Genomic DNA, 215,396 nt, shown 5'->3' with positions numbered 1-215,396 from the left:
TTTCAAATATTTTATTTGAAACTTTGATGAAATTATTATCTTCACTATTTTGAGGGTTACGATGTTTTTAAGTTAGTCACCGAACTCATTTAGAGACGTGTCAAGAATATTGTGCATTGCCAAGCAGCATGACACTGAAAGCAGTATGACACCATCATGCATGGCATGTTAGAACATGAAAATAGTTCATCATATAAATCTCTGATATGCTACTACAGCTTAACGCGTGTCAATGGATTTCTTTTTTAAATACATGTTTGTGCTCTTTAGGTAGTTCTGCATGTTTGATTAACCGGAAGTGACAGCGTAAGGAGAGTTATCCGGAAAACTTAGAATAATACCAAATCTTTTATAAAGTTTGCATATATATTGCCGAGAAACTTATTTTATCCCTTATATCGATTGTTAGTCAGCAGAACTGTCTTTTTTGAAGTAAATCAGTCCAAAATAATAACAGGAAATCAACAGCAATGAACACACTATAACAGATATTTGGCAAATTGTGAAAAAATAAAGCACACAGACATATACATGTGAGCCGTGCCATGACAAATCAACATAGTGGCTTTGCGACCAGCAAGGATCCAGACCAGCCTGCGCATCCGCGCAGTCTGGTCAGGATCCATGCTGGTCGCTTTCAAAGTCTATTGCAATTAGAGAAACTGTTAGCGAACAGCATGGATCCTGACCAGACTGCGTTGATGCGCAGGCTGGTATGGATCCATGCTGATTGCAAAGCCACTATGTTGGTTTTTAAGTTGAATCAATTTCTACATTGGCAAACATAATTTGTTCCATACGTTCAGAACTACCTTAATATAAGTGAATAGTATGCTGTAGACTTATTACAGTAGTACACTGGACATTGTTTTTACTTAGTTGACATAGGTTGAGGGATCTGAGCAGTGCTTTATTATTGGAGTCCCCCTGATTTTTATCTTCATTCTTCCTTGTCCTGGCCCATACTTGCCTGCGTACTGCAAGGAATAGGTTTACACATGACTGCAAACTCGTCACTGAACAGTTTACCAGCGTAATGCTTTACCATGAACCTATCCAATATCTTTTCACACATAATAGTTATGTTGTAAATCATTATCATCAATCTCCTCACAACACATTTCGCATTCTCGGATCAAAACGAAGAAATTGTCGCTAGGTACTTTAAATTTCTGGCCACCACGGTTTGTCTTGCATGTCCATTCAGAATATTTGTTTACAAATGTGTTTTTCACTGTCACTTTCATTTCTTAAAAGGAGCTTTATGGCTTCCAATAAGGCCTGCAATTTCATTGACTTTGATGTTGCTTTCAAACACTTCCTTGTTAGTGTACGTATGATGCACCCACTGATGTAAAAAATACAAGCTGGTAAATGTCGTCTAGAGGTTTACGTTTTATCTTTTCTTCATTCTACGTTTTCATCTTTTCTTCGTTCAAAAAGTTCTGCCCGAATTAAAAATCTCTACTCTAGTTTCTACAAGGTTACAGAAGATGCAAAGTTGACTACCGAAATTCGGAATGTTCTAAAGGGAACTAATGATGAAATTTTAAGACTTTTTGTTGGTGTTCTCTTACACACTCTTATGCGCTCTCTGATTAAAATTTAAAAAAAAAACTTTAAAGAAATACGGACGCAGTTTATGTCCAAGAGCTGTGACGTCACAATATTATGTTGTAACAGTGGGCGATTGTATCTCAACAATAGAAAATTCGAAGTGCCAAGTTCTAAATGATTGAAATTGAAATAAATACATTTTCTGAAGTTCAATTGAAGTTTTGAAGTTCAATTGAAGTTAAACATGAAAGAACATGTTATTTTGGAAAACGTTTTAAATTTTTCGGAATTGTACACTTATTTTCGAAATTAATAATGAGACAGCCTTAATTAAGAAGTGCTCTCTCTTTGACGTACATATGTAATTCAATGTTAAGCAGGAGTTTAGTTGCTTTGATCTTACAGATGTCTTAATAGGCATTGAAGAATACAGTCATTTTGGTCAGACATATTTTGCTGGACTTTAATACGAAGGCTTACTTTTACACGAAGTTGTACAGAAAATTATATTGCGCAAATACTTAACATTTGTCATAGGTCAGTAAAAATAATGCCTACAAAAGTCAAATACTTTATTTTAATTTAATTAAAAAAACTTTCAAAATATAACATCAAGTTGAAAACAATAAATAACCCAATAACTAATTAAGGAAAATGTGCAAATTACCTGCGCTATGTAAATATAATTGACAAAGATCCTTGGCTGATATAAACAATTTAAATAGTATCCATTTCATACCTGAAAATAAATAAATCTGTCTTACATGATGTTCGGTGTATTAATTAACTCCTCTGTTTATAAAGAGTATATACTTTAGAAAGGCCACCATAATGTTCTGGTTCTCGGAAATTAGGACACTTTTAATTTGTATTTGCATCAAAACGCCTTAACTGTTCTTTTTTATTAAATATATCAAGTACAAATAAAACTGATAAGGGCATATGTTCCGGAAAATAAATCAACACCCATACAAGTCATTCATTGGTTTGGGGGTTTCTAACGTCAAGGCAGGAAGACTAGATGGAAATTTGATATGACATCTAAATATAAATATAGTGCCTAATATGAAAATATGGACAATCCTAGAATTGTCCTGCGCATTTTAAGAATCCTAATGATAGTTGGCTTGTTGGAATTCTTAATACTCACAGATCAATTCTACAATAGCCCGCTTAGGCTAATCAAACATATCATTATTATTATTATTATTATTATTATTATTATTATATACCACAATTATATAGCACTTTTTCATATAAAATACGTTTAAAAGTACTTTACATCAAATCATTTATATAATGTTCAATAAAAATGGTAATTGAACTATTATTATAGAAAGGAGCCGCCTTGTTGAATAGCATTTGCAGCAACACATGAACCGTGTGCTATTTCACTGGTGGTCAAATTCCCCCTATGTTGATATGCGTTTGGAGTGACTCTAAACCGAACAAACAAAACGTAACTATCACAACAGTTTAAAAATCAGACGAATACGTAACTAGTTTCAGATCTGGTAACGGGACAGAAACTATATCATTATAGTAGTGAACTTACCTAAACATTACACTTGACTTTGTCCAAATAAATGACATGATATATTTAATGTAAATATTGAATCCACTAGTAATGAAAATATATAAATATGCTAAAGAATTTGGCTCTTTTGCAGTTTTAAAGCTCCTAAAGTGATGTTTACATGCAATGTCTATTTTGTTCTATTTAACACTCACGAGACAAATATGACTAAAACATTTAAGATGCAACCATTATTTTACCATACCATTTAATTTAAATCTATTTTCAATTAAGTGTCAATATTAATTGTTGAAATATCAAAGAATATTATATGTTAGTATTCGCTTGGTATGAATGCTATTTATTACAATATGTTAAGTATGTACTTAACGATTTTACGATGAATCTGCTTAAGAGTGATTGAATAATGTTTAAAATGTTACCGCCCGTTTTCTTTCTATAACAGTTACTGTAGGAATTTGTAATCTGCTTATTACGTAAAACATTTTCAGTTTGAAAATCTGCTGAGTTACTTTAAGGGAAAAGTTCTTTTCATATATCCTATTCTTTACCTATTAATCCCTTTTGTGACCTCCGAACTATTTTTAAGAAATGCTACTTGGATTGTATTAATTTAGAGGAGGACCTCTAGCTCTAGACGCGCCTAATTACTTCACTTCAAAAAAAAACATGACTCAATACTTGGCGGATCACACAACGAGCTTATGCTATTTGTGAACATGTTAAGTGCAACCTTTGCATTTTTGGGGAATAAAATTTAAAAATGAAAACTTACGACATACTTAGGCTGGGTTAACTATGACCACAGATTAATGATAAAGATGCTTTTCCAAAATGCGGTGTATATGTATGAAACACTTGTTTTAAAACGTCTTTCATTGTATAACTACACCTTCGTTAACAAAAAAAAAAAAAGAAATAAATTGCAGACAATGACCATTTTCAAAGTGCAACCTACCATTTTCTAAAAGCAATAAAATAATAATATATTTCTAGAGTAGCACTGTGATACATTCTCCAGAGTAAAGAATATAACAAACTGGCAATGAGACCAGTCATAAATGTTTGTTTTTCAAACATTAATTAAATGAAATGGATATTTAGCTTTATATCCTTGCGTGAGCCGGGTTGTAAATGTTTTACAAAAGATATATAATGATATTCTTATATATCTAAACTATTGAAACTTCATACATAATATGTAAATATATATATATTAATAAGTTAAAAAAAGTATACGACAGAGCTTGCTGCGGTTCAAGGTATGTAAATTTGTAGAAAATGATTTTGAAATATCTATAAAGTATATATTGAAAATAAAAATATGGAAATATGCCCTTAACCCTTGCTGGCATAAAAACGTAGCAACGCAGAATCAATGGTCTCTGGCCTTACAGGTGAGCAAATTCGGTACAAAACAAAATCGACACCACGATTTTTACAGGTGCGGCAACATTAACTACATCCGTTTAAACACTTCTTAAAGTGTTTAGTGCTTAACAAGCCCCTATAAAATTCTAAAGCGTCTTGTTAAAATGTCGGTTAAGCACTTGCCACGTTGGAGAATATTTTAGTACTGGCGAGCGAAAGGTAAAGCAGGAGTATGTGGGTTTTCAACTTAGTAAAGATAAATGACCTTAGACTTATTTTAACTGCCTTATTTCAATCTGATTTATAATACCTGTGATAGAAACGTGCATTAACAACTTTGTTATTGATATCTTTTGTAAAGTTATTGATGCCGTAAATACCAGATGATTTTTATTACTGCTATAAAATATGACTTAATAGTGAATTTTGGTTTTATTTAACTTTTAAGTTATTTGAGAACAGGACGGTTTACCTGTCTGTCTTCATTTTTTGTACTTCAGTTTTTCAGTTTCCATAATTAATTTGGATACCAGGATAGTCAAGGTAAAAGCCTGTTAAGTTTGTACGCGTTGTGATTTAATATAAACCATATATGAGACTCGCCATGAGAAAACCAACATTATAGTGCATTTGCGACCAGCATGGATCCAGACCAGCCTGCGCATCTGCGCAGTCTGTCAGGATCCATGCTGTTCGCTAACGGTTTCTCTAATTGCAATAGGCTTTGAAAGCGAACAGAATGGATCCTGACTAGACTGCGCGGATGCGCAGGCTGGTCTGGATCCATGCTGGTCGCAAATGCACTATGTTGTTTTTCTCATGGAGCGGCTCATATAACGTGTTTATTTAGCAACATTGTTATAACAGCAAGCACACTAATATAACTCATTCCTTGCAATATATCAATTGTATGGATAAATATGGAATTTTATAATAAACATCAAAGAAACATTAAAATACATTTTTTAAATATACAAACAGGAAAACTCGTCGGAGTAATTTGATATATACGGGTAAATCATGGACAAAACGTGCAATTCATAGACCTTGGTACTTGAAGAAAATACAAAATACATACATGTAGTTATAAGCAAACTATCTACATAGAAAGATTGATACCTGTAGTTTCTTAAATATACAATTCAATCACTGATATATCTAAATAAATACGTTAAACATATCGGTATAATAAAAATGTTACTATAAAAGTTACTATACTAGTCGATTCAAAAACACAAAAGTGTTAACACTGTGCTTGTTTGCTATCTTGCCGACTTTAAATAAACTTAACTTATCATATCTTATCTTATCTGAAACTGGGTATAATTTACAATGACCATAGAATTAATTAACGTATATGTTACGACGGTCGTTGTATATACACTTCTAGATTTTAAAAAAGGTCATTGTGGGTGTGTATTTTTGAGTTCACTGGACAAACGGTCGTTGTAGAAATGTATTTTGTATCTTTTTACAACAGTCGAAGTAGTAATACAAATGGAAACAATCTTCACGAGAATCATGTTTAAGATCGCAATTAGTCCGTTACCAAAATGTGAAATGTACAAACAAAAAGAAAGGACAAATGATACGTCTTTGATATTACGGTCAAACACAAGCAAAAGTTTTATATACATGAAACGCAGTCAAAATTGTTGAAACAATAGCTTACTTTATTCAGGTCAAATCGTTTGGAATATTTTACCTAAAGATGTAAAATCGTCTCGCAGTGGTAGCAACTGGTTGACTATGCATTAAAATAAGCGTGTAAATTGGATTAATTTGTATTTTTGGTGTTCAATTGTATTTCTGGTTGACTATGCATTAAAATAAGCTTGTAAAAGGGATTAATTTGTATTTTTGGTGTTCAATTGTATTTCTATTTCATGTCGTACTTACGATGATATTGATGCTGTTTCTGTTTGAAATATATTTCCATATATCTGTGTTATAAGAGGACCCCATGGAAGATTAGCGGCAGCTAAATGAGCTACACTATATAAATATAGAATTTACTTACTTACTTACTTACTTACTTACATGTACTTACTTACTTACTTTAGAAAGAATATCTTCATTTACAAGAAAAGATAGAAATAAGTTCAGAACTTATAGAATGTTTAAGTCCGTCTTTTAGATTGAAACTTGTGTGCAACAATATTTACCATTGCAATAGCTTTAGTAAGGTTAATGAAAGACATGTATAAGAAATATGCTGTTTTAACTGTATAAATGAGCCGCGCCATGAGAAAACCAACATAGTGGCTTTGCGACCAGCATGGATCCAGACCAGCCTGCGCATCCGTGCAGTCTGGTCAGGATCCATGCTGTTCGCTAACAGTTTCTCTAATTACTATAGGCTTTGAAAGCGATCAGCATGGATCCTGACCAGACTGCGCGTATGCGCAGGCTGGTCTGGATCCATGCTGGTCGCAAAGCCACTATGTTGTTTTTCTCATGGCACGGCTCAAATAATGTTTAAGATGAAAAAGTGTCTTGTTGCATTGTCCACTCTATATGCAGTATAGGGAAGAATTGTGTGCATCTTTGACAATCTATCTGATGATGAGAAATTATTTTAGAAAAACTTTAGTGCACTATGGGTAAAAGTAAATATAATTATTTAGTAGTATAACTATCATCATTGGATGAGAAAGTAGGCTAAGAATAATAACTCACACATGCATTTTGTCAGAATTATGGCCCTTTTTGTACTTAGCAACCTTTGAATGTCTTAGTTAAAATTGTTAAGGTCCACCATTCTTGAATATTTAAGCTTTGAAACTTTGTAGAGCTGGCCAAGAACCACAACTCTTGCCTGCATTTTGTCAGAATTTTTCCCCTTCTGTTAAAGAATAATGGAAATTCATGGTTAAAGGTTTCTTCCTTTTGTTTAGGTCTAGTTTAACTGAATACTACAGCAACTTTGCAAATTTGTTTAACACCATTAGATTAGTATGTAAACCAAGAACCATAGCTCTGACTTTCATTTTTTATGGAGTTGTGGTCCTTGATGAACTTAGGGAACAGAAATTCTTGGTTTACTTAGAATTCATTTGATTAGTAAGCATGTCAAAATCCATGACTCTCTCGTGCATTGTTACCGAATAGTTGCCCATTTTTACTTAAGAAATTCACTTTTCTTGAACACTGTAACTTAGAAAGAACTTTTATGCGTTTTTTAATCATAAGTAGATGGGTAAGTAAGCCAAGACTTTTCTTGTATATTGTCATTCACTTGCATGCGTTACTCAAGTTGAACAGTATAAATATCATTTCCTTGTTGTTTAGATAAGGATGTTTTTATTTTTTAAACAACAATGACCTGTATAAATGCAAATAAAAACTATATTCATTCATTGAAGTAAGCTATGCCTAAACAACTAACAATGGCATATGTATTTTAAAACATTTCATTATGTTTTATTTTGTTATTTTATTTTGAGACGAAAACTATTCTTTTTTCTTAATTTGAATTTAAATCGTTTCGGTGTAAACTGCATCAGTTATCTCTATGTTATTGTATTTTCGGTACTTTAAATTGTCAATATGAAAAGCAAAATGTTGATTTGCAAGATAGATAGTTTTTGCAGTATGACACAAGCATATTTCACCAAATGTAAAGGATGAATAAGTTTTAAATTGTATTTTGATCCAGGGAATCCTGTATCTGAGAAATGGCAACTGCACAAATATCACTGGAACCAATGTTTAAGTATCTCTCACTTGGGATGGTTTTCTCGGGAGTTCTGCAGTTGGCCGGATTTGTGTCTCCCGGATGGTCCAGATATAAATACGAAGCCAATGACTACAGCTATCATACTGGCTTATGGTATACAGTGACATGTACCAATACCTGTGAAACAATGTCAATTTTTAGGGGTAAGATTTCATTTTACGACGCCGCGAGACCAAGAAAATGGCTTTTATTCTTTCTACACCGTCGTTTCAGCTATGCAAAAGTGTATACAATGTTTTATAAATAGAGGCAATTTGTTTGTTTTAGTGTAAAATCAAAATGTATTTCATCGAGTGAACACCAGGTGCTTAATATAAAATCTTTGGTTCATTAGGTGAAAGATATTTATCGTTTATGTAAAACTAAAATATTTGATTTTCTTTTCATTCCATGTTTTATAAGTGGTTATAACCAGACTTTGTATAAACATGATAGTTTTCTCTCAGTAGAAAATATCTAGTTTTTCTTCATTATATATACTTTATATATAGTAAAATCTAATTTATCAGAATTTCACCGAAAAACCTGTAATTACAAATAACTTTAATTCCCAATGCTGTACGTATATCAGTAATATAAAAGTATGATTTATTTCGATCATAAAATGTTGTTTCTCCTAGCAGTAATATATATGTGCTTTTTGATACAAATGTACATGTGATTTAAGACATTAGACACTGAAATCAAGTGTCAAAATATATCTATCTCTCCATTAGCGCTATTTTGAACGCCTCTGTTTGACCAAACAATGCGAGACGTTAAGAAAACCAAAAGTATTAATTTACATTTAAATTTAACAGAGTTGCTTTTTTCTTATTTAACGTCTAAGATTTCTGATTTAAGACTAGCTTTTCTTTGTGATTGGAATCGCAAGCTTTAAATAATTCGTGGAGCGGAACAAAGCTTTTAATTCATCCAGGTATAATATTAAAATGTGCTTTGAAATTCTAAATACATAGAGACGGAATTAAACATTTTAGTCTGGGTGTTCTAAGATTTAGTGTATTTTAAATTGAATAGCAAACTGCAAATTATTCTGAAGTATGAACTGCAAACTCAATTTCTATTTTTTGCGGTTCAAGATATTTGTTGAGACGCGATTCAATTTCTAAAAATGACGGTGTTATTTGGGGCACTGGCTTTGAAATTTAACATTTCAGTCTCTTTTGCACTTTGTAATTTGAATTGCTCTCTGCTTTTATCATTTTGCAGTTCGAATTTCACGAGGGTTGTCCCAGAAAATCGCGAACTATTTTTCATTATTTCCAAAATAAACGACGCATCAAATAATGATTTTAACTGATGTTATTTCAATGTATACTCGACAGAACTATAGAGTGTAAAAATTAAATATCTGTCATATTATTTGAGTATGTGTCCAATAATGGACGGCAATCAGTGCTAGTCGGCGCACGCTGTTTACCTTCTACAAAAAGAAGTGGCTTCCTTTTAAATTCATGTAACTTTCCCGATATACATCTCACAGGATTAAAATTTATATCGTCGTTAACGGCAATATGTGGCGCGTAATTATATTGCATTTCAAGTCTTTGACCTCACTTAGGTTTAAATAGTGACGTAATTTTGAAGTCGCACGCACTTTCAGAAATGACGACGTCAGATAAGATCGCGGCGCAGAAAGTATTGATAAAATATTGTGTAGATCGCGATATGACTCCTTCACAAACAAACGAGAAATGGAAAAAATTTGAAGTCAAGCAATCGTTGGCAGGACACTTGTCTTTACGTGACACAAACATTTGAAAGAAGGTTGGGCGAGTGATTCAACCGCGATCTACACAGTATTTTGCGGTTTAAGATTAGCTCTTCAATAAACTACTATTTGATATTCTTACTATCTAAATTCTTTCATAACATAAGTATCAATATTTAACTCTAACGTTTCTTTAACATATCATGATCTGAAATAACTATAATAATATATGCGCGTATCATGCTTGCAAAGTTCTAACGACAAGAATGAGTCTAGAAATGATACTAAAGTATATAAAAAAAACCTCATTTTACAGGAGATACATCGCGAGCTTATTCAGCTTTGATTGACATATTGTTTACTCGGCATGTTCAAAATACTGGGCGGTTTTAATTATCATGTCATTGAATTACCTAGTCAGCTGTAAAAAATGATAAGTAATTTTGAAACATACATTCTGGACAATGAATAACCTGAGCGAAAAAATGTAACCTGTCAGTTTTGCACATGACTTATTTCTAGACCAAAAATATAAGTGTAGACCTCTGAAAAGAAATGCAAAATTTAAGTACATGACATCATTTACCGATAACATAGTGCTGCAACTGTTTCACTAAATATCCTAGTTAATCCTATTGTGCACGTTGTCAGTAATGCACGTTAAGGCTCATAATAGCTTTTTCATTACAGGTTTCGAGGGTGATTATCATCCATATAGGCCATGGCAAATACAAACGTCCATCGCACTATTGGCATGTTTTATTGCCGTCATTTACCTTATAAAAGCGAGAAATTTGACAAGTGCAAGAATGGTAAAGTGGGTCACAATTGGTGCATACTTTTCTTTATTGTCAGGTAACGTTTTAGTAAATTTTTCTCGACTTCTTTTATACTACCAAACTATTGGCAGAATGGGTGCAGCGGTCCAGTGGTAAAAGTGTTTGGCTACAAAACGAAGGACCATTAGTTCTGTCCCCACCCCTCTGCTCATCTAACTAAAACAATTAATATCGGGTTAGACACGTATTTTGAGTGCTTTACACCTCACCTGGCATGCTAAAGAACAAGGGTAGAACCTGAAATTGGAGTATGGAATCTTTTGCATCTTGCACTTTCGTTTTACTCAATCTACCAACGGTCTTCTTGAAGACTTGCCCATATTGAGTATCGGTGTCGAATATAAATAATCTTACGCAAACTGACTTTAGCTTACTTACGAATTGTCTTGCATTGAGTGTACCCTTCCATTTATATTCATAGTTTGTAAACATCTTATGTTAAGTAGAATGCACAATAGATCTTTCGGCATTTTGTTTGCTTTCAAAATCTTACTCAGTAGGTCTAGAAATGTAAAAAAAGAGAGAAATCTTTAATTTACAGCTTACATAATCCTCAAACACGTTATCAGCACTAATATAGCACACCCACCCAGCATTCTATATCGGCCCGAAATCATACCGACGTCATTGTCTATAACGGCCCGATATCGGCTTCAATTTCGGCTGCAAATAGGAATGATATCGGCCCGACGTCGGCAGACCGTATCGGGCCGACATCATAATGACATCGGTCCAATATTGGCAAACGATATTTGGCCAACATCAAAATGATATCGGCCCGATATTGGCAGATCATATCGTGGTCGCGAAATAGTGTGACACGCAGTGCTTTATCAAAGTTTTCTTAAAATATACACCTTATAAATTCTCAGAGTAATTTTCTTGAGAACTGATGTGTTTCGCTTCATGTGAATGATGCTTATTTGATTTTACTGATATATTATTTTTCACAACTATATACTGCATGTTTTATATAGTTACGTAAGCTTTCTGTATATTCCTAACACTATTAAAATTGTTCAATTAGAATTTTAAACATATCTGTATTTTCATTCTTTTGTAAATATAAATATTTCTTTGGCGGCATTTTACATAAAAATAAAAATGCATCTTAATTTTTACCCCCCTTTATTACATATAAAATCTTGATAAATACCATCTACAAATTTTGTTTTGAACCTAGTTTGATTAATTCTGGCATACATCGTATTTGCTTAACAAATTAGCACATATAAACAATTAGATTACTTTTTTATGGTTATCAATAATATTTTGAGTTATATTAGAGAATCCAATATCGGCCCGATGTCAATCCGACGTACGAAATAGTTACACTGATTGATGTCGATCCCTACCGATTTCAAGACTTTGCGGCACTACAACGGCCCGACGTCGGCCCTATAGCGGGACATTTTGCCGACATTCCGACATTATACCTATATCGGGACAGCTTCATCCTTTTTGTTTAATATCCTAGCAGGGCTCCAGCTAAAGATCAAGGCGAGGTGCTGAAACGTATCGTAAATGTTGGGAATGGTTCTCTTACTTTAGGATACTATGTATTTTATGGTACTGTTGGTAGGTTAAGTGACTTCCATTACATTAGAAAACTGATCTTGAAAAATAACTTTACATATGTTTACTGGATTATCGCACTTCATAAGCATGATAAAATTCCATGTTATCAAATTAATAAAGTAAGCATTGCGGTATTTTACGTATATGAACAGTTAATAAAAGTTAAGTATAAAGTTTAATAAGTTTATCATAACTGTCTTGGCAATTGCTCATAATTCCGTCATTGATTTAAAGGGCAATATTTCTGTCTTATGGTCAATTTTAATGTTAGCACATGGTCAGCTTTTAACGAGAATTTGCAAGAATTCTCTCCCTTCATTGCTGACTGTGTGAAAGCAATTCTCTTCAAACTGGATTGACTCCCTTACATTAGCTAAAGTCGTGTCATTCATGACCTAAGTCAATAATTTAATTCTTTGTTATGGATTTTGCATTGATCTAATATTTTGCTTTAAGTAACCGTAATACACGGAAAATAAGGTCGCATGTTACTCCATAGACAGCAACAAAATATGTAGCCAGTTTTTGATATAAATCATGTTTTATAGATTCATATAGAAGTTTTATTCATGCAAAGATATAAAACGTTTCTGTAAAAAAAACCCACAACATTATGTTAGCTTCTGATATTGCGAAATTCGTGTTGTCATGTAACAGAAAATGAAAACATTTAAATAAATTTCTTTTCTTTTGAAACTTTGAATCCCGCCAAACGTTAAAATCTGAGAATTATTTCATAAACGAGCTTTCCCACAAACACATGCATACATAATAGTTTTCCTCGAGAAAAACGAAACTTTTGTGATGATACATGTATTCCCATTTTGACTGATTTTTCTTGTCTATATAACGGTACTTTTATTTAACTTTCATGCCTAGATGTTTACTCTTTAAAACATGATAAAATTCCCATTTTGACTGATTTTTCTTGTCTATATAACGGTACTTTTGTTTAACTTTCATGCCTAGATGTTTACTCTTTAAAACATGATAAAATAAAGTAATAAACTAAGCAATACTGTATTTGACAGGCAATGGGGAAGAAAAGCCCGAGTAATTTGACAAATTTAAAAAAAACATACATGTTACTAAAACACGAACACACATGTTTTATTAACTGGTCGTGATCCAAGGTTTTCCACAGAAATCAAAGACAAAAAGAATCTATTGTATTATGAATCAAGTTTCTGATTTTTTTTCTGATCAGCATTGGTGTATGTGTATCATATAGATCCTAACTCATTTTGTTAAACAATTAGCTCTGATTCATCCTGTTTCCTTATTTATAGTGTCTAAGTTACTTGATTATACATAAATCAAATATGCCATTCAGATATGTGTTTGTACATACTATACAATTTATCATTAAATCAAATTGATCGCGTAAACTAAAGTCGTTAGCTGTAAAGGTGCCTGTTTTTCATGCTTTCCACGAACAAAACCGTGACAAAAAATGTAGGTCGTACTAAAGAGATAATCCTGCTGTGCGAGCAAACTCATGAAAAGCGTGCCAATTTTTGTAAGCTTGGATTTCATTTCTAAAATAGGCATGATATTGCGCGTCTGTTAATTTCACCCTTTCTTTGAACATCAAAGAAACTATGCTGTGTCTTTTGTTTAAAGCCCTGCTCCCGTCAAACATTTTAACCTTGAATTGTCACTGAAAAAGCATGTAAACCATGACTATGAACAGTAACGCCTGTCAAAATAGAGTCTATTTTATATAAAATTCTATATGAAATATCTGTGGTTTTGCGTGCTAAAGTGTGGCACGTGGCCGTTAACTGTTACCTATTGTAATCATGGGTTGCATATACACAAAAGAATTTGAATAGCCGGGAAGCAGGGCTTTAAATAAATGCACACATCCTCTTTCCCCTCTTACCAGCTTTTAGTGAGCGCCTAACTTGCAAATTACACTATTTCATTTTTTGTTGGATTTAACGTTGCACCGACACACGATAGGTCATATGGCGACTTTCCGGCTTTAATGGTGGAGGAAGACCCCAGGTACCCTTCCGTGCATTATTTCATCACAAGCCAGCACCTGGGTAGAACCACCGACCTTCCGTAATGGCTTCCTCACATGAAGAATTCAACGCCCCGAGTGAGGGTTCCGAGTGTGGCTCGAACCCACATCGATGAGGGGGCAACAGATTTGAAGTCAGCGACCTTAACCACTCGGCCACGGAGGCCCCCACTATTTCATTAAAATTTATTTTTTGAAGTAGTTTTTGTCCTTTCGCCAAATATTTCAATATTTGAAAGATATTTAGCTTTCAGTCGGAACTTATGTAATTTATGTTGATTCGTATTGTTCTCATAAACAGTTTGGGGAAATATCAAAGCTCTGTTCTATTCTGTTCTTTTTTTACTAATTAGACAATTATGAACGTTATTATTTCAAAACACTATATTGAATCGTACGTCAGTTGTTGGTATATGCAGTTCCGTAAATTAACACGGTTTAAGTTACATCAGAACTTTAAGAAATCCACAAGTTTTTTATTTCTTGATATACTTTGAAGTAAAATGGAAGCAAGAAGCCTTTACCCTATTACACTTAAAGTTATATTATTGTATTGTTTATAAAGTCAAGAATACCTACATATGTGATAATAAATTGTTATGCTTTGGAAAATATGATTTATTTGCCTCTAAAGTAAGAGAAATTGATAAGTTTACTGTTTTTCACTATATGTTCAATATAAGCGACGGTGATACTTTTAAAACAAAATTGGAAGCAAGAAGATGTTTAGTTAGAATAAATATTTTTACATCAAATTGAAGAGAAGAAATTGAAGTTTACTGTCATATCTGATAAAATATTCACAAACCAAAATACATATTTGAAGTTAATCATTAAAAATAAATTTCCTATATAATCTATTGCTCAAAGTCATATCAATATGGAAACCAATATTGATTATCGGATAATTTTCAAGGGGGACAACCTACTACGATAAGCCAGTCAAATATAATAAAAGCTGGGGATGAACTTGTAAACAAATTAAAAATAGCTGTGGTATAGGTTTCCGTTTTCTGTCATCTGGATGTTGGGACGTTTTGCCATAATAGCCATTTTCTACGTTACCTTAAAATATACACTAAACTACTTTAAAGAAGAAGTTCTGTGGTAGTTTAAAACGTTATTTTGTCTCAAATATTTATTTGTGAAAGACGATTTTTGCAAATAATTTGTCTCAAATATGATTTGTGAAAGACGATTTTTGGAAATAACTGCCAGTTGGTAAGCAAGTCATTTCTTCGAAACGGAAATTTTAATGTATCACGTTTTCATACTTGGTAAAAACAATTGTAATTAATAATTGATTACTATGTTAACAGTTTTATACGAAAATGCAGTGTTGACATCATATTGACTGAGAAATCAGTATAAAAATACAATACACTTGTTATATCTGAACATTTCATTTCATATTTTTTCTTTTTTATTTGTTGTAGAGTTGGATTTTTTCAACATGCGTTACAAAAGACACAGTTTTAATATTGCACAATATAATCTAAAAGTCTAATACCATATGAGCCGTGCCATGGGAAAACCAACATAGTGGGTATGCGACCAGCATGGATCCAGACCAGCCTCCATGCTGTTCGCTAACAGTTTCTCCAATTCCAATAGGCTTTAAAAGCGAACAGCATGGAGCCTGACCAGACTGCGCGGATGCGCAGGCTGGTCTGGATCCATGCTGGTCGCATACCCACTATGTTGGTTTTCTAATGGCACGGCTCATATCATATTTGTATTCTAAATAGTATGTATTTTTTTAAGTTTTGAAAGCATAGACATTTAGCTAGTCTATTAGGGCATTCTGCTAGTATATTTAAGCCTGTTGATTTATCTAAATAGATTATTCTTCAAATGAACACAGTTCAGTATATTCATTTATGATACTTTATTTAACAAACGAGTGATTTATCGTCTGATTTACCACGGTTCAGAGTTCAGATGCGTTGGAATGGAATTGAGTTAAATACTAAAGCATCTGAACGATGAACAGTGTTAAATTAGACGATAAATCACAAGAAGGCCTTGATTGTTTTCATTGGTTTAAACAATATTTTATTTATCATAATTTCAGTTGTTACAATATTACATATATTAACATAAAGGATTGAGTAGGAAGCTATTAGCTTTTTTAAGAAACTCTCTCCCTGTACACAATATAATTTCAACGGTAACAAAATAAGTAATCTATCTTAAATTTTTTGCTTGCAGATTCTTCATTTATCAATATGGTATGAAATATAAATTTGTCAAGTTGTAGTATAAAAATAAGCTGGAAAAGGAATACATTTTCGGAAGTAAAATTTGAACTGTTTATATAAACTTAATTCTGAACGTAAACAACCTTATTATGTATAAATCTTAAAAACTAGAATAGAAAGTAGGGAGTAAAATAGAGAAGTTGAGATTAACAGGTCAGGAATGTCACTTGAGACACATGGAAATTTAAGGACTTTTCTTTAAGCTATTTAGTAGGGCCAGGATGGCATAAACCTGGGAAATGGAGCTATCGTCATAGATATAGTTGTGAAAACTGTTTAAGCTACCTATCAAATCTCTTTGTTTTCTGTTTATATTTGTGTACATGTGAGAATATTGATTCATTAGTGTGCTTGAAATTGAAGGATCACCATACAACAGTGTATTTAGTGTCACAGTGGTTATTGGCCTAATATTGTTTAGGAGATCTGTGCGTTCCCTTTGGTATAAGGGACACTTGAAAAAGAAATGATGTGTTTTCTTCCTCCCCACAATCACACAATGGATTATTTACAATATTTTTTGAAAAGAGATGTTCATTCAGAGAGCTGCAGTGAGTCCTAAGTCTCCCATGAAGAATCTGGTATTTGCGTTCACCTGCATAATAGTGGCATGGGACTTTCTGTACGTCTGAATAAAGTTGTCTTTTGAATATACTTAAAGTAGGGGAATTCCTGTAATCTAACGGTAGTTGGTTCCAATCAGTGACAGTTGATGGCAGAAATGAGTTAGCAAAAAGTTGGGTACGACAATGCAGGTTTCTAGAAGAGCCGGCATTTCTAAGATTGTATGCAGATGTTTGCGCAACAGTTTCAGGTACCAAGGAGGAAATATACTGTGGTGTTAAATGTTTTTTTATTTTATAGAAAAGAGTGAGTTTGTGTTTTTTTCTTCTGACCTTTAGGGATTGGAAACCAGTTTCTTTGTAAAGATTATCAAAAGAAACGAGTTTAGTGGCTCGAGTAATGATTCTGCATGCTTCGAGTTGTATTTTCTCAAGTTCAAATTCATCGTACTGGGTAATGTTATCCCATACGACTTCAGAATACTCCAAGAGGGGCCGTATAAAAGACAGATAGGTAGTTTCCAGTGACTTGCGGTCAAGAATAAATTTTAAGGTTCTCATTATATTTATACGTTTCCATGCTTTTTCTTTAATGCTGTCAATATATTCATGCCAATTTCCGTCTTCGAAAATGTAACTCCAAGATGCTTGTGAGACGTCACCTCGTTGATTAGAACACCATTTATTAGGGGTGCGTACCGGTTCTCGATATGTATCGAATACCGGTATTCAGGGTTCGATCGATACATCGGATCGAACGTTCCTGTATCGATCAAAATATCGATCAAAAGCTAACTACATGGTAAATGGCCTCATTAATGCTGATACCTATGTATAATGCGCATTTTTTTGACCCCCGGGACCTTCCCAATCGTGGGCGGCAGATTATACACGGGTATAGATGATTTTCCAACTTCGAAACAAGTTTGTTTCCGATGGTCGCCATTTTGGTAAAGGGAAACTACTCTCCGCGCTAACTGTCACCGCTAAAATATAAGATTGCCGTTACGTTCCGTAAAAGATCGAATGGTTTAATTTTCTTTCAAACAAAATTAATTTCATACAAATTTGAAAGTATTTTGATTAAAGAAATATTAATAAATCACAAAATTTATGGTACTAATTACAGATCGAGTATTCTTTTTAACCGAGATCAAGCTGTGAACAACAAAATTGACAGAGGTGACAGCTAACTGCTGGCTATTTGATCATAACAAAAAGACTATCACACCTTTTGTTATCATTTGAACTGAGAAGGTCATGTCATTTTGAAAGATACCATTCTGAAATATTGAATCAGCTGTTAGTTATTTCTTCAAAATAGTTAATTAAAAAAAGGTAAAACAACAATTCTAATATGCTTGCCTCTGTTTCCTAAAGACAAATGTATCCAAGTCCTGTGATTTTGACTCGGAATAGACCGACCTTAGAATTGAGTAATAAAGTTCATATTGCATTACTATAATGGTCTTGTACTCTGTTATTATTCTGTTTGAAAATATCATATGATATATCGGATATCGATCATTTTGTATCGATACAAATATCGTATCGATCATTTTGACCGATACGCACCCCTACCATTTATATACAAAGAAGGATGTGGGAATTTAGGGTTACGGCTGCAGTGAAGGGATTAACAATAACAGTGTATAAGCTAGTATCATCAGCAAAGAGTTTGATAGTTGAACTGATATTGAGGACAATGTCATTAATAAAGACGATGAAAAGAAGAGGACCAAGAATAGAACCTTGTGGTACACCTGCTGAGATATATACAGTATGAGAAGAACCTCCTGTAAAAACAACTTTCTGCTTTCGCTCGGATAAGTAGTCTCGAAACCAATTTAGCAGGTCTCCAGATATACCGGTAGATTCCAACTTGAACAGAAGACCTTTGTGCCATACTCGGTCAAAAGCTTTAGAGATATCACAGAAGACCGCGCGAACTTCTTTACCTTCATCTAATGCTTGGCAAAAAGTATTATATATAGAAACAAGTTGGTTAGTAGTTGAATCATTGGGAACAAATCCAGATTGGAGAGCTGTTATAGTGTTGTTTGCTGTAAAGAAGTTAAAGACATGCTTATGAATTATTTTTTCAAGTGCTTTTCTAATTGTGCTTAGAAGCGATATAGGTCTGTTATTAGAAACTAGCTGAGGATAATTTTTCTTGAAAACAGCACAAACATGAGCCAATTTCCATTGGGATGGCATTCGACCAGTGTTAACGGACTTGTTAAAAAGCTGACAGAGTGGTCTTGCAAGCTCCTGTGAAAGTTCCTTCAGGATCCTGTCATTTACGTTATAGGGCCCTGCCACTTTACCTACTGCGAGTGATTTGAGTGTGAAAGAAATTATTAAGTAGGTTTGCTTTACTGTATCTGATGTAAATAAATTACCATTGTCATTTAGTGGTGGAACAAGTGTGTTTTTTGATGGTGATATGAACTGTTTTCAGTAGTCAGATGTTTTAAGGTTTTCGTTCTGAAGTTTGTTTGATAGATTTTGTGACAGTTGAGCTTTTGCATTTCGTAATAATTGTGTTGTTGTGTTTCTTATTTGTTTGTATATATGTTCCAGTGATGTTCATTTTGAGTGCGTTTGGCATTATCGTATGCCCTCTTTCTCTTTCTAATATGTTTTCGTATATCATTATGCATCCATGGAGGATCTGATTGTCTGATGGTAACTATTTTGTTTGGAATATACTTTTTTGATATAGACAGAATTGTATCAGTAATATTGCAAGCATATGTATCAATATCGTCATTGTTTAGGCAGTCCCAGTTGAAGGAGGCAGCTTCTCGTCTCAGGTTGTCATAATTGCCCTGGTCGAACTTCCATATATTACGCTTATATTTTTTTGAGTTGGGCTTTGAACAATTAAGACAACAATAGACAGGACAATGAAATCTAAGATTTTGGTCAAGAAAGGGGTCTCCAACTCCGGATGTATAAACACTGCATGCACCAAAAAAGGTCGATGAGAGAGTGAAATGTTTCAGTGAAATGAGTTCATTTATGATCTGATTCATGTTGTATTGTCTCGCTATATTGTTGATTTTTCTTTGTGTTGTCGGTTTTAACATATCTAGATTGAAGTCACCTGTGATGATTACACTGTTTATGTTTGTGTCGAAGGCAAGGCCGATAGAGTTTTCTATATTTAATAAAAGAAGAGGGGAGGAGTTAGGAGGGCGATAGCATGTACCATAAAGAATTTTTCTATGCATGATTCTAAGTTCTATCCATATGCACTCGACTCCAGCAATCTCTAGATCAGATCTCCTAATAGCTGGGATATCATTTTAACATAAACCAGAACGCCTCCATGGCTGTCTCCAGGTCTGTCCTTTCTGAAAGGCGCAGCATAATTTTCAAAAATGATAGAGTCAGAGTCAGTATCATTACTTAGCCAAGTTTCGGTAAAAGGGATGACGTCGAAGTGTTGGAGTTCTCCTTGTAATATGTCTTGTTTGTGGAAAACACTCTGGACATTATAGTGTACAAAAGATAGTGGTTTCTTAAAATCATTTATGAGATCATAAGTAGACGTCAAAGAAGAAGATAACGATGACACAGAAAAAGGTAGGCTACTGTTTGATTCGGGTCCAAGGTTCTCATGGACATCGCCCGCTAGAAGTAGTATCAAAGCCATTCAGGTTATCAGCTCAAAACTTGTAAAGCGTGTCAGACCCTTTATTTTCATTTGTAATGCAGCAAAAAGTCCTACCCTCGCCCTATATAACGTTAGATCCACAGACATTTAGTAATTCCTGGACTAAAAATACTGTAGGGTGAGGCATTCCAGGGTCTAAAGTGACATAGAGAATAGGAAAGAAAAGAAAGTAGGAGTAAAAGTTTGAAAAGAAAGCTGATGTTTAGAACAATAGTTCTAGTTCCATTGCAACTGTGCATTGTGCTGTTATGTAGACTACACGACAAGATTGAATACAAGTTTGGTTTTGTCCTTTATGAAACGATTGTTTTCATTCTGACATGCTCATTGAAATATTTTAATAAATATTATGATGGACATCATTTACACGAGGAGTAATGTATGCCATGTCATGCCACAATTTGACGTCATAATGCTCTCTTACCGGTCCGTGCGTCAACCGTTGTATAACCTGGCGGGGATAACTTTTATTTACACTGTCCTGTGACTTTGGAGCATGGTTGGGGTAAGAATGAGGCTAGGTGCACCATAAACCGGTTTAAGCTCCCCAGTGGTGGTTTTGTCACTGTCCGTTCCAAGGCGGTGCCCCGCTGTGTTCCTTTGTTTTATCCTTGTGTGTTTGCTTTGTGTGTGTGGTGTGCGTGTGTTGATCGCGTGCGCGTTTGGGGAGGCTGCGTTTTTAGAACGCGGCTTTCCCTGTTGGATATTCTTCCTTGTTTATATGCTTACAATTGTGTTGTTTGTTCCGTGTGGTGGCCATTAAAAGTCCCCCAGTACATTCAATCAATATTGTTATATTTTCATCCTTCAGGGATTGTTATGCCTTCTAAACTCTCGGCCTCCGTCAAAGATGAGGAGTGGTTTATACCGTGTTGTAGATTCTGTGTTCTCTGGCATTCGGGTCCATTTTAGTTATCCCGTCACACGGCACCTGTAGGGACCTCTAGCGCTTTTTTACCGTTTTGTGTTGAATTGTCGCTTAACATTTTCACTTATTTGAACTTGGTGCGAATTTGCATCTCACCTTTAAACTCTACTGTATTAAAGAATAATGTAAAACTCAATTCTGACATTGACTGAAATACTTCCCACATGATTCATGTACTGACGTGAAACGCACCAAATTGTGGTATTCAGTACGTTGGCCAAGCTGGACGATCTTTGATAATTCGTTTTCCGTGAACATTCGTACAAAATACGTAGTCGGAACAAGTTTGCTACATTTTATACCAACACTTTCGTAAATCTGGCTTTACTTTTGATCAGGTTACAATTCAACCAGTAGAACAACTCGTTTATGATACAAATTCCACCTCTAGTTTTAAAATTAAAGCCAGACATTTAGCAGAATTCAAATGGATAAAAAATTTACAGTCACCTTTTCCGTTGGGCTTAAATGATAATATATATATCAAGAAGGTAATATCTCCAAAAACCCTGATATTGATATCTTTTCAATTTTAAACATTAGAAAACGTAAATACAGATCTCATAGAATCTGACGTAGTGAAAATATTAAGCGCAAATCTAAAGTCAATATGTCCGTTGCAGACCTTGATTTAATTCTTTCAAACTCTGGTAGACACTCGATGCTTTCTCGTCTCTCATCTTTATCTTTTCAGTCTCTTAAAAACTAGACGAGGAAACGGACCAGTATGTTATACAAACAGATCCTTTTTTACAATGTATCATATCTTATTCAAAGTTATACACAACATATTCTCCGTCCACATATCGACACTCAATCTGACCATGACAGACATTTCCTTAAGATATATTTTATGAATAAAGGTATTGACTTCATCGATGTGCCTAGTATATTTCGAGATAAACGTGTCATTGATTCTGTACCGAAATATTTCAGAAACTCTGAAGTTCTGATTATCTGTTATAAATTTAAAACACCTGTAGGAAATATCATATTCAGTTACAATAAAATTGTTTCAGACCTAGATGTATGTACAAATACTCCAACTTCCTGTGAATGTAAACACTCAAAATGTTGCTATTCAGATGCAGGCCATGTCATCACTGGTAATTTTGATATTATCAAAGACAAATGTATTCGTAATTTATTTTTAAAGGGCCTAAATACAGAATTCCTTCAAATACTAACTTTGATGCATGTCGTTGTCAGATTGCAGAATCCATCGAAACTTTTTTGTGTTAAATGGTGCCGACGTGAAAATGCTGATCCAAATGCATTATCGTCTTGGAAACGGTTTGACGAAGTACCAACAGAATTTTTAATTCGTTCGAAAGTGCTGAAAAGTGACTTCTCATTAGCAAAAAAAAGTAGAAGTCCACACGCATACATTTTGACAGGGCGACCACTGCGTGTGAACCCTGGCAATCGACCAATGGCAATGCGACTTTTGTTTTCAAGTTTAAGCTGTGTACTTTCATTTTCCTTACTTCCGGGAAAGCTGAAGGTCATCTGACGTCATCTGACGTCATTTTCTGTATTGTAAAAAACATATGTATGCCTGGCGAGATTGTATAAAAATGTGCTGGCCGTCGAAAGGTTGTAACCTTAATCTTAAAACATATTGAATATTTACGATACAATATATTCACTTTCTTCTAACATGCCTTAGCATATATGTTCATACACTGGTATTTTTTCCTGAATTGTATGTGCTTTATAACAATGACTTTAGTAAAGATTCAAAATAACTGACACAAGAGGTTCATTGTACAATGCATAATCTACCGAAATGGCAATGTTTAAGTGTTACCATACAATTTAAAGTTTGTTCAAATGACTGCGTTGCTAATACAACATAAGAGAAGATTAAAACTTCAAAATCTGAAAATGAAAGCATGTTGCTGCATAAATACATTAAATGAATCTTAAAATTGTAAACAAGTACAATCGACTTTGGGTGCATAAAAGCAGAATTTGAATGAGTTTTATCATGTGATGTAATGAAATATATGATACTTACAACTAACAAAATTTAAGATATGATTCGTTTAAGCAAGAAATGAAAGCACTATATAAAGAAATATTTTTAGATAAAGAATAACAAAAATTAAATGCAAACCATACACAAAACTTGAGAAGATTTATATGCTTTTTCTTCACAGAGACATTAGGCCTGTCATACATGTTTGTAGCCAAAGGTAGAATACTAATATGTTTACCTAAAAACCCGTAAATAGATGTAACGCTGATACTAGTATTAAAAGAAGAAATCTTTAATTTGGTAACTGTCAGCTTGCAAAACGGTTTTAGTGACATGGACATGCCAAAGGTCCTACTCAGCTACTATTAACCCTCGTATGTTTTGAAAAGAACGGCAACATTCCAAAATTCTAAAGACACTGAATGCATCAGAAAATAGTTTTGTCTTTATGCTAAACGCTAGAGATATTTGTACATGTAGTTTAAATCGGCATTTTAGGGGTAACGTAATTTGTAAAATCATATTTCAAGAAAGGCATATGGATCTGGAATGAAAATAACACTTAAATACGGTGATAGGTCAGGCCATTCAGATATGCTTAAATGTTTACAATGAATGTCACATGAAATAATAAAACCTGTTCCCATCTAATAATAATGTTTTATAGTTATTTATAGGTGACATATTTCAACAGCTGTATTTCTGTCACGCCCAAATGTCCAGATATTAACATATAAACAGATCCATTCTATATGTCCTATAACACTTCTAGAAATGTGACATTTTGTTTACATCTCAAGGTATATAAGCTCAAATGAACATTAGCTTCAGTGATCCTCATAAAATGCATCAAGTTCAGCGGATAAATATACCATATTTGTGTTTGTGGTGAAAAACAAGTAACTATTACATTAAGAAAGGTTTCAGTTTTTTTCGGCGAACGCCGTCTGAGAACGAATTCGTAACCTATGCCACGTGTCTCAAGTTACACTTTTAAAGCTACGTTTCGCTCAGTATATTTAGCAAGAATATTGATATACATGTATCTATTGGGTCTAACGCCGTTGTTTTTCAACAGTATTTCAGTCATGTAACGGCGGGCAGTTAACCTAACCAGTGTTCCTGGATTCTGTACCAGTACAAACCTGTTCTCCGCAAGTAACTACCAACTTCCCCACATGAAATATCAGAGGTTGGGGACGAATGATTTCAGACACAATGTCTTTTATCGAATCGTCACGGATAACATACGCCCCGCCCGGGGATCGAACTCACGACCCCGCGATCCGTAGACCAACGCTCTCCCTATTGAGCTAAGCGGGCGGGCTCTTCCATGTATAGAAGTGGCTTACGGACCACTGCTGTAATTATTCGTCGTAAAAAAAAAAATGAAACAAAATTGCACCCCTACGAAACCTTTATGAAAAATTAAAAGAAAACCATTTTAAATTGTTAAAGTGTCGTGTTTAGTTTTGCTATTTGCAAAATGTTAGAATGATGATAGAATAACACAAATGATATGAAACCTCATAAACGTCTGTCTTATTACAATTCGCCGACCATCTTTTAAACAGATATTTTTTTTTTGTTTTCAATCGTAATCTCATTTGCTGTTAATACATATGCAAGAGTAATTATAAAATATGTACATGTCTAAAATCAGGGATTTTTATGAATATGTTCTTTAAAAAACATAATGAGAATATTCTCTTCATAAGTTACACGCCAATTAGAGAAATGTAAAACTAGAATATTTTTGATGGGTGATACCCAACATTCAGTTCGTTCAAAAATGCAATAAATTCTAATATCTTCAACGAAACAGTACATACTGCAGTAGAGATTCAAAATCAACAATTAGGCAAAACATTTATGAAAAGTTAGAAACAGTACCTGAACATATTACTAGTATAACGGTGTCGCTTCAACATGTTTATAATATGAACATATCCAAATGAATATCGCATTTGCTTACTGTTGAAGAGACACTTGATCTTGTCAAAACTATATTCACAAAGAATGAACTTTTAAAATTCTAAAAATTCTAACATTCTAAAATGTTGTACCAAAGGAGAAAACATGTTTTTAGTGCTACCAAAAGGTGAAGATCCAGACAAAAGACACTGTGTTGAAAAAAAAGTACCATCATATAAAAAGTCACGTATGCCATATTATAGAAGAATCAATGATTTGCTTTGTCTGTATATACAAGGAACTGTTCTATAAAAATAAAAAGAAAACGTTTGTCATGTTTATTACCAACGTGCGTTTGCTGAATGACAATGCTCTATCAGAAAGACACCGTTGTCACAAAGCATACATGTGTAAAATATATATAAAATTTCATATTGAAAATTGTTTTATTTTCTTTGTTAAAGTAAGCCATGTTGAATTCTTATTCGAACGCATCGAGAACTGATTTGATCAGATTATAATAAGTCGGCTACCATATGAGCCGTGCCATGGGAAAACCGACATAGTGGCTTTGCGACCAGCATGGATCCAGACCAGCCTGCGCATCCGCGCAGTCTGGTCAGGATCCATGATGTTCGCTAATGGTTTCTCTAATTGCAGTAGGCTTTAAAAGCGAACAGCATGGATCCTGACCAGACTGCGCGGTTTAATGGTCAGGATCCATGTTGGTCGCAAACCCACTATGTTGGTTTTCCCATGGCACGGCTCATATGTTGAAATTTAAACCTGACGTTTATCAGAGTGAAGTCTACGCTTGTGTACAAACGTGTGAATAAAGAATATAGCGTTTTGAAAATTATGCAAACAAACATATAGTCTGGAAAGGAATTTAATTATCCTCAGAACAAAAGACACCACTGAACACATGAGAATACTCATTTATAGTATGAATCAAATTCCGATCTTGGGATATATTTATACAAATATAAATTAAGAGACGTAGCCTGGGTTTGAATACTTACAAACATTCACATATCTATATGATCAATATTATAATGTTATGTAAACTAATAAAATCTTAACTTATTTCAGGAATCTTGTCTCTAGTGCCAGCTGGAATTTTCGCAGACAGTCAGCGTAGTAGTGGCAGTCTTCAATTCCTGTTTCCGTATTCGCTGTTTCTTACTGGTCTAGGGGGAAGCCTCGCTTTGATTATATCTCTCATATCTTTATGTTTTGTGCTGTCGAAGCAGACAAGTGAACCAGGATTCCAGTTATCCTCACTTTGATATCTTTACAGTAGCAGATGACAAACTTACCAGACTTCAACTAGTTGAAATCAAAGCTTAAAGCTATTAAGTTAAAAAAGACTTTACTTGTATACTATTATGATGATAATTGATTTATTTTGGGACCTTCCTCGTAAGTAATGACAACACCAATATACATATTTGCCGTTTTGTTTGTCCAATACTGCTTATTGAAAATATATGAAATGAAATGTATTTGATATGTTAATCAGACTTTGAGGAATAAAAATCTAGTGGTCCGTGTTATATCTGTTTCAGTTTATTGTTTATGATAGTGAAACAATATTCACGGTATACAACAGTTTTAATCTTTCAGTCCATTGTTTGTTTGAGTAAATTAGTGTATATGGATTAAAATACTTCGCATTATGTTCTTTGTTTGTATCAGTACAACAATTAATATACATGGAACAAATTATTCTTTTTCTTCTACAATTTCAGTTCATTGTTTTTTGGTCAATTAGTATAACAGTGTACACGTATAGAGGATATTACATGAGTGTATTTTCATCACTTAATAAACGAGTTGAATAAAACAATAATATGCGAGGTTCTGTCGAGGATTTTATAATTAATTTTTTATTTAACGGGTTTAATGAACTCAATCTGGAAAGGCAAATATACTTATTCTTTCTATCACATGTAGGCTTTTCTTGCTGATACATTACAGTTTCTTCTTTCTTTACCTATGATAGACAAAGCAATTATATTAACGTCTCCTATATTTAAAATGACATCAACGTCACAGCTTTATCACACTACTGTGATGCCGAAATTATGTAACGGTTCTATTTCACTCCAATGACGTCAAACACGTGATAAACCAAATTATTCCTCTAATTCAGTTAAAAGCATTCAAGTGAAACAGTGATTTACATAGGCAACTGTTTTCTTTGAATGTGGCTTTTCCTGTTTGACTTTTATCCTTGTTTCGTTTTTGTTCATATCTTATCCAGAGCTTGTTTTTTAAAACTTATAAAATCTCTCTTTACGTAAAGGAACTAATCATTGTACTTCAGTACTTAAGTCTCAATCACACTACACCGTATAGCGAGAACGGACGTCCAACGTATAATAAAATTTTCAATCCGTTCGTGTCCTTCCGCATGCGTTTCTTTTCCGTTTAATCCGGTGGAATGTTTTGAGCATGTTTAAAATTTAGAACGTACACCATCGGACAAAGTTGTCCGTCAGATGAACGGCAGCAATGCGCTGATATGCGTTTTATTCGTTACTCGTGCGTTCCCTATTCTGTACTTGTCCGGTCCGCATTTTTCTTGTCCTTGGACCTGATTCAGGGCCGGACTACTACCGGACATTCAATAGCTGTAACGTATGTTCAACGGACGATAACTGACAAGAACGTTTTGTCAGTTTCACATGCGTTGCGCTTACGTTTTACGCGGTACAAGTCCGTTACTAGTACGGTGATATCCGTTAATTGAACGTTGTTCGTCCTATAAATGTTCGTTTATCTTGCGGTCACTGTGCTTTTTATGCGCCCCAAACACCGATCGCGAGAGCACCGAGTGGGGGATGCCTTTAGTCACCGGATAACTTTCTGCCGCAATTTTTCTATACGTTTGGCGTCCGTTAACGTTATACGGTGTAGTGTGACTGAAGATATGAAAGGATAAGTTTATTTCTTCTTTGTTTCCTTTGTTCTTTGATACCGCTTCTGGTAATGAATGTTATCTCATTTTAATATGAATGATAGCTTATTACATCAGCATATAGTATGGTAGACACTATCAATTCTCCATTTGGGAGATTTATGTTTCCTAGGCTACCGTTTGGTCTTTTATGTAGCCAAGACATGTTTCAGCAGAAAATGGACGAATGTCTAGAAGGACTTCAAGGCATCAAGACAACTGTTGACGACATTGTAGTTTTTGGTAAGGACAGGACTGATCATAACCGGAATTTTGACAGACTTACGACCAGATGTCGTGGAAAAGGTATCAGACTTAATCCAGAGAAAATGGAGATTGGAAAATCTCATATATCATTCTTTGGACAATTGCTTACTGCTGACGGTCTTAAGATGGATCCTTCCAAGGTCAAAGCAATCAAGGAAATGCCACCTCCTACTTGTAAGTCTGAACTTGAAACTTTTATTAGGTATAGTGACCTATTTGCAGACATTTGCTCCAAATCTTGCCGGGCTAACTAACCCTTTGAGAGCTTTACTTTCCAAGGACGTGGAATTCTCCTGGGATAAGCCCCAAGGTGAAGCATTCCAGAAAATCAAAGAGGTTATCACACAGAACCCTGGTCCAGTTTTGGTCTATTTTGATCCTAATAAGGAAATAACACTCCAAGTAGATGCCTTAAAGAATGGCCTAGGTGCTGTACTTATGCAAGAAGGAAGGCCAGTGGGCTTTGCATTTAAGTCTCTTACCCAAGATGAGAGAAACTATGCCCAAATATAGAAGGAACTTTATAGCATAGTTTTTACATGTAAGAGATACCATAATTACTTGTATGGTAGACATGTGAATGTCCAATCCGACCACAAGTCCCTGAAGGCCATATTTAAAAAAAAACCCTTTAAGTGCACCCCCATGGTTACTGCGTATGCTATTGCAATAACAAAAATACGACCTAGAGGTCAAACACATCAGTGGTCGTGATATTCCAGTCGCGGATACTTTGTCAAGAAAATTCTTACCAGACACTGATACAGATATATGTCCAGACATGGATATACATCTACATGCTGTTATGTCCAATTTCCCAGTCAGTGATCAGAAAATGAGACAGATCAGAGATGTTACCGAAACAAACCCACAGTCACGAACCCTAAAACAAACATTTCTTGAGGTATGGCCTGACCAACGTACAATGTACACAAAGAGCCAAGGAGATACTATTTTGGCCAAAAATGTTCAATGATATAAAAGAGAGAGTTATGGATTGCCCAGTATGTCTTGAACATAGGTCAGAAAATGTGAAAGAACATATGATTCAAACACCAGTACCGGATAGGCCATCGCTGACAGTTGCAACCGACATATTTACATGGCAAGGTAAAGATTTCATTGTACTAGTTGATTACTACAGTAGGTAATTGGAGCTTAGTCAGTTAACAAGCACAAGAACTCAAAATATTATCCAGAAATTGAAAAGCTACTTCAGTAGACATGGAATCCCTGAAAGCCTGATAAGTGACAATGCTAGCTATTAAACCTGTCAAAGTTTTGCTGACTTTGCTAGAGAATGGGACTTTAACCACAGAACGTTAAGTCCAACGTACAGCCACGTAAGTCCACACAGGCTGGTACGGATCCCTACATAGCACTTCTTGAGTACAGGAATGCCCCTTTAGCTTGTGGTAAGACACCTGCACAGCTGCTTTTGTCTAGACAGCTTAGGTCAATTTTACCAGTAACAGATTCCAACCTTGAACCTAGAATACCAGACAAATCGAGTGTCGACACAGAATGCAGAATATAAAAAAACAGGTTAAAATTTTACTAGGATAGATCTGCCAGACCCATGAAATCCCTCGAAAAAGGTAAAGGTATTAGGATAAGACAAGGTAAAACTTGGCAACCAGCTGTAGTTTCTAGTTAACGATAGATATTACATTGTGAGGACAGAGGATGGTTATATGTACAGAAGGAATAGACGCCATATATTAAAATCGCGTGAGAAACCATTTGCTGAGATTGATTTCCCATCACTTCCAGCTATCCTACCAGCTCCACTCATGAATTTACAAAGCCACAACCTTCTAGTCCTACAATTTCCCCAGATCCAATTAAGCTGGAAAATGTTACAAGCCCAGCTTCACCTGCCCTTTATCAAACTAGATCTGGATGAAATGTTCCCTTACCAGAAAGATTAAATTTGTGCAACATAATTAGTGGAACAGTGTTATGTCCCTGGAGCAATATCATACGATTTCACAGCTTATTCGTTTTGCAAGAGCTTGCTCAAAAATAGATGATTTCAATGATAGAAATCTACATTATCACCAAGAAATTGTTACAACAGGGTTACCGTTATCATAAGCTACGGAAAGCTTTTAGTAAATTTTACTACAGATCGTCGGAACTGTTAGAAATATACAATACGCCCCTTAAAACACTTTTAAAACTTGGACTTACACACGCGGCATACCATGGAGACCTAGTTGATAAAATTCGGAAAATTTAACATACCCCTTATTTTAATCAAATATTTGTAAAATTGGTTAAAACGTTTATCAAAAGAGGATACGATGCAAAAATCTTGAAGCACAGCGCTTGTTTAGTTATTGACCCCTCTACAGTTAATTGCTACGCTTTCCTATTTGATGGTGCGATGACTAATAAAGTGTAAGACTCCATGATGCTTTTCTCCTAAATCCTACATACAACGGACGGAGGGAGTTGATTTTTGTCTTACAGTTTTCTTAGTCGTGCCCTTAAAAGTTAGGCTCTTGTTGCTCTGACTTCAGACAAGTTGTTGAGTACATTGGTGTAAATATACCTTAAATTTACTTTAATTTTATGTTTTGCTTTATTTATCTGTTATTTTTGCACTAATGTTAGAGCCTTTCTCAACGGGGATTTTATTTACATTGTGTTGTTTAACTTGTTGAAAATAGGGTAAGTGCGAGGTTGGCATGCCCTAAACGCGTTTAAACCCCCAGTTTCCTTTATATAGGTTACTGACCGTTCCAAGGCGGTGCCCCTATTTTCAACTGGTTGTTTTGTCTGTCTTGTATTGTCTGTTGCGTATGTTTTCTTGTTTGTTGTAAGCGTTTTTCCTCCGCCTCACTCCCCTTATTGCCTGCTCCTTTCCCTTGCATTTACGCTACGTTTTGCATCTCCCCCTTTACTTTTAGTAAGTTTTTGTGGCTCCCCTTTGTTTTGGCAGCCGAATCCTAAGACGTTACTTGATTGTTTTTTTTTCCTACTTATGTGGGTGCGTTTGTATGCTTGTGAGTCTATAACGGTGCCCTACTGTTTTCTTATGTCTTGCTAGTTCGTTTTTCTATGTTATTCAGTTGATCGTAGTTGTATGTTTATCTTTGGTACATGAGTGTCTGCTCTATTGTGGTTTACGTTGTAGTGCGACTGTTTCAAAATAACATTGCATTCCCTTGTATATTCGTCTTTGTTCAACTTTCCCCTTCGGGTTCCTTCCCCCTCGCCCGACCCCATTTCGCCCTTTAATATTTCCGTCCCCTCCATCAATATTTAGCATGAATTAATATGTACTTGTTGGATGTTTGAAGCAACTCGTCTGAAATATTTTTCCATTACAGCTTCTTTTTGTTGTTGGCAAATGCGTGGCTCTGGTGCTGTGTTTTGGTGCTCTGTGCTTCCGAGAAATCTACTCTTACCTATTATCTTTTGAGATATTTTACTTATGATGTTGATAGTGTATTACTAAAAAGCTGAGGAAATACCTAGACAAAAACACGTACATGTGTCAGCCATATATTAGATTATAATTATGTGGAAATTACTAAGCTGGAAATTGCCGTGACATTGTAATAACTTGAAACTTGGATATATTTTGTGTTATCTTAACTTTATTACATTTATCTAGAATGGAATGTAACAGACCCACCTTGTCGTGTGAAACTGAATTTGCCGCACAATATTTTTCAATAAGAGTGCTAATTCAGACAAATGCCATTCATAAAATGATATCAGCTATGTATTTTTGTCTTCAAAAGAAAAGGGACGTTACATATTCTAATGTTTTAAAGGGACACAACTCCAGAATATTTATGATTATGTACTTCATACTAGTTTACTGTTACTCCATATATATATATTGCATGCTTCTACGATTCAAGATCATTCTATTGCTAAGCTTACTTCATCACTTTCTACCAACACAATATAACACAATGTACGACTTCAAGTTCAAAATCATTTCTAAGATTAATTTCATTCATCATTTCGAGTTTTATTGTATAACTGTGAATATTTTGCATTTTGTTTTTGTTTGTTTACATTTCGCCTAACATATGCACACTGCTGTGACCTCTAGACCAAATGTTCATTAGGGAAGTTCTTGCAAGTGTTTCTGTAACGTTGACGAAAGCATAAATATGTATCTCGGTAATATGAACCATTGAGACAATGTGAATGGACCACAATTGAAGATAAATTACTGCTTGTTCAATATGCTGAGTACCCATTCATCGAACTGCGCGTTTTAGGTGAGAAATATAGGATTGAAATGGGTTAGTGCATTTTTCCGTTCATGAACATGGTTCTTATAGTATACCTATGGGTAGGGTATAACATGTATAGTGGTCTGGTGCCAGTGGCTAACGTAATTAGGTTTTGACCTTCAGTTAAACAGGCGAACCATTGTAGTACACGCCGCATATAGTACATTTACTCGCTTGGCGCTCAGCATTAAGACTGGTCAGCCCGGTATAATGTGACCGGGTGAAGTATCATGTCACTTGTCTACGGCGTGATATTCCAGTGAGGCAGAACTATAACGTTGGGCATTGTGCCCACTGCTGCAAGTAGACACCGTCGTTTATATGACTAAAACATTGTTGATAAAGACGTCGACGATAAACCCGAACATCCCCTCCCCCTCCCCCCGCTGACACAGCACAACCATGATTGAGCTTTAAGCGGCGAAATTGCATGATCATACCGCATGAAGAGTCATTGGAACATAGCACCCCACCTCAAAAAATATGTGAAGATGTTTAACAGGCGTGTACCTGGATGATTTTGAACTGTACGTCAGATATAAGCAGTATATTTACGAAACAAGCAGAGATGCTGCGAGTGTGGGGGAGGTGAGGGAGGGGGTCTCCATTTCCCGGTGTATTGGTTTTTTGGGGGCCTCCCTTTGAAAATGTAGAACGTTTTTCGGCAAGAGATGCGTTCTCTTGCTATATTCCAACGTTAATAGGCCTATATTTTGTTTGCCACATTTGTACTACATATTACAAAGATTATCATTTAAATTCATAGTTTATCACACCGCTCATGCAGTATTCGTGACAGGGTCTAAAATTGCAAATGGAGCAGCCCCAGATATCATGAGGAATATAACCATTTTTTTGTGTAGAGTCCTATGTAACTTTACCCTGGAAAGTGTGTACTTCAGCAGCTCAACCGCTCTGGCATGATACTTGGCCCGTACTAGTATTCATTAATAATCTCATCTAAGATTTCAAAATGTTTGTTATCTATTTCGCAGATTTTTCCTTGAATTACTTTGATACAACTATAAATAATAAAATGAATTATGCCAGACTTGTAAATTGCTCTATACAATACACTCCTGGACACAAAAATCTAAGTTAAATGTAACAGTAGATATATAGTTATGTTTCAAAATATTTGCGTCACTGTCATTCTATGATATATTTTATTGTGCAACTGCAAAGACCCGCGCAGGCATTTGTTTCACCAAAGAGACCTAAAATGTGTTAGAGTAACTGCATCTAAACTCTTGCCTAAACCCAACTGCAACACATGTGAACTAATCGCATATTCGAACCGTGTGCAAAGCTGTTATTATCATTATTTATTTATTTCTTCAATATCCTCTTTAATGTGAAGATTGCATAAGCAATACTCACACATTAAGGATATACTAGTTTTTTGTTGTTATCATTTTTGAAATCTTCGTCAATCTTTAATTTAATGCATGATTTCTGCATTCGCGTTTTAACAGGTTTTTGATAAATGTATCTACCCACACATCGCAAATATTTCAAGTTTTCTCACGCAAAAAGTAACTTGTTTCTAGTTAACGTAAACAACATCTAATATTGGCAAACGCAAATTCAAACTGCGTAAATTGCTAAATGGTATTTCGGTATCCAGATTTGGATATAGATTGATAGATTTAATGGCAACCATCAAACAAGAGCTGTCAGCTGACAGCGCGCTCGACTATTCTCAGTGCTTGATAGTATAATATAAGTTATGAGTTAAACTTTAACATTACAATAAACATATTCTAAGTCGAAAAGTGGCCATAATTCAGTCAAAATGCTTGATAGAGTTGCTTCCTCCTTTTTACAGACTGTGGTCATGATGGTAAACAAGTATGTAAAATATCAAAGTAATATCTCAATGGACTTTGAAAATATTTGGGGTGGTACGCAAACTTTTAACATTACAATAAGCATATTCTAAGTCGAAAAGGGGCCATAATTCAGTCAAAATGCTTGATAGAGTTGTCTGCTCCTGTTTACAGAATGGGATCATGATGGTAAACAAGTATGCAAAATATGAAAGCAATATCTCAATGGACTTTGAAAATATTTTGGGTGGTACGCAAACTTTAACATGTGTGACGCTCACGCTAACGCCGACGCCACGGCGAGTAGGATAGCTCCCCTATTCTTCGAATAGTCGAGCTAAAAATCTTCAATATCACGCTGTAATCACAGTTAAAACAAAACTTCATGTTAAATGAAATCCTACCACACATAGTTTTATTTTATACTAACTGACGAAATACTGAAAATTATCAGTGAGATATTTTCCTATAAAACCAAAAGTTTGCATATATTTTGATGGTTCAATTTCTTTACTCGTCTACCGATTAGGGAAGTCGGCATGATTTACTTTGCCTTATTTAGGTAATAACCACTATTGTACTGAATAACACTACCTAAATAACGCACCATTCTATTTTTAAAAGTACACAAATATCGCTCACTTCAAAGCCGAACTATAGGTACTAATAAACTTTGATAATGTGGCAGTTGACCTGAATACAATCGACACTGTTTATTGTCCAATACAGGTAAATTCAATAATTGCTTTGCAATAGATCTATGACGGATTATCTTTGAACACCCCTGGACTTACTGGACTCAACTGCCACATTATCAAAGTTTATTAGTAGCGCACAGTATTATAGCGTTTAGAAGTGAAAACAAAACAATAACATAAAATCAGTTCAATACACTAAGTTTGCGATTTAGTCAGTGATTCTTCGTTGGCCGAGCGGTTACGGTATTCGTATTATACCTTTTCATCGGGAGTTCGATCCCCAATTTTTTTTTCATTTTGCATTTCATAATTAGTGCAAGTTCGTTTTTCTCTGGTTTCTAATTTATAGTTTTGTTTCTTATTTTCGTATAAAATTGATAGTATCTATAAATCAATCAATCCTAAAATTATGGCCAAGCAATGCTTTTATTAAAGTGAAGTTTAAGTGTTATAAAACTTATAAAACTAACTTGCACAGGTTTAAAAATATCACAGGAAAGCTCTGACACCACGATGTGTGGGCTAGTCGCTTTAAATAAGATATTTAGATAAAAAGCAAATTTCACGAACCTCATCACCAATATTCGGTATCACTTTGCATAAGTAGCCATGGTTATTTCGTGGATGCATACTGTTACACAATATGATGAATAAATCCGAATTTTGTCATAAAGTATCGGTCTTTATTTAAATCTGCAAGCATTTAATAAACAAATAATTCGCTAATCTTCACAAATTAACATAAAGAAAAACAGAGTTTGTTTTCAGTGTGATATTGAAACATATCATCACCAATAAAGGAGAAAATTCTGATATTTTCACTCAGGCTCCGCCTTTTTGAGTATATTGAATCGTCCTCATCGGTGACAATATATATTTCGGTACCACATTGCAAACAAACAAATGATCATAAATTATTATTCCTTCTCTTGAGAAGGAATATCTCAATTCAATAAGTCACATTTGACTGAGCTACTGATGTTGACAGCTGTTGTAATTACAAGCTGGCCAATCAAACTCCGTGACCTTAGAAATAACCTCTGACGTTAAACTATTCTTTCTCAATTGAGGCGACTCATGGATTACACAATACTAAACCCGAGGATGATTAATTGATTCTTTTATTTTCCCCTCAACATAACATATGTACATTCGCCAGATAGACATATATCTGCAAATTTAAATGTACTAAACAACCAAATATTATCGTTACCTTCAAATGCATGGTTAATATGTGAAAACAAACACCATTGTGACCCTCTAATTATGTGCAATGAAATACACACATCGAATCAGGTCAATGTCTTATTGCCGTATTTACTCTACTGAAAGAGGTAACAGATTTAATTTGTTGTTGGATTTAACAATTTATGTTAAATAACTAGCGTAAATACTTACCTGATAATTTTTTGGCAGTATAAAACAGACATTGCAACCAAAATTTTACAAGATGGTCATTTTATATTTATATAGATGTGCCCTAGAAGGAACTTTTTGTATGCTTTAACTTGTAAAATAAACAATTGCAGGACTTAAAATGACATTACAATCTAACACTTCTTTGGTAAATGTCAAGTCTTCTGACTTTCGGTTTTCAGATATCATTATATAGATATAGAATATTATATTGAATGTCTGTCTCTATATCTGTGGTATCTACACATTCTCCAGTCTACATTTATAATTTGATGTCCATTATTCTTTACCACCCATTTCCCACTGTCGTAATGTTAGCCTAGCTTTAAAGGTGGTTAATCACATAAAACCATCATTTTATGATTTTTTTGGATTTTTTTTTAGTATAATCTGTTTGAGATTTATTTAATGCACAAAAAGACCAACAATTAAATAGCTTTAGATCCCTTTAAAAATTATCTTTTATTGATTTACTGGACGAATAGTCATTCATGCATATCTATGAACGATATAAATTAATGATATATTCTATAAATATGTCCAAATGTTTTCGAAGGTTTTTGATGTGACTGGTACTAGGCCTCAATAAAAATATCCACATTATATATTGTATAAAGACATGAAGGAGAACCAGCTTTCATATGTCACTGCGTCTGTCTATCGCTTTGGAATTAAATTTGATTGCCTTTCTGTTGTTACTGAAGGTAAGTATGAATTGATAGTTTTATAGTTTGAAAACTTGGTGTTGTGTTATAAACTATCAACAATACAGGAAAACATGTGTAGGAACTGTTTTTTGTACGTATTTTTACGCCCAGGTCCAGATGACATAGTTTTTGTTGCCACGTTGTATGTGCGTAGTACTGTGTTGTGGCATTTGATGTTCTTACATTCTGGGCAAAAAGTTGTTTATGTATATCTATGAATATATAAATTAATTATTTGTTCTATCAAAAGGTCCAATTGTTTTGGAATTTCAACGTTAGAAAGATATATGAAATACCAGTATCCTTGAAGTTGACCTAGATCATTGATTAATGGATTTGTTAACATTTCTTTTGCTTATGAAGTTATATATGCGATAATATAGCTTTTATTTTGAAAATTGTTCTTTAGAACGCATGCACAGAATATGTTGTAATACATTTCTGTGTTACTGTCTGGTTTTTGTTGATTTTAAAGAATTTTTGTGAGCCTCCTAGTACTTTCTGTTATTTAATCAGTGTTGATCCTTTTTTTTTTTGTAAAACAAGTCGGTTAAATAAATATTTAGCATGAAACGATAAATCTCTAATCCGTAGCTTTGATTAGTATTAAAATTTACCCCCTTGTTACTTATACGTCCTTTGCATGTCAGAAACTAAAAAGCAGTTTACTATGTCCTTCCTCTAACAAAAAGAGGTAAATATCTTCTTTTAACCATTCAAATCAGTCGAAACTATACAACAGACGTGCTGATTCAGTCTATAGACTCTAGTTTGTTTATGAAGGTTTGTATTTATGCAAAACACTTGCGTAATTTCGCCCCAGTCAACGTGTCCCCAATTTTAATATTTTCGTACCGATGACAAGTCAGCTTTGTTATCTTTGAATGTTATTGTTTAAGAGTTGGCCGGTATTTTCCAGGACAGGGGTGGCAACAAAAAAAAACCCAGACAAATATTTAAAAAATCAGATTGCATCGCCCCTGCAGGAATGGGAATTCCCAAATTTCATTTACAAGTAAGCTGTGTCCTACTCTTAAAATTGCAAAATGGGAAAGTAAGTAGAAATACTGTACAAACGACACTAATTCAAAAGATATATGACTGTTTAATATGACTGAAACATCAAATAACTGAGTGATAATTAATATTTAAACGCGCACATGTATGAGGATATACTGTACATGTACTTAGCATTAAATGTCAGTTCACTGTTGAGAAAAAGATTTTCAATTTTATATAGTCAGTTCGACCATCATCTCAATCATAAAACATTCATGCAGTATGTTCACTATTAAGTGGTGTATGAATTAAGATTGTATTTGAATTTCACTACATGTATAACTCATGACTGAGTAACTGTCAAGGCTGAATTTCGTTTTCTTCTTCATAATTGAATACTGATTCATTTTACTTTAAACTTTCTACTTTTATTTCAATATATAGTTTCATACATATTGAACAACAAAGATGTGTATACTGTCACTATTTCCTACCAGCGAATGATTTGTACCATCAGTGACTTCTCACCTGATAACACAAATGGACTGGTATGAAGGGATTATACAAATTGAATTTGGGTAATAACATTTCCCGGTATTTCCCACTGTCATTGGAAATACCAGTTTTTTTTTCCGCATTAATGCCAACCCTGTTAAATTTGTTACTTTCAAATCAAGATGATGAATAACAAACGATCAATGCCTTTTAGTGGTTCTTTATGTCTATTTTATCACGGTTTGGAGTTCAGATGTGCAGGAATTGAACCAGGAGGGCGTAAACCCTAGTGGGGTAATATCTAAGCATCTGTGAACGATGAACCATGGTAAATTAGACGATAAACCAAAGGAGGCATTGATAGTTTTCATTCTCATATGTTCTTTGAAATATTTTGATAAAAATATTCTGAGCTTCTTTTATCCGAGTAGTAATAAACTGGATGTCATGCGGCAATTTGACGTCATAAATGACGTCATAATGCTCTCTTATGGGCCCGCACATCAACTGCTGAATATACAGAGCTTGAACTTTTTCTTTATTTAACTGGGAATCAAATGTTAGGATAAAAAATTATACACATGTTAATGACTGTAGAAAGTGTATGTATTAATAATATGCAGGAGATAAAGACTGAACAAAAATGATATTATCAATATTATCATATTTTGAATATTTGTTAATTAGAGTGGGAATAAGCAAAAAAAAAAAAAAAAAAAAAAAAAAAAAAAAAATGAAAGAATATTTCCCTAAATGTACATACCTACCGAGCCCTTGATATTATGGGTTGCGAGAGGGTAAACAACTATTTTTAAGGCTTGCCTTTTGTTTTGTTGAAATTAAGAGAAAAACAAACTGTAAAAATCCCACTTCAAGAACAACCGAGGTCTTTCCAGCTAGGGCTAGGGACTGACTCTATTGTCACTTTATGAAAATAAATCATTAATGCGTATAACCTCATCGTCTTGTTGCTACATGTTCAAACATGGTTCTGCAATATATCATTTCTTAAGCAAAAGTAGAATCGCTACAAGCATATCTAATAAACTGATACTTTTATTAAAATTTTATTCGTTGTTGTTCATTGATTGGTAGGCCTTGCATTAATTTTCTTATCTTCAACACGTGCCTACACGAACATAGCAATTTACATGACTTTCTAAATCTGGCATCGAGTATTCCATAAATCACTGGATTGATAGCACTGTTTATAAAGTATGACCTTAGAAAAAAATTATACACGGATCTATCCAAGTCATTCAAAGAGGCCACGAAAGTTTTGTTCAATGATCGGATCAGAAGTAACGAAATCAGTGGAACATATGAGATAATGAAGGCTATTGAAATTATAAACATTATTAATGTCGTTCTGCAGCTCTTTGTATTTGGAGATGACATTTTGTTCTTGTCGTCGTTCCCTTTTCTTTTGATTTCGAGAGTGTCTTGTCTCATCTCTCTGTCTTTGTTAGCTGAAACGGATTCCGGTGTACCATTGTCTTCAGCTGTGGCACTATCCAATTTGTATATTACGTCTGTTTGTTCTTCATCTTTTTCTTTAGATACAGGAGTCATTTCAATTTCTTTTTCACGGATTTCAATTCCACCTTTAGACCTGTATTTCCATTTCATCTGTTGTTTAACTCGCGCTGCTATACGACAGTAACAACTGAACATGCTGATCAAAGCTCCAAGAAAGAGAATTGCAAAAACTATATTGTTTATCAGCGGAAATAATGTTTCCTTCATATCATCTGTTACACCACATCGAAGTATTGTTATATTATAAAAACTATGTTCTCTTTTCTGTATACCATAGATTATCGGAGAAATCCAAGAACAGGCAATCCCAATAGCTGGTGAAACTGCGCACATACGTTTTGCTGCTCTGAGTGAAACTTGCCAATTAAATGGTGCACACACCCTGCGGTATCTGTCAAAGGCAATGCAAAGAAATTGGATGACAGATGTAATTGTTGTCCATGTATTTAAAAATAACGCGAACTTACAATGCCATACACTGTCGAAAGTATATTGCCAAAACTGCAAACTCAATTGAAACGGAAGAGCAGCACAGCATGTCAACAGATCAACTACGGAAAGAAAAATTATAAAAATGTGGTATGTAGAAATCGCATACTTTTTTGCAAATACATAACACACCAAAGAATTTCCAGCAATCCCAGATATACACAGTATTGTCAGATATATTATTAGCGGAATTTGTCGGATCACTTCTTCATCATTCAGTTGTTTCAAAGTATAGTCCTTATGAGAATTCATGGTTTTACATACTGTTTGATTTCTCTCCTATTCTGCAAACAAGAACTGACACCAATTTAGAGTTTTACTGACGGATGTTTTCAGTATAAATACATTGATAATTATTTTCCGTGCTCTTTTCTAAACAACTTGATACTATTTGTTCTAATGTTTGTCAAACCATCTCATTATATTGAATAATACAACTATATAGATATGTCGACTTATAGCTATTTTCTTGGAAACTATAAAGAAACCACAATGCTTTCCTGTAATGTTTTCCGAAAACAGGAATTAATACGAAAACAAAAAGGAAGTTAAACTAGAACAAGATAATGTTTACTCATCACATAAATACAATGACATTTATATCCGTACATCTGACGTCTGAATATGCGTACGAGTATAAGATCACATAGAACGACACTTGAATGCATTGTCTGAATTAATACATTATACATCCCTTTAATTTAAAAAAGATCGAAGAATTGGGAGAAGTAGTAGTAGTGACTTTCTATGTAATGTTTAAATTACTTAATACACCAACTAGTTTGAATAATGGAAATAAGTTCTTAAAGTACAAGTAGAAATATAGTACCGAACGCCCCTTTTTCTTTCCGTTTCCTTGATGTTTAGTGGAAAAATAGGTATATGGATGGGTGCAAATCTGTAAACTATACTGAACAGCAAAAGAAACTATCCAGATGTAATATAACTGGGGTATTTTTAAATAAAATACTTAAATTGATAAATTTGACTTGTTTTCTTTATACCACATTACACTTGAAGAACTTCGTGTTAAATTTAAAAAATCGACCAACCGTGACGTCAGTAGTCAAACAATAGCCGTTTTACGAAATTCAGGTACGCGTGTAATTAACGATTTTCTTTGTAAAATTTTATTGTCATTGGAAACACTGATGATTGACTCACACGAAAAACAGCACAAAGTTAAAAAAAATTTGTTTGTTGCATGGCACGACTGAATTAGCGCCTTTGAACGTATATTCCATATTGAAAGGGCGCTCAACAAATCTGGTATAATAATAATTCAATTCAGCGCGAGCGCGCAGATGGGATATTACAATGCAACAGACGTGCAGAAGATATAGCCATAATTTCGTGCTAAACGGCTGTTATTGGACTACTGACTTCACGGTTGATCGTTTTTTTTTTAAATTTAACACATTAAGTTCTTCAAGTGTAATGTAGTATGAAGAAAACAAGTCAAATTTTTAAATTCATGTGTTTTATTAAAAATACCACAACTTTACATCTGAATAGTTTCTTTTGCTGTTCAGTATATATAAAAATGGATCTAAAGTGACTTACTCCCTGGCTCGCGGATTTTGCTTTTTTCGCGTTACCACCGGCACAAATATTTGCCTTGAGTGGAAAATTGCGATGATTTTTTCAAATTGAACGGCTGTTGACAAGAGCGAAAAATCGCGGTGATTATATAATACACCGCAATAGAAGTATCAATAAATGCCCGCGGCGAGTCACGAGGAATAATCTCAGCGGGTCGCGGTAAATTGCGATGGATCGCGGTGAACCACCGGCAATCGCCGCGAAATCCAGGTAAATTTTGTAGGTTAAATACATATAAACTCTCTACTGTTGTTGCATGTATAATTTCATTAGTTTTTTCTGTTAAAATGGACACATGATAAGGTTTAAGAACAAATAAATAAAATTTATGTTGATATGTCATTCCATTAGTTTAGTAAATATCTATAGTATTTAACAAATTAAAATTTATTCCTGTCTTACCTTTTTACACGTAGGGCTTGGCGTTGGAATTTTGTAGTTTTAATTTGAAATTTAATGATTTCCTGTTGAGGATTAATGTTATATACATTTGCAAAATAAAGCAGAAATATAAGAAATATATAGCATAAACTGTCTCATGTCATTGTGGAGTACCGAGGTTGGAAAAACAAAAAATGACCCGTTTAACACTTGCAGGAAGTGTCACTTTTCATACTGTTTATTGTCATCTATATTTTAAGCATAGTCAAATACTGTATAATACACGTACTTGACACTTGACACTTGACACTTTTCTATTTTTGTAAAGAAACAGTTGCACACTGTGATATGTATTATGAACATACATTAATTATATCAGGCCTTTTTGTTATAGAATATTATATAAAATATATAAAGAAATCGTTGTTTAAAGTACTTTCTAAGTAAACCACTTTACATTTCGGCAAGGAAGGTCACCTGTTTTTACCAACTTAGTTTTAAATATAATTTTATAATAAAATTTTATTAAATCTTTAGGCACAAAAAAATCAGAATTAAGAGTCTTTGTGTTTTCGTTTTCGGCAAAGGCCGACTCTTATTTTATCCAACTGTAGCTAGTTTTAACAGTTTTAACCAAATTTACACAATTTTTACATGTTTTACATAGAAAAGAAACAAAGGTAATAAAACTTTAATAAGAAATGAGCCGTGCCATGAGAAAACCAACATAATGGGTTTGCGACCAGCATGGATCCAGACCAGCCTGCGCATCCAATCTGTCTGGTCAGGATTCATGCTGTTCCGTTACAGTTTCTCCAATGCCAATAGGCTTTAACAGCGAACAGCATGGACCCTGACCAGACTGCGTGGATGCTGGTCGCAAACCCACTATGTTGGTTGTCTCATGGCACGGCTCAAATAACTTTAAGAAATCCAGTAAGAATGACATAGGAAAATCCAGAAGTGAGGAAGTACAGTAAACAAGCAGGAAGTACAGTAAACAGGTCCTTGTATGGAACAGTCTTCCTACAGCAGTGGTTTTATCAACAACGTTGGATAGCTTCAAGATCGCAGTCAAACAACCCGGCATCCATTGAAAAATAATGGAACATTGTACAGTGTATATAACAGTTGGATTTTAAAAAGTGAGAGCACGTTTTGGGAACAACCGACACCCACAAATTGTACAGCACGTTGCACTTTTTAACCCCTCCCTCTCAACACGATGTCCGCCTGCGGATGAAGTTGAGGATCTTCGTCAAAGTCAAAGTCAAAGTCAAAGACGACGACAGGCAAACGAAAGCAGGCAACAGGTAAACAGGTAATTTTTGGCTAAGAATTATACCGAAATTGAGGTGTCCCGTACTCAGGAAATGCGTGTAGATCTTTTATTATCCAATAGATTTGCTTCCAACTTTCCACATCGATAAAAGATAGATACAGCTAGATTGACAGGGCATTTTCATTAAGATATCAACATTAAACTAAACAAAATTACTTAAAAACGGCCTATTTTCAGTAAAATTACCGGTAAAATTTTATACTGCTTTCATAACCTACTGCAGTAAGAGAAACAGTTAGCGAACAACACAGATCCTGATCAGACCGCGCGGATGCGCAGGCTGGTCAGGATCCATGCAGGTCGCAAAGCTACTTTGTTGGTTGTCTCAAGGCGCGGCTCATATTATGCAAAACTCCTGGAAAATAATAAGATATAAGATAACAAAGTGAATTCTTCAATTACCTCATCGTTAGTTCTAATAAGTCCTTTAATTCCTGATCTGTTTCTTGTCGTCACACATGTATTTTACAAGAAAATGCGAAATTTGATTCGTCCGTTGACGAAGTGTCATTATAGGTTACTTTTTAATTCCAGCGTAATTCTGTAACTTTTATGTTAAACACAATATCACAACTATGATGAACAATGACTGTTTTCATGTCTTTCATTTTCACGTGTACTTAATGCTTGACTAGTAACATTTTTATTGGTTAACGAACTGATCAGTGGAAAATTTAGAACATAGCATGAAACACTCAAATAAGTATCAATTATAATGAAATTCATATCTCGGAATTAAAACAAATGGGCATCATTGCACTTGGGGCAATTATCGAACACAATACGTTGATGAATGAAATCGAATTTTGGATGTGTGAAGTATTTTCGCAACTCAGCCATCAACATATTCAATTACTTCAACGTAAATAGTGTTTTATTAAATATTGTTGCAATATTATTCAAAACCAAAATCATCTGGTTAAAATGAATTAGCTAATTATAGTATACGAGTCCGATGAAATTACATAACGCCGGAATTTTAAAAGCAGTGACAGTCTTTTGTGCATTTATGAAATTACAGAATTTAATGGAAATTATACTTGAAATAGAATAGTTAGAATATATAAATGCTTGCAAAATACAAAATACTATTTATTTTCATCTTGTCTAAATAAATTAACAAATAATACAGTAGTACATGTATATATACATATATCATACAAGTTCAAAGACATAATGACATTAAATTTCATAACCCTGATGTTTTAAAAATATAATCCTTGCATTTGTTAAATTATATAAGTTAATGGAAATAACACCTGAAATAGGGAAGTAGAAAGAAAGAAATGATTCAAAAATATAAAACATTGTTTAATTTCTCCATTTCTTATCCCATCATAGTGTTGAAATTTTAAATTAATTGTATACATAACAACAAGCCACTGCATTTACCTGTAAATCGCGGCGAATCATCGCAATTCACCGCGAACCACCGGCACTTCATCGCGATGCGCCGCGACCGTCATCGCGGGACACCGCAATCGATTTTATTGCATTTGGTCGCGGCGGACGCTGTTAAATGTATTGCGGAGATGCATGAAAAAACGCGCATCCCCGCGGCTCAGGAAATTGTCCGCGCTAGGGTCCAATCGCGGGGAAGCGCGGACTTTGAAAAATCCGCGAGCCAGGGACTGTACTATCATATGAAACAAAGAACAGTTTCTTTTATTTAAGAAATAATATATCCAAAACAGCGATTTGTTGTGTTTGGAATACAGATGGAAAGGAGTTATATCGCGAGGGCGCAGCCTGGGTAAAACCGAATCAAGCAAACTAACAAGAATTATTGTGTACATCCCTGAAGACATCCCACCAAATACGTAGGCCTATTTGCCGGTCTGTTGTGGCTTTTTATTCCGTACGCGCCCCAGTGGAGTGTGAAGCTATGACGTAATAACAGTGAAAACAAACGGTGAATTGTTACATATCACGACTCGATTTCTTTTCCTATTGAACAAAAAAGACTGAAAATCGTGTGTTAGTATAATTCACTGTTTGTACGTCACAATCATTATGTCGTAGAAAAAAGGACCATACATAAAACAGGCAAATATTTGATGGATATCGTCGAGGATGTACAAAATAAGCTTTGATAACGTGTTAGAATCGAAATAATATATCTCAAATAAAATAAAAAAGTGGAAAACCACAAGTCGCCCAACACGGCACAAATGAAAATGTTGCAGGCTCGATTTGACTGAGCCTGTTCATGGACGGTAGTGGAAATGCAAGCTACCGTCCATGCCCTCTAGCCCCGGGTTGAGCAGACTTTACACATGTTATACGTACCAGAATATAATTAAGAGACATCCGCAGATGTATTCATACGTTGGTGCACGTGGAACCTTCAATGATGTACAGAGTGCAATTCTTTGAAAAGCGGCGTACGGTCCCCAGATAGAATAATGGCTTTGCCCTAAACGAAAATACAATTGGCAGAACTAAACAAACTGAAATTTAGAGAGAGGATCTGTGGTTGTGGAGCCTGCATATCACAGAAACTGCCAAAGGACAAAATTAAAAAAGCAGGCACCATATCTAAGGGGTGATTAAAAAGTCTTAGACAATCCTGGTTAAAGTCTTATATGCAAGTTACTATCTCCAAAACTAATGCAGGTATTGAATTGAAACTTTACATGTGTCTTCCAAAACTAATGCAGATACTGGATTGAAACTCTATAGATATTTTAACATTTAGGGTAATATTTTCCTGCTTCTGGGACAAAAATTCGAATAGTCGAGCATTGACTGTCTTACGGACAGCTCTCGTTAAATTTTAAGTGTGCACTAGAACATTTTATCTTATTGATATCATACTGTATAAATATCAATTATGTTTCGAATGTTTATATTCATGAAATAGATCTACGTTTCGTAAGATGTATGGTTCGACCCAGAATCAAAGCTGGTGCATACAGTACGGCAATTAGCAGGTCGAAGACTTCCCCTCAATCGAGAGACAATCTCTCAAAGTAAAGACAATCTCTCCTAAACATATATCTGTCTTTCGATCAAAAGACACGAGCCGATAAAAATGTAAACCCGTCATGTCGTCAAGCGAAAACGACACGCATGAGGTAAGTGTGTTCAATTATAGACGTTATGTACAATTCAAAATAGGTCATTTGTATATTCTAACATATTATTTACAATGCATGTAATGAAACAACTCACAAAATACACCCAATTTATCGTGAAAGAATAAAATTCAACATTTTTTGTAGTAAAGAGATTTCCTTCCTTCTTCTTGCGTCCATTTGCCGCAAAGCATGCTAGTATCTACGAGTTTATTTCTCGGCTGCAGCACATTTTTACGTTTTTGTCAGACTTCTGTTGCAAACTATGGTGTACAAGTAAAGCCATAGTAAAAACAATTTTTTTGTGAATGAGATAATTTATTGCTTATGTAAAGTCACTTTTGCAACAATAAAAGTTGACACCTCTGTAAATGAATACCAATAGTTTTTCAATTTGTGTTTATTTCAGGTTCAAGAATATGTTCCCAGAAAAAAAGAAGTGTACTTCTCACAAAAAGGTCAAACCCAAAAAGCGCTGGAGCACCACCACACTGGGCCAATAAATACAAACGAGTATGAAAAATATGACAGAAAAAGGGGAAAAATCTTTTCAAATAGAAAAAATACTGTTTTTTTTTTCAAAGGTAAATGTAGTATTATATGTCTAAATTTATATATATGTTACGTATTATAGGCACAATTTGGAAATATATTAAATAACATACATGAAGGTCATACATATGATTATTGATATACATGTTGTTGTTTTTAATGCAAAGTATAACAATTATCTATAATATATGAAGTTCTAAACAATAAAATTGAAAGGAAATAAGTGAGAGCAACAAAGTTTTTCAAACTGGTAATGTGAAATAAAAATGATTTCAGATAAACAATGTTTCTTTTCATATTTTTACAATAGGAAATGTATTTTATGAACATCTTCAAAGTTTTTCATTACACTTGAATAACACTTACTTTGTATATAAATGTTTTAAAGGCAATGGCTTTAGCAAATGTGTGCGGGGCAGTGGTCAACATACAAATTGAGTGGAAAGGAACAATATCCACTTGGAGTTCAAAGGTAACAACCACTGTCTTTGTCACAAACTGACATACGGGCCTCATTGTATCTGTAGTGTAAATGCAGGTATTGCATCATCTTTTTGAGATATTGAGGTAAATGTCTGATTTTTATGCATAAAATACCTCTAGTGTTTTTCTGTATTTCATAACTTAAATTTCCATGTAAATTTTATTAAATTCGGTTCAGTAATAAGAAAGTTGACATTTTATAAACTTCAGTAATTCATGATTTTATCCCCAGAACCACTATAACGGGCCTTAACTTGTTCTAAATCCACGCCAAAGTAGTCAGATTTCCCGGCTATATCGTGATCCCCGTGGAAATACAAATAGTCAGAGTACACGCATTAGTCGTGAGTCCAATGAAATTTAGTATTTGGCGGGACATTACCCTACAAATAGACTGGACTAGATATGTCCAGCGCACACCACATTTCGACATTAGTTTAGGCTAGTTTCGGTATGTAAGAATAATTTATTAAATTTTTCAGACTTTTATAAATTATTTCGAAAGAGGAGTCTAAAATGTTTCGTTTCTATAAGCTGTAAGATTTGTACTGAAATTTGTGTAACATGATAATTGCAAAGTACTCTTTTTCAAAATCATATGTCAAACATTTCGTTGTTAATTATGGAACGCCATTACTGCATTGCCTTGTAATGTTAAATCTATGTGGCAAGTCTAGTACCACGTATGTAATATGTTATTGTAATTTGAAATTATTGTGTGCCAGTCTATAGCACATCTAAACAGTATCCGTTTTGTTGTATGGCATTTGATATTATATTCATGCTAGCTTTTGTATAACGTTTATTTCGCATTGCATTGTGTTAATTTGTAGTTGTAAATAAAAGCTGCAGTTTATCATTTCCGTATCTATAATGTTTCATCATAAACTTTTCATATCTTTTTCATACTTTTAAGTAATTAATTTTAGTAATGATGGAAGTAATAAGTGACGTATGAACTTAGGAGTACATATATTTTGTATAAGTAGCACGTATTATTTATGGGAGCCTACAGAGGTATGGTGTACTCAATGGAGCAGTTTTATACCCTGACTTATTTGTTTTGCTATGATGCTTACCATATGTTATATATTTTAGCTTCTTCCGCCAGACGACTTTTACCTGGTGATGATGTCACAACCCGGAAATACAATACCCGAGGTTCATTTGTCTTCACTCGCCTGGATGTGATTTTCCCAGCGCAGAGGTTTCGTCCCATGGTTGTGCCGTAAACCGCAAAGACGATGATTCTTGTGATTCACTGAAGTCAGCTCAGGGATCCAATCACCTACCGTCATAGGGAGCCAAACGGAGTCAACGTATTCACAGTTTAAAGGGACTTTACTTGAAGATATATTGTATTTTTGTGCTACTTTAAGTTCGAAATTAACGGAAACAACTGTGCCACGTCACGTTAAAACGGAACTGTCAGTGTTAGAACTTTAAATCTTAAAATACTGAGCTCAGATTTTCTTTCTTTCTTTCTTATAATCAGATTTTTTTCATTTATCATTTATTCATTGTAAATAATCATTTTCTGTAAATAAATTTGTAAATATTGTAATGGGTGTTGATTTGTTCTGGTGGTTGCTGTCCCCGGTACGTCCATCCTGTCACAGTCTTAATTAATTTTAAGTAAATATACATATGTGTTTATAATATACATGTTTTACTTTTAACTAAAATTTGTTATTATATGCAAATTTTATACTTATATCATGTACAGTTACTTCTTGTAGTTTATGTAAACATACAAAATTATATCTTTAATTTGTTACAGTTGTATGTCGTAGGTTTACAATATACATTGTATAAATATTTTATACATACTTCTGTACTAAGAAGTTAAAATAGCAGTTTTTAAGTTTTACCCTTTACAGGACGACAATTAAATATGAACGTATAGCTCTTCATGTAATAATTGATTAACATATTTATCACAACAACACTGACAAAACAAAATTATCAGAAAATATTTGCCAGTTATATGTACATTTCCAGTCAAATATGGATTGGGTGTGAGAACACAGATTGTTGTTACTGGTGTCATGTAGTGTGTTTAGGCTTTTCTAAATGTACAAGGAGAACATTTGCAAAAGGTCAGTGGCACTGTCCGCAATACAGGGACATGTACTATGCAATCCATTGTATGATTAAGTATTTTATACGCGAAAGGGACATATTATTTTATTCCCCTGGTGTCCGTCTGTCCGTCCGTCACCAACTTGAATTACTTCCCTTTTATGTTACTATAAATAGCTTAATTTGAACCTATTTTATTATTTGCCGTAGGGAAAAAGCGAAACCACTTTTCTTTGGTACAACATGGATGGTAAGGATATTTTTGTGGGCTTTGAATATTTTTTGAGAACTTGGTGAGTTTTTGAAGGTCTTCCCTTTGTTATTCCAGCCCTTTGGTCTTCAACTGTCAGGTTCTTTAAATTTTGCTCCCATCCTGTGATGTAACCCTTTGAGCGTATATTGCCCCGCTTGGTGGAGCTCTTGGTCAGATTTTGTTTGGAATATTTAAAATATCACGTGAGTTATGGTAAATTAATTATTTTTCAACATGCATGGACATATCACTGACACAATTTGCTGTGTCTACCTTTTTGAACATGGGTTTATTTGTTAACTTGCAGCTATATATAAGTCGTCATTTTAAAGTTTGAAAAATATTTTGTCATATGTTTAACGTGGCGGGAGTGTAATAAAGCCATTGTTTAAAAATGATAATACACTAGAGTAATAAAGCTTTGACGTCGACTTCGTTTACAACACAGGAGACGTTGGCCAAATTGATATGTTTATAAAGTAAAAGAAAGTAGGCTATTTATATTTCGACAGGAAAAGCTGACATGTGATAAAAATAATATTACATTCGTGAATTTCTACGTTGAATATATTTAACTTGTTGAATAGAAAATAATAAAATGCTCGACAGAGCCTCGCATTTTATCATTTTATTCAACTCGTTTGATATATTCAATATGAATAGACTCTCATGTAATATCCTCTATATATTTCACACAAAACAGTAATTTACTTCGAGTTACTTCCTTGTAAAAATCTAGATATTCCGCTTTCTTTCCCTTCTTGCACTTTTGCCATGTTTCATTCAAGTTGTCTGCAACATCTGCAGTGTCATATTCCTTTATACTTCCAATGATTCTCTCTATATCTTCGGCTATTTCCTTCTTATTTTTGAGTTTAATGTCGTGATACTTAGACCTATAATGACGATAGTAAGATAACGAACATTAATTATATATATACAGTGCAGATGAAAGCCAAAGGAGTTAACACATTTTATTGTTTATCTTAGTGCATGAAATATAAAATACGGATTCTTGTGTCCACTTACAAAAAAGTAAATCTTTGTTTACTTTAATGAAAAAAGCAGTTTTAATCATCATTCAGTATATAGATCTAGTAATCTATTTTGATTTTAATAGATGTTTATAATCTCTTTACCTATTTATTTGAATGTGTAATTTAATGGAATATGATTACATGGTTGAAACACGTTTAATTGTAATTAAAGGTTTACATATAAAAATACCTGTCCTGTGACGTAATGAATATCTTCTAACACTTGTAGTACGCTGGAAAGGCTAGACAGTAACTGTGAATCATTTAGTGTATACATATTAACATGGTAATACATTTAATTAAAAATTAAATTGTTCTTACTTTCCTTTTCAGCAGTATTGTTTATGTTTTATGGAAAATAAATTTACCATATTCCATGACAAATTGGCAGTTATTTATACTGTTTCGCACTATTTTGTTATTTATATTATTTTACATTTTCATACCATTTTCTGTTCTCTTTGCACTTCTCATCAAAGTGAACTAATTCATTGTCCAGTTCTTCTCCTTCAATGGACTTGTGAATACCTAGAAATTATATGTTGACATGATTATATGAGTGTATGTATGGTTATAATATGTAAAATATCGGTTATATTTGCATGATATAACTACATAAATAATGAATTAAAATAGTAAGTATTACAAAAAGATATATTTTCAAAATATACAATTTTCAACTATTTACCATTATCAGTTATATATCCTGAGGATCTTAATGTCTTCCTCCACTGTAAAAATCTGTTCCATTGTTTGATTTTCTGAAATAATTAAATGTTATGTAAATATACACAAATAATATTTGTCTTAGGTATAAATCAATGTGAAAATGACATAAACATGACATATTTAGTAACAACGTCATTAATGTTATGCATGGATGTCTCGGAGGACTTTAATTTTCGTACTAACGTCTTCTTACTTCTTCACTTTTGACTTTATATTCAACTTTTCAAACTTCTTACTCACAACTTCCTCACTTGTAACTTGTAATAACCTTGCATCAGACTTTAATGGAAGCACTGGAGAGACAATTGACTTCCCTACTTCCCATTTGCAACTTCTTGACTTCCTACTGCCTACTTCTTGATTTCCTACGTCCTACTTGTAACTTATGCACCTCTGACTTCTAACTTTTGCATGTTTGACTTCCAGCTCCTGACTTTAGACTTCTCATTTCAAAATTCTACACGTCTCTATTACAATTTCTTGACTCCTTACTTCTTTCTTTTTACTTCTGCAATTTTGACTTCTACTTTCAACACTTCTGACTTATAATTTCCTGACTTTCGACCACTGATTTCCAATTTCCACACTTCTTACTTCCGACTTCAAAAGAGGAAATCTTTGAAATCCGAAGTTTTGAAGTTGGAAGTCGAAAGTCAGGAAGTTGGAAACCAGGAGTGCAGAAGTTAGAAACGCGGAAGTTAGAGGAAGGAAATAAGAAGTCAAGAAGTCGGAACTAAGAAATGTGAGAGTTTGAAGTTAGAAGTCGAAAGTCAGGAAGCTATAAGTCCGAAATGTGGAAGTTAGAAGTCAGAAGTTCGGAAGTTACAAGGAAGAAATAAGAATTGAAGAAGTCTGAAGTAAGACGTATGGAAGTTAGAAATAATAAGTCGGAAGTCAGTAGTTTGGAAATGAGAAGTTTGGAAGTTACAAGTAGGAAGTCATGAATTTGTAAGTGAGAAGTGCAAGTCAAAAGTTGGAAAAACGGAAGTCATTTGTCCCTTCAGGGCTTAGAAGGACAATTGATTTCCGTACTTCCTACTTCTTATTTCCAACTTTCACACCTTTTACTTCTGATTTTTTGATTTCCTACTTCTAACTTCCGCACTCCTGACTTCTTAATTCCTGACCTTTGACTTCTGACCTCCAACATTCTGAATTTTCCCTTCTGATTTCAAATTTTCACATTTCTTACTTCTGACTTCAAAAAAGGGAAAGTTGGAAGTCAGAGGTTTTGAAGTTGAAAGTCGGAACTTGCAAGTGATAAGTGCACAAGTTAGAAATAAGAAGTTGAAAGTACGTAATTAAAGTGTGTCCGGGGCTGATATATGAAGGCATGATACGTACCTAAATCCTTCTTGTTCGGGATCTTCTTTGAAAGCGTGTAAAGCTGTACTATTCTGTTTCATCTGATAATAACATTTACATTTACTTCATACAGGTTACAATAAAACGAATCAGATGATTGTTACAACAAGCAATAATGGCATATTATGGCAAGAATTAGCTCTAAGCAATTTCTCGATACGTACAATATATTGCAGATGTTTTTATTTAATTTTAACATCGCAAAAATTATGTTACTTGTAATTGCAAGGTTAAAATGACACTGATTGCAAAATATGACCTTTTAAATTGTTAAGTACGGGTCATATTATAGAAAACGTTTTACAATTAATGAATTCAATAATAATTCATACTACCTTTATAAAAATTTAAAACATCGGCAAATATATTTGAAAACAAATATAGAAAACATATGTTTACGTTTATATGAAAATGTGACACACTTCGTTAAAGAAGAAAAAGACATTTACTTATTTCATTTTGTATACTGAAGTATTATGTGCACATTTAGATTACCTTTTCAAGAAGTGGCAAGTTTCTCTAGGCTCTTAGCCATATTTTAGTAGTAGCAGGACTTGGTGGCATGAACATCTTTACTTTTCGGTTAAATGCCTCTAAAATGAGGTCACCACCTTCTGCTTTGCTATGATGGCCAAAACGTGACATACAAATAAGCTTCATATATAATGGTCTCAATTCCTCCGGACATTTGTCTTCCGTTATAATTCTACGGCTATCTATTTCCATATATGTTGTCATGTTACGCCCGTAGAAAAGAGGTGGAAGCTTATGCATTGCGCTTTGTATGGCTTCGTGATTACATCTTCTTACGCCAGTTCTAAATAACTTTAAAGCTGGTAAGAAGGTAAATGTGCATTTAAAAAGAAAGATGTAATTTGCAGGAGCGGTTTCTAAAAATCTGAAAAATGATTCCAGAGCCGGTACTTCATTTTTTGAAAAACAATCTCTTACGTATGGTAGAACCAATTCTCTGGCGTTTCCGTGGAATAAGATGTCAAGAAGTTGCCAAGATTTATGGTGATTAAGTGCTTTTTGGCAATTTTGTAAAGCTTTAAATGTTTTAAAACCTATTAACTTTGCAGGTGTACATAAACACACAGTCCATAGAAGTTTAAATATTGCCTTTGTGTAATTCATTTCATAGTGACCTAATCCTGGAATAAGTAATATTTCCCATACTTTTTACAGTAATCAATGTCAATGTCTTCATTATTATAATATGACTTAAGACATCATCTCTTGATTTACTTTCCATGCCACAAAATGAACAAATGTAGTTGTTTTCAATGATTTTAGAACCTAGGATATACGGTAAGCCATCACACCCCATAGCGACCCATTCTCGTTTCCCTTTGTTGTTTTGCAATACATCATCAAAGACCTTACAAACTGCACTGTATGAATAGGGATTAACGAAAATTGGACCCAACAAAGATGTTTGACACTTTCCTTCGACATTTGATGGAATATCAGAATATGGATCATGGTGCACAGATTTAAACACAACACCCCCATAAGTTGTAGCACTTGCAACTCTATATTTCACATTACTAAAATTACATTTTTCACCACGTTTAATTTCATATACTTTATCAGTGTAATGACCGTTTTCTTCAGACTGATCAGTATAAACCTCTTGCAGTAACGTAGATAAGAATTCATTTCTGTAATTTCGGAACATGTTTTCCATATAGTGTTCATCACACACCTACCTTCTGTCTTTTATATCGGTAAGCCACATAAAAGGAGAAAGACCAAGATATTTTTGCAGTTAACTTTCAGACGAGGGTATAATAAACAACAGAGTTGTCACAGCGCTTAGAGAGGCTTTGCAATCGTAAACTATATTCCATCGGTTTGCTAAAATCTGATTGTTATCACAAAAGAACACACCGTCACCATCTGGAATGGATGCAATTTCGTTCGAAGACTTTTCTAAAAATGGAGACAAAGTAGAGTAGGAACCTGACGGTGAAAGTTGATTGCTTAGATCTACGACATTTCTACTGCCGCTCAAATAATAAGACAAAAGATTTGTAGAGAAAGATACAGGTCCAATAAAATTACTGTCTTTCAATGAGTAAAGATGTTCAAGAACTCGCAATACTTTGGCCTCCGAACATTCAGAAATTTTGCAAAAACCATTTAAAAAAGATACCATCTTCTTGTCATATTTTGTAATTTCAGTTTTTAACTCGCACGTTTCTATTGTTTGCCCATATTGCACATCTGGCCTGGTTTGATAGTTGCCAATATTGGACCCAACAGCATATGCAATACATCAGACAATTTGTTTGTTTTGATATCGTTAATTAACAACTGAATCTGGTCATTTTTTTACTTTTTTAGCTGAAAAGTTTGTCTCGAAATGTTCAACATATTTCTCACACACGTATTTACACTTTGGTCCGATTGCTTTTTATCTATAAGAATTTCCCTGGTGCTGACTTTTCTTTTTTTCCAGATTCTAAGTTCATAACTTTAGACGTGTAACCATCTCCAACTAAAGAATCGTTCATAGAGCATTTGCACACTTTCCCTCTTTTTGAGCCATATTAGTTATTCCTGATAGAGGAAACAGCAGTTATAAATATACATATAGGTAATATTTTGTTTTATTATGAAAGGAATTAAGGGAAATATGCATAAAACATTTATTTTCTTTATTTCAAGGGGGCATTAAGGCTACAAATATGTTACAAATCACATTTATGAAAATGTATGTGACTACCGCAAATAACTGAAAAATTAAAATCAACTTGTAATTTGAAAATACACACAACAATTCAACCAGAATGCCAATTATTATCAATGCTTTCGACTATTGACACATTAACAAATTATACTCTGTTTGATACGCCATACTTTTTATATTACATAATGCATGCCCTCTATTACTTTGAATTTGTCCTAATTTAGTACCTTTGGGGTTATTACACAAGATACAAGATGGCGCAGATAGAGCAGTAAAAATGACGAAAATTTGTTCTTTCACATTTTGTCTTACCTAAAGGTAATATTTGAGGCAAAATGTCGAGCTCTTGCTCAAAATTCACTTCCTCGGTGTTCAAAATCTATGTTTACGCTGGAAATGACGTGTTATGTGAAACGCTTCCTTTCATAGATAATCTTTACGTAATTTCTAAGACCGATTTCGGATGCGCTTTTTTCGTGTGACACTCACAGCCTTCATTTTAATCTTAGGATCAGAAAATATCTTTTGATCGAAAGACAGATATATGTTTAGAAGGAGAGATTGTCTTTACTTTGAGAGATTTCTCTCAATTGAGGAGAAGTCTTCGAACTGATTAGTAACTGTCAACACCTATAAGAAAACACAAACCATGTTGCATAATGCAGGCCATGTGACATGTTATTTCTCATTTACTACAACCCTTTTGTAGCGAACTTAACTAAAATGCAGAATATGATTGTTTGCAACCTAAAAAATACATTTATCTTAAAAATCCTATATATGATATGTAAGTAATAAACAAGTTTACCTGTTCTCGATAATGACATTTTATTTCTCATTTACTACAACCCTTTTGTAGCGAACTTAACTGAAATGCAGCATATGATTGTTTGCAACCTAAAAACTACATTTATCTTAAAAACCCCATATATGATATGTAAATAATAAAAAAGTTTACCTGTTCTCGATAATTCCGTTGTCAAATGGTCCCGTGTTAAGTGTGCTAATCGTGGACAGGTAACTGGGTCAACACTTCGCCTTGCCATTGATTGGTCATCCAATTATATTTACATCACAACATCGTAGTATAGTTTCCAAATTTGGTAATCGATCTCAGTCAATGAAATAATCAGTCATGGCCGACCGCGGTTCGTGGTTGTTAGTTTTTGCGCATGCACGTTAAACACCGATGGGCATGAAAGGTGTTGGATTAATTCGAAATCTAAATATACACCAAAGTAACAATAGATCTATTTCCGTGCGACCAGATTTACCTCGCTCCCATTAACTTCGTACTCCCTACCATTCGTACTCTTCGTAAGATTTCCGATTAGCGGCTAACGTTGAACCCGTCCTAGTAGAAATCGAGTGAGAGGCTTGGCTCATTATTTTATAAGCAATATATATGTACAGTAAGTTATCGGAATAACTACGTACATTGCCGAACACTGAAGAAGTTTTGATGATGCAGTGTAAATCTGGTTGGACAATATCAGAAAAGAACTACATTAGTATTATTAAGTTTATTATTCATATTATCTTTTTATGAGCGAAGCTACTGTACAATGTATGTGTAGGAGAAAGTGTTTAAAGATAAAGATAGATTACAACCAGATGTTGATCCACCCTCATGTATATAGATAGTTGATCTTTGATTGACCTTTATTTATATTTATATATATGATTGTATATTGTTAGAGACCAGTCACTGCTGAAATAAACAATCTTTAATGAATTACACGTTCAACTTGTAAGTTTACTTTTTTTTAATTTGAAGCACTTCCTAATAAAGGTCTTAGCTTTCAAGTTGTCATGTATCCTTGGTAACTGTTACGTGTACTGCAACGGCACAAGCCAACACATTTTCTTAAATTTCGACGAGAATTACTGTTTCCTTTATGCTGTTATAAAAGCCATTGTTTTACGCCGACAAATATAAAATCAAAACTTTAATTCAGGGATTGTTTAATATGCCAATTTAAAGTGAGGTAGAACTATAAAGTTTGGCATTGCTCACTGCTACAAATAGACACATTCGTTTATGTGACTGAACAATCGTTAAAAAAAGTCGTTAAACCCAAACACACACGCACGCACACACACAGAGCACAACCATGATGAAGCTTTAAGCTGCGAACATGCATGGTCATACCGCATGAAAAGTCAATGGAACATAGCATCCCATCTCATAAAAATATATGTTAGATCTATATATATAACCAGTTTTCGTATAGATTCCTATGTAACTTTACGCTTTAATAGCTCAATCACTCTGACACGATATTTGGCCTGTATTATTCAATAATAATTTCATCTAAGATTTTAAAATGTTTAATATCTATTTCGCAGATTTTTCCTTGAATTACTTCGATACAGCGATAAATAATAAAATGAATTATGCCAGACTTAGGATGTTGAAAAATCAGAGTTTGGTGAATTGCTCTACAGTTTACTCCAGGGTGCAACAATTTTAAATCAACAGCAACAGTAGATATATAGTTATGTTTCAAAATATTTGCGTCACCGAAACACTGTCAAAGTGTCATTCTATGATATATTTTCTTTTGCAACTGCCAAGACCCGCGCAGGCATATTGTGTATCCCCAAAAGGACCTAACAATGTTTCTGTTAGGGTAACTGCATCTAACTCTTACCTTATCCTGACTGCTACCATTCTATGATATATTTTCTTTTGCACCTGCCAAGACCCGCGCAGGCATATTGTGTATCCCCAAAAGGACCTAACAATGTTTCTGTTAGGGTAACTGCATCTTACTCTTACCTTATCCTGACTGCTACACATGTGAACAAATCGCATATTCGAACCGTATGCAAAGCTGTTATTATCACTTATTTGTTTCTTTAATATACGAGTTCTAGTTTTTTGTTATCGTTTTTGAAATCTTCGTCAATGCTTATTTTAATGCATGACTTCTGCATCCGCATTTTAACAAGTTTTTGATAAATTTCAATTTATGTATATACACATGTAACCACACATTGCAAATGCGATCTCGCGAGGTTCCTGCAAAAGGTTCTGTTACTAATAGGCTTCCGTAGTTTTATCCCAGCTAGGTATTGTTTGAAACGTTTCATTGTACTTGAATGGTGTGTCCAATAGCTAATAATATCCGTTTATTTCGAGCAAATTGACCGAGTTATTTCAAATTGAAATACATGCAGTCATATACACTGACCAATTTACTTGTCAAATTGTGAAATGGACGAAATTCGTAGCTATATTAAATGCTGCATTAGGCTTGATACAGATTCAAAGCAGATATTTGATGAATTGTGTGGTATATATGGATATCGGGCAATTCGCATATTTTTATGTGGATTAAAGCTTTTAAAGCTGGGAAATTATCTGTCGAAGATGATGCCCGTTCTGGTAGGCCTAAGATTGTCGGTGAAAAATATAACCAGTTGTACTTGCATATCAGAAGGCAGTGCGCAAACAATTCTGAAAAAGCGTTTGGACCCAAGAAAGGTTTGCGCTAGGTGGGTCCCTCATTTGCGGATCAAAAGAAACAACGCCTTAAATGTGCTCGGGAACCTTTGAAAACATACAAAGGCTGTGAAAGTCGGGTTTTTTCTTACTTGCTAACAGGTGACAAAACCTGGAATGCACATGTTTGAGCCACAGAGAAGGGCTGATAATAAGCAAACGGAGCGAAAAGATCAAAAACGCCCCTGTATTGGCAAGAGAACCATAAGTTCGAAAAAGATGTTGTACGTAATTTTCTTCAATTGTAGTGGACCAGTCGTTCAAGTGCCTCGTCCATCTGGTCATACAGTTACTGGAAGATTCTACAAGAACTTTGTACTGAAGAAAGTGAAAAAGTTTTAAAATAGCAAAGGATGGTCAGGAGTCCATCTTATACACGACAGCGCCTCCTCTCACAAGTTCGATGCTGTAATACATATAATATTTCTTAAAGTAATATATATACGGAAGTCGTTGTGCATAAATCATCTTGGCAATAAACATACCATTTTTACTATAAATTGAAAAAAAAAAAACAAAAAACATTTAAACAAAATACTTAAATACAAACAATCTTATTATAATAAGTATAAATATGATAGGGAATGAACTTTGACAGTTCAAAAAGAAATTTGTTGAAAATATTCATGACATGAGTTGTCTGTTCCACTACAAAGGAACTTAAGAAAATTCACTGAAACATATCCAGGGTTCTGTTTGACATAACCTCCATTGATATTATGTTAATAGTTTGTCCTTTCTAAAGCGATCGAATGTCTTTTAAGTAGTTCAGATTTAAGTCAGGCGAGGATAAACTTCATAAAAAGAAGTGTCGCATTACATCGCCGGTGTTGATCGCAGTTGAACTAGTTTTGGATGGCTAAATCTTGTTTTATAAATATAATAAACCTCATATAATTATCCATTGCACAAAAATTGTACATACAACTTGAGATTTCTTGTTACGCTTTACGTTTATGTTTTCATTGTGGATTTTGAATAATGCAGTTAAAGGTAACGACTGTTTTGTAGTGTTTACTATTTTCACACTAAGTTGAATACTGGTCTAGTTAAGGTATGTGTTATCTATCGTTTTCTTGCTTAATTTCTTATCTGTTCGATGAAAGATGAAATCTACGTAGAAAAAAATTGATTATTGCATATAATATAATTGTCACGTAATGGGCTAAAGCTAAAATGATTATGAATGCTTAAACAGACTGTAGGTAATATGTATTTGGGAGCTACTCTACTTATCAAATCGTCAGGGAAAACATACGGCTCGACCGCGATCGAACTCACGATCCTGCGATCCTTAAATCTGTGCTCTCCTTATTGAGCTAAGCAAATCCAAATGAATGTTGGTGACTGATTTTGTTTGGAAAATAGGCAGGTGTAATGTTAATTGTCACAGCTTTTTGATCAGAATTCGAGATTTAAAATATGTTATACATATTTTCCGTTTTCATTGGTAACTTTAAGTTAGTATCTCGTATATACTAAAAACTATGCAGAAATTGTATTCATGCTACCATGGAAACGAACCTAACGTTTTACATAGGGTGTTATGCAACACTATCCAGTATATCTTAAAGCTAGATTTAAGTAAATATTGAAAAAGATAAGATTAATTAGTGAAAATGACACATTAGATGCAATAATAAAAACTCTTCAAATACAATACTGGCAGTCGTTCGAGCGCGAATAGTTAAATGATTCGCACTTGTGATTTAATTATAATTTACGAATCCGAACTCCTGTCCATATTTTATTAACTTATGAAATCATATTTGTTATTTTTCAAATATAAAACGTGGTTGAAATCTGTGCTCTCCCTATTGAGCTAAGCATATCCAAATGAATGTTGGTGACTGATTTTGTTTGGAAAATAGGCAGGTGTAATGTTAATTGTCACAGCTTTTTGATCAGAATTCGAGATTTAAAATATGTTATACATATTTTCCGTTTTCATTGGTAACTTAGTATCTCGTATATACTAAAAACTATGCAGAAATTGTATTCATGCTACCATGGAAACGAACGTAACGTTTTACATAGGGTGTTATGCAACACTATCCAGTATATCTTAAAGCTAGATTTAAGTAAATATTGAAAAAGATAAGATTAATTAGTGAAAATGACACATTAGATGCAATAATAAAAACTCTTCAAATACAATACTGGCAGTCGTTCGAGCGCGAATAGTTAAATGATTCGCACTTGTGATTTAATTATAATTTACGAATCCGAACTCCTGTCCATATTTTATTAACTTATGAAATCATATTTGTTATTTTTTAAATATAAAACGTGGTTGAAGTTTTCGGAATTTTGTGTTTTGTATAATTCTTAAAATAAAAAAATACATATATTCGTCTTCAGAAAAAAACTTAAAATAATATTTATCACTAACGCACACATTTTATTCGTATTGAAAAGATGTGTTTACAAAACAACAATAGTTACTTTCCGAAAACTGTATTTTTTATCTTGATATTTAATTAATATATACCGTGATTGGAATCGTTTTTGTACGTATAAGTCGCAACTTGTTTGTTACAGAAAAAGCAAGTATATTGGTATAAAATGAAAATATAATAAGTAGGAATCGGTATGATTTACTTGTGAGATTGTGAGAAATAACTCGTAAAATTCGTAAATGTCAAAAACTAGAAAACAGGAACGAATGAGTGTCGTAAAATCGAGCAGTTAATAATTTTAAACTCTTAGTGAAATGTAGAAAACTGAAATCGTCGTCTCCTAGTAAAGATTGTTTAATTTCTTTTCTCAAATTTGAAGCTGAGGATGTACCAAGGGTTAAAGCCACATAATATAGGTATATTTTGTCGGTTCCTGTATTCCGTACTCTGTTTCAGTTATTTGTACGGACTCAACAAATTGATAGTAGGTCGTGTCTGCACGATTTAGACACACAATCTAATGCTCGCTGTGTGACAGAAAAGTGATCTAACTAAATATAGCGTACACTTTCTAATGACCATAGAAGAAATGTATGTCGATTAGCGCTTAGAAACAGTGCTACGCTTTTCCAGAGATCGCCGGACAAATTCTTATATTTTATGACGCTCCTTGTAGAAACGTTTTTCAAAGATCTCTGGATAGATGTTTATTTCACAACGATCGTTGCAATGGTGTATCTCCGAGTGCACCGAACAAATGATATATATTCTAAAAGATTGTTGTACGTAATTGAACATTCCAAAGTGCAGTGGATTAACGCATATATTATAATTTTCATTGTAATGGTGCACCTTGGAGCTCGCCAGACACTTTATGTAATTTGTAGGGTTTTCTTTGGAAATATTCGTTTAGGAGATCACTGATAAAGTAATGAACACGAAACGATCATTGTACATAACGTTACATTTCGAAGTGCGCTGGACAAAAAACTGTATATATTATAATGTTTGTTGTAACTGCTTTTCAGAGAGCGTTGGACAAATCGTCTAAACTTCATAATGGTCTTTGCAATGGCGCGTCTTAATTGTGCTCTGCACAACTAGTGTATAGTGTAGGACGGTCGTTGCTGACATGTTTGTTTTGGCAAATAATGTATACTTGACATCATTTATTGTAATGTTGCAATTTAAAAAGTTATGCACAAATAATGCATATTTTAAGCGATTGTTGTAATGGTGCATATGCACTGGATTGATAATATTTATTTTAGAACGAACGTTATTAACATTCATTTCGGAGATCCATGGATAAATAATATTTATGTTACAACGGTCATTATACCTAATGATACATTTTAAAGTGTGCTAATTCTGCAACGACCCTTGTAACAATGCTTCTCAGAATACGCTGTATAAATAATGTATAGTTCTAAAATGGATGTTGTAGTCTTGCAGTTTAAGAGTTTACTGAACAAAATAAAATTATAGAAATGCACTCCAGATAGTGTTCTTTTCTTTTGCAACTTGCAAAGCAGAAAATACATTTCTGTCTACCAGTTACGTACATCTAATTGAATTTTCATCAAAACTTCAATTTGCAAAATAAATAGTTTTAACTTGATGACACAAACATATTTCACCAAATATCAAGGATAAAAGTTTGTTTTTTATTTCTATTTAAACATAGGAAATTCTCAACTAAAGAAATGGCGTCTGTAGAAGCATTCATTTTTCTCCCATTATGCATGAGTTTCTCGGGAGCTCTGCAGTTGGCTGGATTTGTGTCTCCTGGATGGATCAGGTTTAAAAACAGATTCCACACCATTCACACGGGAATATGGTATACATTGACATGCACAGAGACTTGTGAAACAAGCTCAGTTTATAAGGGTAAGAGTTCTTCGAATACATCCTGAAAAGAAGAACAAAAACATGCCATATTCTAATTGTTCTATATACGAAGCTACAATCATGATTTTAGCTACAAATATGTATTTAGAAATGGAAAACCTATTATAGTAGGCGATATTTCTTATGTGTTAGTTATTTTACTGAGTGGACATTAACTGCCAAATGTATCGCAGGTTCATTAGTCAGTCTATTTGATCTTTTATGTAAAACAACTTGTCTGATTTTAACTCCACTATTTGGAGAATGGGTGGGGGCGGGGGGGGGGGGGGCGCTATTCTACTCACTCCGGCGTCGGCGTGTCACTTTCTTGGTTAAAGCTTTTCGGCAACCTAAGTTTTTCTGTCATATGTTTGTTACTATTGCTTAAATCTAAGTGTAAGTTCACATAAACATTGAACAGTATATAAACAAAGTATGTGATGTGCATGGGGCTGGGCCCATTATACCCAAGGGCAAGTTCACCAAGTTGTTATACTTTGAATTATTTTCATTTAATTTTTTCGAAAGCTTCTTTTATAGACATATATCTTTGGTGCTTAAAAAGATAATGACCTGAAATTAAAAAAAAAATATTTCTTCATAATCATCATCTGCATGTGTGGTTACAATCCCCATAACTCTAATTGTATTTTTGACAGAATTATGACCCTTTCATACTAAAAGTTTTTTTTTGCAATTTTCGCTTTCTGGATATAACTTTAGTACAATATAAGATAATGAAACTTAAAATATATATTTACCATCATCATCTCCATATGCGGTAACAATCCCAATAACTCTAATTTGTGTTCTTGACAGAATTATGCCCCTTGATGTATCTTCCTTTTAAAATAGATGTCTCTTATTGAGACATAAATTCATTTTACTGTCAAATCGCCGAACAGTGGAGCGAGCTGTCTTACGGACAGCTCTTGTCTTTATTATCTTTGATTTTATTATATATATAATTTGAAAAAATGTATGGATTTACTCCATTGTGAAAATACAAGTTCACCGAAAATTATAAAATTGCTAATTTATGAACGATGGACTTATTTCTATTATAAAACCTACGTCATGATAATTTTGTTTCTCTTACATTTTGTATCATTAGTTGCTTTTCGATACAAATGTACATGCTAAAAGGTTTCATTCATTTACAAGAAATAAATTCTTAAAATCACTAGTGTTGAAAACATCTCCATCTCTGTGTTTGACGAGTTTTTTTTAAATGTCTCTATTTGAATAAACTAAAGTACGTAGGTAATAGAGCACAACATTTTCACAGAATAAGATGAAACTTTGGGTTGTGCCCCTTATCTTTTGATCTGTAAATTTAGTAAAGCCAATATCTAAATCATTTTGACATTGAAGAGAATAAATTCTCGATTAATTACTTTATTAAGTTATATCTGTAAATGCTGTCCTAGTACATACCTAGTCCATAATGCACGACAGGTCACATAAAAAGTATTTTCATAACAGATCACGAGGCTGGCAGTTATCATCCATATAGGCCATGGCAAATACAAACGACTATCGCTCTATTAGCATGTGTGATTGCTGTCATTTGTCTTATAAAGACGAGAAATACTACAGGTGCAATAATGGTAAAGTGGCTCACAAACGGTGCATACTGTTCTTTGTTATCAGGTATTGTTTTAGTACATATAATTTTGTCCCAAACTGTTATGTCTGTATAAATCAAAATAATCAAGGTTTTTAAGGAAGCACCTAGCAATTCGGGTACCCTCTCCTTCATCGGGTTCATATTTGTAAACGTTTAAAGGCCGGTTTGAGTACACAAAAATCATTTGAATAATATTTTTTGTATGCCATAAGTGGTTGAAGTGACTGCCATTACATTACTAAAATACCTGTATATATATATACATGTATATAAATAAAGCAGATTGATTTGAATACTTGTAAACATTCGTGTATCTGACTGATGTCATAATGTGAGTAAATCTTTAAAATCTTAATACTTTTTAGGGATTTTGAGTTTAGTGCCAGCAGGAACTGTCGCAGACATTGTACGTACTGGTGAGCATGGTGAGGATGATATGCTTTTTCCGTATTCATTGCTTCTTACTGGACTCGGCGGAATCCTCGCTTTGGTAATATCTCTCATATCTTTGTATTCTGTGCAGTCGGGGCAGACGACAAATGAACCGGGTGTCCATTTATCCTCAATGTGATGACAACGTTGATATCTTCACGTGAAAGGATGACAAATTGACTGGGGTTTAAGAAATCAAAACCAGTGCTTACAGCTATATATCATAGCGAATTCTGTCCTAATTTTTTTTAAAAGAAATTAGAAATTCTAATTATACAATATTTTGCATCTTTTTCCTCAAATGACATGCAGTTACAATGCATGATGAACAATAATTTATCTTAGATCATCTCCAATATGTAATGGTGACACCAATGGACATTTAGTTGCGGTTATAAGTTTGTACAATATTGCTTATATCGCAATATATACTGTGTTTATAAAAATGAAATGTATTCAAAACGTTAATCATCGCTTGTTGGAAGAGTGGCTCGGTCTAAGAGTAAACCGTTTTATATTGTGATATGTCTATCAATTCTATCAGTTGTTTATAACGAAATATATTATGTCTCCTGATATGTGAATAAAACAGTATATATATTTATGAAAATACTTCTGCTCATTTACTTAATTGTTTATAAGAATGAAGCTGTTTACATGTACATTGAATAAGTGTATACTGTTATCATATTATAAAGTAAAACCGTGTTCATGCAATAAAAAATATTCTACTATTTTATTTAAAATAGTAAAGCAGTATTTACGGAATACATTACTTCTATACATTCTGTTCATTCTTTATTAGAGTAGAACAGTATGCAGGGAATAGGATACTTTTACTCACTCAGTTCTTTGTTTATATATGTAAATCGGTATGAAATGAAATGCGTCTTCCAATTCAGTCGAGTAAAACATTCATTCTTCTTATTCAGGTTTTGATTTATATTAGTAGAACGGTATTCATGGAAAAGAATGATTTTTCTAATTCAGTCCAATGTTTATATGTTTAAAACAGTATTCAAGGAATTAAATACTTCTTTATATTCAGTTATTTGTTTGTAATTATAAAACGGTATTCATGGAATAAAATACTCCTAATTCAATCTATTATTTATACGATTAAAACAGTATCGAAGGAATTAATTACGTCTGTGTCATGGAAGAGAATACTCTCTTACTTTATTTCTTTGCCTACGTTGCAAATGCATGGCTCTGAGGCTAGATTTGTAGTGCTCTGTGCTTCCGAGAAATCTACCCTAACTATTATCTTCTGTTTACACAATTAGAACAGTGTGCACAAACAACTACACACCCTATAAACGACTGTATCCCCCCTCTTCCTGTTGCGACCGATCAAAACAATAACCTGACCGCTAAATGTTGAAAAACACCATTTTGAAGTGATTGATATGCTTTATTGGAATGTATATTTATATTTTATTGGAAACTGAACATGATTTGTTTCTTTATATAATGTGTTAGTCTGATTACAGGTAAAATTGTAGCAAAATTTGCCAAATAACTCGATTGATCACTGATTTTGTTCAGAAATTATACATTGTCGGCGTCAAATGTACACATTCTCTTGTTTGAAGAATGATCTACATGCAAATCCCACTGTTCCAGGGATAAAGAAACAATACTAGTTTGGTAAAATAAAAAAAAAATCATTGCTAAAATCTCCAATTTATTTATATCCGTCAATGAAAGAAGATTCGGTGTGATGTCCTGACTGTATGCATGTTTGCTTGCGGTACTGTACAAGTGTTCGCCACTTTCGTAAAAGAGACTGTATGCCTGTTAGCAACTGATTATTGATAAAACATTGGCTTTTTCTATGCTTCTGTAGTATTTCTTCATAATCATAACCCGCAGACGGAGTTTGAGGGAGGGGGGGGGGGGGGAATATAGGAGTCACCATACGGTCTGTCTGTTGTGTGTCCTCATAAATTTGGTCGTGCAATTACTTGAATACTATTACACCTGCCTCTCTCAAACTTCACACACAAACATCGGAAATATGTAGTTAATGCCCGTCCTACTCTTTTTCTTTTCTCTTTAAAGTCAATGTGACACTTAAAGGTAAAACAGGGTCAATCTTTATTGTCCGTGCCATAACTTCTTTATGCATTATGGGATTCTGAAATAACTTGGCACAAATGTTCACCATCATTAGACGATTATACTTTCTAGAATTTCAACCCGCACACTACAATTAATAAGCTGTCAAAATATGAACAGAAAATGGGTGATTTGTAGAGAAACGGTGCCAGATTGAAGCCCCTAACGCTTTGGGGACCGCTTTCTTGACAGCGTCGCACAGTAAACACCTCTATTTTAGTTTTTTTTCTTTGTATTTGCCATCAACACAAGAAAATTAACATGGAAGTTGTCTTATTTTACTGACAATATGAAATAAGCCCTCATTTAACAAGAAGAAGTGCCAAAATTGAGGGTTTAATTTTCAGGTACTTCTTTCAACGGAGGCAACTACGATGAGTTACTACATTATAACCTACAGGGGGTCCATTTCCTGACTTTTGTTTGTCAGAATGACACACAGGCAGACTCAAGGACGGGCGGACGGGGGATGGGGTAAACCTTTAGTCCCCTCCTGTCTCATCTCATTGCATTTTGAAGTCGTCAGGTAACATTTCTTCGCATGACTTCTATAGGGAATCGACAGACGGTGATTTCTTGCGTGACATAGTAGGGACCCTGTGTATACTTTCAGTTAAAAATAGAAGATGCTTTTGTAAAAAAACGCATGTCTCCCCCGATGCATAGTTGTGTAGGCAAGAAGTCAATAGATGACTGGAGCAAAAGTCAAAGAGACACTGGTGGTTGGCTGCAATTAGGATCATCTACTTGGCATGTCCGATCATCCCGCTGAGTTTCAAAATTACGGGCCACGTTGTTCTCAAGTTATGAACTGGAAACGGGTTTCAATGTTCAGGTTTCCTGTAACCTTGACCTTCGAAGGATTGACCAAAAACAATAGGGGTCGTCTACTCTGTAAGTCCAATCACCCTATGAAATTTGAAGGTTCTAGGTCAAGTGGTTCTCAAGTTATTGACTGGAAATAGATTTCCATGTTCTGTTCGCAGCGATCTTGACCCTTCATAGAGTAACCCCAAAAACAACAAGAGTCATCTACTCTTTAAGTCCTATCAGCCTATTAAGTTTCAACATTCTGGGTCAAGTGGTTCTCCTGTTACTGACCGGAAATGGCTTTCCATGTTCTGTTCGCTGCGACCTTGACTTTTAACAGAGTGACTCCAAATTAATAAGGGTAATCTACTCTGCATGTCCAATCATCCTATGAAGTTTCAACATTCTGGGTCAATTGTTTCTCAAGTTACTGATAGAAATGGTTTTCCATGTTCAGGCCCCTTTGACCTTGACATTTATTACAGTGACCCCCAAAATCAATAGGGGTCATCTACGCTGCCTGGCCAATCATCCTCTGAAATTTCAATATTCTGGGTCAAGTGGTTCGGAAATGGTTTTCCATGTTCAGGTCCCTTTCATGGAGTGATCCCAAACAAATTAGGGGTCGTTTACTCCATAAGCACTGTCATCCTATGAAGTTTAAAGGTTCTTGGTCAAATGGTTCGCCATTTATTGATCGAAAATGAAGTGTGACGGACGGACGGAAGGACGGACAGGGCATAAAATATGTCTCCCCCAGTGTGGGGGAGGTGTGGGGGCCGGAGGGGGGCATAATTCTGTATTTTATGTTAGTATATGTCTGTAAAACCAACACTGAATACTTGCATGTAAACGATACTGTAGCATTCAATTTATTATATAATTAGATAGGATAGAGAATCACAGACCCTCCACCTCCCCCCCCCCCCCCCCCCAACCCCACCACTCCCACGCCCCAATGGATTAGTGCATGCATAGCACGAGGGGTTCGACATTAAATGACATTATATACATGAAGACTGATAGTAGTATAAGAACTACTGATTTTAAGCCAATCTGACCTTTTTAACCTTTAGTCCTTGGTACGGATTGACCAATGCTGGACAATTAAAAAACAGATTTTTAACTTTACTTTCGTTTTCTCGTATTTTCGGAAAACCCGGTTATAAATAACTGACATATTTACTTTACTTTCGTTTTGTCGTATTTTCGGAAAACCTGGTTATAAATAACTGACATATTTTCTGAAAATGTTATATTGGGATTTACGTGACATTTTCTGAAAATGGTTATGAACGGTTGTTAAGCTACATGTAAACAAATATAACGTATTTCGCAACACAAACCTAACTGATTAACACCAGAACCTTCTTTGCTAGTATAAAAAGCCGCATAGAAGCAATCAATTTTATACAGCTAACTCATAATACATACAATGATAGAACAGAAACAAGGAAAACGATTACAATGTAAGTTACTTTTTTAAACACATTCACGCTGCTATGTACAAGCTTTAGCAGATTTTTGGCGGATCTTATTCGCTTTAGAAATATTATTTTGTGGTTTTTAGAGATGAATTTCACTTTTACCTGCTTATACTTATGTAATTCTTTAGATTGTGTTTCTTTTTAGGGATAAAAAAACAACAACAGACCTGTTAAAAGATTTGACGGAATTAACAACCCATTTAAAAGATAATTACAAAGAAGATTTTGTATGCCAAGAATGGGCTACAACATTCAGTTCAAAATATTACAAGAAATTGGTTGATAAATGTAAACCAACAAAGCGGCAAACAAGGAGTACGTTTAAAGAAAAGCTTAAAGAAGAAATTACGAAATCATTCGGACAAGAGGAGGTTTTAGAATTTTAATGTGGATATTTCAAGCGAGGACAAATGTATTGAAAGCATTAGAAATTTAGACAAGCAGATATACAGAAACAAACGGAATATTGTTTATTGTACACATCAGATTGGATTAATTATTAAAAATTTAAAATCAGTTTACCCAAAGGATTGTAATTTGGGACTTTATCTTCATAGCAAAGATGTACCTTACACAGATTCTTACTGTCGAAACCTGGTTTTAGTTTATGAATTAATTGAGAAACATAAAAATTTATTGAAGTGTGCTTTAAACATTGGAACTTTAATCAAAAACAGGAAACTAATTGAAGAAAATATGTACAGAGTTGAATTGGTAACAAAATTAGCTTTTAACAGTAGGAATCTATGTGTAATGTTCATGGTTATTTATAGTAACGTTTACATTGTAAACGCACGCCACTTCCGTTCAAGTGTATTTTTAACATTAGTGGAATTTTCCATGTACAATGTTCACATTTATTTATAGTAACGTTTACACTGTAAACGCACGTCACTTCCGTATATGCTTTTGATAGTAGTAAAGAATATTGTGTTCTTAATACATTTTAACTCATTTTATTAAAATAATTTATAATTGTTTGTTCATTTACTCTTTGATTGATAACTTTTAGTATTTTATACAATAAATCATAAATGTTTATACCATCTTGTAACATTTTTATGAAAAATAAACAATAGTAACCACAGAGTGTACTTGTTTTGTCTTGATATTGTATGTTGTTATACTTGACTCCAGGTATATAATTAATTACTTCTTTCGGTGGAGGAAGTCCAAATGGATCAAAGTACAAAGTATTTTTCTGAAAACCTCTGGTTTGATCTAGTACATGTTATTTACATAACAAACCCAATGTGTTCCAGGTCCAACAGAGTCGTCCAAATTTATAATCAACCTTTTCTTTCGTTTTTGGTAAATTATTTCTACTAAATACACCCCTAAAGTTTTTAATTTTTAATTATTTAACCCATTGTTTAATTTCAAAGTTAGAAATTGGTTTGTAGTCCTTTCCCACTTAACAAAGATGTAATCAAAGGTATCCCTAGACTAGCAGCCAGCATACCCAGGAACCCGCCGTCTTGTTTTTGTTTTTGTGTTAATTTAATCACTCCAGATCCTACTAGTTGCTTTCTTTGATTAGGTGTAAGATTGGCGATATAATATTTTTCTTATCATTAGCTACCGAAATCATACCATTTCCAAGTATTTTACTTACACCAGTACTGGCAAGACCAGACAAAGCGCCGATGCCTAGAGGAGCTAATATTTTTGGAGCTATTTTTGCTGCCATTGGAAGAATTGTTTTTCCTAACAAACCAGCCAAAGCTCCTAAAAATCCGCCATTTTGACCTTGACTGGACATTTGTTTTTTTTTGAAATTGTAATTTCTAATCCCTTATTATTTCTAATAGACTTTTCAATTTGATTAATTTGTGTTTTTGTTAAAAGTAAAGGAAAGTTTCCACGTAATTGTTCATGTTTTAATCTAAAAGTATGTGGAATTTTATTATTATAAGTTTGTGCTAAATTTTTCTTTTGTCCATCTGTAAGGTTAACTTTATATTCAATATAATTTGATGACATTATATATTTAAAGTTTATTTTATTTAAACAATAACAAGTTCATTTCCAATAGTATTTATTTCATCTGTTTCTTCATACAGTACAATTGCGTAAACACGAATATTAGCTGTCGGTGGAATATTTAATTTAGCTGTTAATGTAATATGCTTAGGATCTTCTGTTATTACTTCCTTTTTATATTCCAAGTTAAAATGAATAAATCCAAATAAACTAGAAAAGTTTGATCTACTTAGCAGACTTCCAGTAGTCTTAATATTTTGTTTATAGTAATAATTAATTACATCGTCATCGTCATATATTCTTGATATACTTGCGTATTCTGTTTCTAGATAAAAAACACCATTACCAACTTCAAGACGACAGGAGCTCAAAGTGCAATTATTATTTGCTGCATTAACTTTAAATGTATCTAATAAATGCGGGTTATGTTGTTGTGAATTACTTTTATCAGGTCGTTGTAAATAAACAAATACATGTTGTGGTTTTGTTATACCAGCTGTTATTCTAAAGGTTATATTACTTTGTTGTGTATCAGTTGATTGTGTTACCATTTCACGAAGGTATGACCATCTTGTTTTTGTTAATCTTTCAGAAATTAGATTAAGTCAAATTCATTAAAAATTAAACGTGGAACCCATAGAATTAGTGTGTGCAGAATTGCAGTGTTATTTGAATTTGACTTGGAGGTAAAATATAAGTTTCTAAACCCTGGAAAAATGAATAATTATTTAACGGAATTTTAGCATTATCTCATTACCACCTTGGATTAAATACTTCCTAGTAGCAAAACCTTTATTATATCAAGCTTGATCATCCCTGCTCTCAGCAACAGCAGAAGTATCTAAAGAGATAAATTCATTTGTTCCAGTTGAGTCTGCATAATCATTAGATAGTTCAACTAAATGTTTTACATTTATTACCTTGTATAAATTATTGCAATCATATACAATTTTTCCATTTTGTTTAACCACCAACTGATCAATTAATGAAGCTGCATTATTAATTAGAGCAATTTGATCTCCATCAGCATAATTATTACCACTAGCAAGCTTATTTACTTTAAAACTTACTTCAAAATAACCATTAAACCAATCAAAATATGAGCTTCTATCATTAATTGTAAAGTGGTATCCGTTTTTTTGTTGCTTAACATTATTTCCCAAGACAGATATTAAAGCTGTATCTTATTGAATAGTAGTTAGTTCGTATCTTTCACAATATTGTTTTGTTCTAAACATGTATATATTATATATTATTTTATTTTTTATAAATTAATCTGTTAATACGTTTATGCTGAGGTGAAGTTCCAGATCCTGACAATATTCTATTTATTCTCATATTAATATCATCATCCTCATTATTTTTACTGTTATTCTTTTCTTGTAATTCCTTAGCAATTAAATTACCAACTGCCAGAGCAGGTTTCTTTTTAAATTTTTCAACAATTTTATTAGCAGCTAAATTTCCAACTTCCTTCCAAACTTTTTTGTTCCACTTTCTAACGCGGCTTTTCCTGCTGTTTCCAGAGCTTTTTTTCCAGCTGTGTTAATTGAAGATGCAACTCCACTTGAAATCAATTTCGTTAAAGTGTCAAAGATACTTGTGTCATGTATAATTTCTTCTCCTGTGTGAGCATCAACATAAATAAATATTCCTTTATTTTTGTCATAAACTTTCTTGTACATTATATAAAACTAAAATTTATAATTTCATATTTCTTTTAAAAAAAGTGTAAAACTTGTTTCAACCTCATTAAAATTAATTATTCTACCAAATACATCTGTAATATATATCCTAATTGAATTTATAATATTTTTATTAATTTCAGAATATCCAACTCTTCGTGGTTCTTTTGTAAATGGATAAGCTCTTGTTAAATCTGCAATACTAAAGCATAGATAATATCACTAAAATTACCATCAACAAGTGAATTATCAATAAGATCACAATGAATGTAAATTGTATCCACAGAGTTAGTTATATTTGGTGTTGTAGTTCCCCATTCATTTTTGTTTAAAGCTTTTTTCTCAAATCCAAGCAATGTATGAACATTTGACATTCTTAAATCCAACATAAAATTATCTTTAATTAAAATCAAAATCTTAAAACTACTTAAATCAAATTCCAAACTTATTGGAGCAATTTCTGATTTATCATCAAAATCACCATTACTTATTAATGTTTCCCTAATATAATTATTGATGTCCGTATAACTATAAGAACCATTTGTAAATATAATATCTTTCCAATCCTTACCATTATTATAACGAATTCTTTTATTGTCATATTCATCACTAATATTATGCCAAGAGTAGGTCATAGTGTTAATACTATCCAAACCAACAACATAAGTTTTATTTTTATCTAAAATTAAAGAACGACTAAATCTGATTGTAAAATCACTCGGAGTATTTTTGTTATTATCTTTAACTGTTTCAGAACTTAATACTATTTTTTGTTCCATTTATATATTCAAAAAAAAAAATTTATATAACATTTCATGTTGTTCTTAAATCAAATTCCAAACTTATTGGAGCAATTTCTGATTTATCATCAAAATCACCATTACTTATTAATGTTTCCATAATATAATTATTGATGTCCGTATAACTGTAAGAACCATTTGTAAATATAATATCTTTCCAATCCTTACCATTATTATAACGAATTCTTTTATTGTCATATTCATCACTAATATTATGCCAAGAGTAGGTCATAGTGTTAATACTATCCAAACCAACAACATAAGTTTTATTTTTATCTAAAATTAAAGAACGACTAAATCTGATTGTAAAATCACTTGGAGTATTTTTTGTTATTATCTTTAACTGTTTCAGAACTTAATACTATTTTTTGTTCCATTTATATATTCAAGAAAAATATTTTTTATATAACATTTCATGTTGTTCTGGTAACAATTCATTCATTTTTAATAATTGATCTACTGCCCTAATACCTTCATTTTTTAGTTCTTCATTATTATTTCCAGCATCAATCGAACCACAAATTGACTCCAAGTCATTAACCAATTCTTTTGGATTACAAGGACAAACGTCATAACCTTGTCCCCTAATTACTTTTTTAAATTTCATAGATCTTTTATTGATCGGTAATCCTGACTTTTCTGTTAATTCTTTAAATATTTTTCTTGAATGAATTGAATGTTTTTTATTATTGTTAGTTTATTTAGTTTATTTAAGTCTCATTCATGTATAAAACAAACATTGACATTTACAATATAAAAAACATTAAGACAACATATACATGACCAATCTATAAAGATTTACAGGAGACTAGAACATACACATTTTATGAATTGCATGTGGTTTCGAAACAATATACCAATTAAAACAGGCAACCTAGAACTTTGCTGTCTCATTCATTTATAAAACCAACATTGACCATTACAATAAACAGCTCGTTCGACTTTTCAGTGCTTGACTATGAATTAGAGCTACGCGAGCATATACATAAAAAAAAAAAAAAAAAAAAAAAAAAAGGGGCCTAACTCTGTCAAAATTCAGATAAGAGCTATGGGGATTATTTCTCCTTGTGTATACTTGGATAGTTATTAATTATTCTAAGTTTTGATGGTAACTAAAATAATTTGACTATATCAAAAACATTAACCAAAATTCCTAAGTTATAAAGGGGGATAATTCTCTTGTATTCAAATCAGAGTTATGAGGCGTAGACTTCGATAGTTGACAGTTAGTAAATATATTATTATTTTAACACCGAAGCTGGGACGAGTGCAATAGCTCTACCGTTTCTTTGAAAAGTCGAGCTAAAAACCTTAAGACTATATATATATGACCAACCTAAAAAGATTTTATAGAAGACTAAAAACATGTACATTTAAGACCAGACATGTAATTTTGCAAAGTTTCTACATGTATAAACTGTATAAAAGAAATCGATCCTTTAACATTTAATATTGTACTATTAATATCACAGAATTTCAGAAATATGGTATTTACCAACACATAACAATCACCTAGCCTGTTGAAAACGTTAAGGGTCAGCTAAAGGTTCTGTTAACATGTTTCAGACGTATTCAAAGCAAATAGTCAGTAAATGGAGATGTCTTAGAATACAATGTCGTATTATCTTTGGATGTTCTAACACATGATATTTGCAAAATCACATATTTGCCTAATCACTGAAAAAGTACCCAATCATGCGATAAGTAGCATGACGGAGCCTATCACATAATAATACTATGTCGTCAAATAGTGAACATTAATGTCATCTATGTCGTTTAAAAAAGAGTAAAATTTATATAGTACAATTTACAATAAAATTCTAGTTACGGGGCCTTAAACATCTTACACTGTAGATAAACCTGGCATTTGACCTTCATACCTCAAACATCTGCTGACTGCAGCCAAAACTTACAAATGAGGAACTAGAGAGGCAAAAGGAGAAACAGTTTTCTCAACTTTTCCCCCTAGAATCAATTTCAGGAAGCAACACACTTTCTCAGTCAGTGTCTATTTCAGATACCAAGGTCAAGAACCAAACTATTTACAAGCAAATAATTGTCGACGTTGTAGTATAAGATGGCAGCTTTTGGCACAGCAACAAATAATATCTAAATTTGTGAACAAAAAGATGAATTTATCTGTATCGTTCATTTTATAGAAGTCTGGGTCTATTGATACAGCTTTTTCAAATAAACTCGCTCTAATTTCAGTATACAAATGGCAGTGCAAAAGAACATGAAACTCATCTTCAACACAATCCTTACACCATAAGCATGTTCTATTCTGAATAGGCAATCCCTCGTATCGACCCGTTTCTACACGGATAGGTGCAACTCCAAATCTGAACTTAGCAAAAGAAGACCGATGCATTCTGGGTATTACCAGTTTACAATAATTCTCACAAAAGATGTCCTGTTTTAACAACTTATAATTTCGGAGTTTATTTCCACCAGTACCTCTAATACTATTAGTTTTATTAACAACAGAGAGCCATGATATCTGAAACATTGATCTCATCTTTTATGTCTTTTATTAATCAGATAAATCAAATCATTATCTACCTCAGTGTTAATTACTTCTTTTCCAGTTATTCTATCTTTAGCAATTAATTTGTTTTGTCCGTAAAGTTTATTTAAGTTAATAATTAAATTACCATATTGTCCATTTGGTGAAACTTTATATGGATTATGATGTTTTATTCCTTGTCCATATGTAGAAGCCATACCAAGAATATGAATTAACCGACCTTTGTACTTTATTAATTCTTTTGCTTCTTTTTGCTTATTTGAATCTTTTGATCTTGATTTGCCAGTTATTGGACCATTTAATTTTTTGATATCCTTAGTAACATTATCTATCGTATCTTGAAGTTCGTCTTTACTTATTTCATTAGGATTAATTTCAGATGCAGTTAAAAGGTCAAACATTTCAGACGGTTTGTAATATCCATATTCTTCTAAAACATTATTATCCAGAAAAGCATCTAAATCTACTGTAGGTATTTTCTTTTCTTTTGGTCTTGCTCCCAATTCTTCTTCTTCTGATTCTTCAGTTGTATCATCAGTTGTTTCAGTTATTCCCATCTTTTCTTTTCCATAATCTTCTAATTCCCGAAATTCATCTCCCCAATCTATTGGTGTATAGGGAGCCGGTTTTGATGGTAATAATGGTTGCGTTTCTTGGAATAGCTGCGGTAAACCTTGATATGTTTCTATATCTTTTATTTCATCACCTAGTAACACTAATTGTTGTTTTATTGCAGGTAATGGTTTTAACAGACTTGATCATTGTTCTTTTTGACTTCCTATTCCTTCAGTAATTGGCTTATAAATTTCAGTGTACATATCCCGATTTGTAGCTTTTTTAATTTTTCTCCCGTTATTTTTTCTCTAAGAGCTCTCATCTTTTGCCCGACTAACTTTTTTCTTATTCTTATTTCATTAAGTTTTGATTGCATTTATATAATAATGTAAGATAATGTAAGATAATGTAATATTATATATAAATGGAAATTCCAAATTATGATACAAAAAGTGATAAATCTAATAACTTTAAACAACATTATTCTTTTTATGCCAGATTCATGTTTTAGAATGTTAATATGTGGATCTTCTGGATCTGGAAAAACAAATTCATTAATGCATATACTTCGAAAACCTCTTATATATTATGATAAATTATACTTATATGCTAAAAACCTAGAACAATCTAAATATCAGGATTTAATAAATCACTTAAATGAAATTGCAAAAAGAATTAAAGTAGATCCAAATGAAATACTTGAATATTCAGCTGATTCCAACCAAATTGAACCATGCGATAGCCTTGAATCAGAAAGACAAAAAGTAGTAATATTTGATGATTTTGTATGTGAAGATAAAAAGGTTCAGAATGAAATAACAAAATACTTTATTCAAGGACGTCACAAAAACTGTTGTGTTATTTATTTAAGTCAGTCTTACTATAAAACACCAAAAGATAACCGAATTAACTGTTCACATTATATTTTATTTGAAAGTCCAGGTAAACGAGAAAAATGATATGATTTGTAATGAACAAAATATTAACCCTAACTCTTTTGCTAATGCAACAAATCAAAAATATGATTTCTTATATATTGACAAACGAAGGAAGTTTTTTAGAAAAAACTTTACAGGAATTATATAGATGGGAGTTTTTAATGATGTAAAACAAATTAATCAACCTGACAGTATAAGTAAAGTTAAATTTGATATTGATTTAAGTGATTATATTAATAAAAAACAATTTAAAAAGCTTAAAAAGGAAACGGAATCGTATCTTCACAAAAATAAGGAACTTGATATCACAATGAACAGAGCATCAGATATGGGAGGTAATGAAATAATCAACCTAGGAGATCCAGATAAACCCAACGATGCAGTTTCAAGACGATTTGTGTTTAAAAAAGTTCAAAGTGTAATAGATGACTATAATCTTGAAGATATTAAAAGTATAAAACAGACACTAGAAGCACAAGTGAAGAATATTGAAGAATTAACAAAAGATTTTAAAAACAATTCATTATTAATAGTTCAATTACAAGGTAAAATTGAAGAAGAAATGAAAGCTATGGTTGATTCTATTAAAGAACTTGAAGAGAAATCTGATTTGACAGATGACAACATAAAAAAAGTATTTAGAACCAATTTTGAAAAGTTATACAATCAAGTTCAAGAATTAAAAGATAGTATGATTAAACATGAAGAACTAAAAGACAAGATTAATGAAGCTGAGAAAAAGTTACAAAATATGTATCAGTTAGACATCAAAACAGAAGTAAATAAACTAAATACTGAAATGGTAAAAGGGAATCAAGATTTACTCGATCCATTTTTAAATAAACTTGCAGAATATAAATCTGAATTGGAAAAGGCAGCTTCACAAAGAGGTGATGACCATGACACAGCATTAGATAACCTAAAAAAAGAGCTTAATTCTAAAATAGAAAATTTTAAGAAACAACTTCGAATTTGGATTAGTACTGTTGACACACGTCACAATTTAAAGTATGCAGACTTAAGTAAACTTACAAAAATATTACAAGAAGATATGACGCAGCTTAATGCTAAAGTTGAAAAACATAAAAATGATCTGGACTCTGTAGTTGAAATATCAGCTAAACAAGGAGAATCAATCACTGCTAATATTGAAGCAATTAACATAATTAATGATCAGCTAGAAAATTTGAAGAAACAACTTGTAGACATGATTAGTAATGTTGATGCACGTCACAATATAAAGTACGCAGACATAAGTAAACTTACAGGTTTATTACAAAAAGATATATCACTTTCTGGAATACCATTAAATCCGATTTTAAGGAAGTCGTAAATGAAATTTGTAATGAATGTTCCTGGTCAGATTCACAATATAAAGGTGTCCTCTCATTATTATACAAAAATGAAGATAGACAACTCCTTAAAAATTGGCGTCCACATTATTGAATGTGGATTATAAAATAATTGCAAAATGTCTCGCAGAACGTGTAAAGCCACTTCTGTCAAAATTAATTCATACTGATCAGAAAGGATTTATAAAAGGTCGATTTATGGCAGACGCAAATCGTTTTTTTACAAGATATAATAGATTTTGCAGATGATAACAACAAAAACGGAGTAATGATTTTTTTATATCAAACAAAAGCATTTGACAGAGTAGAGTGGGAATGGGTCAATATATGCCTTGAAAAGTTCGGCTTTAACATCAAATTTAGTAAATGGGTTCAAATGCTTTTGGTTGGTTCAATAACTGCTATAATGGTTCAATAATGGCTTTGTATCTGATTTTTTTCAGTATATCCCGTTCAATAAAACAAGGTTGTCCGATTGCACCTCTGCTCTACGTTTTACAAGCAGAGCCTATGGCTTGTATCATAAGACAAAATGAAAATGTATGTGATATCAAAATTCCTTCGCAAAATGGAATTGCACATGAAGCTAGGTTAAACCAATATGTTGATGACACACAATTTTTTGTGAAGATGAATCTTCAATCCCTGAGATTTTTCAAAATCTTTCTATTTATGAAAAAGCATCTGGGGCAAAAATAAATAAAGAAAAAACAACTGGGCTTTTATTGGAAAATTGAAAAACAAGACCCCCAACTTCAAAGAAATAAAATGGACCAAAAACTATGTAAAAACATTAGGCATTTGTCATGGGTACAATAAAGATTTAAATGTTCTTTGCGTGTCAAAAATAAATAAAATCAAGACTTGCCTAGAAATATGGAAATCGAGAGGTCTCACACTTAATGGAAAAATCCTCATTTTAAAAGCATATGTAATATCAAAGATATTTTTTTGAAATAGAGATCAGAGGAATTCCAGATAATTACATCAAAGAAATTGAACAATTAATGCGAGATTTTCTTTGGGACGGCAAAAACCCACTGGTAGCAAGTAACACATTACTTTTCAATCGTGAAAACGGGGGTTTGAATATGTGTAACATAAAAAACATTTTAGCAGGTTTACAAATAAAAACAATATTTAGAATAATTCACTCTGAATGACAATACTGGAATTCAATTCGAAGATACTACATGCAATCTCCCGATCCATTGTTTTTACAAACTTTTATGCTTTGTAAATGTTCATCCTTAGAAAATGTTAAAACAGTACGTAACATGAGCGATTTCTATAAACAAGCGCTCAGTGAATAGGTGAAATTCAGACAAAAATTGCGCCCCACAACTATTTCTGATATAAAAGATATGTTCTTAAGGTATTAGATCACTAATAGTAATGTTTACAAAATGGCCTTTCCTTGGTATATTCTGAAAGGTAACCATGTTTTGCACTATTTTGCAATTTTTAAACAACTTTAACCGAGCCGTTTTTTATAAATTTTGTATAACTTATGGTATCTCCTCAAGCTCAAGTAGAGAAAAATTTCAAAGTGATAGCCACTATCCAAAACATTTGCAGAGAACTCATTTTACCATTAATTTTAATAAAAGAAACATCAAACTATTGGTAAACAATTATAAAACACAAAATAAAAATGACAATATCATTTTTCTATGGTGCCTCAAGTAAACGGATTTAATGAGACAGAATTCATACTTCAACATTGAAAAAAATAATGTTGAATGCTGTGTTTCTGTTTTGCATTTTGCTTAATACTCCATTTAAAAATAACCTTAGGGCAGACGTAAAATCTACCTAAATTTCTTCCACAATTTATAATCTAAGAGTGAAAGCAAAATAGAGAACTTCCACCGCGTGTAACTCAATATTTTTAAAGATGTGTAACTCTACCCCTTCGGTTTAAATAGTAAATTCACTTTGAACACCAAGAAATCGCCTACAAGATTCATCTTTTTCCATTTTTGTACAAGAAATCAATAATAAGTCTTGAAAGAAGTAAAAACTTACTAGAAAAAAAAGAAAATAAGGGGAAAAAAATTGGTCCCAGTAGGGCTTGAACCTACGCCCCCCTAAGAATTGCAGTAAAAGTAGGTTTATGGTAGGAATTGAATACTCTCAAAAAGGAGGTTCTCTATTAGTGATCTAATACCTTAATTGGAAACAACGAGATAAGATGTCGAGGGAAACCTATTTTTTTTAAAATCTTTCTTAAAAAGTGACATTGTTTCAATGAAAGATATCTGGGATCCAATTCTGAATTATTTTATTACTTCAGAACATCTACTTACAAAATTGAAATAAAAGCAAAACTGAATATCCGAATGGCATATTATCAAAGCTAGTATTCCTTTAAAGTACGTTAAAGCTCGTAATGAAAACTTCTATAGCGGTGAAAAATATACGACTTTTGTGTCTGGTTTATGTTTGCGCGCGATATACCATGGAAAATGGTATGGGGTCAAATTCCAGGTTCTTTTTCTTCAAAAGTAGCAAAACAGTTTCAATGGACATTTTTACACAACGTTATATTTACAGAGCATAAACTCAGTCTTATGAAATTATCAAATTTATACAAAGAACACAGAGAAACTTTAGTGCACCTGGTGTGGGAATGTCATTTTGTCAAAAATATTTGGACACTTTTAAATAAGAACTTGAAATACCTGTTTAGATATGTCAACATCTGTGATTCTGCTTTTAAGTTGGCTGTTTGTTCGGATATTATGATGACAGGCAATTTAACAAATGGATTAATACGATTATATATGAAACAAAATGGGAAATTTGGAAATATAGAAATAATTGTAAATTCAATAACAACTATCAGTCAATAAGAAGCTTTTATAAACATCTAGTTAGAAAAATTAAAGAACAAATAAACTGGCACAATACTGATAATGAAAAACTACAGTTATTGAAATCTATTGAGTCCATGTCAGATACATATATAGACGTATAAATTTTCACAATGTTGTGTATGAAAAAAATATTTGTAAGCTTGACAAAAGAAACTTCGTCAAATTTTACTTGTCTTTTCGTTTTTGAACAAGTTCTATTTCACTGGCGAAGTTACTATTGTGTTTAATATATTACTAAATTTATTATTCGTATGTTTGTATGAATTGGTTGTTTAATGACTTCTTTTATGGTTATTGTTTTGTAACTGTCCATACCTTACAAAAATAAACAAAAATAAAGCACTCAGTAAACACAGATAAGTTAAAACGACATTTGTTAAATTTTCGAAAAAATCCATTTTTATATAAAACATCTGTTTAACCATCGTTAATACAACGAAGGTCTTGATATATTTGATGCCGATCAATAAACCACCTTCGCACTAATCTGCGAACACAGAGACGTCCTTGCACACCATTCATTGTGAATTTCTGTACTAGATATTCACTTTTGCTGTCATACTTCACATGTGGGAAGTTTATCATACACAGTTGCGCAAGTTTTGCCGACAATTCTATTTTGTACAAGGTTTATTTACGCTCGTTTGTTTCTGTGCTGGTTTGCTTGAGATGTCAGCAAATCATATTGACTTACATAATTTCTCTGCAAATTTTCATTAAACTCACAGTTTTGACTGTCATTAATATGTAAGCATTTTCTTCCGAGACCTGCTCTCACGGTTGCTCATGACAGCTGCAATGCAAATTTGAAGGTCATGATTATCAATCTCTAGATCAACATATCGCATGCCGTAATTATCTGGAAAGTTGCCTAATACGATTGTTCTTATGTCCGCAAGACGAAAAGAGACATTCGATTCTATAGCAGTGTGGTCTAGTCCTAAAGTTAAAAGAAATGCGGAATGGCAGTTATGCTATCTAATTAATCGCAGTAATCGCCATACGTACTGCCAAGTTACATTTTTGTAATGTATTTACGGATGATTCCCCGAATGGAGTTCTCGTAACCATCTCTCAATGAAGATAGGTGGTCGACTGTTGGTGAACCTTTCTTTACAAGTGTTTTACTTATCTGTTTTTCAATGGTTGCAGAAGAAATCACGTCCCTTTCCCCAACAACCCTCACAGGTGAGCTGTTAATCAAATGCAAAAAATGCTTACAAGGCACCCACTATTGATATCATCGAACTGGGCCCACTTCATAAATACAAGTGATATTCTTCTGTACACCTTTGTAACGTTACGGTGAACGTATTGCAAACGAAACTGACATCAGGATTACCTTCACCTTCAGAACTGTCACTGTCAAATATCAAGTTACAATGCGGATGTGGTTCTTTTACTACACTTTTACTTTTGACCTGCCGAGTTTTTGTCTTTTTCTCTGATTTGTCTCCTTTGGTGATTATTTCTGTTTGGATTCCTTGTGTTCTTTCGTTTTGTTTTAAACTTCTATGTTCATTTCTTTTCCTCTAAGAACCTTACTAACTGTTTTACTAGGTTTCTTTTTATTTACTTCAGTTGTTTTCTAGTTCTGTATTCCCCAACATTCATAGAATCCTTTCTTCTACAGTTACTTCTATACCACCTTCAACAATTTCTTCACTATCTTGGCTGTTGTTAATCAAAGCGGTGCTGGTCTGCTGGTTATAATCTATGTTGTAGATCTGACCTGAAACTGTGAGCATAAAAGCAGGCTGCATGTTTCAAAAGAATTAACATTGTATATATGCCAAAATGGACTGTTTATTCTAAGATGTCGAGGGACTGAGACCAAATGTTAAAATAATTTTGCCTTAAAATTTATGTTATCATCACCTGACTTTCATTCGTCGAAATGTACACAAATGAGTTAATTTAGCAACCATTCTAAGTTCTGAGGGCTAGAGGGAAGTGAGGGAATCAATAAACAATCAGTGTTTTGGTAAAAAATTCATAGTTTTTCCGTAGTTCCTGTTAAGGAATAGTAAATTTATGGATTGTTCATTAATTGTTAGCGCTATGTTACGAATATGTTAAATCATTTGGTTGCCAAGAATTTAACTTAAACACAAGTACAAAATAACCATGACATAGTATCTCCCATACAGAGTTATTGTCCGTCTATTTCCTTTTCGCTTCCCGCGGCTTTATCCACGAACATAAACTAAGTAAGATAATTAAAAAGGTAATAAAACCCGAAATGATATCTATAGCTAGGGATATAGTAATATGACTTCATTCAATTACACTAGCGATGCGGCAGCCATTTATTTTCAATCAAAATTCATATCAGAAAATTACAGGCAGGAAATGGAATATATCCTTTCTGCATGTAACCTCTTTTGTCCAGTAGAAATGCAAAAAACACAAATAGAATAAAATATATGTGTGTTTTATCTGATACCAGGTGCGAGCAGGACTCGTATTATATGTATTATAAGTGACACGGTTCTGCTTGGACACAAACCTTGGAACTAAATGCCATTCTATTGCGATATATATGTTCTTCGGGTATTATATATCAATAAACGCTTTACATGTATTACGATAATTTACACACAGGGCACGTGGGTATTTTGCATATTTTAGTATTTTAGTGTTCAGTATACATCGGGATGCTTAAAGCGACTAACCCACACATTGTGAATTGTATTTTTGTAATTAATTTATCACCGAAAGGGAAAATGCCCCCACTGTGTCATATATTTACATAAAACATAATGGTTGACCAGTTTATAGTTTCCAGAATTACGGGAACATTCAAATGTTTGCAGTTTTCTCATGAACTTTTATAAACCGTTACAACGCTTTATTTTGTAAACATTGATAAATATAGATCGAGAATCGACAGTAGTTTTAGACGCTATCATCACGTAAGCAGCAAACCAAAAGTGCGCATGTAGTTTGATGGGTCAATTTATATACTCGTCTACCGATTAGGGAAGTCAGCATGATTTACTTTGCCTTATATAGGTAAGATAATAGTAAAGGGTAGATTTCTCGATAGCACAGAGCACTTAAAACACAGCCTCAGAGCCACGCATTTGCAAAGTAGACCCACAACAAAAAGAAGCTCTAACGAACGGAAAAATGTTACAGACATCTTGCTTCAACAAGAGGGCAATGATGGCCCTATATCGCTCACCTGAGTAGAGTTGTTTGCTTGAATAAATTTCTTAGCTAAAGCTTTAAAAAACAAGAAAATTAGGGGAGTGGGTCAAGGTAAATATTATGCAAGATTACTTTAGAACCTGTAAAAAAATATCACAGGTGGTCCAAATCCTTTTGCTGTAGCTTAGAAAATAAAGAAGTAGGTCGGTAGGTCACATTCATGGTCACTAAAAGTCTGTTTAAAGATCGGTATGCAAAACTATACATGTCATCCAAATTTCAAAGATGTATCTTAAAAAACAAGAAAGTAGGCCACATTCATGGTCACTGAAAGTCAGTTTTAAGATCGGTGTGCAAAACTGTACATGTCATCCAAATTTCAAGGCTGTATCTTAAAAAACAAGAAAGTAGGTCAAGGCAACAGTCAAATGACCCCTAATTACTTGGGGTCATAAGGTAATTATAATTAAACAGTCTAGGAAATATGATCAGATTATTTTTTAAGTATTTTTTTCCTATATTATTCATATAAAAACTGTGACCCTCGAGGCGGGGCCTCTTTTCACCCCAGGGGCATAATTTACACAATCTTGTTAGAGAGCCACTAGGCAATGCTACATACTAAATATCAAAAGCCTAGGCCTTGAACCTTCAGTCAAGAAGATTTTTTTAAAGGTTTTTCCTATGTAAGTCTATGTAAAACTTGGGCCCCAATGGCAGGGCCTCTTTTTACCCCAGAGACAAAATTTGAACAATCTAGGTAAGGGACCACTAGGCAATGCAACATATCAAAAGCCTAGGCCTTGCAGTTTCAGACAAGAAGATTTTTAAATTGTCTATGTAAAATTTGGGACCCCCGGGGCGAGGCCTCTTTTCACCCTAGGGGCATAATTTGAACAGTCTTGGTAGATAACCACAAGGCAATGCTACATACCAAACATCAAAGGCATAGGTCTTGTGGTTTCAGACAAGAAGTTGTTTTTCCCTATACAAATCTATGAAAAACTTGGGACCCCGGGGTAGAGCCTCTTTTCACCCTAGAGGCATAAATTGAACACTCTTTATAGAGGACCATTAGATGATGTCAAATGCCAAATATTGAGGCTCTACGCTTTGTGGTTTTGGACAAGAAGATTTTCAAAGTTTTCCCTATAGAAGTCAATGTAAACCATAAGACCCCCAGGGCGGGCCATATTTGATCCTAGGAGGATAATTTGAACAATCTTGGTAGAGGACACTAGATGATGCAACATTCCAAAAATCAAAAGTCTAGGCCTTGCAGTTTCAGACAAGAAGATTTTTAAATTGTCTTAGTAAAATTTGGGACTCCCGGGGCGGGGCCTCTTTTCACCCCAGGGGCATAATTTGAACAATTCTGGTAGATAATCATAAGGCAATGCTACATACCAAACATCAAATGCCTAGGTCTTGTGGTTTCAGACCAGATGATTTTTTTTCCCTATACAATTCTATGTAAAACTTGGGACCCCGGGGTAGGGCCTGTTTTCACCGTAGGGGCATAACTTGAACAATCGTTATAGAGGACCATTTGATGATGACCATCAGACCCCCAGGGCAGAGTTCTGTATGGAATTCAATTCTTTGAATAATTTTTAAAGAAGGCCTTCCAAGGAAAATCCCTGTGAAGTTTCATCAAAATTGGCCTGGTAGTTAAGGAAGAGATGTTGTTTAAAGGAAAGTGTGGACGGACGGACGGACGGACGCTGGACGGTGAGCGATTACAATAGCTCACCCTGAGCCTTTGGCTCAGGTGAGCTAAAAATCCAACAAGTACATTTAAATTGTATGCAATATATAGATAGAGGGGAACCACTATCGTACCGTGTAACACTACCTAAATAACGGACCGTTCCATTATTAAAAGTACACAAACATCGCTCACCGCAAAACCGAACTATAGGTAGCGCATAGTATTATGGCGTTTAGAAGAGAAAACAATAAAATTAGATTTAGTCAATACACTAAGTTTACGATTTAGTCAGTGATTCCTCGTTGGCCGAGCGCTTACGGTATTTGTATCATAACTTTTCATCTAGAGTTTGTGTAAGTTTGGTTTTCTCTGGTTTCTAATTATTTTTAGTTTCTTATTTTCGTATAAAATTTGTAGTATCTATAAATCAATCAATCCTCAAATTATGACTGAGCAATGCTTTTAGTAAATTGAATTGTAAGATTGTAATAAAACTTAAAAACTAACCCATACAGGTTAAAAAATATCCCAGGAAACCTTCAAAAACATTAGATCATATCATATTAAAGGTGGAGTGTGTTAAGACATAATTACGAGTCAGTTGTGACATATGATTTTAAGGGGACGCATATTGCTACATTCACAGTTCATACAGAAATGCGGAAGGGTTGCATATTCAAGAAATCGATGGTGGGAAAATAAAAAACATATTCCGAAACTGATATAAGACTGATGGACACCTGTAATATTCAGTACTTTGTGGATAAGGATGCAGTACTATGAATGTAATAGGAAAACAGAGGTATTTTTGAAAGTACATTCAACACAAAATATTAAGCTTTTGTATAAGGAAAAAACAGGTTTTTTACAATAACAGTGTTCCAAATAATGTTGAAGGGATGAAATTTTCTTTCTAACACACCGGGTTTGCTTAAACATGTAAAAATTTAACGCCACATCATTTCAGCTCGGGATGGACGCCATATTTCTCATTGATAAAAAATGTAGACAAAAAAATCAAGAGTGGGATTAGCATTGCAAGGGCATAACATGACATTCTACACAATGAATACCTTAGAACAGATATCTAAGATGCTACACAGGTCAGGCGGGTTAAATGCATAATGTCGATCACTTGAAATTCATCTTGAAAGGTGGCTAATTTTAGTTTATTTACATGGTTTTTAATATTCCCACGACTTCTCGGCGATTCACTGCAAATGTGTTACTGCGCCGGACGAAAGGTAACTCTAATAAACAACGGGAGACAACATTGGTGTCAGCACGTGTATGATTTTTAAAAAAAAACATTTCGCTGATTATAATTTCTTAACAAATAATGAATCCTATTCAGATATTCGTCTTTAATATTAGAACATTATTAATTTGTGCGGACATTTATCAAATTATATTACTTACAGTGGACTACTTTGCGCATCAAACTGGTTTCCGCTTCAGTTGTGAGGCACTTCCGTTATACTTTTTGACAACAATAACAAAACACAAAATGAATCAATAAAGTCACTTAATCACTTATAAACCGATTGCTACTTAAATCAGTGTAAGTATAGTTGTTGTTACAATATTATACATGTTCGTTACGTTATGAGATATAGTTTATCTTGAACTGCATAATCCATTAATTACGTTTACATGATATTGCATTTACAACTTATTTGACCCCGTTTTTTTACGTGAATGACAGCATTCTCGTGCAACTCGTGCAAACAGAGTTATGAAAAGTATGGTGGAGAATTCAAGGACAAATTATAAATGACATTAAAGTGAGGATAACTGTATATTCGTCAAGTTTTGATCATTGACATTCCTGCTGTGTATTAGTAAGTTTTGTGAACAAGATTAGAATGTTACTTTTGCACATATACACATTGATTGGACCTCTCAACCAAATTCCATACCTTATTTTAGGCATTTTTAAGACAATACATTTTCAAAAGTTTATTGAATGTTTTGATATTTAATGCATTGTGGTTCATGAATACCAAGTTAAAAATTAATAATGGCAATATTTCTGGGCCCTTTTTGTAAGCCACTAGTCTTCTGTATTAACGATAAATGTTTAATGTATTAAGGGGAATATACTCTTTAAGTTTTGGAATGTGGCATTCCTTGACCACCGTATCTTTTCTTATGCACTACTTTGTAAACAAACTAAATAATGTGTTTTAGCTTACATATGCGAAATGAAAAGCAAGACAGTGAACTTATTTCACATTCTTTCTTTAAATTAGAATCTGTAGGAGATTGATAAATGTTTGGACAAGGTGAAGCACTATTATTTTCGCACAAAAAAGTATTAATTGTTGACTTTGAATGTACACAATAAGTCTTATGTAATTCAACAATAACTTTCTTGTTTCAGTTTTTCTCATTTTTGTTTTAGTGAGCAATCCTTTGAAACTGTATCCATTTCATGTACCAAAATCTTGTACTTTTTTGCAGGTAAATTTTATCATACCCCACCCACTGTTTTCTAATTTTAAAGTATGCGTCCCCTTAATGAACATGTTAGAACTAGATTTACTGACTCGTTTTGTCTTCATTGAATTGTAGTAAAGAAAAAATAAAGAAAATATTTAATGGGTCTGTGAATCGAAGTCACGACGAAAATGTATAATACGAATACCATTACCGCACTAGGCAAAAAAAAAAAAAACACTGGCTGCGTCTTAAACGTACTAATAAACTTTGATAATGTGGCAGTTGACCTAAATCCAATTGACACTGTTTATTTTCCAATACAGGTAAATCCAATATTTTCTTTACGATAGGTCTATGACGGATTATCTTTGAACACCCCCGGACTTATTGAACTAAACTGCCACATTATCAAAGTTTATTAGTACTTACTGTATTGACTTCATTTTATGTTACTGTTTTGTTTGTTTTTATATCAAAACATCCCACTAGTGTGCGATACCTATACGTGTGCGTTCTAATGATAATTACGTGATTATTGCAGAATGAATTCCGTTTTTTTTTAGTTCACCTGTCACATAGTGACAAGGTGAGCTTTTGTGATCACCCTTCGTTTCGTTTATGATTTTATTTTTACCAAACTTGCACACAACTTGTATAACCATAAGATCTCGGTTCCTTTCTTGAACTGGCCAGATCCCATTATGGGTTCCAGAGTTATGGCCCCTGAAAGGGCCAAAATTAGCTATTTTGACCTTTTGTCTGCACAAAAGCAGCTTTATTTATGATTTGATTTTTACCAAACTGGCACACAACTTGTATCACCATAAGATCTTGGTTCCTTTCTTGAACTGGCCAGATTCCATTATGGGTTCCAGAGTTATGGCCCCTGAAAGGGCCAGAATTAGCTATTTTGATCTTGTCTGCACAATAGCAGCTTTATTTATCATTTTATTTTAACCAAACTTGCACACAACTTGTATCACCATAAGAGCTTGGTTCCTTTGTTGAACTGGCGAGATTCCATTATGGGTTCCAGAGTGATGGCCCCTGAAAGGGCCAGAATTAGCTATTTTGACCTTGTCTGCACAATAGCAGCTTCATTTATGATTTGAATTTAATCAAACTTGCACAAAACTTGTGTCACCATAAGATCTCGGTTCCTTTCTAGAACTGGCATGATCCCATAATGGGTTCCAGAGTTATGGTCTGCACAATAGCAGCTTCATTTATGGTTTGATTTTAACCAAACTTGCATACAACTGGCCAGATTCCATCATTGGTTCCAGAGTTATGGCCCCTTAAAGGTCCAAAATCGGCTATTTTGGCTTTTGCAGCCATATAGAGACTTCATTTATGTTTTTATTTGATACAAAACTTCCAAAATATCTTCAACAACAATAAATCTTGGATTCCATGACAAATCAGATCCAATCGTAGGTTCCAGAGTTATTTTATATCTGATTACCTCCCCTGATTGTAATCAAAATGGATTTATATCAGTAAGTACTTATAGGACTTATTTAAAATTTCATTATTGTTATTAGTTGGACTGAGACAATCAGGGTAGATAATTATGGACTGATTTTATGTCAAATTACCTCCCTTTATTTCAAATTAAAACGGGTATATAATGAAGATACTGATTTGAAATTTCATTTATGTCAACAGATTTATTTGGCAGATCCTTCTTTTGTTCACTTACAATATTTTTTTTAATTACTTCCCTTTTCCGTTACTATAAATAGCTTATTTTTAGTAACTTTTTTATTATTGGCATTAGGGAAAAACCGAGACCACTTTTCTGTGGTACAACATGGATGGTACCTCCAATTTTTAGGTGTATTTTGACATATCTATACCTTGTAAGATTTTTTTTTCTTTTTGGTTAAATTTCTTCCCTTTGTCATTCCTGTCCTTTGGACTTAGATATTTTTCTGAGGACCTTCCTGTCCTCAAGTGCAATGATAACAGGTGAGCGATTTAGGGCCATCATGGCCCTCTTGTTTATTTTTATAAACCGGGAAACCTTTATCAAAATTGTAGACGAATGTTTTTATCTTATATTTATAAGGCAAACAACGACTTTCAACAGAATTCAATGAAAAATGCATTATAAGAACATCGAATATGCAGTATATAGGGAATTATAGCAAACGTTTTAGTTTTTGAAATTTGAAACAACAATGTGTGGGTTAGTCGCTTTAAAACTTGTAATTGATCGCTATATTCGACACAGTTGAACAATTTTTGCTGTTCAATTGAGTAAGCCCTAGAAGGAAGTTTTGTACATATACTACGCATTACTTTTTTGAATGAATGCAGTTGGAAATAATAACGGTTTTGTAGTGATTACTTTTTTCACAAAATATTTCTCAAACTGAAGTCGGATATTGGTCTAGTTTAGGTAGGTGTTTTCTGACAGTATATTTTTATTATAAACTGTAAATTATTGTATAACAAATCAGTCAATTAAGCAACCTTTCTAAGTTCTAGATTAGTTCTGCCCATTTTGTCGTAGTATAGGACAAGCCCATTATTCTAACATGCGCTTTCATAGAATTACACTCTAGCGTATCATTTCTTATCCCATGTGCAGCACCGTATAAATACATCTGCGGGTGTCTCTGAATTGATTTTGGTAGATGTATAAGCAAAAAAGTGTAGTCAAAAGTGTAGTACTGTACAACCCGGGGCTAGAGGGTGTGGACGGAAGCATGCATTTCCACTACCGTCCGTGAACAGGCTCAACAAACTGAGCTTGCAGTTTCATTTTTGTCCTGTTGAGCGACATGTGAAGTTTCCACGTCTCCTATTTTGTGGAATTTGGTATATTGGTTTTGCTCATGGCCGGTCTTTTTATCGGTCGCTCGAGCGTTTGGCTTTTCGCCAACTAGAAAATAATTTCGCCTACAATTTTCAAAGTTCATTTGGATGCTTACCTATGCTCAGCAAAGAGTGTATGTGTGTGAGTGCGTTGGGGGGTTGGGGGTGGGGAGTAGTAGGTCAAAGATGACGTGACCTCGTGATTGAAAAGACTTCCGCTTAGTAAGTAAAGCATGTTTTGGTTAACAGTCGCCAGACTTTACAAGGTAATTGCTTGTAGCCAGTGAATAACCAGCATCGTTTTAGAGGTAAAAGGAAAAGGTCACAGTGACCATGAAACCAATGTCCGCTCAAAAGGTAATAAATGCTTTGAGCTACAGATGTCAAATAAAATATGATGATTGACAGTAGTCAGTAGATAACTCGTTTTTATACTGGAGGTTAGTAGGTCAAACGTCAAGGTTACCGTGACATCAAGACTGAAAATAGCTTTGTTACAGAACTTAAGACCACTTTGGCCTATTGCCTTCTAACTTCAGTAGAAGATTGTTTATTCCTTATGGTGTTATGGCTCAGTATTTCAAAGGTCAGAATGATTAAAACTGCTTTTAATTTTTGTTGGGTTTAACGTCGCACCGACACAGTCATGGGTCATATTACGCTTTTCCTGCATTGGTGGTTGAGGAAGTCCCACAGGTGATGCTCCACGCATTATGTCATCACGGGCGGGCACAAGGGTGAAACCACCGACCTTCCGTTAGCAAATTGAATGGCTTCCTCACATGAAGAATTGAACAACCCGAGTAAGACTCGGACCCTTATGGGTGGCAAGTAATTCGAAGTCAGTGATCTCGGCTACGTAGAACCACAAGGTCATGATACCGGAACTGCAACTTAGAAAGAGCGTAGAGGCATATGAATTTTACAAGGCGCTCTAAGACTTGTTATAGATTAGATACAGACTTTACATTGAAGCATATTTGATATTGGACAGTATGAACTGATACCCGAGACATCTAATCTTGTCAGTTTTGTGTATTTAGTAAAAGGTGGATCTACTAGAAATTGAGTTTAACCATTTTCCAAACCATACATCGGGGAAACTTTGGTTTTACCTACTCATTTACAATAACTTTAACGCGAAGTTTTATAACATGTAACCAAGTTAATAGATGGGTATTAAAAATAAAATCGATCAAGCTGGTGTTAAGCCTACAGTTTATTTGCAAAATGTTTTCAGTAAAACGTTATTTCTTTAGGTTGTTCATTCAAATAGAATTTCGGTACACGCAGAAATTTCCTGATATAATCATTCACGGAGTGATCCAACATATGTATTCTCAAATGGGCACCTCTTGAAATCATATGTTGTGCTTCTGAGAATACATTTGTGGTAAACATTTCACAGAAAAATAGGTGAGGATTTTATTTGTGATTGCATTTTGTGAAAATGACATTGTTCCAGTTAGGAGTCAACGCGTCTCTCCTAAATCCCAAGGCGTTTATGTGTTACTAATGTGTGTTTACCTGTGAATGTCGGAAATATACATGTATAGTTTGGTGTATAGTACATTAGCTGCCGATACGGTCTGCGTAATTATATGTTCTTGAACCAAGTGTCCTTTTCATGTTTGTTTTACCCGTTCATATGCGCCTCTATAATATATTTTCGTCGGTATTTTTCATCATCACCTGTGGAAATTGTCTGTCCATGAATCATGTACGTGAACTGAGTTTTAGAGCCAAATATCTGTGTCTCGAGTAATGGTCTCAAAATGCAATGTAATAAATACTTTAGGGTCAGGTTGTTTCAGGTTTTCGGTTTGCCCGATACAGAATTATTGGCCCGGCCTCTTCACTATACATGATATTGTGGACCTGGCTCTTACTTGTGTTATACAACATAGTTACATGCACACCGCAACTCCACATTCTAAGCTTATTAGTTTGTGGCAATATTTAAGGGAGGATATACTGCAACGTACATCAGAAAATTACTGCGCCTAAGAGGCGGCTTAATCACAGAAAAAGGGCGCAGCTAGTTACTCATTATATGACTGAGTATAACCTCCCTCCTATATAATATTGCCACTAACTATATAGGCCTAGAATGTGGGGTATATATACAAATCCTTACTTTACCTGGTATTTGGGAACATAATTCTATTCATTCCGTAAAGTACCGTTATATATACCTGTTTGTTTTTGTTTTTTTTTTGACGTCAACAAATTTTCAATTTGTTCTATATGTCTAAGAATTTTTTTATGTCAGTATATCAAGCTTTTCATATAATCCATCTACAGATGTCGAGTTATTTTCCACCAGAATTTCGTGTCCATCAGTTCTATATTTTTACCTTCATTTTCACCACAATTTCTTAGCAGTAATTTAGCAACGGTGGTGCTAAAGTATCAATTAGTTTACATTTCTCAACTGTTCTAAATTCACATTGACTGAAGATAGAAAACAAACAATATATGAACACATTTTGCGGTTCTCACAAACTTGAATGTGAATTTCGTAAATAACATGTTTGATATCAAGATAATTTTACATCTATTATGTATACCATTTCAGGTGTTTAAGTATGAAAGTGATTTATGTGTGAAGATGTATTGGGTAATATATTAAGATAGCGAGAAAATATTTTTTTTTCTATCTGCGCTGAATTCTATGCGATATATAATGTAAAAAAAGAAGACAAGAGCTCGTAGAACACGAAATGCCCCCTTAATGCATTCAGTAATAGCAAAAGGAACAGAAATTATTTGGTCACTGTGCAAAGAAGTTTTATTGTTCTTGGCCAAAGTGACCTGACCTTTGACATAAAAATCAATTTTGGTAATCTGCTGGTCATGACCAACCTCCCTATCAACTTTCAGTATCCTAGGCCTAAGCGTTCTTGAGTTATCATCCAGAAACTGTTTAAGTGTTCCTGGTCACTGTGACCTTGACCATTGACCTATTGGCCTCAAAATCAATAGTGGTCATCTGCTGGACATGACCAACCTCCCTATCAACATTCATGATCCTAGGCCAAAGTATTCTTGAGATATCATCCGGAAACCGTAAAACTGTTCTGGGTCACTGTGACCTCGATCTTTGCCCTACTGATCAACTTTCATAATCCTAGGCCCAAGAGTTCTTGTGTTATCATCCAGAAACGGATTGGTATACATACCAACCGACATACCGACCGACCGACAGACATCTGCAAAACAATATACCCCTCCTTCTTCGAAGGGGGGCATAAAAATATATTCTCTTACAACTGTCGGACTGACTCATATCTTTTCAAATAACAGATACATGGTATGCAAGAAGGTCAGTATCTTAACAAACTTTGTCCATTTATAAATTTCGTTTTCGCCGTATCCTAGGAATACACAACAATACTTCTTGATGAAATTTTACTCAAGTAAGAAGGACGTGTGGTACTAGTTCCTTAGGTCTGTTGTCTGTTTGTCTGTCCGAACATATTACGCGCCGCATAAAACATTCCACACGCCCAAATCCCACAACCTTATTACATTGCCATATGACCCTTCACCCCACCGGGACACACATTGAAATATTCTCTAAGTGTTATTCCCCCCTCCTGGAAATATTCTCTTAGTGGTACTCGCCCCCTCCTGGAAATATTCTCTTAGTGTTACTCGCCCCCTCCTGTTACCTAAGTGTTACTTTCCCTCTTGTAACCTTAAACATCAGGTGGTTATGCCACGCTTTGCTGCGCTCTAGATATTTAATGCTATTTAACATAATTTAAGGAAGTAGACTACCATTCGCATCAAAAAGTATTTGATATAAATTGACGAAACCTTGCATGGGTCTTTATCATGATATAAACTTGCGCACCTTCTATTTTTCGTCTGTCTCCGCCCCCTAATTTTAGAGTTATGGCCCCTGAAATAGTCAAAAATGCACAATTTCACCTTGTGACACGCCTAGCTCAAAAAGTATTTGATATAAATTGATGAAACCTTGCATGAGTCTTTATCTTGATATGAACTTGCGCACCTTTTATTTTTCGTCTGGCTCCGCCCCTATTTTTAGAGTTATGGCCCCTGAAATAGTCAAAAATGCACATTTTCACCTTGTGACACGCCTAGCTCATGAAGTATTTGGTATAGATTCATGACACCTTGCGTGAGTCTTTATCATGATATGAACTTACGCACCTTTTATTTTTCATCTGGCTCCGCTCTCTATTTTTAGAGTTATGGCCCTTGAAATAGTCAAAAAAGCATATTTTCACCTTGTGACACGCCCAGCTCAAAAAGTATTCGCTATAAATTGATGAAACCTTGCATGAGTCTTTATCATGATATGAAATTGCGCACCTACTATTTTTCATCTGGCTCCGCCCCCTGTTTTTAGAGTTATGCCCCTGAAATAGTCAAAAATGCACATTTTCGCCTTGTGACACGCCTAGCTCAAAAAGTATTTGATATAGATTCATGAAACCTTGCATGAGTCTTTATCATGATATGAACTTGCGTATCTCTTATTTTTGATATGGGTGCGTGCCCTATTTCTAGAGTTATGGCCCCTGAAATAGTCTAAAATGCACATTTTCACCTTGTGACACCCCTAGCTAAGAAAGTATTTGATATAGATTGATGAAACCTTGCATGAGTCTTTATCATGATATGAACTTGCGCACCTACTATTTTTCATCTGAGTCCGCCCCCCTATTTTTAGAGTTACGGCCCCTGATATAGTAAAAAAATGCACATTTTCACCTAACTATGTGCCTCGCTCAGAAAATATTTAATGTAAATTCATGAAACCTTGCTTATGTCTTTATCGTAATGTGACCTTGCACACTTGGCATTCTTCTTGAGAATTTTAGCATTTATTACAGAGTTATGGCCCATGAAATAGCCAAAATAGTGGATATTTTGTTTCTGATGCTCATAGCTCAAAAAGTATATGGTATATAATAATGAATCCTTCTCATATTTTTTGAGGCTATACCCCATTAAGACTGCAGACATTTGAATTATTTCCCCTTATTTGTAACAAATGTACCGGGGGGGGGGGGGCACACCCTGTGTCCTACAGACACATTCTAGTTATTTTTTTTTAGCAGTCATTGTTTACCGAAATAAATTTAACGAGTCTTGAAATCGGTTTGAGTAATTATAAATATTTTGAGTCTATTAAAACTGCATGCAGAATGTAAGCAAATGAATGTTGGTGACTGATTTTGTTAGGAGGAACAATATTAGTGTTCATGGCCCTTCTTATGTGAATTTTAGCAATTTTGTGTATTATACCTATTTTTGCTGTCTTACCAACACACTACAAAAGGATACGTACTTAAGGAGACGTCACGACTGAGATAGTTTAGCATTATTACAATACACAGTCGGTATTGAAATTGTGTTTCCAATACATTTGCTAATTAGATAAATCCTCAATATCTATGTGAAAATAAGGGATGTGTTTTGTATGATTGCAACACTGTGAGTTGCTCTAATTACTGACAAATGACTGAAACAATAGGAATTCGTACGAGAAATGGATAGACAAAACAACAGTGAGGTAACAATATATTCTTTTATTGTTTACATGTATGAGTTGTAAGCTACAATAAAGAATACCCATTTTATGAAAATCAAACTGGAAGTTAGAAATAACAGAAAAAAAAATAATTAGGTCACGAGTCATCATATACCTGTCAAAATTTGTCATTAGTTTTCGCGAGCTGTCAAACTTATTTTTATCTCTCTATTCTGCAAATGCATTGTTTTTGAAAGTATCTTGGACGGATATTGTAATGTGCAACTTACTTTATATTCCACATTTATATTTTTGCTTGAAATTGCTTTGTTGAGCTCGCCGACGTCACATATGAATGTCTATTGTTTTAGTTTATTGTCTGTTATAAAGGTATCAAATCTCAATATTAAGATATAAGAATTGTTCCTTTCTGGTAGACAAAGGAAACTATTTGGTTGAATAATGATATAACGGTTTTTGGAAAGAACTGAATATTCTTTGGTTTTTTTGTTATTCCCCGGAAAAATAAAAAGTGACATCACCTTAACAGTGGATAGATATAAGGCTTAATAATTAAGGCAGTTTACCTCCGGTACCCCGTTGTTTAGTTCAAAAGGGACACATTTATTAATTTATTAAAAACAAATACATTTGTTGCGCTTCTTATCTTTTGATCTGTAATTCATATGTTTCATAACTTCAGAAACTAAGTTTCAATGCCTTCTTAAGAAAATAGCAATAATGTCTTGATATCTAAAAAATTTCGTTTTTGTTGTTGTTGTCATACGATCAAAAGGTCTGTGTCTTTAAGATATGATATGATATTCTGCTCATATATTAAATCTAAATCTTTCATTTTGGTGATAGAGAAAATGTCACTGAATATTCGGAAATCTCGTAATCTTATAATGTATGTAGTAGAATATGCGTAACCACTGAAACACGAACCGTACGACAACTTATCTATTTTAAGACTGTTACAACGCTTATTAATTAACTAATAACATTATCGACGGCGCAGACCAGTTGAGAAGTATATGTATCTATACTTACCTTCTTCTTTCAATACAAATAACATTTAAAAGTCATTTGCTTCAAACCTGTACAGAATGTCTAAATGAAGGGTCAAGTACAAACAAACATGCGATTACTACGGTGTTCCGTTAGGGCCAGCACCTGCTCCCTGAGAAGTGCGAAGGTACGATGGCGAAGCGCGACAGTACGATGGCGAAGCGCGACAGTACGATGGTGACACTGCATCGTACTGTCGCACTTCGCCATCGTACTATCGCGCTACACCATCGTAGTGTCGCGCTCGCCATCGCACTGTCGCTTCACCATCGTACTGTCGCGCTTCGCCATCGTACTATCGCGCTTTGCCATCGCACTGTCGCGCTTCACCATCGTAGCGAAGCGCGACAGTACGATGGTGACACTACGATAGTGAAGCGCGACAGTGTGATGGTGAAGCGCGACAATACGATGGTGAAGTGCGACAGTACGATGGCGAAGCGCGACAGTACGATGGTGACACTACGATGGTGAAGCGCGACAGTACGATGACGAAGCGCGACAGTACGATCGTGACACTACGATGGTGAAGCGCGACAGTGCGATGGCGAAGCGCGACAGTACGATGGCGAAGCGTGATAGTACGACGGACTGTCACCATCCTACTGTCCTGCTTCGCCATCATACTGTCGTGTTGTCACCAACGTACTGTCGCGTTTTGCCATCGTACCGTCGTACCTTCGCGCTCACCGGGAGCAGGCGCTGGCCCTAACGGAACACCGTAGATTACAGCAGCCAAAAATGAATTATGCAAGTAAATAAATTAACCCTAGGTACAAGGTTTCACGTATCCTAAAGAATGATTTTTAGTATGGAAAGTATTGTGGTTTTGTAACAGGAAGTTTTACCTGTCTCATTTATCTGCTTGTATTTCCATATTCAGTTTTAATATCAAATGTGTCATTATTAATTCGGATACCGGGATAGTTAAGGTAAAAACGTTTTAAGTTTGTAAAGCATGTTATGACATGTAATCCAAAGTTATTTTTCGAAAGTTTTATTTTTTAATCTTGACATTTAATTGAAATAAACAATGAAATCGTATTTGTACGTATAAAGTCACAATCTTTCTGTACTGCATATGTTCATTTACGAAAAGCAAGTATGTCAGTAAAAAAGAAGACGTGTATAGTTTAAGACAGTCTTTGCAGACATGTTTTCGCAGATTGTTATTGTAACGGCGCATTTCATAAAGCTCTGCACAAATAATGTATATTTTGCACGATTGTTGTAATGAACGCTGGTGAAAATATGTTGATTTTTTGAACGAACGTTGTAAACATTTGTTTCGGGGATCGCTGGATAAATAATTTAATATGTTACTAAGACCACTATTATATATAATGGTGCATTTCTACTCTGGTCAGGATCCATGCTGTTCGCTTTCAAAGCCTATTGCAATTGAAGAAACCATTAGCGAACAGCATGGATCCTGACCAGACTGCGCGGATGCGCAGGGTGGTCTGGATCCATGCTGGTCGCAAACCCACTATGTTGGTTTTCTCATGGCGCGGCTCAACTATATCTACTCTTTTGCAAAACTATATCTGTAAATGGTGTTGCTTTCTTTAAAAGGTAATGTAATGTATGTTGATAATGTTGTAACTTTTTCAATTATTTTTTTTTATTCTATTCATATGTAGTGAATCCTAGTACATACTTAGTCCATAATGCACGACAGGTCGCATAAAAGTATTTTCAATACAGGTTATGAGGGTTATCACCCATATAGGCCGTGGCAAATACAAACGACCATCGCTCTGTTAGCATGTGTGATTTCCGTCATTTGCCTTATCAAGACGAGAAATACAGCTGGTGCAAGAATGTTAAAGTGGCTCACAATCAGTGTATACTGTTCTCTGCTGTCAGGTAATGTTTTAGTAAATTTGATTTTTCTCCAAGATGCTTTGTCTGATTATTCAAAGTAATCAAGCTATTGATGAAGCGCCTTATTGTAAATGTTTTAAAGTCAGTTAGAATACACCATTTTTAGGATTTTAGTATTTAAATGATAAAATGCAATACAGAAGTCTTTAATTTGTAGCTTAGTGATCCTCATACACATTGCCAACACTAAAATAGCAGATTATTCCCCTTCTTTGTATACCTACCAATCCAGAGGTAGTCAGGTAGAGTGCCAACACACTGAAAGTATACGTTTGTAAGTCATTCGTAAATGTTTAGAATGATTCGCTTGCATTTGGATATTACATATTTTGTGATTCTATTAGTAGGTGAAGTGACTTTCGTTACATTACTAAAATAGCTTTACAGAATAATTGTACTTAGAAAGTGAGTTAATTGTCAAATTCCTAATACATTTTTAGGGATCTTATCTCTAGTGCCAGCGGGAACTGTCGCAGACATTGTGCGTTCTAGTGAGGATGAGCAGTCCCTATTTCCGTATTCACTGCTTCTTACTGGACTCGGCGGTGTCCTTGCTTTGGTAATATCTCTCAAATCTTTATATTATGTGCAGTCGAGGCAGACGACAAATGAACAAGGATTCCATTTATTCTCAATCTGATAACATCGTTTGTATCTTTACATGAAAGGATGTCAGATCGACTGGGGTAAAAATCAGTGCATACAGCTATATATCATGGTGAATGCTGTCCTTCTGATTTTGAAATAAATAGAAACTTTAGTTATACAAAAGTTTGCTTTTTCTCCTCAAATGACATGCCTTTACAATGTATGATTACACAATTTATCGTAGCATGTAATGACGACACCAATGGACATTTAATTGCGTTTACAAGTTTGTATAATATTGGTTATATCGCAATATATACTATAAAAATGAAATGTATTCAATACGTTAATCAGCGCTTTGTTGGAAGAGTTTTTATATGTGGCTCAGTCTATTGTTTATAAGAGTAAATCGTACACAATTTATATTGTATGGACGGCGATAACGGCCAAAATTAGTAAATATACAATCCATTCATAAACAAGTCATTCAGTGCAGTGAATTTCAACGCCGTCTAGTCTAAAACTCCATCCCGTCCAATATAATTGCATTCAACGCATTGTATTTTGAAACCGTTTAATGCAAAACTTCATTCCATCCACCTAAACATGGAACGATGCATTAAAAAACGTGTTTCGAAACACCGTAATATGAATACACCGCTCTTAATTACACAAAGCGGTTTCAATATGCATTAGACGGCGTCAAGATGTAATAAATCATTTCATTTTACTGCACGTACTCATGTTGGGTTAAACGGCTTCACATTGAGTTGCATTGTATCATGTTTGGTTGGATGATTTCATATTACGGGGCATCGCAACAAGTTTTTCAATGCACCGTTCCATGTTTAGAAGGATGGAATGAAGATTTGCATTAAATGGTTTCAAAATACAATGCGTTGAATGCAATTATATTGGACGGGATGGAGTTTTAGACTAGACGGCGTTGAAATGCACTGCACTGAATGACTTGTTTATGAATGGATTATATATTTACTAATTTTGGTGGTTACCGCCGCCCATAATATTGTGATTTATCTATTAATCCAATCAGTTGTTTATAAGGAAATAATTTATGTCTCCTTATTATATATGAATGAAACAGTATATATTTATGAAAATACTTCTACTCATTCAATTCATTGTTTATTATATAAGAATGATACTCTATACATTAAATAAATTAGTTTTACGCATTTAGTTCCTCGTTTATAAGAATAATTCGATATACATGGATTAAAATACTTTTACTTATTCAGTTCATTGTTTGTAAATTTTTACGTTAAGCAGTATATATGTTATATTAAACTTCTCCTTATTCAGTCCATTATTTATAATGAATAAAACAGTGTATATGTTACAGTAATAAAATGTTTTGTTTTTACATTCATGATGGTTTATAAGAATAAAAGCGTATACATCTTTAGTAAATTGCTGGTAAGAGTAAAGCAGAATCTTTGGAATAAAATATGCTTCTTATAATTAAATTCTTTCTTCAGAAAGTATTCGTGACTTTCGTATATATTGTTGATAGGAGAAAAGTTCAATGTTTTAAGACTAGAATAATATCTATATAATAAAATACTTTAATGCAGTCCATTGTTTATAAAAGTACAATAGTACTTCTGGAATAAAATACTTTAGTAAATTCAAACTATTGTCTATAAGAGAGAAATAGAATTACTTTTCATGAAATGTTGTTTTCTGATCTTTCGCATTATTTTGATTATAAACTGGGTGTATGTGATTTACGTTCATGGTATATCAATAAAATACAGTTTAAACTAAAACCGTGTTCATGAAATAAAACAGTTTTTCTACATTAATTTTATTTATAGGAGTAATGCAGTTTTTATGGTCTAAATTACTTCTATTCATTCAGTCCATTGTTTATTAGAGTAAAACAGTATTTAGGGAATAAAATATTTCTACTCACTCAGTCCTTCGTTTATATGTGTAAATCAATACGCATGGAATGAAATATGTCTTTCAATTCAGCCGATTGTTTATGTGAGCTAAACAGTATTCTTAAAATGAAATACATCTTATTCAATTAGTTGTTTATATAAGTAAAACGATATTCATTGAATAGAATACTTTTCCTTATTCCTGTTTGTATGATTAAAACAGTATTCAAAGTAATTCTTTTCATTCAGTTAAACAGTATTCATGGAAGAGACTACTCTTACTTTATTTCTGTTTGCATGAGTAAAACAGTGTGTATAAAACTTCTTGCTTTCCTAAAGTTCAGTTGAATAAATATAATAGTGTATATGCAAACAAAAAATCTCCAAAATCAGTTAATAGTTTTTTTGTGAGTCAAACAGCAAACTTGTATTTTTTAAAATATATTTATGATCTGATTCAAAGTTTTTATCTCAAACTAATAAAGTACGTCATCAGGTAAATGAACTACGAATTCTACAATATAAAAGTTTGTTTTCGTATTTATAGAGGACAGGCTACTGTCTTTTGGTAATCATTTATCAGATCGAGGTTGATATTGACAAGGAGTGAGGTTCACCGATCCTCTTCCACCCATATCTGCCTAGTCTGATAATACTGTTATCAAAAGACAGTCGTCTGTTATTCTGTTAATCATGAAACTCATGCAACCTTCGAATTCCTCACACGTTGTGTGACAAATACGTACGGATATGTCACACATTTGTGAAAAATTAGTTCTGTACCTATACCCCCCCTCAAAGCAGAAACGTATACTTCACAAGTCCAAACAAGAGGGCCAAGATGGCCCTAGGTCGCTCACCTAAGAAACTCACCATAACAGTGTAAAACATGTTTGACCTACTGACTTCATGGAAACAAATATGCTGACCAATTTTCATTAAGATTGGACCAAAAAATTGGTTTCTTGTGATAAAAGAAGCATTTTCTTAGATATGACCTAGTTTTTGACTCTAGATGACCCATGTTCAAACTCGACCTAGATTTTATAAAGGCAATCATTCTAACCAAAATTCATGAAGATCAATTGAAAAATACAGCCTCTATCACATACACAAGATTTTTCTTTGATTTGACCGAGTGACCTAGTTTTTGACCTCAGATGACCCATATTCAAATTCGACCTAGATTTCATTAAGGCAATCATCCTGACCAAACTTCATAAAAATCAATTGAAAAAAAACAGTCTCTATCGCATACACAAGATGTTTCTTTAATTTGACCTAGTGACCTAGTTCTTGATCTCAGATAACCTATAGTCAAACTCGACCTAGATTTCATCAAGGCAATCATTCTGACCAAATTTCATGAACATCAATTGAAAAGTACATCCTCTATTGCATACACAAGGCTTTTCTTCGATTTTACCTAGTGAACTAGTTTTTGACCCCAGATGACCCATTTTCGAAATCGGCCTAGATTTTATCAAGGTAATCATTCTGGCTAAATTTCATAAAGATCAGTTGAAAAATACAGCCTCTATTTCATACACAAGGTTTTTCTTTGATTTGACCTAGTGACCTAGTTTTTGATCCTAGATGACCCATTTTCGAGTTCCGCTTAGATTTCATCAAGGTTATCATTCTGACCAAAATTCATGAAGATCAATTGAAAAATATAGCCTCTATCGCATACACAAGGTTTTTCCTTGATTTGACCTAGTGACCTAGTTTTTTAGTCCAGATGACCCATTTTCGAACTCGGCTAGATTTCATCAAGGTAATCATTCTGACCAAAATTCATGAAGATCAATTGAAAAATACCGCCTCTATCGCATACACAAGGTTTTTCTTTGATTTGACCTAGTGTCCTAGTTTTTGACCCGAGACAACCCATTTTCGAAACCGGCCTAGATTTCGTCAAGGTTATCATTCTGACCAATATTCATGAAGATTAATTGAAAAATATCGCCTCTATCGCATACACAAGGTTTTTCTTCGATTTGACCTAGTGACCTAGTTTTTGACCCGAGATGACCCATTTTCGAACTCGTCTTAGATTTCATCAAGGCAATCATTCTGACTAATCATGAAGATCATTTGAAAAATACAGCCTCTATCGCATACACAATGTTTTTCTTTGATTTGACCTAGTGACCTAGTTTTTGACCCGAGATGACCCATTTTCGAACTCATCTTAGATTTCATCAAGGTTATCATTCTGACCAATACTCATGAAGATTAATTGAAAAATACAGCCTCTATCGCATACACAAGGTTTTCCTTTGATTTGACCTAGTGACCTAGTTTTTGATCCGAGATGACCCATTTTCGAACCCGGCCTCGATTTCATCAAGGTTATCATTCTGACCAATAATCATAAGATTAATTGAAAAATACAGCCTCTATGCATACACAAGCTAAATGTTGACAGACAGACAGACGACAGACGCCGGACATCAAGCGATCAGAAAAACTTACCTGAGCACTGAGTCTATTCGAAGAAAGAATATATGTAAAAATATTGTACATACAATAATTTCACACATTCCAAACAACACTTAGACAGAACGGGGAGGGAGGGGAGTGGGGCGCGGTATATTGTTTTTGCTGTGCTTGATAGAGCCTCATTTTTCACTGGATGACAGAACATAATTATTTAGCAGATGACCCAAGCAGAATTTTGGGTCATTGGATCAAAGGTCAATATCACAAGGGGTAAAACACACTGGCCATAGCTTTATCAGATCAAGTGGTTCCAACGTTGTTTGAGCGGTGAATTTTACGCCGATCAGATGGAGAAATATGGCCGATACTACAAATTTCCGGTATTGTAAGCATGATTTAAATGAATTTCTACCCGTTAAATAACGAATCAAATGAAACCGATAGGTGCACCTGGAGCGCAAATGTGTCTATATTTTAGCACGTGTCTATTAAGCTGAGGTTTGTGCCGTTTATTCAAACACTTCTGTACAGTCCGGCGAGGGAAGAAGATTTTTGACAGTTTTTGACAATATCGCCTCGAATATAGTGTTTATCGGAAACAAGTAACTGTTAAAACACTTTTTATGTAAAGTCCTACCTCTTAAAACAAAGCGTGTGTATTTTCATAGAATTATTCAGGGTTGTTTCTTGACAATCGGCCGTAAACCTAATGCAACGCCGTTTCGAGTGGGTCGCTATGCAACGCAATCAAGTGGATACCGTTCTGTCTTACTTGCGAAGTCTTATCCGTCTTAAAAACAGTCATTAAAGCCTAACAATGATTAAATTTAGTGACTTTTATATCATTATAATGATCCCGCCGTTTCTAATATCTTGTACTAAATATATATAATACATTTTAATGCTCGCTTAACATTTAACATATTTTTGCGGACTTGTCAAAAACATCAACGCAAAAACATAAAGCAAGGGTGAACATCGAACAATATCATTAAGTAAGTAATAGTAATAGTTCGTAAAAACAAGAACCAGTTCAAGGACATTTATCTCCTCCACGAATGGTACTGAACAGCATGCCAAAAGCGGGTGGACTCTTTATGAGGATTGTTCAAATATGAATGCATCTGAGCACATATAATGTATCCTTGACAGATTTCAATGAAAATTTTAATTGATCTCCTGGAAGTATTCACCTTCAACAAATTTGCAAAATTTCAGTCTTCTAATCCAATCCTTGAAGCCTTTTTCCTAGTGTTTTCTAGGTATACTATAAAGACACTGGAATATTGCAGAACCGAGGTGTTTGCGCTGCACAAAGTTTCGACCAGAAAGGTATTTTTGCGCCTTGGGAACAAAAAGAAGTCACACGGGGCAGGGACAGGCGAATAAGGAGGGTGATGAAGGGAGCACAACAACCTTTTCCTGCTTCAGAAAGTCTTGTACAATAGACGCCTTGTGCGATGACGCGTTTTCATGTAGCAGTCTGACATTTGCCAAACCAGTTGCGGGTCTTCGAGTTTTGAAATATTTCTTTATTTTTCGAAGAACTTTAGTCTTGTTAAACTTCGAATTTACGGATTTGCCTTTAGGTACAGCAGCCTGAATGACAGGACCCTGAGTTGTGAAGAATATGGCATACATTACCTTCTTGACACTCATGGTCCGCTTTGCAATGCATGATCTTTTGCCAGACTTTGTTGCCCATATTTTGTTCTGAATCTTTCGTTTGGGCTCAAAAAAGTGAACCAATGTCTCGTCACCAGTGATAACATTTGCGAAAGATCGTGCATTGTAATTTGGAAACTGTTTAAGCAAGAAGTTTGCGCATTGCACGTGTGCCTTTTCCTGCTCATCTGTCAACAGATGGGGAATCCATCTAGCAGAGATCTTTCTCATTTTCAAATTACGTTTCAGAATTGTATGAGCTGCTCCTATGAGATGCAAACCATACTAGCTATTTGTCTAGCGGTGTATCTTGCATCAGTAGCAACTATTTCTTTCACTCTAGCAACCATCTTGGCAGACGTTGCTGTTTTCGGTTGACGGCCATGTGGTTCATCTTCTGTTGAAACTAACCAACATTTAAATTTCTTAAACCAACGAATAACTGTCGAAAAATATATTTCATTATGCCCATAAACAGAACATATATCATCAAGAATGTCTTTACACCCTATGCCAAGAACCTTCTTCCAACAATTTTTGTATTAGGATACACGAGTAGGCAATGTTAGCGAGCGATAGACACAGCTAAAGTGAACGGATATTAATAGGTGTGGTATCAATGTATAAATGAACAAATAAAATACAGACACCAATGAAAGAAAATAAACGGACTAGCAATACTAAGAGAGACGTGTTACACTTGTACTATTTAGCTGTTTCCAACAAAACTTTTTTTTTTCATTGGTGTCTGTATTTCATTTGTATTTTGATTTTTAAACGGCGACCGTAGAGTTTTATTACATCGTTTCTGTTTTATGGAGGACAAATAGAATCTTGCCTTTTCCCTGGCCAATTTTAACGGTCTTTGTGGTTTATCTCTCTGAAAATAAATGAACGTTTCACCAGGAATATGAATGAAAATATATACAAACAACTGATCAATACTTTTATCATGGACCAAACTGTATTTATTTTGTATAAACAGCTTAAATGCACAACAAATCAGTAATGAAATCGCAATGCATTGGTTTTAAGGGACTAAAAGTAACCAACTGTAACTATACTGATTTAAAGAGTCAACCCGAGTTTGGCATGCTGTTCAGTACCATTCGTGGAGGAGAAAAATATCCGTGGACAGGTTCTTATTTTTACGAACTATTCTATTATTGACTTAATGATATTGTTCGATGTTCATCCTTGCTTTATGTTTATGTGTTGATGTTGTTTGACAATGTCCGCAAAAATATGATGAATGTTAAGCGAGCATAAAAATGTAAAAGTACAATATATTAGAAATGGCGGGATCAATATGATGATATAAAACTATCCAAATTAATTTATTCATTGTTAGGCTTTGAAAATAATGACTGTTTTTAAGACGGATAAGACTTCGCAAGTAAGACACTGAACGGTATCCACTTGATTGCGTTGCATAGCGACCCACTCGAAACGGCGTTGCATTAGGTTTTCGGCTGATTGTTCAGAAACAACCCTGAATAATTCTATGAAAATACATACACTTTGTTTTAAGAGGTAGCCCTTTACATAAAAAGTGTTTTAACAGTTACTTGCTCCCGAAAAACACTAAATTTGAGGCGATATTGTCAAAAACTGTCAAAAATCTTCTTCCCCCGCCGGACTGTACAGAAGTGTTTGAATAAACGGCACAAATCTCAGCTAAATAGACACACGTGCTAAAATATAGACACATCTGTGCTCCAGGTGCACCCATCGTTTTCATTTGATTCGTTATTTAATGGGTAGGAATTCCTTTAAATCATATTTACAATTCCGGAAAATTGTAGTATCGGCCATATTTCTCCATCTGATCGGCGTAGAATTCACCGTTCAAACAACGTTGGAACCACTTGATCTGATAAAGCTATGGCCAGTGTGTAAAATGACATATTCTTTAGAATTATCCTTTGACACTGGTACTTCTGTCCGTCGCATTTCGTGTCCGGTCAATTACTTCACGATTCACAGATCGGTTTGCAAATAACTTGGTGTTTTTGGTGTCTGGGGCATTACTTTGCCATACATAGTGGGATTATAGAATGACTTGGCTAAAATGTTAACAATAAGACCTGCCGTCCACTTACAGCCCGATGCTTTGCGGAAGGGTTGCCGATAAAATTTTGCTAGTTTCGGGAACCTTTTGGGATCATTAATCAATAACATGGGCGGAGCCTTGCCATCGGGCTTGTTCGGCATGTATTCGAGGAGTGGCATACGAACGGTTGTGGTATAAACGCCGAAACATCTATGAAGTAGCCGTATGCGACACGGTAGAATGCAAACAGGTCAGAATTGGCCCGAATGTTTCTCGATCATACGAAAAGGTTGCGTAACATTGCAGAATATGTTGAATCGTGGCCGAATCGTTGCCAATAGAATGCTGAAATGTTGCCGATTTGAGAGTCGGGGTATATAATAAATGCCGCACTACTATCTTGTTATGACATCTCAGTGCTAGAGCGCACGACTTTGGATCTAAGGTTCCTGTGTCCGAGCCTCATCAGAGACTGGCGACTTCACACAATGGGGCTAAGTACTGGTCTTTCCCAGGAAAGAAAGCCCCCGCGTATCGGTGCTATACATCCGGCAGCCCGCCCGCTTAGCTCAGTAGGGAGAGTGCAGATCTACGGATCGCGGAGAGTGTCTGAATCATCCGTCCTCCATCTCTGATTCATGTGGAGAAGTTGGCCGCGTCATACCAAAGACGTAAAAAAATGGTACTAGTAGCTTCCTCACTTGGCGCTTAGCATTAAGAGGATAGTGCTAGGACTGGTCAGCCCGGTATCAGTATAATGTGACTGGGTGGGGTATCATGCTACGTGCTTACGGCGTGATATTCCAGTGAGGCAGCACTATAAAGTTGGGCATTGTGCTCACTGCTACAAGTAGACACCGTCGTTTATATGACTGAAAAATTGTTGAAAAAGACGTTAAACCCGAACAAACACACACACACATATTAAGGTTTCGATGGAGGCCTTGAGAAACAAAAATCAAACAACACCAAATCATAGAAAGAAAGAGTTGTTTGACATGAAAATTAAACAGCATGTAAAACATGTATATTACTTTACGAAACAAGTGTCAGTATACTGATATAAACATTGAATTCCGGAAAAGGGCTGCCTAAAGGGGCTCCACTTCCGGACAGTTAAACGCCTTTAAAAACTCACCATTTTCAAAGAACTGTTACACATGTTTGTTTTGATGCATTTGCAATAGCGTGCGAGTGGTGACATTTCACGTAACAAGGTGGAACATAGTTTTCAGCAATTGTTTATCTTTTTTTCTTTACAAATGGCATTCATTTTCAAAGGGAGACAACTTTTTCTCAAAGATTACTTAAAATAATCGGAAAAAGTTGTTTCCCTTTGAAAATGAATGCCATTTGTACTTAAAATAATCGGGAACAGTTGTCTCCCTTTGAAAATGAATGCCATTTGTAAAGAAATAAAGAAAAACAATTGCTGAAAACTGTGTTCCACCTTGTTATGCGAAATTTCACCACTCACACGCTATTGCAAATGCATCAAAACAAACATGTGTAACAGTTCTTTGAAAATGGTGAGTTTTTAAAGGCGTTTAACTGTCCGGAAGTGGAGCCCCTTTAGGCAGCCCTTTTCCGGAATTCAATGTTTATATCAGTATACTGACACTTGTTTCGTAAAGTAATATACATGTTTTACATGCTGTTCAATTTTCATGTCAAACAACTCTTTCTTTCTATGATTTGGTGTTGTTTGATTTTTGTTTCTCAAGGCCTCCATCGAAACCTTAACAAAACGCGATAACTGTGGCCTTTATTTACTAATACCGGATTAACCCATAACATTGAAATAGTGAATCAGGTGGACACATTATATGACAAGTATCTTATATCGCAAAACCAATACAAGTTGTGGCGTGGTCTAGTGGTTTAAAAGTATGATTTGTAAGCTTACGGTGCTGGTTCGAATACAGGACGAGCTACATTTTTTTTTTATTTTTCCAGCATGTTTTTGGAGAAGGAATTCATGTAAAACTATTTATATAATGATTTTCTCGTGCGTACTTATTGACATTTTTCAGGGGATCTCTTATTAGAATAGACATTGAATCTATATACATTGCAATAATAATTAAACAAATACATAAATAACAAGAGCTGTCTCCATAGGATGACACATGCCCCCGATGGCACTTTGAATGAATAGTTATGGCCGATGTTAGAGTTTAGGACCTTTGACCTACGGATCTGGGTCTTGCGCGCGACGCGTCGTCTTACTGTGGTACACATTCATGCCCAGTAATTTTAAAATCCATGCATGAATGACAAAGATATGGACCGGACATGCCCATCAATGTACTATCATGAAAAATGACCTTTAACGTCTAAGTGCGACCTTGACTTTTGAGCTACGGACCTGGGTCTTGCGCGCGACACGTCGTCTTACTGTGGTACACATTCATGCCAAGTTATTTGAAAATCCATCCATCGATGACAAAGATATGGACCGGACACGAATGCACTATCATGTAAAATGACCTTTAACGTCTAAGTGTGACCTTGACCTTTGAGCTACGGACCTTGGTCTTGCGCGCGACACGTTGTCTTAGTGTGGTACACATTCATGCCAAGTTATTTGAAAATCCATCCATCGATGACAAAGATATGGACCGGACACGAAGGCACTATCATGAAAAATGACATTTAACGTCTAAGTGTGACCTTGACCTTTGAGCTACGGACCTGGGTCTTGCGCGCGACCCGTCGTCTTACTGTGGTACATATTCATGCCAAGTTATTTGAAAATCCATCCATTGATGACAAAGATATGGACCGTACACGAAAAATGCGGACGGACGGTTCAAAAACTAGAACTTTTTAAACACGAATTCATCACATGTGTGAATATTTCGTACGAATTCCTTTACATATTTGTGAAAATTTTGTTGGTACTAAGAGGTGGTTAAAATGGGGTTCGAAAATTTTACAATACCTACTTGTGACATATTCGTACGTATTTGTCACGCAATGTGTGAGGAATTCGTACGAAATTTTCACACGTGTGCCGAATTAGTTTGTGTGAAAATTACGGTTCAACATAACACAATATAAACCTTGGTATTGAATTCTCATAGAAAATTGTCTAAATCGTCAAAAGCAAAGAACTTAATTTGCGTATCATCAATTAACATTTTCATATGATTTGAGATTATTTCTCAGAACGCCTGTCGCTTTGCCTCGTTACATGCGTATCAAAGTTGTTTCTTTACTCAATGGTTCTCGCCAAGGCTGTTAGCAAATGAAGTATTTTTATACGCCCGAAGGGACGTATTATATTATGGGTCCGGTGTCCGTCCATCCGTTAGCAATTTCGTGTCCGCTCTGTAGCTCTTGAACCCCTTGAAGGATTTCAAAGAAACTTGACACAAATGTTCACCACACCGAGACGACGTGCAGAGCGCATGTTTTGGATGTCTCATTTCAAGGTCAAGGTCACAATTAGGGGTCAAAGGTCATATGAGTGTGTATCGTGTCCGCTCTGTAACTCTTGAACTGCTTGAAGGATTTCAAAGAAACTTGGCACAAATGTTCACCACACTGAGACGACGTGCAGAGCGCTTGTTTCGGATGACTAGCTTCAAGGTCAAGGTCACACTTAGGAGTGAAAGGTCATATATGACTTTGCTGTGCCCGCTTTGTAACTCTTGAACTGTTTGACGGATTTCAAAGACACTTGGCACAAATGTTCACCACACTGAGACGACGTGCAGAGCGCATGTTTTGGATGACTCGGTTCAAGGTCAAGTTAACGCTTAGGGGTCAAAGGACATATATGACTTTGCTTTGTGTATATTGCTATGCATTGCAGTGCTCTTGTTTTTTGGCAGATCTCTTTTTGTTCTCTTACAATATTTTTTTTTGAATTACTTCCCTTTTGTGTTACTATAAATAGCTTATTTTGAAACTTTTTTACTGGCAGTAGGGAAAACCGAGACCACTTTTCTGTGGTACAACATGGATGGTACATCCAATTTTTAGATGTATTTTGACATAACTTTACCAGGTAAGAATTTTTTTGTGGACTTTGAAATATTTTTTTTTGGAATTTCTTCTTTTTCTTGTTCCTGTCCTTTGGGCTTCAATAGTCAAGTTCTTTAAATTTTGCTCCAATCCTCTGATGTAATCCTTTGGGCGTATATTGCCACGCTTGGCGGCGCTCTTGTTATAAAAGAGCACTCGAGAGAAAATTATGAATTAATAAAGATCTGTCTTATGAAAGAATCAAGAGCCACAAGCTTTGTCAATTGACGGACAAGTTTATTTACACATTTTTGACCTATGACCCTAGTAACCATGTGTTGAATATAGACCACTCATATAGCACAAACTAAGAACAGGCGTTATGTATAAGAAGAAAATATGTGATAAGATACTTTGGAAGCATAAAACGTAACCAAGAAACATAATAGCAGACTCCGTTTGACTGAGTGTTTATGAGAGGTTTTTGTTTTGTAGCAACAGGGTTTTCTGACTGCCTTTGCTTTAAGATCTGTCAAAAATGTTTTGTTTTTGGTACTGGACACTACCTAAAAGGATGCAAACCACTTATATTTTGATCTTAATTTTAGTTTTACCTACTTTCACATAGCTATTTTAAAGCTTGTTCATTGGCAATTTTATTATGCCCCCATCGAAGAAGGTAGAGTATATTGTTTTGCAGATGTCGGTCGGTTGGTATGTCGCTCGGTCCGTAGACTAATCCGTTTCCGGAACGCTTGGGCCTAGGATCATGTAGATTAATAAGGAGGCTTGTCATCATCATCAGATGAGCCCTATTGATTTTGAGGTCAGTAGATTAAAGGTCAAGGTCACAGTGACCCCGAACACTTAAACGGTTTCCGGATGATAACTCAAGAATTCTTGGGCCCAGGATAATATAAGTTGATAGATAGGTTTGTCATGACCACCAAATGACCCCTATTGATTATGAAGTCAGTAGATTAAAGGTCAAGGTCACAGTGTTCCGGAACATTTAAATGGTTTCGGGATGATAACTCAAGAACGCTTGGACCTAGGACCATAAAAGTTGATAGGGAGGTTGGTCATGGCCTGCAAATTAATCCTTTCGATTTTGAGGTCAGTAGGTCAAAGGTCAAGGTCACAGTGACTTGGAACAGTTAAACTGTTTCCGGATGATAACCTGAGAACGCTTGGACCTAGAATCACGAAACATAATAGGGATGTTGGTCATGACCAGCAGATGACCGCTATTGATATTGAGGTCATTAAGGTCAAAGGTCAAGGTCATAGTGTCCTGGAACAGTTAAACTGTTTCCGGATGATTTCTCAAGAACGCCTAGGATCATGAAAGTTGATAGGGAGGTTGATCATGACAGCAGAAGACCTCTATTGATTTTGAGGTTATTATTGTCAAAGGTCACAGTGTCTCAGAACAGTTAAACTGTTTCCGGATGATATCTCGAGAATGCTTAGGCCTAGGATCATGAAATTTGATAGAGAGGTTGATCATGACCAGCAAACTACCCCTATTGATTCTGAGGTCAGTAGGTCTAAGGTCAAGGTCAACATTGACCTGAAACTGTTAAGCGGTTGCCAGACGATGACTTGAAAACGCTTAGGCCTAGGATCACAAAGCTAGATAGGGAGATTGATCATGACCAGCAGATGAACCCTATAGATTGTGCTGTCAGTAGGTCAAAGGTCAAAATCACATTGACCCAGAACAGTAGAACGTTTTTTTGCCAATTAACTAGAGAATGCTTTGGTCTAAGATCACATTTCATACGAAGGTCACGTATGACCCTTAATTATTGATTTGAGGTCAGTACATCAAACGTCAAGTTCACAGTGATCAAATAATTTCTGTTCCTTATGCAGTTACTGAATGCATCAATGGGGGCATTTCGTGTTCTACGAGCTCTTGTTGAAATAACATGAAAAGCTACCTATGTATTCCAAACAGCACTGTTCAGTAAATTAGAATGAAAGTGCAATGCTTTTAAAGAAAATGTGTGGTCTTCATTCAATGGTTGAAATAAAATGAAGTATAATATTTGCAACTGAAGCAAGTGACCTATTAAGGTGGTTTACTTTGACTAATTGCAAAATCAGAAACTAACAGAGGTCTTTGTGCACCCATGGTTTCATAGGTTTTCTATGCCGACGGTAATGACAATAATCAGATTTCAGGTGAACATAAACTGAAAAGTTTTAATGAAACTTTCAGTTTATATACTGTTGTTTACTTGTGATCTCTAGCAGTGATTTGTCTGCAAAGACCATACATCGTAATGCCAAACAAGGTGTTAATGTGCACATCGTCTTTAGTCATAGGTTTAAATAAACTAAAACATTCTGAATTTTGGAAATATTACTGTATCAAAACACGTTTTCTTAGGCCTGAACATATGTGCTCTTGACAAAAACACACGTTTGGACTTTAACCAAATCATCAAGATAATTTGTTACATTTATTTCTTCAGAATGAAAAAAGTAAATCTTTATTATATTCATTTAAATTTAAGGGTTCCACAGTAGATAAAAATCTCGGTCACAGACTTCCATTTGTATAACCTGTAAAAGCCCTCAATTAAAAAACCGACTATGATAAAGATAATAATGTACTCGCCTCTATTCTAAAATAATTACATATATTACACAAATAAGTCATTAAAACGAAGTTACATGTTTGCAAAATGATACACTAGCATCCTAGATTGTCCGAACTGTTAGAAAGATATGATACTAACCTAAAAACACTTTTAAAACTTGGACTTACACACCCGGAATACTATGGAGATGTAGTTTATAATATTCGGAAAATTCAACGTAGTCCTTATTCTAATCAGATAGTTGTAAAATGTGTTTATTAAAAGAGGATATAGTGGACGCAACTTGACCCCGATGGTTGACCTTTGCATTATAATACATAATGAGGCACAACCTATTATTGAAAAGGAGTGTACGTAAAAAACGAGCTGCACGAGAAAAAAGAAATATAAATTTGTGTAAATATAAATTATTGTATTGAAAGGTTTTAACTGATCAAATGTAAGTATACATACGTTGATACTGCACTGTATACAAACAAATTCCATATAAAAATACACGGCTACCCTAAGCACCCTTGATTTCTATAATGAAATAATCGATATGAATAATCAGCCTAAGGTCAACCATCGCGGTCAAGTTGCGACTTCTATACGATGCGAAAATGGTTAAGCACAGTGCATATTTGGATTGATCCATCTACAGTTAATCGCTACGCTTTCCTATTTGATGGTGCGATGAATAATAAAGCGTAAAACTCCATGACGCTTTTAGTTTATAATAATTTGTTTTAGCTCGATTGTGATGAAAGCATCAAGCTTATTGTAACCTCTTTCGAGTCCGCTTCCTGGAAAAACCAGTACTGGTGTCATATGAGAAGTTATGGTCGTGACCACAGTGGGGCTCGAACCCATGACCCCTGGATTAAGCGGCCGACACCTTATCCACTAGACCACCGCTCCCATGATGCTTTTCCCCTAAATCCTACATGAAACGGAATGAGGGAGTGGAATTTTGTCTTGCAGCTTTCTTAGTCGTGCCCTTAAAAGTTAGGCTCTTGGTGCTCTGACTTCAGAAACGATGTTGAGCTAGGGTCTGGGTGGACGGATTAGCTCAGTGGTTTGCACGCTGGCTTTCCAATCTAGAGGTCCGGGGTTCGATTCCTGACAGATGCCTCAGGAATTTTCAGAAACGCTTTCCAGTGTTTCCCACCCAACTAGAGGTGTACTGGTCAGAAACCAAGGCAATCCTTGCGTGTGTCGGTGCTATACACTGGGCACGATAATGAACCAAGGGGTCTATTAAAAAAGAGCTAGGGTCTGGTACCCGGATTCCCTTGTATCTGAATATCTGTCTGTTCAACTAGTCTGCACCTGCCAGACACTTGTACATATACACGTAGTGTGCACTTGTAAATAATGGTATTTAGTGAGCACAGTTCATATAAAAAGGAAAAACTACCTCTTCGGAGAGTGCGCCTATACAAAAGGCAGAAGTTACCTGAACAATACAATTGGTGTAATGATACCTTATATTTACCTTGATTTTATGTTTTACTTATTATGATCTTGTATTTTTTCGCTAATGTTAGAGCCTTTCTCAGCGGGGATTTTATTTACATTGTGTTGTCTAACTCTAACTTGTTGAAAATAGGGTAAGTGCGAAGTTGGCATGCCCTAAATGCGTTTAAACCCTCAGTTTCGTTTATATAGGTTACTGACCGTTCCAAGGCAGTGCCCCTATTTTCAACTGGTTTTCTGTCTGTCTTGTATTTTGTGTTGCGTATGTTGTCTTGTTTGTTGCGCTCCCTTGTTTTGGCATCCATTCCCCCTTTACTATGTGTTAGGTTTCGTGCCCCCTTTTATTTTGACTGCCGGAATCCTAAGGCGGTACACGGTTGTTTTTTTTTCCTGCTTATATGTGCGTTTGTTTGCTTGTGTGTCTAAACAGTAGTTGGGTGTGGTTGTGTGTGTGTCTAGGTTTGGTACATGAATGTCTGCGCTATTGTGGTTTACGTTGTAGTGTAACTGTGATTAAGGAACGTAGCATTTTCTTTGTATATTCATCCTTTTTCTACTTTCCTCTTCAAACTCCTCCCCAACCCCCTTTCTATCCCTTCCTCCCCATCTATCTATACTTTGCATAAAATGTAAGTGTACTTGTTGGATTTTTGAAGCAACCCGTCTGTAATATTTTTCCATTACAGCTTCTTTTTGTTGTGAGCCTGCTTTACAAATGCATGGCTCTGAGGCTGTGTTTTTGGTGCTCTGTGCTTCCAAGAAATCTACCATAACCTTTTATCTTTTGTGCAAATTGCATGATATTAAGTACAAAACATGTTTGTCCTTAATAAAAAAATCGACATTTTTTTTTTGTCTTTAAATGTATATAAATATGTAGATGGTTTTATTGATGTTCGATGATACAATAATGTTTGATTATACTTCGGGAAACTTTTTCAGGCTTTATACAGGTAGGAATATTATGTATCCCATTTATGATAGCAAAGGCCGTTTATCCTATTGTATTATAACCATAAAAGTTGCAATTTCAAACGCATACGTGTAAGGCAATATTTATACGTAAAAAGAGGTAGCAAACCTGTAAATGAAAGATTTGAAACAAGACTTGGATTAATTACTGTATTGGTTTGTTTCTTCATTCTTTAGAAATAACAATTGGTGTCAGCTTGTCAGTCATCCGGTTTGGCACATAGTTCAACAAATAGATATATTACTTGCCATTTAGTTTGCTAGTCATGTAACGAAAACGTAACCAGTTTAGTTATCCTGTCTTGTCAGTTGCTTTATTGGGCATTAAGAATATTGCACAGTCAGACAGTGAGTTAGGTAATCAGATATCCTGAAATATATACGTTTATTACAGTAGAAAATGCATATTTTGGGGACCTTGCTAAGCTTTTTAGTACCCAACCAGTGGAACACCGAAGGGGACTATAGGAATGAGGTCCGACCGTCCGTCCGCAGATCTGGATCCTGTAATAACGCAAAAAGTATTCAAGCTAGGTTCATAAAACTTGGTATATGAATTGAAGGAAATATGTAGATGTCAGAGGTCAGGGTCACTATTGAAGGTCAAGTAAAAATTGTTTCTGCTCCTTAATTTTTATACGCATTGATTGATTATATCTTAGTGCTATACACAAACGTTCCCCATGATGAGACAGTGTGTTAACACATGATCTATGCTTGATGGTCAAAGGTCAAGGTCAATGTTTAAAGTCTAGTAAAAATTTGTTTCCACTCCGAAATGAAGGATTTACGTACCACTACAAGCAAATGTTCCTTGTTACATGACAATATGTCGCATACATGACCCATGCTTGTTGGTCAAAGTGCAAGGTCACTTTTGAAATTAAAGTAAAATAGTTTTTGTTCCTAAGCTTCTTAATGCCTTGAAGCAGTTTTATATACACTCACACACTTGTTCCCCATAGCCAGATGATATGTTGCTTGCATGACCAATGCCTATCAATCAGAGGTCAAAGTTACCATAGAAGGTCAAGTACAAAGTTTTCTGCTCCATAACTTTTAAATGCATTGAAGGATGATTCATTGCTACACAGAATGTTCCCCATACACTATGTGTCAAGCACATGACCCATGAATATCGGTCAAAGGTCAAGGTCACTTCTAAAGGTCAAGTAATATTGTTTCTGCTCCATAACTTTTATATGCATTGATTGATTGATTATCTTAGTACGGCACACAAATGTTCCCCATTATGACACAATGTGTCGCTTACATGATCTATTATAATAAATGAAAATAGTTTTTGTCTCTTACCTCCTAAATACTTTGAAGCATTTTAGTCCCCTACCGATGGAACCCCGGAGAAGACTATAAAAATGCCCTCTGTCCATCTGTCTTTTCATCCGTCCACCAGTCCGTCCGCAAATACGGATCCTGCAATTACTTAAATAGTATCTGTTGCCAACAACCATAAGGACCGGATACTAACAAAGTTTTCTACCGCTAAGGGAGTTTTGTATTGCCACTGTCGGTCACTTGCTCTTTCAGATATAATCGGCATCATCAAAGCAATAATCGCTCCTAATAATGGTCAAAAATGACTTTTCTAATTTTCAGATTTTTTTCACAATCTACCTTCTTTTTACAAAATATATTCCATTAAAAATATCCGATTTTCTTAACAACATGATATGACGTGAAAAAACATGATCCGTCTTGTTATCGAACATTTTGTATTTGTCTTTAAATTCCAACTATACAGATACTCAAATAATAGATTTTCTTGACCATACCCGTTTTATTGAATAAAATGCTTGCTTTCTAATGCATGCAATTTTCAGGTTAGCAACGCTATTGTTAAGGGATTATCTTTAATTAGTAGTGGTTTCAATAGTAGCACTGAAATACTTGTTACAGATAAACTCCTTATTTATAGGAATGGTGCAATGACACTACTAGGAAAAAATTGAAGAATAGTAACGTTTATTTTACAGTTGGACCTGTCGTAACCATTCATCAAATTCAGTATTGCAACTATACAAATATTTTATCTTCTATGTATATACATGTAATATAATAACATTCATCTGAAGACTAATTTTGTCCCTTTTGCCAGCGGGATTTCTTGCAGACATACATATTGTAAGTTCTAACGACAGCTCTACTTACATGTTTCCATATTCCCTGCTTTTTACCGGACTTTGCGGAATCTTGGCTCTGATAATATCTCTGATATCATTATGTCATGTGTACATGACACTGACATCGACAACTGAACCAAATATTGACTTTTCACCAACCGTGAGCATAGTATAAAGGCACATGTCTTTTTGGGACACATGTCTGTTTGTAAGAAATGCACCACTTTCTTTCAATCCAATCTTTATTTTAATTTGTAAGATACGATGTCAGTTCATACTTACATGGCAATCGTTGTTTCTTTACCACAGTTATAAAGTGCAAATATTTATTTTTATGATGTAAAAGTGGTGATATAGTACGCCATCAACAGGTGCACGCAACACTTCCCGATGCGGCTTTTTTGTGTCAAAACACCTCGATTCGGTGAGTAAACTTGCGATTACTTCTTGATTACACATAGTTTGGAAATGATATATTGTCTAAAGTACCGGCATGTGTCTCTAGTCTTTCACTGACGTTTGATTGTTTCAAGAAAGCCTTCCGTTTAAGAGAACATTCGTGCAAAATGCACTTCGTGGATACACTCCGCCGAACCATATATATAGCATAAAAAGAATTTTACTGCATTTCTAACGAACCAAAGCCTTGACGGATGTTCTGTAATGCCAAACAGAGGTCACGGATATCTTGATTAGCTATTGGAATGTAAACTTTCCAAGAAATTAGTAAATGTAATATTTTGCCTTCCTAGTTCACCAGCTGAATTTATGTTCTTCCCAGGTCACCGGACATCGTCCTCTTTGTTGGTGCTGGATTTTGCATGAATGTTCTTTTAATTAACCTTTCAATTCAGTTTAAATCGTTGTACTTTAGCAACGAAGATTATGTCAATAATATAAATCGCTGGATCGAAGCATTTCATTTACCTTGCAAGTGTTACGTTTATGTCACATTTACTCTTTCTTTTTTATATCACAATGGAAATGCCTGAGATATGCCGTAGCTGTTTATCAGAATTAGATTTACATTCACAGGCAACATGAAGCCAAACACTCGGGGGTCAGCATTATGTAAACAAGTTCATCTGAGGACAGATGAACTTAAGCTGCATACAATAATTATTCCCCAAGAACCAATGTGTACCAATTCCAGGTGATGTTGGTCTTAAACGTAACGATGAAGGAAAAACAAACTAGCTGTTTGTGGATATGTCAGAAATAAAGATCACAAAATGGCAGTTGTTATTTGTGATTCAATCTTACCTGAAAGTATACCGCAATATGTGCAGACACCGTTTAAAGCAGCTCATTGTTACGTGCGACCACTGCCGCACACTGACAAACAATTCGTTGAAAAAAACTGACCTATTAAACATGTGAAATTTTAAAATGCAATAAAGTTTGAAAGTAGAAACTGGTTAAAGTGTTGTGTTTTTTTCACGATCCATATTTTGTCATGATGAAGAGTTTTAAAATAAATAGATGAAATTGAATATGATAGTACTTGACTATTGTACCCTATCAAAGAATTGTAACTTTTAATAGACACCTTTTGTAGATATTCTATTTATATCTATTCACTGTCAACGAAACTTTCATGGATTAAATTAAAATGATTTCACAACAGTAATATTGTCAAGGGTATTGTACATTTGAGAATACTTGAAAACCTTTTACGATTTTTTTTTATTTTCACGGGTATAATTCTTACGAAAGTTTTGTTATTATTCATATAGTATGAAACTTATATGAATGAAGATTGTCTTTGTATATATCATTTCTATATATTCTAGTATAATCGTCATCGTTTATATCGTGATATCATTGTAACATTCTTATATCGTCCTAATGCACGGGTATGAAACGTTGCCTGCGGCACAAAATGTGCCGCACTGAAATGAAGGCATCGCGCTTCCGACGGCGCAGGCATTGCGCGGGATGTTTACAAAAATAACGAGCAAGGTGAGTAAAATTGAATGTTTTTGGTTATTGTCTTTTTACAGTAAAAACTTTTTAGAAATCGGGGAATGCAGCGGGATGTAGTTGTGTCTTGCCGACAAATCCATGCCCAGTTTTTGAAGAAATATGTAATATTGTTATTTTGCGCTTGTTTTTCATCGGATACAGTAACGTGAAAATTACAAAAGCAGTGAATATTCCGAGTCATTTCACCTCCTGATAAAAAAGAAATGATGTATTTCTGTAATATATCATATAAAGACATGATATCTGATCGATTGAGATAAAATACATGCCTAGGAAAAGGCACATCCCCTCGTTCTGCCGTCTTTTCAGTCCAGTGCCGCAGACATCGTGAGAGGCGCAGTCATCTTGAATACTATTGTAGTCAGTAGTGCGTGTGATTTCGACCTTCTAACATGTATTGAAGTACAAAAATATCAATAACAATGTTGTTCCTCCAGTTATTGAGCTATTTAATTGACCTGTCAAAACATGTTCCCGGCTTTCATGTTAATCTTATATAGGCTCGAACAGAATATAATGAAAGCCGGATCCATTTTTTGACAGGTCAAATAAATTGGACAATACTGTAGTAGTAAGAAAAATCTTCTCAATCCGAACTTTGCAATATTAATAGCTATTTTAAGAAGTTTGCAGTATTTTTTCTCGCTGTTTTTGGGAATGGGACCAGGCAAAATCACGTCATTTTGTATCGATTTGGAATTCATTTTCTCCCGTAGAATAGTAATATTCAGTTACTAAACATCCCATTTGTAACAATTATTGATGCATAAAGTTTTCGTCTGATCATAAGGAGAAATGATTTTCTTTTTTCTTTTAATATACACTGAATGCATGTACATCCATCTGAAAATATGATATAAACAAGATATTTAACTATCGATAACTTCATTGCTTCTTTTCTACACAAAACTTGGGAACGGTATCGTTTTAAGGGAAGTTTCATGTTTTTACGTTGTTTTTTTTGTGTGTCTTTTTGGCGTTCCTTTCCTTCGGAAAGCCAAAACAGTGATTCTTCGCCATTTTTTGGTCGTTTTTATCGGGGGTTGGGGGGAGACGGGCAAAATTCAGCTCATCGCTTATCAAAATAGTACGCCCAAACTGTAAAGAAAAAAAAACAACAACAAAACTTGATGCTGAAACAAAAACATCAAAAATGACAAAAGTTATGACAGTTTTTGTGCTCCAATGCTGGTTTTCATACCTTGCTTTGAACTAAGCACCGATAATTGTTACAAATGAGAATGTTTGGTAATTGAATAATGTTTTTTTAGAAGAAAATAATCCAAATTCGATACAAAATGACGTGATTTTCTCAACTGGGAGGCACCTGGTCCCGTCCCCCAAAAGAGCAAGAAAAAATATTGCAAACTTCTTATAATAGCTATTAATATTACAAAGTTCGGATTGAGAAGAATTGTCTTACACAATAACTGGAGGAACAACATTTTTATTGATATTTTTGTACTTAAATACATGTTAGAAGGACGAAATTACACGTACTACCGACTACAATAGTATTCAAGATGACTGCGCCTCTCACGATGTCTGCGACACCATCGAAATGCCTGCAGCACTGGACTGAATAGTCGGCAGAACGTGGGGATATGCCTTTTCCATGTATTTTATCTCAATCGATCAGATGTCATGTCTTTATATGATATACTACAGAAATACATCATTCCTTTTTTTTCAGCAGGATATGAAATGACTCGAAATATTCACTGCTTTTGTAATTTTCACGTTACTGTATCCGATGAAAAACATGCGCAAAATAACAATATTACATATTTCTTCACAAACTGGGCATGGGTTTGTCGGCAAGACACAACTACATCCCGCTGCATTCCCCGATTTCTAAAAAGTTTTTACTGTAAAAAGACAATAACCAAAAACCTTCAATTCTTCTCACCTTGCTCGTTATTTTTGTAAACATCCTGCGCAATGCCTGCGCCGTCGGAAGCGCGATGCCTTCCTTTCAGTGCGGCACATTTTGTGCCGCAGGCAACGTTTCATTCCCGTGTTATGGTTAAAATCGGAATATTTGTTCATTCTCTGCTGATAATCTCTTTTTGTATCAACAATATACAAATGTGAAAATCTGTTCTGAAATTTTCAAGCTGTAATATACTTAGCAGAATATATATTCAGCATGTCCATTCGTGAATCACGCACAAAATATCAAATGCACGTATAAAAATCGCCTGTTGGGGGTACATGCACGCAGAGATTCGGACCTCCTACGTTCAACTGCCGCTGTTTATTTCATCGCGCACTTGCCGATTGTTTGGTACCGTCTAAAACGTAGATCCGGTCCACGGACGTGATGATTTTATTTCCATCACCGACTTCTCGGCTTAAATGTCAGCCGCATAGAGGGGTTTGGTAACGTCACATGCGTCGTGTGCAAAAAGTACGAAATGCAGAAATGCATTTTAGCTTTTATGAACTCATCAAAAGGTTAATTAACGGTATTTTCTTCGACATTTAACTGCAATTTTGATACACATATCATATCTGTAATACGTTTGGGCATTTATTATTGCTCGGCGATTTTTACCAGTCTTCAGTTGAGTGTATGTTATTTTAGACGAATGGTGTTCCATTCACGAAAACGGGAAATACATTAACCTTACTGAATACTTCCTTATATTTAGTATAATATCTGGAGGGGCCCTTTGTGTCAGAATTTCTTAATTCTGGAAAAACATTTTTAATTTTCAAAAATTATCTCGTCTGTTATACCCCACCCACGAGAGTTCTGGGCTTTTTGACACATATTGGAAAGAAATAATGTCCAAATGTATCCTAATATTCCGAGTTATTGCCTAAAGTTCCTAAGAATTAGCGTAGAATGTCAAATCGTCTTTCCGAAATTTTCACTTTTTCATTCAGGACCAGAGTCATTGTTTGAATTTGAGATTTTTGTGTCTGTGTGTTTTGTTTTCAATTTTAACATGGCCAAAAGTTATTCATGATGTTTCTTTACAGATGAGGAGTCAGGACCTGGAAAGGCTGAATTCGAAACAGCCCAAGAATGTGAAAGACCGAGCACTTTAGCTTCCCCCAGGAAACCCAAACGAATAAAAAACTGGCAGACCAGATGGCTATCAGAGTTTTGTTGGCTAAGATTTGATCATGATGGGCATAAAATATATTGCACTTTGTGTGAAAGAGCTAGCGGTGCAAGAAAAAGTCCCAGAAGCAATGCTTTTGTAACTGGCACACAAAATTTCCAGCATACCTCACTGATACGGCACCAGATTAGTGACGACCATGTTCTTGCAAAGGGTACTTCAAAGCAACAGGTGTTATTTATATCGTTGTTTGGTGTGGATTTGCGTTTCTGGGAGTGATTTTTCTCCAATTTGCACGAAATCTGCTCTCTTTTTTTTTCTGTCCAGCTTTCAGTCTGTCCAGTGCATAAACTTAAAATTTTAGATGTCCCGCTCTGAAAATACGGTCAGACAGTGAGGTATAGAAACAGCTATTTTGTACCTTCTGTGGCATACCATTATGTAAAACTTTATTGCAATAACGTTGAATACTAGTAAGTGATGCTGTACACCTGCGTTTTTGCATCCTACTTTAGACACCTGGACAGGGTCTGGTTAAAAAAAAAATCCGAGGCTTACATGTATTCACTGATATCTGCAATCTCTTCTCACTAATTAATTATCAGCTCTTGTGAAATCGTCACAGCTGTTTCAACTGATGAAATGTGCCTGTATTTAACTATCCAGGTATACATGGAGACAGCAAAGACGTGTGTGTCTGGCAAGCTGATTCCTGTTGTAGAAGCCCGGATTAAAACAACTATGTATATAGCCGAACAAAACTTGCCAAACCGAACATTTTTATGTTTAATAGACTTGCAACTTGGAAACGATGCTAATGTTTTAAGGACGAAAACGGTGTTTTCACAAACCATCAGGCAGCCTCAACTTTCCAAAGATATGTGGCCAGTATCTTAAATGACACAATGATTATCGGAATAAAAATAGTCCATTTGTTGGCATCATGTTTGATGAGTGTTTATATATTGCTGTAAATAAAAACCACTTGTGCTGTTATGCAAAATTATACATAATGGCCGATTAAAATCCGACTTCTGTGCCAATGTTGTCATAAATGATGGTAAAGCTGAAACAAAGTACACCTGTACTTCACAATTTTTAAATGAAACTGGTATTGATTTTTGCAGGGTCAGTGGTCTTGGTAGCGACGGTGCATCAGTTAGTCCGTTTCAGGCGTAGGCGTGCGAATGAAAACACAAACTCCAAGAATCATACATGTATGGTCTGCTGCACACATAGTAGCACGTCTGCATATTGGGCCTCAAAATCAATCCCTTATTTGGAAGAAGTTAATGAAACACTTGTCAATGTGTATACATTTTACCAGTACTCTGCTCCCAGGTATTAAAACTCAGAGAGCTACAGAGGGTTCTTTGAAAAAAAAGTGAAACATTTAAAGAAGCCTACCCAGGTAAGGTGGCTGTCCTTGTTGAATTCCATAACTGCATTCCATGACGCATATTCAGCCTTAGTTCTAGATTTGGAGCACGAACCGGTCTCCAACCCGAGGAGTGAAGGTGCTGCAAAAGCCAAGGGTAATTTAAAAACAATTAAGAATTTCAAGTTTGTCAAAACACTGTTTTCTAAAAGATATACTTGCAATTTTAGACAGGATATTAAACAATATTGATATAGCTGTCCTCAACTCGTCTATTATTGCTACAAAGAATTCACTTCTTGTTTACTGTGACGAAGACCCTGTGACTGCTGCTGCAGCAGTTGAAGAAATTTAAGAAATCAGCCAGTATCAGGGTATTCCTATGAAATAAACCTGTTGCAAAGGCGCAATATGTGCACTTTAAACAGAAATTAGTTCAGGGAATTTGACAATAGATTTCCACCTGATGATGTGAGTGTTTTAAATGATTTAAATGTCTTACTAAATCCAAAATTATTACCCTCTACAGCCCAGGGTATGGCTGAGTATGGTAAAACACACAAAAGCTTCCCTATAAGCAGGAAAAAAATCGTGTACCGCCTTAGGCGCATCCACAATAAAGGGGAGCCACGAAAACTAACTCAAGGTAAAGGGAGAGGGGACGCGAAAGGAGCTCAAATGCAAGGGGAAAGGAGCGGGTGTGGGGGCGGGGGCGATAGAGGGATTTAGGAGAAGAAAACCGCTGACAACAAACAAGAAAACATACGCAACAGACAAAACAAGACAGACAGAAAACCAGTTGAAAATAGGGGCACCGCCTTGGAACGATCAGTAACCTGTATAAAGGAAACTGTGGTGGGGGTGGGGTGGGGTGTGTGTGTGTGTGGGGGGGGGGGGGGTTAAACGCGTTTAGGGCATGCCAACCTCGCACGTATCCTATTTTCAACGACAACTTGTCTGCAAGAAAAAAATCAACTCCCCCCGTCCGTTGTATGTAGGATTTGGGAGGAAAGCGTCATGGATTCTTACACTTTATTAGTCATCGCACCATCAAATAGGAAACCGTAGCGATTAACTGTAGCGGAGTCAATCACTAAACAGTCACTGTGCTTCACGATTTTTGCATCGTATCCTCTTTTAATTAACTTTTAAACAAATTTTACAAATATTTGATTAATATAAGGACTATGTTTTATTATCCGAATTTTGTAAACTACATCTCTAAATTTAAAGTATTCCGTGTGTGTAAGTCCAAGTTTTAAAAGTGTTTTAAGGTTAGCATTGTATTTTTCTAATAGTTCCGACGATCTGTAGTAAATTTTACTGAAAATGTTCCGTAGCTTATGATAACGGTATCCCTGTTGTAATAATTTCTGGGTGATATGAAGATTTATGTCATTAAAATCCTTTATCTGCGAGCAAGCTCTTGCAAAACGAATAAGTTGTGAAATATAGACACCATATGATGTTGCTCGAGGGACATCTCCATCAAGGTGGGGGAAGTTTTAACACTAGTCACTTTTATCATATATTTTTGTTTCTAGATTAATATTCACAATTGTGCAATTTAAATCCAAAAGTGACGCTTCTTAATCTAAAGTATTAGCCTTGTTAAATTGTAACTCTTTTGGGTAAAGTTTCACCATTCCTGAAAAATTGATCGTCAATATTTAAAATGTCATCACCAAATTGTGAAGTATACCCCTACTTTGCAAAGGCAAGGGGTACATGTACCCTTCATTTTAAAAATGAGTGGACATACCGATATTGATGTTTTAACCTATTTTACATACAATATCCAATTAAATTACCAAAATAAGTGTCGCTTTGCATGCAGAAAATGCTACTCAGTGGTGGTACAAAATCCAGTGAAATAGTTAAGTTTGACGTTTAAGACATCAGAGACGATATTGTAACGTCAGAATGGAAAAACAATCAGATCACGCTTAACTATAAATTTTATCTTACAATTCAATTTTCAAAAAGTATAACTTTTGTATATTGTTTCTCAGTATTTGCACGTCTAGCAGACACACAGATACCAACAGCTGGAAAAGTTAAACAAAGAAAAATAATTGCCATTACTTGAAAAATTGTTCTGCCTCTGTCCAAGTTCACTAACATTGATTTTAAAATACAATTGAGTGCACTATGATATGCCAGTCGTGTGAATATCTAAACATTAGTTATCTTTTTTTAATCCTGAATCGTTCCAATTCAGTAGTGTTGATTATATCAATACCCACTCCTCTTGATTAGTTTTGTTCACACTTGTTGTTTCTCATCGCAAATCTACATCCCATTAGAATACTTCGTTGGCGTAATAATAAATACAGTCCTCTTTCGTTTTCCCAGAACAGCTTTGGTAAATATATATGGTCACTGAAAGGTCTTCTTTTTCATCTATAAAACATCTAAAATGACAAATATAAGAAAATGTCGAAACCATGTATCATAGTTGTGCATATAATAGTATCTAACAAAATTTCAAGATGTGCTTCGTATCTTAAAATGCATAAATAGAGTTTAAGAACCAGCTAGTCTTAATAATGTTTACGTTTGGAGAATTGTTCACGGTATCGGTGACCTTTGTTTGTCATGATGAAACACCCGACAAGGCTTTGAATAATTACAAACTTTAATGCATTAAAACTCTTTTTGTGGGATATAAAATGGTGTGGTAGGGAAGTTTTTTCACGAAATGCATTGTGCACGAATGTTCTCTTAACTGGAGGTTTCCTTGAAACAAGAGGACCATGATGGTCCTGAATCGCTCACCTATCCCCACATGACCCAGTGTTGAACTGAGTATGACGTCGTTATTTCTATTATTTGACATAGTGACCTAGTTTTTGAGTATATGTGACCTAGATATCATCAAGATAAAAAATTCTGACCAATTGTCATGAAGATCCATTGAAAAATATGGCCTCTAGAGAGGTCACAAGGTTTTTCTATTATTTGACCTAATGGCCTAGTTTTTGAAGGCACGTGACCCACTTTTAAACTTGACCTAGATATCATCAAGATGAACATTCTCACCAATTTTCATGAAGATCTCATGAAAAATATGGCCTCTAGAGAGGTCACAAGGTTTTTCTATTTTTCAACCTACTGACCTAGTTTTTGACCGCACATGACCTAGTTACGAATCTGATCTAGAGATCATCAAGCTAAACATTCTCACCAATTTTCACGAAGATCCATTGAGAAATATGGCCTCTAGAGAGGTCACAAGGTTTTTCTATTTTTAGACCTACTGACCTAGTTTTTAACCCCACGTGACCCAGTTTCGAATTTGACCTAGATATCATCAAGATGAACATTCTGACCAATATTCATGAAGATGTCATGAAAAATATGGCCTCTAGAGAGGTCACACGGTTTTTATATTTTTAGATCTACTGACCTAGTTTTTAACTCCACGTAACCCAGTTTCGAACTTGACCTAGATATCATCAAGGTTAACATTCTGACCAGTTTTCATGAAGATCCGTTATGAAATATGGCCTCTAGAGAGGTCACAAGGTTTTTCTATTTTTAAACCTACTGACATTGTTTTTAACCCCACGTGACCCAGTTTCGAACTTGACCTAGATATCATCAAGATAAACATTCTGACCAATATTCATGAAGATCTCTTGAAAAATATGGCCTCTAGAGAGGTCACAAAGTTTTTCTATTTTTAGACCTACTGACCTAGTTTTTGACCCCACGTAACCCAGTTTCGAACTTGACCTAGAATTTACCAAGATGAACATTCTGACCCATTTTCATAAAGACATGAAAACTGTGACCTCTAGAGATGTCACAAACAAAAGTTTACGCACGGACGGACGGACGCACGGACGACGGACGCTGCGCGATCACAAAAGCTCACCTTGTCACTATGTGACAGGTGAGCTAAAAAGCAGACGTCAGTGATAAATTGATGACACATGCGGTTACTTTAGACAATAAGTTATTGCTAAATCTATGCGTTATCTATGAAGTAAATGCTGTTTTATAATGCGAATAGATCCGTTTATAGGTGATAACTATTTTCCGTGTTTCGCACCATTATCAAGCACGAATAAACAAACTGTTTACTTCGACTCATTCAATGACATGTACTTTCCTTTCAAAGTTAAAAGTATTGTCCGTAAGTATTAACCTGGCACTCATTAATCTTTGCGAATATTTTTGCACGGTATTTTTATTTTCTGAGAATATCTTCATTTACTAAATTAACATACCTAATTAACCAATGGCACAATGGCGAATTTGAAAGACTTCCCACTTCGATGCACGTTATCATGCGTGCGATTTCAGTTCAGAGCATTTTTGTAATTTCTGTGTAATGCAATTTTATCCATATTACTTCTATTCTTAAATTGTTTTATGAGACATATTTCATAATAATTATGACAATTTTCCCTCCTGTGAAATTTACATGAAAAACAAATATATATATATATATATATATATATATATATATATATATATATATATATATATATATATATATATATATATATATATATATATAACCAGACAGAGGACAGAGGACACAAACCCACAGATGCTGAACGGTTTGTCTGCACAGCTATATATACAGATGCGACATGATGATGTTAATTATAAAAAAGTAAATCTTGTATTGGGTTTTCAATAATTATATCGCTATTTTAGTTCCGAAACTGAAAATTAATTTACGAAAACAAATCAAATAGTCAATACTTAAGGAAAATACCGCGCATTTGAGCGTTTTTATTATTTTTTTTTTTTTTTTTTGCAGTATGTAAATAATATCACTCACATTCCTGTTTAAATATAAAGATATAAGCTAGAGTTGCCGCAGAGGATGATTGGGTTGAAATATAATTCTTTTGTAGTGATTCTTTGTCCTATTTGTTTCTGTTTTACATCAGATACTTTTCTCACTGGTGGTAGTTGTAGATGGAAACATCCACCTTGAGGGTAACTGTTTTTTTTTTGGCAGTAACGAGGCTCTGCCTGAACAGGTACCCGAGAGCCGGATATTTCCATCTGCACTTACCACCAGTGATTGAATATTTTTCTTGCTTGCCATATTCAACAAATAATAGTAAAATAATATTCAAACAAATAATTTTCCCTAAGCACATTTCTTTTTCTTATAGAAGCTTATTAAACAGGAAGTAAGTCATGACGTTACAAGACGAAAACAACATAATAAATCCGTTTTTTATTAAGTGAATCCTTATGCTTTTTCCGTAACATGGTGTGTTTATTTTAATCGAAAAATATGTTATAAGGAACAAAGAGAAATATGAAGGTATTTAATTTTATCCCATTTTACGTGAAACATATTTATTACTACACGAATCTACTATACAGATGTAGTTCGTTCTACGTCATTTAGAGCACGAGTCATTTTACTCCCTGGTGTGTAAGATGGAGTTATTAAGCGGCGGTGAAATCACCAGAAATCCTAGTCGGGTATGCAAGAGTTTTTGTGCCCCCCCCCCCCCCATGAGTGGTGGAGCATATAAATTTTGTCTTGTCCGTGCATCTCTGCGTCCGTCCGTCCGAAGTTCGTGACGCGCCTAGCTAAAAAAGTATTTGATTTAAATTGATGAAACCTTGCATGAGTCTTTATCATGATATGAACTTGCGCACCTCCTATCTTTTATCTGGGTCCGCCCCCAGTTTACAGAGCTATGGCCCCTGAAATAGTAAAAAATGCACCTTTTCCCCTTGTGACATGCCTAGCTCAAAACGTATTTGATATAGATTCATGAATCCTTGTTTGAGTCTTAATCTTCATATGAACTTGGGCACCTTCTATTTTTTATCTGGGTCCGCCCCCAATTTCCAGAGTTATGGCCCCTGAAATACTCAAAAATGCACATTTTCACATTGTGACGCGCCTAGCTCAAAAAGAATCTAATATAAATTTATTAAACCTTGCATATGTCTTTGTCATGATATGAACTTGCGCAACTCCTATTTATTTGTCTGTTATGGCCACTGAAATAGTCAAAAATGTACATTTTCACCTTGTGACGCACCTAACTCAAAAAGTAAATTTATGATATAAATGAATGAAAACTTGATGAGTCTTTTTCATGATATAAACTTGTGCATCTCCTATTTTTTTTTATCTGGGTCTGCCCCAATTTCCAGAGTTATGGCCCCTTAAATAGTCAAAAAATGCACATTTTCACCTAATTATGTGCCTAGCTCAAAAAGTATTTGATGTAAATTTATGAAACCTTGCTTGAGTCTTTATCATGATGTGACCTTGCACACTTGGCATTTTTCTTCAGAATCTTAGCGCTTATTACCGAGATAGCCAAAATAGTGGATGTTTTGTTTGTGATGCTAACAGCTCAGAAAATGTACCAGTGGAGGGGGGGGGGGGGGGGGGAGGGGGGCACACCCTGTGTCCTACAGACACATTTCAGTTTCTTTTGTACTTAGTTTCGTATACAATTTGCAGTATCTTTAAATTAATCAATATTTAAATCTTTGCTGTGTACAATGCTAATAAAGTGAAGTATAAAATTGTCATGAAATTGATAGAACTAACCCGTTCTGGTGTAAACTGTCGCAAGAGAGCTTCCATCATATTACATTATTTCTAAGGCGAAGTGAGTTCTTAAAAAAATACGTGTTAATTATGGCATATTTCAATAAGTGAAAAGTAAGTAAGCTAATTAAGGTTGTCTCCGTTAAACACTTTTTTACCGACCTGCGAGCGGCTGAATTTTATTTCTTTTTATCAAAGATGAAATATTTGATGAGTCCGTTTCGAAGACCTTAAACTAAATTTGGCATTTAAAATAACAATTGTACGGGTCAGGGAAATGAACTCGTGGCAAAAAAGTGCTATATGGAGGGCTTTACGGTTCGGCCAACGAGGAGATAGGACAGAAGAAATTGCGATCATACAGGAACTGACAATTTTTATATCAAAATCACGTGTTTTAGCTGTTCCTACGCAGGATTTGCGTCTGGCTGCAAAATCCTGTTGTGAAATTTTAAATCTACGTATGGAAAATTGTACTTAGATAAGCGTTTATCTTGAATTTTTTTTAAAACTGCAAATACGTTCTTGCATTTTAGTTTCTTTAAAAAACACAAAATTAACTTAGATGAAAAACATGCACATGAGTTTATCATTATATTTCAAATATATTTTTAAGTGAGATTTTTTTAGTGTTTTGTTGGTTTTAGAGTCACACCGACACAGTTGTGGTCAAATGGCGAGTTTCCACGCTTTTGGTAGTTGAGTAAGTCCCAGGTGCTCTTCCCAGCATTGGTTCAGGCATGGGCGGGCATCTGAAAAGAATCACCGACCTTCCATAAGCCAGCTGGATGGCTTCCTCATATGAAGAAAGGGAGGTAAGAATGATTTTATAAACTTGAATTTTAATTGACTTTGGCAAAATACGTACTAGTCAATGCAGCTCTTTGACATCTTTAATACAGTTGTGCTTATTCATTTAATTCATTTAATTAGGTAAAATATCTTTATTCAATTGATACTTATTTTAAAATAACGCTATCTTGGCTTGGCAACCAGTATTAGCTGGGCAGATTAAGTCATTTATTTGGGAAAATACTGCATTTGGTGATGCAAGCATGAAATTTGCCATGTATACTTGTCTGAGCCTCCTTCTTTCAAAAAGCCCGTTAGCCTCTTGAAAATTCAAAATGGCGGCCATTTTTCAAGATGGCCGCCACAGGAAGTTGGTGTTTGACTTGAACAGACCAAAACCGAGATTTTTTTGTTAATTTTGAGGAAAAGATCTCTTTTAAGATGTTTTGAGTGTGCAAAACCTATCGTTGAGACACAATAGACTGGTTTCCAGATCCAATATGGCGTCTTTTTTTCAAGATTGCCGCCGTTTTATGTGAAAGAACTAAAGAACTAATTTACCATTAATACTGACGTTCCTAGTTGAATCAGTTTTAATGTTATAGTCGAATAACATACTTAGAGTGTTGAAGGACAGTTTTTGTCTCGCCTGCGACTTTAGGAACTGACAGTGGACCAAGGCGTAGCTTTTCAAACGGGACGGTGATGACGACGGTGGCGGTGGCGTCAACGTTAAGTTTGTATGTCAAGTGCTTATTTCAGAAACTACTCTGTTTATTATGTTGAAACTTCACACATGCCTTTGTGGTCATTAGGCGCTGTACCAGGCCAAGTTGCATAACTCTGACTTACATTTTAACAAAATTATCCCCCTTTTAAACTTAGAATGTTCAACGTTAAGTCTTCGTTTTAAGTATTTTTCTCAGAAACTACTAGGTTTATTGGGTTGAAACTTCACACAGGCCTTCATGGTCATTAGGCACTGTACAAAAGCCAAGTTCCATAAGTCTGACATGAATGTTAACAAAATTATCCCACTTTCAAAATTAGAAATTGTAACGTTAAGTTTTTGTGTCTCTACTTGTGTCTATGTTATTCAGTTATGTCCCTTTATGGCCGTTACTGCTTGATTGGAACTTGTGGTCGAGCTTTATATAACGCAGACATTTTTAAAATTAAAAGGTATATAGCAATCCATGTAGACACATCAATTTTGATAAACAGAGAAGCCCTGCTTTGTGTCGTAGGTGAATCTATGCAGATCTACTGTACTTGTTTCACCTGGAAGGCATGCCTTAAGACTTTATATTTTGGCCAAATAGTTGTCACATTTGCAGTTGTATTAATCTGTTAACGGGAGTCCAAAACGATTGCATTTAAACCTACCACAACATTCTGTTTGACATGCACATATGGTCTGTTCTTTACAGGTATTTGCAACTGATGGATTGTTGTCCAGTGTATCTGCCAAATGTCACCTTGTTTCTCCCATCCCAATTCAGCAGGAGTTTCGACTTCCATTTGGCAAACAATGCCTGTCCCCATATGTAACCAGCTTGGTATGCAGCACGCTTAGTGTGTTTTGCAAGGGCTGCTTGTGTCGGGCCAAGAGCATCATATGGCGTCTGTTTTCGGGCAAACATGTTCAGTCTGACGTCATAAATAGCTGCTACAGAACCTGACCTGTCTTGCATACAGATGAAAAACCTTTTACGAACCCCCTTGTCCACATTAGATATCACTGGCCGATACACACCTAAGCTCTTAAAGACATCTGTCACTTCCGAACAAACATTCCAAGTTTGTCAAACTGTCTTTTTACCTTTCCCCCGGAAAAAAAACAAAGAAAAGTATCAAACAGGGAATGCCACGCACTAAAAGCGCAGCCTCCTCAAAAACTTGACACTACATCAAAACCTGTAAACGCATGAAAGAAAGCAATACCTTTTGCTTTCTCATGGCCAATTGATTGAATGACATCATTTATGGGAATCCGTCTCAAATGTGTCCATATGCGGAGGCTACCCACAGTTGTTCAAGACCAAGATCTTTCAGCTCAGAAAATACATGAATAGCTATGAAAAGCGGTGGCAACTAAATCTGTCTGTAACTTTACTAGCAACCTGTTTATGACCCTCCACAACAGCATGCATGCATAAACATCCATATATCGAGTTCCTCATGTTTTCATGGCGTCAGACCTTCAAGACTGATTTTCCTGATTGCATACAGTCTTTTCCTCTCTGGTCAAAATTACAGTTATTTGTGTGTGCATTTCAACATGTCAGTCGGCCGAAAAATAAAAAGATCAGGCTTATTATCATTATTCCCCAAGAAACTGCACCAACTGAGTGGGATTTTCCCGTTGCTAGTAACCCTTCGTCTAGCGCCATGACCTCATTTCGTTTTTTGTTGTCATTGCTTTTCATGTATTTTCTGAGTTGGAAGGGTTTGGCCTTGAATAGCTGTGGGTAGTCCTTCAAACAGGGAACAAATTTAAATTGGATTCCCATACATGATGTCATTCAATCAATCGGCTATGTCAATCAGTAGCGTCAGATTTCCGGGGAAATAGTTAAAAGGCTGTTTGTAGAACTTGGAATATTTGCCAGGAAGTGACAGATGTCTTTGAGAACCTAGGAGTATATCGGACAGTGATGACTAATGAAGACAAGATGGTTCTTGAAAAGTTTGTGATCTTTATTCTGTCAGACTGGACATGTTTGCACAAAAAAAAAACAGAGGTCATATGATGTTATTTCCCTCAACTCAAGCAACCTTTGCAGAACACAAAAAGCGTGCTGCATAACAAGCTGATTGCATATGTGGACAGGCACTGTTTTGCCAAATTAAAGTCGAGAATCCTGCTGAATGGGGATGGGAGAAACATGGTGACCTTTAGTAGATACACTGGACAACAATCCACCAGTTGCAAATACGCTGTAAAGAACTGGCCAAATGTGCATGTGAAACAGAATGTTGTGGTAGGTGCAATGATTTTGGACTCCCGTATACAGATCTATACAGCTGCAAATGTGACAACTATTTGGCCAAAATATAAAGTCTGGGGGTTTCGTTTTGGGGAGGCTGCGTTTTTGGTGCGTGGCATTCCCTGTTTGATATTTTTCTTTGTTTTTTTTTTTTTGAGACATGCCTTCCAGAGGAAACAAGTACGGAAGATCTGCACTGTTTCACCTATGACACAAAGCAGATTTTTTGTTTATCAAAATTGATGTGTCTACGTGTATTGCTACATACCCTTGATAAACGTGTCTTAAAACGTACATGTAGTCACAAAGACGTTGCAAAATAGGACAGAAGAAAGAGATCTAAATTGTTTTATCTAGAAGAGCATTATTTTTTTTGCTATTCGTAACATCAGCAGAATCACTTGAGATACGTCAAATCTATCACCCTGATAGGTAGGTATTAACCAATAAGGAAACTGCATGCAGATGGTCGAATATGAAAAAAACGGCATGAGTACATATATTTTTGTTTTTAAAGTTGAATATTAAATACAAAGTTTAAAAACACAGAAATGCCAAAGATTTTAATAGCCGAAGTTCGAAATATGAAACTGGCAGAAAAATATACACACGTGCGTATTTTGCGTAACGATGGTTGCGTACCAGTAGTTACGCCCTTAAGTTACTCGACTTTTAATCTACATTTTTCAATGGCAGAGTAAATTGAAAATTAAAGGTATCCACAGGTATTGATTCTTTTGAATTAAACTATATGCGTCAATTTATTCATCATTTCTGCATTATTTAAGAAATAATTTATAGCAAAAGAGTGCTTTAACACATTTATGCACGATGGGCAGTTATACGTCGGGCGTAATAATTGCACGAGGGCGCAAATTGTTATAAATTATTTCGATTCTAATATGCCCTTAATCTAAAACAGTAGATAAAATATAGTAGCGGTCGCAACAAAAAACACTGACGTCACCGCACGTTAACATGACGTCATTTTAGCGTAAGAGTGTTTTAACAGTGAAAAGCATAATAGAATAAACCATAAAGCATCAGATCGGAGTCAGGTTCGTGATTAGTTTTCAGAAGAATGGATATACAAACAATTTTAGTTTGTCGTAAACGTCGTCGTAAATCGTCACGTTAGCTTTCGGTTGGACATGCGCACATACAAAAATTAAGGTAACCTACCTCCTTAAGCTCGTCTGACAAAAATATCTAATAGGTATATCGTCGCCACTTGATCGTTGGCGTCGGCATCGGTGTCGGCATTGGTTAAAATATTTGTTTAGGTCCACTTTTTCTCAATCATTGTAAGAGCTACAGCTTTTGAAATTTGCACACTTGTTTATCATCATTAGGGGACTATGTAGGCCACGAATCATAACTCTGATATGCGTTTTGTCAGAATTATGGCCCTTTTTGTACGTAGGAAATTTGAGTTTCTGGGTATTTTTGTTTGCATTTTATCACAATTGCGCCCTTTTTGAACATCTGAACTATAACTCTTTTCTTACATATTGTCCAGCACTTACAGACGGGCGATGGCACCCGTAGGCGGTGCTCTTGTTCTTATCTTTGCATCACCCTTTACAGATATCCATAAAACTGTGTGTCATAAACTGAATCATAATACTGACCTGATTTATTCCTTACATCTTCTATTAGTTTTTGTAAATTTTCACTATATCGGAACCAGGTATTTGAATGTAGATCCTTGTCAAAATGATGTTCTGAATGCAATCTACTGCACAAAATGATGTTTCAATACTATCTTTGTTATCAGCTTTAATTAAAAATGTTTTTCCAACTAATCTGTCAATGTCAAAGGCTACTTCACAGTCTGTCTGACTGACTGTTAAGTAACCTTTGACATTGGCAAATAAGTTAATTCAGGTAATGTACATGCACACGCGTATTCAATAGTATTGGTCTTTGTTGCTTGATCTACTTTTAAGGGCCTAACTGTATTGTATTCTATAAAAAAAATTGCAATGAAGGATACACAGAACCTGTGCAATCAGACATTGCAATTTTGTAATTTTAAATTCATACGAACAAGTTTGGTTTTTTCAGATCTTCGCTTGAAATGTTTCTTCAGGTTCTTATGACTTCGTCTGGCTTCATATTCCATTTAGAATGGTAAAAAGATGTACCGGAATTTTACACAAATTTCCCAGATACAAGAGACTCCTTGAAGAATTTCCTGATCGGGAAGTTAGGTTTCCAAATCAGGAAACCCTGCATTTTGCAGTTGATTCAGAAAAAGGGAAGATTCAATATTTTTTTTTTAAAAATACTAAGATTTTAACAAAAACTGAACGGTAGAAATTTTGATATGTCTTTTATTAAGTTCAATATGATGTATCCAATTTAGAGATCTCATGTTCCTGTGAATGAACCTAAATAAAATATAGTGGTTTTACTTCTCGGGCGGGAAGGATGTTACTATAATAAGTAACAAGTTTCCTGTTTAGGAAGTAGGGGAAAACCCGTAAATGATTTCCAGAACGGCAAGTTTCCCATACTGTTAAACGCATTAATCTGCAACGTAAAGCACAGCAGCGCAGACACCCAAGTACAAACAAACACACATACATACACAACTAACATACACCGATAAACAAGCAGACAAGTAAGATAAAACGACACGTTGGGGCACCGCCGAAGACCCCCCCCCCCCCCCCCCCCCCACACACACACACAGAGACACACCTTAAAGTTTCAGGAAACACCAACTGAGCTGAGCTCTTCCTTTGTTATACATAAAATGTTACACTCTGTTCAGGTTTTCAAATATTTTTTTTTTCTTTATTCTTCATTTTAAGTGATTCAGTCTTGAAATATACTGTTGTTCTTACACACAAGCTGCTGTTATAGCAAAGGTCGTACAGATTATGAAGATATCATTGTCGACAAGTCTGTAGCTCTGGAATCGCAGATCGGTTGGGGATTTGTTTTTCACTTCAGCTCAACTCCCGCTGCAGAATATCAAACGTGGTCAAATTGCTGAATCTATGTTTAGGGTTTGAATGACAAACTGTAACTTATTGTAAAAGTAAGTTTAATGGCATTTTACATTTACAATCTGATTACAATAATAAAGTGTATGTTTTTCATTTAATGTAGAACATATCAGATTATTTGTTTACATAATACAAAATAATGTAGTCGTTTGATGAAGTCACCACTTTTAGTATCAGATCGTTTGATTTTCGCATCTTGTTTGTATCAATCAGTGAGGCAAAAGTTTTCATTAAACATGAATGTAATTATCTTGTCATCAGTTTATAATAATGTGCTATTGCAGTCGTCCTGATTCTCCGCAGACGACGACTGCAATAATGGTCCATTTGTCGTCTGCGTCGAACGTATCTGATGTAGAGAAATTAGAGATACAGTCAGAGCGAGAATTCCACCTAGTCCAATTAGGAATGCCGAGTATGGAAACAAAAACGGTCGGTAGCTGTCAGTATAAAAGAAATGGATTGCTGCAACATTTGCCGCTGGGGCAAGGGACAGAAGACCTGAAACGTAATAACATTTGATGAAAAATGTATATGTTAATATTATTGCAATGATCCTATAACCAAATCTTATTCTTTCAGTCAGTTATTGATTAAAGAGTTACATAGCGATTGTTAGAAATAGTAGGGTGACAATCAAGTCAAAAGGGCTCTATTTTTAAAGTTACCCGGACCCCCCTCTACAGCAAGATAAGTTATATACCAAACTGTTCGTAATAGATTGAAGTTTCCGAAACTACCGGCATAAATTGACATAAGTGGTGGCATTCTGAGAAATCCAAGATGGCGTCCAAGATGGCCGCCAAAAATTAAAAATATCATTTTTTTTTGCAATTTTGTGGACCCCTATATTGCGCATAATGATTTTAATTAATTTTAATGTCTTAAATATGCGAGAATACACATTGATATGAGCATTTAATGATAAATATTTTGAATTTTTTATTAATATTGCCAAAAAAATAGACAAAATGTTCCCATAAAATTGGTAATTTTGCACGCGTTTTAGATATAAATGTGTACACCGGTATATTTTATATTTTAAAACTATTTATTAAACGTTACCTGTTAGCTTTGATTGCTCTGTGTGCATAGTATATTACATCAATACTATATTTAGGCTAAAGAATGTACTATCTGAAAGCGAAAATCAAATATGGCTTCCAAAATGGCTGCCACTTACACTGAAAATGGTACAATATAAGGTTAAATTTCATTCATATGAGTGGCAATTGGACTTGATGACATAAAAGTAACGAAACATGTTGTATTAAACAGAATTTATTCATATTTATTCATTTTGGATTGAAAACAGATATCAAATATACTTTTATAAGCTTTTATAAACGGATGGGGTACTCTGACATGCGTTTTACCTTGATGATTTCTAGGTCAAGTTTGAAACTGGGTCATGTGGGGTCTAAACTAGGTCAGTAGGCCGGATCAAAGGAAAAGCTTGTGAACACTAGAGGCCACAGTTGTGACCCAATATTTATGAAACTTGATCAGAATGTCTATCTTGATGATTTCTAAGTCAAGTTCGAATCTAGGTCATGTGGGGTCAAAAACTAGGTCAGGAGGCAAGATCAAAGGAAAAGCTTGTAACACCCTAGAGGCCACAGTTGTGACCCAATATTTATGAAACTTGGTCAGAATGTTTGTCTTGATGCTTTCTAGGTTAAATTCGAATCTGATTATGTGGGGTCAAAAACTAGGTCACGCGGTCAAATCAAAGGAAAAGCTTCTAAACACTTTTGAGGCCACAGTTATGATTTAATCTTTATGAAACTTGGTCAGAATGTTTGTCTTGATAATATTTAGGTCAATTTGAAACTGGGTTATGTAAGGGTCAATAACTGCGTTATGTGGTGTCAAAAACTAGGTCACCTGGTCAAATCAAAGGAAAAACTTGTGAACACTTTAGAGGCCACAATTTTGATTTAATCTTTATGAAACTTGGTCAGAATGTTTGTCTTGATGATTTTAGGTCAAGTTTGAAACTATGTCATGTATGGTCAAAAACTAGGTCACTAGGTTAGATAAAAAGGAAATCTTGTCAACACTCTAGGAACCACAATTTAAGTTGAAACTCATGAGAATTAATCACACTATTTGTCTTGATAATCTATAGGTCATGTTTGAAACTGGGTCATGTGGGGTCAAAAACTAGGTCACCCGGTCAAATCAAAGGAAAAGCTTGTGAACACTCTATAGGCCACAGCTGTAACTTAATCTTTATGAAACTTGGTCAGAATGTTTGTCGTGATGACCTCTAGGTCCAGTTTTTTTAATATGTGTTATTTGGGGTCAAAAACTAGGTCAAATGGTCAAATCAAAGGAAAATAAACAATTATAACTCAATCTGGGTCATCTGGGGTCAAAAACTAGGTCAGTAGGCCAGATCAACTCTGGTGAACGATATAGGGTCATCATGGCCCTCTTGTTACTTTACAGTACCGTACTGGTGTATCGATTTATTGATACACGCCCCTTGTGATATTTCTAAGGTTATAAAATTAATGTAATCTTTCTTTAATCCAAAACAATCGCGACGAATCTATATTTGCTTAAAACAAAATAAATCAATCGAATTTTGGATATACATGCATTATCAGTTCTGTAGAAATGTATTACTGACTACATGTAATGTAGTGTAACTGAATAACACAAAGTTAGATAAATGGCAAACTTAAAGTTTGCTTTAACTGTAAACAGTAGGATAAGACTGCAAGGGACAGTTTTAGTTTATAAGTCATCAGTTGCACCAAAAGCTAATACTGTAAACACGTTTTGGCATGTATCTGTGTTGTCAATGCAGCCTTTGCTTTCACAGGCATGTGTACATGGCTGCTCATTTCTTGTGCAAATGCAGTCACCAGAGCAAAAATCTTTACAGAGACACACTAGGTCACTTAGAAGTTCGGGTGCTGCTGCAGGCTGAGACATCATGTGTGGGCTCTATAGACCAGTATCTGGATCAACCATGAAACCAAAATCGAGTTGGATTAGCAAACTAAAATCCTTCTTTGCTGCATTTCTCCAAATTAGTATCTGATACGTACAGCGGAGTAAATGCAACATAAGCTGTCGTCAGTTGGAGGTAGCTTTCTTGGTTGCACCCACTTCTTTTCGAGAACGATACTTGAACGCAAGGAATTAAAAAAAGACAGTTTGAAGACCCATAAAGGTACCCAACAAAAGCAGTGGCAGCAGACTTAGACTCGAAAGACAAACATGGTGCACTACCAAGACTGGAGAGATCATGAAGTTGTTCTGCATATTTCAGCAGTACCTGGAATGCCTTCTTTCTACCCACACCATACATTGAGGAACAAGTGTCACATCCTATAACACAGTATACAGGTAACAAGATACCCTGTTGGGCTGGCGACCACTTCGCAACTACTACATGGATTGGTATATATCTGGTAAGGTCAGTATGTGTAGATCTTCGACCAGTTTTGAGAAAGATTGTGTCAATACCAAGACTACTGGTGTGATGAGTTAACAGAACCAAAACGTCTGTTTCCGGACTAATAAAATCTGTAAAAAGATCCTTTGGAAGAAAAGAATGCAACCAAGAATAAAAATAGCAGACTCGGTTTGACTGAGTCTGTTCATGAGAGATAATGAAATGTGCAACACCTCTAACAACGGCCTTCATGGTGCCAAGACTGGATGCATATGCCAAGTGTAGTGCCATCCTACCATCAGCTTCTTCCTGACTTGATTCCATTTGATAAACAAAAGAAACAGCACTCCAACAGACTCGTAGGGTTTTTTCATCCATACCACCTGAAACAAAAATAACTTTATCTGTCTCAAGCAGATTATGACAATTAATTTTCTGTCAAATATTTTGTATACAGCTTTATTAACTCATTCTTGCTTTTGCTGCTAGTCAAGACTTCCTTCCAGTCAGGAATCAACATGTTCATCTGCATAGCAACTGGCGCAGTGGTACTAGTGTTACCACGTTTTCGGCGTGTCTGGGACTTCAAGCTATCAGTCAAATATCGGTCAAAGACAACATGAACCTGTTTACAATGCAAACTGCCCGAGGCCATCTGACTGTATGTCTGTTTTTGATCTTTAGAAGGTTGTAGCATTTGGACAATAGCCATAGCACCAAAAACAATACAGCCAGGCTCAGAAACACTTGAAACAATGAAATCAGAACCAGCAAGTTTCTCTAGCTTTTCACCAAAATCAGACTTCTTCGTTGACATCATGTCTCCATCATCAAAAAACAAACTAAGTGCTACAGGAGCATTTTTAATTGAAAGTACTCGTTCAAGTGGTACTTTCTTGAGGGCATTGATGGCCAACAGTCTTAAATACATTTCCTCTCCATTTATACTGACAGCCTTTGAATTAACAAAATCATTGTCCTGAACAAATTATTCAGTTGTACAAATAATTCATGGAAGTATCTTGGACTTGTCTACTTATTTTAACCCCATTTTTGATGCTGATTTTGATTCTTGTTTATTTAGAAAATTTGACAAGGTCATGCACTGTTTACATTCTGGGTTTCAATATTTTATTTCATTGACATTTTGTATCATTGTAAAATCTATCAGGAACAATAACTGTAAAATATTTTCTTCTAAATTTATCCTTTTTAGGCTTTTTAGTATGTAATTTTGTGTATTTCTACATTGTTTACATTTATTCATTTGAATGTTCCCGCTTCCAAACATTAACCGGTGATAAGGCTATTTGTACCTCAACAATTTGGTCCTACCCCGAAATACTATTGGTAGCCAACAAAGTTTGTTGCAGCAACAAAATAAGTGTTAAAATGATAGTAAATGAAACAGATATGGACATATAAGATCAATACTTCTTACCAGTTTCTTCCATTCCCAATGATCAGCTATTCTCCGTGTTATTTCATAGGACAGCATCCAAATGAGTTACTCTTGATCAAACAAGGCACAGCCCAGTTTGTTCCATACATACCGGTATGTAAATATTATGAAGTAAAACTGATGTAAGGTCTTACTAAATGCTTAATATGTTTATAACAATAAAAAAATGTGTAGGTTAAGAAACGGTGACTTAAGTCAGAAAAGATGATACAACATATGCCCAGTGCTCTTAAGTATGGCTTTTTGCAGTGAAAAATGTGGCCATTTTGAAAGCCACCTTGGATTCTACATATCAGTTTAAACGAAATTGTTAATTCGTTTAAAAGAAATCATTTCGTTTTAACGAAATAACTATTTCGTTTAAACGAAATGTTATTTCGTTTAAACGAAATGATTTCGTTTAAACGAATGAGTTATTTCGTTTAAACGAAATGATTTCGTTTAAACGTAATAACTAATTCGTTTAAACGAAATGATTTCGTTTTAACGAAATAACTATAAAAAAAGTCTCACATTACCTAAGTGGAAAAAAAGTGCGTAACATGTCACTTTAGGGGCACCGTATGGAGCTGATAGGGAATGTCAGCTTCTTGTCATATTAACCATTTACATTTATTTCTAAAATTCATGTCAAATTACCCCACCCACTTATAAAAGCTTATGAATTAAAAAAAAATCTATTTTTTCTAACTCTATGTATATATTTTCATTATATGAATGTTACATTTCATATCTGAGCATAAATACATATACATTTTGTCATATCCTTTTACCTGCTATTAAAAATAACACCAAATACCCTAAATTTAACCAATTCCGAGGGAACAATTTTCTACTTTTTGGCAAAATTTACAGAAATAAATATTTAAAAACAACTAAATACTGTAATTCCAATGTGTATCCGTGCATAAAAAGACATAAAACATAATTAAAAACTTAAATCATTAAGTGCAACACGTGGGCCCACAAAGCGGAAAAAATATATCTATCTGTTATTTATTTAGCACCAGTCATTATTGTATCCAGTAAATATTCAAAAGTGCGGTCTTTAGTGCAAAATACTATTTCTTTCATTTGAATAGATAATCGGAAATAATACAGCGAAAGAATCAGACTCTATAGGCATTACAAGAGATATAGTAAACAACTTCGTTGATTCTGTTATGGTGTTTTTTTATTGTAATTAATTTGATGACTTTCAAAATATCTTTTTAATATCAGCAAACAGAAAGGATGTTCTTGGTGTTGTTGCTGATGCAAGTTTTAAACAGTGTTTTAACCGTGGAACGTATTATTTACAGAAGTTAAATCTGTAATCATGACACGACTATGACCTCATGTTCACCACATAGTATGGAAATACCTAAAATAAACTTGGAACATCATCGGTCACTCGACAGGCAGTCGGGTAGCAATCAAACAGTCCACTCTTTTGCAAAAAATACTTTCCTATTTATTTTACGTTTTCAAATAAGTGAACACTTTTCTTCATGTTGAATTACAATGGCGGCATTTGACTTAAATTGTTTAAAGGTCTTCAATAGAATTCTACTAAAGTATTGGATCTGGTCGCAAAAAAAGAATAGCGATCTAATAGAAACAAAGTGGTCCCTTACATCGAATCCAATATATTTTGTCTTATGTTTTTGGGTTTAACTCCGTTTTTCAACAGTATTTCAGTCATGTACAGGTGGGCAGCTAACCTAACCAGTCTTCCTGGATTCTGTACCAGTACAAACATGTTCTCCGCAAGTAACTGCCAACTTCCCCGCATGAATTATCAGAGGTGGAGGACGAATGATTTCAGACACAATGTCTTTTATCAAATCGTCACGGAGAACATACTCCCCACCCGGTGATCGAAGTCGCAATCCGTAGACTAACGCTCTTTTTACTGAGATAAGCGGGCGGGCTTTGATCAATTAGAAATATACAGTTAACTTCATTTGTAAAAAAATTAGTGTACTGTTTGTTAAAAAGATTTAGAAAAGAACAATTATAACGCATTAAGCAGATTCAAAATTGGCCTATTGATTAAATTATCCAAATGGCTTACGAACAAAGAAAAACAATGAAAACAGAAAATTCTATTTACACAACAAACCCAGCTCTACCTATTCTCGTTTTATTTAAATTAAGAAAAAAATCCTTAATGAAATTCTGATAGAAATCTTGGAATATTTTACGGAGAGTTTCGCTCTGCTTTAAGCTGCTGCAATGCGATTGATTACACTTTAAAAACCGACCTAGAGAATTAGAAATATACAGTTTGTACAAAACGAAACCAATGGATATACAGGAGAGCCAAAACACGTTACTAAGCTAAATCTATACACTTAACTCGCCTGCATATATAAAGACCATGTGAACCCCGCGCGAGGCGTATGTTAGATAGATAAATATATTTATTTCTGTGTACAATGTACATATTCATGGCAATATAAATAACAACATAAGATAACCATGAGCAAGTATGCATGTTAAATACATGCCATATACATTATAACACAAAAAATGACACAGAAAAGGGATAGGAATCATCTACTATTTCCATTTGTGTCATATTGTTTTTTACTGGCGCTTAAATACTGATGGAAAAGCGCGTTTAACACCCCACACCACGCCCCTTCCCTCAAAGAAGTAAAACAAAATCTGTACCTTAAATACTAATGGCATTTACTTCTCAAACTGACAGTGCATGCCAATAAAATAATACAAAATATACTAACAATACCTTATAGTAAACTAGAAATACAAACAAAATCAACGACATAAATGTGTGTGTGTGTGTGTGTGTGTGTGTGTGTGTGTGTGTGTGTTTGGGTTTAACGTCTTTTTCAACAATTTTTCAGTCATATAAACGACGGGCATAAAGGTAGAATCGACCGACCGAAGCATTGGGCACATCAAACCGCACATAAATTAACAAGTCATACCTGATATTACAGAAATGTATGCAGTTACAGCAAGACGTTTCATCAGTGTCGGGCCAGTACATTTTCTTGACTTCACAATAAGACCGACAGCAAACACGCAAGCCAGCAGTGCGACGGTCAATTGTACTTGTAAAGGTCTGTTTGGATGAAAACCTTCCATGTAATCTGTAACAAAATTGCATATTTTACAACAGCTATTGCTTACTATATGTAAGTTAGTCGACGATACAATATTATAGTATTTGAAATGATGTCAATAGAACTCTAAATAATAGTTCTGATTTTGAAAATGAATATTTTGTCAAGTACTATGAAACAAGTGGCTGTGACATCTGGGTTAGGCTCGTGTTCTCCATGTCTTTTTCAGAAGATCTCTATCGTTGCTAGCGTCACGTTATTACTAGGTACAAAATTCAGGAATACTACTGTAGTCAGTTGAAATAACCATTTTATAACTGGAAAACTTGGGAACAGGAAGAGTAATTTCGAAACCAAACAAAACCAATATAAAATAAATAAAAGAATTTAGTCTTTTGTTATTAGCGAGGTTGTGGTTTATAAAATTCGGAAAATTAAACATACCCCTTATTTTAATCATTTTTTTGTAAATTGGTTAAAAAGTTTATTAAAAGAGGGTACGATGCGAAAATCGTGAAGCACAGTGCATGTTTAGCGATTGACCCCTCTACAGTTAATTGCTACGCTTTCCTATTTGATGGTGCGATGACTAATAAAGTGTAGGGCTCCATGATGCTTTTCTCCTAAATCCTACAAACAACGGACGGAGGGAGTTGATTTTTGTCTTACAGTTTTCTTAGTCGTGCCCTTAAAAGTTAGGTTCTTGTTGCTCTGACTTCAGACAAGTTGTTGAGTACATTGGTGTAATTGTACCTTAAATTTACCTTGATTTTATGTTTTGCTTTATTTATCTTATACTTTTACACTCATGTTAGAGCCTTTCTCAGCGGGGATATTATCTACATTGTGTTGTTTAACTTGTTGAAAATAGGGTAAGTGCGGGGTTGGCATTCCCCTTAACGCGTTTAAACCCCCAGTTTCCTTTATTGACCGTTCCAAGGCGGTGCCCCTATTTTCAACAGGTTGTTTTGTCTGTCTTGTATTGTGTGTTGCGTATGTTTTCTTGTTTGTTGTTAGCGTTTTTCCTCCGCCCCACTCCCCCTTTTGCCCTCTCTTTTCCCTTGCATCTACGCTACTTTTTGCATCCCCTCCCCCTTTACTTTTAGTAAGTTTTCGTGGCTCCTCTTTGTTTTGGCAGCCGAATCCCAAGACGGTCCTTGATTGTTTTTTCCTACTTGTGTGGGTTCGTTTGTAAGCTTGTGAGTCTATAACGGTGCCCTACTGTTTTAATATGTGTTGCTTTTCGTTTTTGTATGTTATTCAGTTGATCGTCGTTGTGTGTTCATCTTTGGTACATGAGTGTCTACGCTATTGTGATTTACGTTGTAGTGCGACTGTTGTTAAAGAACATGGCATTCCCTTCTATATTCGTCCTTGTTCAACTTTCCCCTTCGGATTCCTCCCCCCCCCCCACCCCATTTTGCCCCTTACCATTTCCTTCCCCTTTATCAGTATTTAGCTTATATTAATATGTACTTATTGGATGTTTGAAGCAACACATCTGAAATATTTTTCCATTACAGCTTCTTTTTGTTGTGGGCCTACTATGTAAATAAGTGGCTCTGGGGCTGTGTGATTGGTCCTCTGTGCTTCCGAGAAATCTACTCTTACCTATTACATCTTGTTCTTCGGATTGGATTTTCCTTTTTTCTTTCCCCCTTTCTCCTAACTCCCTCTATCGTCCCCTTACTTTTCGCATTTGCGTTCCCTTACGTTGGCATCTCATCCCCTTTAACTGTGATTAAGTTATCATGCCCACTTTAATTTTGGCTACCAGAATCCTAAGGCGGTGCCTGATCGTTGTCTTTTCCTGCTTATGTGTATGTGTTTGTGTGTTTGTGCATTTTTTGTTGTGTCTTGTGCTGTGACGTACAGTGTTGTTACATCACACTTGTCGGTTTATCTATGTAAGTTAATTTTGTGTGTGCATGAGTGTCTGCGCTGCTGTGGTAAAATCTGTAATTAAGGAGCGTAGCATTCCTTTTTGAATATTCATCCTTTTTCCACTTTCCCCTTCAAACCCCTACCCCTTCCTCCCCTCTTTATATTTTGCATAGAATTAAGATGTACCTGTTGGATTTCTGAACAATCTGTCAATAACATTTCCATCACAGCTTCTTTTTGTTGTGGACCTACTTTGTAGCTGCGTGGCTCTGAGGCTGTGTTTGTGGTGTTCTGTGCTTTCAAAAAATCTACCCTTACCTATTACCTTTTTAGATTGAACAAGAGCTGTCACAATTGCCCCCGTAGCATGCCCAAGAATGCTAAATTATCTGCGCAAAACACACATCATTTTGTGACCTTGACCTTGACACAAGAGACCCAGGTCATAAACATGATACACTTTCTCAATGAGTCAAGTCATATATGGCAGAGTTATTGTTCAGACAAGAAACGAATTTGACCTCTAAGAGTGACCTTGGAGTTAGGGATCTATGTCTTGCGCATGACAAGTCAACTCTATATAGGGGAAATTTATGCCAATTAATTTTAAAATCCCTTCATCAACGGCAGAGGTATTGTTCGGACACGAAACATACCATGTTAACCTTTGACTTTGACCTTATAGATGGGTATCTGGGTCTTGCGACTGACGCCTCGCCTCAGTATGGTGAACATTTATGCTAAGTTATTTCAAAATCCCTTCATGGATGGCAGTTATGAACATGACACGAAACTGACCCTGTTAACCTTTAACCTCTAAGTGTGACTTTGACCTTGGAGCTAGGGGTCTGGGTCTTAAGCACGTCACGTCGTTTCATTATGGTGAACATTTTTGCAATTTTATTTCAAAACCCCAATTGGATGACAGAGTTACTGCACGGAGTAGAATTTACACGGGCGGTCGCACGCACGCGTAGACTCAAGGATGGACAATGCGATTTTAATTTGCCCACCTTCGGAGGCATAGAAATAACGTATGTCTCAATTTATATGTATTTAGTTACGGTGCATATACCGTGTTGTTCCTTATCAGGTTATAACCAGTGAGAACACATGTGTGTATTTCGTCACGGTGCATATACCGTGTATTTCCTATCTGGTAATAACCAGTGATAACACACCTACGGTCTTTCCTTATCTGGTTAATACCAGTGAAAACAATTATGTGTATTTAGTTAGATACATAAACCGTGTCTTTCCTTATCTGATAATATCCAGCGATATCACAAATGAATAGTTTTAGTATTTTTGATTGTTTCCGAACCGGTTATAAAGGTTTTATTTCTGTTTGACAAACACATTTTTGAACCGAAATATATAACGCATTTAACTTAGCTTAATTTTCTACTCGAGTGAAAGTCTTTCAAGACAGCATCCAAAAGCAGTAAGGCTTGCTAACTGATCATATTTTGAATATGTTGTTTTCGATGGCAATTTACAGTCATGCGGTAATATCTTTTTATTAATACATAAACTAAAATGAGACCGAAACCCGTGGTGTAGCATATCTGAAGGACAAAGCGTTTCACTTACACCGACTATGTCGACAAAAGAAACGCCCGAAATATTGAATTGGTATTTTCCAAACATCAAATCAATCTAGATTAGTTGTATAAATTAATTGCTTTCCCTACATCAAGACATAAGATGCCTGAATTTTTTAACTTCTGTCGAAAATGTGGATAAATTACTGCTAGGGCTTTCACCCTACAACGCATGTGATCCTGATGATGTGTCATCAAAATACTTAAAAAAGTTTGCATAGAATGCTACATTGTATCGTAAATCTGTCTGGCAACTTTTCTGTTATATTCATCAATGTTCGAAACTGTCAAATTAAAGTGGAACAAGTTAATGAAAATAGGATTTAACAACATATTAACATTTTTTATATTCTCGATGGAAAATGTGGCAACCACATTCAAATAAATGCTTTACGAGCCTTTAATGATTGTGTGGAATACAGTAACATGTAAATATAGATTATTATTATGGTTATACTGGGCTGTGTTTTTTGTTATAAAGAATATGATAACATTTTATATGTTAGGCGTATTTTGAAAACAAACATGATCTATGCTCGTTTGAGAGAGTCAAATTGATTATACATTTCAGCTATATCGTGTGTGGAAAAAAGAAAGTTACTTGTGAAAACATGTCATTACGAAATCTAAGCATTATAAGAAATTTAATGCTTACGGAAGTAAAAACAGAAGCGAAAGTCTTTTAGAATTACGTTAAATCAAGATGAAAAAATGTCAAAGATAAATAGAAAATAGTCGCCAGTAAAATAACAAGAAGTCATAAAAAAATTTATTTAGTGGTAAACTGCAGATATTTCCTTAAATGCATCTTAAATACTTCGAAAGCTCTCCAATACAGGTGTGTGACAAATGCTCCATTAACCTGAATACATTTTTCGTTTCCGATCAGCTATTGTCGAATCATCTCTTAGACTAACAAAAATAATTACTTACATTCACTATCAAGATGCTGTTCCGTAATACATGTATCCCTTTTACATTTCACTAAATACCACACTCCAAAATTTCTTATAACACTTTCATCTTTGTACTTAAACGTATCCCTGTACCAACCCGGAGTCACAAATCCAACAAGCTGTAGCACTCCAGAGAAACCCATGCCAAATGTATTTATATTTATGTATCTGATGACACAAGCCACTACGTTTTTGCTTAGTTGTACGATTTTGAAATATGTTTTACCTGTAAAGATAACAATGTAAATCAGTCAGGAATATCTTGATTTCGGACGAAATGGAGTTACTTGTGATGTAAAACACGGATGTAATGCACGAAGATGTAATGTTATCATACAGTAATATTATGTTTTGGTAATACCAGTTCTGATATAGGCATAAGAATAATGAAAGTCGTCCGTTTCCACGACCAGGAAGGAAAATATGGTTAGAGTTTTTCTATATTTACTGCTTCTGTCGTCTGTTTGTACGCGTAATGGTACTTACTATAAACATAATTTCAGGCCGATTGAATATTTATGTCAACAAATAAAAAAATCCACTGCGAATGTCTTAGATACATTAAATAAAGCAGGTTGTTGTATCTCATACTACACTACCCCCTTATACTTGTATTTACTTCAAACAATTTTGAATGGAAAACATCTAAAAAATACTGTTCACACAATCCAAATATCCTTAGGACAGCGGGCACATTTTTATGCAATCTCGCCAGACATGCACGTCACTCGACCTTCAACTCATCCCGGAAGTAAAGAAAATGAATATAGACATGCCAAACACGGAAGCGAAAGTCGTATTTTGATTCGTTGAAAGTTAGGGGTCACGCGTAGTGGTCATCCCGTCAACAGGTATGCGCGTGTAATTCCTTTTTCTTTTTTTGGCTAATGAGGAGTCAATTTTCAGCATTTTCTAATGATCAGAAATTACCTTGGCTTTAGCCCGACACGTCATCTACGGAAACATATTTGAGCTCGGGATAAACACAAATCCCACAGGGGTCCGTAACGGAGACATTTGGAACTTCGTCAGATCGCGCAAAAGGCCCTTTTTGATGTTGTCTGAATGTGTCAGTATATGCCTCGGATGTAAGATATTTCCGTATTTGAGAGCTGCAGACCCAGACATTTTAGAAATATTTCCAAAATGAATTTCGTATAAAAAATGTTGATTCTACGGAAGCGTGCAAGGGCCATCAGACGCTAATACGTTTAATTACGTTACTGCTTCGGAAAGATTATTGGGCATAAAGTCCGTCAGTGTTTCTTTCTCGGACACTTTTCAAACAACTTACATTTTTCCAAACTATGATACCTTTAACTAATAACAAGCAGAATCAAACTTTAAAACATTGAACACATTTTCAAAAAACATTATCTTAAAATGTCAAATATACCAGTTTGTCAATTCATAACTTTCATTGTTAAGTTACATGTAGTATTTATACTCAATGGTATCACATATTAATATTTATAACTCTTTGTAGGTTGAAGTTGCGTTCAGTTTTTAAATTTAATACAGTTCTCCTGTTTACTTTAATAGTAAATGGAATTCGAACTTGATGCACTTTCTATAGTAGAGAGGCTAATGCATCATGTCGGTCCTTTCTAGACTTGATCGTTTGGATTTGTGCTATTTCAACATTGGACGGGATCTTACCCTTTCTTTAAGCATTTAATTAATGTAAAATCTTGATTTACACGAGGTCTTTTTATTTTCGTCCCTCTAGACCTTTCAGGTTACAGGCAACGCCATAAATTGTACAAGTCCAATAAGTATGACCTGGACATGTTAAACGTTGTAACCTATATGTGCACCTGTAAGAGCCTCTTAAATGAGCATTGAGGAATATTCCAATGCAATAAGTCTGGCGTCACTTGTAACCATCCACTTAGAGCACATTTCTAGTTTCCTCCTAAATATCCAACTTCATCTTCTGCCCATTCCAGTCTCTTCTTGCAAGAGGAACCCGTGGTTAAGAGTTATCGTGCTTGTTGGTCATATATCTCATTTCAGGGTTTAAACCCCCAACTGCCATATAAAAGCCAGAAGATGGCACTGGGGCAGGTTTTTATATAAATTATGCATGTTTCACATCAGAGAGCCCTTTTTCAAAATTTTAAATAAACTACTGAATAAAAAGTTATGAAAAATTGTATAAATACACATTGAAACATTCTTTATCAATTGGTGTTTTTATTTTTTAAAACAAAAAATTGTGAAGTATAGTTTCAAAAAATTATTTAAACCTAACTGCCAAAAATTTGAATTTGCCGGGAGGAGCTAATGAGGTCATGAACCCTAGAGAAACAGAGAATGTAAACAATTCCCACGTGGTTAATTTTATCAACAAACTTGATCAGCAGAAGGCTTGATGTATCAATGGAATTAACACCTAGAGTGCATTGTAAAACTTTTCCAGAAAAGTAATTTTGAATTTTTAAACTGAATAGAATATCATATTCAATCATTTCTGCAGTTATATTTTTATGTGTTATTTAAAAAATGTTTTAAAGATATAGGGAACTAATTAACAGACATAGAGTGATAAATTATTTCAAATAGCTTATCATTTTTATTAGACCTTATCACAGCAACACTTGCTAATTTGTGTGCATTGTGCTACATCTCAGACTTAAAAAGTTTATTATTTCTGCATTTATTGCTACATTATCTCAATTAATGGACCTGCCAGCAACAGAAAAGTTAAGAATGTTTGATTTCAAGTTTCACTGTTCAATTTACATTAATAAGAAGTTTAAAAATCAGGAATGCTAGTCTCAATTCAATTTTTCATTACAATGAAATTGATATGGATGCACAAAATATGTATAATAATAATTTGTAATCATCAAAACATGTAAGTTCATATTTCTTCTTTAACTTTCCATTGTTTACATTTGCTTGTGAATCATTGAAAGTGAGCTATTTTTAGCTGACAGACAGCCTAGAGTAGCCTTGTTATTTGATAGGCTCCTCCTACAAAACTTACTGCCAGGGTAGTAAAAGTTGGGGCTTTAATTTGGTACAGGTATAATCAGGTTTTGGTTTTTCTTCTTTTTATTTGTGTTTCTTGTTTGGTATATATCCGTTGAATATACTCGGTGTTTTATTTATTGCATATCTTATTATCAGTCCTGTCAGTGGATCCCTTGCCCACTTTAATTCTCTTTTTAAGTTATTGTGACATTGTTATAACGATTTACTGACTTCAGCCTTTTCTTCTTAGTTGCACTTGGTCCAGTACTTTCACCTAGATGTCTTCTTCTACCTTCTCGTTATTGTTCATGTCTACATATGTTTTATTTGTTTTATTATCATGTTCATTAAGTATTATGCTAACTGGACTTCCTGATCCCCATCATACATGCTGGTTCTCCTTCAGTCTCTAATCTCAAGACGGTACTTGATTGCTTTTTCTTCTTGTGTTGGTGTGTTTGTAGGCGTGTGAGTCTATAACGGTGCCCTGCTGTTTTCTTTCTGAAATTTCCTTCGTACTCCCGCGTTTATCATCACTGTCTTCATTTTTATGCTGTTTCTCTCCAATCTGATGCTTTTCGCTACTTATGTTCCTTCACTCTTTTCTCATTACCTTTATCTCTAGACTTAATATTTTCAGTTTTCTTATCTACACTCTTTTCACTTTTCATCCTTGGTACTCTAAACCTTTGAATTTCTTTCATTACCACTTTTCAACTTATGTCTTTCGTCAGCATTAGTCTTGTCTCTACTACTTTCCTTCCATTTACACATTTTCCTCTCATCATCATTTATTTCACTGTCCTCATTGTCACTTTGTCTAATTTGGTTTAAACAGTATTTTATTGACACAATTACATCTGTTACAGTAAATTGTTAAATTCTAATTTCCTTACTGTTTTGCTTTCCTGCAGACTTTTCCCTTCTACTTTCCTTACTGGATTGCTTCTCTGCAGACTTCTCCTTTCTTCTATCTGGCTTAAGTGATTCTATCACATTAACTTTTAATCCACTGCTCCACCCCTTCCTCCAGTTTTCACTCTTGACAGCCGGCTCTGCTAGAGAATGGACCCAATTAGTCATGATACATGTACGCCTAACCGCCATACCTTCCACGGAGCAGGTGCAACTAGTTTTGCATAATGCTTGAAGGAAATATTGACATACAAAACCCTGCTGCCACACTGAAAATATTTTTGGCAGGTAATTTGTAGCTGCAAAATGCCTGTATTTACAATGGACGTACAAATCATTAACTCGGGTGAATGTACGCTCTTCCCAGAAACACAAGAGACGCACAACTGATTGACGCCTAGGCGCGTTACAGACATGGTGAGCCTTCAGTTCCGTGACATTATCGAACACTCGAGTACATAGTCAGCATTTCTGCATTGTGTGAACATAACCAAGAGAAAATTTATACAAAAAGAGAAACATCCTCTGTAGACATTTAATCTTTAATGCATATGAGTTAATTATGTTAAGTTAATTAAGTAACGTTGACCCTTTTAAATTGTTAAGTCTTCATATGTCTATCACATAGTTTCTTTTGTACTCAATGTTTCTGCTAAAAAATTAAGGAATCAGTATCAGTTTTCGTGTAAGTGTGTCTGACGTAATTTTCAGTGTACTTTAACTACTGTGTTTTATTTAAGATTTTTTTTTCGCTGCACTGTGATCCAAGAGGTATGTAACTATCAGAATAACGATGTAATCTGTCTACGTTTGAAAGGGTAGGGTAGCGCAACTTGTAAACAACCCAAACATAAGAAACAAAATCAGAGGGTCAAGACATAACGAAGTTATAACTGAAAGCAGAAGGATCATACTCAAGAGAATGCCTGATGAAAAGAGAACAAGCATGAAACAAGCGTGCTTGGTAGCAGTTTTGTAAACAAAGAAAGATGCTACAAGTCCAACAACAGAAACTATATTTTAAACTAGAAAAGATCTACCATCAGGCCATAGCGAGGTCTAATCTAAAGGCCACGACAATTGAAATAATTCGGCACCTACAACATCGAGAAGAATGGCATACTAATGTTGAAATATATGTAAGAGGTACAACAGAAGACGCCTCCGTACTGCCTACGGCAGATAACGATGCTTTAAAATCAATCATTTCTACTAATTTTTATAACAAATAAGAGATCAACAGAAGGCCATTTCTACAGAAATCATATACGCTTAAAGGGGGAGAAAGAGCTAGGTTGTGTGAACTCGGAAAGGGAGTGTTCAGATTGCAGGTGGATCTGCTTTAATGTAAAAATGAGATGATTGTCGCTGACGACTGCGTACAAGTTTGTTTTATTTTTTAAAGAATTGGCGATAGGGAAGCTTCCAATGGGTATTTTTGCAGACTATATGTTATTGCCCCAAAGTTTAGCTTTCTTACCTGTTTTAGTGAGAAACGTAACGTTTTGATTTCCGTTGGCATATTTTGAAGTAATGAACAACGCGAACATTATGTCTAATTCCAACAATAATAGAAAGGCATTCTCTATGTTTGTCGATCGTGGTGTCGCACTTTTGAAATCACTGTCTTCTAACATGATGGGTAATTTGAAAACCTTGGTGTTAATTATGGTATTAAGAGAAGAACCGTATTATTCACTCTGGGGGTCTACAATTGCCCAAAAAATTCGATACCATTTATTTAGTATATGCAATAAATGTGAACACTTATGATTTGTAAATGAAAAATATGGCAGGGATTATAAGTTCTTGTAAAGAACTTTGTCTACGCATTGTACTAATTTACGACGTAAATATTTATCACGTGACCAAGACCAAGAACAAATGGTTCAGTGCTACCTTTTTCCGTACATGCGCCGTTTAGTTCAGTACTTACAAGGAATTGAAAGATTTGAAAGTACACAGATCGATGCAATTTATTATGGATATGCAATAAAATTTAATGTGAACACTAATTTTTAAATAAAATATGTGGTTTTAATCGGATACACTTGTAAATTTCAAAAAGGTATTATTTTTTGTCTACGCGTTGAAATACTTTAATTACGAGGTAAATATTTGTCATGACACCAAGGCGAATGACATACGTAAAACCTTATTAATCCGCTAAGAATATAAGTCGTCGTAGCACCAATCTTTATAACGTAAAAATAACGGATATAGATTATTTTATGAAGTATATATAAAACATTGTAGTCACTCATAATGAAAAAGGCCATTAACTGATATGATGCTAGTCTTGCCAACCCTTATGTGGTATGTTGTTGATATGCTGCTAGTCTGGCCCAAATATTTTCAAGTGCGCACTCAATACTTTTAGTGAATCAGTTGTATTTCTTTCTTTCCTGACATTGGTCTGGATGTGGGTTACTTTTTGGGTTCAATGTATTAAAAAAAATGGAAGCATTTTATTGCAAAATGATGGAATATTTTCTTGCCTGGCTTCTCCGTTAAAATGCATACCGGTTCAGCTACGCTTCCTTACAGTCCTCTCAGGGCTTTCATTTACAACAAAAGACGTATTAGAATCGAAATATTTTATAGGAAAACACTATCTATACAAGAAGGGCGGTTATATGTGGAACGTAATAATTTCACGTGCGCCCAGCAATTTGTTCGTTGTTTAAACATGTTTTATTTGATGTTCAATTTTTCATACAAAACATATCTCTTTTTGTAAGCGTTGTGTGATATACTGCAAAGCTTTAACCATTTTATTGACATTAGACTAATTTTCTGATCTGATATCGTAGTAAATATTTGACATTTTTAATCAAAGAGCCGTTGGCTTGATATTTGAAATAGAAAACAGGAAGTACTACCATTTCGTAACGTTATTAACATAACGAATGAATCATTCGTTTTCGCGAAGATGAGATAAAGATATTGAACACTGCGATCAAAGATTAATTTTCAAAACAGTTTATCGCCACAAACACTTAACGGCCCTCGCCGAGACAAATATTTGATAAATAGTGGAGCTTTTGCTTAAAAATGAGCTGGATAAAATTCCTGTGTCAACTGATTTGTAAGTTATTTCTCGTTATTTATATTACGATAATTATTGGATAGAAACATGTACAATACAGACAAACAATGGAAGCGTTTGATTTATAAAAAAATCATAGCAATACACGTCTCTTTGATTATTTTATTATTATACCAGATTTATATAGCGCCTTTTTCATGATAAACACGTTCAAAGTCGCTTTACATACTGCAAACGCAGCCACACAGTGCGCGAAATTCATCCTCTAGAGAGAAATTCTTTTAGATACAGGCCTATACGGCTAACTTACCTAGCTCTTTGCGAATAAACAGTCTGGTCTTTAACGTGCCCGGTGTATAGCACCGATACACGCGATACCGTCTTTCCTGGGAATAACCAGTACAGGCTTCTTGGTTAGGCGGGAGACACTCAAGAGCATCTCAGAAATTTCCAGTACCTGGACCGGGATTCGAACCCCGGACCTCTGGATTGACAGCCACGCGTGTTACCACTAGACCACCGGTCCACCTATTTGATTCTTCGTCAGCTGTCTACACACTGTTTCAAACTTGAGTAATATATAGAAAGCAGTTGATAAAGTAATAGATCATTAATGTTAGTATTGACTGTGCAAATAGTATATCGTTGCTAGGCAACTCAGATTTTGGCTAAATTTATAAAAAAATATTTAAAATGTTGTGAAAGGACGCTAATTGGTTGAAAACTTAAATTTCGGAGGATAGACCAGATGGCCTTATTTCGGTCTCTTTCACGACCTTAGCATATGCTTTTTTCACATTTTAGCATTGTTATTATCTTAAGGTTATTCAGATTAGCATAATTTATTTTGTTTATTAAAACAACACTAATGTCGTGGCAAATGAATAGAGGTAGCATTAAAACTGTATGAATAATTAAAATCAAAGATCTTTTGAAATTTCGGAGGCATTGTGAGTGTTCGAGAATATGTACCCTCAGAAATAATTTGTGAACTGTTAAGTAAATCCCACACTGCGCAATCTGACAAACACTTGACAAACACTGAGGATAGATATTTGTCAGAATGTCATCTTTTAAAATGTTTACAAACATCAAATGATAGCTTTTTCAAAAATTAACTGTCGTCCAGTTCCTCTACATTAGCAATTATAAACAGTAAGTTGTTATAATGTTTTGCAAAGGAGGCGGGAGGTAACTTGATGTGCGTGTCGTGTGGGGTGGGGGGATTAGCTGCTACGCGTTCCCTTCTTTGATCCGTCCTGGGTCCTCTACTTGATAAACTTCAGTTTTATTCAGGGTCCTCTACTTGAAAAACTTCAGTTTTATTACCTCTCATGAACAGACTCAGTCAAGCCGAGTCTGCTATTATTCTTCTTGGTTGCATTCTTTGCTTCCAAAGGATCTTTATACAGATTTTATTATTGTCTCGGAAACGGGACATTTATGTACTGCGTACTTGTCTAAAGACTGTTTTAAACATATATTTTGGATCTGTATTGGATTTTATTCTTAAAGCGACATTCCTGTAAAAATGTAATATTAACTGAGTAACAAATCCCAGGATTTTAAGTATGCAATGCTAAGTATATATATAACGTACATGAGACATCTTCCGTCGAAATTTAAGCTTCGTCTGAGGTACTAAATCAGGACCATTAACAGAAATGATAATGACAAACATCAAATATTTCCTTTAAAACTTAAAAGTTGAACGAAAATCATAAAGATTTTCTCTGACCCTTTACATCTATACAATATTACCTTTGCCAATATGAAGCTCTTTGTAAATTGCGAATATTTTTCACAAGTACTTTTTCATTAAAATATACTTTTTACTTAAAGCCAGTTGATTCGTGGATTTAAAACCAGTGTCATGGCACTTGAAGACTTTAATCACGATCGAGTTGAATATTTTTTATTCAAAAAGTGGTACAATTGTTCAGTAACTGTTACCCTAAGGAAAAACTATTTTCAGCAAAGTTTTAAACAACGGAATCCTATTTAAAAGGTGATCTTAACATTATTCTATAATGTAGCATATTCTTTAATGTAGCATTTTGATATTCTATCAAGTGAAAGGAGCTTACCGATTCATATATCTATACAATATAGATACATATATTCTTTAATTACCTCCCTTTGTTGCCTTTACAATTACTGGATTTATACTAATGATCAAGCCAGACACGAGTAACGTACAATTAAGTTTGCAAAAGAAATATAGAAATGTTATCTTTGTCAGCTTGGTATCTAGGCCTTGCCATTCGTGCAGCTATAGATATATTTGTGTATTTCCTCTACTTTTCATGTGGTAGATTTTATTGGCGACAGAACATTTAGTTGGTTGTTGTCTTAGTTAATGATCACAATATATCAACTCAACCTTACGTAATATGCCAGCATTTTCGTTGAAGTATAATTTCCCAATCTCAGACCAGCCGCTTGTGTTCCTACTTCCATCCATTTTGTTATGCTACGCAGCTCCTAGAACAATATTTCCTAGCTATTTCTATTTCTCGGATGTTATTTAATTCTGCAGCTTAATTTTCCAAGGACTTACGCATATTCCTCAGTTGTTTAGATTTTTCGTGTTGTTTTTTAATCTGACCTTCAGCGTGTGTTTTGGTAAAGGTTACGACACACTTAATAGCTGTTTTTCGTTATTCTGTAAAAATTGACATATTTCCAGGACCATTTTAAATGTCTGTAGCTTACATTTTCTTGAAGAATATTGCCAGTGCTGAATAAAAATCATAAGAAAAGTGGGGGTCATGTTTGATGCAAGAAAAATATTTTCAGTCAAACACACAAACTGCAAAATCAGCTAAAAATGAGACCCCAAATTGTAATGGTGGTGTATGGTCTAAGTTTCCAAATTCTGTCATGTTGTTATTTCATTATAAAAATGCTACATGTCAAGCATAGATATGTGATGTGATTTTACCAAAAAAATGCAAAGAAAATAAGGAAAATAGCTCTACAGAGCAAAATAAACTGAGGACTATTTGTATCCGCCATTTTACGACCATTTTTTTCGCCCCATTTTTCTTTTAGTGTCTGTATACATAAACAAAGCAAGCTTCCGGTTATTCAACGAACTGACGGCATTGACCGAAAAGTTATAAATATGCTTCTACAAAACTACCGGTATTTGTCACTGTCTCTGTTAGCCGCGGACTGTGCTTTTTGACACAAAATGTTTAAATGCAGTTTTTGTTTTTAAAAACAAAATGGCGTCGTGTTGATTTGATGAACCTAATCACCAATATTCGATATCAATGTGCCTAAGTGTCCATGGTAATTTAGCGGATTTATCGTATGTGACACGGTAGCCTAAATAAATCCGAATTTTGTGACGAAATATTGGATTTATTTTTAACATTTATGCACGTAATAAACAGACAATTCGTTGATCTTCACAAATTAGCATAAAGTAAAAAGAAAATTTGTTTGTTTGCAGTGAGATATCGAAATATATCATCACCGATAAGGGAGATAATTCTGATATTTTCACTCAGGCTCCACGTTCATGAAAATATTCAATTGTTTCCCTTATCGGTGATGATATATTTCGATATCTCACTGCAAACAAACAATTATCCTCTATATCTATACTCGAAGAAAACTGCAACAATTTTTTTTGCATTTAAAAGGTTGGCATTTTCACTAACAATGCCTTTCGAGAATCATTAGTTATATCACGTCCTACATCTCCGTGACTTTGGCAAAAGATATTATTAATTCAAATACTGTTGAAAAGTTTTTTTCTGTAAAACATTATCAGCATAAATGATGGATAGAACATTCTGACTGTGCAACTATTTGATAAATTTATTAAAAGACAATTAAAACATGGACCTGAGGAAATAATACAGATAAATGTCAATTATTTTACTCCTCTTCTGCTACTATTATATATTGGTTTATTTTTTTTTTTTTTTTTGAAACTGTTGCATTTCTTGGTTTTACCAAGCCTGATCAAAATTTGGCCCATCAAGCCAGGCCAGGCTAGACCAGGAGTTGGAACATGCATGTTTTGGTAAAGAGGACTGAGAATCTGCATTTGCTCTTGTACGTAATTTAGAAGACCACTTGAACAAAAGAAAGAGCCGGTAGGTAAGTGGGTTTTTTACGAACTTCTTCCATGTCTGACAGGTCTGTTTTGTGTGTTTGCTTATTTCTCTGTAAGTTTATTTATAGTCTCTGCCGAAAACCTATGTGGGCGACTCCTCCAGGAGATTGTTAGTGATTTCAGTTGGATATTACTGCAAGATAAAGATGACGCTCAAATTTCAGAAAAAAAAAAAAAAAATCCTGCTTCTTTAGCTCGTTAGCTTGCCATGTGTGAAGAAAACATACATGGATTCCTTTCCCAGTAAGTTTAGTTGGAGATGCAGGGCCTCGAACTGAAGACTTTAGGTTTCATAGTCAAGAGAGTGTCTCTACTGTATTACTGTGTATGATCTGTGTCTGTTCAAATCTACAGTGGTTAATGCCACGAAGAACGAGTTAAATATAGGTTTAAGGACACACAATTTTGGAAGAAACATGAGCCAAATTGACTACTTAACGATGATTATTCATTTTTAGATCTCTTTTGCAAGTAAATCGTTTGAACTATAATGATTTTCCAATTTTAAGAGAGTAAGTGGCAATGGCAGCCAAATTTCTACAACGGTGCGCATATGGCATTCATGTCGCAATTCGAGTACTTTAGGGAAATCCTTGAAACTCTCTTTGGTATCAACTTTCAGATATCAAGTTAAAATGCGATGATCCTGGCTGTAGTTAGTGTACTATAGTTATACGTTTGACCTGCCGATATTTTGTCTTTTTCTTTGTTTGAGTTAACTTATTTCTCTCCTTTAGTGATTCTTTTTGTTTGAATTTTTTACGATATGTTTAATTGTGTTCTGTCATCGTGTCTTAAACTTTGTTCATTTCTCTTCCTCCAAGAATCTTACTAATTGTTTTCCGTGGTTTCTGTATTTTCTTGCTTTTATTTTACTTAGTGTTTTTTCTCTAGTCTCCTCCAATATTCAGAAAGTTCTTTCGTGTTTAGTAAAAGGCATCAACAAGTGCAAAAAAGATAATTTCGTTGTTTTGGCTAATCTTATATTTCTGCATATCGAGTAAATAAATGTGTAAGAATATTCCTCTGGTTGAAGGTGTGGATTGAAATATTAGGCTCGACCGGAAACAAGATTCTGTTATCTTAGAGACATTTATTTCCATTCTCACCTTCTACTAGTTCTTTTCTTGTATGCCGTTTTCTTTTCAAAAAAATACAAGAAATAAAATAAAACTTTTAAACACATTTATTATAGCAGCCTATGAAGTTACGCTTTCATTCCGCAGTTACGTTATGTGAGTCATCTTTCATCTCAGGGTGTAAGACGAGTTTAACCAGCACCAGCATAAACATTGGAAAGCCCTGTCCGGCATATAAAAGGTCAGTATCTTTATGAACATTGTTATTTTATGACTTTATTTTTCACCGTGAGTACGTCCTGAGGAATACACAGATAAGATTTTACTCATGTAAGGCAAATTATGGTACTACTTACTCAAGTCTGTTTGCCTGTCCATATACATTACGTGCTGCACAATATATTCCACCCGCCCAAACCCACAATGTCAATGCAATACGATCCTCCATCCCAACACAAGATATTGCCTTGAAGTTTTAATGCCTCCGCCTTTGATCTGTAACTTCGGGTGTTAGCTCTTGTTATTCAGTGCTATAAAACATTACCTTTATGAAGTAGTAAACCATTACAATTGAATGTGTGCATATTATATCGAAAGCAGAATTCACGACAACATTTATGACAACTATATGTGTTTTTTCTTATTCATTCTTTCGGACAATTGTAATAACTGTCTGTCTCAGATATGAGATATGGTTTATAATGCCGTAAAAATGAATAGATTATCACAGAAACGCTACAAAGTCATTGTTGTATTTAAATGTCGTCAAAGACGTACTAAATTTATATGTTCGTATCAGCACAAAATTATTTCTATCAAGGTTAAAATTAATTAATTTCAAAACGTTTTTTATTTGAACTCATTTTAAGCAGTCACTGTTTGCCGAAATATTTTCACGAATCTTCAGGTTTGAGTAGTGACCAGCAGATAGCTTGCTAGTTAGTTAGATACTATACAGTGGCGTTTCTGAAAATCTCTGCATGCGTTGTTTACAAAAGGGGATAAAAGCAAAAGAACAAGAAGGGGCATTGTTGTGGACGGCTATGATACACATGTAGTTCAAGCGTTTGAGCCCGGGAAAGAGATTCGAAATTGAAAAAAAAACAGTCATTGTTTGAACCTTCAGCTCTATCCATGTAAATCATCGCTTGTAAATGCCGACTGCGGTTCGTTTCAAAGAAGAAATACGTTGCTACCTACAACACATTCAAATCAGCGAAAATTTTTTTGATAACATGAATTAGATAATTTACCTTCGAAAAACAGATTGTGGCTGATGATGTGCATTCATGTTATCAGAGAAGTGTAGTAAGCACGTCAAATGCAAAATGGTTCAAATTAGCAGTAAAACAAAAACTAAATGATTTATTGTTGAATAATTGGTATTCTCAAGTAGATAACTCTAGTAACAGTAAGTTTTACCGTGTATTCAATAGAACTGTACTTATCAAAATTACAAAACTCTTCACTATATAACATGATTAAATTTAGAACAAGAAATTATAGGTTACCAATAGAAACAGGAAACTGTACAAGAACACCATTAAATGAAAGATTATGTAACTCGTGTAGAAACAAAAATTTTTGTAAACACCTCATATTGCATGTTTTGTACATGTTTGAGAGAATAAAGGAGATGTTCTGTCCTGTTCTGTTCTGTTCTGTTCTGTACACTAACCAGTATGAAATCATATTAAGTATCGGCTAGATCACAAATTAGTCCGTCTAAGCGAATGAAACGAAATGTTTGTTTTGTTTAGATGAAACAATAAGTTTATCTGTCTGAATTAGAACACGGAAAACACGAGCAAATATTATTTGGAAAAGCAGGAATTGCGTGTAAAATTCAGTTTAAACCAATATGTCTCATTTGTGCAAATTTTGAATTTCAAATTTTGTGCAGTCAATACGTGCATTTTAATGAATATTAATAATAATAATCAGAGGAATTTTGCAATTTAAACCTTATTTTGGTACGTTATTTTTTGTATTACATATATTATCATGCTTACAATTCGAAAGTTGAGTGAAAAGAAGAAATCATTATCAGGTAAGAATAAAAGGTGGTTTGATTTTTTGAAATTCAGTGAATGACATAATTCTTAATATAAGAGACGTAATAATGTTCGTCTTCAGAAAAAAAGAAGAAAAAGAAAAAACCAACAAAATGAAAAAAAAATATTTGAGCCGCGCCATGAGAAAATTGACATAGTGGCTTTGCGACCAGTATGAATCCAGACCAGCCTGCGCATCCGCGTAGTCACCTCAGGATCCATGCTGTTTGCTAACAGTTTCTCTAATTGCAAAACGCTTTGAAAGCGAACAGCATGGATCCTGACCAGACTGCGCGGATGCGCAGGCTTGTCTGGATCTATGCTGGTCGCTCCGCCACTATGTTGGTTTTCTCATGGCACGGCTGATTTATCAGTAACGACTTATCCGTTTGTATAAATGAAATGTATTGAAAAAGAAGACACGCATACATTTTATTCATATTGGAAATATTTTTCTCTGCGACGAAACTCCCGTGTTTACAAAACAATAGTAGATATTTTTCAAAAATTAAATCTGTATGAATAAAAAACAATACAATTATATTTGTAACTATAAAGTATTTTCTTTTAGGAAAAGCAAGTGTGTCAGTAGCAAAATGAAACATATATAATAAGCAGAAAACGTTTTGATTTACACGTGAGAAACATTTCGTAAATTCGATCTTTTCAAAAACTAGAGATTCTGAACTGGTACGAATAAGTGTCTTAAAAAACAAGCCGTTAGAAATTTTAAGTCTGAATGAAGCAACCTCAAAATTTGGTAAACTGAATACCTTTGGTTTAAACATATTGAGGTATTATTTTTAAGGTTCATGTTCTCTTGTTAGGAATAAAACCAATATTTCAAAAGCATTTTGTAAACGAGTACTATATCATTGTATCCTGGTAAAGATTCTAATTTCTTTTCTGAAATTTTGAATTGAGGATAAACCAAGGTTGGTAATGAAGCTAAATATATAAGGTGTATTTTCTTGGATCAAGAATTCTATGCTCTGTTTCTGTAACCTATACACCACAAATTCATCAGGCAGTACGTAGGATTTGTCTGCATGGTATAGGCACACATCTGACACTCACTTATGAGATCATATGCCTGAAAAGTGGTCTTAGTATAAACAGCGTATCTTTATAACGTTCGCAGTGGTAATGTATCTTGGTGGGAACGTAGAAACAGTGTTACGTATTTTGGGAGATTGCCGACAAATTGTGATATTTTATGTGGCTCGTTGAAGACATGCTTTTTGGAAATCGCTGGAAAAATAATTTAAATGTACATTTCACAATGATCGTTGCAATGGTGTATCTCAGATGATGTTTATTTCAAACGGTCGTTTTACGTAGAGGTGCATTTCAAAGTGCAGTGGACAAATCATGGATACATTACAATGGAGAGCGCTTGACAAATTACGTAATTTTAGCACGCTTTTTTGTAAACATTCGTTTCGGAGATCGCTGATTAAATGATTATGAGTGTGCTGGGCAAATTATTTATGATTTACATGGTCTTAGCGGAGTGCTCCGCACAACTTGTTTCTACTTTATGATGGTCTTTGTAGACATGTTGTTTGCAGATTGCTGTGCAAATAATTTATACTTTACATCATTTGTTGTAATAGTCCATTTCATAAACCTCTGCACAAATAACGTATATTTTCAACGATTGTTGTAATAGTAAATCTCTGATAGCGCTGGTGAGATTATGTTTATTTTATAACGAACGTTGTAAACATTCGTTTCGAAGTAAATTTTATATTTATGTTTCAACGATCATTATTTCTAAGTTCGCTGGACACATAATGTATATTCTACAACGATCATTGTAATAACGCGTTTAAGAATACGCTTGACAAATAATGTGTAGTTTAAAAATGATTGTTGTAGTCCTGTAATTTAGAGTTCGGTGAACAAAATGAAACTGTAGAAAGGCACTCTAATTTTCTTTCAACAGTTGAAGCAAAAGATACATTTCTATCTTACAGTTAAGAACATTGTTTTGAATTTTCATTATAGCGTCAATATTCAAAATAATTAGTTTCAACTTGATGACACAAACATATTTCAACAAATATGAAGGAATATGAATGAATATTTATTTATTTATTTAAACCTAGGATATTCTGTATTAAAGGAATGGCATCTATACAAGTATTGAAGTATCTCCCACTAGGCATGTGTTTCTCGGGGGTTCTGCAATTAGCTGGATATGTGTCTCCCGGATGGATCAGGTTCAAGCGTGAAGACTACAGCATTCACACGAGCCTATGGTACATAGTGACATGTACTGACACCTGTGAAACAAGTTATTTTTATAAGGGTAAGAGTTCTTCAAATACATCCTAAAAGAAGACTACAAAAATTGCTATAATCCATCTGGTCCGAGAGCTCACGGACTTTTATTACAACAATTGAGGCCAAAAGAAGTTTATACTTTTTTGGAAACAATATATCATATCCTCCATGAAAACCCATTTCTTAAGTGTCGAAGCCGTGCCTATCTATATTTTGTTCACTTATGTTTGTGATAAGTGAGGTAAAACTCACTTGTTAAAATTTAGGGGATAGAGTAAAGTTTATGTGTACCAGTTATTTCACTGTTTAGTTACAGGAACTATCTGACTGTCAGTAAATGTATATATGTCAGCCAATGTCAGCAAAAAGAAATTCATCAAAAGGAATGAAGGGCAAACTTGATATTTAAGGTCAAAGGTCAAATTTATGTACAAATCACAAAATTGGCATATTTGGAATTTATATTTATTCTCAAAAGTTAGTGTGTTATCATAAGTCACTCAGTTTTACTTATGTAATGTGTATATATCAGCCAAAGTCGGAAATATAAATCTTATTGCAAAACGTCAAGGTCAGCCTTGATAACTGAAGGTCACAGTTCATTTTCATGCAAATATATGAAAAATGTTACCTTTACTTTTTAATCTGTTTAATATGTATTCACATTATTAGTCACTGAAGTTAATTCGTTTTAGTGTCTTTATGTCAGGCAAAGTAAACAGCGCAGAGTAACCCCAAAGCTGCAAAGGGTAGAGCTTATATTAAACGTCAAAGGTCAAATTTGTGTGAAAAATTGCATGAATAGCTTCCGGTTTGAAATATAACAGCTATTTCTAATCATTATTAGTAATTACTCGTGATTTATTTTAATGTATATATGTCCCACAATGTCAGTAATAAAGATATCGTCTGAAATCAGACAAGTTCAAATGTGATATTAAGGGTCAAAGGTCATTTTCAAGTAAAAGAATAAAAAATAGCTGTTTAACTTTCTTCTTGTTAATGATATTTTTTTCGATATTAATCAACGATATCAGTGCATTTTAATGTATAAAAATTAGGCGATGTCTGGTATGCACATATTATTTCAAAACATAATATCAAAGGTCAAATGTCAAAAAAGTACGCAAAATGTTGCAATAATGTCACCTGATTGTAATAATTTTTATTGTTTAAAAGTACTTGTTGTGACATTTTGGTAACTGATCGTTGTTTATTTTACTGTATTTATGTCAGACTATGTCATGGAAGAGAAAACAAGTCAAGGTCGAACGTGGTATTAAAGGTCAGGGGTCATTTTTGTGTAAAAGATCAAATTGTAGCATACTTACTCATTACTTCGTTCAAAAATAATAGCTCTTGTTATAATTTTCTGTTAGCAATTGATTTCAATGTATACATGTCAAGCAAGGTCAGGAATGTAGGTCTTCTCCAAATAAGGCAAAGCCAAATCTATTATCAAAGGTCAGATTTGCGTGAAAATTAGCAAAATATAAAACAGTATTTTTGCGATGATTTTTCTTTAGTTTTTTAGGGTATTTCAAAACTAGAGATCTAGTAACTAATTATTATCTAGTAACTAATTATTATTCATTTTGATATATATATAACAGATAATGTCATTCTTGAAATAATAATGAAAAAATATTCAAGGTCAAATCTGACATTAAAGGTCAAAGGAGTGGGCCTTCAAAAAACTCGCCATTATGAAAAAAACTGGCTGGAACAAGTTGGGGAGCAAATGCAAATATCCTCTGCAAGTCTACACAGGCAACGTACATCCCAAAGCATCGTACGCATCAATCTCATTGGTAACTGCTTCCAAAACCAGTAAAGATAAAGTGGACAAGGTTAAATTTCAGGTCTGACGATAATCCCGGAGCAATGAAAATAACTCCAATAAAATAAATAGAAAAGACAGCGAACCATGAGCCATTGGAGACAAGACGAGATTACAAAGCTTTTGTGCATGAAGAGAAGGCAAAGAGACTACCATCCTACCCATCCCACTCAAAACTCGAGAGCAGAACCAAGAATAGACTGAAAAGACAGAGTCTCAACCACATCGTCAAAGAACTGCAAAAAGGGAAAGCAGCAGCACTGGACACAGAGGCAGAGCCGCTCAAGTCAAATGAATGGGTTCCCAGACAATGTGCTCCCAAGATCAGATTGGAGATGCCAGGAGTAGAAGAAAAGGGAAAGCAACATCAGGCTTACCAACAATCTCTTACGCTAGAAATGATCATTAACCGCTATCCAGCACACTCTTAGATCGAAGCATATATCGATGGATCAGAGGAAAAGTTAGTTCAGAGAGTGGTGCCTACATCAAATTTTCAGACAGCTCCTCTCTCACCCTCTCTCATCCAATAAGCAAGAGATGCTCCAACTATAGATCCAAATGCAAGCCCTCACATCGGCGATAGTCGAACTGTATGAGCGAGGAGAAAAGGGACAATACGTTCCTAATAGACTCCAAGTCAGCTGTTCGGGCTCTCTCAGCAGGTCCATCAGACAACTCAACCAGATAGTTGTTGAAAAACATCAATCTCCTGTCTGAGAACAACAATGTAGCATTTCGATGGATTCCTGCACATGTGGGTATAGCTGGAAATGAAGCTGCGCAAGTACAGCCCCAACCCCTCAACTTCATACAGAGAAACTAAGACTCTGTGGAAGAACAGCTTTGCGTCCGATTAGAAGAACATAAATGGAGGCTACCTGCCAAATCAGGACAGTCTACACAATTAACTGTCTTCCGTCTGCGCACTGGAGATTGTGGCCAGAGAAAACGTATGAAGAAGCCGGGTGTTGCAGAGACAGATAAATGTCAGTGCGGATCAGAGGACACAACAAACACCGTTTCACATTCTGAAGAGCTGTTCCTATCTCGAAGAAGCACGCCAGAAAGTTTGGCCAACAGACATCCCATTTGAGACCAAGCTGTGGAGAGATTCTAGCGACCTACAGAATACGGTACAGTTCATTGCCGCATCTAATTATAAGATATAAAACGGACATAAGAAGATGGAACGCAGTAAGGAAGTAAGTAAGTAAAGCTTAACATTAAAATGAGTTAACATCAAGTTATAACAAGATATATTTGAACAAAGAAATAAAATAACTGTGCTATCTTTTGAATTTATTACCCGAAAATGAATTTTAAACTTTAAAATCAGGGCTGATCTAGACTCATGTCTTATGATATCTTCATTGTTGACATTGACCCATATATATATACATGTATGAAACTTCAAGGAATAACCATCAGATACTAATAATGACAAAATACCTTTTAAACAATGAAAAGTATTACAGAAAATGCTATTTTTGCGATATTTCACGCAAATTTTACCTTTTACCTTTGATATAAGCTTTACCAATCACTGTTCTTGAAATTAGATCTGCATTGCTGGCATTGACTTGCAAATAAATATAAGACAGAATTATTTTCAATGAACATAATGACAAGATAATTTATAACGAAGAAGAAAAAAGAAGTATTTTGAATTTTCACATGAAAATGACCTTTGACCTTTAATGTCAGATTTGACATTGACTAATTAACAGTGATTTTGTCGTGATATATACTTTAAAATGAGTAATGATCAGTTTTACTAGTAGTGACAAAAATAACCTACACAATAAAGAAAAATTATTGCTAAATTGCTGCTTTTTGCGAATTCTTATACAAAGTTGACACTTGACAATAGGTTTGCCTTTGACTTACAGGGATAAGACCTACATTGCTGACCTTGCTTGACATGAATACATTAAAGTAAATTGCTAACAGTGAATTATAACAACGAGCTGTTTTTGAACAAAGTATGCTACATTGTGTGATTTTTTTTTTATACATAAGTGACCCCTGACCTTTAATATCACGTTCGACTTTGACTTATTTCCTCTTCCATGACCACGTCTGACATATATACAGTAAAATGAACAACGATCAGTTACTAAAATGACGAAACAAATACTTTTAAACAATAGAAATTATTACAAATAGGTGATATTATTGCAAAATTTTACTTACTTCTTTTGACCTTTGACCTTTGATATTATGGTTGACCTTTATTGTTTTGAAATTATATGTACATTCTAGACATTGCCTAACATTTATACATTAAAATGACCTGATATCTTTGACTAATATCGACAAGATATTATTAACATGACCAAAAGTTAAAGAGCAATTTTTTCATTCTTTGATATGAAAATGAACTTTGACCCTTAATATCACATTTGAACTTGTCTGATTTCAGACGATATCTTTATTACTGACATTGTGGGACATATATACATTAAAATAAATCACGAGTAATTACTAATAATGATTAGAAATAGCTGTGATATTTCAAACCGGAAGCTATTCATGCAATTTTTCACACAAATTTGACCTTTGACCTTTAATATAAGCTCTACCCTTTGCAGCTTTGGGGTTACTCTGCGCTGTTTACTTTGCCTGACATAAAGACACTAAAACGAATTAACTTCAGTGACTAATAATGTGAATACATATTAAACAGATTAAAAAGTAAAGGTAACATTTTTCATATATTTGCATGAAAATGAACTTTGACCTTCGGTTATCAGGGTTGACCTTGACGTTTTGCAATAAGATTTGCCTTTCTGACTTTGGCTAATATATACACATTACATAAGTAAAACTGAGTGACTTATGATAACAAAATATTTTTTAAAAATAAAAATTAAATTCCAAATATGCTAATTTTTGTGATTTGTACATACAATGTAAATTTGACCTTTGACCTTAAATATCAAGTTTGCCCTTGATTCCTTTTTGATGAATTTCTTTTTGCTGACATTGGTTGACATATATACATTTACTGACAATCAGGTAGTTACTGTAATTAAACAGTGAAATAACCGGTACACGTAAAGTTTACCCTACCCCCTAAGTTTTAGCAAGTGAGTTTTACACGTAAGTGAACAGAATATAGATAGGCACGGCTTTGACACATAAGAAATGGGTTTTCATGGAGGATATGAAATATTGTTTCCAAAAAAGTATAATCTCCTTTTAGCCTCAGTTGTTGCAATAAAAGTCCGTGAGCCCTCGGACCAATTTGTTCGGTATACTTAACTAAAACTATGATTTTAGCTATACCAGTTGTAATGGGGAATATTTCATTCATTTGTGTCAGAGTAACATTGCAATTAATTTGGCCGAGTGAACACTGAATGGCAAATGTAATATATCTTAGGTTCATTTGTGAATCTATTTGATCTTAAATGTAATGCAACATGTCTGATTTAAAAAAAAATGTCTAATGCATTAACTAACCTTTATATATATGATACTTTCATCCGTATCGATTACTTTCATTGTGAAAATACAAGTTCAACGATAACATTTGTTATAAATATCTTTCAATTGAATAATTCCGACAGACTAAGTGTACACATCTCAATATATGAAAGAAGGATTTATTTCTATTTTCAAAACAAAGTTATATTTTTTCCTTACATTTGTATCAAAGGGTGCTGCATGATACAATTGTGTAGGTTTCATTTACAAGAAATAAATTCTTTAAAATACGTGTTGAAAACATCTCCAGCTGTCTATATGATTAGTTATTTAAAATGTTTCTTATTAGAACTATGTTGGTAATAGAATACAAAATTTTCAAAGAATAAATTGAAACTTTGGGAACGTTTGATCCTTATCTTTTGGTCTGTTATTTATTATAAACCATAAAACAGCGAATATCTAAGTCACTTAGATATTGTAGAATAAATTATATATCTACTCTTTTGCAAAATTATATAGTATGTTTATTACAGATTATGATGGGTATCACCAATATAGGCCATATCAAATACAAACGACCTTCGCTCTATTAGCATGTGTGGTTGCTGTCATTTGTCTTATAAAGACGAGAAATACTACAGGTGCAATAATGGTAAAGTGGCTCACAAACGGTGCATACTGTTCTTTGTTATCAGGTATTGTTTTAGTACATATAATTTTGTCCCATACTGTCTATATAAATCAAAATAATCAAGCTATTGTTGAAGCGCCTAACAATGCGGATACCCTCTCCTCCACCAGGTTCATATTTGTAAATGTTTTAAAGCCGCTTAGGATACACAAAAATCATTTGATTGATAAAATGCAAATAGTTTTTAATTTGTAGCTTACACAATCCTCTTACACATTGTCAACACTAAGATATCAGAACCCCCTTCGTGGGAGACAGGCTACCAATCATGAAGCCACCAGATCAAGTTCTAGGCGTGACGTCTACAAGTTATTTGAAAATGTTAGAAGAAATCCGCTTAATTTTGGATTTTACACATTTTGTATACAATATGTGGTTGAAATGAACCAGGTAAGTATACGGCTAACGTAGCAACAGCTTTACAAACACTGTGATTTGATGCATATTTAAATAAGTGTTACTTAATAAGTAACTGATTAGTTCTATATCTATATATAATAACATTCGTTTATTATATTAAAAGATAGGGTTCTATCACACCTGCGACATACTTGTAAACAATCGCATATCTGATTAATCTTTAAAATCTTAATATTTTTAGGAATCTTGTCTCTCGTACCAGCGGGAAGTCTCGCAGACATTGTGCGTATTGGTGGGGATACTTTCCTGTTTCCGTATTCGCTGCTTCTTACTGGACTCGGCGGAAGCCTTGCTTTGATAATATCTCTCATATCTTTGTATTCTGTACAGCCGAGGCAGACGACAAGTGAACCAGGAGTCCATTTATCTTCAATGTGATAACATTGATGAAAAAGTTACGTACAATGATGACAAAACTGTGATTAAAATAATCAAAACCAATTCCTACAGCTATGTATCATAGTGAATGTTGTCATGTTAATCTTTTAAATAATTTGAAATTTAAATTATACAATATTTTGCATCTTGTTCCGCAAATGAGCGGCCCAGTCCATTGTATATAACATTAAAACCTTACGCATGTAACATAATATGTCTATTAATTCAATCAGTTATTGACAAGAGTGAAAATAGACTACATAAAATATATTATACCTCCTTATTTAGTCAAACAATCTATGTATACGAATAAAACAGTAACATGTAATAAAATACCTATTTCATTGTTTCTAAGAGTAAATCAGTATACTAGTACATGTAATATTGTTCTTCTACTCATGAAGTTCGATGTTAATAAAAGTAAATCAGTATACATTCTGCTCACTCAATCAGTTCATTGTTTATAAGGATATATCAGTATACATGTAATAAAATACTTCTACTCAATCAACTCTTTCAATTATTTGTATGGAGGAATTAATATGCATGTTATAATGTACTTCTACTCATTTAATTTATTGTTTATAAGAGTAAATCTGTTTATTTTATGCTAACTGGTGAATACTGAAACATATCAGTGAGCTATTTCTCTACATCACTCACAGTGCCAAACTTCATTTTTTTCCCGAAAAAGTATCTCCCTTAAGATATATTATTTTATTGCCTTCCTTTGGTGCCTTAAGAATCACTGGTACCCTATGGTTATCTTTTCGTGTCATGTACAGGTAAAACTCTCGTATAGAACAAGCTAGCTATATCAAAGTTTTCAAAAGAAAAAAATGTTATGCTCTAGAAATGCTACCTTCGTTGCTTGAACTTGCCATTCAGTTATGTTTATACTTCCTCAACTATTTATCTGTTTAGGGTCGTTTGGTAGATTATACTGACGACAACACATTAAGTTGGTTGTTGTCTTAGTTAATTATCACAAGACATCAACTCAACTATACGTAATATGCTAGTATTTTGTCGATGTAATTGCCCAGCAATTAAGGCTCCACCTCCGCCTTTCTGAAAATATTGACCACCCGCTTAGTTCAGTAGGGAGAGCATTGGTCTACGGATCGTGGAGTCGCGAGTTCGACCCCAGGGCGGGGCGTATGTTCTCCGTCACGATTTTATAAAAGACATTGTGTCTGAAATCATTCGTCCTTATAATTCATGTGGGGAAGTTGGCAGTTACTTGCGGAGAACAGGTTTGTACTGGTACAAAATCCAGAACACTGGTTAGGTTTACTGCCCGCCGAAACATGACTGAAAAACTGTTGAAAAACGATGTTAAAAATAAAACATACAAACAAACAAATTGTGAAAATATTGAATTATCTCCCTTATCGGTGAAGATATACATTATGATGTCACACTGCAATCAGATATCCTGTATATACATATAATAATGTAATTCTACTCATTCAGTTCATTGTTTATAATAGGTTAGCAGTATGTATATAATAAAATGCTTCTACTCATTAAACTCATTCTATATAAGAAGAAATCAGTATATATGTAATAACGTACTTCTTCTACTTATTCCATTCATTGTTTATAGGAGTATTTCAGATTTCAATCATGGTGAAATACGAAATCAGAATTTCAAAAATAACAACATTATGACAAATAAAATCTTGGATTCTACCATACACTTGTTTTATCCTTAAAAACAATCACAACAAAAATATGCCTTTATTTATACTGCATTGTATATATAAAACAACTGTAATATGTATATAAACTATTGTAGGTCATGGATTCAGTGTTAGCGAATACGATATGGAACAAAATTGGCAAAGATGTTCCCGTGTGTGAAGAAAGCACCAAATTTTGCATGTCTTTTGACATTACGTTAAGGTATCCCAAATCCTACATGTTTTATCTGTCCTGAAACATCCTTATAAACCAATTTAAAAAAAGGGAGGTAAACATTTCTTGAAAAAGGTTTTTCCTTTAAATTGTAATTTATCAATATATTTATGTTTTATATGATCCAGACATGGATAACATATCACTGACATGGAAAGACAACCATTTGTTATTGACAAATATACAATGTTTACCCCCAAATACTCCTTATTCTCAAGATACGTACTAAAAAGGGGCGTAATCAGATATTTAATGTATATTGAATTTTAAAACTGTGTGTGAAAAGAAGTTTCTTATGTAGAAAGCATGAAAGTTTGTATTTAATTATTATAAATTATACTGAATCAGACCAGGGTTACATATTTAATTTGTTGACTTGAATCTACTGAAAAAGAGGACCCTAAAGAGGAACTTCCTTTGTTATTTCAATCAAATATATTTAAAACAATTTCCAAAATGATCTTAACCAAATATAACCCATGAAACTTTTTTTTTCAATTACATTTTACACACAATCAATATACATTGCTCGGGTAAATTGATACGAGGTTCTTAAAAGAGAAAGTGTTAAAAATATCATTTAAAGGCCAAATTAGGTTATATTAATCGTGAAAATATCATTTTACTGAACTTAACATAAAAATAACCTGAATTCGTGTATATCATATTTAAGATATCAAAATGTAAAAAGTATTCACATTTTGAGGTCCACGAGATATCTAATATAGCATGCTTACATTTACCTATGTGTACTTACACATACAGCCGGCCTCACAATTCTAGAATATACAATTTTCATTCCTGTTCTGTACTACTTTCGTTCTAACATCCATTTAAAAATAACGCTGTATTTGGTTTAGAAGTAAATATTAACCGTTGCACGTGTAATTATTACGGCAATAGATTTGTACTAAAAAGAGAGGGCCTACAACGGTTCATTTTTGTATGCTTTGTATACTTCTGTCTGTTAAATAACAGTATATGACATAATCATGTTTTCAAATCAAATGACTCGTCCAAAGACCCATAAAATAAAGGAAACTGATGTTTGCACCCTTCCAATAGATATTTAAGAATTATAATAGGTTTTCCAGTATTTCACTAATACATATTTTTGACATATTTCCTTTCCCTTTACATGATTGTGTTATTGCACTCAGTCTGGCATTTAACTGGTTCTATGATCAGAAGTGTACAATATAATGGAACTCAAGTGTCTAGAGTCAGCAGGGCAGGTTTAAGCAATGCAAGGGTCACAATTAAGGTATACAGACACTAAAAAGGAAAATGGCGCGAAAAAATGGTAGTCGCAAAATGGTGGATTAAAGTAGTTCTCCTTTTTCGCTCTGTTAGAGGTATTTTCCTTTCTTTCTTTGCACTTCTTTTATAACAGATCTATCAGTGATATTTAGAAAGCATACCGTCATTCTAAAAACTGCAAATTTATTTAAACTTCCCAGCTGTTCAGTAAATGGAGCAACGTACGGACAACGGAGGAATTCGGAAGGTCAGGGGCATATGATAGGATATATTAGAACATCTAAAACAAATGTTTATCAATAGAAATACTTTGATATTGCTGAGGAATCGGAGAAATTATCGGCCATTTTCCGTGTAAGCTGCCTTTGTAAATCACGTGATTCCTCAGGGAATATAAATAAAATAACTTCAACCGTTTCCTTCAGTAAGTTCATCATGTTCATCCTCCATTGTAATTAACTACAAAATGCACCATTTGTCCCTCTATAATATTCATACAATTAGCTTACATATAATAAGCATGGCTACAAAATTCTGTGAATGGTTGACTTAAGATATTAAAACCATATGTATACTGATAAAAGAGGTAAAAGCCTTTCGATCTGATCGACTCTCTGTAAGTTAACTCGCTTTAAAATCGCGATCCATTATTAGAAAACGTTCCGCTAGCGCTAATGAAACGCACGTAACAACACCGAACAAGCGGATTGACAATGTTTGTTTGGGTATTGTGAAAATATACCTCAGAAGCAACCTAATTTTGTTACAACACAACAAAGATTCAAATAAGATTATTTTTAATAAATGTTACCATATATTATACTAAACCCAGAAGAGACTCGTAATTCGACTACACACACCTATAGAATCAGCACAGAAACCATTTTTAAGTCATCTTTATAACTGTATATAATACAACTATGCTTGCAAATCTGGTGACACAAGATATGTTCCTCAGACTCTACGTTAAACAAGCCTGGAATCCTTGCTGATACTATACGTTCAATGTCTACGATCGTACGTGGAAAAAAGAAAACATATACATAATACAGCCGAAAAAACAACATCTTGACTGTGTCGTCTTTTCTCTCCAACGGAGGTCAGATGTGGCAGTTTAAACGCTTATTTACTGTATCCGACTTTGAAACATTTGTATTAATAAATAGCTGAATGGTTTATTTTACATGGAAATTGCTGTTCCGTACATGCCAGAAAAGAACTTAACATTTTCCTTGTAATCTGTGATGACCACTTCAGAGTTCACAATCTCTACTAAGTGTGATCAGCTGCAAGGGTAATACCGCGGTTTCAATTCATTTCCTACACAACTTGTCCAATACCTATATGGAAAAGCAAGTAGTTGCCGTGCTTGATTGTGTCATGTAAGATTACATGAACACATCAGGGTACTTATAAAGTAATTCGTGATTTTTTCGCTTGTCTGTTAATGCTATTTGCACGCTTACGCACCGTCACCGTATTACAACATTTCAGTTACTTCCGTTGTTTTTATCCAGAACTGTATAATGTATTTTTTTTTACTTTATTGAGCTACAAAATGTTTTGAACTTTGTAATTTTATGCCCTTTGATAAGTTGTTTTGCAAGATTCAAGCTGTGAACTTTTTGTACACATGTTTTCAAACCCATTAGATTTTTGGTGTCGACTTATATATTATAAGCCCTTTTTCTCCTGGCTTATCTTTTATGCGGTCTACTCTACGTGGCATCTTTATGCTTCAATGTGTCCGAATGGGCGGATGGACCGTTATTAAACTTAAACACTGACTTGACTGCTTATAGGGTCTATACTCTACATAGCTAATTCTATGCCCGAAAGGGCGGATGGACCCGTTTTAAACTTAAATAGAAGAAGATCGAGTCTTAGCGTAGATCTACGGATCTCGGTGTCGTGAGGCGTATGTTCTCCGTGTCGATTTGATAAAAGACATTGTGTCATAAATCATTTGTCCTCCACCTCTAATTCATGTGGGGACGTTGGCAGTTACTTGCGGAGAACAGGTTTGTACTGGTACAGAATCCAGAGACACTGATTAGGTTAACAGTTGTGATTTGACAAATCGGTTAGATTTGTCAACCGATTAATCGGCATAATCGGACAAGCCAACCGATTCGATTTATCGGACAAAATCGGATAATCGGTTATATTAGTTGCATATCTAAAAGTTCACTTCACAATGTATATATTTTATATCATTACTTAAGAAATGAACCACACTGAGATTAAAGATCCTATTTCTATTGTATATCTTCATCAACACAAGTAAGTAAACAGCGTAAAAGTAAAATATTTGTGAAGATAGTAACTTCAAATCAAATAGTCGTCAAAATTTCACCAGGGTGCAGACAGACAGTATTAATCCAGTGATATTGTGTTATTAAATTAAAAAATGTTTGGTGTTCAGTAAAAAATGTAATAACGATTTATTAATTCTTAGTTAATGGCTGGAATGTTTTTAATCCCACAAAATTAAAAATTGAAAATACCTTTGCTTGCGTAAGTCTTACGGCATGCTTTGCATACTGCAATACTAAGGCGTAAAAAAATTGTTTCTTTCCGGTATCCCGACCTACCCTAAATTTTTGGCCCGACCCTAAATGTTTTTATGGCCTTGGAGAATATTTTTTTTCAATTTTTTAACAAAAAGTTGCAAAACTGCATTTTTTATGCTTTAAACATGGCCAGTGATGTTAGAAATCAACTTACTGATGCTCTAAAGGCATAACCCCCTTATTTGCATTCATTTTTTTTACACAAAAATAATTTCTGAAAAGTCTCCCTTAATGATAATAATAATAATAATAATAATAATAATAAAAAATCCGACCTACCTACCCTAATTTTTTTGAGCATGTTACCGGAAACAAAGAATGTTTTTAGGCCTAATGTCCAGAGTTTGAGTTTGGGGTGATGGTTTTCCCAGCTTAATTTTGTAAAAGCCATATATCTTCCAAATTCTAGGTGTTCATAGATGACCTCGAGTTCTTCCGAGACGTTGGAAGAAGCCATTTTTTGTAGAAGAGTAGTTTCTCTTGGCGTAACTGCCCCTAAGAACCGTAAATACCAGAAAGAAAAAGATCAGAAACAACTAAATTATCCGTTCAGGTTGGCAAGTAATTAATTGGTCAGGGAAAAGTGAAGTCGGCGATCGCGATCATGAATGCCACGCCGACGATTATCCGATTGTCGCCGATTGTCGGCCCATCACTAGTTAACAGCCCGCCGTTACATAAGTGAAATACTGTTGAAAACCGCGTTAAACCCAAAACAAACAAAAAAGCTTAACTGAAGGCCATATTTCGCTCTGGAGTTGGAAGTATCAATCATGCGATGCAATTTGCGTTTGGCAGCAGTTTTCTGTCCATGTATTGCTATGTGAAACTTTAAATTTTCAGAAAGGCATTCTGTCCTACTAGGGAAGGTTTAGACAGTGGATTCACGGAATTTTGATAGAATGATGGTCTTTATTATTCATTGTCCGCTGATAATATTTAGGTAGAAACGTTTATCTAAATGTGTTTGATTATTAATATAAGTTAAATAAATGTTTGTGTGAAATAACTTTAAATATTTTTAAAGATAAGAATGCACGTAAACAAAACACATTTTTCATAATTGTTTTATTAAACATCTGTAACAGGATGCTGAAAACAGATCCCTTATAAAATATTTAATATGCGCTAGAAGGAACCTTTTGGTAAGTTAAATCTTGTTTTATACTTATATCACTTTGTGCAATATTGCATTATGCTTATCCCACTGGAGGTCGTTTCCGACAGTTACTTTTGCGCCGCAACCGTTTTTTACAATTATAATATACGTAAAGTAGACAGATGAATATTTTTCAGATAGGATCGGACACTTCGCATTTTGTCCGTGGGTAAAAAGCAAAGTGATCGGTTTCTATCTAACGGAAAGGTGAAGGCAACGGCAGACCGGTGCAGTGAAAAAGAAATGCTTGTTTACAAGAAGAACGGCACAAAGTAATGTAGCTTTTGGTAGTGTAGTCACGGATGAACGTCTTACAAATGCTTATTTACTGTTCAGTTAGAAACGTGTGTTAATAAAGATTTGTCTGAACCAAACACACAAGGATGGAAGTATGGGGACGGATAGTAGGCAAAAATGAACATAGACTCGAGAAATATTTATTTAACTATCTTATTGCTACCCCCATGCTTCTTTGATTTTTATTCGTATGAGCTTCTTAGATAGTAAAAAGGAAAAGAAGTATATATACATACATGTACTTTAAGCAATGAAGTTAGAGGTTATGAAACTTAATCGATTTGACAATAAAAATGTTAATTCATAGATCGCCTCTGTTGTTGGTTCACATAATGTCTAAATAGCAATCTAAAAATGTCTGGTAGTTATTCTATCCACATAATAACACCGGTCTTAGTGACCTACATTTGTAAGCGCTGTAACGGATTATGGTATTGGACTCCTATTAGTAATATTTAAAAAAGGTGTATTCTTAAAATTGACTGGATTTTGCATTGTGTTGCAAATTTTAAACAACTTCTACCGTGCCGTTTTTTCATAACTTTTGTATTATTTATGGTATTTCCTAGAGCTGAAGTAGAGACAAATTGCAAAGTGACGGCCACTGTCCAAAACGTTTGCAGAGAGTTCATAATACCATTAATTTTAATAAAAGAAACACCAAACTATTGGTAAACAATAATAAAATACAAATTAAAACTGCCAATATAACTTTTTCTAGGGTGCCTAAGTAAATGGATTCAATCAGGCAGATTTCTAATTCCAACATTAAAAAATATGGTCGAGTCCTGTGGGACTGTTTTAAGTTTTGCTCACTTCATTCAAAAATAATCTTGGGGCAGAAGTTAAACCTACCTACATTTCTTCCACAATATGTAATCGAAAGAGTAAAGGCAAATAGGGAACTTTTACCGCATGTAACTCAGTATTTTTAAAGATGTTTAACTCTGCCCCCTTCCGTTTCAGAGGTAAATTCACTTTGATCAGCAAGAGATCACTTATCAAATGAAAAATTTCCAATTTTGTACAATGAATCAATAAAACGTTTTGAAAACAGTACAAAACTTACTAGGAAACAAGGAAAATAAGGAACAAAATTTGGTCCCATTGGGCTTGAACCTACGTCCCTGGAAAATTTCAGTTAAAGTAGGCAAAAAGGAGGTACTCTATTACGGGTCTTATACCTTAAGTATATATTGAAGTTGAAATAGTGAATACAATATATTAATTTGTCTAAAAATAGCTCTAAGAAATATATTTAAACTGTCATGACATACTACAATTCTGACATGTTTAAGATTTAAGAGTTATAGTCATCAAAATATGCAGAAACAAATTCAAGTTTTTGCTGTATAGTAAACTGTAGCTTCACATGGCTGTTGACTATATTGTCAATGTTGCTGCACAGATAGCGTTAAGGACGTACGCTAAAATTCCCTGTATATGATATGGGCGAATTTTTTCCCAATAACAGTATTTCTTCAAACTTTGGATATTGAAGGACAATCATCTAGGAAACAAAAATATGCAATAAAAATCAAAGGTCACCGGTATTGAAAAAGAGTTATCTGCCCTTGAAAACTGCATTTTTATAGTATTCCTCGGTAACCACTGACTGGAATTCATCGAAACGTAATGGGAATTATCACTTCGCCGCAACCATTGCTTGGAATCTAGCCAAACTTCATAGGAAGCTTCACTATCAAGAGGAGATATGCATATAGTCTAAGTGTACCGGTCGGATGAATTTTACATTATATTATCATTCCTTGTCCAGAGAATTCCTCAGCAACCAATGATTAGAATTAATTTAAACTTCACTGGAAAAGTCACTCTATGTAACCTTTTAATTGTTCAATTCTGTGAGAATAAGTATAGAAGTATAATTCTTATGTGGATTGACGTCATCCCCTTTTACTTACGCAAAATGTTTCAAATATTTTTTTTTCTGCGTATGCTTGTACATTTTGTTTCAGAATGTAGCTTACATTTATTTGAAACGTGGTTTAGACAAACCAAAGGAATATTTTCTACACCTTTTGGTAAGAATATATAATTGTTGTCAAAAACTGTGCCATCATACATTTGAACCCATGTATCAGGCTTGATTTTTTTTATCAGGAGCACTACACGGCAAGCTCATATTATAAGTATATAAAATCATCTTACTAGACGAAAGCCTTGTATTCATGAAGGAACCAAACCTTTTAAAATGTTCAAAAGAATACTGCTGCGACTCTTAGACGGTACAAAAATCACCATAAAGATATGAACCTCACGAATTTTTATGACATATTACCACAGAATCTAATATGGTGTGCAGAACTTTCAGAGATTTCATTATATACTAACAGATATGTAAAGCATTACCTATCTTTAGATCATGCACCTGCCATGAAACTTCCACTTGCTTAATGTAACGCATGTCTTTTCGTGTTATAACGTCTGCAGAATCCCAAGGGATTGGTTGGTGCCAGCGCCCGTAGGGCGAGGGTACCAACGTATCCCGAGGGATTTTGAAGATGTTATCAAACGAAATGAACATGCGCTAACGCTAATCTATCATAAAACGCGGGAAAAGACCAATAAATGAATACATTCTCCCTCAACACTTTTAAATTTTCATGAAATGCGCGGGAATATCTGAGTTGTTTTTTCACGTTGATGTTATTTCTACTTGAATTATCCGTTTTGGGGCCGTAATACATTAACGCTTTGCCACGGAACGCACATACATAAAAAGGGTGTTATAACAGCACGTGAGCGCGATAATCTCTCTGTTACACGTTTTCACTCTTGTTAAAGCACCACCGAAAAGTGACAAAAAAGCAGTTTTATGCTAGAATATGCTATCATACAATAGATCTTGTGAATTAATCAGCACTGTACTTCTTTAAAAGCGTTCCGAAATGTTCCCTATGCTGAGAATAAGACAATGTTAAAATTTTGCTTAAATATTTGGAGGATTTAACCACAACTTGGGATTTAGATTATAAATATACTTCCATAAATCATAAAGTCCTTATTATTTACCTTTCAAACTTTAATTATTATTTTGGTCTAAAGCCAACCAACAGAATACATAAACTCTTAGCAAAAACTTATTCCTAGTGCTGTTTGAGTCAAAACGGCGTGTATGTAGGTGTAGATTCTGCAATGGTTGACTCTGATTTGGATATGACATGTCGCAAATTGAATGAAAACTAAGCCGATATTTAAATACACACACGACTTTAAAGTTCAAAAGTGAATAGTAGCGGATATTAGCGTGCCTATGATGCCGATTTTGTAACGTGATGAAAACAATTACATGCATTTCCGTGTATTGGTAAATAGCCATTGAGTACATAGGGCTTGTTATGGTATCTGGGAAGCCATGATTTGACCTAAGTCGAAGAAGTTACTAATACCATAACTCCGTTGCTACGGACATCTGTTCATCGCTCTTCAGTAATCCTGTTATGTCCTGATAATTATGTAGAACACTGTCTCAGCAACAATAGCTACTGCATAATCAGAAGCATTGCTATGTCTTGTAAAAGACAATGCAGTTATATGAAATTATAACAAACATTCTTTGCTAGACCTCGATTTTGTTTACTGTGTGTACACTAGTTAATCAGTATTTTTACAATTATTGTGACAACTTACTTATAATAAGTTGGGTATACAGTATCAATAGGTAGAACAGGTGAATTTTAAACCCGATAAAATGTGTGAGGAAAACGCGAGAAAATGAAATATTAATATCCTTCTCTGTAGAAGTGAAAATATACACTTGACTGAACAGACCGAACGGGCAATATAAAAGTGCAAAGAAATTGAAGAACAAAATAAATGTTCTAAGGCGTCTTCAGCAATCGGTACCGTATTAATTAAAATCCCATTTCAAAGAGAAATCAAGTCACAAGGTGAATGGAACGCAATGACATTTAAATGAACCTTAGAAGCTGATATTACATTTATACATTGTAATAGTTGTTTTGATACTCAATTTCCGGCGCTACTATTCTTTTTAGTGGAAATACCAACCCAACAACTGTTTAAAACCATTTATTGGCATGTATACTACCTGTATTACTTACCCAGACAGAGTACGGGATATATGCTGTCGAAGAAATCCATATCAGGCTAGAGAGGAGTTCTTATAAATCGTTTATCCCGTATTCTGTCATAAACAAGATGTTTAACGATATTCTATCTTGCCGTCTACCCTTTACTTCCATAGTCTGAATTTGACGATACTAATACAGAAAACCCTTTTTTTGATGACTTCTATTTACTTTAGTATTTGCTGTATAAATCGAAATAACAGAACTGAAAGGTAAGTGGTCATAAAATTATACATGCTATATCACTACGCCGAAAATCCGCGGTGTTTTAAAAATGGCGGACGTGAAATGTTGAAAGGTATGCGTCGTTTGATTTTGGTCTGAACTTTTCAAATATGACACCCTCTACAATAGATAATACATAAAACGAAAGAGCTTGAAACGGCAAATCAACGGCTCATCATCTTTTTTGATCGAATCACAGCGTCTTCCTGTAATGTTGAACTGAACACGGCGTGTTGAGGATTCGAAAAATGAAGCGAGGAAACGAAATAAAAGTGACGATTTTTCGGCTAAAAAGAATGCATCCATAAAATTACTTGTCCACATGTATGAAGACTGTCTAGCTTCTGGTGCATGTCCATTATTTTTAGGCCAACACCCGCTAAAAAAGATGTTTCAAATGTTTTTAATTTGGCATGCTGTACGCCGCGGTGCAAAGCGTAAACAAAGGACTGTACACAGCTGTGAAAGCAGTTTCAGTACGCCACGGGGACACACATCGAGCAGAAAATCTGTACGCCGCGGTGCAAGTTAGAAAAGGATCCCATTTCACGTATCTTTTAAAGAGATAAAAATAGGAATTGCAGCGTAATGAAAATGCGTTACCGAAATTCCCATGTAGCTGGCATTCCTATTTACTTTTTTAAGTATCCTAGTTAAGTTTTTCTTTTTTGTTCAGTTCCTAGTTTTAACACCCATTTTCATTTGTTTCAGATTTCTGACGTAGTGACGAACAGAAGCCATTGTTAAGGTAGTGTTCAGAGACAAGTTTCATATTGATATAGCTTCTGTCTGAAAGGTAAGACTATTTACCATTTTATTTATACATACTTATATAACACTATGTATAATTTACTACACATTTCTGAAAGATGAAGGAGAAAATTTTAACACAGTATCAATGTCTAAATTTCCATTTTTTTACCAACTTTCCCCTTTTCGCCTGGCGCATCACATATACAAATTATTGCTATAAAATTAACGTACGGTCGGGTTTGAATTAACTCTTCAAATACATGCACATTATTTGTAAATAAAATTATAGTCGAATAAGACGGTAATATAACATGATCTTTTTTGTTTTGCAGTTTTCATTTTCGACCATTGCCAGTGGCAGCGAGGAAGAGGAGATTGTAAATCCATTAAAGGATTCGTGTATTTGTTTTTTGTTGATGAACAACACTTGTGTCCCGTTTTTGGGAAAAAAATCAGAAGAAATTTTTGTCTACCGAGACATGTGAAATTTCTCGAGAATGACAGCAGTTCAAAATGTACACATTGTAACAAAAGTTACAATTGTAAATATGATTTAGAAAATCATGTTAGAAGTAAACATGATGGTACAAAACTTATACGTGAGACTTGTCACAGGACGTTCAATTATAAGCAAAGTCTTCTAGCGTATTCCAGAATATGTAGTGATAGTATGAAGGCGAGGGAAGACGATTTCAAAATGTAAAGAATGCTAGGAACGAAGACAAATGATCTCCTTGTACACACCGCTGCTAAGCACAAAGAACAGTATCTTTTCGAATGCAAAAGATAAGGCAAGAAGTTCAAATGCTGTTCTTCGCTAGCCTATCACAGCAAACATCAAGATAAATATTCGTAGTGGAACTTACCGTTTCCAATAACTTTACCGGCGTCTAGCTACATGCTACACACTGTTTTGTGTTTATTTCTTTACAAAATGACCATTTTTTTTACGCTATGACCTTCGATTTTTGTTAATCAAGGCCAGTATGTCTAATCACGTTTTCGCGCTACGTTATTTTGACTCGAAATAACCTTTCTCCTTTCACTTTCGAGCTCAAAAATGAAAGTAGAAAGGTTAACAATAATATAAATCAGGGCATAAGTTTTTTATTCATTATACATGTATTGTATTGTATCAATATCATGCACAATTCGAGCCCTATTTGAAAGTGCTACGGTAGGTACTGCATTTTCCCTACCAAAACCTTCTCGCTTTAACGCTTTTTCTGTTCAAATGATTTGTAGGAAGAACACCTCAGAGCGCAATGTCAGAAATAGCGTTAAAAAGAGTAGGATTTGGTGGGGAAATCATAGCACCCGTGGTAGCACTTTCAAATAGGTTATGAATCATATGTATGGTATTAACACAATATATTGAATAAAAAATCTTACGCTCTGATATATACGTTTTCTTATCTCACTTTCAAGCTCAAAATGACGTCTCGCGGTCATGTGATTGGGCACACTGAGGCTCCACACTTGTTTAGTAAAGGCTATTGACAGTAGTCTTAGTCGCCGTCGGTGAATTGGAAACTTCCTTTTTTATGCCCCCGGCCTCTATTGAAGCAGTAGACATATAAAGATCGTCTTGTCCGTCCCTTCGTCTGTCTGTTCGTCCGTGTACACGAGGTCAAGTAGATTTAACCGTTTCGTCTAGCACCAACACCGCTTACTAAAACACTTGGATACTTGTAAAGTTGTTGCCTATGACCATTCTTAATCCACTCATATCACCTTGCCTCAGTGTGACCTTATTCGGACATGATTCAAATATGGCTATATCTTAGTTTAGTATATTTTACCGTTTCGTCTAGCACCAACACTGCTTCCTAGAACACTTGGGTACTTATATAGATGTTACCTATGATCATTCCTAATATAATCACATTACCCAAACTCCATTTGACCTTGACCGAATTTGGACTTGGAATGTTTAAATGTGCTATGTCTTGACAAACATGCCAACGGGGGCATATGCGTCTATTGCAAATAACTACAGGTATGCAGCTATGCTGCCGGGTTGTATTTTTTCTTCTAAAACAAATATGTATGTTATTATTTGCCAAGGTATGGCATACATATGTGATATGCTCATATTATGTTTTAATTATTTTCATAAATGTACCTTACAGATATGGAGATGTCAAAGCTGACAAAATTTTGGTATCTTTTTGAAACGGGAGAGAAATATCATTTTACTAAATAACATAAATTAAAATACTGTTTTCGTCATATCTATGTTTTCAAAAGTAAACTTACAGCAAAATTCCGTTTAATGGCAAGCAGACCACACATTTTAACCATGCTAAAATTGAAGTTTAGTAGCATACACGTACATGTATTACTCTGTTAATTTCATTAAAATACGTTTCTCTTCCGTTTTCTAAATCAAGCAAAGTTATCAATAGTAGACATCCTGAACACCATCCAAATACGTGTTGGTATGTATGTTGGCAAAGCAGCCTAAAATATTTCCGTTGTAAAAAGGCCAAGTTGAAGTCGTTTCAATGGGCCATTCTCCATATATATATGTTGAGAATTAAGTCTAGTCTAGTCAAATAAGTCTAGTCACATAAGTCTAGCCACCAAAATCAGGTCACTTCCTTTTTTCTACATGATTTTTTTATTTCTTTTATTTATTTTCAAGCCAAGGCATGGCTATTCGTCTGTGATATATATATTGTTTTTGAATATATTTCTAAATCTTTCGATTAAGGTAATTCAGAGTTATTTGTACGATTTAACACCAATAAATATATTTTTAAAAGCGTCCGCTTTAAGTCTTGCTTATCTTAAAATACACTTAGCATGCTGTGTTCGTCAGTGCTGCTATATATATGTAAGTCCAATTTCATTGTACATGGACTTTTTTGTGGACCATCATTACATTTGTACAAAGAATAGATTACTCTCAATGACTGCTGACCAGTGTTTGTGCCAAATGATAAGGGTTTGGTTTGTGAATGTCTTGTCAAATTCCGCTGAAAAGTATTCGAACCCGGGTCAAATTCCGATGACAGGATTTCAACCCGCGACCTCCGTGTATTGAACACGACGCCCTATCTCTGATATATAGTGAACACAAAACATTATCTGAAGCAGTTGAAACACATACCACATCAACATACAGTCGAAACTCGGTATCTCAAACTCGCTTACCTCGAAATTCCGCTTAAGTCGAAGATATTCCCGTCAAATTTCCTTCTTTATTTATGTAATTCGGCTTCGGTTACGTCAAAATTTGACTAACCGAGACTCCGGATGTGTCGAAAAGAATTTTCAGTCCCGTCAATAAAATTCAAGTGCATTTTGAACTCGGTAATTCGAAGTGAGAAAAATATGCGATAAAATTTCACACATGTCGTTGCGAATGTGGTTGGTTTTTAACACATGTCCATGTTTATTGCCTAACCAGAAAGCCGTGATGCCGACATATCAAAGGTGCGGCGATTATCAAAGTGGGATGATGTCATACTTGTTTGCACGTGCCATAATGATAATTGTTTGATGTAAACATTAGATTTCTTAAATCAGCAGTCATTGTTTTTGAGACTTTATGAAAATTGCTTTTAATTTAAACTAATGAATTAATTAGTTTGAACAGTTGGGATCTTTAAAAAGGATTAATTAGAGGTGATCGCGATGAGACTGTATAAAAATTAACTTCTTGGGGGAAAGCATCAGTCGTTCAAAATGTCAGATCGAAATGCTGTCAGTCCTACGAGAGAGAAACGCGGTACAAAACGGAAGCTTGATTCAAAAAGCATTTGAGGTTAGTATCTTTTTTATTCTTCGAAAAACTGAAAACTTATAAAACTGATAAACACAAACTGTACGGAATCGTGTTCGCGTAAAGTGCTGACAGCGTGTATACGACATCAAGGAAACATTTTGTTTTATTAAATCTTTTCGTAATGTGTACTTATTTCGTCTGTATGCGTCCCTCCTCGTAACTCGAATTTCGGTTATCTCGAAATAAAGGATACCGAGTTTCGACACTGTCAAATAGATTTCAATATTTATTTACATTCTGCACAGGTAACATCAACAAAGCATATGATACTTTTGTTCTGTTTGTTTGTTAGTTTGTTTTGGGTTTAACGCCATTTTTCAACAGTATTTCAGTTATGTAACGGCGGGCAGTTAACCGAACCAGTTTTCCTGGATTCTGTACCAGTACAAACCTGTTCTCCGCAAGTAACTGCCAACTTCCCCACATGAATCAGAGGTGGAGGACTAATGATGTCAGACACAATGTCGTTTATCAAATAGTCACGGAGAACATACGCCCCGCCCGAGGATCGAACTCACGACCCCGCGATCCGTAGACCAACGCCCTTACCTACTGAGCTAAGCGGGCGGGCTGATACTTTTGTCATTCTTATGAACTTTCTTTTGAATTTTTTCCCACAAACGGGACACAAGTGTTGTTCATCAACAATACACGATTCCTCTAATGGATTTGAAATCTCCTCTTCCTCGCTGCCACTGGCAATGGTCGAAAATGAGAACTGCAAAACAAAAAAGATCATGTTATATTACCGTTTTATTCGACTTTAATTTTATTTACAAATAATGTGCATGTATTTGAAGAGTTAATTCAAACCCGACCGTACGTTAAATTTATAGCAATAATTTGTATATGTGATGCGCCAGGCGAAAAGGGGAAAGTTGGTAAAACAGGGAAATTTAGACATTGATACTGTGTTAAAATTTTCTCCTTCATCTTTCAGAAATGTGTAGTAAATTATACATAATGTTATATTAGTATGTATAAATAAAATGGTAAATAGTCTTACCTTTCAGACAGAAGCTATATCAATATGAAACTTGTCTCTGAACACTACTGTAACAATGGCTTCTGTTCGTCACTACGTCAGAAATCTGAAACAAATGAAAATGGGTGTTAAAACTAGGAACTAAACAAAAAAGAAAAACTTAACTTGGATACTTAAAAAAGTAAATAGGAATGCAAGCTACATGGGAATTTCGGTAACGCATTTTCACTACGCTGCAATTCCTATTTTTATCTCTTTAAAAGACACGTGAAATGGGATCCTTTTCTAACTTGCACCGCGGCGTACAGATTTTCTGCTCGATGTGTGTCCCCGTGGCGTACTGAAACTGCTTTCACAGCTGCATACTGTCCTTTGTTTACGCTTTGCACCGCGGAGTACAGCATGCCAAATTTAAAACCTTTGAAACATCTATTTTAGCGGGTGTTGGCCTGAAAATAATGGACATGCACCAGAAGCTAGACAGTCTTCATACATGTTGACAAGTAATTTTATGGATGCATTCTTTTTAGCCGAAAAATCGTCACTTTTATTTCGTTTCCTCGCTTCATTTTTCGAATCCTCAACACGCCGTGTTCAGTTCAACATTACTGGAAGACGCTGTGATACGATAAAAAAAGATGATGAGCTGTTGATTTGCCGTTTCAAGCTCTTTCGTTTCATGTATTATCTATTGTAGAGGGTGTCATATTTTAAAAGTTCAGACCAAAATCAAACGACGCTTACCTTTCAACATTTCACGTCCGCCATCTTTAAAACACCGCGGATTTTCGGCGTACAGAGTTTCCATACAGTGTTTATACATGCAAACTAATTCGAAACATTTTGTAAATTAACAAAGCTACTACAGTACAAACATATCGTTGTGAGACTAAGTACCGATACTCCAAACATTTGCAATGCATAAACATAACACATAAATTACTTACTGGTGAGATGAATCACTTTCTTGGTAATCTAATCCTTTTCCTTAAATAACTGTGCTGCATATTTTTAAATTTCATGTAAAACACTTCAGAATCCCTTCATAAACTAGGACACTGGCATGCCCTCCATTTTATTGTTCCCAATTACGTCACTTCATGCGTGCTACAAAAAAGGAAAGTAATATTCACATTGGGTAAACGTCCCAAACAGTAAACTTCACACAAGTTTTATTTGAACGATGAACAGTATAACAGGACTTTTCTTTACAAGTTTCTATGTTTTAATCATCTGTTTTTCAGTGGTTGCAGAAAAACATGTCATTTTCCCGGTGAGCAGTATATCAAATGTAACCAGTGCGTATAAGGCACCAATAATTGATATCGTCAAACTGGGCCCACTTCACAAATACAAGACGTGATATTCTGCTGAACACCTTTGTTACAGTGAATATATTGTAAATGCAACAGAAATTCGTCTTCAGAACTGTCACTGTCAGATATCAAGTAACTATGCGGGTCTGATTCTGTTTTGTCTTTGAGTTTTTGTCTTTTTCTCTGATTCAGTTTACTTATTTGTCTAAGTTGGTGATATTTTTTTTTCTATTTGGATCCTTTTGTGTTCGTTCATTTTGTCTTAAACTTCTTTTCTCTTCCTCAACGAACCTGACAAATTGTTTTTCTAGGTTTCTGTATTTTCTTACTTTATCATTTACTTCAGTTGTTTTCTAGTTCTGTAGTCTCCAACATTCAGAGAATTCTTTCTTCCATAGTTACTTCTACACCGCTTTTAACAGTTATTTCACTACCTTGACTGTCGTTGATCATAACTGTGTTGGTCTGCTGGTTATCATATATGTTGTAGACCTGAATTGAAACTGTTAGCATAAAGGCAGACTGCATCAGCATTGTTTACACGCCAAATTTTGTATTCTGAGAGATCGACTGGCTAAGACCAAATGTAAAATTGTTTAAGCCTTACAATTTACGATATCTTCACGTGAGTTTCATTCGTCAAAATTTACACAAATGAACCGATTTAACAACCTTTCTATGTTCTAGTTTATTCAAAGGGCTAGAGGGAAGTGATAGAATTAATAAACAAGTGATCAGGTAAAAGTCATTGTTTTTCCATAGTTATTAATTAGAAATATTAAATTAATGGATTTTTCATTAATTGTGAGCGTTATGTTATGAATATGTTGAATCATTTGGTTGACGAGGATCTAACTTAAACACAGGTTCAACGGAATCGTGACATAGTATCTTCCATACAGAGTTATTGTCCGTCTATTTTCTTTTTGCTTTCTGTGGCTTACTCCACGGACATAAACTAAGTAAGATAACTAAAACGACAATACAATCCGAAATAGATGGGCTATAATAATATGACTTGATTTGACCTCACTAGCAATGCGGAAGCCATTTTTTTAAATCAAAATTCTTGCAGGAAATGGAATATATCCTGTTTGCATATTGTAACGTAGCGTGGCCATTTAATACAACAAACATAACCTTTTAAACAGTTTTTTTAACATAGCAACAATCTTTATTATTTTAAACATAACATTTTTACGTAGATATAATCAAGTGAAGGTGACCTTATCAATCTAGCATTTCTACCCCATCTCTCTCTCTCTAACTCCCTAGATAATTATGTTTCAACATATATATTTAATTAAGCAGTCTAGCCGCTATGTAAAATTACACAATTCGTCGTGCCTTTTTCCTTAAACATATTTAACCTTGATCCCGGAAGTAAATGGTATAAACAACTAAGTATACCTGTTTAACCCTTGGGCTACATGTTTTGTGACAGGTTTGATAATTCGGCAAGCTTTCAATATTTTCAATTTAGATTCAAGCATAACAGTTTATCATCTTTCTCCGTAACATATTCAACATTGATTTATAGAATATACAATTTTCCGAACTTTTCAAACCTGTTACATTACACATCCCTTCATTTCTTCCACAAAAAAAAAAAATAATAAAAAATGATTAATAGTAAATCTAAGCTATAACAAATCCTTAATATTGATCGTTTAGAAATGTTGGCGAGGTTTCGCCAGGTATAATTTTAGTAAATGTAATTAGCTTTTGAATGCACGACTTAAACAGTTGGGTAATTTTACACATACATATTAAAAGACAATTTAAAGTACATAATATTACAGATAGATACAATTTTCTCAGTATTTGGCATCAGAATAGTTAGTGCAAGCATAATACAAATATTTTCGAGGAATTTCCTTAAAAGTGATGATTTTTTTAAATACAAAATAAAGTGCATTATATATCTTTTTTAAACATTCGTCTGCAGCTTTACAATATTACAACATTATACATTGAAATTAAACAGTTATTCCTTTGCGAAAGTCACATCTGTCTATATTTTCTAAATTAGCAAAGTATTCTCTAAGATAGGACCTTCGTTTAAGCCATGAAACAATTGTCTAACAGTTAATGTCTAAAAAATGTCTTTTGCAGACCTTGCATCATGTCATTTTTGCTTTTTTCATTCTCAGCCATTTGACTTAACATCATATTTTTGCTTTTTTTACTCTCAGCCATGTGACTTAATATCATTTGCAGATATTTTTGTTTGTCATCAGTATTATGTTTGTTTACAGGAGGTATCTTTGTGTGTATTGTTATATTTTCAATAACCATATTATTTTGATTATTTCCAGACTCGTTTGGCAGAGATGTTTTCTTAACTGAGCTAAAGGAATGTTATCTTCTGAGGAAGAATTTTCACGTTCTTGACGGACCCTATTTGTGCTTTTAGGCATTTTAACTTTGCTGATTTTGTTTGATATTTCAGTATCAGAAACATCAGATTCATCATTACTGCTTGAGCTAGAATCATCTGGAGGTATTACGTAATTGACCCTTCGTCTTGGATAACCTTTAACAGCTTTGCGTTCGGGCCATTCAGCAATGTCAGCAAAAAAACAAAGAAAAATATCAAACAGGGAATGCCACGCACCAAAAGCGCAGCCTTCTCAAAACGAACCCCCCAGCACGCAAACGCGTGCACCACACACACACACACACTCAAAGCTTACACATCAGGACAAAACGAACAACACACACACACACACTCAAAGCCAACACATAAGGACAAGACGAACAATAAGCATACACACACGCGCGCACACAAAGTCAACACACAAGGACAAAACGAACAAACAAAGGAACACAGTGGGGCACCACCTTGGAACGGTCAGTGGCAAAAACACCACTGGGGAGCTTAAACCACCCTTATCTGATCTGCATGTACTTGAACAACTGAGTTGTCAAGCTGGTTCTTAATAAGGTATGTAACTGGAACTTTTTGTTCAAGAATTCTGTAATGTGATTTCCAGCGATCTTCAAGCTTGTTTTTTCTTTGATAGTTCTTATAATAGACACGATCAGTTATTTCGAACTTAATGTCTTTTGCTTTTTTGTCTACTTGTGCCTTGTTTTCGTTTTGAGAGTTTTAAATGTCTATAAGCAGTAAGGAAACTTGAATGTTGCTCTAGGAATTAGCAAATTATCAATAGGTAAAATCGGGTCTCTGTTGTAAACTAAATAGAAAGGTGTGGACTTTGAACTTGAAGAAACATTGTGACGTATGCCTGCTAAAGACACATTAAGATGAAGATCCCATTCACGTGTATTACCTTGAACTCTTTTTGCTAAAATATCATACAGAACTCTGTGCATTCGTTCTTGCTTTGCATTACTTTCAGGGTGGTATGCTGTACATGATACATTATCAATATCTAACTCTTTCAGGACCTACCTAAAGGCAGAACTTGTAAATTCTGACCCTCGGTCATGAATTATCTGGAGAGGACATCCATATCTAGGATATATCTCATTCAAAAGTAAGTCTATTACTGTATTTGTATTTTTATCAGGAGCTGCGAAAGCTTCTGGAAAACCACTGAACATGTCAACAAAACAAATGATGTAACGATTGCCACTAAGTGTTTTCTCATAAGGACCACATATGTCTATTGAAACAATAGCAAACAGAAATGGTGCAATATTTGTTTCTCTAAAGGGCGCTTTAACCTTTGTCAAATTTCTAGACTGGCAATCAACACAAGTTGTTACATATCTATGAAGTTCTTTAAACATTTTTGGTCAGTAGTACTTTGTTTTTATAGTTGAAAACATACGTTGTGTGCCAGGGTGACCATTGTTGTGATATGCTGTTAAAACTAATGATTTCAAATGACTAGGAACATACAGTCTCATAACTGGTTCTTCATCTGGGTTCGAAATATAGTATAGAACATTGTCTGCTTCTAAATACTTCTTCAATTCAGCCTTACTTGGGTCACCATGCTTAAGTTGCATTTTCATCTGAACAATTGCAGGATCTTTATCTTGTTCTTATCTCATATCTAACTCTGCAAATTCTGGGACAGTTTCTACTAAAGAATCTTGTTTTTGATATAATTTGTTAGATTAGCTACTTCTTTTGGAATTAAGTTGTTAGAGTTTATAACATTTATGCTTTTCACTGTATGTTTGTCAGAAATTTTGTAGGTATTGTCATTAATATCTGGTTCAATTTCTTTCTCACTTTCTGTTTGTTTATTTTCAGATTCTGGTGGTCGTGAAAAGAAATCAGCAATAACATTTGCTTTTCCTCGAAGATACTCTATCTTACAGTTGTAACCACTAATAGACAATGCCCATAACTGAATGTTTTTGTTTTGCATTGGACTTTTAAATAAATACTGGAGCGGAGAATGGTCGCATTTGATTGTAAATTCAGCACTGTGTAAAAAGAAATCTAAACGTTGCAAAGAATAAAAAATGACGTACGCCTCCTTCTCAATAGTGCTGTATATCTTTTGTGTTTCACTTAGTTTATGAGACAGAAAACATATAGGTCTTGCTTTATTTTCATCTGATTCTGGTGAATTACACGCTTGAGTTAAGCACGCTGCCACATGACTATCGCTGGTATCGGTGTACAATGTATACGGCTTGTTTGAATCTGGGTAGGACAAGAAGGGGATAGCTATTAATTGTTCTTTAATTTTCTCAAAACTTTTCTGTCATTCTTCTGTCCAAATAAATGGAGACTTTTTCCTTGTAAGGTTAATAAGAGGTTCTGCTATTTCTGAAAGTGAGGGGATGAACCGACGATAAAACGAGGATGCCCCGATTATTTTTCGAACTTCACGCACATTTTTTGGAACCGGAAGTGACCTAATAGCTTTAACGTTATTAGGGTTTGGTCTGATGCCATCTTCGTCTATGACAAAACCTAAGTATTCGGTTTTAGGCTGCATGAATTGACACTTTTTTTAACTTAAGTTTAAGTTTATGCTCTCTTAACCTTTGAAAAATAATGTCTAAGTGGCGTTTATGTTCTTCTAATGTTTTACTAAAGATGAGGCAGTCGTTCAAGTGTGCGACAGCAAAATCTAGATCCTCTAAGACTTTAGACATTAGTTCCTGGAACACCCCAGCGGCATTAACAGGACACATAACGTTAAATTCAAATAGACCCCTGAATGTGGTAAATGCAGATTTTTCTTTATCTTTTCCATCAGTCGGTATTTGCCAAAATCCTGAGCGACAGTCTAGGGTAGTAAAGTATTTAGATTCACCTAAAAGAGCCAATATATCATCGATATGAGGTACAGGGTATGCTGTGGGTCTCACCAGGGCATCGATCCGCCTAAAGTCTATACAAATCTGGTACTGTTGTCGTTTTTCTTTTTAACCAGCACAACAGGACTTACATAAGGACTTTGAGAAGGTCTTATTACGTGAGCCTTAAGCATTTCATCTATATCATCACTCATAATTTTCCTATCATTTAAATGGTATTCTATATGGTCTCTGCTTTATCGGTTCATGTTCTATAGTAGGAATTTTCATTGTAATCTGTGACAACTCCGAGTCATTTTTCGCAAAAACGTCCCTATTTGTTTTAACTATTTTTTCTACATACTGAAAGTGTTCTTTAGGTGCTATTATTTCTTTTGTATTAATACTTGATTTGTCACCCTTATTGTTTGATAATTTATTGACATCAGAAACAGAAGCTATGCATTTTTCATCAATTTGTTCAACAGTTGCAACAGCACACCCTTTTCTTAATTTAATTGTTCTATTTGTAGAATTTACTAACATAACAGGAAACCTACGATGTTTTCGTAGCTTAATGACTGAATTAGCTACCACTGAATCAGGTTCTGTACTAAGATAACCATCTTCAACACGTTTTAATTCATGTTTTAAAATTCTTTAGTTTAGAGTCTTTCCTTCATTGTCCTGAACAAATATGCACTGTCTGAGGTTTAAATACAGTATCTTTTTGCAACCTAACTATTATCTACTGAAGCAATATGTTTATCTTCTTGTAATGTGACATAGCTATTTTTAACTCTCATTGGTAAAAGATCAAAATAAATTCTGCATTTGTTCTGAATGAGAAAGTCCCTTCCAACTTCCAAGTATTGGTTTTCTATTCATATTTGAGACCACATAGAATTTATGTTCTATTTTTTCTCCACCTATTCAAAAATAAGATTGGTGTATCCATCTACATGCAGTGAATTACCATTTACAGACTGTAATGGAACTTTATGATTTTTAAATAGGTTTGGCTTTCTATTTAATGATTCATATGTTCTCCTATTAATTAATGAGACTTCTGCTCCAGAGTCTATTAATGCCCTAATCTTCTGTTTCCCAATTCTAATTGTAACAGGAGTTTGGATTCCCTGCTAGCGCTATAAAATACGTTGATAAATCATTTTTCCTACCATCGACTTCTTTATGACAGGAAGATCTTAGTTTAAAGGCCTAAATATGTTTCTTTTAGGTCTCGATACACTCCTACATTCTCTCATAAAATGTCCCAATTTTCCACAATTCCAGCAATCAATATATATTTTCCAATCACAATTGTTTTAAAATTTATTTTGGCTTAATTACTGCATATGTCTAGTGGCTTTCTTTCGTAATACTACTGCATGAACATATTTCTGACGTGTCCTACATTGCTTGACATTATGACCAAGCCTACGGCAATATTGACAACGAATTTGTGGCTGAGTGTGATCCAAGTCTTTAGCTTTTTGATAAGTTTCTGAAGAATTTTGCTGGCTAGTAACATTTCCGAACCGTAAATTAAACCGATTTCTTAAATTGTTTTCATTCATTGCTGACGTTACTGCAGCCTGTAAAGTTTCCGGCGAATCACGCATAACTTTCATTTTCAGAAAATTTTCTGTCAACCTGTCAATAAAATGACCTATTAACTGTTTCTGAATAATTGCTAAATATACAGTATGATTTTGACCTTGATCCTGATTTTCATAAGCATCTTCTGCCAGAGATAATGATCTTTCAGCATAGACATTTACATTTTCATCAGGTTTTTGTTTTATATTTTGCAAAAGATATAAAGCATGCTGTGAGTCGTGTACCTCAGAAAATCTAGTACATAAAGCATGTTTTAAAGCAGCCCAAGTACAATCTTGATTTTCGTTCATAAACCTATGTATAAAATCTGACACTGGCCCTATTGCAGTCTGATAGCAAACTAATTTCTTTCTATCATCATTTAAATCATTTAAAATAGAATATTTTTCTATTGATTTTACCCATGACTTAAAATCTTCAGAATTACCATCAAATTTTGAAACCATATGTTGTACACTATGGGTTCCTATTGCGGTGGAAACATTTTTTAACTGAATAGCCAAATCTTGAAAATATTGCTGAATTGAAGCGTTGTCTGCCATTTTAAAATAAATTATTTAACAAGCAAATAAAATAGACAGTTTTCTAACCTTGTTTCTCGGCGTGATCTTCTAGTGGTATTGCGTACTTCATCGTAATGCCTCGACAACATTCCAAAGGTTCATCCTGTCTGCGGCTCCAGAACACGCGTTGTAAGGAAGCGTGGCCATTTAATACAACAAACCTTTTAAACAGTTTTATTTAACATAGCAACAATCTTTATTATTTTAAACATAACATTTTTACGTAGATATTATCAAGTGAAGGTGACCTTATCAATCTAGCATTTCTACCCCATCTCTCTCTCTAACTCTCTAGATAATTATGTTTCAACATAATATATTTAATTAAGCAGTCTAGCCTCTATGTAAAATTACGCAATTCGTCGTGCCTTTTTCCTTAAACATATTTAACTTTGATCCCGGAAGTAAATGGTATAAACAACTACGTATACCGGTTTAACCCTTGGGCTACATGTTTTGTGACAGGTTTGATTATTCAGCAAGCTTTCAATATTTTCAATTTAGATTCAAGCATTACAGTTTATCATCTTTCTCCGTAACATATTCAACAATGATTTATAGAATATACAATATTCCGAATTTTTTAAACCTGTTACATTACAATATGACCTCTTTTGACCAATAGAATAACATATTTATAAACGCTTTGTAAACATGTCTTACGATAATTAAAACACATGGGAATTTTTCAGATTTTAGTGTTCAATACAAATGTGTCGCATTACACCGCTGGCTTTAAAACTTGTAATTGATCCCTGTGTTCGACACAATTGAACTATATTTGGAATTCAATTGAGACATGCCCCAGAAGGAAGTTTTGAAATGCTAAAGATTGAATTAAACATAAAATAAACTTGTACAAACAAATTGAGATTATTTGCTACTACGCATTACGTTTTTGAATGAATGCAGTTGAAAGAAATAACATTTTTGTAGTGTTCAGTTTTTCAGAATATATTTTTCAAACTGAGTTGGATATTGGTCTGGTTTAGGTAGGTGTAAACCATGATATAACAACTAAGTCAATTTAGCAATCTTTCTAAGTTCTTTTTTGTTTAGTTCTGCTGATTGTTTCGTCTTTAAGACAAGCTCATTATTTTAACTTGGAACCATACATATGGCGTAGAATTTGGTTCGAAAGTTTCCAGGTACCACAGGTAGTAATAAATCATACTTGCAGGTATAAATTTATAACTGCGGGTATAAATTGGAAATGTACCCGTGGGTAAAAAATTATACCTGCAGGTATAACAAATGTACCCGCAGTATAAAAATTGTACCTGTGGGTATAAAAAAGGTATACTTTTATACCCGCCGGTACAATTTATATACCCGCGAGTACAATTTTTATACCCACAAGTATACTTTTATACCCGAGGGTACAATTTTTATACCCGCAGGTATACTTTAATACCCGCGGGTATAATTTTATACCTGCGGGTGTAAAATTATACCCGCGGGTATAACAATTATACATATGGGTATAAAATTATACCAGCAGGTATAAAATTATACCCGCGGGTACAATTTTTATACCCGCGGGTACATTTCCAATTTATACCCGCAGGTATATATTTATACCTGCAGGTATAATTTTATTACTACCTGTGGTACCTGGAAACTTTCGAACCAAATGGTACGCCATACATACACTGCCTTCATGGAATTACACACTAGAGTATCATTTAATGTTCAATGTGCATCATCGTATGAATACATCTGCGGATGTCTCTGAAATGCTTGTGGCAAATGCATTGTGTGCAAAAGTGGAGTTCTGCACAACCCACGGCTAGAGGGCGCGGACGGTGGAATGCATTTCCACTACCGTTTTTTTTTTTTTTTTTTTTTTTTGGGGGGGGGGGGGGGAGTGGGGAGGTGCTGGGGGATGTGACCAAGGCAAGAGAGTGCCCTGGTGTGGGTACACAACTTCACATGTTTATAATAAATGTTCATGGAAAAGAATGAAAGAAGTTTAATGAAATTCTACCTGTGGAATTTTCATTAAATCAAGGGCAATAACTCAAAGGAAAATTGAACAATTAAAAAAATATGACGGGCATCATCGAAGTATGTTGGTTCATATTTATTCAAGTTTCATGAAATTCTACCATTTCTATGGCTGTGGACGGAGGCTCCTACATACGGGTATTTATGTGGCTACTCTTTTGTTCTCTCTATTATTCATTTAGCCACGTAAAAAAAATGCCACATAAAAGCCTTACAGAATGAATGACATCAAATAAAATGTACAGTTACCTATTGTTCTTATAGCAACTTAATTATGCAAATGTAGCTCGGACAGACGGACAACGCCATTTCGATACCCCCTCCCGATTTCATCCGCGGGGGATAAAAAGAAGAAAATCTATTCTATTAAATCTGTCGGACTGACTCAATTCTTTTCAAATAACAGAAACATGGTATGCAAAAAGGTCAGTATCTTAACAAACTTTTCTGTTGATGACTTTTGTTTTCGCCGTATCCTAGGAATACACAGCAGTACTTCTTGATGTAATTTAACTCAAGTAAGAAGGACGTATGGCACTGGTTCTGTTTGTCTGTCCGTACATATTACGTGCTGCATAAATATTCCACTCGCACAAAACGTAGATCCGTATTACATTGACATATGACCCTTCACCACACCGGTACACACATTGAAATATTGTATACGTGTTACTTCCGTTCCCCTATCCTGGAAATATTCTCTGTGTTACTTCCCCCTCCTGTGACCTTAAACTTCGGGTTTGTATTACCACGCTTTGCTGAACTCTTGTTATTTAATGTTTTTTTTTAATATGATCGAAACAAAGATTATGAAATTTATATTATTTATTTATTTAAACCTAGGAATATCTGAACTAAAGAAATGGCATCTGTACAAGGGTTCAAGTATCTCCCACTGGGCATGAGTTTCTCGGGAATTCTGCAGTTAGCTGGATATGTGTCTCCCGGATGGTACAGGTCTAAAAGTGGAGATTACAGCACTCAGTCGAGTCTATGGTATAGAACGATATGTACTGAGACCTGTGAAACAAGCTCTCTTTATAAGGGTAAGATGTCTTCAAATATACCTAAAAATAAAGACTAAGAAAATTGCCATATTACATTTATTCTATATACATGTACTTACAACCATGATTTTACCTTTAAAAAATTATTTAGAAATGGGAAACCTGTTGTAATGGGGGATATTTCTTTTGTGTCTGTGTAACATCACAATTTATTTTACTGAGCGCATATTAAATGCCAAAAGTAATATATCTTACATTCATTTGTGAATTTATTGGAGCCTACGTGTAAAGCAACATGTCTGATTTCTTTATTTTCTTTTATGATTCTTTGATGTTCAGTTATATCAAGTAAACTTTATATGTGTTTCATAGTTTCATCCTAAGCAAAACGTACAAGTTCAACAAAAACATAGGTTGTGCTCCTTATCTTTTGATCTGTAAAATTAGTATGATACAGAGAATATATAAGTCACTTTGATATTATATATCTACTTTCTTGCAAGATTATATCTGTAAATGGTGTTGCTCTCTTCAAAAGGTAGTGAAATGTATGTTGATAATATTGTAGGGATAATACACGTTTTTTTGTGTATTAACGTCTGCAGAAGCCCGCGGGATTGTTTGTGACCGAGACCGAAGGTCAAAAACATATCCCAAGGGCTTCTGCAGATGTTAATACACAAAACAAACGTGTATTGTCGCTATTCTTGCATAAAAAATATATTTCACGGCGATTTATGTATTGTTTTCATACGTGATGACTTGACGATTCCGGTACATTTTTTATTTATCATTCCAGTTGTTCTTGGAAACGGTAAACATGTTTTAAATATCCGTATCCAGGGCCCGGAAATAAACAACGCTATCAAAAGCACCTCCTGAAGGTTTTTAAGCGATTTTGTATCTCTCATTATTACAAACATAAAATTACCAATAATTGTTCATATCATTTCACAATTTGGTGGACTCGATCACAATTTCAAGAATAATAACTTTGCATTCGAGTTATATTGAGTACGGACACGCAGTTGAAGTACGGATAAGTACGAACGTAGTGTCAAGTTTCCAAGCTGTTTATATAAATTCTTCGAGAAATTAGATAAAAACATACCGACTGATACTTACCAAAATCATAAATATAATGCCTAAAAACGAACAATAGCAGAAGTTACACGCGATACTTATTTATTCACAGTTATTTACAATAACTGAACAGACGCTTTGTAAAGGGAGTGAACTCTAAGAGAAGCTAGGGCGTACATTGATGGGGTCACTACGTTTGGGGTTGGAAACAGATACAGCTAAACATACTATGGATTACATCGTATTTATAATGCTACAAGATGAGGTTAATAAGGAAGAAACAAGACGCAGATGCCAAATATCAGTGTGCGTAAAAATACATACATATATCCCTGGCAAAGCATTTCAAAAATAAAAATCGGGTATTAACAGCACGTGAATTGCCTTGTTTGCACACGATTTTTCTCCCGTTAATACATGGGCGGATCCAGTGAAAAAAGTAGTTTTTATGCAAGAATGTAAGTTTTTCATTGATTTTTATGCCCCCGAAGGGAGGCATATTAGTTTTCAACTGTCCGTCCGTTCGTTCGTTAGTTCGTTCGTTCGTCACAACGTTAACTTTTTGCATGAAGGCACTTTACTCGCGAACCACTGCACCCAGGACCTCCAAACTTCATATGCTAATAGTAATTATTAGGAACACGACCCCTATTGACTATGGGGTCACCAGGTCAAAGGTCAAGGTCACTAGGTCAAAGGTAAGGCGTTGCGGGGGCATTTGTCACCATAAGTGACAGCTCTTGTTTAAATTCTATTTATGTGTAGTAAATTCTAGTACATATCTAGTCCATAATGCACGACAGGTCGCATACAAGTATTTTCGTTTCAGATTATGAGGGGTATCACCCATATAGGCCATGGCAAATACAAACGACTATCGCTCTGTTAGCATGTGTGGTTGCCGTCATTTGCCTTATAAAGACGAGAAATACAGCTGGTGCGATAATGATAAAGTGGCTCACAAACGGTGTATACTGTTCTTTATTGTCAGGTATTGTTTTAGTAAATTTGATTTTTTCCCAAGATGCTTTGTCTGATTAATCAAAATAATTGATGAAGCGCCTAGCATCAGGTTCATAATTGTAAATGTGTTAAAGTCAGTGAGGATTCACCATTTTAGGTTTTTAGTATTTGAATGATAAAATGCAATAGAGAAGTCTTTAAGTTGCAGCTTACAGATCCCCTTACACATTGCCAACACTAAAATAGCAGATTATTTCCCTTCTTTGTATACCTACCAATCCGGAGGTAGTCAGGAAAAGTGCCAACACACTGCAAGTATACGTTTGTAAGTCATTCGTAAATGTTTAGAATGATTCGGTTGCATTTGGATATTACATATTTTGTGATTCTATTAGTAGGTGAAGTGACTTTCGTTACATTCCTTAAGTAGCTTTATAGAATAATTGTGCTTAGAAAGTGAGTTAATTGTTAAAATCTTAATACATTTTTAGGGATCTTGTCTCTAGTGCCAGCGGGAACTGTCGCAGACATTGTGCGTTCTAGTGAGGATGAGAATTCCCTATTTCCGTATTCACTACTTCTAACTGGACTCGGTGGAAGCCTCGCTTTGGTAATATCTCTAATATCTTTATATTATGTGCAGTCGAGGCAGACGACAAATGAACAAGGAGTCCATTTATCCTCAATGTAATAACATCGTTTTTTATCTTTACGTGAAAGGATGTCAAATCGACTTGGGTAAAAAGCAATGCATACAGCTATATATCATGGTGAATGCTGTCCTTTTGATTTTGAAAATAAATAGAAACTTTAGGTATACAATAGTTGGATTTTCTCCTAAAATGACATGCCATCACAATGTATGATGACACCCATCACGTAATTATGACACAATTTATCGTAGCATGTAATGACGACACCAATGGACATTTAGTTGCGGTTACAAGTTTGTATAATATTGTTTATATCACAATATATACTGTGTTTATAAAAATGAAATGTATTCAATACGTTAATCAGCGAGTTTTTACAAGTGTTTCAGTCTGTTTGTAATAAAACTAAACCATACACATTTATGTTGTGATATGTTTATTAATTCACTCATTTGTTTGTAAAGAAATATGCTATGTCTCCTTATATATGAATGAAACAGTACATATTTAATACAATACTTCTACTCATTCAATTCATTATTTATAAGAATGATACTGTATACATTAAATAATATAGTTTTTTTTTTGTTGCATTCAGTTCTTCGTTTATAAAAATAATTCAATATACATGGAATAAAATACTTTTACTCATTCAGTTATTGTTTATAAAAGTTGAGCAGTACAAAAGTAAAAAGTTGTAAAAGTATCCGTGGCTTTAGTATATATTGTTGATAAGAGAAAAGTCTAATGTTTTAAGACTAGAATAATATTTATAGAATAAAATACTTTAAAGCAGTCCATTGTTTATAAAAGTACAATAGTACATCTGGAATAAAATACTTCTATAAATTCAAAGTATTGTTTATAAGAGTGAAATAGAGTAACTTTCCATTAAAGGTTGTTTTCTGATCTTTCGCATTATCTTGATAATAAACTTGATTGTGTGTATGTGATTTACGCTCGTGGTATACTATGTATTCTAACACGACCAGCAAAATCTATCTCACGTTATTCTGCAATAAATCACTCGCGTGCAATGACGTCATCCGATCCAAGGGCGTAGCACGGTCGTAAAAAGTAGTTACCATTTTTTCTAACATTGTTGATACTAGTATGTCGTGTTAGAATCGAAATAATAAGTTCCCAAGTGTGATTTATCGAAGAATAACTACGGCCTTCGTGATATATTCTTACACATAAGAACTCAAAACTCGGGTTATTCTACGATACACCACGTTTGGAAACTTATTATTTCTTAGCTATACTCTTTACGTATGAATGAAACAGTATATATTTATTTTTTTTATATACACTGCTATAGGAAATTCAGTATTCTTACATCCGCATTGTTCTAAACTCGTTATCTGTTATTCACATTAATTTATGGAATACTTAAAAACAGTATATTACGTTTTTTCCACCATTCAACGTAACGTTAACTTCATGACCTCAAGTCCGTAGTTTTATTATGTATTTATCCTGATGAAGACGTAAGCGCCTAAACGTTGTTGTCGTAAACAGTATTTATGGAAGATAATAGAAATGAGTAAAACAGTGTATAAAAACTACATGTATTTGCTTTCCTAAAGTTCCTAAACTTGTATTTTTAAAATATATTTATTATCTAATGCAAAGTTTGTATCTCAAACTAATAGAGTATGCCATCAGGTAAATGAACTACGAATTATATGAACTACGAAATTCAATTCTATATCCGTCGAGAGAGCGTTGGTCTACGGATCGCGGGGTCGCGAGTTCGATCTCCGGGCGGGGCGTATGTTCTCCGTGACGATGTGATAAAGGACATTTTGTCTCAAATCATTTGTCCTCCACCTTTGATAATTCATGCTGGGAATTTTGGCAGTTACTTGCGTAGAACAGGATTGTATCGGTACAGAATCCAGGAACACTGGTTAGGTTAACTGCCCGCCGTTACATGACTGAAATACTGTTGAAAAATGGTGTTAAAACCAACATAACAAGAGCGAATTCTATAATAGTTGTTAACAATATAAAAGGTTTTTCTTACTTATTTATAGAGAACAGGATACTGTGTTTTTGGTATCCGTTTATCAGATGGAGGTTGATAGTGGCTGGACGGAGTGACACCTTTCCACCCATATCTGCCTAACCTGGTAATACTGATATTAAAAGACTGTCGTCGTCTGTTATTCTGTTAAATATGAAACTAATATAACCTGCCTAGAAAATCATATGGAGCCATATTGTATTCAACTAAGAAAGTGCTTACTGACTTTCTGATATTCTTGAACTAACAGTAAAACAAACTCTTCCTTGCGTAGAAATAAAAAAAAATCATCTTCTCTCTTGAATAAATCAGAACATGCTTTATTTCTACATCTAGAGTTTTTGAAAAATTTGACTCAGGCAACCACATGTTCCCGGCACTGCAAATTTTACTTCCACTTCCAGACTCAGTCAGAGAAATCATCGTCTGTGTGATGAAAGTGGGAAAGGCATAGCTACAAAAATTACCAGTTGATATTGCAGAATCAGTTTAGAAATAGTATAGCAACATTAAAACTGGATTTTGAATTAAAATTCAATCCGAAAAAAACCTGATACAAAACTTAGTCCGACAATATAGGAGAAGCTTAATTTTGACATCATGTCAATGATCTAATATCAAAGGAATATCCGGCAAGTGATATCAGGCACTTTGCATAGTAGTTGCATGATAACAAATGGTGTAATAAGTAATCAGTATATAAAGGAAATAAGTGCAATATTTTTATCAAGTACTGAAAAGTGTGGTCTTCAGCAAATGGTGGATTTTCCTACTATGATTAATAAAACCTAAACTTATTCGTAACAAACAGTCCATCTCTAGTGACAAGTTGTGTTTCTTTGCCCGGTGTCAGTGATCATGAGATAGTATTTGCAAAATCAGACATCAGCGTCAAATATCAGCGCCCTGTAAAATGAAAGATTTATCTTTGGGAAAAAGCTAACAAAGCGGGACTAATATCGGACTTTATGGAATTTAGTAAAAAAAGTTGTAAAGAATTTTCTTTGAAATTGTGTTTTCAAGTAAATCACAGGAACTTTTAGATCTGCATGTTCCAAGTAAGATGACTACGTCCAGATAAAGCCAACCTTGGATGAATAAAAGTATGTAACGTGTATCGGCTAAGAAAAAGAAATATTATAACAATGCTAAATTAAATAAAAAAAACACTAGAATCGATAAAGCAGAAATGTCAGCAGGAGTGTAGGAAAGCACACAATGCATTTACAAGTGACATGTTGCATGAAGACATTCGTAATAACCCTAAAAAGTTTTGCAGTTATATCAGATCTTGTGATTCTAGCGGTGTGGCACCTTTAAAATACAACGGATCTCTTCAATGTGATAGTACAACTAAAGCAGTTATTTTAAACGCTCAGTTTTCTTCGGTTTTTACCTCAGAAGACATTGACAATATACCATCATTACATGAACCTTATAAGGAAGTGCCCCGCATTACTGTTACCAGAAATGGACTTCTGAAATAAATGAAAACATCAATATCCACAAGGCAACTGGTCCCGAACATATATGAGGAATACTACTAAAGAGTGTCTGCGAAGAAGCTGTAGATGCATTAGCACTTATCTTTCAGGCCTCGCTAGACTGCGACAAGTTAACATCTGCCCGGAAAGAAGCTTTCATCACTCCACTGTTAAAGAAGTGGGACAAGGGTACGGTGTCTAATTACAGACCAGTGTCGCTTACTTCTTTTTACTGTAAACGTCTTAAACATGCCGTACATAGTTATGTATCTCATCTAGATCGACATGTCATTCTCAGTGCTGCACAGCACGGCTTTCGTTAACAGATATAATGTTAGTCACAGATGATCCTGACAGTCTAAGACCTAGCTGACAGTCACAACTTTGGCGAGCAGGTTGATGCCATATTTCTGGACTTAAATAAGGCATTTGATATAGTGCCCCACCAACGCCTATTAATAACAAAACTACGATGTTATAGTGTGCGATGTCACCTTCTTGATTCGATATAAGACTTTTTGACAGGCAGAACCCATTCAGTAGTGCTAGAAGGCAAACACTTCTCCCGTACGCCTGTAACATCCGGCGTTCCACAAGGCACAGTCCTCGGGCTGCTGTTGTTTTTAGTGTGTATCAATGACACCCTGACTGTGTTTCATTTTTCTCTCGTCTTTTTGCGGATGACTGTTTGCTGTACAGAACCATCAAAACAACAACAGACGCAATGGAACTTCAAGAGGATTTAGGTAAACTTCAAGAATGGGAAAATAAATTGCTGATGCAAATCAATCAAGACAAGTGTGAGGTCATCAGAATCAGCAATAAACGTCCACAAGTCATCTAATCATATAGTATCCATGGATCTATTTTATCAGCCGTCAAAACAGCAATATACTTAGTTTTATTTATTTGTTCAGATTTATCATGAAACAAACACATAGATATAACTTACTGAATATGCTGCCACTGTCTGGGATCCATACACACAGTCTAACATCAATAAAATAGAACAAGTTCAATGAAGAGCCGCAAGATACGTTACTGGTGAATACAGCAGAACTAGTAGTGTGATAACCATGCTGAATAAATTATCATAGGGAATCTTTACAACAACGCCGTCAAAAAGCCAAAAGTATCATGTTGTACCGCATAGTCTGCCATCTTATTGCAGTACCAGCTGAAATTTGCTTGGCTAGACCAAACACGTCAATTGAGGGGTCACAACATGAGATACATCATACCACACTCGAGGCGGATCCTGATATATAAGGTTTCATTCTTCCCAAGTACCACTCGACTATGGAACTAACTTCCTGCTCAAACTGTTGCAGCCGCGGCAATCGAGGGCTTTAAGTCCGGACTTCAGACGATAGGCGTGTTAATCTACATGTACAAGGCATTTACTTTGAAATTGTACATTTCAGCATCTTAACTTCACTGTGTTCTCCTCAGCAACCCATGCATGGTCACACACTTCGAGGAAACTCATTTTGAGGTATGGAGTATGTTGGAAGAAGAAAAAGAAGAACCCAGAGAACCTGCAGATTCAGCATAGAAAACATTTTAAAGCAGCTTTATTATAATTACATGTAATACATACTAGCAAATGTGGTGATACATGATACCTTAAACCCTTGCTTATACTGAAAGGTTTTTGTGGAAATGGAAAACGTACAGCTGAGATAGCCGAGGAGCGATAATTAAATAGACAAAATTGTGTTGTCTTTCTTCTCCAAACACGGTAAGATGTGACGGTATAGACACTTATCTACTGTATACGAAATTAAAACAAATGTTTTATTTAAAACCTGAATGAATTTTTAAATGCCAGAACTTAACATTTTCCTTGTAAATGGTGCAGACCAATTCAGAATTCGCAACTGTTTCAATGTGTGATCAGCTACAGGCTTCTTCTTTCCAACACAATTTGTCCCAGAGCCAAGCAAATAGTTGCCGTTCGTTTTTTATTAAGTAAGAATTTCTTAACGCGTCAATGGTAAACAGCGTGAATACTGAGACAAGAGATAAAAGAAATAAAAAAGGTATTTCTTTGCTTAATTTTTCGCAAGGCCATTACCAATCCGGATATAGATTTTTTTAAATTTCATTTTATTTGTTGTATAACCTAATCATCTATGATTTTATATTCGTATCACTTGCATTACTGTACTTAAGGACATTTCCGATAGCTGTTACTGAGCAAATTTTTGCGCAGCAGCCGATCTGTAAATTATAGTATACGTAAATAAATAGTTGAATAATATTCAAATAGGACTGGATACTTCAAGTTATTTTTAGTCAGAAAAAAGTAAAGTATTCGGTTTCTGTCTACGGATAGGTAAATGCTACGGAAGGCCGATGAGGTGGAAAAGAGAAGCATATTTGCAATTGCGACAGCAGAAAATAATGCAGTTTTGGGAAGGTTAGTAACGGATGAACGTCTCATCCATTTTAAGTATTCAACTAAGTGTGTCATTAGAGATGGTTGTTTTCTGAACCAAAAAGGACTGAACTATGCCGGCTGATAATAGAGTTAGGGCTCCCGGCAAAAATGAAC

General features: G+C 34.6%; 7 protein-coding genes and 1 long non-coding RNA gene across 11 annotated transcripts; 5 read left to right on the top strand and 3 right to left on the bottom strand.

Annotated features, from left to right (window-relative positions):
- The first annotated feature begins 4,884 nt into the window (after positions 1–4,884).
- LOC123524828 (uncharacterized) lies at positions 4,885–27,555 on the top strand. Its single transcript, XM_045303332.2, has 4 exons — positions 4,885–5,008; positions 8,124–8,347; positions 10,609–10,773; positions 26,786–27,555. The coding sequence occupies exons 2-4, from the start codon at positions 8,143–8,145 to the stop codon at positions 26,980–26,982; spliced, it is 567 nt and encodes a 188-aa protein (XP_045159267.2). The 5' UTR covers positions 4,885–5,008; positions 8,124–8,142; the 3' UTR covers positions 26,983–27,555.
- A 12,790-nt stretch (positions 27,556–40,345) lies between these two features.
- Positions 40,346–41,855, bottom strand: LOC123523511 (probable G-protein coupled receptor No18). Its single transcript, XM_045301178.2, has one exon. The coding sequence runs from the start codon at positions 41,606–41,608 to the stop codon at positions 40,388–40,390; it is 1,221 nt and encodes a 406-aa protein (XP_045157113.2). The 5' UTR covers positions 41,609–41,855; the 3' UTR covers positions 40,346–40,387.
- Positions 41,856–61,244: 19,389 nt separating this feature from the next.
- Positions 61,245–67,496, top strand: LOC123523510 (uncharacterized). 2 transcript variants are annotated; one of them, XM_045301177.2, is made up of 4 exons: positions 61,245–61,516; positions 64,549–64,751; positions 66,237–66,404; positions 66,747–67,496. In XM_045301177.2, exons 2-4 carry the CDS (start codon positions 64,568–64,570, stop codon positions 66,950–66,952), a joined length of 558 nt encoding a protein of 185 aa, XP_045157112.2. In that variant the 5' UTR covers positions 61,245–61,516; positions 64,549–64,567; the 3' UTR covers positions 66,953–67,496. The 2 variants fall into 2 exon arrangements, with proteins under 2 accessions (XP_045157112.2, XP_045157110.2); XM_045301175.2 differs by having other exon boundaries at positions 61,246–61,455; positions 66,747–67,492.
- Positions 67,497–93,434: 25,938 nt separating this feature from the next.
- Positions 93,435–209,983, top strand: LOC123523507 (uncharacterized). 2 transcript variants are annotated; one of them, XM_053538394.1, is made up of 4 exons: positions 93,435–93,660; positions 206,464–206,666; positions 208,540–208,701; positions 209,165–209,981. In XM_053538394.1, the coding sequence occupies exons 2-4, from the start codon at positions 206,483–206,485 to the stop codon at positions 209,362–209,364; spliced, it is 546 nt and encodes a 181-aa protein (XP_053394369.1). In that variant the 5' UTR covers positions 93,435–93,660; positions 206,464–206,482; the 3' UTR covers positions 209,365–209,981. The 2 variants fall into 2 exon arrangements, with proteins under 2 accessions (XP_053394369.1, XP_045157108.2); XM_045301173.2 differs by lacking the exon at positions 93,435–93,660 and adding an exon at positions 204,413–204,605 and having other exon boundaries at positions 209,165–209,983.
- LOC123524824 (uncharacterized) lies at positions 102,325–103,464 on the top strand. The gene is made up of 2 exons (XM_053538396.1): positions 102,325–102,528; positions 102,987–103,464. Exons 1-2 carry the CDS (start codon positions 102,330–102,332, stop codon positions 103,184–103,186), a joined length of 399 nt encoding a protein of 132 aa, XP_053394371.1. The 5' UTR covers positions 102,325–102,329; the 3' UTR covers positions 103,187–103,464.
- LOC123524822 (uncharacterized) lies at positions 142,308–155,235 on the bottom strand. The gene is made up of 3 exons (XM_045303323.2): positions 154,519–155,235; positions 149,960–150,124; positions 142,308–142,650 (listed from the first exon to the last, which is right to left on the bottom strand). The coding sequence occupies exons 1-3, from the start codon at positions 154,682–154,684 to the stop codon at positions 142,412–142,414; spliced, it is 570 nt and encodes a 189-aa protein (XP_045159258.2). The 5' UTR covers positions 154,685–155,235; the 3' UTR covers positions 142,308–142,411.
- On the top strand, positions 161,363–179,497 carry LOC123524820 (uncharacterized). 2 transcript variants are annotated; one of them, XM_045303322.2, is made up of 4 exons: positions 161,363–161,523; positions 170,878–171,063; positions 176,847–177,008; positions 177,606–179,497. In XM_045303322.2, the coding sequence occupies exons 2-4, from the start codon at positions 170,880–170,882 to the stop codon at positions 177,800–177,802; spliced, it is 543 nt and encodes a 180-aa protein (XP_045159257.2). In that variant the 5' UTR covers positions 161,363–161,523; positions 170,878–170,879; the 3' UTR covers positions 177,803–179,497. The 2 variants fall into 2 exon arrangements, with proteins under 2 accessions (XP_045159257.2, XP_053394370.1); XM_053538395.1 differs by lacking the exon at positions 161,363–161,523 and having other exon boundaries at positions 170,608–171,063.
- On the bottom strand, positions 194,218–195,984 carry LOC123523508 (uncharacterized). Its single transcript, XR_008370208.1, has 3 exons — positions 195,827–195,984; positions 194,901–194,985; positions 194,218–194,612 (listed from the first exon to the last, which is right to left on the bottom strand). It is a non-coding gene; the product is annotated as an uncharacterized LOC123523508 (long non-coding RNA).
- Positions 209,984–215,396: the final 5,413 nt, after the last annotated feature.

Source organism: Mercenaria mercenaria, chromosome 3 (assembly GCF_021730395.1).
Source record: "Mercenaria mercenaria strain notata chromosome 3, MADL_Memer_1, whole genome shotgun sequence".
Taxonomy (NCBI): domain Eukaryota; kingdom Metazoa; phylum Mollusca; class Bivalvia; order Venerida; family Veneridae; genus Mercenaria; species Mercenaria mercenaria.
Note: the sequence above shows the minus strand (reverse complement) of the source record. Positions and strands in the feature narration are given on the sequence as shown.

Excerpts from the sequence above, each read along its gene's own strand:
- LOC123524828 (XM_045303332.2), top strand. The coding sequence starts at position 8,143 with ATGGCAACTGCACAAATATCACTGGAACCAATGTTTAAGTATCTCTCA. Across the intron at positions 8,348-10,608 it reads AACAATGTCAATTTTTAGGG|GTTTCGAGGGTGATTATCAT; the intron begins GTAAGATTTCAT and ends TTTTCATTACAG. Across the intron at positions 10,774-26,785 it reads ATACTTTTCTTTATTGTCAG|GAATCTTGTCTCTAGTGCCA; the intron begins GTAACGTTTTAG and ends AACTTATTTCAG.
- LOC123523511 (XM_045301178.2), bottom strand. The coding sequence starts at position 41,608 with ATGAATTCTCATAAGGACTATACTTTGAAACAACTGAATGATGAAGAA.
- LOC123523510 (XM_045301177.2), top strand. The coding sequence starts at position 64,568 with ATGGCGTCTGTAGAAGCATTCATTTTTCTCCCATTATGCATGAGTTTC. Across the intron at positions 64,752-66,236 it reads AACAAGCTCAGTTTATAAGG|ATCACGAGGCTGGCAGTTAT; the intron begins GTAAGAGTTCTT and ends TTTTCATAACAG. Across the intron at positions 66,405-66,746 it reads ATACTGTTCTTTGTTATCAG|GGATTTTGAGTTTAGTGCCA; the intron begins GTATTGTTTTAG and ends AATACTTTTTAG.
- LOC123524824 (XM_053538396.1), top strand. The coding sequence starts at position 102,330 with ATGCACGACAGGTCGCATAAAAGTATTTTCAATACAGGTTATGAGGGT. Across the intron at positions 102,529-102,986 it reads ATACTGTTCTCTGCTGTCAG|GGATCTTATCTCTAGTGCCA; the intron begins GTAATGTTTTAG and ends ATACATTTTTAG.
- LOC123524822 (XM_045303323.2), bottom strand. The coding sequence starts at position 154,684 with ATGGGTTTCTCTGGAGTGCTACAGCTTGTTGGATTTGTGACTCCGGGT. Across the intron at positions 150,125-154,518 it reads ACAGCATCTTGATAGTGAAT|ATTACATGGAAGGTTTTCAT; the intron begins GTAAGTAATTAT and ends ATTTTGTTACAG. Across the intron at positions 142,651-149,959 it reads ATACATTTCTGTAATATCAG|GTCTTCTGTCCCTTGCCCCA; the intron begins GTATGACTTGTT and ends ATTACGTTTCAG.
- LOC123524820 (XM_045303322.2), top strand. The coding sequence starts at position 170,880 with ATGGCATCTATACAAGTATTGAAGTATCTCCCACTAGGCATGTGTTTC. Across the intron at positions 171,064-176,846 it reads AACAAGTTATTTTTATAAGG|ATTATGATGGGTATCACCAA; the intron begins GTAAGAGTTCTT and ends TGTTTATTACAG. Across the intron at positions 177,009-177,605 it reads ATACTGTTCTTTGTTATCAG|GAATCTTGTCTCTCGTACCA; the intron begins GTATTGTTTTAG and ends TAATATTTTTAG.
- LOC123523507 (XM_045301173.2), top strand. The coding sequence starts at position 206,483 with ATGGCATCTGTACAAGGGTTCAAGTATCTCCCACTGGGCATGAGTTTC. Across the intron at positions 206,667-208,539 it reads AACAAGCTCTCTTTATAAGG|ATTATGAGGGGTATCACCCA; the intron begins GTAAGATGTCTT and ends TTTTCGTTTCAG. Across the intron at positions 208,702-209,164 it reads ATACTGTTCTTTATTGTCAG|GGATCTTGTCTCTAGTGCCA; the intron begins GTATTGTTTTAG and ends ATACATTTTTAG.